General features: G+C 38.6%; 16 protein-coding genes and 6 long non-coding RNA genes across 47 annotated transcripts in view; 11 read left to right on the top strand and 11 right to left on the bottom strand.

The window, feature by feature from the left end:
- The first annotated feature begins 34898 nt into the window (after positions 1-34898).
- On the top strand, positions 34899-56593 carry LOC108145590 (protein no-on-transient A). 2 transcript variants are annotated; one of them, XM_017271120.2, is made up of 5 exons: positions 34899-35301; positions 41247-42486; positions 43472-43783; positions 43844-43908; positions 56324-56593. In XM_017271120.2, exons 1-5 carry the CDS (start codon positions 34984-34986, stop codon positions 56576-56578), a joined length of 2190 nt encoding a protein of 729 aa, XP_017126609.1. In that variant the 5' UTR covers positions 34899-34983; the 3' UTR covers positions 56579-56593. The 2 variants fall into 2 exon arrangements, with proteins under 2 accessions (XP_017126609.1, XP_017126610.1); XM_017271121.2 differs by lacking the exon at positions 56324-56593 and adding an exon at positions 46517-47084 and having other exon boundaries at positions 34901-35301.
- Positions 56594-59191: 2598 nt separating this feature from the next.
- On the top strand, positions 59192-75415 carry LOC108145563 (furin-like protease 2). 5 transcript variants are annotated; one of them, XM_017271068.2, is made up of 17 exons: positions 59192-59308; positions 60972-61844; positions 62319-62423; positions 62484-62559; positions 62632-62732; positions 64428-64562; positions 64916-65075; positions 65151-65454; positions 65532-66770; positions 66839-67026; positions 67233-67389; positions 67459-67733; positions 69427-69712; positions 69781-69980; positions 70052-70339; positions 74070-74305; positions 74573-75415. In XM_017271068.2, the coding sequence occupies exons 2-17, from the start codon at positions 61095-61097 to the stop codon at positions 74990-74992; spliced, it is 4920 nt and encodes a 1639-aa protein (XP_017126557.1). In that variant the 5' UTR covers positions 59192-59308; positions 60972-61094; the 3' UTR covers positions 74993-75415. The 5 variants fall into 5 exon arrangements, with proteins under 5 accessions (XP_017126557.1, XP_017126556.1, XP_017126555.1 ...); XM_017271067.2 differs by having other exon boundaries at positions 62632-62741; XM_017271066.2 differs by having other exon boundaries at positions 62484-62732.
- LOC108145580 lies at positions 72127-72805 on the bottom strand. The gene is made up of 3 exons (XR_001774421.2): positions 72593-72805; positions 72378-72528; positions 72127-72315 (listed from the first exon to the last, which is right to left on the bottom strand). It is a non-coding gene; the product is annotated as an uncharacterized LOC108145580 (long non-coding RNA).
- Positions 75416-77652: 2237 nt separating the features above from the next.
- LOC108145575 lies at positions 77653-82421 on the bottom strand. Of its 3 annotated transcripts, none has more exons than XM_017271090.2 (5): positions 82082-82421; positions 78967-79154; positions 78537-78795; positions 78262-78474; positions 77653-78157 (listed from the first exon to the last, which is right to left on the bottom strand). In XM_017271090.2, exons 2-5 carry the CDS (start codon positions 79152-79154, stop codon positions 77861-77863), a joined length of 957 nt encoding a protein of 318 aa, XP_017126579.1. In that variant the 5' UTR covers positions 82082-82421; the 3' UTR covers positions 77653-77860. The 3 variants fall into 3 exon arrangements, with proteins under 3 accessions (XP_017126579.1, XP_017126580.1, XP_017126581.1); XM_017271091.2 differs by having other exon boundaries at positions 78967-79168; positions 82082-82150; XM_017271092.2 differs by lacking the exon at positions 78967-79154 and having other exon boundaries at positions 82082-82420.
- Positions 82422-84101: 1680 nt separating this feature from the next.
- Positions 84102-88484, top strand: LOC108145577 (trimeric intracellular cation channel type 1B.1). Of its 4 annotated transcripts, none has more exons than XM_017271094.1 (4): positions 84102-84177; positions 86783-87101; positions 87162-87434; positions 87508-88484. In XM_017271094.1, exons 2-4 carry the CDS (start codon positions 86824-86826, stop codon positions 87785-87787), a joined length of 831 nt encoding a protein of 276 aa, XP_017126583.1. In that variant the 5' UTR covers positions 84102-84177; positions 86783-86823; the 3' UTR covers positions 87788-88484. The 4 variants fall into 4 exon arrangements, with proteins under 4 accessions (XP_017126583.1, XP_017126584.1, XP_017126582.1 ...); XM_017271095.2 differs by lacking the exon at positions 84102-84177 and adding an exon at positions 84373-84536; XM_017271093.2 differs by lacking the exon at positions 84102-84177 and adding an exon at positions 84375-84540.
- A 1860-nt stretch (positions 88485-90344) lies between these two features.
- On the bottom strand, positions 90345-94053 carry LOC108145570 (negative elongation factor D). The gene is made up of 5 exons (XM_017271080.2): positions 93764-94053; positions 92941-93653; positions 91126-91572; positions 90568-91049; positions 90345-90495 (listed from the first exon to the last, which is right to left on the bottom strand). The coding sequence occupies exons 1-5, from the start codon at positions 93824-93826 to the stop codon at positions 90464-90466; spliced, it is 1737 nt and encodes a 578-aa protein (XP_017126569.1). The 5' UTR covers positions 93827-94053; the 3' UTR covers positions 90345-90463.
- Positions 94054-94855: 802 nt separating this feature from the next.
- Positions 94856-104573, top strand: LOC108145562 (serine/threonine-protein kinase ATR). Its single transcript, XM_017271061.2, has 5 exons — positions 94856-95146; positions 95204-97409; positions 97466-97759; positions 98554-103326; positions 104336-104573. Exons 1-5 carry the CDS (start codon positions 94920-94922, stop codon positions 104459-104461), a joined length of 7626 nt encoding a protein of 2541 aa, XP_017126550.1. The 5' UTR covers positions 94856-94919; the 3' UTR covers positions 104462-104573.
- Positions 104574-104631: 58 nt separating this feature from the next.
- LOC108145567 (phospholipid-transporting ATPase IF) lies at positions 104632-112373 on the bottom strand. The gene is made up of 7 exons (XM_017271075.2): positions 111769-112373; positions 111579-111704; positions 110718-111270; positions 108743-109157; positions 107481-108072; positions 106105-106897; positions 104632-105185 (listed from the first exon to the last, which is right to left on the bottom strand). Exons 1-7 carry the CDS (start codon positions 111968-111970, stop codon positions 104699-104701), a joined length of 3168 nt encoding a protein of 1055 aa, XP_017126564.1. The 5' UTR covers positions 111971-112373; the 3' UTR covers positions 104632-104698.
- Positions 112374-113486: 1113 nt separating this feature from the next.
- LOC108145579 lies at positions 113487-114216 on the bottom strand. Of its 2 annotated transcripts, none has more exons than XR_005977257.1 (3): positions 113935-114216; positions 113713-113870; positions 113487-113657 (listed from the first exon to the last, which is right to left on the bottom strand). It is a non-coding gene; the product is annotated as an uncharacterized LOC108145579 (long non-coding RNA). The 2 variants fall into 2 exon arrangements; XR_001774420.2 differs by having other exon boundaries at positions 113716-113870; positions 113935-114208.
- Positions 114217-118246: 4030 nt separating this feature from the next.
- Positions 118247-120942, bottom strand: LOC108145582. 2 transcript variants are annotated; one of them, XR_005977258.1, is made up of 4 exons: positions 120313-120942; positions 119027-119247; positions 118861-118926; positions 118248-118758 (listed from the first exon to the last, which is right to left on the bottom strand). It is a non-coding gene; the product is annotated as an uncharacterized LOC108145582 (long non-coding RNA). The 2 variants fall into 2 exon arrangements; XR_001774423.2 differs by lacking the exon at positions 120313-120942 and having other exon boundaries at positions 118247-118758; positions 119027-119885.
- Positions 120943-121090: 148 nt separating this feature from the next.
- Positions 121091-135005, top strand: LOC108145564 (phospholipid-transporting ATPase IF). Of its 2 annotated transcripts, none has more exons than XM_017271070.2 (10): positions 121091-121252; positions 126668-126875; positions 126992-127117; positions 128022-128568; positions 129763-130177; positions 130248-131008; positions 131849-132345; positions 132988-133801; positions 134346-134672; positions 134731-135004. In XM_017271070.2, exons 1-10 carry the CDS (start codon positions 121217-121219, stop codon positions 134942-134944), a joined length of 3945 nt encoding a protein of 1314 aa, XP_017126559.1. In that variant the 5' UTR covers positions 121091-121216; the 3' UTR covers positions 134945-135004. The 2 variants fall into 2 exon arrangements, with proteins under 2 accessions (XP_017126559.1, XP_017126558.1); XM_017271069.2 differs by lacking the exon at positions 121091-121252 and adding an exon at positions 123337-123765 and having other exon boundaries at positions 134731-135005.
- Positions 135006-138963: 3958 nt separating this feature from the next.
- LOC108145572 (TNF receptor-associated factor 3) lies at positions 138964-142401 on the top strand. 3 transcript variants are annotated; one of them, XM_017271087.2, is made up of 7 exons: positions 138964-139167; positions 139334-139404; positions 139486-139961; positions 140758-140906; positions 140953-141212; positions 141656-141771; positions 141833-142401. In XM_017271087.2, the coding sequence occupies exons 3-7, from the start codon at positions 139521-139523 to the stop codon at positions 142139-142141; spliced, it is 1275 nt and encodes a 424-aa protein (XP_017126576.1). In that variant the 5' UTR covers positions 138964-139167; positions 139334-139404; positions 139486-139520; the 3' UTR covers positions 142142-142401. The 3 variants fall into 3 exon arrangements, with proteins under 3 accessions (XP_017126576.1, XP_017126575.1, XP_017126574.1); XM_017271086.2 differs by having other exon boundaries at positions 139334-139961; XM_017271085.2 differs by lacking the exon at positions 138964-139167 and having other exon boundaries at positions 139177-139462; positions 139533-139961.
- Positions 142205-151551, bottom strand: LOC108145571 (annexin B11). Of its 4 annotated transcripts, none has more exons than XM_017271081.2 (8): positions 151449-151535; positions 147862-147925; positions 146930-147454; positions 145672-146053; positions 145371-145600; positions 143228-143437; positions 143098-143166; positions 142205-143040 (listed from the first exon to the last, which is right to left on the bottom strand). In XM_017271081.2, exons 2-8 carry the CDS (start codon positions 147871-147873, stop codon positions 142975-142977), a joined length of 1494 nt encoding a protein of 497 aa, XP_017126570.1. In that variant the 5' UTR covers positions 147874-147925; positions 151449-151535; the 3' UTR covers positions 142205-142974. The 4 variants fall into 4 exon arrangements, with proteins under 4 accessions (XP_017126570.1, XP_017126571.1, XP_017126572.1 ...); XM_017271082.2 differs by having other exon boundaries at positions 151471-151485; XM_017271083.1 differs by lacking the exon at positions 146930-147454 and having other exon boundaries at positions 151469-151551.
- A 1727-nt stretch (positions 151552-153278) lies between these two features.
- On the top strand, positions 153279-159531 carry LOC108145569 (glutathione hydrolase 1 proenzyme). Its single transcript, XM_017271079.2, has 4 exons — positions 153279-153461; positions 153524-154506; positions 157675-157868; positions 157925-159531. The coding sequence occupies exons 1-4, from the start codon at positions 153371-153373 to the stop codon at positions 158430-158432; spliced, it is 1776 nt and encodes a 591-aa protein (XP_017126568.1). The 5' UTR covers positions 153279-153370; the 3' UTR covers positions 158433-159531.
- LOC108145574 lies at positions 159366-163833 on the bottom strand. Of its 2 annotated transcripts, none has more exons than XM_017271088.2 (6): positions 163641-163833; positions 162350-162911; positions 162167-162293; positions 161030-161187; positions 159689-160008; positions 159366-159622 (listed from the first exon to the last, which is right to left on the bottom strand). In XM_017271088.2, the coding sequence occupies exons 2-6, from the start codon at positions 162803-162805 to the stop codon at positions 159469-159471; spliced, it is 1215 nt and encodes a 404-aa protein (XP_017126577.1). In that variant the 5' UTR covers positions 162806-162911; positions 163641-163833; the 3' UTR covers positions 159366-159468. The 2 variants fall into 2 exon arrangements, with proteins under 2 accessions (XP_017126577.1, XP_017126578.1); XM_017271089.1 differs by having other exon boundaries at positions 163645-163833.
- Positions 163834-172989: 9156 nt separating this feature from the next.
- On the top strand, positions 172990-202055 carry LOC108145565 (sushi, von Willebrand factor type A, EGF and pentraxin domain-containing protein 1). Of its 3 annotated transcripts, none has more exons than XM_017271074.2 (15): positions 172990-173133; positions 174478-174748; positions 182447-182709; positions 183214-183688; positions 183794-183946; positions 187980-188129; positions 188201-188377; positions 189547-189842; positions 189926-190334; positions 195271-195450; positions 195522-195648; positions 195708-195820; positions 197098-197451; positions 198034-198561; positions 201442-202055. In XM_017271074.2, exons 2-15 carry the CDS (start codon positions 174619-174621, stop codon positions 201573-201575), a joined length of 3489 nt encoding a protein of 1162 aa, XP_017126563.1. In that variant the 5' UTR covers positions 172990-173133; positions 174478-174618; the 3' UTR covers positions 201576-202055. The 3 variants fall into 3 exon arrangements, with proteins under 3 accessions (XP_017126563.1, XP_017126560.1, XP_017126562.1); XM_017271071.2 differs by having other exon boundaries at positions 174258-174748; XM_017271073.2 differs by having other exon boundaries at positions 173002-173099; positions 174258-174748.
- LOC108145583 lies at positions 185811-186555 on the bottom strand. The gene is made up of 3 exons (XR_005977256.1): positions 186277-186555; positions 186062-186212; positions 185811-185999 (listed from the first exon to the last, which is right to left on the bottom strand). It is a non-coding gene; the product is annotated as an uncharacterized LOC108145583 (long non-coding RNA).
- Positions 192138-192887, bottom strand: LOC108145578. Its single transcript, XR_001774419.2, has 3 exons — positions 192603-192887; positions 192389-192539; positions 192138-192326 (listed from the first exon to the last, which is right to left on the bottom strand). It is a non-coding gene; the product is annotated as an uncharacterized LOC108145578 (long non-coding RNA).
- A 69-nt stretch (positions 202056-202124) lies between the features above and the next one.
- Positions 202125-205902, top strand: LOC108145568 (fibrous sheath CABYR-binding protein). Of its 2 annotated transcripts, none has more exons than XM_017271076.2 (6): positions 202125-202358; positions 202426-202529; positions 202588-202659; positions 203168-204438; positions 204530-204716; positions 205343-205902. In XM_017271076.2, the coding sequence occupies exons 1-6, from the start codon at positions 202268-202270 to the stop codon at positions 205769-205771; spliced, it is 2154 nt and encodes a 717-aa protein (XP_017126565.1). In that variant the 5' UTR covers positions 202125-202267; the 3' UTR covers positions 205772-205902. The 2 variants fall into 2 exon arrangements, with proteins under 2 accessions (XP_017126565.1, XP_017126567.1); XM_017271078.2 differs by having other exon boundaries at positions 202250-202358; positions 202406-202529.
- Positions 205903-210116: 4214 nt separating this feature from the next.
- Positions 210117-210844, bottom strand: LOC108145581. Its single transcript, XR_001774422.2, has 3 exons — positions 210557-210844; positions 210350-210492; positions 210117-210287 (listed from the first exon to the last, which is right to left on the bottom strand). It is a non-coding gene; the product is annotated as an uncharacterized LOC108145581 (long non-coding RNA).
- Positions 210845-214005: 3161 nt separating this feature from the next.
- On the top strand, positions 214006-214799 carry LOC108145561 (protein twisted gastrulation). The gene has a single exon (XM_017271060.1). It carries the CDS (start codon positions 214011-214013, stop codon positions 214797-214799), a length of 789 nt encoding a protein of 262 aa, XP_017126549.1. The 5' UTR covers positions 214006-214010.
- A 12568-nt stretch (positions 214800-227367) lies between these two features.
- The window catches only part of LOC108145584 (serine protease gd), an 11890-nt gene continuing 135 nt past the window's right edge, over positions 227368-239122 (top strand). Inside the window, exons 1-7 of one of the 4 annotated variants that reach the window (XM_041710714.1) lie at positions 227368-227396; positions 227486-227644; positions 234584-234818; positions 234883-235033; positions 235101-235251; positions 235327-235878; positions 238526-239122. The exon at positions 238526-239122 is cut by the window's right edge and continues 135 nt beyond it. In XM_041710714.1, the coding sequence (XP_041566648.1) occupies positions 227395-227396; positions 227486-227644; positions 234584-234818; positions 234883-235033; positions 235101-235251; positions 235327-235878; positions 238526-239045 (1770 nt within the window). In that variant the 5' untranslated portion in view covers positions 227368-227394 and the 3' untranslated portion in view covers positions 239046-239122. Of the gene's footprint in view, positions 227397-227466; positions 227645-234583; positions 234819-234882; positions 235034-235100; positions 235270-235326; positions 235879-238508 lie in introns of those variants that run through there. The other 3 variants (XM_017271098.2, XM_017271097.2, XM_017271099.2) reach the window with 3 other exon arrangements.

The following is a 239122-nucleotide window of genomic DNA, read 5'->3' as shown; positions in this document are numbered from 1 at the left end:
TAGCTATCCTTGACAGCCTTTTCAAAAAACGAACATTTTCGACTGGAATTATGGTCTACAACAGGATTTTGTGTAATGATTTCATGCAGCCTTAGCAATGCTCCCAGAAATATTTTTTTTCGTGTCTGCGTAGAAGTCGCCTTGTCTAACTGCTGGCTTGGGAATAAATTGAGCGTGACGGTTTCCGTGGATAAGATCGTTTTTAATGTTAGGTAATCTTCAGCAAGGCTTAGGCTTTTTGCTCAGCCCAATTCTGACTTTGCAGCCTTTAAATCTGACAGCATGTTCTTCTCCCCAGATTGCACAACTTAATTGGTTGGTATGTGTAGTAACTTCGCAAGAATTTGTGTCAGAACCGTGATCACCAAGACATTTCCCGCAAACAGTAGAGAGAGCCATCCCCACAATGACGGACCACTTGTCTGAATGACGCTGCAGTGTAAAAGCGAGAAATAAAAGTACGTATATCGAATTTATCTTCCGAGATGATCTGATTGAGGGTACGTTACAACCTGGAAGCATTGCTAACCTTAGGTACACATAATGTAGGAGGTTTCGATGAAGCCAATTGTTGTTGAGCAACATTTTGACTTTGGGGTGAAGATTTTATGAAGCTTTCAGTTGTGTTCTCGTTTGAATCTATCTCTTCTATGGGATGAATCTTCTCTGCTTAAGGCGAAAAACGCTTATTGCGGAGTTTTGGGCGAGTCAGATAAATTGACAATACTTTTCTTCATATTAGTTGGTACTTTGCTCAGCCCGGAAGGTGTGCGTTTTCTAAGAACAGGTGTTTTTTTTTTGTCGGAAAGGAACACCTTTTAGCAGGAGCCGATGACAATTTATTTATGCTTGGGGACATAGTCGATACTGCGGAAATTGCTGTCTTCGGCCAGATCTCTTACGAGATATGCTCGAAGATCAACTGAAGATTGGCCAACTATTCCCATCATCTTCTCATGTTGCGACCGCATCTTCGGGAGCTGGGAACAAGATGGTGTGATGTCATGCAGCGCATTGAGCTGTACTATACTCTCGGTGCGTACGCGGATGATATGTTGATTCTCATCGTCGGAATTTTCTGGTACACGCTAGAGGAAAAATGAGGGCAACTGATGTCCATCGTAGAAGCGTGGAGAGCGGCAGCCAGACGGTTATAATGCTGCCAAGGGCGGACTTTAAACGGTAACGGAAAAAATGAAGCGGTTAAAAATAGGTTTTTTAAAACTATTTTTTTATTAATTAATTAATGCGTAATGTATCATAAGCGTTCAGCAGAACAAACTTGATCATTGATTACTGATCCATTAGTGATCATGTTGTTCTGTCCATTGTTTTACATAAATAAAGAAATCCAAATATGTTGTCTTAAAATTTACTCAATATATATAATTATATATGTATATATATTATATAAAAGGATATTTATATATATATAAAGCAGATATAAATATAGAAGTAGTATTTATAAAAAAATAAATTGAGGAAACGGCATTACAAATTTACAATTAAAGTGATTTACATATATTTTTACAAACAAGAAAAGGAGTAAAGTAATTACAAGCGCCAAGATCATATATAAGATACCTACGAGTCGCACATATCCTTGAATCCGTTCTGAGCTGAGTCCTGTAGGTTTCGACCATTTTTATACCCTTGCAGAGGGTATTATAATTTCAGTTAGAAGTTTGCAACGCAGTGAATGAGACATCTCCGACCCTATAAAGTATATATATTCTTGATCAGCATCACAAGGAGAGTCGGTCTAGCCATGTCCATCTGTTCGTCCGTTTCTACGCAGACTAGTCCCTCAGTTTTAAAGCTATCTGCATGAAACTTTGCCAAAAGTTGTCCTATTGAAGGTAGTATATAAGTCGGAATGAGACGGATCGGACGACTATAGCATATAGCTCCCATAGAAACAATCGGAAAAATAAATTTAAAAAAATTATAACTGCTGTTTTTTAATTTTTTTTTTAGTTTTTCGACATACAGTAAAGGTTAAATATTTCGGAATTACGGTATAAATTTCATTAAACTTGGACAACTATATCATATAGCTCCCATGAAAACAATAAAAATATATAAAAATTGTTTTTTTTTTTTTAAAGTAACTTTTCTATTTTGTAATGTTTCTTTTTTAATTCTTTTTGCCTCATTATTAATTTGACAGTTCAGAATTATGCTTCTAATTTTATTAAAATCGGAAAACGATATCATATAGCTGCCACAGGAACTATCGAAAAGTTAAGCTGCAAATCATCATAGCTTCAATGATTTTAAACACATACGCAAGTAAATGATAGTTTTAATGTTATAAGAATATTTAGTTTTTGCAATAGCTGCAAGGGTATATGAACTTCGGCTTGCCGAAGTTTGCTTCCTTTCTTGTTAAGAGTATTCTTTCCGACCATTGCGGCCACTGCAGTGGCACTGTTAAGGGTCACCCAAGCTTACTTAAAATAAACTGAAAGCATGATAATGTCATTATTGACTTTTAATTGGCTTATCCAACAGGAAAATTGTTGACTTAAATTTTTTTTTAATTTAAAACTACGTTTTACTTAACTTAAAAATAAAAATTAATGTGTGAGATACTTTGATTTAAACACAACACCCCTCGGGGCTAAATCACTACCGAAGTATTTAATTTATTTATATTTATTTATAATATTTAAAAGTTAAAATATTTGGACTTAAAAAGATTTTTCTCTAAGAAATGAGTATTTGGAAATTTTTCTTCACCAATCTAAAATTTGAATATTTTCCCAGTCAAGATTATGTCAATATTCTTATTGGCAACAATTTTCAACAATTTTTTGAAGTTGTGCCAGCTGGCGAAGTTCATGGCAACAGGAGCAGGGGCCGTCTCGATCGAGACTCCCATTAGCAATGACATGACCGGCTGGCAGGAAGTGTCTCGACCGAATAGAAGATTATTTGCGCCACTGCACCACCAACAATTGCAGCGTCAGCCATAGCAAACATAGCTAAATCCCAGATAACTTTGGAACTACCGAGAATCACAGAAGGGGTGAGCTGCTTGCCGAGTGGATCATGGGAAATCGAGCCGGCGTGCTCAACGTTGCCAGCCAGGAGTACACGTTCGATAATTACACTGAGCCAAGGGCCCAGAGTGAAGCAAACTGTATCAGAGCGATCACAACAGCAGCAAGAGCAGTGCAATTTAAAAATGCTTCCTCGCAAATTTTACCCAGTTGCGGAGATGATTGATCCTAACATCATCCCGGACGTAGCCACACCGGCCATCAAAGCATTCCAGGTGTATGCATCACAAATCAATCGAGGGACCGTGGGCTGTCAGTCCCGGAGTATTTCGGAACTGACACATTTTGTATAGGCCGTCAGAGATGGGGAAAAAGTGCGTTTGACCGTTTTGGCGCCGACCTCGTGATTTTTTTTCGATATCTGCCCCCACTCGATATTTTTGATAGTGAAAGTCGATAATATCGATTTAACAACTTTTTTTTTTAATAGTTCTTTATACCAAAGTTTCAGTTTATTTAATAGCCTGCTTCTATTGGCGCATTAGCATTTAGCTAATGCTACTCCGACATGTGAGTGGCACGAACAGCTGGTCTGATTTTGTTTACTTTTGAATTTTGGCAAATCCAAAAGAAATTAATTAAAATTAATGAACATGAGTGAGTTTACTAAACTCTGTAATGCTCAGAAGGACATCCATAATGCGACCGAGACATTTGCCAACTTGGACGACAAAGAAGAGAAACTCATTGCGTTGTTATGACTGGTTTGCAATAGAGACCGCCACAGTTTCTAAAAATGGCCAGGATCCCCGTATATGTGGGAGTTATTTAATGCGAGAGATCCAGCAGAAATGCATTGTGGTACTGCGAGCAGAATTTGCAGCGTGCACTCTAGGTTTCAGTCATTTTTATACAAAATAGATTTTATATACAAAAGACATAAAAAATTGCGCCAACCTGGCATATAGAAAACAGCTGTTGTAGTGGTGGCACGAACAAAATATCGTTTAACATAGGTATTTTCCTGTATTTTTTCTACAAACGTTCTGAGCGAATGGTTTTTAATCGCATTTATTTTAAATGCGGCATTTAGCCTTAGGGGAACCCCCCTGTGTAAATAAATGCGCATTAGTCTAAATGCTTTTTAATGGGACAATGGAATGAGGCTATAAATTAATATTATTATAAATTCAAACAAAACAAAACAATGAGATCCGTTCCTTGGGAACTTAAGGAAGTTAGTAACAAATTAAAAATAAAATAAAAAAATAAAAATTTAGTTCAGTAGATGCTGGTATGCATAGGTAGCGCTCGGCCACTTTCACCAGACTTGTGTGTTCCACTCGATGTATCGATGATGGCGAAAACAATCGATGGTGACACGCAGCACAGCCACCATCGATAATATCGATACTATCGTCGATTGTTTTACAGCTCTACAGGATATATTAACATTGTTATTTGCAAACGAATTTTTACGTTGGCAGTTGCCATTTTACTTATTGGGTACTTGGTAACTGCTTAAATATGGTTGAATATCAATGCATTACCAATTTTTAAATGTAAAAAACTCTTCTAACTCTTCTAGAGTTCATCACAGACGTCTGGCAACGCTCTGCATTGTCGAAAGTGTTCGCCGGTTATTTGCCTCTCGCTCTCTCTCATAGGCGGCCAACGGTTTTCGTCGATCTGAGTACTAGGCTTTAGGGCGGGGTCTGGCGTACGTTCATAAATATGAAGCGGATCAGTTAAAATTCTTAAATGTATTAAATGTATTTGGCAATATCATCATATATTGTTGATGGTTGTCATATGTACTGTGGCGGACTAAAGTCTACATACGACCCCTTTTTTTGGAGTTTAGCCAGCTCTGTAGAGTTTCCAGTAAATTTTATGATGCAGGCTTGTTTTAAATTTAATTATAAGACAAAATGTAAAAAATTGCCTTTATTCACCAACAACTTTCGAAGTTATTAACCAAAAACTGAAAAAAGGCACTGACAAAAGTGAACATACGTTTTGTTAGACAGCTGTTTCTGGTATTCCTTTTAGCTTATAACTAACGGTAAAGTACCGTTCTTTTTATACCCTTGCAGAGGGTATTATAATTTCAGTCAGATCAGCTTCACTAGGAGAATCGATCTGTCGTCTGTCTGTCTGTCTGTCCGTCTGTCTGTCCGTCCGTTTCTACGCAAACTAGTCTCTCTCAAATCATCATAGCTTCAATGTTTTTGAACATACACGCAAGTAAATCATAAATTTAACATTTTCAAGAGTATTTAGTTTTTGAAATAGATGCAAGGGTAAATGAACTTCGGCTTACCGAAGTTTGCTTCCTTTCTTGTTTTAATTATGCTTTACACGATATTTGGTTTTTTTTCATTTGTATTTTATTATTTGGAACACGCTACAATTGCGAAAATGTCTCATCGAAAGAAAATTCCTGTGGCTGTGCGGAAATTGGTAATAAAACACAGAAATGAAAAAACATCATTTGGCGAAATTGCTAAATTGTTAAGTTTAAGCAAAACGACGGTGCAAACAATATATAAAAACTTCGAAAAATCGAGCTCATTCGAGAGTAAGCCGCGCAGTGGCCGTCCAAAAAAGCTTTCCCGAAGGGACATCTCCTTCATCCGCAGTAGAGTTGGCCAAAACCCTAAGTACATGCTACTAATTTGGTCCAGGAACTAGCTGACAGATCCAAAATTAATATGCATCCACGCACAATAACAAGGGCTCTAAACAATGAAGGATTCCCAGCAGGACAGCAATAGATCCCAAGCACCTCATTCCAACAGTAAAGCATGGCGGTGGGAGTGTCATGATTTGGGGAGCAGTTGCAGCTTCGGGAGTAGGAAACTTGGTTTTCATTGAGGGTAACATGGATCGTTTGCAATATAAAACCATATTGAAAATCAATTTGAAGTCATCGGTGGACAAACTATGCCTTGGCCCAAGCTGGATCTTCCAACAGCACAATGATCCTAAGCATAGAGAGAAGATATTGAAGGATTGGCTACTGTATAATGCTGTATGTTCACTTTTGTCGGTGCCTTTTTTTAGTTTTTGGTTAATAACTTCGAAAGTTGTTGGTGAATAAAGGCGATATTTTACATTTTGTCTTATAATTAAATTTAAAACAAGCCTGCATCATTAATTTTACTGGAAACTCTACAGAGCTGGCTAAACTCCAAGAAAAGGGGTCGTATATAGACTTTAGTCCGCCACTGTATATGTATGTAAGCCAAGAAATGTTAAAAAATAGGTTTACTTTACATTTATATGCGCTTATGTTTAAAAGCATTGAAGCTATGATGATTTTCAGCTCAATCGAATAGTTCGTTCCTGTAGCATCTATATGATATCGTTTTCCTATTTGAACAAAATTATCAGATCAGCTGTTCGTGCCACACACATGTCGGAGTAGCATTAGCTAAATGCTAATGCGCCAATGGAATCAGGCACATTTAAAAAGTCCAATAATGCGGCAATGGAATCAGATAAATCAAATAAATTCTTTATTGATAAAGAGGCCGCTATCGGGTTGACCACTTTCAAAAAAATATGACAAAATATTTTTAACACAATTTTTTCGACATTTTCAAATATAGGCTCGGACGCCACAACACAAAATCGGCTGAATCTCCTAAAATAATTAAAATTTTGAAAAATCTTTTGAGGATGAGGATCATATTTTTAAAATTTTAAAGTCTTCAAAATATGAAAAAATCGATTTTTTTTTAAATTTTTAGACCGAATACCTCTTTAAATCAAAATAATATGTTATTTCGTGAAGAATATATATTTGATTCATTGTTAAGCCGTTAAGCCAATCGGTGTAAGCCTCAAGTATCTAAAAGTCGGGGCACTCGACTATATCAGAGCTGTGAAAACATTGAATTTTCCGAACATCGATGTTTTAAATATATCTATGTATCAGTGCTGTTAATGTCAAATTAAAAAAAATATAGCATTTTCGTATGGTTCTTTCAGTAAAGGCAAATTAATATGGTACATTTCGGGTTTTTTCCTGAACCAAAAACAAGAACTTTCTTAATTTATGAGATCTTAGTTCCTATTAAGAAATAGTTGCTTGTTAACTTGTTAACAGGTAAACAAAAAATACTTCTTCGTGAGATAAACATTGGATATACACGCAAAACCAAATAAAATTTTGACATTCGGAAGTGGAATGTTTTTCCTCTGCTAATTATTTTTCTAATGATGTTTGACCGGATTTCCGCCACAATATGAGTGCTTTTCCGCGCTAATTGTAGGTCGTCCAGCTTTTTACCCAGTAGGTCTTTATGTACACAGACATATTTTTGTTGCAGCGTGCCGAATAAAAAAATTTTAAACGATATGTAGTACGTACCCGTAGCGCGAGCTGTTTAATACAGTAAAAAGGATTTTAATACTCTAAATCATATATTTTAGGGTATAACAATCAAGAGGACAAACCTAGTATTTTCAAAAATGCTCTAAAAATCTTATTTGTTGAATATATTTTCTCTGATTATGATGACCGAAGTGTCATTGGACGCGCAATACAACAGTGCCACGTCTAGGATGAACTCTTGATGAACGTTTGTCAGGCCCTGGCGAAAAGAATACAAAATGTAATCTTTGGTGTTGTTGGATTGGAACTTGCGAGCAAATGGAATGGAAAACGACAAAAGCACGAAAAAGCCGCGAAATATAGTAAGACTAAAAACCGGACGACTTTAACATAAAGCTCCCATGGTAACAATATAAATATTAAAAAAAAATTAAAAAATAAATGTAACTTTTCTATTTTGTAATTTGTTTTAAAAATTCTTGTTGACTTGTTATTAATTTGACAGTTCAGAGTTACGCTTTTAATTTTATTAAAATCGAAAAACTATATCATATAGCTGCCATAGGAACTATCGAATAATTGAGCTGCCATGTCCTTATTCGATTGCACGACGACGGCGAGACAGCCGACACAGCCGACTGGGTGATAAGTGCCATAGAACGCGTGTGTCCTCCGTACTCCTGCGTAACCTTCGTAAAATTCTTTCATCTTGATCGTAGATCGTACCATATAAGATCCCTGAGGCGAAGACTACAATGAGAAGGCGGTCATCGAGCTGTGTCCCAAAGAAGAGGTGCAAATATGTATAAACGGCTAGAGTCGGGAGCCAATGAAGAGGCAGTGCTCGAAGTTGAACTATTGTTTCTGGCGTTAAAATCGTCGATTGCTAGATCCAGCTAAATTTGTGCTTCGGAAAGTGAGATGTCGGCCAGTAGTAGGTCAAGCAGCGCGACGAGGGATGTTATCAGAGGTCGCCGTAAAGGCAAGCGCGGCAGGGGAACGCCGCGTGATGCTTCGGAGGCCAAAGTTCCTGCAGTTCATGGCGCAACTGGTTGTCCGGAGCCGATGGTGGAGGAGACGCTCTCCTCATTGGAGGGACAGGGACCGTCGCTTACAGCCATAGAAGCTGCGGAGATTGCCGCTGCGAATGCTACCGCGAAGGCTACCGAAGATGCCGCCGCCTCAAGGAACGCTGCCATTTTGGCCCCGTCCAGCTTGGCGTCCGCTGTATTAACGTCTGGAAAGGGAGCCCGTGCCGCCTCGGTTACGACGGCCGTCCATGCGGCCAAAGTACCGAAGTCCAGTGCAACCAATGTCGTCGCCGCCGGTCACGCCGCTGTTCTTTTTGAGCTATCCACAGCTCAAAAGATGGCTAGGCGTGGCATGCTCTTGATGAGCCAGGAGCAAGCAAGCTGGATGTCAGAGGCATTAAGTCGCTACGATGAACTAGTCGTGGCACTTATGTTGCGCTGCGAAGCGCTGGAGTCCCGTCTGGCTATGCCGCCACTGCTGCACTGGGCGCGCACCCCGTTGCCCCTCATGCTGTCCCAGTCGCCCCCGTCGGCAGTAGAAAAGTCCGTAAGGAAGTCGCTCCAGCCCTTGGAGTAAGGGTGCGCGAACTGAAGCGCGGCGGTGCGATAATTCGCACGCCATCGCAGGTGGAGCTAACCAAAGTAGTTGCCTCCACTAAGTTCGAGGAGGTGGGCCTTAAAGTGGCCAAGAACCCCGCGGAGAAAGCGAGGGTGACGGTGTTCGATGTGAACACGTCCGTAGGACCCGAGGAGTTCATGATGGAGCTGAAGGAAAAGAACTTTGAGGATTTACCCTTGAAGGACTTCCAAAAGGCGGTGCACCTGGCGACTAAGCCCTGGTCTGCAGCTGACGGTGCCACAGTCAACGTGGCGCTGGAAGTAAACGACGAGGCGCTGGCTGTACTTGATGTAGGCAGAGTCTACATCAAGTGGTTCTCATACCGTTGCCGATCGCTGGGTGTGTTGGATTTGACTACAAGGTGCACAACTGCCGTTTTAAGGAAAACGTCTGCCGTCAGTGCGGAGTGAGCGGCCACACCGCAGCGAAGTGCACCAAACCGGTGGACTGCCGGAACTGCCGCCATAAAGGGCTGCCCTCGGGGCATTACATGCTCTCGGGTGCATGCCCGATATAAGGCGCGGTGCTAGCGAGGGTGCAGGATAGACACAAAATTAATGCATTAAAATTAAATTAAAATTAATGCATTAATACATTCGAGGTGTAGGCATTACTAATCCACCAAGAGACCGTGGGCTGTCAGTCCCGGAGTATTTCGGAACTGACACTTTTTGCATAGACTGCTAGAGATGGAGAAAAAGTGAGTTTGAGTTAGGGATGTGAAAAATATATAAAAATATCAATATATCGATATGTTTTGAATAAAAATGAATATTTATATCGTGATATTTTATTCACCTGATATATCGAACGTTGGTCAATCTGATCTGAACGAGTGAAAAATAGGCAGGGATGAGCGCAGCAAAAAACATTCTTTGGATCTCGCTAATGGATACTTTCCCAGGGTTGTCCAAACTAGGGTTACTTAGTTACTTAGGGTTAATGGGCTACCTTATTACCTCGCATGTCACAAAAAATATATTTTCTAGAATACTTTAAAAATGAGTTTGGGTGCTAAAAACTAAATCAAAAGTACCAAACTATACTTAAAAAAAGAATTTTCCTAAATGTTGAAGTCTAATATTTAGAAAAAAATAAATTATTTTCAGCTATGGGATTGAGCGAAAGGCAAATATACGAATCTCACTCACTTTCATAGCTGAAAGTAATTTTTTGTCGTTCGTAATGCTAGGCTTAAATATCATATATATTTATTGAGTTATTTAATAAGAAATTTAAAAAAATAGGATGTTCCTTGAAATGCTATGTTAAAATGTTAATACTATAGCAAAACCAGCTTTTTTTGGGAAATACAAAATTTCAATTGAAATAAAAGAATATCAAAATATATTTATTAATTTGATAGATTTTTAAAGAATATATATCATCAATACAAAACTTTTACATATTTTTACAACCCTAGTTTTTGTTGAGTTTGGCGCCGACCTCGTGATTTTTGTTCGATATCTATTCGATATCTGGCATATCGCTCCACTATCGTGCGCAACTGTCTAGAGGTGAGGAAACAACAAACAATAGAAAAAACAGCTGGCAAAAGATATTTTAATATTGCTATTCTACTTATTGGGTATTTGGTAATTGCTGAAATGGCTTAATATCAAATCATTACCCTTTGAAATGTACAAACTCTTTAAGTCAGTCTTTGCAAGCAAAAACACACATAGCGTACTGCATTCATTTCGGCTAAATGTTTTAATTTATGCAATTCAATATTCCTGAGGTTTTCCTACAAATCAATATTTTTAATAGCTTTACTTTTGCTGTCTATGATTTTTGTAATTAGCATTTTGTATAAAACCCAGAAAACAACATAGCGTTGCAATATATTTGAAATTTAATCTTTTGTAGTTGGAGTTCGCAAAGCAGAGTATTTCTGAAAACATACAACAGATGGAAAACTCAAAAAACTCAGAAAAATCGTCTGCAAAAATATATATGGGACGTTTCACGTCAACCGGCCCAGAGCTCTGCCCAAAATTCTACTGAACGAAAATGGACTTATTATAGCTTAAAATTTTCGTCAATTCATACCCTTTCGAATGAAAACTGGAAAAAAACTGGAAAATTCAAAATGGCGTCCTGTGCCTTTTAATGCACAAGTATTTGTGGACTTAGCAAACAAATATATTAAATACTTTATGAAAAACAGTATATCTCGATGGATAATGACTGATTCTTATAGTTTTGAAGTTGCCGATTACGAATCTGAAGTCAGATTTTTTTTTAAAATAAAAAATGGCGGATCAATTTTTTTTTTTGCATCGGATGTGAAAACCTGCTCTCAGGTACCCTGTAGCCATGCTTCAGGGTTATACGAGGATGACGATGTGGCAGAAAAGCACTTCAAAAGTACCCAATATTTTTATTACAATAAAAAGCAGCATGAAAGAGTTCAGCGATCTCTGTCAAAAAGATTTTCACTAGCACCTGATGTGACTAAAATTCCTAATTCTCATTGTTTTAAAGTTCCTTCGGAAAAAAAAATTAAAAATATACAGGTATTCAAATGCACCAAAACCAACTGTAGTTATCCAATTCGGTAAGATGGGCGCTTAAAGAATGTGTTTTTAGCGGGTCGGCAGAACATCGCCATCCCCGCATAACCCTGAAGCATGGCTACAGGGTACCTGAGAGCAGGTTTTCACATCCTATGCAAAAAAAAAAAAATAATAATGATCCGCCATATTGGATCCGCCATATTGGATCCGCCATTGTGAATTTTAAAAATCTGACTTCAGATTCGTAATCAGCGACTCCAAAAACGCCCGAGTTATGAATTTCAAGTGAATTCATCAACTTTTAAAAAACTGATCCGCCATATTTATCTATCTTTTGTAGTTGGAGTTCGCAAAGCAGAGTATTTCTGAAAACATAAAACAGATGGAAAACTCAAAAAACTCTGAAAAATCGTCTGCAAAAATATATATGGGACGTTTCACGTCAACCGGCCCAGAGCTCTGCCCAAAATTTTGAATTTTAAAAACAATCTGACTTCAGATTCGTAATCAGCAACCTCAAAACTATAAAAATCAGTCATTATCCATCGAGATATACTGTTTTTCATTAAGTATTTAATATATTTGTTTGCTAAGTCCACAAATACTTTTGCATTTAGAGTCACAGTAAGGACGCCATTTTGAATTTTTCAAACGCCACTTTTCATTCGAAAGGGTATGAATTGACGAAAATTTTAAGCTATAATAAGTCCATTTTCGTTCAGTAGAATTTTGGGCAGAGCTCTGGGCCGGTACATATGTATATAAACATTGGTCGTATTCAGAAGAACAAGTAACAAGTAACAACAAAAGTAATCAGTGATCAAGTTTGTTCTGCTGAACAATTATGAAACATTCCGCCGTCGTAAAAATTATCTACTTGGAACTTGTCGGTATCGAGGTATTTAGCGGCAATAAAAAAAATTTTAGTAGACAAGTGTACGTACCGTGCAAAATAACAAAAAAGTTAACGGAATTAACCATTTTTAATTTACATTGTCCTTTTTTTGTTTATTCTTATCGATATTTATACCATCGATATACGCTAGCCGACATGTATCACGTGTCAAGAAAAGATATTATTACGAAACACATTCAGCAGAACTATCGTTAGATATCCATCAGTGATCAGGTTGTTCTGCTGAATTGTATTTCATAATCATACCCTTGCAAATAGCATTATAATTTCAGTCCGTCTGTCCGTCCGTCCGTCCGTTTCTACGCAAACTAGTCTCTCAGTTTTAAAGCTATCTGCATGAAACATCCCAAAAGTTGTCTTCCGATTGTAAGACTATTAAATCAAATATTATAACTTTGCTATATTTTTAAGTTTGTAGAGTTTGGCGACGTTATCTCAACAATAAGCAACTTTTTTTAAAGTTAACAGTTAGTTATATCTGATTTTTTCTTGGCAGCCATACGAGTAAGTGGTTGGAATTTGGTAAAAGTCGTTAAGTAAATGCATAATTGTATTCAAGTATACTAGCTAAAATTTTGAAAACATCTATTCAATAAAAAAGTCTGATTTTTACTATGTTGCTCATTTAGAAAATAGTATTAATTTATTAGTATTATTATGCTGTAAGGCCTACGTAAATTTCAAATTCGTTAATATCATTTTGCTTTTTTTTGGATTGCAGTTTCGTTCTCGATCTTTGTCTTTATATTTTTTGACCAGATCATACAGTGAATATCAGAAAAATAAATTAAATGACAATGTAAATCAAAACGTTCGCATTTTTAATAAGGCCAATATTTAAACCATAATTGGCCCTAAAAATTAGCTAAAACTCATCGATTTTTATTTTTAAAAATACTAATTTCCATTTATACGTTTATTTGTAAAAAAAAAATAATATAAATAACCTTTAACTAAGGTACACATGAATGTGATAAGAATTGTGGTAATAAAACAAAAAGCCAAAGTTTTAGTCAAAGGTTTTCAGTTAAAAATGTAATTATCTGAAAACCTTTGATTAAAACTTAGATACGTGATCTTTTGTTTGATCCAAAAGCATCCACAGAAGCCATAGCAGATAAACGAAAATTTAACAATATGTTGCCTAGACAAATCCGTATTTTTGCTTCTGTTATTGGACTCTGATGTAATCGCTTATACAATTTTGAGTTTTTCTTTAAGGGGCTATTCTGGTCTAGAAGCCTGAACTTTTAGCATTTACCAAGTAAGGTTATACAAATTTTTTTATATTATTTTTGTGTTTTAATTGACATTGTGAGACTATAAACCAAAAATAACAAGAAAAAATAAACCGAAAATTGCCCAGATACAGGCCGGTGGAGTAGAGTCTTCAAAAAAATCGGTTCGTCCTGGTTGACATGATTTCAACCCTTGTAGAGATCGGAAAAAAGATTTCAACCCTTGTAGAGATCGGAAAAAATCAAACAAATCCTTAATTAATAAAGATGCCGCTAAAAAATATAATAAAAATAACAAAATGCCGTCGACTTGAAAACAGAAAATGGTTTCTACCAAATATGTTCGACCTTCTCAAGAAATTAAAAAATACTTATAATCAAAAATTATTTTTAATCTGGGGCAGACGCGATAGATGGTTGTATAAGCAATAAGTGTACCAAATTTCAAAGGAATCGGTATGGTAGAACTTGAAAAATCATGTCAACTAGCTCAAAAAAATTTTTTTCCAAAAAAACGCGTTTGAAGTCTAGGAAATATTTTTAATGGCTCGGACGCCACGTCACATAATCGGCTGTACCACCGAAAATAATTCGGATTTGAAAAAATCTTTTAGGGATCATATTTAGTCTAAGTTTAAACTTTCAAAATGTGCTGAAAACCAAATCGATTTTTTCAAATTTCTAGACCAGAATACCATCTTAATTTTGTGCTTAAAAAACATTTGTCTTAACGTATAGTTTTTGGGGCTTGGTTGGCACTGGGACTAGCGAGAATCGCAGTAGGGGTCAGCTGCTAGCAGCGTGGGTCCTTGGAAATCGAGCCGGAGTGCTCAACGTTGCCAGCCGGGAGTATACGTTTGATAGTTACACGGAGTCCAGTGATATCGACGTGACCTTCGTCAATGATGCAGCCTATACATGGGCTACTAACGACTGGAGAGTGCTCGCGTGAGAATCGAGAGATCACAACATTATCAATGTTGCGATTACACCCTACCCAAGCAGTGCAATTGCGAACTTAGTTCTTGTACCGAAGTGGAAACTCTCCAGGGCGAATTGGCGAAGATTCCGAATAGGAATCAGGAGGGCAATCCAGGAAATAGAGGACTTGGAATCGCCGTTGGACGACTGGATTTCTGCCCTACGCACTATTGTACATGAAGTATGCGAGCTAGGGGAAGGTAATATGGTGGTCAAGGAGAAAAACTGGCGAAACTTCGTGGGACAAAACAGAGATAACCCATGGGGGCACGTCTACCGTATCTGCCGAGGTCGCAAGAAGACAACCGAAATCGGGTGCCTTCGTTCGGGTGGTGAGCTTGTCGTAACATGGCACGACAGCGCAAGCGTACTTCTTCGGTACTTTTTCCCAGTTGCGGAGATGATAGCACCTATCGCCATCCCGGACGTTGAAGAGCAAACGCTCTCCTAGCATGGATGGCATCACGGGCCGGATTTTCAAAGAGGTATGGCGTGCTATCCCTCAGTACCTAACAGACCTGTACTCTCGCTGCCTTTCGGAGGGACACTTTCGTACCGAGTGGAAGCATCCGAGAGTGGTACCATTGGTGAAGGCCCCTGTTGAAGACAGGAGTGATTCTGCCTCTTATCTAGACATTTGCCTTTTACCAGTGTTTGGAGAGGTGCTTGAGAGAATCATGGTTAATCGGGTAAAGGTCGTATTACCGGATAGATGCAGATAGCAATTTGGGTTTACCCCTGGACGCTGCGTGGAGGACGCCTAACGTAACGACTGCAGTTGCTGCCAGTACAGCGAAACATGTGCTCGGAATCTTCGTGGATTTTAAAGGAGCCTTCGACCATGTGGAATGGAGCGCGGTGATGGATAGCTCGATTGCGTATGCAGACGAATTACTTTTCTTTGTTGAAGGGAGGAGTCGCGTTGTCATCGAACGGAAGGAACGGATGGAAATCGTCGAAGCCTGGGGAACTGAAGTTGGAGTGAGTGTGTCGACCAGCAAGACGGCAATCATGTTCCTCAAAGGCAAACTAGACCCGTGGGGGGGTCCCTACGGAACGGCTTGCTGGAGCCAGCCTGCGGTTCGTACAGGAATATCGGTCTCCTTCCTCATATAGAGGTATTGCGAGATCGACTGGTGGGTGTCACGGCAGCCCTGGCACGTGTACTACGGGTTGACTTAGGACGCCGGTTTGGTACAATAAGGTGAGTCGGGGCAAAGCCCGAGACCGTCTCTTATTGTGCCAAAGGTTAATTCTTTTAGGATGCCTACTGGTATGCCGCACAGTGTCCACAGTGTTTCCTCCAATAGATTTGGATGCACACTGAAGTGCAATCAAATTCAAACGCAGGAAAGGAGTGCCCCTGAGTGACAGCGACTGGCTTTCCGGACAGGACCTTTCAGAATTGGACTGGAACAATTAAATGGCGTCTGCTAAATGAGTGGCAGCTCAGATGGGATGGTGCCATACATGGTCGTGTGACGCTCAAATTCTTCCCAGCTGCAGCGTTTGTCTACATAGGAAATACTTTGGTTTTATCCTAAGAGCCGGATTTTTTCTGACAAGACATGGGTCGCTGAAAGCATTTCTGTTGGGGAGAAGTCTCAGCAACACACCAGCAAGCTCATGCGGTGGGGAGCTGGAAGACTAGCTGCACATTTTATGCGTCACTTGGAGGCTTTAGATGTCGTACAGGAACAAGGCAGCTGGAAAGTGACGAGACCCCTGAAAGGATGCGTCTCCTAGGAACGTTCGCACAAGTAGTATTCAAGAGGCGGAGGATGGATCCATCGAGGAACTAACCACGGAGATCAAGGACAGGACTAGGCGGCTTACGAATTTTGCGGATGAGGTGTTCCGCAGGAGAAGGGGCTTTTAGCCTATTATGCTGTGTGGTTAGCGACGAAGAATACTGCCACAGCTTGTCATTGCTTGTCCTGTCGGAGCCAAATGGGTGAGGCAGACCGAGCCTGTTATTTCGGTAACCGTAGTGGGAGTGGCTGACACCCATATCGCGGGTAGAACTATCGGGTTCGACGTGGAGTTGCGTTATACAACTCGGGGGAGTGATTTGCCCGACAAGAAAGCACTCAAATTGACACCGGTATGACATCGATACATAGCTATAGCTTCTAGTCCGAGGCGTTGGTCTGGCACTTTATTAAACACGTGCACTATATACTCACTTGTGGGTATATTTAAGTGCCGTGGTTGTAATCTTTTCAGTGTGGAACACGCCACGTTAAATAAGTTTGGAGGGATCCGATTCTCACTTGTCCCTATCAGACGTGTTTTTCGTGCGCTTCGGCTTGTTTTCCGGTTTCGATAAAAGCAAGCGGAATTAAAATCTGAAAAATGATTTGCCTAAAAGTGCTTCACTTCGGGAAAAATTAATGCATTAACCTAACACCATCCCGTACATAGCCCTACCGGCCATCGAAGCATTCGAGGTGTAGGCATCACTAATCCATCAAGAGACTGGGCTGTCAGTCCCGGTGTATTTCCGAACTGACACTTTTTGCATAGGCTGCTAGAGATGGGGAAAAAGTGAGTTTGAGTTAGGGATGTGAAAAATATATAAAAATATCAATATATCGATATGTTTTGAATAAAAATATTTATATCGTCATATTTTATTCACCTGATATATCGAACATTGGTCAATCTGATCTGAACGAGTATAAAAAATAAGCAGGGATGAGCGCAGCAAAAAACATTCTTTGGATCTCGCAAATGGATACTTTCCCAGGGCTGTCCAAACTAGGGTTACTAAGTTACTTAGGGTTAATAGGTAGCCCTTATTACCTCGCATGTCACAAAAATAGATTTTCTAGAATACTTTAAAAATGAGTTTGGGTGCTAAAAACTAAAGTAATCAACTATCTCTATAAAAAGAACTTCCCTAAAATGTTAAAGCATAATATTTAGATAAAAATAAATTATAAATTGAGCGAAAGGCAAATATACGAATCTCACTCACTCCCATAGCTGAAAGCCATTTTTTGTCGTTCTTAATACTAGACTTAAAATTCATATATACAAATATTGAGTTAGTTAATAAAAAATTTAAAAAATAGGAAGATGTTACTTTAAATGTTATGTCTTAATGTTAAAATGTTAATACTATAAAAAAACTAGATTTTTTTGGGAAATACAAAATTTTAATTGAAATAAAAGAATATCAAAATATATTTATCAATTTGATAGATTTTTAAAGAATATATATCATCAATACAATACTTTTACATATTTTTACAACCCTAGTTTGAGTTGAGTTGGAGGCGACCTCATGATTTTTGTTCGATATCTAATCGATATCTGGCATATCGCTCCACTATCGTGCGCAACTGTCTAGAGGTGAGGCAACAACAAATTTGGTAAAAGTCGTTAATTAAATGCATAATTGTATTCAAGTTGGAGTGAGTGTGTCGACCAGCAAGACGGCAATCATGTTTCTCAAAGGCAAACTAGACCCGAGGAGACCCCCTACGGAACGGCTTGCTGGAGCCAGCCTGCGGTTCGTACAGGAATATCGGTACCTTGACATTACAATTGTCGAACGATTGAGTCCTCTTCCTCATATAGAGGTATGGCGAGATCGACTGGCGGGTGTCACGGCAGCACTGGCACGTGTACTGCGGGTTGACTTAGGACGCCGGTTTGGTACAATAAGGTGAGTCGGGGCAAAGCCCGAGACCGTCTCTTATTGTGCCAAAGGTTAATTCTTTTAGGATGCCTACTGGTATGCCGCACAGTGTCCACAGTGTTTCCTCCAATAGATTTGGATGCACACTGAAGTGCAATCAAATTCAAACGCAGGAAAGGAGTGCCCCTGAGTGACAGCGACTGGCTTTCCGGACAGGACCTTTCAGAATTGGACTGGAACAATTAAATGGCGTCTGCTAAATGAGTGGCAGCTCAGATGGGATGGTGCCATACATGGTCGTGTGACGCTCAAATTCTTCCCAGCTGCAGCGTTTGTCTACATAGGAAATACTTTGGTTTTATCCTAAGAGCCGGATTTTTTCTGACAAGACATGGGTCGCTGAAAGCATTTCTGTTGGGGAGAAGTCTCAGCAACACACCAGCAAGCTCATGCGGTGGGGAGCTGGAAGACTGGCTGCACATTTTATGCGTCACTTGGAGGCTTTAGATGTCGTACAGGAACAAGGCAGCTGGAAAGTGACGAGACCCCTGAAAGGATGCGTCTCCTAGGAACGTTCGCACAAGTAGTATTCAAGAGGCGGAGGATGGATCCATCGAGGAACTAACCACGGAGATCAAGGACAGGACTAGGCGGCTTACGAATTTTGCGGATGAGGTGTTCCGCAGGAGAAGGGGCTTTTAGCCTATTATGCTGTGTGGTTAGCGACGAAGAATACTGCCACAGCTTGTCATTGCTTGTCCTGTCGGAGCCAAATGGGTGAGGCAGACCGAGCCTGTTATTTCGGTAACCGTAGTGGGAGTGGCTGACACCCATATCGCGGGTAGAACTATCGGGTTCGACGTGGAGTTGCGTTATACAACTCGGGGGAGTGATTTGCCCGACAAGAAAGCACTCAAATTGACACCGGTATGACATCGATACATAGCTATAGCTTCTAGTCCGAGGCGTTGGTCTGGCACTTTATTAAACACGTGCACTATATACTCACTTGTGGGTATATTTAAGTGCCGTGGTTGTAATCTTTTCAGTGTGGAACACGCCACGTTAAATAAGTTTGGAGGGATCCGATTCTCACTTGTCCCTATCAGACGTGTTTTTCGTGCGCTTCGGCTTGTTTTCCGGTTTCGATAAAAGCAAGCGGAATTAAAATCTGAAAAATGATTTGCCTAAAAGTGCTTCACTTCGGGAAAAATTAATGCATTAACCTAACACCATCCCGTACATAGCCCTACCGGCCATCGAAGCATTCGAGGTGTAGGCATCACTAATCCATCAAGAGACTGGGCTGTCAGTCCCGGTGTATTTCCGAACTGACACTTTTTGCATAGGCTGCTAGAGATGGGGAAAAAGTGAGTTTGAGTTAGGGATGTGAAAAATATATAAAAATATCAATATATCGATATGTTTTGAATAAAAATATTTATATCGTCATATTTTATTCACCTGATATATCGAACATTGGTCAATCTGATCTGAACGAGTATAAAAAATAAGCAGGGATGAGCGCAGCAAAAAACATTCTTTGGATCTCGCAAATGGATACTCTCCCAGGGCTGTCCAAACTAGGGTTACTAAGTTACTTAGGGTTAATAGGTAGCCCTTATTACCTCGCATGTCACAAAAATAGATTTTCTAGAATACTTTAAAAATGAGTTTGGGTGCTAAAAACTAAAGTAATCAACTATCTCTATAAAAAGAACTTCCCTAAAATGTTAAAGCATAATATTTAGATAAAAATAAATTATAAATTGAGCGAAAGGCAAATATACGAATCTCACTCACTCCCATAGCTGAAAGCCATTTTTTGTCGTTCTTAATACTAGACTTAAAAATCATATATACAAATATTGAGTTAGTTAATAAAAAATTTAAAAAATAGGAAGATGTTACTTTAAATGTTATGTCTTAATGTTAAAATGTTAATACTATAAAAAAACTAGATTTTTTTGGGAAATACAAAATTTTAATTGAAATAAAAGAATATCAAAATATATTTATCAATTTGATAGATTTTTAAAGAATATATATCATCAATACAATACTTTTACATATTTTTACAACCCTAGTTTGAGTTGAGTTTGGAGGCGACCTCATGATTTTTGTTCGATATCTAATCGATATCTGGCATATCGCTCCACTATCGTGCGCAACTGTCTAGAGGTGAGGCAACAACAAATTTGGTAAAAGTCGTTAATTAAATGCATAATTGTATTCAAGTTGGAGTGAGTGTGTCGACCAGCAAGACGGCAATCATGTTTCTCAAAGGCAAACTAGACCCGAGGAGACCCCCTACGGAACGGCTTGCTGGAGCCAGCCTGCGGTTCGTACAGGAATATCGGTACCTTGACATTACAATTGTCGAACGATTGAGTCCTCTTCCTCATATAGAGGTATGGCGAGATCGACTGGCGGGTGTCACGGCAGCACTGGCACGTGTACTGCGGGTTGACTTAGGACGCCGGTTTGGTACAATAAGGTGAGTCGGGGCAAAGCCCGAGACCGTCTCTTATTGTGCCAAAGGTTAATTCTTTTAGGATGCCTACTGGTATGCCGCACAGTGTCCACAGTGTTTCCTCCAATAGATTTGGATGCACACTGAAGTGCAATCAAATTCAAACGCAGGAAAGGAGTGCCCCTGAGTGACAGCGACTGGCTTTCCGGACAGGACCTTTCAGAATTGGACTGGATCAATAAAATGACGAACGTCTGCTAAATGAGTGGCAGCTCAGATGGGATGGTGCTATAAATGGTCGTGTGACGCTCAAATTCTTCCCAGCTGCAGCGTTTGTCTACAATAGGAAATACTTTGGTTTTATCCTAAGAGCCGGATTTTTTCTGACAAGACATGGGTCGCTGAAAGCACTTCTGTTGGGGAGAAGTCTCAGCAACACACCAGCAAGCTCATGCGGTGGGGAGCTGGAAGACTGGCTGCACATTTTATGCGTCACTTGGAGGCTTTAGGTGTCGTACAGGAACAAGGCAGCTGGAAAGTGACGAGACCCCTGCAAGGAAGCGTTTCCTAGGAACGTTCGCACAAGTAGTATTCAAGAGGCGGATGATGGATCCATCGAGGAACTAACTCCGGAGATCAAGGACAGGACTAGGCGGCTTACGAATTTTGCGGATGAGGTGTTCCGCAGGAGAAGGGGCTTTTAGCCTATTATGCTGTGTGGTTAGCGGCGAAGAATACTGCCACAGCTTGTCATTGCTTGTCCTATCCGGGCTTGTCGGAGCCAAATGGATGAGGCAGATCGAGCCTGTTCTTTCGGTACCAAGGGCAGTTCCAAGGCTGCCCATTGAGGTCGGCCACCTAGTGGGACTGGCTGACACCCATATCGCGGGTAGAACTATCGGTTTCGACGAGGAGTTGCGTTATACAACTCGAGGGAGTGTTTTGCCCGACAAGAAAGCACTCGAATTGACACCCATATGACATCGATACATAGCTATAGCTTCTAGTCCGGGGCCTTGGTCTGGCGCTTTATCTAGACACGTGCACTATATACTCACTTGTGGGTATATTTAAGTGCCGTGGATGTAATCTTTTCAGTGTGGAACACGCCACGTTAAAAAAGTTTGGAGGGATCCGATTCTCACTTGTCCCTATCAGACGTGTTTTTCGTGCGCTTCGGCTTGTTTTTCGGTTTTGATAAAAGTAAGCGGAATTAAAATCTGAAAAGTGATTTGCCTAAAACTTTTTCACTTCGGGAAAACTTAATGCATTAACCTAACACCATCCCGTACGTAGCGGCCATCGAATCATTCGAGGTGTAGGCATCACTAATCCATCAAGAGACCGTGGGCTGTCAGTCCCGAAGTATTTCGGAACTGACACTTTTTGCATAGTCTGCTAGAGATGGGGAAAAAGTGAGTTTGAGTTAGGGATGTGAAAAATATATAAAAATATAAATATATCGATATGTTTTGAATAAAAATAAATATTTATTTCGTGATATTTTATTCACCTGATATATCGAATCTCACTCACTCCCATAGCTGAAAGCCATTTTTATCATTCTTAATACTAGACTTAAAAATCATATATATAAATATTGAGTTATTTAAAAAAATAGGAAGATGTTCCTTTAAATGTTATGTTTTAATGGTAAAATGTTAATACTTTAACAAAACTAGCTTTTTTTGGGAACTACAAAATTTTAATTGAAATAAAAGAATATCAAAATATATTTATCAATTAGATAGATTTTTAAAGAATATATATCATCAACACAATACTTTTACATATTTTTACAACCCTAGTTTAAGTTGAGTTTGGCGCAGTCCTCGTGATTTTTGTTCGATCTACTCGATATCTGGCAACAACAAACAATAGAAAAAAACAGCTGGAAAAAGATATTTTAATATTGTTATTTGCAAGCGAATTTTTACGTTGAAATTGCTATTCTACTTATTGGGTATTTGGTAATTGCTGCAATATGGTTTATTATCAATTCATTATCCCTTTGAAATGTACAAACTCTTAAAGTTAGTCTTTGCAAGTAAACACACATAGCGTACTGCATTCATTTCGGCTAAATGTTTTAATTTATGCAATTCAATATTCCTGAGGTTTTCCTACAAATCAATATTTTTAATAGCTTTACTTTTGCTGTCTATGATTTTTGTAATTTGCATTTTGTATAAAACCCAGAAAACAACATAGCGTTGCAATATATCTGAAATTAAATCTGGTTTAATATTCGCCAGGCCCTGGCGAAAAAATAAAAAAATTTAATCTTTTGTAGTTGGAGTTCGCAAAGCGGAGTATTTCTGAAAACATAAAACAGATGGAAAACTCAAAAAACTCAGAAAAATCGTCTGCAAAAATATATTTACATATATGAACATTGGACGTATTCAAAAGAACAAGTAACAAGTAACAACAGAAGTTATCAGTGATCAAGTTTGTTCTGCTGAACAATTATGAAACATTCCGCCGTCGTAAAAATTATCTGCTTGGAACCTGTCGGTATCGAGGTATTTAGCGGCAATAAAAAATGTTAGTAGACAAGTGTACGTACCGCCACAAAACTTCTCTTGTCGCAATACTTCAAATCAAAAAATTCTTGCAAAATAACAAAAAGTTAACTGAATTCACCATTTTTAATTTACGTTGTCCTTTTTCTGTGTATTCTTATCGATATTTATACCATCGATATACGCAAGCAGACATGTATCACGTGTCAAGAAAAGGTATTATTACGAAACACGTTCAGCAGAACTATCGTTAGAAATCCATCAGTGATCAGGTTGTCCTGCTGAACTGTATTTCATAATCATACCCTCGCAAATGGTTTCATAATTTCAGTCCGTCTTTCCGTCCGTCCGTCCTTTTTTAAGTTTAACAGTCAGATTTTATCTGATTTTTTCTTGGGCAGCCATACGAGTTAGTGGTTGGAATTTGGTAAAAGTCGTTAAGTAAATGCATAATTGTATTCAAGTATACTAGCTAAAATTTTGAAAACCTCTTTTCAATAAAAAAATCTGATTTTTACTATGTTGCTCATTTAGAAAATAGTAGTAAATTAATTTTTTTGTTGAGAGTGCTGTAAGGCCTACGTAAATTTTAAATTCGTTATTATCATTTTGCCTTTTCTTCGATGGCAGTTCGGCGTCGGTTTCCATAATGTTATTTAATTTTAATCGGTATTTTCTCTTTCGTTCTCGATCTATGTCTTTATATTTTTTGACCAGATCATACAGTGAATATCAGAAAAATAAATTAAATGACAATGAAAATCAAGGCGTTCGCATTTTTTAATAAGCCCAATATTTAAACCATAAATGTCCCTAAGAATATGGTTAAGCTCATCGATTTTTATTTTAAAAAATACTGATTTGCATTTATACAATTGTTTTTAAAAAAAATTTAAATAACCTTTAACTAAGGTACAGATGAATGTGATAAACATTTTGATAATAAAACAAAAAACAAAGGTTTTTTGATTTCGACGGACATTTTTGACAAAAGTAAAGCTGAAAGTGAGAATTAAATACATTATTATTTAAGTTATAGCCAAAGGTTTAGCCAAAGTTTTAGTCAAAGGTTTTCAGATAAAAAATTAATTATCTGAAAATCTTTGGCTAAAACTTAGATACGTGATCTTTTGTGTGATCCAAATGCATCCACAGATGCCATTACAATTAAACTAAAATTTAAAAAAATGTAAGCCAAGAAATGTTAAAAAATAGGTTTACTTTACTATGGGTAAGCTAAATGCATTACAAAACAAGAAAGGAAACAAATGAAATGCTCTTTAATTTTGATTTATATGCGTATATGTTTAAAAACATTAAAGCTATGATGATTTTCAGCTCAATCGAATATATCGTTCCTATAGCAGCTATATGAAATCGGTTTCCTATTTGAACAAAAAAGCGTAATTCTAAACTATCGAATTATTACTTTGTCAAAAAAAAAAATAAAAATAGAGAAGTTAAATTTTATTATATCCTTGCAGAGGGTATTATAATTTCAGTCAAAAGTTTGCAACGCAGATATTCTTGATCAGCACCACTAGAGGAGTCGATCTAGCCATGTCAATCTGTCAGTCTGTCCGTCTGTCCGTCCGTTTCCACGGAAACTAGTCTCCCAGTCTTAAAGCTATCTGCATAAAACTTTTTTAAAAGTTCTCTTTCTATTGCAGGTAGTAAATTAGTCAGAAAGAACCGGATCGGTCGACAGTAGCATATAGCTCCCATAGGAACAATCGGAAAAATAAATGAAAAAAATTACATCTTTGCTGTTTTTTAATATCTGATTTATGGTTTAAATTTCATCAAAATCGGACTCCTCCTTCTTTCCGGTGCTCATTAACATTTGTTCATTAAATTACATTTAAAGGCATTTCCCTTAAAGCCTAGTACTCAGATCGACGAAAACCGTTCGGTGCCTATGAAAGAGAGCGAGAGGCAAATAACAGGCGAACACTTTTCAGAGCGTTGCCAGACGTCTGTGATGAACTCTCGATGAACGTTTGCCAGGCCCTGGAGAAAAGAATACAAAATTTAATCTTTGGTGTTGTTGGATTGGAACTTGCGAGCAAAATGGAATAGAAAACGACAAAAGCACGAAAAAGCCGCGAAATATAGTAATGCTAAAAACTGGACGACTGTAACATAAAGCTTCCATGGTAACAATATAAATATTAAAAAAAAAATTCAAAAATAAATGTAACTTTTCAATTTTGTAATTTGTTTTAAAAATTCTTCTCGACTTATTATTAATTTGACAGTTCAAAATTACGCTTTTAATTTTATTAAAATCGAAAAACTATATCATATAGCTGCCATAGGAACTATCGAATAATTGAGCTGCCATGTCCTTATTTGATTGCACGACGACGGCGAGACAGCCGACACAGCCAACTGGGTGATAAGTGCCATAGAACGCGTGTATCCTCCGCACTCCTGCGTAACCTTCGTAAAATTCTTTCATCTTGATCGTAGATCGTACCATATAAGATCCCTGAGGCGAAGACTACAATGAGAAGGCGGTCATCGAGCTGTGTCCCAAAGAAGAGGTGCAAATATGTATAAACGGCTAGAGTCGGGAGCCAATGAAGAGGCAGTGCTCGAAGTTGAACTATTGTTTCTGGCGTTAAAATCGTCGATTGCTAGATCCAGCTAAATTTGTACTTCGGAAAGTGAGATGTCGACCAGTAGTAGGTCAAGCAGCGCGACGAGGGATGTTATCAGAGGTCGCCGTAAAGGCAAGCGCGGCAGGGGAACGCCGCGTGATGCTTCGGAGGCCAAAGTTCCTGCAGTTCATGGCGCAACTGGTTGTCCGGAGTCGATGGTGGAGGAGACGCTCTCCTCATTGGAGAAGACCGCACATAGAAGCTGCGGAGATTGCGCTGCCGAAGGCTACCGAAGATGCCGCCGCCTCAAGGAACGCTGCCATTTTGGCCCCGTCCAGCTTGGCGTCCGCTGTATTAACGTCTGGAAAGGGAGCCCGAGCCGCCTCGGTTACGACGGCCGTCCATGCGGCGAAAGTACCGAAGTCCAGTGCAACCAATGTCGTCGCCGCCGGTCACGCCGCTGTTCTTTTTGAGCTATCCACAGCTCAGAAGATGGCTAGGCGTGGCATGCTCTTGATGAGCCAGGAGCAAGCAAGCTGGATGTCGGAGGCATTAAGTCGCTACGATGAACTAGTCGTGGCACTTATGTTGCGCTGTGAAGCGCTGGAGTCCCGTCTGGCTATGCCGCCACTGCTGCACTGGGCGCGCACCCCGTTGCCCCTCATGCTGTCCCAGTCGCCCCCGTCGGCAGTAGAAAAGTCCGTAAGGAAGTCGCTCCAGCCCTTGGAGTAAGGGTGCACGAGGTGCGCGAACTGAAGCGCGGCGGTGCGATAATTCGCACGCCATCGCAGGTGGAGCTAACCAAAGTAGTTGCCTCCACTAAGTTCGAGGAGGTGGGCCTTAAAGTGGCCAAGAACCCCGCGGAGAAAGCGAGGGTGACGGTGTTCGATGTGAACACGTCCGTAGGACCCGAGGAGTTCATGATGGAGCTGAAGGAAAAGAACTTTGAGGATTTACCCTTGAAGGACTTTAGTAAGGCGGTGCACCTGGCGACTAAGCCCTGGTCTGCAGCTGACGGTGCCACAGTCAACGTGGCGCTGGAAGTAAACGACGAGCCGCTGGCTGTACTTGATGTAGGCAGAGTCTACATCAAGTGGTTCTCATACCGTTGCCGATCGCTGGTCCGCACCTATGCTTGCCATAGGTGTGTTGGATTTGACCACAAGGTGCAGAACTGCCGTTTTAAGGAAAACGTCTGCCGTCAGTGCGGAGTGAGCGGCCACACCGCAGCGAAGTGCACCAAACCGGTGGACTGCCGGAACTGCCGCCATAAAGGGCTGCCCTCGGGGCATTACATGCTCTCGGGTGCATGCCCGATATAAGCCGAGGTGCTAGCGAGGATGCAGACTCGACACTAATATGTTTAGTCTCATCCAGGCGAATTGTGGTCGACGCCGAAAAGCGGTCCCCGATCTGTCTGTACTGATAAGAGAATCGGGTCATCTCTTTGCACTGATTCAGGAGCCCAACGTGGATCAGAGAGTCTTTAAGGACACCAACAGCAAGGCTGCCATCGCTGTTGACGACCCAGATGCCATCTGCATGCCCATTGCACAACTTACGACGACGCTCGGAGTATGCGTGAGAGTCACTGGAAGATATGGCACAATCTTCTTGTCCTCCGTATACTGCCTTTTGGAGCGGACTGCTGGCCGGCAGAAACCCAACTATCCGCGGCCTGGATGCGAACGCAGTATCTCCTATGTGGTTCAGCAAAATCCCAGACAACACTGGGACTAGTGAGAATCGCAGAAGGGGTCAGCTGCTAGCAGTGTGGGTCCTTGGAAATCGAGAGTGCTCAACGTTGCCAACCAGGAGTATACGTTTGATAATTACTGGGAGCCCAGGCGTCAGAGTGATATCGACGTGACCTTCGTCAATGATGCAGCCTGTACATGGGCTACTTACGACTGGAGAGTGCTCCCGTGGGAGTCGAGTGATCTCAACATTATCAATGTTGCGATTACACCCGACCCACGCAGTGCAATTGAGAACTTAGTTCTTGTACCGCAGTGGAAACTCTCCAGAGCGAATTGGCGAAGATAGTGGAGTTGCGTTATACAACTCGGAGGAGTGCTTTTCCCGACAAGCAGTCGAATTGACATCGGGGTGGTTCTATGTACATAGCTATAGCTTCTAGTCCAGAGCGTTGGTCTGGCGCTATATCTAGACACGTGCACTATATACTCACTTGTGGGTATATTTAAGTGCCGTTGTTGCAATCGTGGAACACGCCACGTTAAATAAGTTTGGAAGGATCCGATTCCCACTTGTCCCTATCAGACGTGTTTTTCGTGCGATTCGGCTTGTTTTTCGGTTTTGATAAAAGTAAGCGGAATTAAAATCTGAAAAGTGATTTGCCTAAAAGTTTTTCACTTCGGGAAAACTTAATGCATTAACCTAACACCATCCCGTACGTAGCGGCCATGGAATCATTCGAGGTGTAGGCATCACTAATCCATCAAGAGACCGTGGGCTGTCAGTCCCGAAGTATTTCGGAACTGACACTTTTTGCATAGTCTGCTAGAGATGGGAAAAAATGAGTTTGAGTTAGGGATGTGAAAAATATAAAAAATTTAAATATATCGATATGTTTTGAATAAAAATAAATATTTATTTCGTGATATTTTATTCACCTGATATATCGAATCCCACTCACTCCCATAGCTGAAAGCCATTTTTATCATTCTTAATACTAGACTTAAAAATCATATATATAAATATTGAGTTATTTAATAAAATATTTAAAAAAATAGGAAGATGTTCCTTTAAATGTTATGTTTTAATGGTAAAATGTTAATACTTTAACAAAACTAGCTTTTTTTGGGAACTACAAAATTTTAATTGAAATAAAAGAATATCAAAATATATTTATCAATTAGATAGATTTTTAAAGAATATATATCATCAATACAATACTTTTACATATTTTTACAACCCTAGTTTAAGTTGAGTTTGGCGCAGACCTCGTGATTTTTGTTCGATCTACTCGATATCTGGCAACAACAAACAATAGAAAAAAACAGCTGGAAAAAGATATTTTAATATTGTTATTTGCAAGCGAATTGCTATTCTACTTATTGGGTATTTGGTAATTGCTGCAATATGGTTTATTATCAATTCATTATCCCTTTGAAATGTACAAACTCTTAAAGTTAGTCTTTGCAAGTAAACACACATAGCGTACTGCATTCATTTCGGCTAAATGTTTTAATTTATGCAATTCAATATTCCTGAGGTTTTCCTACAAATCAATATTTTTAATAGCTTTACTTTTGCTGTCTATGATTTTTGTAATTTGCATTTTGTATAAAACCCTGAAAACAACATAGCGTTGCCATATATCTGAAATGAAATCTGGTTTAATATTCGCCAGGCCCTGGCGAAAAAATAAAAAAATTTAATCTTTTGTAGTTGGAGTTCGCAAAGCGGAGTATTTCTGAAAACATAAAACAGATGGAAAACTCAAAAAACTCAGAAAAATCGTCTGCAAAAATATATTTACATATATGAACATTGGACGTATTCAAAAGAACAAGTAACAAGTAACAACAGAAGTTATCAGTGATCAAGTTTGTTCTGCTGAACAATTATGAAACATTCCGCCGTCGTAAAAATTATCTACTTGGAACCTGTCGGTATCGAGGTATTTAGCGGCAATAAAAAATTTTAGTAGACAAGTGTACGTACCGCCACAAAACTTCTCTTGTCGCAATACTTCAAATCAAAAAATTTAATTTACGTTGTCCTTTTTCTGTGTATTCTAATCGATATTTATACCATCGATATACGCAAGCAGACATGTATCACGTGTCAAGAAAAGGTATTATTACGAAACACGTTCAGCAGAACTATCGTTAGAAATCCATCAGTGATCAGGTTGTTCTGCTGAATTGTATTTCATAATCATACCCTTGCAAATGGTATTATAATTTCAGTCCGTCTGTCCGTCCGTCCATCCGTTTCTACGCAAACTAGTCTCTCAGTTTTAAAGCTATCTGCATGAAACATCCCAAAAGTTGTCTTCCGATTATAAGACTATTAAATCAAATATTTTAACTTTGCTGTATTTTTAAGTTTGTAGAGTTTGGCGACGTTATCTCAACAATAAAGTTAACAGTCAGTTATATCTGATTTTTTCTTGCGCAGCCATACGAGTAAGTGGTTGGAATTTGGTAAAAGTCGTTAAGTAAATGTATAATTGTATTCAAGTATACTAGCTAAAATTTTGAAAACCTCGTTTCAATAAAAAATCTGATTTTTACTATGTTGCTCATTTAGAAAAAGGTATTCAATTAATTTTTTTATTGAGAGTGCTGTAAGGCCTACGTAAATTTTAAATTCGTTAATATCATTTTGCCATTTTTTGGATTGCAGTTTGGCGTCGGTTTCCATAATTTTCTTTAATTTTAATCGGTATTTTCTCTTTCGTTCTCGATCTATGTCTTTATATTTTTTGACCAGATCATACAGTGAATATCAGAAAAATAAATTAAATGACAATGAAAATCAAGACGTTCGCATTTTTTAAAAAGCCCAATATTTAAACCATAAATGACCCTCAGAATATGGTTAAGCTCATCGATTTTTATTTTAAAAAAATACTGATTTCCATTTATACAATTATTTGTAAAAAAAATATAAAAATAACCTTTAACTAAGGTACAGATGAATGTGATAAAACAAAAAACAAAGGGTTTTTGATTTCGACGGACATTTTTGACAAAAGTAAAGCTGAAAATCGGAATTAAATACATTATTATTTAAGTTATAGCCAAAGTTTTAGCCAAAGGATTTCAGACTAAAATTTAATTATCTGAAAACCTTTGGCTAAAGCCGTATCTAAGTTTTTTCTTTTGTTTGATCTAAAAGCATCCACAGATGCCATAGCAATAAAACGAAAATTTAACAAAATGCAATTGTAAAGACAGTTCAATTTTGGGAATCTAACTATTAAGACATTACCAATAAAACTCCACTGTATATTAAAATAAAAATCGCTTTTTTTTAATATATCGCAAAGTGAAAAATCTAATTTGTATGTGATAAACATTGTGGTATTAAAACAAGAAGCCAAAGTTTTAGTCAAAGGTTTTCAGTTAAAAATTTAATTATCTGAAAACCTTTGATTAAAACTTAGATACGTGATCTTTTGTTTGATCCAAAAGCATCCACAGAAGCCATAGCAGTTAAACGAAAATTTAACAATATGTTGTCTAGACAAATCGTTATTTTTGCTTCTGTTATTGGACTCTGATGTAATCGCTTATACAAATTTGAGTTTTTCTTTAAGGGGCTATTCTGGTCTAGAAGCGTGAACTTTTAGCATTTTTCAAGTAAGGTTATAAACATTTTTTAAAATTTTTAGTATATATTTTTTTGTGTTTTTATTGACATTGTGAGACTCTTAACCAAAAATAACAAGAGAAAATAAACCGAAAATCGCCCAGATACAGGCCGGTGGAGTAGTCTTCAAAAAAATCGGTTCGTCCTAGTTGACATGATTTAACCCTTGTAGAGATCGGAAAAAATCAAACAAGTCCTTAATTAATAAAGATGCCGCTAAAAAATAAAATAAAAATAACAAAATGCCGTCGACTTGAAAACAGAAAATGGTTTCTACCAAATTTGTTCGACCTTCTCAAGAAATTAAAAAATACTTATAATCAAAAATTATTTTTTATCTGGGGCAGACGCGATAGATGGTTGTATAAACAATAAGTGTACCAAATTTCAAAGGAATCGGTTTGGTAGAACTTGAATAATCATGTCAACTAGCTCAAAAAAAGTTGTTTCCAAAAAAACGCGTTTGAAGTCTAGGAAATATTTAGAATGGCTCGGACGCCACGTCACATAATCGGCTGTACCTCCGAAAATAATTCGGATTTGAAAAAATCATTTTAGGATCATAATTAGGCTAAGTCTAAACTTTCAAAATGTGCTGAAAACCAAATCGATTTTTTTCAAAATTTCTAGGCCAGAATACCACCTTAATTTTGTGCTTAAAAAAAATTTGTCTCAACGTATAGTTTTTGGGGGCTTGGTTGGTTTTTTACTGGAAATGCCCATTTACTAACGGTTCATTATTACAGAACTACGATTTACATTTAATTAAAATCGGACGACTATATCATATAGATCATAAAAAAATAATTAAAATATAAAATATACTCTATATACAAAAATTGTAGCATCTCTAATTTGCCGATAGTTATGGTTTAATAATTCAGAATCACGCTTTTTATTGTATTCATGTCGAAAAATGACATAGCTGAAATACGAACGATCGAATAATTGAGGTAAAATTTATCAAAGCATCAAAGTTTTTTAACATATACGCATATAAATCGAAATGTAGATGTTTTAAAGAATATTACATTTTTGCTATAGCTGCAAGGGTATATATATTTCGGTTTGCCAAAGTTTCTAGTTTTACGTTATTATATGTTGTAGCCTGATATCATTGGTGCATTAAAACGCATTTAGCCTAATTCGCATTTATTTCATTTAAAATAAATGCGATTAAAAATGATTCGCTCCGAACGGAAAAGCTCCTCATATACGGGCATCTTTGCTCTTTTTTAGAAATTGTGGTGTTCTCCTAAGTTAACCCGTCAAAGAACAACAAAGGACCCACCCCCCTTGTCGACCAAGTTAGCAAATGCCTCGATAGCATAATGCTGAAAATTTAAGATTTCGGTAAATTTGCTCATATTCCTAATTTGTAATTTATTTCGTTTTGATTTGGGACAATTCAAAAGTAAACAAACCTAGATCAGCTGTACTTGACAATCAAATGGTGGAGTAGCATTAATTAAATGATAAATGCACCAAATCTACTAATGCCCTGTTTTCCGTTGAAAACGTTTGGAGTTTTTGACACATGTGAAACTCCGATTGTCACAAAGCACATCCCACTTCAAATCTCCGATAAGAGTTGATCTTAATAGCTGTGGCTTGTCAAAACATAAACAAAGTCAACAGGTCAACCATCTTTTTTTATGTTTTCATGAGCCACAGCTGTTCAGATCAGCTGAAATCGGATGGTGAAAAGTGGATGTGCTCTGAAATCGGAGTTTCATTTTTTTCAAAAATCTCTACGGTTTTTCAGGGATGAACTGCGTTGGAACAGGGCAGCACTGCAAAAACATCGACTAACTATCGCATAAATTAGTCCGTCAACGACCGTCAAATTTTAAGGGCGAACTAACTGGGAAGTTTTTGGAACGGCAAAACCTAAGGACACTCTGTTCAATGGATGCTGAAATGTGGATGGTTCTCTGTGAAAAGGAGTGTGTTATGACCCTGCGTGGTTCGGCGTGAGTCGGGCTGCCCCCAGCCAGCTCGATTTTCCAGGGCCGTGGTTTCCCTAACCCTGCCCTCTCACACAACAACAGAAAACGTTGGACTTTCATGTCCTACGTTTCGCAACACTCTATGCTGCACCGTCGTTTTTGAATTTAAATTTCAATTAACGAACAAATAAAAAAAAATACACAAATATAAGTCTTTTAAACCTACACACATTTTGCAATACTTTGGGCTCCTCCTGCTGAACTGGAGGTCACCTGCTCATCCCTCCCGACCATGCAGACTGCCTTGAGCAACATACTTGCAGCTGCCCCAAATACATCTGTTTACCTTTATTTCTTTTTTTTTTATTGCACCATTATGTACCCCTTTTACTAATATCCCCCCTCTCCCATTAAGTAATCTTTACTCCATGTTCATCTTTCTTATTTTTCTTTAATAATTCTTATTTACTAGTTTTTACAACATATTACCCTTTTGTGGACCCCAGTGTACGTTCTCGGGGTTCCCAAAATTTATATACTCCTCGACCCTGACCTACCGTAAGAGCTCTTAAGGTTGTTTATTCTTTCTTTACCAGGGATTAAAAAAGAATGTAATTGTATACGCAAAGAAAATGAATTTATATTATTCCGGGCTCAAATCCCCACGCTCACTTGGGCCACTCATGGATTTATATAAATAAAAATATAAAAAAAAAAAAAAAACCAAACAATTCGACAATATTTAAATATAAATAATATGGGTATAAGACGTTATTATACGTCTATGTGTAGATGTAAGTATAATGCATGTAGACAGTATGTATTCAAAGTGTAAATAATAAAAACATTTGAATAAGATGTAGATATTATGGCCTATGTGTAAATAAAAATAATAACCAAAAAATGTAAGTAACCCTAATCATAAAATAAATAATCATACAATTTTACAACAAACACTACACGATAAAACAATTAATTATTCGAAAAAATCTAATAACAAAAAAAAAAAATCTGACTGAAGCCGACTGACTCCCGTTGCCGCCTCTTGGTAAGCGTGTCGGTCATCCACGCCGTAATAATTTTCTTCAAAAAAATCTCTGGCCGTCTTTATTGTCCGGCCTCACAAAAAATTATCGCCAGGCCAACTTGGGTGACCTGCCTGATTTTTGAAACTGGTAACTGGGTCTGATCGGCTCAAGTTTTTTCGCCGCTTCAGGCTTCCCAGTCCTGCTTTCTTTTACTTCACGTTGTTGTTGCCTGTGGACACTGGCGCGCTGCTGCAGCTCAAAAAAAAAATTTGTCGCACCAAGGTACCGGGATTATGTAATCCGCACGTGCACCAAAAAAAAAACTTTACTTGGCGAGGGGAGCTCAGCAGCCTTAACGCCTTGACCGTGACTTTCGTTATGGGCTCTCCTCTTCTCCTATCAACTTCCCGAACTCCGGCTCTCGTGTTTCAAATTTGCCGGGTCAAAGGCCGTTTAACATTTGGGGTGACCATAAAAACAACTCAGTATTTTTCAGTATAAAATCACCCCTGCGCCGACATTCGATATGGCTATCGATAGCTCGGCCACAACAAGTGTGTCAATGGAATCAGGCTTTAACTCCGCAGCATACATTAGAGATGAATAAACTTCGACAATCCCCGCCAAACATCGATAAGACCGATATTTTGAAGACATCTATGACATCGATGTGTTCCCACCTCTAATACAAGTTCGATTTTCTGGACGTCTGAACACATACATAAATCTCGCTTTTCAGATAAAGAAATTATTATTGTCGAAATGGAAAGTGCGGCTAAACTAGATAATTCTAAAAACTCTTCATCGTTGCCACAACGTCAGCAACGGGGAAATCTACCTAATAAAAATATTGGCAAGCATAATGCTCAAAAGCAAAATGACGCCTCCGATGGTAGTCCGGCCGAAAAGAAGGCTCGATTTGGACCAAACACCCAGAATGGTGGTGCCACAGTTGGTGGAGGTGGCTCCAATCAAAGTCAAAATAAGAACTTTGGAAACAAGGGTGGTTTTGCTGGCAACCGCAATCGGAACCGCGGAGGAAACCAAAACCGGAATTTTCCAAGCACCACTAATATAAATGTAAGTTTATTTAATTGATATATATAATTGGGTAGATAATTATTGTTCAAGTATTCTGTACTCCGCCAAATTTTGGGGTACAGCTGTGCATAACTACACCTCCTAATAATATTGCTGAGGAACCCCTGGTAATGTGCGCATATAATACATACAAAAATGTGCATATGTATAATACATAAAACACTTACTGATTACTGTTGCAAATTTATTTATGTATGTACATGTGTTACCCTATGCCCCGCTTACGCACGCATATGTACATAAATTGCCGAATACACACAAAGTACTATTCAATTTTTATTTAGCCTCCTAGAATGCAATAGTATTAAAATATGCAGGTGCATATGTATACATACATATGTACATTCCTAACGGTTTCCAAATAAAAAAATGTATATTACATACGTAAAATTTAATTCATTTGTGTATTTCCACCAGTTGAAAAACACAGTATGATAGTATCATTTTTAAAGAGGGGTTGTCAAAGGTACTTCCACAACTTAGAATTGTTTACACGTTTCAATTATTTACGTATTTTGGTTATTATTCGTGTTGTTCTGAGCACATCTAAAAAAAAAATGTTATTGCTTGACCGATTTAGAAGCAAGCCGTCAAGAAATGTAAAATATAACGGTTAAAAGCAAACGGATAAATAATTGATCGTTGGTATTAAAACTTTTAAAGTATGTACATATGAACATATATATATATGAAACAAGAAAGACAGCAAACTTCGGCAAGCCGAAGTTCATATACCCTTGCAGCTATCGCAAGAATTAAATATTTTTGAAAACATTAAAATTATGATTTACTTGCGTATATGTTTAAAAACATTGAAGCTATGACGATTTGCAGCTTAATTATTTGATTGTTCTATTATATATTTTTATTATTTGTATGGGAGCTATATGATATAGTCGTCCGATTTTGATGAAATTTTAACCATAATTCTGAAATATTTAACCATTGCTATATGTCGAAGAACTAAACAAAAAATTAAAAAACAGCAAAGTTATAATTTTTTTTCATTTATTTCTCCGATTGTTCCTATGGGAGCTATATGCTATAGTCGTCCGATTTTGATGAAATTTAAACCATAATTCTGAATTATTTAACCATTGCTATATGTCGAAGAACTAAACAAAAAATTAAAAAACAGCAAAGTTATAATTTTTTTTCAATTATTTTTCCGATTGTTCCTATGGGAGCTATATGCTGTAGTCGTCCGATTTTGATGTAATTTAAACCATAATTCTGAATTATTTAACCATTGCTATATGTCGAAGAACTAAACAAAAAATTAAAAAACAGCAAAGTTATAATTTTTTTTCAATTATTTTTCCGATTGTTCCTATGGGAGCTATATGCTATAGTCGTCCGATCCGGCTCGTTCCGACTTATATACTACCTGCAATAGAAAGACAACTTTTGGGAAAGTTTCATGCAGATAGCTTTAAAACTGAGAGACTAGTTTGCATATAAACGGACGGACAGACGGACAGACGGACAGACTGACAGACGGACAGACGGACGGACAGACGGACAGACGGACGGACAGACGGACATGGCTAGATCGACTCTACTAGTGATGCTGATCAAGAATATATATACTTTATAGGGTCGGAAACGTCTCCTTCACTGCGTTGCAAACTTCTGACTGAAATTATAATACCCTCTGCAAGGGTATAAAAAGTACATTCATAGATACTTGACTGATCTAGTCGACTCACATACATATGCGTAGTTTCAACCAACGTAGAACCTTTTTTTTCGGATGGATGACACTTTTATTCATAGAAAAAAAATTGCTCGCTATCCATACACCAAATTGAAGTCGATTATGACTTAAAATATAGTAAAAGGTAAAAATAAACTTCCAGCTGATTTTAGTATGTTTTTTTCATACAAATAAACAAGTTATTTATCAATGTAGTTATTTAAGTTTCTGAGGTTTTAGAAAATAAAGAATTATGTGCCGGAGCAAATAAAAAGGAATTAATCAAATTATTGTGTTAAGGTGGTCTTCTACTCTCGAGGCGTGAAATTGAGTGGTTATTTAGGAAATTAATTACAAAAGTTGCACTGCATAGATTTGAAAAGTTTGAAAATTTTGTTTTTAAAAAAATTTTCTGATGTTAGAATGTGCTTTTCATAACACATGTAAAAACTACAGTGGTCCGACCTAAGTCACGTTTTGTCGAGCGGGTTGATCTGAAATCAGAAAAATATAACATTTTCTTAAGATTTGTAGTTACGTCGTTATTTTGAAATTAGCAAAAGTTATGCAACAATAAGTGAAAAATTCATTTTTTACGTCGTTTTTTGACCTCTTAACAGCTTTAAACCGGAAAAAAAAAAATTTCGAAAATCGTATTGGGCAAAACATAGCGGTATGTTTTGAGACAATTGGGAAAAAATATAATATAATCGGACTTGTTCTTCTATAAAGGCTTATTCTGCAGCTATAAATACTTTCGGGAAAACGCGTTAAAAGGTAAATTAAGGTGTATAACTTGGTTGAAATAGGTACCCTACGGTTACCAGGAACATGCGAAAAATATTTGCAGCGTATTCCCAGACACACGAAAATTAAAAATAATGAAATAATATCGATTTTTTGAAACTGCGAGAGAACAATTGATTTTGTTTCGTTTAGCATGATAATAAAAAAACTATATTCTTGCCAAATTTTTTTGAAACACCATCAAGGCCGGTCTTTGGAAATCTGTTACTATTTAAAGTGTTAAGTAGCTTAGCTCTTTACACAAGTACACAGGGGCGTAATGCAAACTTCCCAATGCTGAAAGCCCAACTTAGTTAAACCAATGCTTACTTTCCCTTCATAAGGAATAATAAACCAAGTAGAATTTATAAGTTTTTGTTTAAAGTAGCCTCAGTACGTACTATGTATATTCAAAGCTAATAATACTTAGATCTTACCAAATTATTTAACTTTGTGATTTTAAGTAACAGTTTTGATTTGCCGTGACTTTCAAAATAAAAACGCACATATCTTTCCTCTTCATAAGTTTAGAAATCAAAGGCGACAATGTAGATGATCAATGCTATTTTTTATTTGCAAAAAGCATACTTCAATTGGTTGACCATTCGTAGAGATATAATTAAACAAAATAATTAAAAATTTAGTTTTATTAAATTAAAAATAATGCAATACAAAAGCAATAAGTTTTTTCTTCACACATGGATTGCTTATCGTTATTAATTTGCCCAAATTGGAATAGCTATAGCTAGAGTTTCGAACAGGTGGTCTTTGTTTTGATTTTGAAACAAAAGGTAAGCTTTTGTTGTTTTCCAGAAATAATTGGCCCGCCAACCTGAATTGCCCATTGACACTGATAAGCAAAAAAAGTAAATACTCTATTATTTGGTAAAAGTCCAACAAAGTCGGCCAAAACTTAAGTGTGCTCTACGTTTGCCCATCACTTGTTCTCTTTGCTAAACAAACCTATGTAAATAAAAAAGTCTTAATAATTTGCCTAGAACGTAGAATGTATGGCGTTAGATTATAAGCAAGCTTTTTTGCGCAAGGCTGGAATAGCCAATTACATGTATATTAAAGTGTTTTAATAGAAATATAATTAATTTTTCAAAAAATATAATTTTATGAAGCTTGCAGACACAAAATAAATAAAATCAATAAAAAAAATTTAACTTTTTTCACACAAGAAAATGAAAGGTTTATTTTAAAATGTTTTTAATATAATATTTTTATCATTGCAGAAAATTATGCTTTTTAGTCAAAAGTTAAACTAGGACAAGCCTTATCCGCATAATATAATTTAGGAGAATAGTGTCGGCTGTGAACCTCCTTTTGTTTGACCAATAAAACTTATGCGGCCATTTTTTAACAACTATTAACAAAAAATACCAGTTGGCAAAGAAAGACAGAAGAATACGGATTTTGGTTTTCTTTCTTGTAATTTCAGTCATAAGTTTGAAACGCAGTGAAGGAGTCATTTCCGACTCTATAAAGTATATATATTCTTGATCATCATCACTAGGAGGGTCGATCTAGCCATGTCCGTCTGTCCGTCCGTTTTTACGCAAACTAGTCTCTTAGTTTTAAAGCTATCTGCATGAAACTTTCCCAAAAGTTGTTTTTCTATTACAGGTAGAATATAAGTCGGAACGAGCTGGATCGGACGACTATAGCATATAGCTCCCATAGGAACAATCGGAAAAATAAATGAAAAAAAGTATAAGTCTGGTCTTTTTTATTTTTTTTAGTTCTTCGAGATATAGTACTGTTTAAGTATTTCAGAATTACGGTTTAAATGTCATCAAAATCGGACGACTATAACATAAAGCTCCCATAGGAACAATAAAAATATTAAATTTGTTTTTTTTTAATTTAACTTTTTTATTTGTAGTTCTTTTTGATTAATTACAATTGACAGTTCAGAATTACGCTTTTAATTTTGTTAAAATCAGAAAACGATATCATATAGCTGGCATAGGAATTATCGAATAATTGAGCTGCACCATCATAGCTTCAATGCTTCAAACGCAAGTAAATAATAATTTTAATGTTTTCACGAATCTTTAATTTTTGCAATAGCTGCAAGGGTATATGAACTTCGGCTTGCCGAAGTTTGCTTCCTTTCTTGATTGTATATATCTTCGATATAAAGTGATGGTTTGTTATTTTGGAATTACGGTTTAAATTTGATCTAAATCGGACGACTATATCATATAGCTCTCATGGAAACAATCGGAATATTAAAAAAAAAAAAATTTTAAAAATATTGTAATTTCTCATATTTTCAATTTTTTTTGTAATTGTTTTAGAAATGGAAATTGTAAAACGATTTCATATAGCTGCCATAGGAAAGAACAAATAATTGAAGTGAAAATTGTCGATAATGGGTACTTTACTGAGCTTATTCCTGCGTTTAGTATTTTTCACATACAAAGTATAACGAATATGACTGTTTTTTTGTGTAGGAAACAAGACGGAAATATTCGGGTTTGTCCCAATTTATCGGTAGGAGTAAAAGAAACTAAAAATTTGTCTTGATTGTGAAAACCCCTAAAAAAAATGTATTGTATTATTAAATATGTATTTATTTTCAGAGCATAAAATCGTTCACGTTTTTATATTGTTTATCTGCATGAAGTGCAAAGGCACTTGTTGATTTGGGTGGGTTTCAAAATGTTAAAAATTACCTCCATTTGAAGAATGAGTGGACATATTGGCAATGATTCATTGAAAATTATTGTTTATACAGTGTTAATGATCCGAATATTTTAATAAAAGGAAAAAACATACATTTCCTTTATTAAACGTTGGACATTGAATACCAGTTGGTACAAATAAAAATGAAATATTAAAAGCCATATTTTTTTAATGTTTATAACGGTTTTTGTCTTGACGAAGAGTTGCGAGCCATTTTGAGATGTTAGAATAATACAGTAACATGAAAGCAAACATACTGCGAGTTGATAAATTTATTTTGTGTTCCACTTTCTATAGTCTTCAAGTATCGTTATTTTAATACATAAATATATACTTCATCAAAGGGACGGTGTCTTGATTATAAATCAGAAAATAATACGTATTAAGTACATCAAATATATCAGTCTGAACTCGGTTAATGCTCAGCTTATGTAATGACTTGTAGGTTTGAAAACTCTCCCTTTTTCTCTGTCACACACACGATAAACGTGTATAATTAAAGAAAGGGTTTTTTTATTGAATTGCCAAGCTGTGCTAAGAGCCCCTTACATTAAATGAACCTTTATAAAGTCCGTCTGTAGCACCGATTCAGTCATTGGAGAAATGTGTACCCATAGCAAATTGTAGATTTGAACGTCAATACCTAGTTCTTGAATGCGTTCAGCTGGGTTTAACTGGATTGGCGGTACTGCAGATGTGTCTACATATCAATATCTTGTACTGATACAAATGTATAATACACGTATAGCAAAAGGCCAATACCGAAACACCAAAGCCGGACGTTGTCAATGTACCTGCAAAGAACAACGAACCTGCAACTGCAGTCCAAAACCAACCGAGCCAGAACGCTAACAAAGGCCCAAATCAACGACAAGTGCAAGGCCAAGAACAGGACCAGGGCCCGGGACAGGGACAGGGACAGGGTCATGGAAATCAAGGAGGTCAAGGAAATAACCAAGGCTTCAGAGGTCGTGGCGCTGGCCACAACCAAAGTGGCGGTGGCGGTGGCGGCGGCGGCGCTAGTGCTGGAGGACCCCAGCATCAACAGCAACAACAACATCAGCAGCGCGACAACAGAAACCGCGGTCCCCGCGCGGGAGGTCCAGGAGGCATGAACAGCTCCAACATTGGTGGCGGCGGAGGCGGTGGGCCGCGTGGCGGTGAGGAATTCTTCATTGCCCAGCGATTGCGCAGCATAGCTGGGCCCACTTTTGAACTGGAACCGATTGAACTGCCGACCGAGACGAAGTTCTCCGGACGAAACCGCCTATACGTGGGCAACCTTACCGGGGACATCACCGACGATGAACTGCGTGAAATGTTTAAGCCGTACGGGGAGATCAGCGAGATATTCTCAAACCTTGAAAAGAACTTCACATTTTTGAAGGTCGACTATCATATTAACGCCGAGAAGGCCAAACGCGCCCTAGACGGCTCGATGCGAAAGGGACGCCAGTTGCGCGTCCGTTTTGCACCCAACGCCACCATTTTGCGCGTGAGCAATCTCACACCGTTCGTATCGAACGAGCTGCTATATAAGTCCTTCGAAATCTTCGGCCCTATCGAAAGGGCCAGCATCACCGTCGACGATCGTGGCAAGCACACTGGCGAAGGCATAGTTGAATTCGCCAAGAAGTCATCCGCCAGCGCCTGCCTGCGTCTGTGCAATGAGAAATGCTTTTTCCTGACGGCTTCTCTACGTCCGTGCCTGGTGGATCCGATGGAAGTGAATGACGACAATGATGGGCTGCCGGAAAAGGCGTTTAATAAGAAGATGCCGGATTTCAACCAGGAGCGGAGCATCGGTCCGCGTTTTGCCGATCTCAACTCGTTTGAACATGAGTATGGATCACGCTGGAAGCAACTGCATAATTTGTTCAAAAGCAAGCAGGACGCTCTTAAAAGAGAGCTCAAAATGGAGGAAGACAAATTGGAGGCTCAGATGGAGTACGCTCGCTATGAGCAAGAAACTGAACTTTTGCGTCAAGGTTAGTATTTCACGTTTAAATCGGATTTTCGGTGAGCGAAAGCCATTTTAAGAAATCACATTACTTTTTTGGGGTTAATTAACCCTCTATCAACACATCAACATTAAAAAAAATCGATCGTCATTGTTCTTAAAATGGCTTAAGCTAACCATTTAAAATATGCCAAATAAAAAATTAATTTTAACAAAGCCAAACATTAGCAAGGGGTCAAAGGGACAAGCGGGCAACACTTAACCTACCTCTCTTTAAAAAAGTTAAGTTATTAGTGAAGTTGTTATTTGTACAAAAATAGTTAGTTGCTTGCCTGCAGATGAACTACAACTTTTCAAATCAGAGTTTTACAGTTTAAAACCCTCCATCTTGAGAAAAAGATCGATAATATCAGCTAATAATGGGAGATTCATCTTTTCAATACACGAACATATTTGGAAAATCTTGGCATAGATCACTTAAAAAAACATTGACGAACACAATTAATTCTCGGTATTGGCTTATCAATATATATCTCTGGGAAGGGATCTTCTTGGTCGTTAAGGGAGAACAAATATGTCTCTTTGATGAGACAAGCAAATATGTGCATTTATGCCAGCTTACACAGAAATTAATTTATATATTCCGAAAAATGCAGTACAACGTGGCGCACAGTCTTCTAAGAATAAGATATTGTACTGAAAGAGCCAACAAAGAAATGCTTGCATTTAATCTTAAAATTAAATGAATCTTCTGCAACTTTAAAGTTGTATATAACTTGGCATATTTTCATGTTGAAGTTACGTTTATTGTGGTCGTGAACGTATTCACATATAACAGTTTTAAAAGCAAATTACATGAATATATTATTTGAATGGTAAATCTATTACCTATTATATACACCTCGATTTTAAATGGCAACTCTATCAACTATTTCGTATATACACATTAATTCTGCCAAACCAATCAATGGCGGCTAGCACGGACATTTAAGGAATCTTCTACTTTTTTCCAGAATTGAGAAAGCGCGAAGTGGACAACGAACGAAAGAAGTTGGAATGGGAGATGCGCGAAAAGCAAGCCGAAGAGATGCGCAAGCGCGAAGAAGAAACAATGCGTCGTCATCAGGGCGAGATGCAGAATGTTATGAATCGTCAGGAAGAGGACATTCTCCGTCGGCAGCAGGAAAACAACCTGTTTATGCAGGCTCAGCAGCTTAATTCTTTGCTAGATCAGCAGGAAGGATTCGGTAACGGAGGAGGCGGCAACAACTCCAGCTTTGACAACTTTGGAGGAAACAGCAATTCACCATTTGAAGTTTTCAGAGGTAAGGATTCAAATTCTGTTATTCCCTTAATCCCGTTGCTATTTCCAATTCTTACAATAGGCAATCCAAAAAACAACTCCACTATGGTTGGAAACAATCCTGGTCCTGGAGGAACCAATACACAGGTATGTTCAAGTCCAAACTACTTTTTTACGAAGTGTTTGATAACCAGATCTCTGGTAAAGTTTCTGTCTATCGCTTTCATAAAAGTGTAACCCAATACATAACTCATACAATTTTAGAGTTTATACTGACCATTCTTCAGGTCTGTTTCCTCCGAAACCTTTAAGACCATTTTCCTTGTATTGAATCTTCGGGGAAGTCCAGAACCAAATAATCTAATATGGGAGGAAAACTCACGGTCTACAGAAGCTTACTTCTAAAAAACTGAGTTTTACCAGTATGAATAATTTAATTTTCATCTACTTCTTTTGAACTAATTATGAAACCGGAAATGCATACCTGTACATTTTTTCTGGAAGTGTACAAAACATTTTTTACAACAGGGGGCAGGCGTCTTCACTTTCATATACAGGGTGGCTGATTAATATTGCTACATTAAGAAACTCGAACCACTTATTTTAGAGACGTGTTCACGTCGTCACGGTAAGGTTAAATTTACGAAAAGGGGACCACAATAAATCTAGTTTCGTTTGCTTCTCTAAACTTATAGAGCTCTAAACAAGAAGAGCCAACAACTCTGTAAAACTATACCAAAAAAAGTCATAACAGACTCATTCGTCAGCTGGTAATATTTACATTAACAAAAAGCAAAAATATGCGTGCTGAAATGAAATATCAAGGTAGAAGTGACTTCGTGGGTGTGGATCTTTGCCGATCTGGTAACTCCTGAACTAACAGGAAATTATTTTTTTCAAAAGATTTTTTGAAAAAAATACGCAATTTTTGTTATTTTAATGCAACCTCCGGCTTTGTAGAACAGAAGCAGGCGCAATCGCAATAACACCACAAGGAAAAACTGTATGGTCGCCCGAGACCAAAGAAACTAATGGAATGTGGAGTTTTTCAAAATCAGCTTTTTGGGAACATTTGATTGAAATTATAATTTGCTTGGCTTTCTGAGGGCTTGCACATCCTTTTGTTGAAACTATTTAAAGATTTGTGTCGACATGCTTAAGTAGATACAGTTTAGCACCTTTGGCAAAATTCCAAGCAAATCCGTCAGTCAACTTTGTTTAGTGGGCAATTAATTTTTATTTTCCAAGTTATTCGTATCTTTGAGCATAATTGTCTACTATAACTATATGCTGTTAGTCTTATGAGGAGAAGATCTTTGTCGAAACTCTCGGCTTTGTTTGTATAACAACAACGACAGCAGCAATAGTTCTGTCTACTGAACTGAAACGATTTGATAGTATTCTTATATTTTATTGTCCCAATAGTCTATTTTCAGTCTCCAAAATACATAAAAAGTACAAAGAAACGTTATTGTCGTGTGCCTAGTACTCAGATCGATGAAATTTATTCGTCAGCTATGGGAAAGAGCGAGTGGCAAATAATTTGCGGACACTTTGCGTCAGGTTCTTTGCTCTCCTCGGTACTCAGATGGACGAGAAAATATCAAAATATTGCAAATCGTTGCAACGAGATCTTTTGGGTTAACGTTCGAAAAAAAAAGATTCTTTTAATGTTTGATTTGTCAACGCTGAGTGTTTTTCAAATCAAAAAATGTACGGAAAACCCCATAAAATTGGAATATAGTACAGACGAGTAAATTTCACTGACTGCCAATACTTCTAAAAATATAGGAGTATATGGACATTGATAATCATTGTAAGTTTTTATATTACATTATTAAATATTTGTACACATATACAATATATGTATATAATTGATTTGTTTAACGTTAATCAAGAATCCCAGCTGGATGACAGTAAGACCGTAGCAACCCCAGCTTGGATGAACTCTCGTCAAAAATTCGGTCACCCTAGAAATATTAAATTTTAGCGCCAGCGATATTGTTCTTCGATCTGATTACTAGGATTCCAAAGAAATACGACCCTAACAGGTGGCGCCACTTGCAATTCATTGACGCAGCAAACAATTAAAACGTGCCGCCATCTGTCATAATTCTTTGATGCGATGCCAACATGCTCTGCTTATGTAAAACAAACATGCTTGGTCATTCTAGCGCTTTTAGTTCCTGAGATCTGAACGTTCATACAGACAGCTGGCCATTAACTCTGATAAAGAATACTTATTCTAATACGGTTGGTTACGCTTGCTTCTACCTGTAACATAACTTTCAACGAATGAAATATAGGCTTTAACTCTATGAGTAAAGGGTAAAATACGCTGATTACTTAACTAGTTCTTGTTTTCAAAGCGGCTTTTATCAGCCACCCTGTATTCACTCAATTGCTTATAAACTGGGATGCATTTAGGACTTGGTTTGGGATCCCGGCTCTATTTTTGTAGGTATTTGGTTTTTGCTTTTTGAACCACTTCTCATTTATTATTTTATTTCTTTTATTCTTTTTTCAAACGAGGTAAAATGTGTAATTTTTTTTGATATACTAAACAAAAGGTGAGAATGAATTCCTGGGGATATGCGGCGGTTATGCATTTTACCTTGGGCGTGGTGGGCAACAGTCACACATATTTTTAACCAGATGTGGGCTCATATATAAGACACTTTTTTCCCTTTTTGAATTGGGCTCCACATGGCTAAGTAACACTGAATTGAACAATTGTATTTCATTGCTTGAATAGGAATCCTTCGCTTTTGAATTTGGGGTTAACAATATGAACCAAGGCGGAAATCAACGCGGAAATAATGGCGGAGGAAATAATGTCCCATGGGGACGCCGACGTTTTTAGACACTGGAGCACGCATATGCGGATGAAAAATAACGTACTCTCTAACTTATTGATTACGTTTTGTATTTGACTTTTTGCTCGTTCACGAGTGATATGTGAAAAAAACTAATATAAATGGATCGTCTATTCGAATGCACCCAAATATGAGATGATTTAATATTTTGTCAAATATTTTAATCGTCAATCGGTCCCAACAAAGAGTCAACCATGGATAATGACACACAAAGGATAAACCTTGAAAACACAGAATTCAAAACCCAAAATGCTTGCACATAAAAGTGCAGAATTTCTGAAAAAAAACTTTAAAAATATTTTTAACATTGCGTACATCTATTTAATCATAAAGATAATTTTAGATATATGTATATAGGCACTACTTTCTCCAGTAATATGATTCTTTATTTTTTGTTTTTCATTCAAATGAAATATATAGAAAAACATAATTAATCGACCAAATGAATTTAAAGATGTAAAGCTATTATTAATTCCATTAAGTCAAAAAACGGTGAGTATTACGGATGAGCGCAAGGACTCTAAGCTCTATCTGGTCTGGATCTTTCAATTGGGTTAGTCTCATGGATATAAATGGATGAAAAGAAATTCAACAAAATTCGATATTTTTACAAGAAATATTTTTTAATTTTTTATGATTTGAAACATTTGTAAAGAATAATAAGGTTTTAAAATTAAATTATGGTTATATAATCCTTCACTTTGTCGAAATCTAAAGTTTTACAACTCCAACAATTTTTGGTCGGGACCGGGACCTCAACTGAAAGCAGCATCGAGAAGCGACTTTAACCTCGGGAAGAGGTTTTTAAATTTAAATTTTAATTTTTTTTCAACAAATTTTGTTGATTATATTTTGTTATGACTTTATTTTTTTGATGACTTTATTAAAGGTGTTTTTTTTTTTTTATAATTTTATTTTAGCATTTTTTTTTTTTTTGAAATCTGGTTCTATGTAAAGTTTTGGTTTTGAAAACACTGGTGAAGTGCCATTCTGGCAGTTTTTTGATGAAGATAGGCACACTGCAAAGAAGTCTTAACAAATTTCGGTTAAGTAAAAGGGAAATTGGATTTTATTAAAATTTGGGAAACTAAAAGGGTGTTTTCTTGTTGGAAAAATTTGTCAAGATTAAGCAATAGTGTTAAATTCTTTTGTTAAAAAATCCAAACCATACTTTCATAATTTCACAATGATTTTCCACCATATATACTCTCTTGCTTATTAAATCGTTTGGTTTATGCTGATTTCATGCCTCACAAACATTGGGACAGTTAAGAGTAAGGTAAAATCATAAAACCTTACTCTCAGCATTTAATATAGTAGTTTTAGGATTTCATTTTCTCGAAAAAAAAAGTTAATTTAAGTTCCACGCGTTGCGCATTTGTCCCAAAAATTCCAAACAAAACAATTGTATATATACGAAAAGAGTAACAAATCGAATTTGTTTCAAACCCGGATGAAATTATGAATTATGAATTGAAGCTGGGAGAGAAACGGCAGCGAACAATTTAAAATTGTGATGGGGACTTCAACCTTTTTTTTCATCATCTAAAAATCTGTACTAAATATAATTTTAAAAATGTTAAGTCTTTTGAATTGTTTTTGCCAGAACTTGCAACGAGATATGGTCGCCCTTCTGTTGCTATACAGTTTCACCGCTTCGCTTTAAAACTTTTGTTCCCGTAATACTCTTATGCGCCCGTAAGCTAAGTTAATATTTTTAACTTAGCTTACGGTCGCATAAGAGTATTACGAGATTTTTTATTTTCTAAGTACAACCTTTAAAAACGTGATTTTTTTTAATCAATCGACCTTTAAATGGTCCGAATATGAAAGTTCAAAGAGGAGTATAACAATACCTGGCTTTTTTTCAATCCATTTGAAATATTTACTCTCCGTCGATCTTACTATGTTTACAGTGATCAAGTTAAAGGTCACTCGATAGTTTTGTAACTCTTATTTAGACGCTTATTGGTACAAAGTGAAGACTTTTGCTGGCCAAAAATATAAAATAGCAAATAGTGGTGCCCGAGCGAGAATCGTTTTTTTATGAATTTAAAATAAAGGGCTAGTTAATCGTTTTACTTTACGTGGACATACCTAAGCACAACCGTTTATTGTTAATATTAAGTATAATTTAGATATTAATATTCGGATCTGAAAAAGCCTTAGGTTTGTAACAATGTTGTCTTACTAATTCTTCAATTTTTGCTTTCACTCGGATGATTAGAAACCATTAGTACTGCAAAATTCATTATTGGATGACAATTGCTGTTTATGCTCAGCCTCATTGAAATGCTACGAAAAGTATAATGCTTGAAATATTTGTATACCCTTGCAGAGGGTATTATAATTTCAGTCAGAAGTTTGCAACGCAGTGAAGGTTTCCGACCCCATAAAGTATATATATTTTTGATCAGAATCCCTAGGAGAGTCGATCTAGCCAAGTCCGTCTGTCCATCCGTTTCTACGCAAACTAGTCTCTTAGTTATAAAGAAAAAAAAAAAAGTTGTTTTTCTATTGCAGGTAGTACATAAGTCGGAACGAGACGGATTGGACGACTGTAGCATATATATAGCTCCCATAGGAACAATTGGAAAAATAAATGAAAAAAAGTATAAGTCTGGTCTTTTTTATTTTTTTTTAGTTCTTCGAGATATAGAAATGGTTAAATATTTCCGAATTATGGTTTAAATTTCATCAAAATCGGACGACTATAACATAAAGCTCCCATGGGAACAATACAAATATTTAGTAATTTTTTTTTTTTTAATTCTTTTTGATTTATTAAAATATAATTGAGCTGCAAATCATCATAGCTTTAATGTCTTTAAACATATACGCAAGTAAATCATAATTTTAATGTTTTCAAGAATATTTTATTTTTGCAAAGCAGCAAGAGTATATGAACTTCGGCTTGCCGAAATTTGATTCCTTTCTTGTTTCATATAAAAACTATGGATAAAAGAAGAAACAAGTTTTCTGAATATTAGACCTTTACTATTATTTTATTAAAAATTGGTACTTCTACGAAACTTTTACAAGAAACGCTTAATTTTACCGTTATTTAAATAAAAAAAGCCTTTACTGTGAAAATGATCGCAGCATTAAAAGTGCTGCGATGGAAACTCTCTTTTTGAGAGAAATGCACGACTTTAAATGTCAGTTTGTTTGGTACTGACATACACATACCGGTTTTTCATTCGCGTCGCTTGTAAAAACAATTTAAATCGTATCTGGCAATGAAGATCAATTGATGTATTGTTTCGAGCAACTCGAGCAATTTTGAAATATTATTTCGTGCAAGAAAAAACCGCTGTGGAATCTTGCAGACAGTTTTTTTCTGTTCTGGAAAAAAACAAACTACCGATTTAAACCGCTGAACAGTGGTTCAGGCGATTTAGAAGTGGTAAGTTTGTTACCGAAACATCCAAGTTTGCCGGACGACTAGTAACCGTTGATGTGCATAAAATCATGGAAATAGTGAATCGAGATCGTCATGTGACCATTAGAAGCATTGCAGAGCCCAAACTAAGCTATTAAACCGTCTATAGGCACTTGAAGGCGGAAAAGATGTCAATAAGAAACTTGATGTTTGGGTGCCTCATGAGTTATTTCAAAATAACCTTTTGAACCGCAATAAACTCGACAGATTTCTGAATCGGTTGGTCGCTAGCGATGAAAAATGGATTATATATGAAAACGCCAAGCGTTAAAGATCCTGTTCGACGCACGGTGATTAAATGTTAGGCAGGTTATACTGAGAGCATGGTGAAATATCAGAAATATCCATTATTATGTGCTGCCCTATAGCCAAATCACTGATTCTTGCCTCTACTGCACTTGCACTTGCAACAGAAGCGGCCAGCCATTGTGAATCAGAAATTGAGTTCAAAAAAGGCTTGTAAATATCGAGTCACCTAGTTTTTCGGCCATAGGGCCAAGGACTTCTTCAAGAGAGGCATATACAAATTACCATCAATATGGAAACAAATAATCGAACTAAATGGTACATATAGCTTTTTAATCGGAGAATTCAAACTGTGGTAAAATAATCGTTAAAAAATCCACTGGTCTGTCATTACCAAACAACCTAATATTTATCAGTCTAGGTCAGAGATGTTATTACTATTAATATTTTAAAATTATTTTTTAGCTCATCAAAAGTTATAGCCTGATTCCATTGCCGCATTAGTGGACTTTTTAAATGTGCCTGATTCCATTGGCGCATTAGCATTTAGTTAATGCTACTAATTGCGACCGAGACATTTGCAGTAATGCATTGTGGTACTGCGAGCAGAATTTGCAGCGTGCGCTCTAGGTTTGTCATTTTTATACAAAATTGATTTTATATTCAAAAGCCATCAAAAATTGTGCCAACCTTGTTTATGGAAAACAGTTGTAGTGGTGGCACGAGCAAAATATCGTTAAACATCGGTATTTTCCGGTATTTTTTCTAAAAAGGTTTGGGGCGAATGGTTTTTAATCGCATTTAAAAATCGCATTCATTTAGCCTTATGGGATTCCCTGTGTAAATAAATGCGCATTTGGCTGAATGCGTTTTAATGCGGCAATTGAATCAGGCTATTATTCTCTTACGAATACATCGTCGTTGCTGGAAGGATGATCTTACCACAACTTCAAAATTAAACAACTTAAAACCGTACTATTATCTAACCTATTTTCTAACAGCTACGCCTCAGCATAATATATAATTACCTGAACATGCGGTAATCACCTTCGAGCAGCTTTAAATAGCTATTACCCAGTTAAGGTATTTGTGCTTGCTGGTTATAGCATAGTTTTGAGCACTACGATTTGGGAGAGAATGCAATAATATTATAACCTTTTTGATGCAATATGGAAAATAAAATAACGATTAAGTAATACAAAGGATAACCAGTATAATTGTGTGAGCTGCAACGGCATTAACTTAAAACACTTCAGTTTTAGTTGAATTAAAGTTTAACTTCTTAAGATATATTGTTTTTAATCTTTTAACATTTCTCGTGGCAATGATTGGTAATTTAACTATTGGTTTTTGGGAAAAGATCGAGGCGTGTAATAAACATAGTGACAACGTCCTGCGATTTCTCAAAGAATGGCTCTTCGAGAAGGATGAGTATTACAATACCATGGCGAATGGGAAAAGGTAATGCCTGCCCTTGTAAAATTTTATTAATTTACTTCCCAACAGCTACAACAATTTAATTACTTTCATATTCAAGTTTTTTTACAGGTTTATTTAATGAATGTGATGGCTTGCATCGTATATAATATACAAAAATGTTGGAATCATTTAAGATGACACTTTTGCACTGTTTCGTTTGATAAAACGATTTTTGGGAAGTTGTCTTTAACGGCATAATGAACACTTGGGGATCAAATCGGATTGCTTCTGCCATCAACTAATTACATTAACAGAAACTTTTCTGTGACTTTCGCACCGTTCATTTATATACCATTTTTTGTCGCCCGTTTGCTTAAAAAGTCTCATCCACTGCAGAAAAAATAAATTACATACTATGACTGAAGCAGAAAGCGGACAGAGGCTTACTACCGAAAGGGGTCTACTATATATTTAAAAAAGGCCTAACGGGTCTAGTATTGTTTAAAATTGTTATACCCTTGCAGAGGACAAAGCAGTGAAGGAGACATTTCCGACCCTATAAAATCACCAAGAGTGGCGATCTAGTCATGTCCGTCTGTCCGTACGTCCGTTTCTACGCAATCTTTAAAACTATTTGCATAACACTTTTTCAAAGGTTGTCTTTCTATTGCAGAAAGGATATAAGTCGGAAAGAGCCGGATCGGACCACTATATCTTAAAGCACCCATATAAACAATCGAAAAACTGATAAAAACAATTTAGAACTTCGCTGTTTTTTAATTTTTTTTTAATATTTCAGAACTACGGTCTTAATCTTCTTAAAATCGGGCGAATATATCATAATGCTCCTTTCGGAGCAATCATAAAAATAAAATAAAATAAATTACGAAATATTATAACTTTTATGTTTTTTTTTTCGAATTGATATTCTTTGAGATATAGTAATGTTTTACTATTTCAGAATTACGTGTTTAATATATTTTTAAAATCTGACACCGATGTCAAATAGCTGCCATAGGAACGACCGAATAATTTAGCGAAAAGGCATCTTAACTTAACTCTTGTTAAACATGAAGGATTGCTGCAGGGGTATATTAACTACGGCTTGCCGAAGTCGCTTCTTTTCCTGCTTTTAATGAATTAAAATAAAGCAATTTAAATGAAGAATTTTTCATTTTTTAAATGAAAGGCACATATTTTTTGATATGAATAAGTAGGTAGAACATGTACGATTCCTACGATTTACCATATATTTGACATCAAGATAGGAACAAAGTATCAATTTAACTAAAACCCGATAAATAGCTTTTAAATATTTTGCGTGGGAACCTTAGCTGGGCTTTTGTAAGATAACACAAACCTTTGCATACAACATATTCTAATTTCGCTAAAATTTGCTTTTTTGAATTTTAAGAGCTTATTCGAAAAAATTGTAATGTTAGGTTAGGAAAGGGAGTGCATTGTAGCAAGAAATTTCGCAAAGACAACAAAATTCCTACTTATGGATTTTTCGAACGGCAGCACAAAGGATACAAAGAAAATGTATTACAATTACAAATTCCAGTGGGCGAAAACCAAAAAAACTTCAATCACTTTAAAAGGAATGCTTGCTTCTTCAAATTTTAAACAAGAATAAAAACCATTAATATGTGTCGTATTCTTTCAACAATCTAAACTCATTGAATAAGCATAAAACCAAGAATAAGCATATCCATTTGCCTCTGAAATAATCGATGCGACAAAATCAAATCTTCTCAATCGTGATTTTGAATCCCAGCACAAACAGATAAGATAATACATATAACGGCGATTCAGTCTTCACCAATCCAAAACATACATTGAAGGTGTTTTCGAAACATAATCAAAATACTTTTTTTAGAGCTTTAAGAGGTTACCACCAGTTGCGGGCAAAAACAGGTTATTTCGCTTTTTATGTAACGAAATAACATAACCGTTTTAAACGATCAGTATCTTGCTTAAAAGTATATATTTAATCCACTTTGGTACTTTTATTATTTCAAAATATTCAGTAATTAATACAAAAAAAATGTGATAAATAAATGTCCTTTTTCTGATGTTGTTTTGCGGTGACCAAAATTCTAGAGAACTGGCTCATCTGCAAAAAAAATGGCAAATGGATCAGTTAAGTAAGACCTTATACTAGTCTTTAATTATCGGTTAAAAAATAAAAAAAAATGTATTAGTTTTGGTTAACAATTAAACATTTTTCTGGATTTTCCAAAGAAAAACCATTTTTATTGATAAAAAGTGAAACGATTAAAGTCTTCAATTTGAAGTGTTAAAAAATTACGCGAAAAAGTTTCAAGTTAATTTTATTTAAATAATGAAAGTAAAAAGCCTAAAAAATAGTGAAGATATAATTTAAAACTTGCTATCACATAACGCAGTTGCAATTTTATTTTAAGTGCGTTGAAAGTTAAAGTTTAATGTTTATTGAATAATGATTATTGCTTCCTAGCTATATGGTAAATACCTTGTAGTTCTTGTTAGTCCAAAATATGATTTTTTAGTTACAATTGTTTTTGATGGTGTTGCGACTTAATTAAATTTAATTTTATTCAATATTTTTTAAGGATAACCTTTTGAATTTTGGAAAAAGTGGGACGACTATATCTTTTCCGGTTTAAGGGGAGTAATACCCGTAAGGGCCGAAGAAAAGTGATTTTATGCCACTTTTTATACCCTTGTAGAGGAATTCAGAAGTTTGCAACGCAGTGAAGGAGACATTTCCGACCCTATAATGTATATATATATAAATAAATATATATATATTCTTGATCAGCATCACTAGACGATCTAGCCATGTCCGTCTGTCCGTCCGTTTCTACGCAAACTAGTCTCTCAGTTTTAAAGCTATCTGCATGAAACTTTCCCAAAAGTTGTCTTTCTATTGCAGGTAGTATATAATTCGGAACGAGCCGGATCGGACGACTATAGCATATAGCTCCCATAGGAACAATCGAAAAAATAAACAAAAAAATTATAACTTTGCTGTTTTTTATTTTTTTTATTTAGTTCTTCGACTATAGTAATAGTTAAATATTTCCGAATTACGGTTTAAATTTCATCAAAATCGGACGACTATATCATATAGCTCCCATAGAAACAATCGAAAAAAAATTATAACTTTGCTGTTTTTTAATTTTTTTTTTAGTTCTTCGACATATAGTAATGGTTAATAAATAAATAGAAATACAAATATATAAAATAACTTTCTCATAATTGAACTGCAAAACATTATAGCTTCAATGTTTTTAAACATATACGCAAGTAAATCATAATTTTAATGTTTTCAAAAATATTTAATTCTTGCAATAGCTGCAAGGGTATATGAACTTCGGCTTGCAGAAGTTTGCTTCCTTTCTTGTTTTTTAATAATAGTACACATAAAATTGACTTCATTTATATTTATGGCAATGTTTGAATGAAAAAAACATATTTTACATTATGAAAAATGGAAACTTGATTGACTTATTACGGTTCCCGCAAGTCGTGCCGTTGACATCGAAATTGACGTAGGCGATGAAAATGATTTTTTTTTTCATGTCCTTAGACCGAAGGTAGTTTCGGTTCATTATTTTTTTTTTGCAATTCTCTACTCCAATTTGAAAAACATGGTTTTGAGAAAAAATCGATTATTTCAAACGTCTTCGGGTACTTTTCCCCTTAACAAGTATTTCTTTTCTGAGTTTTTTCACGGTCGGTTTTATTCACCCAGAAGCTGTCGAGTTGGCCTAATCATTAATTGTATATTGATCAATAGGTAATTTTTAATTCAAAAATCATAAGTTTACAGAAATAAATATGTTTTATTTGTCAAAAAGCAGCTTGGTAAGCTACCGAAAAGCGCATTTTCAAGTAAGATCTTCGAAACTCTACTGGTTCATTTAAGCTTTAATAAATGATACTTTGGTTTGTCTTGTGATTCAATGTTTTTGAAAAAAGGAATAAAATTAATCGCACAGGAAACAATCAAAAATCGATTAATTGTGATAGGACAAGTTCTAAGAAAAACACTTTACAAAGTATACTTTAAGTTCGACACGAAAAGAATAGGTACCATCTTTCTGATGTAGTTTTGGTTGTAAAATAATTGGCACAGGTGCCTATGTAGAAACACGACAAAATTGTAAATGGCACAGCGCGAACCTCTTAAGTGACCAAATTGATCTGTGAAAACATTTGTTGTTTTATGGATGGTTGGTCTCCAAAATAATTGCGTGTGGATTTGCGGGGTCGAGCCAGCTTTTAGCTTTGACCGAAGCAATATTCTCGAGATCGCAATATGGTGTCTTTGCTCGCGACAGAAGTCCAATCGACTGCCAGCAAAGCGCTAGAATATACCAGGTAATCTATGTTAATATGTATCAGACACTTAAGCTTTAAAGTGTTTTTTAAAATTACTATTGTTTGTTCAACGTTTGCTTGGTTTTTGGACCGGTCGACGTGGGTTTTCTGTCGATTTCCGATTTTTTTTTTGCAGCCATCCCCTCAATTAAGCTGCATTTTAAAAGTTAAGATTTAAGGAATTTTCAACTAATCCAGTTTATGTTTGCAGGAGATCAAACGCCTTGACGAGCCTTTACACGACTTTGGTACAGACGTCACCCTTCCAGACACGGATTTGGATATGATGGTATTCGCATTGGAACATATATCAACTAAGTTGCTTAACACAGATATTGTAAATATTATTGGAAACTTTAAAAAGAGCACACAGTTAAATGGTGGACAAAACCTAATTAAAAACCTGCATATTAAACTTAATTGGGCTGATTGTTTTTATACTTTCTGCGGGGATAGTCAATCATAGTTTCAGGAATTGTTACACTCCCAAAGATAATTCAACTCTTCAGGCCCTCAGGTGTCACTGCACAGCGAAGAAAAAAGTTTCGTGAGTTTTAAGGTGTTCTCAATAAGGTATAAAAATAATAAACTTTAACTTTTATACTTGTGGAAAACGCCGTCAATGTTCAAGTCTAAATTTCAGATGCAAAATGGTAGGCAACTATAATAATTTCTAAGATTCATTATTAAATACACAATCGAATACAGTCACTAACTCTAGATTTATTGGCAGAAGATATAAAGATCAAATAAAAAATGTTATAACTCAAATTTAGCTTAACTTGAATTGTTTACTAGAGTCAATGTGGTTAGAGTTATGAAAGTTTGACTGTAGTATCTTTTTAAGAAATTGGATCCGAATACATTTTTTATTGAACACAAAATTGATTCATAATAAAATAAGATGATAAACCCAATTTTTTTTTTGCTTATTGTACATATCGTGTGTGCATATCAAGTACATATCCCACATACTGTACAACATATTATCCTTGCATGATTTTAGTCAAAGGTTTTTACGAAATGAAAGCTGAAAAAAATTGGAGTCTTGGAAGCACGCCATGATTCGTAACGAATTTATCGAGAATTGTTTATGGGACTCTGTCTTTTATCCAAACTTCAAAAACTATTTCCCTTCGCGAATTCATTGAATCAAAAAATCAGAAAATCTTGATACTACTTTACAGAACCTTTTATTTAATAAAGAGCGTTTGGTTGGATTACCATTAAACCATGTCTGCACACCTTTAGAACACGGACTTAAAAACTATAGAAGACCTGTTAACTGATTCGGACCTTTAATGAATGTTGCTCATTATATTGATATTTTGTTTTTATAAGATTACAAATAGTGTACGCATCCAAATTTTTATGGTATTTGGCTAAAGAACTATGAACAAATTAGTTTACTACAGAGTTTTTGAAAACAACATAGCTATTAAAGACGTTTGCTAAATACTAAAATTAAATTAAATTTAAAAAAATCTAATTTTTTTTATTTTAATTTCTTAATGTATATTTATTTAAGAATACACACAGAAATTATCATTCCGGTAAATATTTTCTAAGTAATATGCAAATTTTAAAAGGTAAGGTAAAAGTACAAGTACAAACTTCAATATGTTGTTTTTAAAGTCGGTGACCAACATTACTCGAAAACTTCTAATTCGATTAGTGTCAAATTTTAACATGAGCTTCTTAAATATATGCTTTAGTAATTAATCGTAATTTTTTTTCACAGCGTAACATTTTTTCTTTTTATAAAAATATAAGTTTTTCTTTTAAAACTGTCATTTTGTTAAAAAAAGAGTATTTTGCTTGTTCCTTCAATTAATTACTAGTTTCAACATTACTTCAACGAATCCGAAGCTCCCGAAAATCAGCTACAGCTTTTTTTCCAAATAAACATTTTTACTGATACTAAGTCTTAAAATACAGTTAAAGAATACCTTAATATGTGAACAAATTTTTAGATTAATAAATCTAAGTTTTCGCAAAAAATATTCTGGAAAATTCGTTTTTTTTCGGACTTCTAACTGTATATAAAGATAATTGGCTAGAGAAACATTACGGTGTTCTTTGAAGTTGATTAGTTTTTTTTCTAACAATTTTGTATGCGAAAAGTAAATGTTTTGAAAAGTTGAACCTTAAAATTTAAACGTGTTATATTGAAATATATTAATTAAATGACGCATTTTTATATGGGTCTTTAAAACAAAAACTTTGTTAGCACAGTGTATTAAATTTGTTCCTGTTTTAAATCTATATTATTATATTTCGCATTGAAAAAACCATAACCTGTCCTAACCACGAATAATTGTTTAATGGTAAGCATATTTTTTAAAGCACCGCTCTTGGCTGGCTTTACCACATTCGGGTTTATGCATGTGTGTATGCATACTCGGGCCTTACAGATCTACATATGTGTATGTATATATGTAGATGGGACTTGCAAAAATCTTATGCTCTTACACAGGTTTACGTACATATTTTTGTAGGCATGCATTGTACGAGTGGATTACTTTTTTCAGGTCATAAAAGCGAAAAATACAAACGCTAATCTCGGCTAACCAATAGCAACAAAAACCTTGTGCTGCGAACGCTACCGCTAAATGTTATCTTTTGTTTGAATGCCAGCGCTTAGAGAGCGTCTTCGCACGTATGCATGTATGTATGTACATATGCATATAAACAAAACCGAGTAAGTTTGCATGTATGAATGTATGCTTTGAGCGTACATTTTGGCTTGTACGACGCTTCCTATCAAAACACGTCTTAAATGTGTATTTATCACTCCTCAGCTACTGGAGCTCAACGGTGTGCGTGCGTACGTAATACTTGCATATTAGTTTTGTTACAGCACGGTTGCGTGTTATGTTTTGCATTTTATTTTGAAAGCTCCAAAAGCTGTGCTTTCGTAGGTCTTGAATATGTACTAATACATAAGCTACGAACGAAACCAATGTACGAATGTTTGATTGCACGTCTGTATGGCTGTATGTCGTGCGCCGTGTGTTTGTGTATGCGGTTAGCACAAATCCAGCGAGAAAGAAACAACCAACGTTGGCTATATGTATTAACTTCAAAACAAAGTTCAGTTTAAGCTGGAGCGCAGTCGAGGTTGCGTCGTTTGTTCGTTCGGTCGGCTTTTAGTCCACTCGTTTCGGCTAGTTCCTATGTATGTTGTGTACGCATGGTAAGCACGCGTTCTCTTTCGATTCCAGTCTCAGTCACAGTCCCAATTTCAGTCGTTTCGATTGCGTTGATAAAATTAAAGCTTACTGAGCCAACCGTGTCCGAATTTCTGTGATTTATTTCAAAATGTGACTTTAAAAGATCTAAATCCACACACACCCAATGCAACGGTTAATAATACTTTGTCTGTGCTTGGATTACATGAACCGTTAATACCATATCTGATGCATGGTGATGTATGTATGTACAAAACAGCATACAAATGCATGCATGCATTACGTGATTTCATACATATGTATGTATGTACAATCGAAATGGCAACTATTACGCATAGTATTGCGAATGTGTATAGAGCCACATATACATATACACACAGATTTATACATTATCAGACGCATCAAACACATATGAACTATGTATATGTATACTTTCACGCGCACGTCCAAAAATATGGTGGCTTGGTGGCTTCATTGTTGTTTTTGTTTATAGTGAGCAAAAAGTGCGGAACTAGTGTCTGTAAAACTTTGCTATTAAATGGAGCTGTGTGATTTAATAAACATGGGGAAAATAGAAGATGTACAAGCCAAACTTGCTTTCGCATACATATGTACATGCTCATCATCGGCGAATTAAATTATGTACATTGTACATATATACATACACTCTAATGATTTATAAACGAATGGCACAGTAAAACAAAAACCGGAATCAATGTACATTTGATAGTGTTGATATTAAACCGTAACCAATATTTTCGAGCCTTATGTTGCAAACAAATATTTATGGGAATGTATGTAATCACGTACATGCATACATAAATGTGCACTACACCAGCATCTTTTTTAACGGTATATGGGATGAATATAATATTTGGTAAACATATGTATGCAGCTATAAAATGTAGATCAAGAGTGCAGAAATGTGTACATCGATTGTATGTAATGTATACATGCATATGTTCCTATTTGCGGACGTACAAGAAATCAAGGAATAAAATCCCTTGCAGTTTCATTTGATTTTACTCTTATTTAATTTAGTAAATTCATTTCAAAATGGATAAATGCTGTTTTTTTTTTTGGTTTTGTGCTTATTTTTAATTGGACACCATATTTAAAATTTTATTACAAATTATTTAATTTAGTTGAATTCATTTGTCAAATTTCTTAATAACCGATTAGGTACTTAGGTACTGTCGCCTATCCAGTTTAGTCCCAGTTTTATAAACACAGAATCAGAGCTTAGTTTGTTTGTCTAAAATAGAAATTAAGCAAAATGTGGGCTTGCATAATGTGTATATGTACATTGCACATACATACGTACATATACATATAAACAAAGTATGGCAAACCAGTTGGATACTCCAGGCGTTTTGGGTAATTCCCGACGATATGTGGATGTAGTTAGTTAGTCATCGCTAACATTTAGCTGTAGTTTCCTCAGATGATTCTGTTGTATCTCCCAACGAACAAAGGAACATCGCAAATAGACGCCTCATTAATAAATAAGCACAAGCGTTTCAGCCATAAATAACAGTGGAAAATGATTCACTTTGTCATATTGGTTACCACACCAACTCCACGTTTACCGGCACAAGGTTGCACTCATAACAATACCGCAATTAACAAAGTACGAGTTACGAGTAAAGTATTTTTTTGTTCTTGCAGATACGTCAGATACCAGATCGCAAAAATAGATTCATGAGTACGACAACAGAAAAGGGACACGTCGCTAAAGGACTCTTCGGGAGAATCAAACTACCTTAATACTATAGCTAAACCTAGTTAAATATGTCAAATACAGGGTCCAGCAGAGGAACCAACGGTAGAATAGCATTCACGCCTACCACAACCACAACGCAATGGTCCGCCCTGGAGAAGGGCTCCTGCTGTGGACGCCCCAGCTCTCTCGGAGAGCCTTCGTACCGAAAGATCGGGCGGAGAAAGACACTCCAAATGCACGTCCACGACCCTGGAACGACGGCAACGGCAACGGCGACTCCTGATTCAAAACTCAATAGAATCTATTTATGTACATTTAACCAAATGGCACAGAGCTGTATATATTTTGTATTATTTTTAGTAATCCTAAGCCCAAATACTAGTTGTGCTCTACGGAGTAGTGGGGGTGAGACTCAGAATTACGCCGGAATACTCAGCAACGAGAGCGCGACATATGTGTCGCACAGTAGAACAAGCCATCCAACAGATTCCCACAGCTCCTCCAAGGTTCATTCAGACCTGGGAGTTGGCAGAGGTCAAGCACAGACCATTAGTGGAGGTGGAGGTGGAGATGGAGGCACCTACGAAAACAAATATAAAAATACTCACCCAAATGCCAGTGCGCAAGATGAAAACTCTGACCCTCTGACGCCTCATCAGCAGCAAAACAACCTCGACCTCGACGGGGTCGATATGTTTGGCGCCTGCAGTATTCCCGAGGAGGCGATGTACACGAATGAGTTCGCCGTTAACATTCCCGCTGGCAAGCATGTGGCAGATGTCATAGCTAACAAACACGGATTTATCAACAAGGGACAGGTACGCTGTTTATCCCGCGTAGCTTTAGTCTCTTCGATTTGAGTTTTAATCCCATACACAACTCCTAACAATTTTGTATAATTTTTGTGAAAATATATTTGTTTGGCGTCTTTTCTTAAGTGTTAGATCAGTCAGAATAACCCTCGGGTCAGGCATATAGTTCGCCTATAAATGGAATTAGAAGGGCTTTTGCTAGACAAGTTAAATAACATTAGAAAACGAGAGATCATAATAACTACTGAACTTTATATACAACAAAAGAACTATGTATACATATAAATGTTGACCTTGTTGAGATTATACTTCTCTAATAGTTTTCGGAAAATGATGTTTTTGATGTCAGTATTATTAAAATTTTGAACAAGTTAAAATTGGACTTTTGAAACATTCATATAGTTGGTTTGAACGTCTGCTATTTTCGGAAATAAGCCCTCATTAGGAGAACACCATCTCATGTTTTATTGCTCATTTCAGATTGGATCACTCGATAACTACTACCTGTTCCAGCACCATCACGTGTCGAAGCGCTCGCTGCGCTCCAGTCGCAAGCACCAGGGAGCCCTTAGATCAGAGAACGAGGTAAGTAAGATTCAATGCGCTCCCTGCTGTGTCAGGATTTTAAACATCATTGGATTTTAGGTGAAATGGATGCAGCAGCAACATGAAAAGGTGCGCCGGAAGAGGGACGGCCCATACCAGGACTTGCCAACCTACAGTCCGTATAATATTTTACGCCAACCCGGCGGCTACGTTGTCGATCCGAATCCGCATCTTTCATTCTCCCCAGAGTCCATTTCGCTAGCATCGCACTCGCCGCGCATGGAGTACAGGGACGTCAGCTCGCATTTCATATTTCCGGATCCGTTGTTTAAGGAACAGTGGTACCTGGTGAGTAAAGTATGTAATCATCTCTCACTTAAATGCATGCTTCATGAAATCATATATGCTATAATCCATTAATAAACCTCTATCTGTTGTTTTTGTGTTTCGCATTTTAGTAGTTTCTTATAAAACCATTCTAGTTGTTCAACTAATATAAAATAAGTCTATTTAAATAACCTAACATCGATGCAAAATATATTATAACCACATTCCAAAAATTTAATATTCCTTAAAACAACTGGAAGCTATATTATATAGCGCGGGTCGACTTACATTTGTACTACCTGCAATAGAAAGACAATTTTTGGGTAGAAACGGACAGGCGGACATGGCTAGATCGACCTTTCTATTGATGCCGATCAAGAATACATAACATATACAGTGGTGGAAAAAATAATAGAAAAACGCGCTAAATCGCTCTTTTTTGCTTATGTTTCTCACTAGAAAAATTCAAAAGTTGTTCTAATAATTAACAGAAAAGATAAAAACAGTATTTTCTCTTGGAATAATAATAGGAACATTGTACTCAATTCTTGAAAACTCAGTATTTTTTTTTACTTTTTTTTTAACTGTATTAGTGATTTGTTTTATATTTAGTAGTAAATTAATCAGTTTTTTATGTATGTAGAGCATTAACGAGGCAACTAAATTTTTAGATTGAAACAACATTGGTGATTACTGGCGGTGTGCCGGCGTTGCAATGTTTTCGTTGTAATTTTTGACTCAATTCTTCCTTTTATTTGGATTAAAGGATACAGAATTCTTTTTTAAAAGTGCCTAATAAAATTTTGGAGCATGGGCTTAAGCTGCCACTCTAAAATTGTTATTATTTTTTTCTGGGCAAACTTTTTAATGCAGACTTACACGCGTTTGGGGTAATAACCATGCCTGACGGCAATAAAATCTAAATCTATAATCTGGAAACTACATTTGTTTTTAGATCCAGAATAGCAGACCGAAATCCGAAGCTAAAAAAACTAAATAAAAACATTTTAAAAGAAGTTCTTGTGTGTTTCCCATGGAAGGAAGTTGTCTTTGGGTGCTTTCCCCCATTTTCAAACAAATAATTTTCAGTTTTGGTAGATCGCAACACGTTATTCCCATTTTGGAGTGCTTGGCATTATTAATTTATTTAAAATAGCTATAAATTTAATTTTCATTGTTGTTGCCTTTGTTTTATTAAGCACAGGAAACTGATGTCTTCAATGATTTTAGAGGCCCTTACATCAAAAAATGGGTGTATTTCGATTTTAGTGATTAAAAGGTCGTGAACTATTATAGATGTCGATTGCATTCTGCCTTCACTTTATTTTAATAGCTCTGCTATTATTATGGATATCCGTGCTTTACGTGTTGTTAGTTTGAAGTGAAGAACTTGCTTACATATTGAGAAGTTGGCTCTTAAGGGCAGAAGAAATTGTCGTTTACATTATTTTTTTCACCACCATACTTTTTAGAGTCGGAAATGACTGACTGACATTATAATACCCTCTCTAAAGTGTAACAAACCACTGCAAAAGATTTTAGTTATAACAAGGAATGCTTTTAATTGTATATGTTTTCTAAACCTACAATTGTTTTAGTTATTGACGTTTTATTATTTAATCGAGTTATTAGCTGTATTTGTATGTATGTATTTTAAACTAATTCGCCATTGTCTTGCTAATTTCAACATTTTCGAACTCCTCCCTGTTTGCGTAGAACGGCGGTGCCAAGGATGGCTTGGACATGAACGTTGGTCCGGCCTGGCAGAAGGGTTACACGGGAAAGGGCGTGGTCGTGTCCATTTTGGACGATGGCATTCAAACGAACCACCCAGACTTGGCCCAGAACTACGTAAGTGACAATAATAATACTTAATACAAAATTCGTCTTTAACCTCAATGAGTATTATGAGGGATTGTGAATTATCGATGATTAAAAATGTAACGTGTTTAACGACATTTGAATACACGGTCTATGTGATAGGAATTATTACATTTTGTTCTCTTAAAATCGGACTGTTACATATATCCCTAACAAGATATGTTACAATGGGAACGTAGCTCTAGTGAAACTCAAATGATAAAAATAAATAATCATGATCAACTAAAATACAAATCAGGAAATTTTTTTTTTGTATTAAGTGTCGTTTTAACACATTTATCGTGCTGTGCTCGTCGCAATAATATCTAACGAAAAACACACAGGATCCAGACGCCTCGTTCGACATAAATGGCAACGACTCGGACCCGACGCCCCAGGACAATGGCGACAACAAGCACGGGACCAGGTGTGCCGGCGAAGTGGCAGCGGTGGCCTTCAACAACTACTGCGGAGTGGGAGTGGCCTACAATGCCAGCATTGGTGGTAAGTGATCCTGTTTGCCGCGTAGTGAAGGACAATAGCCTAGCCAGCCCCTCGTTAATAACCATCTGTGTCAAGGCGTCCGAATGTTGGACGGAAAGGTCAACGATGTTGTGGAGGCGCAGGCACTGAGCCTCAATCCCTCGCACATCGACATCTACAGCGCTTCCTGGGGACCGGAGGACGACGGCTCCACTGTCGATGGACCTGGGCCGCTGGCGCGTCGCGCGTTCATCTATGGAGTGACCAGCGGGCGACAGGGCAAGGGATCGATCTTCGTGTGGGCCTCCGGCAACGGCGGCCGCTACACAGACTCGTGCAACTGCGATGGCTACACCAATTCGATCTTCACCCTGTCCATATCGAGTGCCACTCAAGCCGGGTAAGCTGTTAAGCTGTAGACTTAAAACTTTCTGTTCAAGGGTTTTGTTCTGATTCGGGGACTGCGTGTTGTAACAGCTTCAAGCCCTGGTATCTAGAGGAGTGCTCCTCGACGCTGGCAACCACCTACAGCTCCGGGACGCCGGGTCACGACAAGAGCGTGGCGACCGTAGACATGGACGGCCGCCTGAGGCCCGACCACATCTGCACCGTGGAGCACACGGGCACCTCGGCGTCGGCGCCACTGGCAGCCGGCATATGCGCCTTGGCGCTGGAGGCGAACCCGGAGTTGACGTGGCGCGACATGCAGTACTTGGTGGTGTACACCTCGCGACCCGCGCCACTGGAGAAGGAGGGCGGATGGACGTTGAACGGCGTGAAGCGCAAGTACAGCCACAAGTTCGGCTACGGACTGATGGACGCCGGAGCCATGGTGTCGCTGGCAGAGCAGTGGACGTCGGTGCCGCCGCAGCACATCTGCAAGTCGCGGGAGAACAACGAGGACCGGAAGATAGACGGCACGTACGGCTACTCCCTGGCCACGCACATGGACGTGAATGGGTGTGCCGGCACCATCAACGAGGTGCGCTATCTAGAGCACGTTCAGTGTCGCATTACGCTGCGCTTCTTCCCGCGCGGAAACCTGCGCATCCTGCTCACCTCGCCGATGGGCACCACCAGCACCCTGCTGTTCGAGCGGCCGCGGGACATCGTCAAGTCCAACTTCGACGACTGGCCCTTCCTCAGTGTCCACTTTTGGGGCGAGAAGGCGGAGGGTCGCTGGACCCTGCAGGTGATCAACGGCGGCAGACGGCGCGTCAATCAGCCGGGCATCCTGTCCAAGTGGCAGCTCATCTTCTATGGCACCTCCAGCCACCCGATGCGGCTCAAGTCTGAGCTGCTCAACAGCAGTCCCCAGCTGCGCAGCCCCCTCGCCTCCAACCCCTTCATCATCCCCTCGGCCTCGAACATCGGACAGCCGGCCAACGAGGGTGGTAACTTCAACACGGACAGCTTTGCCAGCTACCTCAACTACCAGAACATATTCAGCAGTGCCGGCTCCAATCCGGAGCCTGCCACAGCCACCCTTGACGGGCACACTGTGACCTCCTCCGCCTCCGCCTCCGACTCCGCCTCCGTTGCATCAGCCGAATCCGTTGGCTCCCCCGCTTCCGCTGCACAGCTGATGGCAGCTCCCGACTCGAGGGATGGCGACAAGCTAGTCCTGCACTCCTGCGACACCGAATGCGACTCCTCGGGCTGCTATGGTCGCGGACCCACCCAGTGTGTGGCGTGCAGTCACTACCGCCTGGACAAGTGAGCGACGAGAAAGTGTGGGCTTGTACATATGAAGTGACTTAATTGGTTAATTTGTTTGTTCTCAGCACTTGCGTGAGCCGCTGCCCGCCGCGTTCCTTCCCGAACCAAGTCGGCATTTGTTGGCCTTGCCACGACACCTGCGAGACGTGCGCAGGCGCCGGACCCGACAGCTGTCTCACCTGCGCCCCGGCCCATCTGCACGTCATCGATCTCGCCGTCTGCCTGCAATTTTGCCCAGACGGCTATTTTGAAAGTAATAAATAGAAGCTACAAATGGAAGTTAGCTATGTGTATTGAAATCGACTTGAAGCAGACATTGCTCTCCGCCGTTTGTCCCTGCAAAGGGACAAATGTTTGTAGCTGAAGTCGATTTTAGACACTGGCACTGGACACTGGCTTTCCCTTGCTGTTAGGTACATACATACGTTATTGATCCTTTTTCTTTATTCGTTATGACAGATAGCAAGAATAGAACCTGCATTCCCTGCGAGCCCAACTGTGCCTCGTGCCAGGACCATCCCGAGTACTGCACCAGCTGTGACCACCACTTGGTCATGCATGAGCACAAGTGCTACTCGGCCTGCCCCTTGGACACGTACGAAACGGAGGATAACAAGTGAGTGTACACTTTAGGAAGCTGGAAGGTGTTGCATAACCCCGAGTCCAACGCTATTGCTATCATTAGATGTGCCTTCTGCCACTCGACTTGCGCCACCTGCAACGGCCCCACGGACCAGAACTGCATCACGTGCCGCTCGAGTCGGTATGCCTGGCAAAACAAATGCCTTATTAGCTGTCCGGACGGATTCTACGCCGACAAGAAACGACTGGAGTGCATGCCCTGCCAGGAGGGATGTAAGACGTGCACCAGCAACGGAGTCTGCTCCGAGTGCCTTCAAAACTGGACGCTGAGCAAGAGGGACAAGTGCATCGTGGCCGGAAGCGAGGACTGCAGTGAATGTAAGCGACCCAATGCCAATGCACAGTTTATACAGTATAACTATACCGCAATCTGTAAACACAAGGGCTAATTTTATATGGTTACTATTTTATTCAGTTGATAACAAGTTATAAAACGTCAGGGTTCGTTAAATAGCACACAAGGTATAAATCACCATTTGTATTCTCAGAAGTTAAATAGTATATACACGATGTTATTCATTCCAAGTTTACATATTGAACTTTTTTAATACCATTTCGATTAACAGACCCAAAAGAGAATGGGATGGAAAGTTGGCAATGCAAAGTTTGCTTTATATTTTAAAAAAGTCATATTTTAAAAATTAGGCTTTCACACGATTTTGACAAACTTTTATTTTTTACAAACTACTGCCAAATTTTCTTTTTTTTTACTATTCTCTTATAAAGTTGGCTTTCGTCTGTAATAGGACTGTATGTAGCTTAATATTTATTTATTTATGCAATGCTAACTTATAGTTAAAACTAGGAGCTAACAAAAATAGTGGTTAGAGCTATAGCTGCAAGAGACCTTCAGCTCTGTGGGTGTTTTAGTATTTTATACAATCATTTTTTATTTATTTATTTATTTTTTTTTTATTAATATATATTTTTTTTTATTCTACTTATAGTTATATAAGTATATACATTTTCTGGTGATCTAATATACCTTATGAATAGTTTACATTTTGTAGATTATATTTGATTTTTCTAGGAACGTGAGGATCATTTGGGAATTAACTTTGGTGGGATTGGCTAAAGCCTGGGTGGGGTTTAGATTGTGCAGAGCGAGAAGGGCAGAGGGAAAGGATATGGTGAACGTCTAGGGGAGCGTTATTGCACAGTGGGCATGTATTCGGTATTGAATGGTCAATTACAATTTGTTGTAAGTTATGGGGGAAGTTGGGTGGTGATTATTTGGATATGTAGTGGTACCATGTCGAGGTTTTGTTTATTAATTCTGTGTGTCTGTGTTTTAATGATTTTTTCAAGGTGCTGCGTGAACTCCAGAGAGAAGTTGTGATTGTCTGTGTATATAAGGGGTTGTCTAATTGCTTTTTTTGCTTCAGAGTCCGCTGTTTCGTTTCCTTTGATGCCATGGCTTGGTATCCATATTATTATTATTTTGGGAAAGTGTTTGGAAAGTAGATTACGGATAGTGGTGGTGTTGTAGGAATTGTTGTTAGGGTTGGCGATGGAGGTGATGGAGGAAAGGAAGTCTGAACAAATGGCGTGCTTGCCTCTTTTCTTTATACAGATTTGTGCAGCTTGATAGATGGCTATTATTTCGCTGGAAAGAACTGTAGAATAGGCAGGTCATTACATTGTTTTCTTCGGTAACACTGTTCGCGATGTTGTCTCCTGCCTCCGATCCATCGGTGTAAATAAAGTTGTGGTTGGGGTATGTGGATTTTAGGGACTGCCAGAGTTGTTGAAAGACTATTGGAGGGGTGTAGTTTTTGTTTTGTTTGGTTAGATCGGTGTTGATCGGTGTTTGGCTATCTTGCATTCGTTAGTATCATATAACGAAATCGAGGTAATCGAACACAGTTAGTGGGTGATCTTTGGCTAAGAATCAGCACTTTAAGTTGTATTTTAATGAGCCCCTTGAGTTTGAGAAATGTGTTGGCAAACAGAGTGAAAAAACAATACGATTTGAAAGCTTAACTCGATCTTATTTCTCATTTCTTCACAGCCGAGTTCTTTAACCAGACTGAGGGACATTGCAGCCCGTGCCACGCGTCTTGCGGGAGCTGCAACGGCCCGGCGGAGACGAACTGCATGTCCTGCCCGCCGAGTCGCCTGCTGGAACAGAGTCGCTGCGTGAGCGGCTGCCGGGACGGCTTCTTCATGGAAGCGGGCTCCGTCTGCTCGCCATGCCTGCACACATGCAGCCAGTGCGTCTCGCGGACGAACTGCAGCAACTGTTCGAAGGGTCTGGAGCTGCAGAACGGCGAGTGCCGCACCACCTGTGCCGATGGGTAAGCAGCTAATCGCCAAGTGTCTCCCAATTCGAACGCAATAATGCCGTGTGACTGCGTGATTCCAGCTACTACAGCGACCGAGGCATCTGCGCCAAGTGCTACTTGAGCTGCCACACCTGCAGCGGGCCGAGGCGCAACCAGTGCGTCCAGTGCCCGGCTGGTTGGAAGCTGGCCGCCGGCGAGTGCCATCCGGAGTGCCCCGAGGGCTTCTACAAGTCGGACTTTGGCTGCCAGAAGTGTCATCATTATTGCAAAACGTGCAACGGTACGCGCCACTCCCACGGATAGCAGTTCACTCGCATGGTTGTTAATGTGCTCACTCGTTTTCTCCACAAGATGCTGGCCCCTTGGCCTGCACTTCGTGTCCGCCGCACTCGATGCTCGACGGTGGTCTGTGCATGGAGTGCCTGAGCTCACAGTATTACGACACGACGACGGCCACCTGCAAGACCTGCCACGACTCGTGCCGCTCCTGCTTCGGACCCGGTCAGTTCTCCTGCAAGGCCTGCGCTCCACCGCTCCACTTGGACCAGCTGAACAGCCAGTGTGTGTCGTGCTGCCAGAACCAGACGCTCGCCGAAAAGATTTCGTCAGCTCCCTGCTGCAACTGCGATGGAGAGACCGGTAAGTATTCTGTGATCTCTTAAATGAGTCCATTAAGTGCTCAAAGTTAAGTACCAATAGCCTATCTGGTTAGCTTCAGCTTCAGCTTCAATTCACCATGCTAGCATTAAATAATAATTATTCTAGTTCAATGCAATATAGTACACAGAGAAAATTCTGACGTTCAGAAATTGAGAATTTGAATTCTCAACTTGAGGATATACTCATTTTGAGTACAGATTTTGCCCAAGAACTCACATTAAGAATATTTGTACTCATTTTATGAAAAAATACTTAAACTGAGGATATATTCTGAATTTGAGAAAAAATCTTCTATTAATGAGGCAAAACTTACTCAAAATCCGTGGTCTAGCGGTCTGAGATGTCCGAGTTAACTTCGAGTTTTGTGATTTTTTTTTTTTTTGGTTTTCGTTATTTTTATTTTATTAATGCTTATATATCATTTCTAAAAAAATATCATTGCTTAAAATACGAATTCGCCTTTCCAAAAAAATGTTAGTTAAATTTTTGGCCGATTTATATTGGATGATTCTCATTTTAAGATTTTTTATTCTTAAAACTTTGTACTCAAACTAAGGGAAATGGACTTAAAGCGAGAATTTTTGCTCTTTGGATTTTTGTTGAGTACGAATATTCTCAGATTGAGTGCAATATACTTGATTAATTTTCTCTATTTGTATAAAAAGTAAACACTTTGGATTTCGGATCTATTCAACCCGTTGCGCGATAGAATAGTTTGATTTTTCGGAGAAATTAGCTTTCGTTGCAGCTTTCACTGAATACAGTCAGATGATTGTAATGCAAACAAGCAAGGAAGCAAACTTCGGCAAGCCGAAGTTCATATACCCTTGCAGCTATTGCAAAAATTAAATATTTTTTAAAACATTAAAATTATGATTTACTTGCGTATATGTTTAAAAACATTGAAGCTATGATGACTTGCAGCTCAATTATTAGATAGTTATTTTATATATTTTAATTATTTCTATGGGAGCTATATGATATAATCGTCCGATTTTGATGAAATATAAACCGTAATTCAGAAATATTTAACCATTACTATATGTCGAAGAACTAAAAAGAAAATTAAGAAACAGCAAAGTTATAATTTTTTTTATTTATTTTTTCGATCGTTCCTATGGGAGCTATATGCTATAGTCGTCCGATCCGGCTCGTTCCGAATTACTACTATTACTACCTGCAATAGAAAGACAACTATTGGGAAAGTTTCATGCAGATAGCTTTAAAACTGAGAGACTAGTTTGCATATAAACGGACGGACAGAGGGACATGGCTAGATCGACTCTACAAGCGATGCTGATCAAGAATATATATACTTTATAGGGTCGTAGATGTCTCCTTCACTGCGTTGCAAACTTCTGACTGAAATTACGATTATAATAATAATATATAATTATATAAAACAATTAATCTATAAACTCCATTGATCGTTTTTTGAGCACTCCATTGACAAGTCAACCATTTATTTATTTCACCTTTTGTGTAGCCATTATGAGTAATTACCTTCCTCCAATCACCGAGCGTTTAATAAATCTCAAAGGGGCGTTCTTAAGCTCCAGCAAACCAGCGACTTACTCTTAATTGCAGCTAGTTGTTGTGATTATTATAGTGGGTATTTGGAAATAAGCTGGGTATGCACAACTAGATTGTGTTGCGCTAGAAATTTACTTCCCATTTTGTATTTAAATTATGATTTTTAAGTCGAAAGACTAATTTTAAGTGTATTCCCGGTATATCCCGGATTTTGAATGAAGACCATAGACAAGTTTTCTTTTTTGCCAAGTGTATTTTTGTAAGTGTCTTTGTGTTTACAAATAATAGTGCCGGACGAGAAGAGCAGGGACAAGATCCAATAGAGTGGTGGGATGGTTTAAGTTTCGGTGGTGCAGTTCAGTAGTTGACTCCAGTATCCTCCTTGTTGGACATTTGTTTTCGAACTTTCAAGTGCTTGCCATCTGGAATATAAAATAAAAAAAATTAATGTATTTAAATAAATATTTGCTAGGTTACCACTAACCATTTGTCCAGTTTTTAATTGATTGAGAACTGAACTGCACTGCAAGATACGGTTGATCCTCCACTCAACTTGTTTGCCATTCGGTTTAAGTGTTTAACAGGGAATTTGAAGTCTACGTTCAATCAAGTATCAATCGCATTCAGTTGGCAAGCTTTGAAATTTAATTCATATATTTAACATAGCAAGAAAAAGTTGCGTTAATATTATTTACTTACTGCATGTTTAACCGGGTTTTTTGTACAATCTCCTTTTATGTCCTTTAGCAAGCATTTTTTTGTTGGGTTTTGTTTATTAAGAAAGTGTTTTTCAAAAATGTTATTTAACACTTTATGCTTAAAACTAAATTTGGCTTTTTTTGTATTGTTCAGAAGGCAATTTCCTGTGTGTTATTTCTCCGACTTGGTTGTGTATACTGAACTCTGTAGGGACTGATGGGTGTAAGTAGAACTCGAAATTAAAAGCATGGATAGTTTGATCAAGAAAAAGGGAACAAATTTGAAGTTTTCAGAAAATGATAAGTCCATGTAGAATTTTCGAAGTCCTTTTATATGAAACCCATATCAATAAATACACTTAATTTGCTTTTACATAACTAAAAAACAAGAAAGGGAACAGGCTTAAAATGCGATTCTGAAACTTCTTCAAACCCTATGGTATCTCCTAGTCGAGTCTACCCAACTCCCAAGGATAGCCACCTGTTGCTGCTGACTGGATGATATTGTTGTAATACTGGGCAGAGCCCCGGGGCAGTCTTTATTTTCTTGGGTTTCGCCTCTTGTTTTCCCGCTCTCTGGTTGAGGCTGCCACTTAATTTATTTGTCACCGAAATTTAAACCGTAATTCTGAAATACTTAATCATTACTATATGTCGAAGAACTAAAAAAAAAATTGAAAACCAGCTTATAAGTTTTTTTGTATTTTTTTCCCGATTGTCCCAAAGGAAGCTATATGATATAGTCGTCCGATTTTGATGAAATTTAAACCGTAATTCTGAAGTATTTAACCATTACAACATGTCGAAGAACTAAAAGAAAAATTTAAAAACAGCAAAGTTATAATTTTGTTTGTATTTGTTTTGCGATTGTTCCTATGGGAGCTATATGATATAGTCGTCCGATTTTGATGAAATTTAAACCGTAATTCTGAAATATTAATCATTACTATATGTCGAAGAACTAAAAAAAAAAATTAAAAAACGGCAAAGTTATAATATTTTTTTATTTTTTTTTATGATTGTTCCTATGGGAGCTATATGCTATAGTCGTCCGATCCGGCTCATTCCGACTTATATACTACCTGCAATAGAAAGACAACTTTTGGGAAAGTTTAATGCAGATAGCTTTAAAACTGAGAGACTAGTTTGCGTAGGACAGACGGACAGACTGACAGACGGACATGGCTAGATCGACTCGCCTAGTGATGCTGATCAAGAATATATATACTTTATAGGGTCGGAGATGTCTCCTTCACTGCGTTGCAAACTTCTGACTGAAATTATAATACCCTCTGCAAGGGTATAATAAAGAAACATTCCCAACACCATAAACTAAATGTATTACTTTTCGATCAGTATGATGACGAGGCGATTCGGTTTAGACATGTCTGTGTGTTTATTTAAAAACTAGAACAATTATAGCCTTAGCCATTTATGTATATATATAAACTCCGGCTTTTACCTTATTTTTCTTCCAGGCGAGTGCACAGCCACCTCCACGGGCGGCAAGCGGCGTACGATTGTTGGCAGCGGCAGGGCATCGTTCAAAAGCAGCGCAGCTAAGCAGGAAGCCTTTGGGAGCGATGGCGATGGCAACGGCAGGGGGGAGTTCGTCCTGCGACTGGACTCACCGCTGACGGCGATCACAGCCATTGCTGTGGCCATCTGCCTCTTGATCATCACGATATTCTCAATCATCTTTGCTGTTTTACAGGTAAGATAAAGATAAATGTCAGCTCAAGAGTTACAATTGATCAGATGCTAATCGTCTGCAATAACTAATATACACCTTTCAAACGGTTAGTGTATTTTAAGGTGTCGGTTTTACTTGCACTCTGTATGCAATTTAAATTTAAACCCGTTTACTACTCTTCATGATCAAAATAGATTGCGAACTGCAGAATTTCTCAGTTGAATCTCTTCTTTAATCTTACCAATCGAAAAAATAAATACAAAAATTATATTCTATTTCCTTCTGCAGCGCAATAGCAACCATGTATCAAGAAACTCAGTGCGGTATAGAAAAATAGCAAACACGTCGTCGAGCAGACGAAAGAACTTGTCCGCGAAGCCCACCAGCGATGCAAGATTCATTTTTAACATTGGCGAGGACGAAGATACAGAGGGTGATAATTCGGAGGACGAACTGGACGATAACGTGGGCACAGATATAAACAGAACAGTCTACGACAGAAAAGGCAAAGATCATGGACACGAATTTTACATTGAGAGTACAAATGATATTGATGCGATCGAGTTTCACTGCAAAGGAGCACAGAAAGCAGACTTCCGGCCAAGAAGGTGCAACGAAATCGGTGATGATGATATTCATTCCAATGCGAATACGAATACGAATACGGATAGCAATCCGTCAACAAGCCGTACAAACATCCGTAGCTGATTGATTGACCGATGGACAACGAGACAGCGAACATAATTGTACCAATACCAACTTTGATCTTGGCTTTCTTGCTCCGGACTAGTAAATTGTAACCTTGCTTTGAGGAATATAGCGAATCGAAATATTTAACATCTGAAAATGATAAAAATTTATATGTGATTGTGAATTGTTTTTATATATATATTTGTAAATTTAATGTTTGTATTAAATTTTTATGAAAAATGTTATGTCAAGTTGAATAATGACACTGTCGTTTTTACTCTTTCAGACATTTTTTCAATTAGAAAGGGATGAGCATAAAGCTTTCGAGATAACACCAACAATCTGAACAAGCGAAAAGGTTGCTTTCGATAAAAAATTTGACTTAGGATGTATTGTTTTTGAACACTTTTTTTTAATAAATGTAAACACTTGTTAAGGAAATGAACCCGCTATTTTCTGATTCGTGTTATGGAACTTTATCAATTAAAATAGAATAGATAATATAAATAAGTGGATAAACTAATGCGATTAAACTAGAAAATTCGATACTGTATAAGAAACTGAGTGAAGTGAATTGATGAAAAATGCGTTCAAAAATCGATCAATGGATAGCTCCAATTTTGTGATAGCAGGGAATTGAACCATAATCGAGAATTCACATTTTTTGTTTATTCTTGTGTTATTGCCAATCTATGTTAAATGCCCTTTTGTGGGCTTGCCAACCATTTCTAATAGAGTCTATATGCTAATTATAGTTCCGGTCAGATAGCAATAGATCGACCGGCTATTGAACCTGATCAATTATAAATAATTGTATGTAATTGTTGGGATTGGACGCACTTCCTCTACTGATTACATATTTTTGAACAAAAACAATATACCCATTTACAATACAAGTAAAGGCTCATTAAAATGTTATTTTGGATGTAATATAACTCTGGGGTGCTGGGATTTTTGGATCTTTTTGTTAGCGGAATTTATAATTATTTTTTTTGAAAATACTGGGATCGTGTTACTTATTTAGTTAAATCTTTGACTTGGGATCTTCTGTCTAGTCATCTTATATTCTTGACTGTGTTTTTAGACTTATTTTGATTTTTTATTTTATCCATTAAGAAATATAAAATGTGATAGTTTATTTTTCAGAGTTAAAAAAATCTTTCAATCAAAGCGTACGGTGAGAAAAACCACATAATATGGATGGAATAAAATAACTCTATCAAAAACTACATTTTTTCATATTTCAACATAATTTAATTGCTTTATAAAAGTCCGTTTCATTTTGCAGATTTTCGTCTTTTACTAGAGGTAGCCAAAGCCGGCTTACTTTTTTTTCGTACTTTGTAGCTATGAAACCCATTTTTTGCACTATTCATAAAACAACGCAAATGCCATCGAATCACAAACAAAAACAAGAAAGGAAACAAACTTCGGCAAGCCGAAGTTCATATACCCTTGCAGCTATTGCAAAAATTAAATATTCTTGAAAGCATTTAAATTATGATTTACTTGCTATGTTTAAAACATTGAAACTATGATGATTTTCAGCTCAATTTTTCGATAGTTCCTATGTTAGCTTTATAATATCGTTTTCCGATTTGAATAAAATGTAAACTTAATTCTGACCTGTCAAATTATTAATAAGTCAAAAATAATTTTTTAAAAAAATTACAAAATAAGTTTCATTAAAAAAACATTTTTTTTTTAAATTTTTGTGTTCCCATGGGAGCTTTATGCTATCGTCGTCTGATTTTGATGAAATTTAAACCGCAGTTCTAAAATATTTAACTATTACTATATGTTTTTTATTTTTCCGATTGTTCTTATGGGAGCTATATGCTATAGTCGTCCGATCCGGCTCGTTCCGACTTATATACTACCTGCAATAGAAAGACAACTTTTGGGAAAGTTTCATGCAGATAGCTTTAAAACTGAGAGACTAGTTTGCGTAGAAACGGACGGACATTTTTGCTGATCAAGAATATATATATTTATAGAGTCGGAAATGTCTCCTTCACTGCGTTGCAAACTTCTGACTGAAATTATAATACCATCTGCAAGGGTATAAAAAAGTTACATATTTTTACATATATTAACATTTTTTATATGTTTTGTTTAATTTCCAATACTCTGTGATGGTTGATCCAAGATTTTAAGTAAGTCGGAGTAAAGCTGATAAAACTACAGCGGTTAAAGCGACTCGACCAGTTTATGATGGATTTTAGAGAAATAAGAAATGTAAGTAGGTTTTTCCACGAATGCTAATTCTGCAGTCGGTGAACACCCTAGCACAAAAACTAGCAAACGGATTTTATTGTTTATTTTTCGATACATAAATACATACATAACAACGAAGTGTTTTTTATTGTTTATTTTTTTTTTGTTAATTGAAAAAATAAAACACATCAAAATATTTTTGCAAAATTCATAATTCTCACTTCCAAGTGTCGCAAAAAAAATGTTAATGATAAAAAAAGAACGCTATAAATTGAGTCTACCCCCATACACTCTTGCTATTTATTGCATAGAAAAACGCGAAGACAGTTTTCACTTTTTATTTCAATAGATAGTATTTTTGTAGAAAATATTTTATTTACAAAAATAGAAAATATCTACATATTTAATATACATATGCGTCGATCACTTATTCCAATTCAAAAAGAGTCAACTACAAAAGGTAGTAGTTGAATTTGGATTTCGACATTTATTCGAATGTTTATAGTGTTAGTTCCATGTAAATCATTATAAATTCGGATAATACTTCTGCTTTTCTTCTGTCTTATGTCGTCGTACAGTGACTATGCTAAAGTATAAAAGAGCGAATATATTTTTACATAGGTGGTTTAGAGGTATTTTACATGGACGCTGATTAGTTCACACGATCCTTTACGAAATAGTACAGTCGCAGCACATAAGTGAGTAGTACAAGCACTTGACAACTTTTTCGTCGTCCTCATCGCTTTTGCCATTCAATTTAGCCTTGTCATTAGTGTAGGCAAAGAGTTTTCCGTCTAGTTGATCGCTTTCCAGGCCCTCGACTTTCTTTGACTTTTTCCGCTTATTCTTATGCATCAGTTCATTGCAGTTCCGCTGTTGCACCATTTCATCAATCCAGTCGAAGTCCGTGGCGTTTCCCTGCAACCGTGGGAAACTGGAAATGCTTTCAATGGAATTGATATCCTCCTGTTTGAGTAGGGTGAAGATAATTAGTATTTCAAAATGGCATTAAATTGGTTTGTTTGAAAAGAATACATAATAAGCAGAGTCTCTTAATCTCGACTAACTACCTGGTTGTTGTTGTGATTTTTATATCTGCTCTTCTGTGGCGTGGTTTGCTGGGAAAGGGATGCAGGCGGCGATCCTGGCTTATGGTTGGCCATCGGCGAAGAAGTCGTTGCCACTGAGGCTGTGGTTCCCGCCGAGCTGTTTAGCACCACCTCGGTATCGCCCACTGTCAAAGCTGGCACTTTGGGCAAGTCGTCAGGGCTCATAAAGTTGTGCTAGAACCAGACTGATCGACTGAGGATCGATTTGACCGAACTAAGAAGCCCGCACAACTTACCAAGTCCTGTATTACAACGGTGGTGATGACGTTGGGAGAAGCCATGGCTCGGGTAGATGCAGATCCAGTCTCAGACGAGGGGCTATTCAGGATCGGTGAGTTCAGGCTCACCGGTGTGGCTGGCAGAGTAGCAGACTCCGAAACGACAGCCAAGTCATCAGAGGACGCTATTTCGCTGTTTGCCCCTTGAACCATCGAGCATGTGGCCACAATGCTGAGTGACGATGAAGGAGTATTGCCGGTCAAATCGGGAGAGGGGCTAAAAATAATTGCATTGTTTTTTTTAGTTTTGATTGTCCTAATAGCTTATAGCTTATAGCTTATAGCTCAAGAACACAAGCTAGAAGATTTGTTAATACATTCGTATTTGTTAATAATACATTCGTGTGAGTGCACTGCTTATCTTAGTTGAGCTCATCACCCTACTTACAAGTCAATCAGCTCGGACTGTGCCTTGCTGCCTCCCAAAGACCATACTTCGCTCTTTTTTTGAGGACTCGAGTACGAGATGTGTTTGTTGGTGGTACTAAAACGGCCCTTCGAATGGGACTTTCGCCCTGGTATCCACAATATGCGCATACCAGAGGATTTGCTTTTCTTCGTTGAGTTGGAAGCCATCTGAAAATCGTATACTAAGTTCAGAAATTAAATAGGAAATAAACATACACAAAATAGTCAAGTTGACTTGACACATGCTTGTCATTTCATTTCATTACACGCCAAGTTACAAAAATAAACTTCGTTAGGGTATGCCCTACACTGAATTGCTAAATCGCTGCCAGATTGAAAACCCCTTCAATTTGAAATTATAATCTGAAGACCTGATTTTATTCACTTTTCACAACAATTTGCACTTTAGGTGTTGCAAAACTAACTGAAGGACTACAGCTTGAAACAGGCGGTCGAAATGGTCCATTGTATAAAGCTTTTAAAGACTTCAAAGCAGGGATCGTAAATACAAATTTTTAACTTGAAAAAAAATATTCACAACATAAGGGTTATTTTTATACCCTTGCAGAGGGTATTGTAATTTCAGTCAGAAGTTTGCAACGCAGTGATCTAGCATCACTAGGAGAGTCGATCTAGCCATGTCCGTCTGTCCGTCCGTCTGTCAGTCTATCCGTCCGTTTCTACGCAAACTAGTCTCTCAGTTTAAAAGCTATCTGCATAAAACTCCCAAAAGTTGTCTTTCTATTGCAGGTAGTATATAAGTCGGAACGAGCCGGATCGGACAACTATAGCATATAGCTCCCAATTAAATCAATAACTATCGTTTTTCGATAAAGAATGACGCTTATTAAGCTTCTAAATATGTTGCATAAAAACAGTTATTAAAATATTGCCTAACAGGGCAACATTTTTTTTATCGAGAAAAACATATTTTTTTGAGTAAATAATTATTAAATTTCCATTTTTAATTTTATTACTTACAATGATCACGGTCCCTGCGAGCGACCGCTCTTTAGAGCGTTGCCTTTCAAAAAGTAGGATATTTTTGACATTGTAAGTCAAACAAAAAAAAAGGTTTTTAAACAAAGTTACGCTGGTTTAGCCCCTTAAAATTACTGAAGCATTATCTTTTTGGGTCTTTTTTTTTGGTATGGCGTTGGGTCGATACATCGCTTAAATGATAATATGATTCGGATATAAAAGTATTATGTGATACATGATATGATATGATAAACATATATGCTGAGGAAAACATGCCCCTCGGATGGGTCTTTCAACACACCTGAAAGCTGGTCAAGGCTTTGCTAACAGACAACGAGCTAAACATGATTAGTTGGTCAAACCAGTCTCCAGACTAAAACCAAATTAAGAACCTGGGGACACTTGAAACATCGTTTTTGCACAAATAGCTTTCCAAATGCCGAAGAACTGTGAGAATTTGTGCAATGAACGTGATATAAGATTGCAACTTTATTGCTAGTATGAAAAAGTGTTATTTTGACCAACCCTTTTTTAGGTTTTTATATTTAATCGATCACAAAATGATGCGTTAATTGAAAAATATGTATGCTAACTATGTTAATAAGATATAATATAATATAAACTACAAGTAAATTTAATTTTGTCTTTATGTGAAAGAAACCGTAAAGCGTGTACTATTATTATGGGGGGTAGCACAGACATTTGTGGTCCGAATATTTTATACAATTTTGTTAATACATTTAAAAATTCAATTCAATCAAATCGACCATATTCGTTAATATATCAGGTTCAACCACGTTTTGCTAATTAAAACTTAACTGAATTTAAATTGGAGTTTTTATATCATTGCCGTTATATCGAAAATGGATTAGTGCATTTAAGCAGAGGTTCTATTCCAAGTTAGACCAGCTTTACCCGTTCTTTTCTATGACAAATATAAGAATAAACCCTCCAAACTGAAAGGTTTTCGAACTTGATTGCAAGTGTTGCATACATACAGGTTAACACGGTTTCACAGCAACACGGAAGTTCCCAAGCTGATCATGCATCACCGACTAAAATAGTGCAAGACCAGCGACACCTACGGATGTTGCACTACGACGTCGCCAAAATCCCAAGCTCCTGTTGCAACGGCGGCTACCCAGACCATAGACCATGCATGGGCAGCCGGGTCAGCACTTCTAGGACATAGGGCTAGCTTTCGTTATAAGAACTATTGTACTTGGCAGTTAGTTGAATTTTGGAAATAAATCGTGACGGTCAAACCTCGCAATTACCAAGTCTTCTCATTCGTACAGTATAGTGCGTCTTAAAATAAATCCTTAAACAGGACTTACATATAATTAATTTACATATGTCCCTAGCTTTTCAACTGAGCGAGTAAAAAGCACATAAGCACTAATAATGCCCACTCAATACATAAATAGATATGAAAGACTTGCTGATTGCATACTTTTTGAAATACAATATGAACTTGTATGCACTCTTCGACTTTTAATGTCAAAATGAGCAGAAAGCGGTTACTTTAACCCGAAATGTATTATTTATTTATCATCTTATCCTTTCTGATTAATTGGTTTTATAGCATTCAAGAATTACATATTTATCATAGAAACCACACAAGCCCAGTGTCACAGAAATCTTCTACACCACAATCGGTTCTATCGGTCCAATCGGTTGCAATCAAGCCGTACATCAATAGATCCAGGGATTTAAGAGAGCATGGTAAGACAAACTACTTGGATGAATTAACTGTTGGTATTCGCTTATTGACGAATTGGCTTTCATGGACGAAGACATCGTACGGCACAAGTAATTTCTCCCCCCTAGATGCGCATCGCGTCGACGTGAATAATATTTAAATGGTTTACCAATAAGCACATCATCAGACTTAAAACACAACGCACATATAAGCTGATATATACTTACTACATACGTTCATACTTATATATATGTTACCATACATACATACACAAACAACATATATATTTTTTGGGTGACAAACAAGTAGTAGTACGAAAAAAATGTCTTTCGAGAGTATTGATTGTGTATTAGTAATTAAAACAGAAAGTAGACTATTTATTTCAAGTCACAACAAAGCCTGAGTCGCTCACCTTTTCTCCTTAGATCTTGACCTCAATATTACAAGGTTTTGTGCAAATAACGCATTTGTGTAAGCCAAGTAGTACATACATACATAAACATATACTGTTGTATGTATAGTGGCTTTTTGTGTAAATCAAATCCGAGATGTAGTTGAGACTTTCTGCTAAAATGTCGCAATTTATTTCAGCTCTTTTCCTTTTCGTTTTTCTGCGGGAACTTTGCACAAGTGGAGGAAAAACTAATGACAATAGCCACAAACTTTAGATTACATTATATTGTTTTTGTTTCAGGACCGAAAGCCGACCATGCTGTATACATATACATATATCGAATAAACAAAACCTGAACTCATCAAAACCAGTGTTGAGACATGGTCTACATACAAAGTAATAGCTTTCTCTTTGCCATCGTTGACAGCACTTTTTGGTTCCAGGTTGTAATGTATAGTGTACACTGCAGCACGTCTGCTATTGAAATAGTAGTGGAAACCAAGCGTTTTCAGTACATAAATATTGGGCGTATTCACCAGAACACCATGATCACTGATGGATTTCTATCAATAGTTATATATTTTTATCAATTCTTCCATATTGATCAGCAAAAAATGAGCGTAAAAATAGTACGCTAAACAAAAATATTATAATGTAAACAAAACAAAGAAACCAAGCAAAAATTAATTGGTTAATGCGTAACGTATCATAAGCGTTCAGTAATCACATTACATATAAACATGGTCGAGTCCCTGCAATGAGCTGTTTTTTTTACTTTCATTTGTATATAATAAAAAAGAAATAAATAATTGGTTTTTAATCCAATTTTCTTATTTAATTATAATTGGAACGACCAACCGCTGTAACGGGTAGCTCTATTACCATAACTCTTAATCCAAATCCCATAAAAGCAGATTCCAGCAAAACGTTTGCCATTTTTGGCAGTTGTGAAACTTATGGTGCCTTTCGAGCCATAAAAACATACGGCTGGGAACGTGAATGTGAAACCAAGAAATTTTCGGACGGAATACCATATGGACCATCGCGCAACATCGGCTAACTATCGCATAAATTAGTCTGTCAAAGATCGTCAAATATTAACGGCGGGCTAACTGGGAAGTTTTTGGAACGGAAAAACCTTATGGACCATCCCTTTAAAGGATGGTGGAAGGTGGATGGATCTCATAGCCTCTTCCCACAGAGATTCACCCACCATCCGTTAAAGGGATAGTCAATAGGGTATTGCCGATCCGAATTAATCACAATTTTGAGCATTCACCACGAAAACGTAAGCAATGACGACAAGGAACAAATATATTTTTAATATGCAATTCTTCCGCTTGATTGTACAAATTTGAGTATTCACCACGAAAACATAAACAAAGGAACATGTATATTCTTAATCATCAATCAACTCCTGAATTTACTGCCAATAAAATCAGCTGGAAACTAAGTTTTTGCTGTTGTCAACAGCCAAAATATTTTCTTATTATTCGTTTAAATCTCGACAAAACTAATTCAACAATTATTGTTTATGTGGGGATGAGCCACAGCTTTTCAGATAAGTTGTTATTGGATGGCGGACGGTAAATGTGCTCTGTGGGAATCGGAGTTTCACATATGTCAAAAATCACAAAAGTGGGAAGTTGGTATTAGCTAAGTGGTGATGCCACACCGACATGTGAATGCAACGAACAGCTGATCTCGGATTGCTTCCATTTGAATTGTCGCAAGCCCAAACGAAGTTATCTAATTTATAATTATGAGTGAGTGTATGGAACGCTTTAATGCTCAGCAGGATTTCCATAATACTATCTTGGCATTGCCAGCTTGGACAACAGTGAAGAGGGGTTGATGGTGAGGTATTGCTCATTCTTATTGCTAGTTGATATTTCTAATTTTTAATTAATTTCGTTAAATTTGCGACAAAATCGATGTTCCCATCGCTTCTCCACCCTTCACTGTGTAAAGACCTTTAATATTGAAGTGGTATAAATAGTATATTTTTGAGAGTCTTGTAAATAAAAGTAAAACTTTTCGACGGTCACACTGCGTCACCAGTTGTTTAGCTTTGCGGAGCTTTGTTTACGTGCAGCCGCAATCAAGTAATTTATGTAAGAAACCAGCCAGTGTAAACAGTATCTTACTATTTATACCTAATTCAAGCGAAATAAACCACAGGAAAACCTATTTCTTAATGTTCGCTCCAATTGTCTACATAAATCGAAGAAAAGCCACAGTATTGCGGGCAGTTGCCCGTTGAGTTTCAAAAGTCCGGCGGTTCTGATAATGGCATTTTGATCACACGCAACGGCACAGCACGGAGAGTCTTGTTCTCTAAAAATTCGGACATTCTAAATATATAACAAGTGCTCGAGAGCAGCAGTATAATATACGGCCCACCGACCTGTCCCAGTCTCCCAGTGTTCGTGCTGCACTCTGCTATCCGCTATCCGTTGCTCGCGTGTTAGACGTAGGTAATTTGCTGGTTGGCTATTTTTACATATTTCCCCGCGCGTGTACGCAGAATGCTGGATACGAAAAATAGCAGTTAAATCGTAGTCATACCAAATTGTACCTATAACTGTATTGTCCGTGAATGCGGCTGAACATATGTACATGTACCGACAAATATCTTTCAATTCAATTCGCCGGTCAAAAATAGCCAGGAGGCAGGCAGAGCAGCACTTGGCCATATAATTTATAGTATACGTATGTTTTTTTACATATCTACATAATAGATACAGCTGTGGTTAAAAAACTAGGACCAAGAGTACAGGACTATTAATGGTTTTGGTAATAGATTTGTGAACTCCCAGACATTAGAACTGGAAACTCCGTTTAAAAACTTTCTATTTCATAATCTTACCGATTGTGTAATCTCTTTGTAAGATTAGACTATATCGTGTAGACAATTGGAAGGCAAATATCAAAGGAAATTCAATTATAAGTTGTTTATTAGACTCTTGACTCTTTTGTGTTTTAACAAAAATAGCGCTTATAAAAACATTTCATTACTTTTTAACTAAACAATGCTAAAAAAAACAAGCTTTTATGTTATAAATTTATATTATAAGCACCAGCGCATTCTTTATATCTTTTTATTTGAGTTGTGTAAATACTTTTAACCCCTATAATTTCGTAATGTCATTTATAGCAATTCCAAACTCAAACTCAAACAATAGAGAAACTAATTAATAATAAGAAATTACAGGTTTTTCTAAATATATGTTGGGTCTTTTTAATGGACTTTTGATTCAGTTTTATATATAGTCAAAATATTTAATAAAACATGGTTAAAACTTCCATGTCGAAAGTGGATTCGCGAATTTTTTAGCACAGATAAACTATAAATGCAATTGAAAATTGCGATTTATTATTATAAACAACCAAGCATGGATTGTGGCGTATTTTTTTTTTAATATTATGGTATCTTGATATGTACCTTTTAAACATATAACAACGCATCGAAAGTTCATTCAAAATACTTTTTTGAATCTTGTTATCTTGAATATTCAATTTGCATAAAATGATTATTAAAACGGTGCAATAAATTAAAAAAAACATCAGCAGTTGCCTAATTTTAAATCGTTCTAAAGAAAACACAGCTCTAAGTAACAAAACAAGCTTGAGATTTGGGATTACTTAATATTTGGTTTCTTATTTCCTACTATGTCATTTTTAATTTAAAAAAGCCACTGTTGACGCTAATTAAAAATTTGTTTAATTTTTTATTATTTATTAGAACTGCTTTTCTTAAAGGAAATAAATTGCTTACTTTTTTTATTTTAAGAATAATAAATTGTTCTTATGTCAGCATTGTATTGAGATAAAATGGCCTGTTTTATGGGGTCGGAAACGATTCCCTCCTCTGTTATTACACAAGTGCCATAAAATTGGAAAAACCATAAATGCAGATCTGAAGTGCTATGTTTTTTACCACCATTGTTAGCATAAACAATTGTACGTATATAAGTACATATACATATGTCGGGCCCGACCCGGCGCGCTTCTTTTAACAGCCCTCATGGTGAAATTTATTTTTGGAGGTGCGGCAAAAACAGCGCAATTTTTATTCGAATTTGTTCTATGTTCCGTCTACATGAACACACAATCTGACAACTTCTACATCGCATCTACTGCGTGCACTGCCTGCAGTAGAAATAGCTTCAACTGCATTTGAAAATAAACCCGCCAATACGTCAATATCCGCATCTGCAATCTGCAATCTGCCATCTGCAATCTGCAATCTCGGAAACCTCTCAGATACTCAGATACTTAGAGGCAGCTCTGTCGCGTTGGTAACATCTCCAGAATTACAAAGAATCTCAAACATATTGGGGCAGGAATTTTGCTTTTCAGTTATGTAACAGTCAGGCGCGATGTCTCGTCCTCAATATAAGCCATCTCAAGGGTTTAAACGCAGAAAAATATCTGATGCGAGATATTGGCCCTTAAGGAATTACTTCGTTACCAAGTTTTGAATCTTATTAGGTTGGGTTCAATGACTATTAAAATAGGCAAAAATGGGCGAAATAGTTAATAGCTGAAATTGAAGTGTAATATGCAGATAAGAAAAGATCGTGGTATGAAAACCATTCAAGTTTTCTAATATTTCGACAATCGTCGTGAATTAATGAAACCTTTCAACAGGAAGAGAAAGGAGACCTGAAGGCAATCGCTATAGAAAATGAAATCATATTGATTGTCTGTTCATAGATTATCATCCGTGAAGGCAGGACACAAGATCGGCTGTGATCATGGACCCAGAAGCGTTTTTGGACGTGGCCAACCAGGTCATCAAGCTGAAAATGTTTCCGTTCTTCGACATCGCTCACAGTCTACTTGCCGCGCTGGCCGTGCGTGAGGACTTGGGCGCCAATGCGCAGGCGTTTTCGCGGAAGCACCCACTCGCCTGCTGGCTCTCCACCATGCTGGTGATCTTCGCCGGCGGCATGGTGGCCAACGGTCTTCTGGGCGAGCCCATTCTGGCTCCCCTGAAGAACACGGGCCAGCTCCTTGTGGGCACGGCGGTGTGGTAAGTAAGTTGCTGATCAGCGATGAATCAGATCTCAGACTGTTCCCAATCGTTGCTCAGGTACGTGGTCTTCTACACGCCGTTCGACATCGGCTACAAGGTCGCCAAGTTCCTGCCCGTCAAGATAGTCGCCAGTGCCATGAAGGAGATCTACCGGGCCAAGAAGGTCTACGACGGAGTGGGACATGCGGCCAAGCTGTATCCGAACGCCTGGATAATCATGATCATCATTGGCACTCTGAAGGGCAACGGAGCGGGCTTCACCAAGCTGATCGAGCGCCTTATCCGGGGAGCATGGACTCCCACGGCCATGGAATTCATGCAGCCAAGCTTGTGAGTATTTCGGCATGGCCTCTTGGTCGTTGCGCTCGTGACCTAATCCATCCTTCCTATGTGCCCTTCGTAGCTACACAAAGGCCTCCTTGTTGGCCTCAATCATCTTCGTGCTGGACAAAAAGACCGACTGGATCTCGGCACCACATGCACTGGTTTACTTCGGCATCGTCATATTCCTGGTCTACTTTAAGCTGTCTTCCATCCTGCTGGGCATCCACGACCCCTTCCTGCCGCTCGAGAACCTCAGCTGCGCCATCTTCTTCGGCGGAATCTGGGACAGCCTGGCCAAGATTCTGGGCCGCGGACAGGCTAAGGACGGCGACAGCAAAGACGTTAAGAAGAACAACTAATCTATTTGTAGACAGAAGTAGCCCAGAACTTACTTAACGCTGCCAGCCAAAGCTAACACCTAACGCACAAATAGACATAACATAACATATAACACATAACATAACTACTGACGTCGAACGATCTTCCAATGCGATTTGATTCAGAAGCGCAAGCCAAAGACATTTTGTGAGCCGTGAAAATTACTCTTGAGGATCAGCACTTGGTGGGTGTGCCAGCTGTTCCTCGACTTCGATTTCACGCCGAGTGTTAGCCCTCAAAAATTTGTATTGTTTTACAATTGGTAGGATTTACAGTAGAACAGCAGAAAAGCCGAACAGCAGAAACCACAGACTTATTTAGATGCCATATGTAAGAGTTTTTAACTTGGCCAATACAGCTTATCTATAACTACTACGAAAGTCGAAAGCGATTTTAGCAACCTAATGGAGCACGCTGCAGAAGCGGCGTGCTCAACAAACGAATTTGTAAATATTGGAGAGGTACAAATCAAGTGTTGATTGATGCCCCACATTAAAGTCGGTTCATTGCTTTTTTTTTTTAATACATTTTAAGAGTTTTGGCTAAAGACGACCCATTCGAAAACTGAAGGATAGATCAGTAATTGAGACTTGTAAACATGTATTCAAGCTGAATTTAAGGCTATTGTAAGGGGTGTGAATGTTTATTGTTTGCAATAAAACTAAACTATGATTTTGATTGTCTTGTTTGCACAAATGGGGAGAAACGACTATGCGAAACGAAAGTTTTAGCAAATTGAAGTGGATGTTGTAATGATTTTTAGCATTCTTTACCATAAATCATGAAGTTTACAAAGCGGTAAACAAATGTAAACATCAAAAATTTAGGTTTTAATGATGTATGTGAAGCTAAGGATGAAAGTAATCACAGTTTACTCTCCATCTTAACGTTTAAAAAATATAAAACTTTTTAGAATCATACAAAAATATGTATCCCACATGCCTACATTGTACAATTTATTTATTTTTTCTGTTGTCAAATTCTTATTCTACAATTTCATTTATTATGTAGCACTAACGAATTATGTATGTGTTGAATTTGCAGGATTTTCACCAAGCTTAGATTTATAAAACTTTATTTTCCTGAGAACTGTAAGGAGTCACTTGAGTTTGACCCTTCAGGTCATTTACGCTGACTGTCTTTAGTTCAATCGCATTCTTTTTAATACTACTCTATTCAAAACGGTGGGCACTTAAACTCAGACAGTTTATAAATTCAGTTTGACATTTACTAATTAAGCGAAGGATTTTTAATTTTTGTAATTTAAACCAATTTTAAAAATTAAACAATGAAATATGTTTGCAGAAATGTGCCATAAATCTGTGACCTTTTTTTATAAAAATGTTTTCAGCCCACATAACTCCTGAAGGGGTATTCTGGTCTAGAAATTTAAAAATAAGAGCATTAAAAGATTCTTCACAATTCGAATTATTTAAGGAGAAACATTATAATTGGTTCCTAAACTTTAAACGCGTTTTTCTCGAAACTATTTTTTTGAGGTGGTTGCCATGATATTTCAAGTTCTACTGAACCGATTTTTTTGAAATTTGTTTATTAAACTCTCGGATTTAAAAAAGGTTGATTATAAGTATTTTTTAAATATTCGAAAACAAAAAAAAAATTGGGTAAAAAACATTTTTTGTTTTCAAGTCGACGTCATTTTTTTTTTACATTCATAGCAGGTAAGGTTTTCAACTTTTTTTTGTTTAATTGTTTTCTGAATCAACAATATGTTGAGAATATTCTGTACAAATTTCAAGCAAATCCGAGTAAATCTAACGGAGTTACAGCGTTTCAAATCTCCAGCCATGCTACCATATTGTTTACGTATGAAAAATTTAAATTGATTTCCCGAAAACGTCTTTTTTAAAGTTCGTGAAGATCAGAGCTCAAAATATACTGAACCGATCCTTTTGAAAAAAAAATCATGTCAACCAAAACACACCAACTCCACCGGTCTGTATCTCTGCAAATTTTTTTTTTATTCTCAAAATGTCAATAAAAAACCTATAAAATAAAAAATATAAAAATGTTAGGTTTCTAGGCCAGAATACCCCATTAATTATTTTATTTTCGAAGATTTTAAATTGGTGTTGAATCATCTTTGAAAGCTTATTCTGAAAATGTACTTAGAATTAAATATAGTTAGGGTATGTTTTGTGAAAAAGGGTGTTCAATGGATCCGATCGAGCCTGTGACATTGGTACCCATGTATGTAATTCTGAGCGAACCCAAAAAAGTTGAGACAGGTATACTCAAAGCAGAAAAGTTGTCTCGCTCTTATTCAATTGGAAGCTATTGATTGACTTTTGTATTGGTAATTTAAAAACAATGGGAGATTTCAGTTTAAACCTGTTAAATTTTTGTTTTAAAAGCATTGGAAATATGCGTGAAAAAAATATTTAAATATTAATTTACTTCTCGAAATATGCAATTCTTTTTAACGTTTTGATGTTTTTTTCTGGTGGCAAAGAACTTAAAAAAGGCGCGTTTTTAATTTGTTTTTCTTTACTTGTCTGAGCTTTTAAAAAAACTATATTTTTAGAAGTAATTTTGTTTTGTTTTTCGCTTAAATCAAAAAATACCACAAAAAAATCAATAAAACCATTATTGCAAAAAGAAGCACTTTTGGAGACCTTGGAAAGTGAATCGCCTTTCTAAACAGTCGTGTAGTGCGCCTTACAGTGAACTAAAAAAGAGATGGGAAAAACGACAATGGTCAGTGGAGAGGGTAGGAAATGGTGGACTACCCATAGCTCACCAATAAACTCGGAGACAGGATCGTTGTCGCCCTCGCCGCGCATGGTGCCCGTGATCTCCTCGTTCTCCACCATTGGCAGGAAGAGTTGAACGAACTCCGGCGAGTACGGGTGTGTAATGGTCTCCAGCACCTCGGTGACGAAGTACCGGATGAGGGAGATGTCCGTGTCCTCGATGGCGCAGCACTGCTTGATGTAGCGGAGGACGGGGACAACGCAGCCGCGGGTGAGCAGGTTAACCATGCGGTCCAAGATCATCTTCTTCATCTCTAGCTGGACGAGAATCTCCAACTCATCCTGCTTGGACTCAAACAGGCGGATGAGCAGGAACAGGATCTGCTGCTGCAGAGTGGGATGCACGGCCGCCACCTCGTCGAGAACGGCCAGGTGCGTGGGACAGCTGTCGGTGGAGAGCTTAAAGTAGGACGGCTCCATTACCACGTTCTCGATCCACCGAATCACGCCCACGCCCACTACTGGATACCTGGATAGCGAAGCCCAAACGTGAGTGATTCAGTTGGTTCTATGTTAGTATGAATGTATGTCTAGTGCCCACTTACTTGATGCAATTGTACAGCGTCTGCAACTCGGCGATCAGCTCCGTGGAGCCCTGGTCCACGTTGCAGATGGTGTGGGCCTTTTCGATCGCTTGTATTGTGCTCTTCAGCTCCTCCTTGTTCAGCATGCGCTCCGTCATCGGCCGCTTCTTAGCCGGCTGGTCGATGACCGCTGACGCGTAGGCGAGCAGAAACATGTACTTCGGCTTGTGCTCGGGGTTAATCTTGACACCGGACCGAAAGAGAGCGTCTACCAATAGCTCCAGAAACTGCGGGTTCCGTATCAAGTCGATGGGCGGCGGATCGGATCCGGAGTAGTTGCGGAACAGCACGGTGATGTCGGCGGGGTTCAGCGTATTGCGGGTGAGCATAGAAGTGAGCGCTTGACATGCCTGCGGATAGACTGCCGAGCCATTTAGGGCCATCGTGATGGGCGTCACATTTTGATTGCTGCAAACACAATATAAAGACAAAGATCAGTTACATGGAAGGAATAGTTTATTATGGGAAAGACATGGTTTTCTGAAGAGAGGATATCTAGTATTGATACTGCCTATCGAAGAGTAAAACTTAAACAGTACTATTTATCTACCATTTAAAGATTTATGCGATATTCCTTTTTTATTATCTTCTTTAAAACAATAAAATAAATGTATCGCAATTTCTTTAAAGTGTCTTCTTCAATTGCTTAAGACCGTTAAATCCTAAAGACTAGGCTATATTGACTATATTAAGCTAAAGAATTCGGGCGGATATTAAAAATAAAAAAAGTCCAGAGTTTGAAATAAATATTTGAATTATTTAAAGCTATTAAAATTTACACCTCAGAAGTAATTTCCGAAATGGATTTGTAGAATATTTCCAAAAATTGGGGTTTGCGTTAAAAAATCGTGGACAAAGAAAAAAATTATAATTATAATTATTATCCGTTTGCCTTTAAAACGGATTATTGGTAATTATGTCCATCTACTCTGCGTGTATTAAAAGCGATAATTAATTCTTAATAAATTTAGTTCCTTAATTCAGCAGATTGCTATCAAAACGCCGGACTCTAGAGGCCTTGTTAATAAAAACAATCGGGAAGCAAACAAAAGGGAAATCCCTATCTCAAGAAAATAAGTTTTCACAAAAGAATTCATCGATTTGGTGACGCAATTTCTTACAGTTTGGGATGAACATTCTCGGTGACAGACTTGAAATTCCAAAAAAAAAGACACTTCCAATAATGGTATGCGGATTTCGTTCTTTTTAAAAGACAATGAATTTCAACTATCGGTTGAGATGCATAGAAAATGCTTTTGGAATACTCAGTTGGAGGTGGTTTTGCAAAGAATACATTTATGTGCCCACATGAATTCCAACGCAGGAGCTGTGCCCTGGCAGAACCGAGCAATTGTCCAAGAAAGCAATTCTATTTTCATTTTTCTGAGCTCCCGGCAATGTTTTCCACACTCAATCTCATGGAATATGAACCCACATACATAGTTTAATTGATTCAAATGAAATTGTAGTAAGAGAACAAAATTTTACTTCTGTCGAACCTATGTACAATTTTCCATGGGCTTTCATAAAATATTTTCTCGATCTGCGCTAAACATAGAAGCTTTTCTTGAATTTCCCATTTCAAGATGTTGAATGCAATGGAATAAATTTCTATTCCAACTCAGATTTATGAGATTTATATGGTGTAAAGGTCCCTTTAATGTTTGTCTGATCAGAAATGTTTGACCTGCAAACATCGCAGGTGAGTAATGTGAGCTTGATTCAATTGTTTGCTTGGTTTTTGTGAGCTACTTGAGCTGAGCTCTGTTTGCTTACTTTTGCAGGGCGTATTTAATGATCTCCTGGGAGAGGCGCTTCATGTTGAATCCGCCCTTCTGCTCCTGGCTAAGCACCTGGATGAGCACCTGGGAGTAGACGTACGTGTGCTGGCCGTGACAGACCATGCGGGCGCACTCCTGGATGGCGCCATGCACGTCGTCCGGGTTGTTTAGAAACTTGACGATCGAGGTCTTTAGCACACGCGAGAAGACCTCGATCTGCTGGGCGGCCGTGGAAATGGAGGTGATCTCGCTCTGGAAGCCCGCGTCCGAGATCAACTTGATCGTAAAGTTGAGCATCAAGCAGTCGGGGTACTCCTCGGCCAGCCGGTAGATCAGCGAGCGCCACGTGTAGTGGTCGATCATCTCGGTGAGCCAGTCGGGCGTCTCGCCCTCCTCGGTGAAGATGGTGTCCGCCTTCTTGGGGTCGAAGGACTTCAGGATCATCTCCTTGAGGTGGTTCTCCACCATGGCCTGCACCTCGGTCACCTTGACGCCGGCCAGGATGAGCCACTCGGCGAGCAGGTTGGCCATCTGGGCCACCGCCTTGTAGTTCTCCGACAGCATCGATATAACCTCCTCCGGGGAGCCGCCCGACTGGAAGTAGCGCTTCAGCTGCGTGAATATGCCCGGTTCCATGATGTAGTCGGGTGTGAGGAACTTCTCCAGGCATTCCTGTATCGTCTTCTGGGGGTTGTCCTCGAGCATTTCCTTAAATTGAGTCAGGGAAATCGGAAACGGGGATTAGTTTGAAGATGCAGAGTTCAAACAAACGGCGTCAGCGAAACCGGAATGGCCTGCAAAGCCATATTACTAGCTACCTCCGAGTTTGTCTGTGCTTTGGCGCGGCCCTGCCAGCCGGAGTCGTCGTATTCTACTTCCATTTTCTCTCGAGGACTTATTTACATTAAGATATAATAATGTTTTGTTCTTGTTTTGATTAATTCCGAATTGTTTCAGTGTGGCTGCAAAACGTAAACGGAAAAATATCACGTACGAATGCCCCGTTCACGCTAGAGTGTCTTCGATGCATCTTGGGCGAAATTCAAGCAAAACAAATTTTGCCCAAAATAATAGGCACATCCAATAAATTTTCATTTTTTTTTACTTATTTATGTTTGAGCACTCGAAAGAAGAAGACGTTGACAGTAGACTTGTCACTTTGTCACCGTCTTCTAATTGTTCCCCCAAAAAATACTGCAATTATTAATTTAACTTGACAGTTATTTAGTGATGGGATCAAAATATACTAAATATACTGGGGGGAACGGCAAAAGATAGGAACAGCAGAAGTTGACGGTGGAATATCTTGAGAATATTTGGGACGGCAAGTTTATAGCCAATTCAGCTTATAGCGTATTTTCACAGAGATCCAAAGATCCTTCCACCATCCGTTGAAGGGATGGTACATAGGGTTTTGCCGTTTCAAAAACTTCCCAGTTAGTCCGCCGTTAAAATTTGACGGACTAATTTATGCGATAGTTAGCAGATGTTTCTGCGGTGCAGCCCTCTTTTCACGCAGTCCATCCCACCTTCCGATTTCCGCTGATCTTAACAGCTGTAGCTCATCAAAACATAAACAAAGATGGTTGACCTGTTGACTTTATTTTCGTTTTGAGAAGCCACTGCTGTTCAGATCAGCTGAAATCGGACTGTGGAAGGTGAATGACCTTCGTGGAAATCGAAGTTTCACATTTGTTGAAAATTCCAACCGTTTCCAATTGATGGATTGTGTGGAAAGAGGGCATTACTTGGTGTAATGTGAATTGGCTATAACGTAAACATGCCATGATGGAAAATAGATAATTACCTGGTGGAGAGCGGCTATTATTCAAAAAGTCTCAGTTGATGGGTTCTTTCTAAAGATATCGGTGAATATCGGCTAAGAGATATGTAACTGATGTGGCAACGCTGTCGCGGATGCCGGTACTGGTAAAAAATGTTTCGCTGTTGTGAATTTCAAATAAAATTGGCAAAATGTCGAACCAACGCAAGGACATGTGGAAGCTGCTCTACAACCACGTCAACCGAAACGGGGCCAACTTGTCCCGGGTGTACACTGTGATCGAGGAGATCCTGTGCCAGGAGCCGAGCCTGATAAGCTGTTCGTTGGTGCGGGAGCTGCACACCAAATTCCAGGACACGTTTCTAATTTGGCTGCTCAACAAACTGGCCAAGTGTTTGAGTGAGCCCGGCGACGGCAGGTGAGAGCCCGAGCCCAGATTGGCAGAAAGCTATAACACACCCTTGTCTTGCCGCAGTCGGTGCATCAATCTGCAGAGGAAAATACTCAGCTCCTGCTGCTCCAATCACCCAAAGCTGTACGAGCGCCTGGTGCTGGCCTATGTGGAAGCCCTGCAGGAAACGCACCAGCAGCTGAGTGCCCTCGACCTCGGCAGTCCAGGGTGCGACCAGCCTAGGCGAACCATATGCCTGAGCATCTTCCAGTGCGATGCGGCCTGCCTCCAGGAGTTCGACCAACAGTGCGCGTTCGAGGACATCAGGGTGCCCATTGAGCAGGCTGACTTGTATGCCAAGAGTCTGCTAGAGGTCCTGGGGCATGCTCATCACATTGGAGGCGACACGCACGAGGACATATTCTCAGGCAGCCTGCATCAGGCCCTTCTGATCCTCAAGGAGTGCGACATGGACACGAAGCTGACCAGCTTGGACTACTGCCACCGTGTCCTGCGGTCCCAGTCGGCCAGCAGCTGGCTAACCAATCCGGATGTTGCCCATTATGCGCAGCTTACCCTGGAGGCAACGACAATCATGTGGTCCACGGTTTCCAAGGCACTGGAAATGGGCTGTATGACACGCCAGCAGCTCAAGGGGTTGAATGTGACCACCAGAGAACTGCTGCTCGTCCTGCAGCTGCGTGGCCGACCGCCTCTTCAGCTTGGCTATCTCCTCCTGAATGAGATTCTAAGTTTGCCCGCAGGCATTGCCGTGGACGATGGCCTATTGGAAGCTTTAAGCAACTTTGTTCAAGGCCAGCTGGAGTATTCGGTGACTTCGCTGGAGCAGCTTGTGCACCTGCAGGAGCTCCTGTTGGGCCACTGGAATTACCACTTTCTGCCCATACTAGCTCCCATGGCTCTGAAACAGACTGAGGTTCGAGCCACAGTGGTGCAGGCCCTGACCCAAGCCCTCGTTCGAATAATGGGCAAGAAGGAAGTGTTGCCCGGCGACTGGAGGGAGTCGGTGGTCATTTTACGTACCTTCAAGCAGCTGGAGCAGCTCGTCCTTTCGCAGAGCCAGCTCAGAGTAGCTGACCAGGTGAAGCACATCAACTCTGCAGTGTTGGCCAAGTTGCCGCTGCAGTGCGAACTTATAAACAAGACGGACGCCAACTGGAATAGTCTTTCAATGCAACTGGTCGAGCAGGAGTCGAAATGCCCCTCGGCCGAGAGGCACATATACTTTGAGATCTGCTCGCTTCTAATGCAGGTCGCCTTCATCAGACACTTCCTGAAGACGCAGACCCAACACCAGCTGCTGGCAATTCTTCAGCGGCACATGCAGCTGTCCCACCTTTGCGCCATTCGATTGGAGACGCCTTCCAGTGCCCATACCCAAATGCAGAGCTTCTTTGCCCAGCAGCACATGAGTCTCATTCGAACGGAGGAGACACAAGAAGTGTTCTGTGACAATCTATCGCAGCTGTACATAGCGGGCTACATAAAGCCGGAACAATTGTCAAAGGCTCTGCCCTCTATCGTCGATCCAAGGGGGCGCGCTCATGTCATCCGCCTGCTTCTGTGCTCCCAGCCAGGCACTTTGAGTGTCTTTAAGGTCCAGGACCGCCTCAGGCTCTACTGCCCGAACTGCAGACCATTGCCAGATAAACTTCCGGGCATTTATCTCGGAAAATGCAAGCAGCAACTGGCAAGTCTGAACTTCTCCGGCGCCACCCTCAAGCTGATAGCGAAAGATTTTTTGTTTTGTCCCGAATTTGCCTACATTTCCCATCACTTGGAGCTGCTGAGTTTCGAACCCAACGAGGTCCTACGGCTGCTTGAGGAAACGGACGCACTGGAGAGGCTAAGCGTGGAGGGCTTCGGCCTACTGGTCCCTGCGGTGCGAGCCCTTTCGCCGGATTTCATGCAGCAATTGGCCAGTCTGGTCCTTGGTGCCATTAAAGCCATGCTGGACAAGCCGCTGCAGGAGCAAAACGTTTGGCACCAGAGGGCCATGCTGCGGATACTGGTCGCCATTGCTCAGTCGGAAGTGGATGAAATATGGCTCTTCCACTGGTTCAAAATGACGTTCTTTTTCCTGGTGCACACCTATTCTCTGGTGGCCCAAGAGGCCATCCTGGCGGCCACCAGTATGTGTGCCAGCCACGGTCTGCAGACGATCAATCTGTGGAACTGGTACAAGCGAGATGCCCTCGACCTGACCGTTCGCCTGGCTCTGACCGGATATCTCTCGGATGGCGTTCGCTTCACCCGCTCCCTCAGGGCGGTGAGTATATTTACAGCACTTTAACAAACCAAATTGTACCTTGTCTCTGTTCTCAGCTCACTAAAATGTTGGGATTCACCTGCGTCCAGGAGTTCACCTGCAAGTACCATCGCCTGCTGACCGCCATGGTGCTGCCGCACTGCATCGTTGAGCCGCGTTGCAAGGGAGTCCTGGTGCTGATAGCCAAACAGTTGCGCAAACCCATCGCAACCTTGTTCTCCACCTCCTTCCTGCGGCTCTACACCCACGTCTACCTCACCGAGGATCCGGAGCTGGCCAACAGTTGCATCGAGCTGGTGGTCAGCTGCACCCAGTCCAGCCTGCAGCAGCTAATGAACGCGGATGTGAAGGTGAGCTCAAGTTCCCATACCACCTAATATAGTATATTGCCATGAAGGAGTACATTTCGGAGCTATCAAGCGAGTCAATGTATGTACGTACGCCCTATTAAAATAGAAGCACAGATTTCAGTCAATTTTCAAAGTTTATAAGTGCGGAACTCGGGAAGCTGTTGACCAATACAAATCAAATTTAACGAATTTTGTTGGACATTTTATGAGGTAACTTAAAAACAAAAATGTTTAATTTTTATTTAAACTAATATTTTTAAACATAAACAATGTGAGTTTGTTTTTGTTTGCCTTTTATTAACTTTAAAGGATGGTACCACATCATTTCATTTTAAATCGTTATTGATTATCAGTAGCAGTCATTCTTAACGCATTTCAAAGAAACTTGCCAAATTTATTTCTGCATTTCTGCAAAACCACAATTTAGAACAAAAGTTTGCTAATTAAATGTCCAAAAGTTGATTTTTCTTTCGGAACAATGATAGATAACCGTGAAAAGTATTGTATATACTAAAAATAAATGTTTATCGAGTTTGTGAAAGCAATATTTTTCCATTGGATTGCACTTTTTGTCTGTCATACCAACCGTCCAGTGTAATAGATATCAACTGTCAATTCAATTTTCGCAATCGTGTTTCTTATTTCTCGCTTTACTAGGAAAGATCTCTTAAAGTTAATTGATTAATTTTTAGAAGAGGCGCATAAAGTTTGAATTCTTGTCAACACTATGTGTACAATATTCCACCCAAGGGTCTTTCCGATCACATTATGATTAGTCTGTGTATCCCTGCTAGCAAACGGTGGCCGAACTGCTGATTTACTTCAACCGGAACCCAACGTTCGTGATGCGCTCCTTCCAGAGCCTGCTGCAGCTGGCAGTCGGTTCCGAGGAGGAGCTATCCAGCCAGACGGCCAACGCGGAGTTTGCCAACTTCATTGCCGAGCGCTTCCTGGGTGTGATCACGTACTTCGAGAGCTGCCTGAGCGAGCCGTCGTTCGAGAAGCCCCTGAAGGAGGAGACCCTGTACAGCTTGGGCCAGATAATGCGGTTCGTGGGCTCCCAGCACGTGACGCAGTTCCGCTTCAAGATCATCGCCATGCTGAGCTTCGTGCACACGCTGCAGGAGCAGCGCCTGCAGCGCATTTGCCTCCGGATCTGGCACATCTTCCTCCATGTTGTGAATGTGCAGGAGCTGGGACCGTCGCTGGGCAGGATTGTGGCCACCCTGCAGCCGCTCCTGGCGGACGGCGACAGCGTGAGGCAGGTCAACGAGCTCTATGAGTTCATCATCCTGCGCAACGCCTCCATGCTGGGCAGCTTTATGACGGACCTCTACTTCCTCGATCGCATGGAGCATGTCTCGCCCACCATTCAACGCTGCGTCCGCCGGCACACAGCCCACCTGCACCTGAAGGGATCGGCGGAGGGGGACAAGGAGGGCACAGTAAGTACACCGCCCCAGCTACTGGAACAGTTGCGCTTCCTGCAGAAGCACATCACCGACGAGTGCCTGCAGGTGCGCGTGTACGCCCTGCAACACCTTGGGGAACTATTCGGGCGACGACGAGAGCTGCTGAACAGCACGATTTTGAGCGATGTGCCGCTGGAGCCGCTGCTGGAGGAGATTGTGAACGTGCTGATGGCCGGCTGCCAGCACGACGATCGCCAGCTGCAGATGGCGTCGGCCAAGTGCCTCGGCGAACTGGGCGCCATCGATGCCAGCTACCTGGTAGCGAACTACAGCTTCGCCAGTCCCGAACAGCTGCCGCTGAACATTCTGTCCGACGACTTTGCCGTGCTGGCCCTGACGTCGCTGTGCCGTGGCTACCAGTTCCAGCAGAAGACCAAGCACGTGGACAGCTTCTCGCTGGCCATCCAGGAGACGCTGGCCGTCTGCGGCATCTCGCCCAAGGAGCAGAAGAAGCTGCAGCTCTGGCACTCGCTGCCGGCACGAATGCGCCAGGTGATGGAGCCCCTGCTGCACTCCTGCTACACCAGCTGCCAGCGACCCAGCAGCTGCCTGCAGCAGCCGCTCTTCGGGAGCCACTACTCCTTCAACTTCTACGAGGAGTGGGCCTTCCTCTGGGCCAGCCGCTTGATCGACTGCATCCAGTCGCCGGACATTCGCCACCTGCTGAGCTCCTACAAGCCCTGCATCAAGCGGGACGGCAACATGCTGAGCACCTTCTACCCCTACATTCTGCTCCATGCCCTGCTCGAGTGCACGCCGGAGCAGCGTGGTCACATGCAGGAGGAGTTCATGGTCGTGCTGCGGGCCAACGAGGAGGCCTCCAGCTCGGCCAGGGCTCGCCAGGAGCTGGGGGCCATCAAGGACAGCGCCTTCAAGCAGTTCGAGTCCCGCAAGTACGCCGCCGGCACGAGGCCAACCCCGAGCGGTTCTGTGCTGGAGCACAAGGAGGACTCCAGTCGGGTGCCCCGCCTGGCTGGCAAGCTGTGCGCCGAGCTTCTGGACTTCCTGCAGCGCTGGCTCAGGGAGTGGCAGCGGGTACACGGTCGCAGCGCCGGCGGAAAGCCGCCGGAGACGATAGATCCCAACTACCGGAAGATCCACGAGTTCCTCAACCGGATACCCAAGCTGTTGGTGGCACGCGCCAGCTACAATTGCGGTGAATACGCCCGGGCCCTCTGCTACCTGGAGGCCTATCTGGAGGAGGGCGAGGGCGAGGACAAGTCCAAGAGACTGCTGGAGCAGTTCACGTTCCTGGTGGAGGTGTACGGATCGCTGAGGGATCCCGATTCGGTTGAGGGCGCCGTGCAGGTGCGCAGCTACGACATGAGTGTGATGCAGGACATCCTCGTCAACCGGTTGGTGGAGCGGCAGCAGGACATGATCACCTCCTACGAGCAGCTGCTCTCCAGCACGGACCACATGCAGCCGGACCACGTGCGCGCCATGATCGACGCCTACTCGAGGGACACGCCCAGGACCGCCCAGCTGATAGCCGACGGCCTCTGGCAGCGACTGTCCGACCAGTACTCCGACCAGAGCTTCGCTGAGTGCAAGTCGGAGCTGCTCTGGCGCCTCGGCAGCTACGATCAGCTGGACGAGCTGGAGGAGCTGGAGGAGCTACAGTCCAACTGGCCGGCTCAGTGCTCCCAGGGCTGTCTGCAGCTGCGTAGACCCCTCACCACGCGGACCCAGTTCGACGCGCTGCTGGACGGGATGCGGGGGTCGGTGCTGGAGCAGCTGCGAAGCTGCTCGGCCGTCCAGCAGCACTCCTACGCCAATGCCTACGATGCTGTGCTGAAGCTGCACCTGGTCCACGAGCTGCAGTGCAGCCAGAAGCTGGTGGAGCAGCTCGAACAGGATAGCGATCGCGATCGGGACAGCCAGGAGAAGCTGATGAAGGAGTACTTCCGGGACTGGCGATTCCGCCTGCAGGTCATACAGCCGCAGGTTCGCGTCCAGGAGTCGGTTTACAGCTTCCGGCGCAACCTGCTGGCGGAGCTGCAACGCCGCCTGTCGCATCGTGGCCACCTGCTGCCCCACTTGCAGACGGAGCTGGCCAGGATCTGGCTGGACAGTGCGCAAATCAACCGCAACGCTGGCCAGCTGCAGCGTGCCCAGCTCTATATCCTGAAGGCGGCGGAGCACAAACCGACGGGCCTGTTCATCGAGCGGGCCAAACTGCTGTGGCAGAAGGGCGACCAGGTGATGGCCATGAACTACCTGGAGGAGCAGCTGTCGGCCATGCGGGCGGCCTGCCACGGCAATGTCAAGCAGCTGGAGGCGGGCCAGCGACACCTGTTCTTCCAGGGGAAGTACCTGCAGGCCGTGTACAGCGCCGAGTCGATGCACATGTGCGCGGACGCCGTGCTGAAGTGCTTCGAGGAGGCCATTGCCGTGCACCGCCAGTCGGAGGGCTGCTACGTTCAGCTGGCGCAGTTCCTGGAGAAGATGCGCGAGGCCAGGCAGGGCGGTGTGGCGGGGAACAGCGGTGGCGAGCTGGACGACCTGCTGATCAATGTGATGGTGAACTATGCGAGGTCGCTGCGCTATGGCAGCGAGCACGTCTACCAGTCCATGCCGCGCCTGATCAGCCTCTGGCTGGACACGGCCGAGTCGTCGAGCAACGGCGAGCAGGTGAAGAAGATGAACGACCTGCTGACCAACTGCTGCACCGCCCTGCCCACGGCCATCTTCTACACGGTGTACTCGCAGATGCTGAGTCGCCTGTGCCATCCGTTGCCGGAGGTCTTCTCCGTGCTCCGCAACGTGATCGTCAAGCTGGTGGAGGAGTACCCGCAGCAGTCGCTCTGGATGCTGCTGCCGCACTTCAAGTCGGCCAAGGCCAGCAGGATCAAGCGCTGCAAGCTGGTGCTCACCGACAGCCGGCTGCAGAGCTCCGCCTTCCAGAAGCTGCTCAGCGACTTCAACTCGCTGACGGAGCGCCTCATGGAGCTCACCAACAAGGAGGTGGCCCTGGACCGCACCTACAAGCTGAGTGACCTCGACACCCGCCTCACCAAACTCTGCCGACAGTCGGAGTTCTCCGACATACTCCTCCCCTTCGAGAAGTACATGCAGCCCACACTGCCGCTCAGCTCGGACAGCGGCTCCTCGTCGCCGCTGTCGCACATGCCGGCACTCGGCAACAGCAACAGCAGCAGCAGCAGCAGCGTGAAGGCCAACTGGTTCCCCTACCAGCAGATATACATCAGCGGGTTCCAGGAGTCGGTGCTGATCCTGCGCTCGGCGGCCAAGCCCAAGAAGCTCACCATTCGGTGCAGCGATGGCAAGGACTACGACGTGTTGGTGAAGCCCAAGGACGATCTGCGTCGGGACGCCCGCCTGATGGAGTTCAACGGCCTGGTCAAGCGGTATCTGCATCAGAACGCGCCTGCCCGCCAGCGGCGACTCCACATCCGCACGTACGCCGTGCTGCCCTTCAACGAGGAGTGCGGCCTGGTCGAGTGGCTGCCCAACCTGGCCTCCTACCGCAGCATCTGCATGAAGATGTACGCCCAGCGGGGAGCGGTGATGTCCAGCCGACAGCTGCACCAGCTGGCCGTGCCGCTGAGCGACCCCATTGAGCGCAAGCGGGAGGTCTTCACCAAGAAGCTGCTGCCCGCCCATCCGCCGGTCTTCCACGAGTGGCTGCGCCAGCGCTTCGTCACCCTGCACAGCTGGTACGAGGCGAGGAACAGCTACATCCGCACCGTGGCCGTCATGTCCATGGTGGGCTACATACTGGGACTGGGCGATCGGCACGGCGAGAACATCCTGTTCGCCGAGGGCAACGGCGACGCCGTCCACGTCGACTTCAACTGCCTGTTCAACCAGGGCGAGCTGCTTGCCTACCCCGAGGTGGTACCCTTCCGGCTCACCCACAACATGACCATTGCCATGGGCCCGCTGGGCGTGGAGGGCAGCTACCGCAAGTGCTGCGAGATCACCCTGCGGCTGCTCAAGCAGGAGACCAAGACCCTCATGTCCATGCTGAGGCCTTTCGTCTACGACGTGGGTGCCCAGACTCGGACTGGCGCCGCCTCGTCCAAGATAACCAGGGATGTGCAGCGCATCGCCGATCGCCTGCAAGGACACGTAAGCACATTCTCTCTGGGATTCAAAAGTCAATTATTCATATGCTCAGTTAATGTAGTTTACTTAAGAGAACAGGATATATTTATGTTATATTCTTAAACATCATCTCAAGACTTATTGCCTCATTCCATTGGCGCATTAAAACGCATTTAGACTAATGCGCATTTATTAACACAGGAAATCCCATAGGGCTAAATTCCGCATTTCAAATAAATGCGATTATTAAATGCGATTAAAAACCATTAGCCCCGAACCCCGAACCAGTCATAACAACACAATCAGCTTCTCTTCCTTGTCGTCCAAGTTGGCAAATGCCTCGGTCGCAATATTGATGTCCTGCTGAGAATTGAAGAGTTTAGTAAACTCACTCATGTTCATTAATTTTAATTAATTTCTTTTGCATTTGCCAAAATTCAAAAGTAAACAAACTCAGATCAGCTGTTCGTGCCACTCACATGTCGGAGTAGCATTAACTAAATGCTAATGCGCCAATGGAATCAGGCACATTTAAAAAGTCCACTAAAGCGTCAATGGAATCAGGCTATTACTCAAGTCGATATACAAACCATATCGACTGTTTAAAGTCCAGAAGCTTAAACGTTAAATACTCTCTCAATTGCATTGATTTGCGAACCAACTTTATATAGTGTTTTCGTCCGATTTTAGGCGTTTAATAGTTACAACTACATTTGGGGGAAAAAACAAAGTGAAAATGATTAAAGCATTGAATAATTGATTGTATTTGATAACTACCAAGAATGACTTGTATCGATTATTTAAGGTCCAGTTCATTGTTTCACACATTCCAAAAACGTTTAGATCAGTCAATCAACGTTGTCGATTAACTACGAACAGTTGCTACTAAATTGAGCTTGGGGTAAAAACAGTGGTCAATTTTCAAATTGGGAGCTTTGTTGACTAAATAATTGTGAAAGGCAAGAAACTCTGGACCACTCTCATTAAGTTAAGACTTACGAAATCATATAACCAGCGATTCCCTCTTTTGCAGGTCAAGCTTCAGCAGGCCAACAGCATTCCCCTCTCGACCGAGGGCCAGGTGAACTTCCTCATCAACGAAGCCACCAAGCTGGACAATTTGGCAGTCATGTACATTGGATGGGGAGCGTTTCTGTGAACGCAAGTGCTGTGATCCGTCGAGGGTTTGTACATTTGTAAAATAATCAATGTTGAATTTATATAGGTCAGAGAACAATAAATTGCTTAGCTTCAGATGAATAAAATCACAATTGTTTCGGATCTACTACTTGTTACACCATAAAGGAAATCCCATTTAAAACTAGAAGCTTTGAATTGTCATTTATTCTTTCCATTTTATTAGTAACTATTTTGCAGTGTTTTTCTTTTAGTTTTCCTAAACTGCTGGCTTGCCCGCGGGCGGCATTTTTCGGAACATGTCTTGAACGGCCTTGACGGCAAAGTCGGGCAGCAGACAAGCCGCCGAGCAGACTACCGTGAAGAGCCACAAGGGAAGTGAGGTCAGGAACTGGTTGTAGACGTCGTAGAGCTCCCCACTAGTGACCAGGTTGTAGAGGTATGTGGTCAGCATGAAGGCGACTATTTGGGCGGGGATCATGGCGAAGTTCACATAGGACATGTAGCGGGCCACCAGGAGCAGCTTCAGGTTGCCCACGATCACGATGATCGTTATGAGCATGGTGCCGAAGGTCTGGAAGCTGGCAGGCTGTCCCATGTTGAACAGAACATTCTCATCGTTGAGCACGGCGTAGGTGAAATAGAAGATCGTGAAGCACTGGACAAACCCGTTGAGCATCCATAAGCAGAAGACCCTCATTGACGCCTGGCGGTTGTGGGCAATGCGCTTGTATAGTTCCGGATGGCTGAAATACAATTTCAGAGAGTTAGATGCCAGAAAAGAAGGGGAAAGACGTTTAACTCAACGATATCTGCTCTCGAAGTTATAAAGAAGTCGTATTGATAAACTCATATATGACAGTTGAAGAATTCAGACGTCAGATTTTAAAAAATTGCCACTACTGAGGTTGTATTAATCGAAATCTGATTCTTATTTTTGGTCGGCAAGGCTGTTAATATACAGTGAGTAGAAAAACTATTCGCACTCTCTTCACTTGAAAGCCCACAGCTTCTTAGGTCTTTAGTACAACTTAGAACAAACAAAAGCAAAAAAATTAGAGATAAGCAACTGACATATATTAAACAAATTAAAAAAAAAATAAAAACATTAATTATTTTAAAAACATACTTGTATTAATAAAATATTGCAAAACAAAACACTAATTTATACACATTCATTTTTTTGAGTAGCCTTTTAATTTTTAGAGGCGTCAGGTTTTATGGCTTTGGCTAGATCATTCCATTGTCAGGGATTCTTTTCAAGATATCACGTGCAGGAGAATCCCTTTTCCCAGAAAGTCTCACTCATGCTAGATAGATTAAAGTCCAGTAGTTTTAGAGAGGATTACACTAGTTTTCGATGGTAACAAAGCCATTTCTGAACCAAATAATAATAATCTTTGAATAAGTTGTTTTGTTGTATGAAGAAAGTTCTGGAATTTGATGACAGTTTCAAAATAATTTTGATCTAAGGGTTCTTAAAAACGTGCTGGTCCGTTTTGTTAAAAAAAGAAGGTACATTCAAACCATAACACGTATGTATATAATGCCCAGTTGCCGACTATCACAAATGTTTCCCGTAAAGATATTCGACCAACTCCATTCATAATTATCTACGTAAATAGCTAAGGAGTGGAAGTATTCTGGTATTATCATTGCAATTACCTCAGCAGCGTCTCCTCGCTGTATTCCTTATCGGAAAAGGAGAGGTATGTGAAGCTGAACGAGATGTAGACGAAGTCGAAGAGCCAAAGGTAGAGCGAGTTGTAGACGTTGGTGGCGGAGAAAAGGTCGTAGACCTGGAAGAGGGCCATGCACCCGGTGATGATGATGTTTTTGTAGCAGTAGAAGAGCACCAGGAAGGCCAGGCGCTGGGAATTGTAGTGCCCGTGGACGAGGAGCAGGCGGCGCAGCATCTCGAAGCGGGCGATGGCGAAGTCGGCACACCGGGCCGCCTGTTTTCCCTCGCGCCCCGCTATTCCGATGCCGATGTGCGCCTCCTGGATCATGGACACGTCGTTGGCCCCGTCGCCAATGGCCGCCGTAATGTGTTTCTTGCGGCGTTTCACCAGCGTGACGATCTCGCTCTTCTGCAGCGGACTCAGTCGGCAGCAGAGCACGGCCCGGCAGTGCAGGGCGAGATCGGCGAATTGGCGAGGCGCATGCGTCAGCAGGGTGGAGATCGTCGTTCCATCCACCACCAGGACCTCCGGATCTGCGGCCTCAATCTCCTGCAGGCGGGTCTGCAGCTCCTCCGGGTCGGTGACGTTGACGATGAAGTGCTGTCTTGATCCGGGCGGGATGTGCCGGCAGGCGAGACCGATGTTGTAGGCCGTTTCTACTTTGTCACCTGTAAGCACCCAGATCTTTAGACCAGCCGCTTGTAGAGCTTCCAGGGTCTCGCCCACCTGCTCCTGCAGGGCGTCTTCCAAGGCGGTGGCGCCGAGTAGGTCAAGATCTGCAAGGAGAAGAGTGTATTTCGGTTAGACGGGTTTTAGTAAATAAACTCCATATAATATTATAAAAAATTGAACTGAAAACATTCTTGGCTTACCAGTCAAAACTATTTTATAAATTTTATTCTTTTTGATGGTTAAAAATTAAAGAATTTGTAACACTGTCAGTATACACATAAGAATTTCGATCTTAAAGACTATAGCTATAGCCATTTTCACATTACTCATTATTAATTATTGAAACCTGCTATATCCGTCTCGAAGGACCATATATATGTAAGCGTTTTGTTTCGCTGGTCTATTTGCGCCTCGTACTGCTCCTTAGACTGTGAAATAAACTAAATTACCGGCTGAAACCTGAGTAAACACAATAGCAATTCGTAAGCAAAACTGATCTTTCTACCGCTTTCTTTTATTTACTCTTGACGGGGTCCCTATGAACGGAGCACTTAAAGCTAAACTTTTTCCATGCCTTACTGAATATATATCCTTAATATGCCTTAAGTTATCTGATAGCCAGATAAGGATTTATCCATTGGCGAATAAATAAATAAATAAATATTATTAAAGCAAAAAAGAGCTTACCGATCTCGACCGTCTCGTAGCATTCTGTGATTAGTTCATTTCGGTTACTCAGCTGGGTGTTGGCCCTCCGGTAGAGCTCCTCGAAGTTGGCCCACTTCTCCTCGGTCAGAGTACGTCGGGCCACGGCCAGAGTGCGAAGTCCCCGCTGAGCGTACTTTGTTATCTGGTCGTCGGTTTGCTGCAGACGATGACTCGTCTTGCACCGTGGAAAGATGGCGTCCTCCGCTCCCTTGCAGTAGAGCCAGATGGTGCCACTCCGGTCTCGGAGTATGACGCTCATCCGCTTTCGCTCCGAACTGAACTCCAGGACGTGGAGCCGCTCGAACTGCAGCTCCTCAGCGCTGGGATATCGGCAAATTCGCAGAGTATTGTTGCTTTGTCCCTGGTACACAAGACCAAGGTTAGCACAGCCCTCGAGAAGAGCCATTTCGTCCGGACTAGACGCCTGATAGCGGTCGACAATACTTTTGCCCATCAAGTGGCTTCTTTCCGACACGGACTCCGACGACTCCAAAGGCTTTACTCCCACTTCCTGGAGCACTTCTACGGTGTGACACACGGTAAGCGCCTCGAAGAAGACAGATGCCTCGGCCTGGATTAAAGTGAGAGAAAGTTGATTCAGAGAATACTTAATTGTACACTATTCTTACTTCACTATTTTCTTAAGCTAAGACCAATGGGTCGTAAATATAGAACACTCGACCAATTGTGTGGTCCACTTTTCCACCAATTTTTCTATTTAACATTATTCTTCCTACCTTTATATTAAGTTCACTTTATGTCGAAAAAGAAAGTTCTAGAAAAATATATGAATTAGGGCATTCAAAATGAACTCTTTTTCATTAAAAGTAACAAGAAGGCCAAATAAATCTCTTATCTGCTTGAGGTTAAGAGTATCTTCATACCAATAAAAAAAAAATAAAAATTTAGCATTGTGTTTAATAAATACTAACAAAAACTCTTAATTTCGAGAATTTCAGAAAAAATACCATCCGATAATCGCCTGTTTTCTTGTATAACTGAAATCATTTGTTTACAAAAATACACGTCTTCGGTTCTACAAAAACATAAAGTATTTGTTTAGTTCTTCATGGTCAAGCAGCAAATTCTAGACTTAGAAATTAGTGTCCATTGCATTGGCATATGTATGCTATGTATAACTAGTAAATATTTTATTATTAAACGTCATAATCTCATAACAAAAGTAAGATAGAGACTGAAACTATCTTAGCTATCTTAAACAGACATTTTGAGCAACTCACGTCTAGCTTCTCCAGATCAATCTGTTCGCCTGTGGTCTCGCAAAGGAGATAGGTACTTTGGAGATGAAAATTCATGTCGGACACATAGCAATCGACGAACTTCATGAGGTTCTTGGTGAGAGTGCCGGTTTTGTCCGAGAAGAGGATGTTGACCTGACCCAGCTCCTCGTTAAGATTGGACGCGTTTACACGGCAGGGCTGGTCGGTTTCCTCGTCGTAAAGGTGCAGGTCGTTGTGCATGAAGTACATTCCGAAAATGCGATACAGCTCGATGTTCATATAGGCGGAGATGGGCACCATGTAATTGAAGAGCAGCAGAAACGAGAGGAAGTCCTCGAAGATCTGCAGTGCCGAGTTGAAGTCCGTGGGCGGGCCAAGATAGGGCATGTTTGGGACAACCTTCGTTTCCTTGTGTCTGTAACAAAAAAAAGTTTTAAAATTAATATGGAAGAACGCTTTCAGCAGTTATTATATAAGTTTTTTTCACAAAATAATGTCGTTTCTATTTTTACTTATGTCGAGGAAAAGAAAAAAAGCTCAAAAAAATAAGGCTGTTTAAAAAACCTCATTTGGAAACTGTGCCTATTTATCAAGAGTTAAATGCTAAGGTTTTCGGTGCAGTTGGACTTCCGGCCTAGAAATAGAACCTTTACAATTTTGTTTAAGGTAACCTTTTTTTATACCCTTGCAGAGGGCATTATAATTTCTACGCAAACTGGTCTCTCCCCAAAAGTTGTGTTTCTTTTTTAGTTTTTTCGACATTTAGTAATTGTAAAAAATTTCAGAATTACGGTTTAAATTTCATCAAAATCGAACAAAAAAATTAAATTAAAAAAAATAAATTAAATTTAAATGTAACTTTTCTATTTTGTATTTTTTTAAAATTATTTTTGACTTATTAAAAATTTGACAGTTTAGAAATACGCTTTTAATTTTATTAAATTCGGAAAACGATATCATATAGCTGATATAGGAACTATCGAAAAATTAAGCTGAAAATGATCATAGCTTCAATGTTCCTTATTTTTTTTGCTTACACTCTTAAAACACCACCGCATTGTAAAAAGAATTACGTCAAAGTTGAAAAATCTGATTTTTAAACAATTTCACCAGTCTTAAAGTGATTCTAAAATATATCTTCAATATATATTTTTAATGGAATGAATTTTAATTTTTCTTGGAATCTACAGTCCTCTTTGTGTTTTTTTGCAATTTTGGTTTAAACAGTATTTATTTATAAATTATATGCAAGATTGTTGGCTACTACTATTTACTACTATTTTTCTCCAATATTATAATAATAATATTATGCTTACGTTATAATATAACTAGAATCTGTATGCCAAATCTTTAGCTTTTAAAGATCTCGACGTTCATACAGACCAGCAGGAATGGCTAGATCCACTAGGCTATTGATCCTGATCAAGAATATATATACGTTATTGGGTCGGAAACGTTTCCTTCCACCTAATACATACTTTTCTACGATTTCTATATACCCTTTTACCCTACAAGTACGGGTATAAATAAATAAGTAATTTGAATTTTGAAAAACCTTCTTAGAAATAAAAATATTCTTAAATAAATTGTAATTAGTGTACAGTTGATTTTTTTTTTAATTTTTGGGGGCACTAGGAAGGGAAAAATTCGATTATTGTATACGAATTGAGATGTTTTTAAATTTTCTTTCACAAAAAAGAAAATGTATCAAATGTGATTGTAGGTTTGGTAATTTTTGGGATGTTCACAGGTTTTATTTTTTTTTTTACTCGAAATTTTGAAAGTAAAATCTCAAATCTCTCTGCATATTAAATTGTAATCTTCAAAAAAAAAACTGAAATAACAATAAAAAAACCATGCCAGCTTAAGATATGTTAATAGTTTACACTTGACGGCGTCCAAGGCTAAGAATATCTTCTAACTACAAGAGTAGCGTAGGATTTAGATTTTCTAAGCGGAGCTGCCATCTACTCACCTCTCGATGAGGTACAAAACGAGCACCACCACCACCATGCCAAGGATGAGGGCCACCATGAACCTGTTGATGTACTTCTCGCTCGAGGCTGACTTGTTGCCCGTGTAGCGGCTGTTCAGCTGCAGCTTGGTGTGCATTCCGGTGTAGAGGGCGCACCCCACCACCCTATCGGTGGCCTTGACCCGGACCCCGCGCAGCAGCAGATTGTCAATGGTGAGGGGCAGGGCGTGGTCACCACCACCACCGCCAGCACCGTCAGTTCCCAGCTCCAGACGGCCATTGAAGCTGTAGAGATCTGCGGTTGGGGCCTCGCACACAATGAAGTCCTGGCTCTTGGGCGAAAGTTCGTAGTTCGGGGGCACGCATACGGTCTTCAGGTTGGTCTCCCCATCCAGGTTGGCGGTGGTCACGAAGCACTTGCGCTCCGCACCGGAGGATTGGAGCAGCACGAGGTCGCAGGGCAAGTCGCCATCGTTTCGCACCACCACGAGATCGCCTGGCACAATAAACTGCGAGTCTATAACCTCTTCCTTTCCGTTCCGGATGACGGTTACTTGAACAGAAAAAGTTTGGTTTTGATAAGTCAAATGAGAATGGAAACACTTTTCGCTTTTAATTTCATCCATTGCGGTTTTTAAATAATTTAGTATATTTTTAGTGTTTTTCAAATCTGAGTCATTGATAATCATGTTTTGTTATGCATGTGTGAAAAAACGGAGAGCACACATTCTATTACATGTATTTGTTATAAAGGTTTTGACAAATCCTCCATTAAATAGGCATAACAACAGGTGAAAAACGTTAAACTTTGAAACAAATTCTTCTATACAAATACATTTTCATTTATATATATATTCTTACCTCTGGCTGTGTTTACAAGCCTATCGCTTTTGGACCTCGACAGGTCTTCCAAGCCCTCTTTAAGGGCCGTGATGATCATGACAAACAGCAGGGGCAGCAATGAGACATACGGCGATATTGTTTCATCTGTTTTAATTGTGGGGGATTAGCGCTGACCCTTTCGCAAATCATATGGGGAGGCCATACTTACTTACGAAGAATGAGACAATTGTGATGATCAGAAAGTAAAAGTAAACGGCTCGCCTGAACTGCTCATAGAAGTTAAAGGGCAGGAATGTTAGCCAAGTGTACTTGGTGGTTCTAACCCGGTTCAGAGGCTGCTTCTGACGGCCCGCAATACCGCCAATCTGTATCCGCAAGGGATCCACCGACCTTTTCTGGCCCGAACCCATTGCCACTGCCTGTTTGATTCTATTGACTCTCCGTCTCCGGGGATATTGACCTCTGTTGCTCGATCTGTTGCTCGATCAGTGCTTCATTATAGCTGAGAAACGGCTGGAGGTGCGCACGCGCGATTCCTTTCGGAGCAAAAGTTCGACTGAAATTCGAATTCGAAGTGAAAGAGCCACATAAATTGGCGTATGATAAAGATAATTTCCCGTTTCCGCTTATGCACAACCAATTTGGTTTTTAAGTGGCCCTGTCACAGAGGTATCCCATGAAAAAGACTGCAAATCGAAGCCTTTTCTCCGGCGTTGTCGATTAGTCCAACACAATGCTCAGATTAGATGCAGTCGATCATGTCAGATTAACAGTGAATTTGAATTTGAGACATGGCCGCTTGTCTTTGGGTTTAAATTACTTCACACCAATGAACAAACATGTGTACCAACGCGAACCCTTTACTGATTACTTTTATCGCCTATTTGAAATTCCAATATCTAATCCACCTGATGCCTCTCCTCACACTACCCTAATCACTAGTCTAATCAGCACAACACTGCGATTATGGCAATGGCACTTGGAGCTGTTTTTAAAAATAAATTAGGCTCTTTGAGCTATGGACTCCTAGCTTCTGTACAGAGAGGGGAGAGACCCGACTACGATATACCCTCTGCTCACTGCTCTGTTATTTAATGAATTAATTAAAGAAATAAGCCCTCATTTATGCTTTCCAAGTTTCCCAGTCGATGCAATTGATTGGGTTGTTTAGTGAAAAGATCTTGTGGTGCTTCCAAAATACAAGCAATTTTCGAACAAATGTTTCCAAAAAATGTTGTGGTTAAATGAAAGATATTAATAAATTTCTACCAACCAATTTAATTCCCGTTTAATGTTTTAATCAGCCAATTAGTCAATCACTTAATAGATTGAAACATAAATTAACCACAATAAATGAAAATAAAAAAAAAATCTGACGACTATATCATATAGCTCACAAGGAAACAACAATACAATTTTTCAAATGTAACTTTTTTATTTTTTAATTTTTATACCCTTGCAGAGGGTATTATAATTTCAGTCAGAAGTTTGTAACGCATTGAAGGAGACGTTTCCGACCCTATAAAGAATATATATTCTTGATCAGCATCACTAGCAGAGTCGATCTAGCCATGTCCGTCTGTCCGTCCGCAAACTAGTCTCTCAGTTTTAAAGCTATCTGCATGAAACTTTCCCAAAAGTTGTCTTTCTATTGCAGGTAGTATATAAGTCGGAACGAGCCGGATCGGACGACTATAGCATATAGCTCCCATAGGAACAATCGAAAAAATAAATACAAAAAAATTATAACTTTGCTGTTTTTTAATTTTTTTTTTAGTTGCTGGGTATGCACAACTAGATTGTGTTGCGCTAGAAATTTACTTCCCATTTTGTATTTAAATTATGATTTTTAAGTCGAAAGTCTAATTTTAAAGTGTATTCCCGGTATATCCCGGATTTTGAATGAAGACCATAGACAAGTTTTCTTTTTTGCTAAGTGTATTTTTGTGTTTACAAATAATAGTGCCGGACGAGAAGAGCAGGGACAAGATCCAATAGAGTGGTGGGATGGTTTAAGTTTCGGTGGTGCAGTTCAGTAGTTGACTCCAGTATCCTCCTTGTTGGACATCTGTTTTCGAACTTTCAAGTGCTTGCCATCTGGAATACAAAATATAAAAATATAATGTATTTAAATAAATAATTGCTTGGTTACTACTCATTATTTGTCCAGTCGATAATTGATTGAGAACTGAACTGCACTGCAAGATACGGTTGAACCTCCACTCAACTTGTTTGCCATTCCGTTTAAGTGTTTAACAGGGAATTTGAAGTCTACGTTCAATCAAGTATCAATCGCATTCAGTTGGCAAGCTTTGAAATTTAATTCATATATTTAACATAGCAAGAAAAAGTTGCGTTAATATTATTTACTTACTGCATGGTTAACCGGGTTTTTTGTACAATCTCCCTTTATGTCCATTAGCAAGCATTTGTTTGTTGTTTATTAAGAAAGTGTTTTTCAAAAATGTTATTTAACACTTTATGCTTAAAACTAAATTTGGCTTTTTTTGTATTGTTCAGAAGGCAATTTCCTGTGTGTTATTTCTCCGACTTGGTTGTGTATACTGAACTCTGTAGGGACTGATGGGTGTAAGTAGAACTCGAAATTAAAAGCATGGATAGTTTGATCAAGAAAAAGGGAACAAATTTGAAATTTTCAGAAAATGAAAAGCCGATTGGATCAGAATATGATGAGAACATGATAAGTCCATGTAGAATTTTCGAAGTCCTTTTATAAGAAACCCATATCAATTAATACACAAGAAAAGGAACAGGCTTAAAATGCGATTCTGAAACTTCTTCAAACCCTATGGTATCTCCTAGTCGAGTCTACCCAACTCCCAAGGATAGCCACCTGTTGCTGCTGACTGGATGATATTGTTGTAATACTGGGCAGAGCCCCGGGGCAGTCTTTATTTTCTTGGGTTTCGCCTCTTGTTTTCCCGCTCTCTGGTTGAGGCTGCCACTTAATTTATTTGTCACCGAAATTTAAACCGTAATTCTGAAATACTTAATCATTACTATATGTCGAAGAACTAAAAAAAAACATTGAAAAACAGCTAAGTTATAATTTTTTTTGTATTTTTTCCCCGATTGTTCCAATGGAAGCTATATGATATAGTCGTCCGATTTAGATGAAATTTAAACCGTAATTCTGAAATGTTTAACCATTACTGTAAGTCGAAGAACTAATAGAAAAATTTAAAAACAGCAAAGTTATAATTTTTTTTGTATTTTTTTCCGATTTTTCCTATGGGAGCTATATGATATAATCGTCCGATTTTGATGAAATTTAAACCGTAATTCTGAAATGTTTAACCATTACTGTAAGTCGAATAGCTAATAAATTTATAATAATTTATTATTTATTTAATAATTTATAATTTAAATTTTAATAATTTATAATAATTTATTATAATTTCAGTCAGAAGTTTGCAACGCAGTGAAGGAGACGTTTCCGACCCTATAAAGTATATATATTCTTGATCAGCATCACTAGGCGAGTCGATCTAGCCATGTCCGTCTGTCCGTCCGTCTGTCCGGCCGTTTCTACGCAAACGAGTCTCTCAGTTTTAAAGCTATCTGCATGAAACTTTCCCAAAAGTTGTCTTTCTATTGCAGGTAGTATATAAGTCGGAACGAGCCGGATCGGACGACTATAGCATATAGCTTCCATAGGAACAATCGAAAAAAAAAAATAAAAAAAAATTATAACTTTGCTGTTTTTTAATTTTTTGTTCAGTTCTTCGACATATAGCAATGGTTAAATTTTTCAAAATTATGGTTTAGATTTTATCAAAATCGGACGACTATAGCATATAGCTCCCATAGGAACAATCGGAAAAATAATTGAAAAAAAATTATAACTTTGCTGTTTTTTAATTTTTCTATTAGTTCTTCGACTTAAAGTAATGGTTAAATACTTCAGAATTTCGGTTTAAATTTCATCAAAATCGGACGACTATAGCATATAGCTCCCATAGGAACAATCGGAAAAATAATTGAAAAAAAATTATAACTTTGCTGTTTTTTAATTTTTTTTTTTAGTTCTTCGACATATAGTAATGGTTGAATATTTCAGAATTTCGATTTAAATTTCATCAAAATCGGACGACTATATCATATAGCTCCCATAGGAACAATAAAAATATATAAAATAACTATCAAATAATTGAGCTGCAAATCATCATAGCTGCAATGTTTTTCAGCATATACTCAAGTAAATCATAATTTAAATGTTTTCAAAAGTATTTAATTCATGCAATAGCTGCAAGGGTATATGAACTTCGGCTTGCCGAAATTTGCTTTCTTTCTTGTTTTAGTTTAACTTTTGTGCAGGAGACAAAGATTTCAAATCCTTTTCGTGGCAAGTTCAAAATTGTTCGTTTTTTTGTTGATCTATTAAAGTAGTGGCTAAAACCGTTCTAAAAAGTCGTTTAAATAGAAGAAAATGAACCCTCCCATAGGTTGAGAATACTTGTACATTTTTTAGGGATCGCGTTTTAAGATGCAAGCGGTCGCAAGTTCAAATCGAGGTCGTGGTAAGAGTTTTTCTAAATATTGACTACAAGCTTTTTCTGTATATAAAATGAATTATAAAATGTAAATATTTAATGAAATAAAATGTTTAATAAGTTAACAAAATATAAAGTAATATATAAGTATTTCTAGAAATATTTACCATTGAATTATGAAAGACTTGGTAATATTTTGATTACTTGACATCCATTTAATACAGTTGTATGGCCGCAAAGCTCCAAAACCTAGTTCCAATAAAAGAATACCTTAGGACCACGACCATTATTCTTCCCTGTATGCCTTGGCTAAAAAAACCATAGCACAAAGTTCTGCCAATGCCCGAAAATTGTACAATGTGTCGATAAGTGTATTAATTATTGACAATAGTAGAAGAAATACTTAAAAAGCCCTAATAGCTCAAAATAAATGTGATATATCAATACAAATAATTTTTATACCCTTGCAGAGGGTATTATAATTTCAGTCAGAAGTTTGCAACGCAGTGAAGGAGACGTTTCCGACCCTATAAAGTATATATATTCTTGATCAGCATCACTAGTAGAGTCGATCTAGCCATGTCCGTCTGTCCGTCCGTCTGTCCGTCTGTCCGTCTGTCCGTCTGTCCGTCTGTCCGTCCGTCTGTCCGTCCGTCTGTCCGTCTGTCCGTCCGTTTATATGCAAACTAGTCTCTCAGTTTTAAAGCTATCTGCATGAAACTTTCCCAAAAGTTGTCTTTCTATTGCAGGTAGTATATAAGTCGGAACGAGCCGGATCGGACGACTATAGCATATAGCTCCCATAGGAACAATCGGAAAAATAATTGAAAAAAAATTATACCTTTGCTGTTTTTTAATTTTTTGTTTAGTTCTTCGACATATAGCAATGGTTAAATAATTCAGAATTATGGTTTAAATTTCATCAAAATCGGACGACTATAGCATATAGCTCCCATAGGAACAATCGGAAAAATAATTGAAAAAAAATTATAACTTTGCTGTTTTTTAATTTTTTGTTTAGTTCTTCGACATATAGCAATGGTTAAATAATTCAGAATTATGGTTTAAATTTCATCAAAATCGGACGACTATAGCATATAGCTCCCATAGGAACAATCGGAAAAATAATTGAAAAAAAATTATAACTTTGCTGTTTTTTAATTTTTTGTTTTGTTCTTCGACATAAAGCAATAATTAAATATTTCAGAATTATGGTTAAAATTTCATCAAAATCGGAAGACTATAGCATATAGCTCCCATAGGAACAATCGGAAAAATAATTGAAAAAAATTATAACTTTGCTGTTTTTTAATTTTTTTTTTAGTTCTTCGACATGTAGCAATGGTTAAATATTTCAGAATTATGGTTTAAATACGCAAGTAAATCATAATTTTAATATTTACAAAAATATTTAATTCTTGCGATAGCTGCAAGGGTATATGAACTTCGGCTTGCCGAAGTTTGCTTTCTTTTTTGTTTTTCAATTATTTTTGTATAACTCATAATTTTTTACATTATAAATTTGTTAGTTATTTTAAAAATTTCCCTTGTAAGCTTTAACTTTTTTTGCCCTTTTTTAGCCGTTTTCCCGCAAAATTAGCGGGTTTTCCAGAAAGTGGTAGAACAAAAGTTTTTCAGTTCAAGCTGCTTAATACAATCAAATCGGTTTCAAGGCACTAAACTATCCGACATTGGACGACATTACCTTTTGTTTGTCATTTTTTAAGATCGGACTAATATTTTAGCTGGTTTTCAATATTGCGCACACTTTCCGGTGCTCATCGTCACTACGTGGAAAAAAAAAAGAAAAGGTATCTTTTTTTGCACTTCAAGTAATTTTCGTGGCATCTAACAACCGCTTCTGACAGTCTTCTGTACCTTTTGTAATTCTGAGGCTCGGAATAAGCATTATAAGCGTGATAAATATTTCAGGCTAAAAAAACCAACAGCATGAATTACTTAAGTAACGCCTTTTACAGAGCTCTAGATACCTTTAATCCTTATTTATCGGGTATCTCTTCCCAAAGGAGATGTTGGGCACAGTGTCTACCAAAGAAAACTATTGCAGTCACCTTTTTATGAGGGAATTAAATTGAATGTTTAAATATTAGTTTTTATAGTTGGAAACGAATGGGTTCGTTTTTATGTTTTTATGTGTGATTAAATTAGAATACAAACAAAAACAGAGCCATCACTATGGCCTTAAAAATATACAAAATAATAATGTCTTAAAAATTATAGTGTTTGATAAAAACGGTAATATTGCCCATTGAGGCGAGGTTGAATATAATAAATAACGAAACTCGAATTTCCACAAAAACATTCAAAACATATGCCAAAAAATCGCCATTCCACCTAATATATATACTTCATATAAAAATGGAAAACTTGGTATGATGCTCTTTCTAATTTAATGAAAGCTTTTTTTTGATAGCGAGAAACAGGGGCGGTGTCCCCAACAAATATGGCTAGATCTATAGCTTAAATTAAAATGTACAAAGAAATTAAGAAGTATAATGTTCCTCTCTGAAGTCGGGATATGTTTGGTTAGGTAATTTAAACTTTGATTTAGAGGGTAATTTTGAGGAGTAAGCCATCTTTGATTCTAAATTGGTTTAATTTCTTTCTGGGATGCGTCGCTGTATCCTTCGTTTAGGCGTCCATCACAACTGAGCAATTCACGACTTTTCAGATTGCAGGCAGTTAAAGTATAATTCCAAAGTCCGTATATGTAAAAATTTGTACATTAGCCAATGGAATAATAATGCGTTTGATTTTTTACTTACGATTCGGAGTGGTAAGAGCAGGGGTTCCATTGAAACATTAATATGACAAATTAGATGTTGTTAAATCTGAAAAAAAGATTAGATGAAATTAAAGCACAAATGGTTGTGTTATTAGAACCCAACTCACGAGTTTACCAAAGTTTAAGGACAGAGGTCGTTTGCTTACCCATGATTCATGTTAACGGGCAGATAGGGTTTGGTCATGGTCTCTTCTGCTGGGCCAGTGGATAGTGTTGGGGATAGTTGGGGTGCACAGACGCCACAGCCATGTGAAGCGGGATGAGTGAGTCAAGGGGGCAGTTCAACGCAACGCGAGAGCCTGGCACGATTCATATAGGTTTGCCTAGGTTTGGCTGTAAGCCCGCGAATGTGTGTGTCCGTTCAATGCTGAACGATAAGATACTCGTGGTGTTATCGACATTATCATTATCTCTTCGACTAATGGCGAACCATTTGCCGAGAGCGCCACTCAAAAGCCCCCGAATGGAGCCCCGGGTGGAGAGAGTGCCTTCGACTGGTGGGAGGATCGTATTTGCCAGCATGGAGCCAGTACTACCAATTATCGGAGAGTGCGATGCACCAATTATGCACCTATTTGGGGATATCTGAAAGTTGGCAAGACCCTGGCCTGGGCGTGGTGTGGATATGGGTTTGGGTATGGGTATGCGAGTGGGTATGGTTGTGGATATGGGTTTGGGTATGGGTATGCCTGTGGGTATGGCTGTGGCTACGGTCATGTATGTGCGAACATGCATGAAAGGTCCGTCAGGCTGGCCTATGTGTATGGCGGCTTTGTTAGTGGTATCGGTATCAACAATTCTTCGACAGTTTGCCGATAGATCAGTTTGCGCGTGGAAGGTCTCTCTTTCCCTCATTCAGTGTATAACAATATACCCCGTTATGTGTTTGTGATTCACATCGGTCGTATATATTTAATTTTGCCAACAAAGTTTGCCTTTTGTTTACCTGTTTGTTTCTCAAGGACCTCGAGTGCAATCAAAGCACAATTTAGCTGCTAGGAATATGGTATGTTGACCCATCGACCGGCAAAATTATACTTTCATTTATTTTAACATTTTCTCATACAGCGAATAATTTGCATAATTTAATGATAAAAAATATGGAAAAAAATTAATTTTGTATTTCTTTGTTTGCAAATATATTTTAGAATCAATTAAAATATGAATGGGATTAGCGAAATCCTGCATATCTGTGTTTTCGCAACAATAATCAATAGCATTTGTACCGAGAAAAAGCCGTTTCACTTGTGAAATCAAGGCAATAAAGCGATCTTTGATAGTGCCTGGCCTCAGGCCCTAATTGTGCTGTGATAAATGTGGGGAAAGAGATACGCTTCTCTGGCCTCTCCGAAGCTCTTCGAAATCCGGATTTGTTATCGGGGTTTATGGACTGCAAAATGACGAGGAGATGTTCGTTTATAGGGAAAACTACCTTGATCTTGGTGACGAAAGGATAGACACTGGTATCGATAGCGGTCCAAATAGGGTACGGCATGACCGAAGCCGAACCCAACCCTTTTGGAAACATGCGATGGCCGTAGTTTTTTCCAATTGTCTCTCAAATGTACTCCCCCACCGTCGATTAGTCAGCTGAGGGTTAACCCAGCACTGGGTTACTTCCATAATCTTATCAGTTTTTTGGCAGTTTACATATAGCGGATAGATATGGGTGGGTTTCGCGGCAAGAGCGTATCTTTACGGGCTCCAAAGAGCACTGCGGGATCGCGACTGAGGACATCGGATTATAGGCCCGGTTCTCTTTAACGGACATCAGTTTGGGAGGTTCGGTTGAGAGACGGAAGGTCTGTCATTGTGCACCACGTTCGCTGCAAGCAAAAAACACAAAATATAGCTTTTGTTTTTCTATTATGCGTTCATGGAAGAAATAAAGCTACGCTGAGCCCAACGGCAGATAACCGACGTGTAACGCAGAATGATAACACTTGTACACTCTCGTAACGTTTTGACTTCAACACTTTGAACGGCCATTGAGCCACTCGATTGAACTCTCTTTTGCCACCAGATAGAGCTGGTCTATCTTGGGCAAGAGTGTGCGAGTTTCGACTATTGAATCTGATCGGCGGAACCTTACTCATCGAACTCTGACGAAGAGATTACCTGGCTGGTCGGCTATTGGTTTCTAAAAAGTTATTCCCGATAAGCAACGCGACGAATTCGTGGTAGCGAAGTATTTTAGAGAGATACAGAAATCGGTCAGTTTTAGTTATGCTATTGTTTCGAGTCGGTGCCGCAGTGTCCCCCATTCTATCGGTTATATGAACTCGGAAAGGCCTTACCCCAGTGGGATTCGCAGTGGATAAAATCAAGGGAGCATCATGGGCAAGTTCTTCGGAAGTCTGCTTCGCAAAAGGGTGAGTTTTGAATCGGCATTCGATTGTATAACTCCAGCAGGAACCACAATGAGCATTTGTTGGGGCATAATGTCACAGCAAAAACATGCCTTCTTGAGTGTAATTTTGTGAGTGTGAATTTATGTGTATGAGATAAGTATAAAGTATAAGGGAACGTCGTTTATCGATATGCGAGTAAAAATAGATGGCGGAAGGTAGATAAATTTCATAATCTTAAAACACTAGCACACACTTCTTTGGTTGGCTTAAAATCCCAGGTTTCCAATTAGAGCCTGCTAATATTTTTTTTCGTTTCCCTAATCTCCCTGAGTAATGTTTATTTTTCCATAAGTTTTCGGCTCTCCAGTCGAAATTGATTGATACAGAGCCACTGCCATTTAATGACTCATGCTAGAATAGTTATTGTAGCCAAACTTTTGATTTAGAACACAAGTTCTCATAATGAGTTAAACTGCACTTAGTTAAAAAGAAAACAAAGCAAGGAAAATAAAAGGGCTGCGCTTTTGTTGATTTCTTACTATTTTCAACTTCTATGTTAACAAATTCATGAAAAAAAGGTATTTGTTTTAGATGGTTGTTATATTTTAATTAATTAAATTAAATTTTAGAAAATTTAAATAATGTAAAAAAAACATTGTATGCATCGAAAGAAAATTTTTGAAAACATTAATCTTTTGACGCCAATGAACGGAGATTTTCACATAATATAAAGTATCGAGTTTATTTCTAGTTGTTAACTAAATCTAGATTTTTATTCATTTTATTGTTATCCTAAATTTCGCTAAAAATAAAGAAAAACCCCCGGACATTCTTAACGAGTTCCATTGCACGCCAGTGATGTCAACAACTTCATTTATTGGCATGTTTATGTGAGTAGATAGCTAGACCCAATCTTTTTGTTTTTTCTTTTTTACCAGAACCATGGAAAATACAGTTCCCGGGAAAAAGAGCTAGAGAGTTGGGCTTAATATATTCCTATTCCTTTCAAAATCGGATTACCAAGGGTTAGGCAACAGAAATCAGTCATTCTAAATGCTACGCACTTTTGTAGGTCAGTCTATGCAGTACCAGCATACAACCTTCAGAATTGATTTTTTTATGGATATGAAAAATAAAAGATAAGATCTGGTTAACTACACTAGTGCTTTTTTGCTACAATTGCAATAAGAATAAGAAGCTCCCTTTGTAGGTTTACTGGAGAGTCTCAGCAGACATTGCTGCCCAAAAACATAATCAATCACCGTTCGTGTACAAAAAGTCAGAGCTAGTTCTTAAACAATTGTTTTTTATGAGTTTTGGTTTGGGACGTCATCGAATTGACAACATGGCAAATTAACTATGCACTTTGAACCTATTAGTTCCAGAGCGTCTCCGTGTGTCGGTACATCGCAAACTCGCACTGCGACGTCAATAAGTTTCGAGCTTTTATTGCCCGAAGCTGCGGCGCTACGACCCATACCGATTTTGAAGCTGTGAATGGGATCGGATCGGAATAGGTATGGGAATGCAGACCAAGTTCTCAGTGTGAGAACGGCTTTTCAGTGGCGCACATCACGCGGTTCCCTCGCGATCTGGTGTTGTTGTTTGTGGGTTCCGTGCTTTCACTTGTGGAAGCCGGACAGTGAAGGATATTGACTAGTTCGCCAAGAGTGTACATCAGAACCAGCCAGGGCCTATTAGGGCTCCTCTTACGTGACAAAGAGTCGAACACAATTAGATAATGTCTATGCAAATATGTACCACGCACTGACACACAGTGCCCACAAATCTATGTGTGTCTGCCGTAATGGTCGTGGACGTGCATCATAGAACTGTTCAATTGAAGTGTTAAAATTGCCCACTTAACATCGTTTTAAGGTTGTACATTTAAGTGTGCTGAGAAAAAGTCGATAAATATACATATGTCGGTATAGGCATTAGGGCGGACCTTATTTGTTAGACACATTTAGATCGCACTTATAACTTATAACCGTCTTAGCCATTGTCTTTTGGCCCCTCAAAAATTGATATTCAATGTAATATTCATGTTTATCCTTCCTTGCTCGCACAAAAATTGGTATTCCTATCGGCTAAAAAAAAATACATTTTTCAACTAGGTTATCTGATTTCAAAAAAAAAGAAAAGGTCCGCTCTATTGTGCATTCGTTATTGGGTCGACAAACATACAATAATTAACAACAGCCAAGAAGCAGTAACAGCATAAACAAGCAGGTGTTTAAAAGTGTGATTGCGCCAAACGCGAAAACGAGAATCGCCGCTAAAGTTTCCATTGTCCGGAAAAATCAGCTTCCGGCCCGGGTCCGTAGAAAGTTTTTAAGAGATGACCTGGCGCGACAGTGGTGATACCGCTACCAAATGCGTCAGTTCTAGAATGATGAACAATGAATTTCTTTGGCCATGACCATCTGAGCGGGTTTCGACGCATTGATCGGACTGGATCCTATCGCAGGCCCGCGTGGGCTGACCAAGAATCGTTCCATCTGAAGGACGCACTATTATGGAACCGGCATAAGGTGTGTGGGTCAACTACTTGGAGTCAAGGTTTCAAATTTACAAAAGAACCGTGTGGTCGAGTGCCCCGACTTGATCAACCTCGTTACAAAAAACAATAGTTATATTTTTTGAAAAATTGTATATGTTAACACAATTGATTTTTTGCCAAAGGCACCTTTGTTTGAAGGGAAAGGTTAAACAACATTGTTTGAAGGGAAAATTCGTTTTCTTCAAACAACAAAATTAAATTTATTAAATTATTTAATTTTTTTGAAGAAAACGCCTTAAAACCAAGAATATTTGTATATTTCGTGAACTAGCTTACTGCTACCTTTGGCGCAGCTAAAACATAAAACCTAAAATATGAATTTCAAACTGAATTACCAAACCCAAGAATTAAAAAAAAAAGCATTTAAAACTAGAAATAATAAAAATGCTTTATTTATTAAAAAGGTATACTTGTTTAGACAATATATACTTTTGTTTGAAACAAGAAAGAAGAAATAAACGAAAAAAAACGAAAATTATTGTTTCTACCTTGAAATACTCCAGATTTAAATAATGAATTTGAAATACGGAAACGGCAACCTTTTTTAAATTGTAAATAATTTATTTTTTTATTATTAAGTTTTTTTTTAAGTTGTAATATATAACAATATTAAGAAATGATGAAACAAGAAACTAATAATTTTCGCCCAGTCTAGGAAGTGCTTAAAGAGAGTTTTCTACCAAAACATTTCTTGAGCTTTGAATAAGTTTCTCTCGACTTAATAAACTTATTTCTTTAAAAAAAAAAAAGTTTTACTATTTTTAAAAGTATTTTCACCTCTCAAAACTAGAAAAATGTTTTTGTATGTTTAGAGATACCTCTTTTTATACCCTTGCAGAGGGTATTAAATTTTCAGTCAGAAGTTTGCAACGCAGTGAAGGAGACGTTTCCGACCCTATAAAGTATATATATTCTTGATCAGCATCACTAGTAGAGTCGATCTAGCCATGTCCGTCTGTCCGTCTGTCCGTCCGTCTGTCCGTCTGTCCGTCCGTTTATATGCAAACTAGTCTCTCAGTTTTAAAGCTATCTGCATGAAACTTTCCCAAAAGTTGTCTTTCTATTGCATGTAGTATATAGGTCGGAACGAGCCGGATCGGACGACTATAGCATATAGCTCCCATAGGAACAATCGGAAAAAGAATTTAAAATAAAATTATAACTTTGCTGTTTTTTAATTTTTTGTTTAGTTCTTCGACATATAGCAATGGTTAAATATTTCAGAATTATGTTTAAAATTTCATCAAAATCGGACGACTATAGCATATAGCTCCCATAGGAACAATCGGAAAAATAATTGAAAAAAATTATAACTTTGCTGTTTTTTAATTTTTTTTTTAGTTCTTCGACATATAGCAATGGTTAAATATTTCAGAATTATGGTTTGAATTTCATCAAAATCGGACGACTATATCATATAGCTCCCATACAAATAATACAAATATATAAAAGAACAATCAAATAATTAAGCTGCAAATCGTCATAGCTTCAATGTTTTTAAACATATACGCAAGTAAATCATAATTTTAATGTTTTCAAAAATATTTAATTCTTGCGATAGCTGCAAGGGTATATGAACTTCGGCTTGCCGAAGTTTGCTTTCTTTCTTGTTTAATTTTTTGTTTATTCCTTCGACATTTAGAAATGGTTAATTATTTTCGATTTACGGTTTAAATTATATAAAAATCGGACGACTATAGCATATAGCTCCCATAGGAACAATCGGAAAAATAAATGAAAAGGTATAACTTTTCTGTTTTTTAATTTTTTGTTCAGTTCTTCGACATATAGCAAAGGTTAAATATTTCAGAATTATGGTTTAGATTTTATCAAAATCGGACGTCTATATCATATAGCTTCCATAGAAATAATAAAAATATATAAAATAACTTTTAAATAATTGAGCTGCTAATCATCATAGCTTCAATGTTTTTAAACATATACGCAGTAAATCATAATTTTAATGTTTTCAAAAATGTTAAATTCTTGCAATAGCTGCAAGGGTATATGAACTTCGGCTTGCCGAAGTTTGCTTTCTTTCTTGTTTTTGAGTGAAGTCACCATCATAGAAATTATCGTGTCAAAATGGTTATGCTCTGTTTTTGCTTAATATGATATATTTAAGCCATGGGTTCAAATAACTATATTTCAAAGCAGTCAAACTTACCCTTTCGTTCGGTTATACGCAATAAATTCGCGCAGTGCACGCTGATTGCTTTAAAAAATCTTGCCAATCACTTCAAATCAAATTTCTGTACATCAGCAAGTTAGCTCTGCTCTGGTTTGTTTTCGGTTCAAGATCAACAGAATAGTTCAATATCGTGTTTAATGAATGTTTCTGCTCTTAACTGCAGGTCTCTTTTTATGGAAATTCATTGAAATTTTCCTATTATCCATGCCATTTTAGGTTAAATAGTCTTGTCGATCAGAAAACTATTTCATAGATACTAATGATATTTTGGGTTTTAGTGGTATTCCGAACTTACATAAATTTATAGCTTTAATTGTTTTTTTTTTGTTATTGGTAATATCAATAGTCCCTGACTTATTTGTTTCATGGTAGACAAACAAGAACGCATTGGTGAAATAAAAAAATAAAAAAAGGGCAACACTTCAGTTTTTGTAAAAACGGACAGCCACATACTTTGTAATAAAAAGCGTTATAAGTGATAATAAATATTTGTGAATCGGACTATTTATATGTAGTGTTGTTATAAATACCCCCTGTCCAATTGTGGGAGCTTACTCATTGCCAATACCAGGAACAAATAGTCTGATAATACCTTTCTTATCTCCATGGGTACCATTTGTTGTTCGATCCATGTTTTCCAATGGGCTCACGTTCACCTTTTTGATATTCAATTCTTTTTCAGGGCTCCAGAGTTAGTACAATAAATGATTGGCTTCAAATACAAATTGGAGGCCCTGAGGATGTCAAGAAAAAAAGACCAAAAGGCCAAAATCGCATCAAGTCGACGAAATACACATTGATCACATTCCTGCCACAAAATCTATTGGAACAATTTCGCAGAATTGCGAATTTCTACTTCCTGGTGATGACAATAATATCCCTCTTAATAGGTGAGCAAATAAATATAATTAAAATTATTTATATTATATAATTTTATTGAATCTCCTTCAACTTATTAAGCACATTGCTCTTTTAACACAAAGCTCAAATTTCTATTTATGTTTAGATAGTCCTGTGTCTCCGATGACCTCGCTTCTACCCCTCGTTTTTGTAATTGCCGTCACCGCCGCCAAGCAGGGATATGAAGATATCCTGCGATACAGGACTGACAACGTGGTCAATTCCTCACCAGGTGGGAAAATAGTACTCTTGAAAAAATATCAATCCTTTCTTTTCATGAACTTTTTAAAGTTTTCGCCATAATTACTCTAAAATAAAAAAAATGTATATGGCCAATAAATAATGTGCCTTATTTTTAAAGATATTACAAGTTTGTCCAGAAAAATATAATTTGAACAAAACGATTTTGGCTTACTAACAAATCGTTCAGCCTAATGGTAAAATCTTTTTATAAATATTTATTGCTGGCTCCTAGGAATTGGCAAATTGAGATAAGTTGTACTATAGATAATTTAATGTTTTCTCGAGAGGTAAGAAACGGCATTTGTTTAAGCAAAATTAAGCATAGATAAATTAAACTAATTATTGCAGCTATTATAAAATGAAATATTCATTTATACGTCGCTTGTCGGTTTTTCGCTCAATTTTTCGATTGTTACTATGGCATCTAATTATTTCGTTGTTAGCGAAACTAAATCCGTAATTCTGAAGTAAACACTTTCTTATTTGTCTTCATTTGTGTTTCGATTGTTCCCATGAGAGCCATATGGTATAGTCGTCCGACTTGTGTACTACCTGCAAATATAAATAAGACTTTCGGACAGACATACGGACGGACGGCCATGGAAAGATATAATACATATATACTTCATAGGGTCGGAAATGTCTCCTTCACTGAATTGCAAACTTTCGACTGAAATAATAACATTTTCTGCCAGGGCTTAAAAATATTTTTTTCCTTGAAGCGGGCAATCTGAGGTTCGATTTATGCATTTTTTTTAAATGTTCACTTTTTGTTAAAACAGCTATCGTTGTCAGAGAGGGAAAAGTATCAAAAATATAATAGTTTACTGAAAACTGGAAATATACTTTTTGTGAGCGTACTTTCCTAACTAGTTCGCTTTCTGTCAAATCAGTTACGGTCATCAGGGACGGAAAGGAGGCCATAGTCAAATCGGAGGACGTCTGCTGCGGAGACCTCATCGTCGTCGAGCGGGACTGCGACGTGCCGTGCGATCTGGTGTTGCTGCGGTCCACGGATCCGCACGGGAAGTGCTTCATCACCACGGCGAACCTGGACGGCGAGTCCAACCTGAAGACCCTGATGGTGCCGCGCGACCTGCCCACCGTGGACCTGCCGGAGATGCACAAGCTGGGCATGATCGAGTGCGAGAGTCCGACCACCGACCTCTACAGCTTCAACGGCAAGATCGAGCTGAAGGGCGGCGAGGGACGGGTGCTGCCCCTGTCCGCCGAAAATGTGCTGCTGCGCGGGTCGCGGGTGAAGAACACGGAGTGCGTCATCGGGTGCGCCGTCTACACGGGCATGATCTCCAAGCTGCAGCTGAACAGTCGCCTCACCCGCAACAAGAACGCCTCCAGCGAGATCTACATCAACCGCTTCCTGATCGTCATCCTCGTCGCCCTGATCGCGATTGTCACTTTGCTCTACTTCCTGAAGAGGTAAGCTGACCTTCTTTCCCTTTAGGGTTTCTAAAGCTCTAAAAGATCCCCCAGTGGTACACTTAAAATGGGTGTTCTAAATATGCCCATGATTTTTTGTGACGCAGAGAAGCATTTTCTACCATTCTTAAGCAGTGTTTTGAGCTTCTGAGTATCAGTTTCCTATCCAATAGTCACATCCCTACCAAAGTAGGAGCCGATCTTTCCTTGAAGCATTAATTTATTTAATGAAGACAATTTTATAGAAATCGGCCATCCGTAGTTTATATACCCTTGCAGCTATTCCAAAAATTAAATATGCTTTAAACAACAATATTCCGATTTTGATGCCTATAACTTAACAACAGTTAAGCTATGGCGATTTTCCACTAAATTATGGCAGGTCATTTTTTTCCGTTTTTAACAAAACCATTGCCATTAAACCATTACTATGTATCGAAGTACACCCATGATTATATTAATAAGTACGTTCGACTTTTATGGGTTACAAAACTGTTAATTCGTATACTTTTAATTAATTAATATTATACTATATTATGTTATATATTTTTATACCCTTTTAATAATATCCTGTAAAAGCGGCAAGATCATATTCTGAATATTTTTGAATGGCAGCGTTGTAAAGAGTGGCCGCTCGCAGGTATATACCTCTCCATCGAAAACATTAATCGAGATTTTCTCGAAACGACATTTAACAATACTGCTGCCATCGACTTGAAATTAGAATTAAGTTTTCAAAACAGGTATTTTTTTTATATATTTTTAAAACTGTAGGTCATTGTATAGGAAAAAAAATTCAACAAAGTTTTTTTTTTGAATTTTTGTTGTTTCAGCTACTTGTTTGGCCCGAAGTTGGGGTACTTTTTTTTTGACACTTTCAAAGACTGCACATAGCTCCGTTGTTTTGTAAAATTTTTGTAAAAAAAATAATAAAATATATCTGAAAATGTAGCCAACATTCCATCAAGTAATTTTTCATGGGCTACCCTAAAAGCCGTAATCTCTTAGTGTGAGCCAAGTTGGCAAAATCACAGATCATCGGCAACTTTTAAAACTTGGTCCCATAAGTAATTCCCGATAAAAGTTTCACTGTGCTATGTAAGTTCAAAAAGAAGTCAAGAGAGATTTAGGGTTTTATGATCTCCTCCAAAATGTGTACAATAAAAGTTACAACCATCTCACCTCTTTTCGCAGATACAACGAGCTGTTTGTGATACCCAAGCTCACATATCTGGGCGATGCGACGGACAGCTACAGCGTGAAGCAGTTCCTGCAGGACTACCTGTCCTTCCTGATCCTGTTCAACTACCTGATACCCATCTCCCTGTACGTGACCATCGAGCTGCAGCGCGTGATCGGCAGCTGGTTCATGGAGTGGGACCTGGAGCTCTACGAGAAGGATACCGACCAGCCCTGCGTGGTGAACACGTCGAATCTGAACGAGGAGTTGGGCCAGATCAACATACTCTTCTCGGACAAGACGGGCACGCTGACCAAGAACGAGATGAACTTTCAGCAGTGCTCGATAGACGGCAGCAAGTTCCTCTTCAGGAAGACGCGTCTGGAGGATGAGGAGACCAAGGCCCTCTTGGACATAAACAAGTTTAGTGTAAGCGCATAGTCCCTAGTTAGCTATAGCCTTGTCCTAAGCCCGTCTTAAATTTTGTCCCACCTTGCAGGCGAGCCAGCGCATCTTCTTCCAGGCCCTGTCCATATGCCACACAGTCCAGGTGGCTTCCGGGTCGCTGGAAGAAGCTGATGCGGGCAACGCCAAGAAGGAGTTGCTGGCCGCCGCCAAGACGGGTCCGCCGGAGATGTACTCCATCTCGGACATCACCGAGGAGAGCCACAACTCTAGTCAGCAGAGCGAGCTCAATGTGAGCCACACCATCGAGAGCTCGCTATCCGGCCACCCCAATGGCGCCAATTCGACGGCCGTTTCGTCCGATGTCAATCCGCTGTTGGTCTCCAGCGACAGCTACGGCATAGAGCGTCGCAAGCGCCCGGTGGTGGTCAAGAGGAGTCCCAACTTTGCGCGCTCCAATCGGATGCACACTGCTCCGGGTATCGAGACGAACGGCAGCCAGACGCTTGACCCGAACGGGGCCTCCAGCGGGATGGATCCAATGCAATCTGCCCCCAACTATCGGCCCATTTCACTGCAATTTCGCCGCTCTACCTCAGAGAAGGATCTGCCCCAGTCGTGGGAGGCCCAAAACGGGCAGGCCCCTGGCCACCGGAGGGCCCACTCCTATGGGGCGCCCAACGCCTACCTCTCCAACCCGATTTCGGCCAGCACCCCGCCCACCAGCGTCCTCTTCCGGTCCACGAGCACAGCCTCCCGCGAGTCCTACGCCGCGCCCACCTTCACCAGACAGCCCACCTTTCTGGTGCGCGCCGAGTCGCAGCGCAGGAAGAATGAGATACGCGATTTCATATTGTAAGTCAACGGGAGGGTATTTGAAAATCCCCAAGTTGTTCCGGTATATTTTCAAATTCAGGGGTACCCCAGGTTGGTTGAAAAGTCTTTTCAAGTTTTAAGAATGGTTGCTATACCAGTAACTCGTAGAGTGAAGTGCTTTATTGGATTTGTCGAAAAGTATGTAACAGGTAGAAAAAGGGTTTCCAACCTCGTTTCACTTTGTGTTTATCCGATCCATATCTATTGACCCACTAACCATTTTCCCAATCCAACCATTAGTTTTAAAGTTTTTAAAAAACGGAGTTCATATATAAGAGAGAGAGAGGGAGAGAGAGAGAGAGAGCAAATGAACTGTTATCAGGCGTTGAGGGTGCTGATCGCTCTTAGCTTGTAGATGGTAGTTCGGCAGATGGCGCCACTTCCTTCTGTTTTCAGGGGCATATTTATTTTGAAATTGGTAAGCCTAGTGGCACTCGACTATAGCGTTCCTGCTTTTGAACAATTTTTTATAGACTTATCTTTGGTTGGTTTTGTAACATTTACTTAAATTTTACTTTAACTTTCGGTTACAATTTTGTAAAAAGAAACCTAATACGTTGACTGTTTTTCGACAAGACAGCAGAACATTCAAAAGATTTTTGCAATTTAAATATCTGTTTTTACATTTGGGGTTTGTAACTTGGTCTGCGCCATCTATCGTCTCTATAGGAAAATGGGAAATTGTTTCTCAATTCGCACTGTTAACAGAGTTAGTTTGTTGTTTTTGCTCCGTTGGACCATCGTACCAGTAGGCAATATATTTAACAACAGGGTACTTAGTTCTTAATATCGATATAAAGCGTAAATCGCCTTTTTCAGCACCTTGGACTATCAGGCTTCCAGTCCGGACGAGAAGGCTTTGGTGGAGGCTTGTGCTAATTTGGGCATGGTCTATACGGGCGACGACGACGAAACCCTCCGAGTGCGCATTGTGCCACCCCACATGGACTACAAGCGACCGTTCGCGAAGCCCAAGGAGGAGACCTTCAAGCGCCTCCACGTCCTGGAGTTTACCTCGGATCGCAAGCGCATGAGCGTCATTGTCCGGGACACGGAGGGCAGGAAGTGGATCTACACCAAGGGCGCCGAGAGCTACGTCTTCCCACTGTGCGCCAACAGCTCGGCGCAGCTGGTCTCCAAGACGGACGGCCACATCAGCGAATTCGCTCGCCTCGGCCTCCGCACATTGGCCATTGCCCGACGCCTGATTGCGGAGGAGGAGTACCAGGACTTCCTCATCGAACTGGGCCAGGCCAACAGCTCTCTTGAAAATCGCAAGCAGCTCAGCGAGGAGTGCTACTCGAAGATCGAAAGCAGTGAGTATTGCGGCACATACTGTTCAACAGGTTTCGTGTGACTTGTACTTTTCAAAAAGCGCCTCACTGCTTTTCTCAATGTCATGTTTAATCTAACATGGACTTATTTGCGATTTTGAAACCTAAATGGACTGAAAACACTTATCTGCAGGCAATAGTTTAGTTAGTATTTGTTGGTCGGAAAATCGAAATGAGGAAGAAAATGTTGCCTACTTTCCATTTTTAGGCTTAGCGCTCCGAATTCCCTTCCGGTCCAGACCCTTTAAGGACTAAACAGTTGACTTCATGTCAGCTTTCCCACACAGATTACAAGCCTTACTTCACTAGAACTTTTTATGTTCTTTAGTGTGGTCCATATTTGTATGAAAATTCTAAGGGCTTACTCTAATCCACTTAAAGTATGGGCTTTGCTGCATTGAAGGCACATTGGATTAAAAGTATGTCATACAAACTGTTGCCTTTTATTAACATATTTGTTCTAACTTTGATCGTATGGGTAAATTTTACAAAAACCTTGAGATCAAGTTTTGGCTTTCAAGAGCATTTTTTGCACACCACAATCTACCACTGTAAACGGTTAGAGTATAATGTATTTTTTTCACCACCCCTATCAATATGCTCTCGATTTCTATTCCCCCAAAGATCTTGACCTGCTGGGAGCGACAGCTGTGGAGGACGCACTGCAGGACGACGTGGCGGATACGTTGGTTTCCCTGCAGGCTGCCGGCATTAAGATCTGGGTGCTGACGGGCGACAAGGTGGAGACGGCCCTGAACATAGCCCTGTCCTGCGGCCACATTCCGCCCGACGCGAAGAAGTACTTCATCATCGACTGCAAGAACCGGGAGGAGATGCTGCTGCACCTGAACGCCCTGGACAGGGAGATCATTTTCGGGATCGGCCAGGAGTGCGCCCTGCTGATCGACGGCAAGAGCCTGGGCGTGGCCCTGGCGGAGGCCAGCTCCGAGTTCCGGGACGTGGCCGTCAAGTGCACGGCCGTGCTGTGCTGCCGCCTGAGTCCGCTGCAGAAGAGCGAGGTGGTGTCGCTGATCAAGTCCTCCAACGAGAACTACAACACGGCCTCCATCGGCGACGGGGCCAACGACGTGTCCATGATCCAGGAGGCCCACGTGGGCATCGGGATCATGGGACGCGAGGGCAGGCAGGCGGCGCGATGCGCGGACTTCGCCTTCGCCAAGTTCTGCATGCTGAAGCGGCTGCTCCTCGTCCACGGCCACTACCACAGTGTCCGACTGTCCCTGCTGGTCCTGTACTTCTTCTACAAGAACATCGTCTTCATGGGCATCATGTTCCTGTTCCAGTTCCACACCCTGTTCTCCTCGTCCTCCGTCTACGACTCGCTCTTCCTCACCTTGTACAATGTGATATACACCTCGCTGCCCATCCTGTTCATAGCCATCTCTGAGAAGCCGTACACCGAGGAGAAGCTGATGAGGTGAGTGCCAACTTGAGGGGTCTAGACTGGGTCTGAAATAGGGCCCTTCATGAATCAGTGGTTGAGAAATATTCTGTTGCGAAACCTTTTCACAGAATGTTTCTTTTTTCCAAAGACTTGAATCCCTTGGGATTAATCATAATGTTGATTTATCCGGGGCTCCAGTCTCAAAACCTGTTCTTAGATTCCAACTGTTAAGATTGGTTTAGATTGGGTCAAAATAGATACCTTTGTGCATCAGTGCTCAAGAAATTTTATCAAATGACTCGAATCATCTAACTTAGAATGATTCGAATGACTCGCATCGTCTAACCAAGTGTCCTTCATCTGACTCGATCTCCAAAGTGACTTACATAGAAGGTTATAAAAATCATTTTGTGCTTCAAATTGAAATATTTTTAAATGCTGTACAAATTCGAATTCTATTCCAATTCCTTCAAGACGTTTTGAAACATACTTATTCATGCAGGGCTCAAATTTTAAATTCCGCCTTTGATTACTATTATTTAACTGTATTGCGCGTTTTATCCTTCCAAATCAACAGAACGCCGCAGCTTTACAAAAAGAACACGGACAACAAGCAGCTTCACTGGCCGTACTTCCTCATGTGGGTGTTGTTCGCCATCTACCACGCAGTCATCATTTTCTACTTCGCCTTCTGCCTCTTCTCCTACAACAACGTCATCCTGAACTACGGCCAGACGGTGGCGTTCTCCTGCTTCGGAACGCTGCTTATCTGGACAGTGGTGGTCGTGGTGAACCTGAAGCTTTGGCTGGAATCGATGTACCTGTCCTTCTGGTACATATTCACAATCGTCATTTCCATTCTGGGCTTTATAATCACGACGGTTATCTACAACGTCATCAATCTGTGAGTGGATGTGCATGGGGAAACGATGGGTCAACTTCAATAAGAAATTCCTTTGCAGGGACTACGACACGGACATCTACTGGGCCTACAACAACCTTTTGGCCTCTCTGCCGGTCTGGCTGTGGATCCTGTTGACCTCCGTGGCCTGCCTGGTGCCCGACTACACCATCCGAATGCTGCAACGGGCGCTCAACATCAAGAGTTTCAGTATTTTCCCTGGAAAACAACGAAAACTTAAAATGCGTGAAAAGCTCGAGGACACATACTTGTAACCGACGCTAGGCCATAGTTTTTATACCCCTTATTTATTTATTAGCTTTATGTATTTTTTTTTGTTAGATAAAAAACATTTCGTTGAAAAATGATTATTGTTTCTTTAAAAAAATCAAAAATCAGAGGCACATATTACGACCCATACTGGAAGGTCTATAAATCTCTGAAGGTTTCGGTTAGGTTCTAAATCTATCCGAAAAATCCTTCGATATCACAAATTTGTAGAGTACTTCGATGGTTCTCTGAGTTAATTTGCTTTAATATGACGATCAATTTTTTCAAAGCTCACTTTTAGGTTGAAATTGACGAGGCTGTCGTAACTTCGAGCTATGATTTTAGTTTGAAGTTGGTTTGAAAAGATTTTTGTAAAAATAAGAGCTGTTCTATAAACCCAAAAAGTCAAGGCCAAACGTTGTTTGAAACATGTTTGATTTGGAGACATCTTTTTCAGACGATGGGGCTAGTTCGATTGACAAAAAACCTCTCTGGACAAACCCCTGCTTATGCTTCTGCCCTGGAGTAATAAACAAACTAAAAAAACGAGAAAGTACACTTGGGTTGATTTTTGCAACTATAAGATAACTCTGTTCATCGATTTAATTAAGAAACAAGAAAGAAAGCAACATACCCTTGCATTATGGTATTACAAAAAATGAATAATCTATTAAGCAACTTTATTTTGATTTGATGTTGTATATCCCTAAAAGGAATAAGGCTATGTCAAATATCCGCAGAATTTTTCGAAAGTTCCAATGGCAGCTATATGACATCGTTGCCCGATTTGAATAATATTAAAACCAGAATTATAAAATAGAAAACGATCTCGAAGTTTAGCGAAGCTATAATTTGTTAGAATTTATTTTTTCGATTGTTCCCATCGGAGTTATATGATAAAGTTGTCCCATCCGGCCCGTTCCGAGTTATTACTAACTACATTAACAACCAGCTAGCCTTATAACTGAGGATTGAACTTATAATACCCTCTGCAGGGGTATAACAAGCCCCACAGCGCCGTCTGGCGGTTGGGTATATTAATCTTAAAACGCTTCCAAAATAATGGTTCAACATGGAAAATTTGTTGTGATTTGATAGACTTTCTTTAAATAAATATATTACAGCCAAAAATACCGCGTATTGTTAAGAATTCACCATTGCCACTTTGGCAATAAATTGTGCTGAGTATGCATTACTAGAATCTGCATGCTTAACTGTCTAGCTCTTAGAGTTTCCGAGATTCTGATGTTCAAATGGACCGAAGGACATGACAAGATCGACCTGGTGATTAGTCTTGATCAAGAATATAAAAAGTAAAAAAAAAAAATCAAGGACTAAAAGGTATTTTTAATATGTTTTATCAATTTTTTTTAATGCGAAACAGACGAATTTATTAAATAATGTAAGCAGAGATGCCAGGTATAGTTATAGTTCACACCTTATTTACACGGAAAAAAATGAAATGGTCATTGCATAAACACAGCATGTTGTTTCTGACAGGATTGGGCATGTAGATTCGAAACTGAAAAGTTTCCATCACACCAGAGATTTTATTTTAATTCATCAAAATATGCAATATTTGGCATTGTGCCAATTGTTTCCATTTGAGCTGTATGACTACTTCTTCGATTTTAATGAAACTACAACCCAATTCTAAAATATTAATTAAGCAATTAATATATCTCAGAGATTATATGCATATAATTTTATTATTGTTCTATTGGAGCTACGACCTTATCATAAAGCTCGATAATGTCGTAGCTCTAAAAAATATTAAATATCTTCAAGAATTTAAAACAAGAAAGGTAACTAAATTCGACAAGTCACAGTTTATATACCCTTGCAGCTATTTCAAAAATAAAACATCTTTAAACAAGAAAGAAAGCAAACTTCGGCAAGCCGAAGTTCATATACCCTTGCAGCTATCGCAAGAATTAAATATTTTTGAAAACATTAAAATTATGATTTACTTGCGTATATGTTTAAAAACATTGAAGCTATGACGATTTGCAGCTTAATTATTTGATTGTTCTTTTATATATTTTTATTATTTGTATGGGAGCTATATGATATAGTCGTCCGATTTTGATGAAATTTTAACCATAATTCTGAAATATTTAACCATTGCTATATGTCGAAGAACTAAAAAAAAAATTAAAAAACAGCAAAGTTATAATTTTTTCAATTATTTTTCCGATTGTTCCTATGGGAGATATATGCTATAGTCGTCCGATTTCGATGAAATTTTAACCATAATTCTGAAGTATTTAACCATTGCTATATGTCGAAGAACTAAACAAAAAATTAAAAAACAGCAAAGTTATAATTTTTTTCAATTATTTTTCCGATTGTTCCTATGGAAGCTATATGCTATAGTCGTGCGATTTTGATGAAATTTTAACCATAATTCTGAAATATTTAACCATTGCTTTATGTCGAAGGACTAAACAAAAAATTAAAAAACAGCAAAGTTATATTTTTTTTCAATTGTTTTTCCGATTGTTCCTATGGGAGCTATATGCTATAGTCGTCCGATTTTGATGAAATTTAAACCATAATTCTGAATTATTTAACCATTGCTATATGTCGAAGAACTAAACAAAAAATTAAAAAACAGAAAAGTAATAATTTTTTTTCATTTATTTTTCCGATTGTTCCTATGGGAGCTATATGCTATAGTCGTCCGATTTTGATGAAATTTAAACCGTAAATCGGAAATATTTAACCATTACTAAATGTCGAAGAACTAAACAAAAAATTAAAAAACAGCAAAGTTATAATTTTTTTTCATTTATTTTTCCGATTGTTCCTATGGGAGCTATATGCTATAGTCGTCCGATCCGGCTCGTTCCGACTTATATACTAACTGCAATAGAAAGACAGCTTTTGGGAAAGTTTCATGCAGATAGCTTTAAAACTGAGAGACTAGTTTGCATATAAACGGACGGACAGACGGACAGACGGACGGACAGACGGACATGGCTAGATCGACTCGCCTAGTGATGCTGATCAAGAATATATATACTTTATAGGGTCGGAAACGTCTCCTTCACTGCGTTGCAAACTTCTGACTGAAATTATAATACCCTCTGCAAGGGTATAAAAATCTAAATTTCGATCTATATGAGTACCCATTAAAACCCGTTCAAGGCAATTATTCGATCTTTCTATGATTTCAATAACATTAAAAGCAAAATTCTGAATTTTTTAACCACTTCTATGTCCAATCAAATTACAAAAAAATTTAAAATTAGAGAAGTTACAAATTTGTTTTCAATTATTATTTTGAATATTCCGATTGTTTCCATGGGAGTTATATGATATAGTCGACCGATTTTGATCATATTTAAACAGTAGTTCCAAAATAATAAACTAACACTAAACATCGAAAAACTATAAAAAAAAAATTTCAAAACAGCAAAGTTAATAAGAATTTTTTTAAATTTTTTTCCCGATCGTTCGTATGTGAGCAATATGCTATAGTCGTCCGATCCAGCTAGATCCGATTTATATACTACCTGCAACAGGAAAAGAGCTTTTGGAAAAGTTGTATGCATTTGGCTTTAAAACTGAGAGACTAGTTTGCGTAGAAATGGACGGACAGATCTAGAATCAAGATCAAGATCGGAAGAGTCTCCTTTACTGCGTTGCAAACTTCAGACTGAAACTATATACCCTCTGCAGTTCAAAGTATAACCTTGAAGTTCAGTTGAGCAAATGAAATCCAAGCGCGACCTCTGGCTTCCTACGGTTTAACAAAGTGTAGGACTGTGTAGGGCACCTGTTAAGTCGACCAGAACCTCTGTCACACCCACTCCAGCCCCTTCGTAATGTAATCTGCTTGATGGCGTCGTTCCCATTTGCATTGCTGGGGCAATGCCGAAAGTTCTGATTGTGGGGCCGTTTTCAATGATAATGATAATGATAATGATAGTGATATCTCGCATTCCGCACATATACACGACCAGATATGACTCTTTCGCAGGTACATAGGCATACAGGCATTCGCAGCAAGTGCTGGCAGTTTGAGAACGATTTTAGTGGGCATTTTGTAGCTGAGTTTTATGGTCGACGAAGAGTTCGCTAAGTTAGTGGTCAATACAATTCGCCTGCTCCCGCTGCTCGAAACACCAATGAACGTGCTATCAGTTCGAGGCTGTCGCATAGATTGGACGCCCTAATGCTAACACATGTGTAAACCTATATCTAAACCACGTCCGTGTGCCCAGTGAGTGCCTCTGTGTGCCGCGTATGACTATGCCGAAGGAAACTCTTAATCATTTTCGACTGAGTTTGGTGTGCATAGGGCGGTTCTCGCAGCGCCAGAGTATTTTGTGATCACAAGTTTCAATATTTTTTGCTTTACATCCATCCCAACCATGTCTCTGACCAAGGCGTCGTCGAGGAAGGACTTGGCGGAACAGAATCTGAGCCCAGGACAGCCCAAGTCCACGACCATAGTCAAGTATGAGAAGTCCTCGTGCCTCTTCTGCAACGAATGGTTTGATGCCCAGACATTCACGGTTATACTCGCCACACTTTCCAGTCCTCCTTTGATTACAATTACATTACTCCCTTTGGATGCGACTGCAGGAACACTTGATCCACTGCGGCCAGGTGTTGGAGGAGTGTCCGAACGGCTGCCAGGCCTTCATCCCGCGAATCCGCATGCGCTCCCACCTCAAGGAGTGTCCCAGGACCAATCTGCAGAGCCTCAACGGCCAGAGAATGAGTGTCAGCATGGACCGCCTCGATCGACAGTCCGACCAGCGCCTCCTTGTGATTGAACAGGACGTGGGCACCATCCGGTCCGTCCTCAACGAAGAGATCCGCCAGCGTCTGCACCTCATCACCGACGTGGGCAACATCCGCAAGCAGAACCAAGTCGTCGAGGATTGGACCCGCGACACCGACAAGGCGCTCGACGACCTCCGCCGCCAGATGGACGAGGAGGCATCTCAGAGGGCCTTCCTGACCGAACAGAACCAGCTCGATTTCCAATACTGCTGCAACGTTACACAGGTGGGTTTGCAAAATGCACACCCAAGCAATCGATCTGGGTTTCCTTAGTCGTAAGCTACTTTTTGTTTTGAGCGATCAATATCTATCTACACCCGAAAATGACCCAATTCAACAGTTATGAAGAAAATCTGTTTAATATGGTCAATGACGTCGGAGGTAGCAGATAAATATACCTCACCGCCAGATAGATGGCGCTGCATGTTTTTTGTACTCTGCCACAATTAACGTAGTAACGAACATGGCCAGTTATATTTTACCACTTCCATATCAAAAACTTCCATGAGAACTCAGCTCGTATAAAGAGTAAATTCATGGGTGCACCTGAACTCTATGACAACCACAAGGCAAACTAAAAGCCATAGTTAGGTTCCTAAAACATATCACTGTTATATTAATGACTGCAACAATATTAAAAATATTATACATTTTTTTCTTTGGATACTCCCAAAAAGCTAGAGGAATATCGATTTTTTTCGTAAACGGAACTGTGGGTATTACAAAAAAAATCGAATCAATGTCGAAGTTTCTGAAAACTGAAAGATTTAATTTACATTTGAAAGCCACCTAAGAATTGCTTTTACGAATTTATAAAACATATGATATAAGGTACAACTGATTAATTTTGTTATATATATGTTTCGGTCATATTAACATTTATTAACCGAACTTAGCTTTCTTTCCTGAACAATATAGTTTCATACAATTTAGTCTAGCCAAACACTATGATACCAATTTTTGCTTGCAATTATTTATAAATTTGGGCATGTCAAAATCAATTTCTGTTCTCTTAACACAGTCCTTAAAGGAGCAAGTCGAGTCAAGACTGGACGAGGCTCAAAAGATGGTAAACCAGCTCTCAGCGGACGTGACCTTGCACCAGAATCAGCTTAACGACAACATCCTCAAGCTGGAGGAGCTGATCTTTGAGAACGAAAGGCTTAATAGGTGAGTAGTGGTAAGCACCAGTGGCATTTGCTAAAGCAAACCGTAGGGAGAAGTTCTTTCAGATCGAGGAGTTCCTCCAGCAGATCAATGAGGACATCAAAACAAGGCTGGCCAATAGTGACTACGTCCTTTCGAAGCAGGCAACACTGGACTACGAGGTCAAGAACGTTAAAAGCATCGTGTGTGAGACTGAGGAGCGTTGCGACAAATTGGACCGCGCCTTGCACCAGACCATGCAAAACCTGTCGGACCTGGAGACCCAAATGGCCATGCAGCAGCGCATTGCTAGCGTGCAGAACATAAGAGGTACGGGAAGGAAGGGTCTGTGTTCGAAGAGGTTTCTGTGACCCCTCGCATCTCCAAAGTGTACATATTCTTGTCCGTTTGTCTGTCCGTCCGCATGAACGCTGAGATCTTGGAAACTATATTTCAAAATTTGGCCACACCCACGACAACGCCCATATCGCGAACCTCTTTCAGGTCACTCTGAGACCCGGCCATTATATGTTTATTCGAAAATGTTCCCAGTCGAACCAATTATTTTCAAAGTGTTTAGGAAAGATTTAATGTTGCACAATGGAAAAAAAACGAAGTTCGTATATTTGAAAGAGCGGATGAGAGCTGCTGTGTAGAACCCGCTTGTTTTCTGGGGGCATATTTTATTTGGAATTGGTTAGCTGAGTAACGGCTATCTACATAGCCGAATTAGTGTTCCTTCTTATCTCTTAATTTTGTTCATGGCTTTTCAGGGCACCTGATTTGGCGCATCAAGGACTATTCCAAGAAACTAGATGAATCGAAGCAGTACGACACCATTCTGCACAGCGCCATGTTCTCCAACAAAGCATTTAGCTATGCCCTTCGGGTAAGAGCCCTCACTCTACAGTTCTTGCATTGGTATCAGCTTTTGTATCTCCCGCCAACAGCTGGATATATACTTGAACGGCAAGGGCACCTGGAAGGGGCGTAATATGATCGCCTGCCTCAACGTTTTATCTGGGGAGTACGATCCCCTTTTGGCCTGGCCCTGTCGTCTGCAGGCCGAGATCATTATCCGGGATCAGTGCTCGAATGCGGCGGAAGCGGAGGACTATGTTAAAACCATCTTTGTGCGCAAGAAGAGCGACGACTTTCTGCAGAGCAACCAGTACTTCCATATACCCCACAAGGTCATAACCAGCCGAAACTATCTCCGCAACGATTCTATGTTTATCGAGGTTCGAGTTCTCAAATAATTCACTTTAAACTAGTAACTAGACCATGGAACCCCATACCGACAAGGAAAACTTCCGCTGATGTATTGCACACATATATAATAATTTATTCAGTTGAGAGCGAACTAGAAGTAAAAAAACATGCTCACAAACTCGAGTACGTATAGTGTATAATTGAATACAACGATTTGGTTCAATATGCATATATTTCTGTGTATGTTTGAGTTGTAAATGCTTTGAAGTAGACAATAAAGTTACATTGAGGCACTCTTGAGACGAAATCGGTAGGTAGAAAGCTTTTTCTAATTGTTCTGGGTAGTTTTTATTGCAGCACTTATGTGGCCACTCAATAAAACATTAGCATTATCCTCTTTTTTCAAAACAAAAAGCGAGTTCATCGAGAGGAACTTCATAATGTTTGTCTTTCCAAGCGCGTTGGAATACAAAGGTCTTTCAATAAGTCAAATACAACACTTGCTATTCGTAGGCTTTAGTTAAAAGAGGTATCAAATTGTCAAAGGGACACGGGATGGCGAGTCCCATTCAGGTAATATTTGTGAGCACTTAAGGTCTACAAAGTGGGTCATAATTGTTTGGCTCCCTTGGCGTGTATGTTGTGTGTATGTAAATTGTCGAATACGAATACATAGAATGTATAATTAGCATAATTGATTTCAAGTTCGATTTGGTTTGAATAATAATAATGAAGATTCTTGAGATGGGCGCTGTTCACCCACCAAAGAGTAGGCGAGAGCGTAGAGTGGATCCTTATTGCTTGGCTCCCTTGGCGTGTATGTTGTACGTATGTAAGCGATGATTTCAAGTTCGATTCAATCATTGATTGATGAAGATTCTTAGGATGATCGCTGTTCACCCACGAGGGCGTAAAGAGCATGCTTGTAGTGGCCCGAAGTGTCGCCCTGAAAGATACATTCGACAATATTCGTAAGGAATCTGGAAATGATTTCTTTTCATACCTTGATCCAGCTCTTCAAGGACTTGCCGTACAGGCGCTCAAATGCCACCTTTATGTCCGTCATATCGATCTGTAAATCAGAGTTCTATTAGATCCGAACCCAGATCGGGCAAGCATATGCATTCCATTACCTCGGACCGCGTGATGATGACACGGATCAACTGGGTGTCGTTGGTGCCGATTCCAGCCATGGACTTGTGCAAGCGCGAAGCGAAGTACTCGGCCTTGTTGGTGACACACCTGTAAATGGCAATCAGGCCCTCCATAACGTCGCCAGAGAACTCCTTTTTGATGGCCTTCTCCAGCGAGTGACCAGTCATGCCCTCATACTCTTGGAATATCTGCAAAAAAGATCAAATCCTGTTAGGTCTAATGGTTTTTATACCCTTGCAGAGGGTATTATAATTTCAGTCAGAAGTTTGCAACGCAGTGAAGGAGACATCTCCGACCCTATAAAGTATATATATTCTTGATCGGCATCACTATGCGAGTCGATCTAGCCATGCCCGTCTGTCCGTCCATCTGTCCGTCCGTTTCTACGCAAACTAGTCTCTCAGTTTTAAAGCTATCTGCATGAAACTTTCCCAAAAGTTGTCTTTCTATTGCAGGTAGTATATAAGTCGGAACGAGCCGGATCGGACGACTATAGCATATAGCTCCCATAGGAACAATCGAAAAAATAAATACAAAAAAATTATAACTTTGCTGTTTTTTAATTTTTTTTAGTTCTTCGACTTACAGTAATGGTTAAACATTTCAGAATTTCGGTTTAAATTTCATTAAAATCGGACGACTATATCATAAAGTTTCCTTGGGAACAATCGCAAAAAAATACAAAAAAAATTATAACTTTGCTGTTTTTAAACTTTTTCTATTAGTTCTTCGACTTACAGTAATGGTTAAATACTTCAGAATTTCGGTTTAAATTTCATCAAAATCGGACGACTATATCATATAGCTCCCATAGGAACAATACAAATATATAAAATAACTATCAAATAATTGAGCTGCAAATCATCATAGCTGCAATGTTTTTCAGCAATGTATTTCAAAAGTATTTAATTCATGCAATAGCTGCAAGGGTATATGAACTTCGGCTTGCCGAAGTTTGCTTTCTTTCTTGTTATGACTAAGATTGTGCTTAAATTTTAATCAACACATGCATTTTGTACGTATGTATATAACATAGTTGTTTTTAGAATTTGTTATACCGTCTTTACCTAAATTTACGTCAAATGATGGATTTTACATTTTTCCGAAAAGAAACAAACAGCAAACAACAAACATATATCCGTTTTCTCCTTATGCATACTGCTCTAGTTCAAAAATAAGCTTAATTTCATTGTGCATTCCAAGAGTATATATTTGCACCAAAATTCCAGATTTAACTGTTCAGTTGCTGAAATCGGCCGGTTTAAAATTCGGTTGTTAAATCCTATTCTTTAAGAATGGTTTCTTATTTTTTTAAAAATTTTTTTTTAACACGAGAAGATACAAAAACTCAACCATTTGAGGCATTCATAAGATCGGAATCAAGTTTCGATTAGAATAAATTTGTTGGGATAAAAAAAAGATGACTAAATCGGTAATATTCGACACATTATTACTAACATATCCAACAGAACTTACAACATATTATTCAAGCAAGCTCTCCGAAAAGTACGCATATACGTGATTTATGCAAGTGATAGCCCAAAACTTTAATTCCTTCATTGTACACGCAAATAGCCTATATCATAAAAAGTTCTTATAGCTAGTTTTGTATCTTTTTAATTGACCCACACGGAAACTATGGCTGCGATTAAGATTTCCAAATTGTCCTAACTTACACAATAGATGGTGCCTTCTGCCGAACTTTGTTAACAGTTCTTTCGCTTCTCTTCCGCTCTCTTTCGCTCTCTTCCGCTCTCCCTAATATACTTGTATGAACTCCATTTCTCAACTATGCAGTGACGTCATAACCCATACTTTCGCGATTTGTGGGCGTGGTCAAGTTTTGAAATATTCTTGGTCTGCGTGAACATGGAAAACTAAGACCTCTGGCTTTTATAGTTGAGATGTCGAGGTTCATATGGACTGACCGACAGACGGACATGGCTAAATCGAATCGACTACTCTGTTTAGGGGGGAGACGCTTCCTTCTACCTGTTACATACTTTTCAGCAAATACCATACATATACCCATTACTCAAGCGTTGTTCCCTAGCTCTTTTTAATATATAAAAGATACTTTGTTGCTTCAGTTTTAGTCAGTGAGTCTCTGCTGCTTCTTACCATTTTTAACTGCTGGTAGTTCCTCTGGCAGAGTATCATGTTGAACATACTCTCGTCGGTGCCGACGCGCAGCTCGCCAGCCTTCAGCAGCTCCCTGGCGTCGTTCTTGGCCGCGTTGGGGTCCACGCGTCCACTCTCGTCCCGTGCCGCCGTGCACAAGGAGGTGAGCAGCCGCTTGAAGTTGCCCGAGGTCTCCGACTTCAGTTCGGACTCCAGGTGGGCGCCGTAAACTGCGTGATCCGATAGCCAGAAAAATGTGCATTAGCATCTGCGAGGGAAGACCCCCAATGGTTCTACCTACGTCGTAAGTACTGGTTTTTGATCGTGTAGATCTCCCCGTTGGACAGGGTGCAGAGGATCTCGATGAGAACCTCCTCGTCGGTGCCAATGCCGGCCATGGCGTCGTTCAGCTCGGCGCAGTAGTAGTCCACAATGGGACGCAGCAGGCCGACCAGCAGCTTCTGGAAGTTGCCGCTCGTCTCCGACTTGATGTCCTCGATGAGGTCCTTGCCGAAGTGCGTCTTGTACTGGCGCTGGATCTCCTGGCGCTGCTCATTGCTCCGATGGCAAATGATGTTGATCAGGGCGTTTTCGTCCGTGCCGAAACCCTTCATGGCCTTGCGCAAGTCATGCGCATCCTTAACGGGATCGAAGCCCTGCGCGGGCACCACAGTGGGAGTTCCCTGGAAAAGTCAATCGGAGATCTATGATTATGGGTGCGGGCATGGTGGTTTTCTATGGCGATGAATAAATTCACTGTTAAGCCCGCCCGGGTTGAATCTAGTGAGGGGCTGTCCATACATAACGTCATCACGTTTTTCCCAATTCTTGAGATTCTTCTTCTCTTCTTTTAAAATTGCTTTTTTTTGTAACAATTCAAAAAATTCATTATATGAGATAATTACGTAATCGTCTTCTGATATTCCTCCCTCCCCCCCTATAATCAAACATAATCACCTTTTCTGATGACGTTATGTATGGACGGCCCTTAAAATAACACACGTTGTATTTGACATTTGTTGTTAACATGTTCAACGTGAACAAAAAAAGTGAAAAAAAAAAAAATATTGACATGTGTATCCAAAATAGCAGAATATACCTGTGTTATTTCATTATATGTATTATAGAACATAGTACATAATATATCCTATGTGTCAGTCAAAAAATTGTTATTAGCCCCCTAATTGTTGACTTTCGAGTAGCAAAAAAGAATTGTGTATCTGTAATATACATACTACATTACAGACGTAATACATTTTGTAAAAGACCGCAAATTCTTAAGCAGGAGAAATCAACGGTTGCCAAACCATTTGTATTTGTGTATTTGTCAAATTTAATAGATAAAGTAATCGAAATTATGGTGTAATCATCACATGAGAGCAATGAGCAATGTTAATTGCATTTTTTTCGACACACAATGTTATCAACATTGCTATTTTTGACACACATTCCAATAATTTCAGTTTTTCATGGATTCAACATTTGTTTCTATTTACGAAGCCTGCAATCTACTTGAAATATGTGGGTGCAGTCGGCGTGGTCAGAATTGAATGACCAACCTCTCTGTGAGCTGGGAGTGACCGATGCGCGTGCCCCTGACCATTCCCATGTCCCTGTCCATGCCCATAGCCCTCTCCATGTCCATGTCCATGTCCATGTCCATGTCCATGTCCAAGTCCTTGTCCGTGTCCCTGTCCGTGTCCTTGTCCGTAGCCGTAGGCTGCATCGTATCCGGCTGTCATGGCTGGGGTGTACGATCCACGATCCGTGGGATAGGGGCTGTTTGAAGCTGGTTGCGGCTGATAATGATGAGTTTGGGGGGCGAATTGAGCCGGGTACGGACTTGAGGTGGGGTAAGGTGGGTACGATGGGGCGGCCTGGTAGGGTGCTGACATGGGTGGATAGGGAGCAGGATACTGCTGCTGGTGGTGGTCTATTTGGGACGATGGATGGGAGTGGGGGTGTGGCTGGGGGGGCGGTGGGTATGGCGAGTTCTGCTGCATCGGTGGCACCCAACCAGCTCCAAAGGGCGCTCGTGGTGGTTCGTTAGTGGAGGAAGGGGGGTGCGATGGCATTCCGGAACCCTACAAAAGTCAAAAAATGTACATTTCAATTTGACTCTACTGCGCTTAATATTCGCGGGGCTCACGAACAAAATATCAACAAATGTGCACCAATTACTACTATTTTATATTTAAAACTTAAAAATCATTCAAGAAAATAATTATTTTAAGGAATCAACATAAATTTTACACGCCCAAAAAAAAATAAGAATACAAGTTTTGAGCTATAATTAATATAATTTTATCCCTTTAATTTTAGTCAAAATGTAAAAACTCAAGAATAACACAAAGAATGCAACCTTAAATACAAGGTTTTTCAATACTAATAAACTGACAATATATGGATTGTGTTTTAAAAATAAAACAATGTTTGATATGATGAATGATGTTTCTAAGACTAAAATCTAGAGGAAGAATTTGTAACTTACGAAAGGGTACATTATGAGGGAAATTCTATATATTGTGGGGGTTTCCGATGATTGAGATTCAGTACTGGAAAAAGCAAAACAGGAACAAGTGGGTTTCATTAAAACAAAATATTTACATGGTACAAAAGTACAAAGCTATAGTTTTAGTATTTAACCAGTTGTTATCAACATTATTCTTATTAAGATACCATACACCTGTACATATATTTGGATCTACTGCAAATACATATATACATATGTACATATGGTCCTGACAAAGTTCTTTGACAATATAGCAAAGATTGATGCTAATAGAATGTAGAAGAGGAGCACAAAATGTGTGTGGGTAAGAAATCACACGCACACATGAATAAAACCGTTGTTGGCTTATTTGGTCTTTTCTACAGTGACTATTGACAAAATTAAAAAAGTTTAAAATGGGGTGTGGAATATGCTGTTTGCACATAAAGCTTGCCTAAGTGCCAGCAGTCATAGTTTCAAAAGACACGTGCATTTAAAAAAAAAAACGTGATCCTAACACTTAGTCTGAAGCACCTGAAGCACACTAAGAAAAAAACTTAATTCTTTGAACTATCTGAATCATATCTGTTTACCACATCATTCTAATTTAGGGCTATTGCGAGACTATACAGTGGGCAAAAATAGTTTACGAGCAGTTTCGTATAAAGGTGCAAAGTGTACTTAAACTTGTTTTGCCCACTGTATATGTTTCAAGGATTTTTTAATTTTACAATATATACATATCCATAGATTTACAAACTATTGAGATCTTAAACTAATTTTAGTAATCGACTTATATAATTTTTTTTATTTAAATACTATATACGTGGTTTGTTTTTATATTGGTACTATTCAATTTTGCGACGAACATAAAAAAGTATGTTGACTATATCGTTTCTGTTCTAGGTGTCATAGAAATCCTTTTGGCAGAAACCCCGTTGAAATTTGGATACACATACATACGTACATACATATGTTCGTTCCAACCAATTTTAACCGAAGATATTTCCGAGTCCTCCGTTTTATAAGAGCAATATATATTTTTTTTCCTTCAAATATTTAATATTATTTCTACGCTTAAAAATGAGGTTTCCAAATTGGGTCGCACTTTTAGTTTTCTTGCCCAATTTATTTGTTTTAAGTTTTATACCCTTGCAGAAATTATTGCATAGTTCAACGTTTGTGAAGCGGTGAAGGCAACATTAACCATATAAGATATATATATTCTTGAACGGCATCACTGGGAGAGTTGATATGTATGTATGTGTGTACCACGCCCGTCTGTTTCTGTGCCGTTTTCGAGGTTAGTTTAAATGTGAGATACTTGAAACTTTCGCAATCGTCCTTTTTAGGTGTGTACTTAGATTAAGCTTAAGTTAAAATTTAATGAATTTAAGTCAGGTAACGTGTAAGCACTATATGTACATATGTATATGTTTACATAAACATAGGCACCAGACATTTACCCTAAATTAGGGCAGGGTTTAGGGTAATAACTTTGTGTCATGCGTGAAACATTAATGCGTTTGCTGTATATTTTGTGTCTGGACACATAGGCGCCAGCGACCCAATGGAAACAGCAAAAACAGTTTAAGTAAAAATGAATTTGTAAATATTAAAAAACTTGCAAAGCTTGAATTCAGACTAATGGAGCGAACATTTGGCACCTAAAGGCCCCTAAATCTTGAATAATGTTGTGGGTCTAGATGCCATAGTAGTATTATACCTAATATATGTTATATGTTATTACAAACCACAACAGCCCTATCTCAAGAAGCAAGCAAAATACTTTATGCAGTACAAAAAATCTTATTGAAACTCAGCTTGACTCACAATCTCAATATCCGCAACGACAATGCAACATTTTGCGATAACTTCAACAACGGCTATGAATTTTGCTCCCGATTATTAACTGATTGAACAAAAAAGAACTCTGCACACTTCCAGATGATTCATCTTAAACTCAAACCCACGTCAACAAAGTTTCCCGGGCGCTGATTTGTACATATGTACATATATATGTACGTACAGGTTGGCCCGTATACAAATATTGGCAAACGATTTTCGCGTGATCTGTATGTTTAAGCATGATCCAATAAATACACAGAGCCACTTATGTATAGACATAATATATATGTACATGGTATGCAATATATGTTTGTGAAAGCATGACTCAATAAATACACAGAGCCACCTATGTACATACATTTGTAACCGTTCAAACCGTTACAGTTTTGTTGTGCCAAGCTAAAAATTTTAAAATAAATAAAATTTTATAATTTACAAATTTTGAATTAAAATAAAATAATGTCTTTTGTGAGTTATCGTTGTCAAATCAGGGTGCATGTGTTTTGGGATCCGATTGCGAATAAATACATAGGTCAAAGTTGGCAACAAGACCGATTTCTTGGAAAATAACGGTAAGAACCGCTATTTTTAGTTTTTGTCAATTTTAACTAAAACCAACAAATATTTTGAACAAAAGTGGTAGATCTAGTTAAATTAAATTAAATTAAATTACATTTTATGTTCAGTTTGCTTGATAGTTTCGGTTTTAGTAAACAACAGCAAAGAACAGGACCCCTAAACACATGGATCCTGAAATTTGCAATCTATTGTTAATCCTGAAAAAAATTTGATTTGATTGCACAAAACACTTATGTATATGCATTTATATATATATACATATGTAAATAAAGGCATGACTCAAAAAACGGATCACGTGATCTACAAACGCTTGACTCACACAATACGAGGTAAATATTTCGAAATTAAAAGAATTGGGCGAGTCACTCTTTTTTAAAGATAAACTACTATTCTTACCTATTCTTATTCCTAAAAACAATATACAAGGTAGGGCCAAAAGTACTTAAAAGCGTTACCGCGAAGTTTTTTTAAAGAGAAGGTCAACTCAGTAATATTCCACAGTATTTATGTATATATTTAATGTTGGGCTAGGTAAAGATTACACTTTTAAACGTGTGCAGTTTGCTGTCAAATGGTTTCGAAGAAGTAAATAAAGGGCATATTAGAAAAAATGTTTTGTTTACATATAAAATAAAATTATTTATATCCACTAAGCTAAGCTGAATAATGTATAATATTGCTTATTCTTATTTCGGAAGGAAACCATTGTTTTAAAGGCCTTTGCGTTTTTCAAGTAGGATCCATGTATGTATGTATTTAAACATATTTACATGCCAATGTATGGGCTCTTATAAAACCGCCACCGGCAATTTCACAATGTCTTAGATAGAAAGAAAGATAGTAATTATTTATCGCAAGGTCGCAAATCAACAGATGGGCTTAGTGCACACAGATGCAGCACATGAACACGTGTCAGTGCCGGTGTATGTATGTGTGGGTGCACTTTTAGATACAATTGTATCTGAAGATACCAGAAGAATGTTTCTATTGATGTTAGTCGTACGATATGTATTGCTTAGTAGATACACACACAAGCACACGAACAAGTGGATATGCTTTAAAATTATCTTTAAGTCATATCCAAAAATTTAAGGACCACGTAGTTTGTATAACACCAATAACAAGCAGAAACTCAACGTAGCAAACGGAAAAAGTCTTACATCTGAATACTTTTAATTACTTTAAGTATCTGAAAACGAGACGACTGCACTCTCCGTATACTTTGTAACGCCGAGGAGATTTTATCAACTGACCTGGCGCCAGGGCGGGACAACCACTTGTTGCACTAGAGCTGGGAAAAAATCGATGCCAAAATCGATACTATCGACTGTTTTGGTTTCGGGAAAACATCGAATTGTTTTAAAATAATCGATGTATCTGTGGAGTTTCTAACGGGGTCTGCACAGAGCCGTTTAAGAGGTTATATGCTGTTAGAAGGCCGGAAAAACGAATTTTTGAAAATTTTTTCTGAGAAAACAATTAAATTTAATTTATTATGTACACATATTTTGTTATATTTAAACTGTTTTTTAAATCTATGTATTGAGAAAAATATATACTTGGACATAAGCTACAGCTAATCTCCGGAAGATCCTATCAAAAATGGCGTTTTGCGGTCTTTGCACTAGATTCTCCGAAGTTTAAAAATCAAAGAGATGTCAAAGTATAGTCTAGCCTAGTAATTAATCGAAGGAATGAGTAAAAAAAGTTTTATAACAAAATAGCGGTTTCTTAACAAGAAATGTCGGTCTTAAAATGCTTATAGCCGGATTCCAATAGCGCAGAAAAATGCGCATTTATTTACACAGGGAATTCCATTCGAAAAAACTTAATTCTTTTTAGTAAGACCGAACTTTTCAGAGTTCACCCGAGTGCATGCGCAAGATCGAAGATGTTGAATATAAACGACGCCAGAGTTGAATTTGGTATTGGATTGGTGACAGATACGCGGCTTTTTCGCGTTTTTGTCGTTTTTCACTCCTCCAAATCCAACAACACCAAAAATTGACTTTTTTATTATTTTCGCCAGGGCCTGACAAACGTTCATCGAGAGTTCATCCCAGACGTCTGGCAACGCTTGCGCATTTCTAGTATTTTTTACGTCGATCTGAGTACCGACATGCAAAAAGGCACTGTCGAAAAGTGTTTGCCGGTTATCAGTCCTCTCACTCTCTCTCATAGGCGGCGAACGGTCGATCTGAGTACTAGGCTTTACGCCGGGGCGTACGTTGACCCAGAGAATTCTAAGTCGATCTGAGCACCGGGGTGAAAAACGGCACTGACGAAAAGTGTACGACGGTATTTGCCTCTCGCTTTCTCTCATAGCTGGCGTAGGGATTTCGTCTATCTTGGTACAAGGCTTTAATAACCATTTTGTTGGCGGGAAAATTGAATCTTGTTTTCTCTTCTTCTTCTTTTAAGGTTTGCTTAGTTCTAGTATTCCGATCAGGTGTTTTGCATCAGCGGGTGTCGCTTTAGCTTTTTCGCCACAACTCTTTTAGGCCCTTTTTCCACACAGTTCAACCAAAACGGTTGGAATTAGGTTCCGATTTGAGGTGATCTGAACAGCTGTGGCTGTGCCTGTGTCAAAACATAAGCAAAGTGGACACGTCAACCATCCTTGTTTATGTTTTGATGAACCATAGCAGTTGAGATCAGCTGAAATCGAAAGTTGCAATGTGGATGTGCTCAACATCGGCTTACTATCGCATAAATTAGTCCGTCAAAGCCCGTTAAATTTTAACGGCGGATTAAGTGGGACATTTTTAAAACGGCAAATCCTTATGGACCATCCTTTCAACGGATGGTGGAAGGCTGATGGATCTCTGTGGAAAGGGGCTATTAAGCGGCTTTGTGCAAAGGCTATAATGTGATGGTTGCGCACGATAGTGGAGCGATATTCCAAATATCGAGCAGATATCGAACAAGAATCACGACGTCTTTGTTGAATTCGGTATTTTTACGATTATAATAGCACGGTCCCACTGGCGGCCAGCTGTTTATTTTGAAATGAAAAGGATATTTCTATTGCCCATTCTTGATTGATGATGGGTTGAAATAAATAGAAACATATCCGCTCGAGATGTACTCAAGGATAGGTGTGAATAGCTTGGTATCAGTGGTGATTGTCGTCCTGGTGGCTGTCTATTGGTGCCGTCTTCCAGGAGGAAGTGGTGAGTTGCATGCAAAAAAAGAAGAGCCTTAGCCATAATACTTCAAAATGCTGCCCTATAAGGTACAAGGAAGGCGGCCAGGAGGCCGCCCAATCCGGAGGATCCACTGCCGCCCTCCAATTCACCGCTGCACCAGTTCTCCCGGGCGGCCATTTGCTCCGACAGCGATGTGTGCAGCCAGTCGGCCAGGAGAGTCCTGGAAAAGGGGGGCAGTGCCGTGGACGCGGCCCTGGCTGCCCTGCTTTGCAACGGACTCATCGGGATGCAGAGCATGGGCATCGGCGGCGGCATGGTGATGAATGTCTACCTGCACCAGGAGCGCAAGTCCTACAGCATCCTGGCTCGGGAAATAGCTCCACTTGGGCTGCGGGCGGAGAACTTCTCAGCCTTCCGCGACGAGCAGGAGTTCAAGCGGTCGGGCTGGTCTATCGCCGTGCCCGCCGAACTGGCCGGATACGCCGAGGCCCACCAGAGGTTCGGCCGACTACCTTGGCACGAGCTGGTGCGACCCACGCTGAAGCTGTGTCGCCGTGGCTACCAGCTGTACAAGCACCAGCACGATGCCCTTGTCCTCAACCAGGACATGGTCAAGGCCGATCCCGGCCTGCGGCGGATGTTTATCGACCCCCAGTCCGGGCAGTTCTGGCCCCTGGGCCACCTCATCCGGCCGTCGCCTCAATTGTGCAGCACCTATGATCGGCTGGCCAGGGAAGGACCCTACAGCTTCTACAACGGATCGATGGCCGACGACCTGCTGGCCGATCTGAAGGACCTGGGCAGCGCCATCGGCAGGGAAGACCTCAACCGGGCCCATGCCAAGATGAGCAGGGCGACTGTGATGCCGCTCGACGAGTATGATCTTCACCTCACTCCTCCGCCAGGAAGTGGCCACGTCCTGGGCTTCATAATGAACATTTTGCGCCAGTTCCGAGCAGACTTCGCACGGCACCGAACCATGGGTGTCCGGGAGATTCATCTGATGGTTGAGGCCATGAAGTTTGGCTTCGTCAAGCGCTGGCAGCTGGACGAAGCAGCCAACGAGGAGGTAAGCACGAGTCGGTTTCCCCTTTCGAATTCATGCACTTCAAAAGTGGCTTCCGAAAAATATTGTGTTATAGTTTGGAATCGATAATATAACTCTCTTTTTATACCCCTGTAGCGGGTAGTATATTTGCAGTCAGAAGTTTGCCACGCAGTGGCAAAGTATATATATTCTTGAACATCATCACTAGGAGAGTCGGTCCGTCTGTCCGACCGTTTCTACGCAATCTAGTCTCATATTTAAAGCTATCTGCCTATCGTTCCCAAAAGTGGCCTTCCTGTTGCAATTAGCGCATATGTCGGAACGAGCCGAATTGGATGACTATAGCATATAGCTCCCATAGGAACAATCGGAAAAAAATGATGATATAGTCATGGTTTCAATTTGGCTCAAATCGGACGACTCATTCATATAGCTTCCATCAGAATATTATAAAAAATAAATTTAACAAAATTTTGACTTCTCCATTTTTAACTTTTTCAAAATGTGTTTTGGATCAAAATTTCAGAAACTGTATCAAATTGCTGCCATAGGAACGATCAAAAAATGTAACTGAAAATCATCATAGCTGCAATGTTTTTAAACATATACGCATTTAAATTGAAATTCAGGTGTTTTAATGAATATTTAGTTTTTGCAGTAGCTGCAAGGGTATATAAACTTCGGCTTGCCTAAGTTTGATTTCTGGTTTTTTTCTAATTTGTATTCCAGAAAATATAATTTTTAGAATTTTTTTTGTAGTTGTCGTTACCGATTTTGTTAGTCTATTAATAAGGCATCCATTAAGTTAAATTTAAATTTTAAAAACAGTTTTGAAATTTTGTATTGATCACCGTCCACATAGTGACGAAAGCGGAAAGCGTGCGCAAGAAGACTACTGTATCTGACTTTTGTCGTATACTGGCTTTAATTACGCGTTTAACGACACCTCAGTCATCTCAATCCGATACTCCGTTCAAAAGATATTCAATAAAAAAAAATGTAACAGCATTTTTGGAATAAAAACTTGTATTCTTCTGTTGATTTGTTTTTGTGTATCAAATCGATGTTTTGTGATCCTGAACCAATTTTACTGTTCTGGGCACCTTCTAACAACCCGTTAGTTTTGCGGGGAAATGGCTAAAAAAGCTAGATTTCACAAGCCTACAACTTACAAACGATTAAAAATATATATCGTTAAAAAGGTATTTTTAAGTGCGTTTTACGTTTCCTTGCAATAATTTCTTCAAGTAAATATTTACGGAATTATTAGGGTTTTGTGTTTATGCTGTTTTGCATGCCCAGAAATCTATGCCAAGCCAATTTGATGATAAAATATTTTTATTATGTTTTAAGTAAAATGGAAAAGTAAGTAAGGGTATTGTAGACAAAATTATTTTTTTTATGATCAGGGGTCAGAACTGTGTTCTTCGGTTTTTTCGAAGTCCAAGTAATATGATTCATAAGAAATTTGATTTAGGTCTCTCGTAAAAATAAAAAACATCTAACAAACAAATTAAAAATTAATACTAGTTTTAAAAAAAAAATTGATAAAGATCTTAAAAAAAATTGGTAAATGGCTTTTTTTTAAGGGTGAAGCTATACATTATTTAAAGGATAACTAGTTTACATTAAAAAATTTTTAAAATAGTCAACAAATTAAATGTAAACATTTTTGAATTTAAATACTTGTAACTAAAATGGTAAAAATCTTATTTCTTACCTAGTAATACAATTTTGATTAATCCATCACATTTATGTTGAGCTATTTTTATAAATATAATGTGCGTTAAGGAATCAGCTCTGAATGATCAAAATATATACATAACTATAATTACTTATTATTTTTTGAAATTAATGATGGGAACAAATGTTAACATTTCGGATTTACACTCAATAATTTTTAATAACATGGAACAGCAAGACAGCAGAGATTTTTTGCGCCAGCTATTGGAATGTCCTTCGTTTAAAGAAATTAGACCATTTTTTGAACATAAACATGTGGTAAATTGGAAATGATTTAACTGCAACCAAAGACCCCCTATTCAGACAACAGATAATGCCATTGTTAATATATATATATATATTTCGAAAGACAGAAATTCCTCACCAAAAAATGTAGTAAAATTTAAAATGGCACTAATTGTTTATTCGATAATTTCTGTATAAAACAACCAACTGTCATATAAAAAACACTTCACAATGTGAGCTTCAATCTGCAAACAATAGATACAGTTTATCAAGTGCACTATGCCAAGAGGGAATCTTTTTTAAAGCCGACGACGCAACAATTAGTTAATCTTCTTCGTAACAGCACAGATCTTTATATATTATAATATTCTATGAGGAGAAGTAATGTTTGAGTTGTATGGTTAGTAGTTTGAAATAATTTTAGTTTGAGAAATGGTTCGTAAAGGAGGAGAAAAATACTTGGTTAGCAAAAATCCTCATACTGAACCCTCTTCGAGGGTGCACAGTGCCTGTGCAATGTCAGGTGGCCTTCAGCTAAGATCAAGAGTCTGGTATTTTGAATAGCCAAGTCATACAGGGATGACTCATGATCTTGGAATTGAGGAACTCTTTTATTATAACTACGTTTTTGAGCTTTTCAGTAAAAAACTGTAGTTTCAAACAAAAATTTCTGTTATCAAACAAAGTGACGATCGCAATTTCAACTCCAAAATCTTTTGATACAAAATTTTGTGACGGTTATAATTTACTTTGACAAAAAATGAACTTTTATTTATTTAATTTGTTTATAATTCCATCCTATAGCTGCCAAAGAAGCGATCATGATAAAATTTGTTAACATTAGTTGTTTTCGAAGAATTTTGCTTAAATCTTACATATTGTGTCGTATTTGGTTTTATTTCATATGGTTTAAAATCATTTCGGATATTTTGAGTACAATATATAAGCACACATTTTAAGTTAATTCCCTTTCGGGAGCCCCTGCGTAATATAATACATCCGTATAAAAATTGGACTCGCCAATGTTATATTTCTTTATTGTTGAAAATAATTTTCTACTCACTGTAAAATATATGATGCTCTGTTCTTGAAGACAAACTTTTGGCGATCCATACTTTTTATTCGCAAAGAAAATGGACCTTGTAAATTTTTTTTTTAATTCCTATTTTCTTCAACACTTTAAATGTATACCTACAGGTTTTTTTTTGATTTCCCCAACAGCTCCTGGCGCGTCTCATCAGCCACGAATTTGCGAACTCTGTAGCCCAGCAAATCGATGAATCGCAGACCTTCAACAGCTCTGAGCGTTATGGTGCTTCGTCTGGGATACGGATTCGGGATGAGCACGGCACTGCGCACACTTCAGTACTGTTTGAGAACGATGCCGTCTCTGTCACCAGCTCCATTAACTTCTAGTGAGCACCGCCCTCCTTTGTCTAACACTTGGAAACTAATCCATTTATCCCTGTAGTTTTGGTAGCGGACGCACGGGAAGGCGCACCGGTGTGATCTTCAACAACGCCATGTCGGACTTCTCCATGGAGCAGCTTAAGAACTACTTTGACCTGCCATTCGTCGCCGGCACAAATGGCGTAGCTCCCTCCGCCCGGCCCATGTCATCGATGAGTCCGGTCATCGTCACGAGTCGCTCCTCTGGCAAAGTTCGTCTGGTTGTGGGTGCTGCTGGCGGCACCAAAATAATCTCCTCCCTTTTCCCGCTGCTCGTGCGAATCCTGTGGCAGAACGCGCACATTAAGGAGGCCATCGATGCCAGTCGTATCCATCACCAAATGCTGCCCAACGTGCTGCTCTTCGAGTACGGACTGCTGCAGAGCCACGTAAAGAGCCTGCAGGACAAGGGACATCAGTGCGAGCGCTATGAACAGCGCGGCTCCGTCATCTGCGGCATTGCTCAGCAGAATGGCTCCATTTGGGTGAACTCTGACTTCCGCAAGCCAGGTGGAGTAAGTGGGTTTTGAGAAGGCCCAATTAGTGTCGTAAATTCTACAAAACTTGTATCTCAATCTCAATTTTAATAGCCAACCAGGTCACATATTAGTTCCTTTTAGTAGGCTTATTAAGGCGATAAAGTAGGTATAAATCGATTTTAGTCTTGCTTTTTTTCGCCTTGGTAAACCGTCTTCTCTCAAGCAATCACAATTTTGCAATGTTAGTTATATCAGAACTCTGAATAATTTACTACTTTTGTAATGAACAAGATATTGCTTTGAAAAATACGCTTTGCCAGCACAACGAAAAGTATATTTTTACAGTTGAAAATCTGATAAAATATTTAGTAGTGTTACTTTTTTTTAAACATTTAGTGTCATTTTTTTTATTCCTACGCACAAAATAATGAAATATTTTTGTCACTAATTATAGATTAGATATTCAATCTAACATTTTTTCAATGCTATTGAATTACTTACTTTTATTTATGCAAACTGAAAAACCATTCCTAAGGTTCGCAAGCACAACTCTGGAATATATACCAAAAATTTAAAAATTGAACCTAAAACGGTACTTTACACAGTATTATATAAAGTTTTTGATTTTCTATCAAAAATGCATGCCAATTAGAATGCCATTTCTTTTTCTGAAGGGTTTCCAAAGCAAACGTGCCGAGTAAAAATCCTTCACAGCTCAAAGATACTTGAATTTTGTAAGCGTTAATATTCCATTAAATATTTGCCTAAAATTAACGAAAAATTCCCAATGAATTGCTTAAAAATGTCCATCGTGCTGCTCAAGACTATAGCAAATTTGTTAGGAATAATGTTATTAGGCACAACAAACTTATTTAATAGTTTTTTGGACAATAGATGCAACAAATAGTTTGATTAACAATGCTCAACTAGAGGGATGAAACCAAATAATTTTGTAGAAGCCATAAGTTTATATGCAAATGTAAATAGTGGTATCATAAGTGAATGATTTATTTTAATTTTGTTATCGGTTACCAAAATAATTTAAGTAATATTAAAAATTAAAGTAATAGCCTAGCTGAAAACTCCCCTAAACAGACGTGTAAAAATGTTCCCTGTTGCGGTGGCAACAAATAAAGAGCGTTATGTATAAGAATGTTGAGACAATGCCCAGCGTGTTGAGGGCCATCGAGAAGGCCAGCAGATACTTCCACTCGGTCCGAAGCTCTCCGCATCCGTCGCTCCTGCAAAGGTGATTTCCGACGATTAACGGCTAACAAAGGTGCAAAGTGTTGTGCTACTAAACATACTGCGATGGCTCCTGGACAGGTGTAAGTGTAGCTGCTGGGGCTTCGGAGGACGATCCATCCTCGCCCGCCAGGAAGCAGGTGCAGTTGTGGTAGCTCAGGAGCGAGCTGGACGTCGGTCCGCACTCCCCGTCCGCCGATGAGGCCAGCTCCGCGAACTCGATCGCCGCGCAGACCAGAGCCAGGCAGCAGAAGATCAACGCCAAGGCGGTGAACACGTACGACTCGGCCAGCAGGACCTTGTAGCAGCTGTTTGGGGGTCTGTGGTCCGATTTGTGCTCCTTCCGCAGCAGAATGAGACCCGCGACACTGGCCAACAGGAGCTGAGGAGGTAAGTCAAGTCCATCAATGCAAATCATGATTTGGGTGCAAACATGAACTCAAAATCAAAACATTTTGAAATCGAACTTATTTAAATCTTTAAAGATTTTTCAACATTGGAATGAATTAAGAAAATACAGCTGATTTTGTGACGTGGCTTCCGAGCCATTATAAATGTTTCCTAAACTTTAAACGCGACTTTCTCGAAACTACTTTTTGTGACACGACAGAACCGATTCCTTTGAAATTTTCTATATATCTTGTTTGTAATACTCTCTATCGCGCCTGCCTCGGACTTGAACAAATTTTGATTATATGTATTTTTAAAATATTCGAAATTGGTTAAAAATCATGTTTTGTTTTCAATTCGACGCCGTTGTGTATTTTAAATTATTATTTTTTTTAATAGTCAACCCAATAACGGCATCTTTACTAATGAAGAATTTGTTTGATTTTGATTTTTTTCGGATCTCTTACAAGGGCTGAAAACATGTCAACCAGGACGCAATGTTTTTTTTTTGAGTTGAGTTTTTTTTTTGTGCTTTTTCAAGTCAATAAAAATCATATAAAAAAGGGTATATTTAAAATGTTTTACATTTCTTTGTTATCTTACTTGAAAAAATGCCTAAAATACAGGTTTTGCGGCATATCGAAGATTACAAAAATTCGTGAAACACACTCTCAATACACTACCGCATTATGAAAAAGGTGCCCCGCCTGAATCGTTGAATATGCCGTCAAAGTTATCACAATTTCACCGATCTTACAGTGCTTCAAACAATACAACTGTGAACAGAAAGCGAAAGATTTTCTAATACGCGTCAGAACTTTAGTGTTTAAGACATGTCAAAGGTTTTACTTGTAAGCTGTGTGTTTGTGCCATTGAACTTCCCCAATTCGAAATGTTTGTCTTAACATTATTTTTAAAACGTAGACGTTTTGTCTCTTGAATGCTCAACTACCATGTCAATCAGTACTCCAATGAACTAATTTGCTTCGAACTGACTCGACCCAGTAACTTACCGACAGACCACTCAGATACGGATTGATTAATATTGATGCGTTCGGCGCAAGAATTAGTATCCAAGCGGCGAGAGCAACGACCAGCAGGCCGACAGCTAATTGCATAATTAGGAGCTGTCGCGAAATGTTTAGATTCCGTATGTAGGTCGCTTGAAGACCTGCCAAAAGAAAGGGTAATAGATCATGAATTATAACACATATAATACATATTATTATACAAATCAACAAAGTGCAATTGCAAGGACGAACTTTTTTATCGAGGCAATTGATCTTAGTTCGTAAAAGAGTCAAATACTATAAAGCGGCAAGCAAATGATTTAAGCATAAATGTATATTTTGTCGGTGATAACTTATCACAGTAAACCTAAGAAATAATTAACCTTCACAAGTGATCGATTACACTGTGTAACAAATCATTTTTTTTGCATAATTGAATTATTACATATCTAATAGATTCACGTGAAAAGTTGAGCTACGTTAGGATTTTGGGAATTTTTGTTTAAGTGTAAGAACGTATTCGACCAATTAATTATGTTTTTTATGTTTTTTATAGCAGAAAAGTGCATCGCATCCTGTCGATAGTCAAAATGTTTTAGTCTAGAAAGAAAACAAACTTTGGCATTATATACATTTACCTTATAAGCAATATTTAAAAAAAAAACATAGAACTTTGAAATCAAGACTTCATTCGTCTTTAGATGAGGATCTTTAAATATAGCATAATGAAGCATTTAAGGGGCCAAAAAGTGATTTGCAGTGTGTAATTAGCTAAGCGTGGTATCCCTTAAGCCCAAATGGAAAATTATAGAAAAAATTGATTGATTAATAAATCACAAGCCCAATTTTTGGTTTTCCCCTTCTCAACAGGTACGAATAATCAACGTGTACTCTTTTGTTTTCTTTTTATATTATGTTGTTTTTCATTGTCTACCAACTGTAAGCTGTGCTATCATGTTTTTGAACCTATGCAAACAAGTATTTAGAAAAATCAGTTTTTTGTTGCTAGGCCCAAGCTCTTGAGAATTAATAATGTAACATATGTTCTTAGCTTACTGAAGATGACTGTGTGGACACCCACGCAGACTGTCTAAATGGCAGTTTGGAAGTTTGGAAGTTTGGCAGTTTGGCAGCACTTACTGTCGTGGTTCTTGTGATTGACAACGATCATCCGGCTGTGGCGCAGGCTGTTCCGGGTCGGCGTGTGTCGTCCGGCGATCTTCATGCCTTTCATGTTTTGCGGAACTGTGGTGCTCATGTAAACGGCCTTTTTGGGCAAGAGTTAGTGGTATCTGGTTGCAAATAAGCGACTGGCTCACCCACCTGCGATTGCGGAGTTTCCAGGTCGCCGAGGGGAATCTGCTCGTAGGTGGCCGCATAGCGCAGCGCCCTGCTCTGGCCAAGATCTCCGGAGGGAGCCGATGGGGGCGAGGGCTCTGGAGTCGCCACTGCCGGATGCTCGTCTCGCTGCGGCACATTCTGGTACTTTGGTTCCGCCACTTGGGCACCCCTGCTGACCGCCGGCGTCGGTGACTCATAGTTGTTGATCCCGAAGAACTTGGACTTGGCGTCATTCAGAGCCGCCTTCACAGCGGCGATGCTGTGGCTGGTGGCACCGCCACTGCCACCGCCACTGCCTCCGCCACTGGGATCCGGCTCCGCAAACTCCGGGTCACTCATTCCGGCGACCAAAAGAGTGCGCGGCTGGGAGACGCCCAAGTTGTCGTAGGTGCTCACGGGACGGACTGGCTGGACTGGCTGGACTGGTTGCACTGGCATGGCTGTTGCCTGGTGGCCTGGCTAGATGGACATGCTCGAGCTGCGAGAGGACCGGGCGAAGGCACCACTCCAGGTGCTACGGACATATTCTCCTCGGCCTCATGCGCTGAAATGCAAAAGAGGTCGAGTGAATTGACAATGAGAATCCGGGTGTTCCGTGCATTACAAGTGCACTGGTGCTTTGAATAACCAAATAGACGCTTAACAGTTGTGTTGTTCGAACTCAAAATCGACTTATAATTCTAGGTATAACAGATTTCAGCTTATAAGAATCCGAATATGTTAGTAGACCGATACTTAAAAAAAAGTTGTATTTTTTCTGAGCTAGGTATAGTAATCTTTGAAACCAATTCCGAGGAGCGAAAGACAAGTCAAGAAAAGGACCGGTGCGGAAACCTTTCTTTTAGATTACTCATTTATTCCGGTTTGATGTATTTTTCCGGTTTTTAAGTGGGTCGTTGGCATCATTGATGCTCCAACAGAGGGCGTCTGAGTTGCAGGGGAGCGCAGGGAAAAATAGTTATTCACAAATTCCATAGAGCGGCCAACTCCGCCGCTGGGTGAGATGATGTGTTGGACTTGTCAGGGCGATGGAATTTTTAAATTGTGGGTTCTGTCATGGGCCGCTGAACAGGCTTCCGTCCGGCGGTGTAAAGTAAACACTGGTATTTTGTATTCTAGCCGTTGTACAACCAAAGTCTCCGATTGCCAAACTCTTCGTTTGATCTATTTAGAGAGACGGCCTCGGGGGCACACAGACACACGGGCACACATTTTCGTCTCAAAACTTTACAACTTTTTATAAAATAGTAAAGAGCAAAGCAGCAAAGCGTACCAACCCGATGGCCACAAAAAACGAAAGTCGGATCGCTTCGATGGCGGGGAAAGCGGAGTGGACCGAAAAGAACGGAGAGCAGCAAAAGCGAAATCAAAACAAATTCGAATTGAACTGAACTGAACTGAATGAAAATATATCGGATTGGAGCCCGCCGCTGCCCACCGCAACTGTACGCACCAAGAGGCGAAAACAAACTAAAAATAATTCTCACTGGCCGCCGACGATCGAGCGCTTTAAGCGATCCGATCCATTCCCATTTATTCACGCTCTCGTAGGTCGCGCGAACGAAAAGCAGAAAGCAGCAAACTGAGAAACTCAAAAACCGCTCGCATATACCTGAATACCTGAGTATCTGAATACCTGAACACAGCGGTACGGCGATATGTTACATACACTAGTGCACCCGGTACTCGCGAGCACCCCGCTCTCACACACACACAACAACCCGGGCTCAGACCGTGAGTGCACTGAAAACAATGGGGAGTTCTGGCAAATTTAGCAAAATTGGTCTAACCATACCTTTAGGGCTATACCAGAGTAACGCTTTTTATACCCTTGCAGAGGGTATTATAATTTCAGTCAGAAGTTTGCAACGCAGTGAAGGAGACATCTCTGACCCTATAAAGTATATATATTCTTGATCAGCATCACTAGACGAGTCGATCTAGCCATGTCCGTCTGTCAGTCAGTCTGTCCGCCTGTCTGTCCGTTTCTACGGAAACTAGTCTCTCAGTTTTAAAGCTATCTGTATGAAACTTTCCCAAAAGTTGTCTTTCTATTGCAGGTAGCGGGTATAGCATATAGCTCGCATAGGAACAATCATAAAAATAAATAAAAAAAATTATAACTATGGAGTTTTTTAATTTTTTTTAATTCTTTGAGATATAGCAATGGTAAAATATTTCAGAATTACGGTTTAAATTTCATCAAAATCGGACGACTATAGCAAATAGCTCCCATAGGAACAATCGTATAGCTGCCATAGCAACTATCGAATAATTAAGCTGCATATCATCATAGCTTCATGTTTTTAAACATATGCGCAAGTAAATAATAATTTGAATGTTTTAAAGAACATTAAATTTTTGCAATAGCTGCAAGGGTATATAAACTTCGGCTTGCCGAAGTTTGCTTCCATTCTTGTTAATAATCAATTTTCTAAAGCGGCAAGGTCGTAATCTAAAAAGTTTTCGAATGCGGGTATACAACGCTGCACCTGAAACTTTAAACGCGATTTTCTCAAAACAAGATTTTTTGAAAAGTGCGGACATCATAGCTCAACGACAAATTAACCGATCGGTTTCAAATTTAAACTAAATGTTCTTAAATTACTACACTATCACCTACTTGTTGACGTTAGAAATTTTCAATTTGGTATTAAACAAGAAAGAAAGCAAACTTCGGCAAGCCGAAGTTCATATACCCTTGCTGCTATTGCAAGAATTTAACATTTTTGAAAACATTAAAATTATGATTTACTGCGTATATGTTTAAAAACATTGAAGCTATGATGATTAGCAACTCAATTATTTGATAGTTATTTTATATATTTTTATTATTTCTATGGGAGCTATATGATATAGACGTCCGATTTTGATAAAATCCAAACCATAATTCTGAAATATTTAACCATTGCTATATGTCGAAGAACTGAACAAAAAATTAAAAAACAAAAAAGTTATAATTTTTTCCATTTATTTTTCCGATTGTTCCTATGGGAGCTATATGCTATAGTCGTCCGATTTTGATATAATTTAAACCGTAAATCGGAAATATTTTACCATTACTAAATGTCGAAGGGCTAAACAAAAAATTAGAAAACAGAAAAGTTATAATTTTTTTCATTTATTTTTCCGATTGTTCCTATGGGAGCTATATGCTATAGTCGTCCGATTATGATGAAATTTAAACCGTAAATCAGAAATATTTAACCATTACTAAACGTCGAAGAACTAAACAAAAAATTAAAAAACAGCAAAGTTATAATTTTTTTTTATTTATTTTTCCGATTGTTCCTATGGGAGCTATATGCTATAGTCGTCCGATCCGGCTCGTTCCGACTTATATACTACCTGCAATAGAAAGTCAACTTTTGAGAAAGTTTCATGCAGATAGCTTTAAAACTGAGAGACTAGTTTGCATATAAACGGACGGACAGACGGACAGACTGACAGACGGACAGACGGACAGACGGACGGACAGACGGACGGACAGACGGACGGACAGACGGACATGGCTAGATCGACTCTACTAGTGATGCTGATCAAGTATATATATACTTTATAGGGTCGGAGATGTCTCCTTCACTGCGTTGCAAACTTCTGACTGAAATTATAATACCCTTTAAGCAAAATGACCAGAGTGCAGTGTTAACTATCCAAATAGCACGACACCATTGAATGTGGTTCTAAATTCAAAATGTTAATAATTCCGTAGCATATATATTTTTATAGTTCTTAAAATAAAAACTATTGTGAATACTTTTGCCTCAAAGAAAGTTCGAGTTTTTATACCCTTGCAGAGGGTTTTATAATTTCAGTCAGAAGTTTGCAACGCAGTGAAGGAGACATCTCCGACCCTATAAAGTATATATATTCTTGATCAGCATCACTAGGCGAGTCGATCTAGCCATGTCCATCTGTCCGTCCGTCTGTCCGTCCGTTTCTACGCAAACTAGTCTCTCAGTTTTAAAGCTATCTGCATGAAACCTTCCCAAAAGTTGTCTTTCTATTGCAGGTAGTATATAAGTCGGAACTAGCCGGATCGGTCGACTATAGCATATAGCTCCCAAAGGAACAATCGGAAAATAAATGAAAAAAAATTATAACTTTGCTGTTTTCTAATTTTTTGTTTAGTTCTTCGAGATTATTTCAGAATTATGGTTTAAATTTTATCAAAATCGGACCTCTATATCATATAGCTCCCATAGAAATAATAAAAATATATAAAATAACTATCAAATAATTGAGCTGCAAATCATCATAGTTTCAATGTTTTTCAACATATACGCAAGTATATAATAATTTTAATGTTTTCAAAAATGTTTAATTCTTGCAATAGTTGCAAGGGTATATGAACTTCGGTTTGCCGAAGTTTGTTTTCTTTCTTGTTTTTATCTGTATTAACATATTCCATTGTTGCTACAAATAAATAAATAAATAAATTTATAGATACTTCAATTAAAGAAAGTAAATTTACCTGATATATCACTTTATTTAAATGTGGCGTTGTATATTTGTCTCATTTAGTATATAGTAATACCTAATCTTATTATTTGCTCTTATTGTTTGTTCACTTTAAAGTGCAAAAGTGTCTGAATGACAACAAACAAGTTGGTAAGAACGTTATTCCCCTAACGTCTTTTTTAATAGGTGACTTGAGTTAGTTTATTTATTGACCTATTTGCTGTGTCTGAGCAGATAGTTTGAAATCCACCAAGCACATTAAAAATTTAATTTATAATTTTGTGCAGCCGCGATCTAAGCTATTAGTACAGATTGTCCAGTATTGTATAGCTCAAGCTCAGGTTAGTTAGACAACTGTTTCTGTTTTGCAGTCACTTTTTTTGGGCCTCGATTTCAAGACCGTGGAATTGGCTGTTAGTTGTCTTTGCATTTAGCAGTTAATTGAGTTATATCATCAGTAAAAATGTTAAATAATACTTGCCAACTGAAGCATTACGAAGTCGGTTCAAAAGACCATAACTGACGTCAGCTCGCAAAAGGGCTACTGTTTCGACGATAAAGACTAAAGATGACGACAAAGCTTGGCAACGGACCAATGCACTTTGCGAAGCATTGCGGAATAATAAAATGCCAATCATGCGCAGTGAGAAAAACTGAGAAGGAGCCATAAATAATTTGATGACAGCACCAATCTTAAAAGTACTCAAAAAGCCCGGCTTCCCACATAATGCTGCGTGTTCTTCATTTTACAAACCCAAATAGGTCGCCATCTGAGCAACGGACGGAACTTCGAACTGTTAGTTTCCGAACTGACCAGATTCGATGCGATTTTCATGTATTCTCGAAGTTTCGGAAGCTCAGTGGCCAAACATCAAACATCACCAGTCATTGCGGTACATGGACCTGGAATTAGGACAAGTATGGGAACGTAATCAGAGAGTCCGTTCATCACACCACTCTTTACACTCTTTACACTCTTAACACTCTTAACACTCATAACACTATTTGCCACAGTTGACGGCTGAGACCGCACGGTCATGCCAGTTATCAGAGTTGAACAGAACTCGGCTCCTATAGTATGTTTCCAGTTTTAGTACGGCTGTTATCGCCTTACGTCTTTCGTTAACTTGTACTTGGGATTGGCTACTTTATTGCGACCGAACTAGCCACAGACATTACAAAGAAAACATGGAGGAAATAGACGAGAAATGAAGTTATATTCGACAAGCGAAATACCCATACATCCTGCATTCATAGCAAATTTGAATTTTTCAATGCACCCATTTTGCCAGACCATTTTTATACCCTTGCAAAGGGTTTTATAATTTCAGTCAGACGTTTTCAACGCTGTGAACGATACATTTCCGATTACATTTATGTAAAGTATATATTTTCTTGATCAGCATCACTAGGAGAGTCGATCTAGACATGTCCGTCTGTCCGTCCCCTTCTGGTCTCTCAGCTTTAAACAAACGGGAAAAAAATATATAATATAACTTTACTGTTTTTAATGTTTATACCCTTGCAGAGGGTATTATAATTTCAGTCAGAAGTTTGCAACGCAGTGAAGGAGACATCTCCGACCCTATAAAGTATATATATTCTTGATCAGCATCACTAGGCGAGTCGATCTAGCCATGTCTGTCTGTCCGTCCGTTTCTGGTCTCTCAGTTTTAAACAAACGGGAAAAAATATATAATATAACTTTAGAATTATCCTTTTAATTTTATTCAAATCGGAAAAGAATATCATGTAGCTTCCATAGAAATCATCAAATACTTGGTGTGAAAATCGTCATAGCTTCAATGGGTTTTAATGGGTACTAATAAAGTTCAAAATTGAGATGTTTTAAAGCAGTTTTTTTATTTTTGCAATAACTGCAATGGTATATAAACTTTGGCTTGCCGAAGTTTGCTTCCTTTCTTGTTTTTTTGGGCATTTGCTAATAAAACATGAAGTTTGATATTAAAGCTTTCGAATGAAAACAAACCAAATATATAGAAAAATGGCAAATAGCAAATCATATTTTTAAAATTTCACTTGATTTTAGAAATAGTTGAAATCGGAAAGCGTCATCTGTTGTGATAAATATATATAAAGGCTTATCTTACTGCTTTCATTTCCTACTTACTTCTAAAATATTTATTTCGTTTAGGTATATCCCAAATCCCAAGGACATATAGATTTCGAGATCTCGACGTTCATACAGACAGACAAAGAGACATGGTTAGATCGACTCGGTTAGTGATCTTGATTTAAAATATACATTTACATTATATTGGTTCAGAAACAAATAAATAGAGAAAATGACGTCGTTTTTTACTTTACAAATTTTATACAACTCGAAGGACTATATTTTGTGTGAAATAATGGGAAATGGGAAATACGCTCACAAATAAAGGATTAATTGTCTTTAAGCACAAATTCTTTATAATCTATCATATATAGAGTCGATTAATAGATTTATACCAAGATTGCTTCAGTTCATATTTCATGTAAATCTAAAAGGTATAAAAAAGTATCTTCCGCGGACAGAGATTTCTTAAGAGTAACATAAAGCGTTATTCAAAAATTCTTAAAAATCGTGGCTTATATTATTTACGGATGTGGCGGCCTTACTAATAAAAAAATTTTATAAGTTAAAAAAAAATAACACTACTAATTTCAAATAAATTTAAAAAAAAAGCCTGTTCAATTTTTTAGAAAACCCCAATACTTTTAAATTTCTTTTGTGGCATGATTAAAAAACTTAAAAGCTTCTGATTTCACTGTTTTTTTTATTTTTATTGTACAAAAATGAGATATTTTTGTTATTGGCGGCTGAAAATTGTAGCTTTTGTCGACCTCTGCTTAACACCGTGCCAGAAATTCAGGTTTCTTGGAACAACCGAATTCTCTACTGCTTGTACTTAATTATAATGAGTTTTATATGAACTTAAATGTCAACGTGTAAAAAAATTGTTTCACCATTCATTAAAAACGACAATTTAAAATTTTTTAAAAAATATTTTTATACCGTTGCAGAATGTATTATGATTTCCGACCCTATAAAGTATACTTATTCTTGATCATCATCATGTCGTATGTCCGTTCATCGGTCCGCTTTTTCCCAAAGAAGTCCCTCAGTGTTAAAGCTATCGGCATAAAACTGTCTTTTTCTTGCAGGATCGGACGAATAGATCATATAGCTCCCACAGGAAAAATCGAAAAAAAAATGTACAAAATTATAACTTTGTTTTTCTAATTTTTTTGTAATATTCATCAAGAATTTTAAATAGTATTGGTTAAATACTTTTATTTTAATCGGACCACTTTATCTTTAGCTCCTATTGGAGAAATCGAAAAAAAGTTTTTAAATGAAAATTAATATAAACACTTTGACTTTGTAGAACACATCTTATAATTGGGGCTCAACTAAGCACCCTTTTAGGAATAATTTTCAAAAGCAGCTCAATTTGATTGCGCATATCAAGTATACAAAAATCTACTTAATAAATACAGGGATTTTGCTCGATGATAGTAAAGTGTAGACTGCAGCTAGCTTACATCATTTTTACTCCGTTAAGAGCTCCTTACGCAATTGGTACTTAATTTTATTGTGTCTATAAAGCGTTTATATTATATTATTATATTAAAAGTCCCTGTAAACACCATAGGGTAGAGATCAGTTACTGATGCTAGTGCTAACGCAGATCAATTTTGTTTCTGGTTTTGCTCACGCGCCTTTCCGCCCCCGCTAATTGCAAAATTTACACAAATTTCGTGCAGGGCATTTTTTGGCGGTAACATTTTGTAGGTCTTTATCGGCCTTTATATGCCCATACACACTATATGTACTATATGTTCATCGGACCATTGTTTTCGACCAAACCAAGAAAAGGCGGTTTCAAAATACAAATTTCTCTAAGAGTGAATAAAACTGTCTTTGGTAATGGGCAATATACAAATATAGAAGTAGTGTTTTGATTCATCAGAACATAGAAGGCAGAAATGAAAGATGGACTTAATATATGGCAATGGTTAGTCCCCGAGTTTTCGTTGATAGACTGGCTAGACTTCCGCAGAGGGCGGTTCGTGGAACGCTTCAGTCGACTCTCGTGCGAGTTGTGTAAAGCTCTGCGATTGCGCATATTGTGTTTCGCGTCGGCAACAAAATAACGCTACTCCATGACAGACCAGACAGCCAAGCGACCAGCGAAAACAAACCGAACTATCCTACCGTGCGGTAAATAAGTCTACTACACTTGAAAAACTATTTTATTTTTTTATTTGTACTGTATTCTATTTATAGTCTGTGATATTTATAGTTGTTGAATGTACTACTCCATGCAGGAACTTGTTTAGATAAAGACTCGGAAATTTTAATTTAAAAATATCTGTCTCGTTGTTTTGATAAGAATTTCAAAAGAGATAATTTTAGTAATATAAAACTAAGATTAAAAGTACGTATTTTATGCTCTTGTCTTTTGAATACATTTATTTATTTAAATACTTTTGTTAAAGTTTCAAAGTTAAGAATGGACTTTATTTTGGCAAACGTTATTCCCGGATCGAAAGTCCGAAAGACCTCTAAACAGGGTATGAAAGTCGTGACGAACGCACCATCAACAACAACAATTTCTGTAATCAAATTTTGTGACGACAAAATATTATATTTTCGTGTGAGCAAGTACATTTTCTTTTTTTCGTCCCACTGCAGCAGAATATTGGTCCAGCTAAAGTTTTCAAAATGTACTTTTTTTTACTTTCACACTTATTTCTCCTGAGCTGGTAGACTTTTGAATAGTCTAAGTAAGAAAGTGTGAAAGTGTGTTTTAAGAGGATAACAATACCTTTTGATCAATACATAATTTGTTTTGCACATTTATAATTTATCGGCTATTAATAGTGCGATTCGTCACTACGTGGACTGTGTCCACACTGCTGTTAAATATATATTTTTCTGGCTTAAAACAATTAAGTATATTTCTACTCAGAACCGGTTTACAAGCTAATAACTGTAAAGGTCGCTTTCGGATCTGGATGACAAGATGAGTGTGGGAGAACTGCTAAGTTCCAAAAATTCCCAAACTGCATTTGTTTCTTAATAAGAACTGGGGAGAAAAGAGTTTGCTAATCCTTTACAATTTTGAAAAAATATACCATATTTTGAAATTAATGTTTGTCAAGTGTACAAGGGGATTGGTCGGCCAAGTGGGCAACCCACCAATCAACCTTATGGTGGCGACGGTGCACAATGGGACCAGCGACCCTATTTATTGGCCAAATAATTAACTCACTTGATTTGAAATATATCGACATTTCCGTATGCAGATAACGTATGGAAGTTCAGATTAGAAGTAAAAATCCTAAAAATGTCAAGTGAAGAAATCAAGGAAGAATTTTTTTTTATATGAATTCATATAACTCAGAAAATTAAAATTTTAAAGGTTTTTATTGCAAATTTTACCGATACATAAAAATAATTTCGCTTTCAGAAGGGCAACGACAGGAATTTCTAGCTTCTAAACAGAACCTTGTGCCCTACCATGCAATAGCTGACCGAGGAATCTCTTTAGAACTTATAATAAAAATGAATCCAAACCATTAAAAAGACGTTTCAAGAAAATCTATAAAGCAAATTCGTGTATACTGTAGCAGCCCCAATAACGAAGGTTTGAAATGTCTTTCAAACTATGGGATGGACTTTTAGAAAGAACAAATTCCAAAAAACGTCAGAGAACTGTCACTGTAAACAGTGCGGAGGTTCATACTTCATACAATAGCTAATAAAAAAAAAAGGCTTTTTGGCATTTCCAAAAAAATTTAATTAAAGCTAGTTTTATAGATTTGAAGACTGTTGAATGCTTGCCGTTTAAAAAAGCAAAAGGATGCATATAGGTTTGCTGGATAGAAAGAAAAACATTCCAAAAGCGGATGGACCCCACAGTGCGGTCGCTCAAACTCCTCGTCGGCTCATGCGCTCGTCGTTGCACATGCGCAGTACCAGTACCAGTACCCAGTTCCTCAGTACAGCGCAGTTCGGATGGGATCGGATCGGGTCTGGACGGACTGGCTCGGCTCGGTTCGGCTCGGCTCGGCTAAGCTCGGCTTGGCTTTGGACAGTACAGAGTGTAGTTCGTTGCGAACTTCTATGGGGACAGAAAAACCAGTTATAAGTCAACTTTCATTCCAAGCAGACGTGCTGGGAGTTGAGATCGGAAAACGGCGGGTTTTTGTTTTGTTTCGCCGTTGCAGTAGCAGCAGCGTTAACTCGTGCAAATGCAGCCAGGTCGCTTAAACGAGAAATAAGTTCACGTTCATAGGTAGCCATTAATTTTTCCATTTTCCTTGCGGACTGAAGGTGCGAAGGCTTACTTTTTTTGTTGTGTTTGTGTTTGTGGTTTTTGTTTTAGTGGTTTTTGTTTTGTGTGAACTGGTCAGAGATCGAGTGAGTTTTGCCTGTCTCACCCACCCAAAGCAGACAAAATAGCTGAATTCGGTCATATTGAATCATGGCTCATATCTACAAACATATATGAATGTTGGCCGTTCACGACTCGTACGTACATATGCAAATGAAATCGGGAACGGTTCGGATCGCACATATCATTTGATTTTGATTTTGATTTTGATTTTGATTCTGATTTTGATTGAGTGTTAGTCAGTCAGTGCTAGTGTGTGCCTGTGCCTGTGCCCCAATATTTCTAGTTCGTGTACTTTCACATAAGCCTCAAATTAGCACCACTGATATCGAATTAGAGCGCCTAAGCCGAATCCGAATCCGAATCCGTATCCGAATCAAAATTCGAGTCTGGGGCCGAAACTTTCCTAACTCTTCACCAGAGGCTACGACCGCAGCAGTAGCCGATAATTAGTGAAAGATATATATACGCTCTCATGAAAGTTGCTTGCGATTTGTACACCGGATGGTCCCCCGTTCCGAGTCCCCAGGCGGAGTGAAACCGTCAAAAAGTGGGTTCTGCTGGCAGCATTAGTCCCCTACCCGCGTATACTATACACTACACTACACTACACCACACTGTAGAAACTACTACTACTACTACTACTACTACTAACTTGAGCAGTAGCAACCTTGAAAGCAACACCAAAATAACTCGCCCTCAGGCCATTTCATTTGTTTCCATACCCATATAACCATACATTCGCTGGCTGCAGTCCGCTAATTCTTTGGAATATTCAAGCCAGGCTTTCAGCCCGCAAAAGGGAAGCCGTTTAAGTTTACTTTTACTTTTCCGATCGAAGCGGGGCAGTCCAATCGAATCGAATCGAATCGAATCGAATCGAGCGGTTGGTCGGTCAGCTGAATGAAAATATGGAATATAAAAGTATGGGAACTTAGGAAAGCGGTTGAAATGCGGACAGGTGAGGGAGGAGTCAACGGCCGACCACTCCGATTTTCACGATTATTACAATGTGCCCACTGCAGTATTATAAAACATCGTAATTAGGCGCTGGAAATTCAGTGTGAATGCAAAGTGAAACCTTAATGAACGCAACACGCTCTCATGTCCATGCGTACTCACACATAAATATACAAATAAATAATCGACTAGTGTATGCATAAATTAATCGCTGCTGATGCCACAACAACACCTCTAAGGCTAAAGCTAATCAGCAGCCAACGGCATTAACATTATAATCAACAGCATCAGCATCACCATCATCATTATCATCATCATCGTCAACTCTGGTAACATCAACGTTGCGAAGAGCATCGGCATCGACATCGGCATCGGCATCGGAAGAAACACGGCAGCGGGAAAATCATCAGCTGCGAACAGCAAACAATGTTTTGCCGCAACTTATTGTTCAAAACATCCCATCGCAGCAAAAGAGCCATGACTCTTTCAAATGCAATGCCCCCCATTATGCTGCTGCTGCTGCTGCTGGCACTGAGCTCAGCTGGAAATTGCCAAAGTAAGTTCAACAACTTGGGTATTGTACATATACATATTGGGTATAGTATTGGCCCAAATATTTGACTTTCCGACTCGCAATGCACTCTATTTTCCAATTAGCACCGTCGAATGGGGTCACCATTATGAGAATTCTCATCGACATTTACCACCGTCAGTAAATGGGGTCACCATTGTGAGAACAATTTTTCAAATCATTTGTCCAAGTCATTCCTTGCTCTCGGAGGCATCAAAAGTAGGTCGATATTTATTTGAAATCCGGATGGTCGTATCGTTTTGCGATGCTAACAATGCGAAAGGGGAATGGAGGGACCTTGCAAAGGGTGTTTCAAGTTTATAACTATAAAATCTTTATTACGAGTAAATGTATCTATAGCATCTATAAGCTCAGCCTAAAAGCAGTATATTAAATAAATTGCATTTTTAATGCCTGCCAATTAAATAAGAATTATTTTTTTGGAGGAAACGTGTGCAAACAAAAGTTTGTGTAACAAAAGTAGAATGTTTAGGATAGAGAAATATCCACAAGTTAAAAACGATTCATGAGATTTGATTTTAATAGCAAAGAGTGTAAGTTTAATAAAATAATTAATTAATTAAACAAACAGGTTCTATTTATTTTTCTCATGAAAATGTTGTCGAGATCACGATGTGGCTCCGACAGACTGTCATGATCTAATCGAATCGGCAGTTAATGCTCATTCTTTGTACAAAAGTTATGTTCTATACAAATATAAGCACATTACACGAATACTATATTCGACCTTAAAAAAACACGAGTTTACTGCAGTATTTTACGAAGAGAATACCTTAGATACTGCACACTTCAACAATAAAAAAAAACGGCATTACTTTAATATAAGGCAACTGATATTTGACAGATTTTTTGGCAGCTTAAATCATTCGGGAAGCAAAGTAAACAATAAGTTACCTTATTGATTCCCTGTGGTACTCCCGCCACCTTCTAAAATCAAGAACAATATTCTTGGTTTAAACCCAATGTGATCTTAAGTTGAATGCAGTTCACTAAAAGTATTTTCCCTGAAAACTCAGAGTTCGTTATATTTGTTTAGTAAGGCGTATTATAGTGTTAGTCAAAAGGTTGGAATGCAGTGAAGAAGAAAATAAAAAATAGTAATAAAGGAAAAATATTACTTCCCTGTTATTCATTTTTTATTTTAATAGTTCGAGATATATTAATGGTTTATTATTTCAGAATAACGATTTTGATTTTATTAAAATCAGACAGGGCTATGGCAGCTATATGCCATAGAAACGATCAATAAATGTTAACTGTTTTAATGTTTATGAGTTACCATATCGAGTTCAGCGACCTCAAAATCATCTTAGACACTAGAAAAAAAAATTCGTATCAAATCAATTTATGTAAAGAAAAAATTATATGAGTGCGAAGGTGTAAACACTTGAAAAACTAACGCAAACCTTTTATTTAATACGAAAAAAATTTTAATAACTTCGAAAAAATCATTTGTTTTTAAATTTAAAATAGTTAAAATATATTTTTTAAGAGATGTCCTTACTACCTTAGTACATTTTGATGATCGAGAAATAAGTCAAAAATATCAAAAGTTGAACCAAGTTGTCTAATTACTTGTTGAAACTACGATTGAGCAGCAGCTTTAGTAATTCAAAGCCCATTGCGAAATGAAATGAATCCCATGTTATGCAGGCATTGCATTGAAAATCGTTTTACAGCCCTACAGAAAATGACCATAAAACATAAATTGCCCTGCGTTGATGGCACTGGCCTGTTTTCGACGTCAAAGGGAATAAATGGGGCTAGCTCTTTTGGGTCACATCGAAGGAGGGGCGAAGAAATGGCTAACCAGCTGGAGAGAAACAGTGAAAGTTTCCGAGTTTGGGTTTGAGTTTGAGTTTGAGTTTGAGCATGAGTTTCGGTACGAGTACGAGCTCAGTCAGTGTGGTTGAACGACTTCTGCGCTGATGTGTTCGAGTCTTGAGTCTTGGACATGAGGAAGCCACTTTGCTTGTGACATTCTTACTTTAAAAGTTTCACAAGTTCACGTCGTCGACTTGCCGTCTTGTCGTCTTGCAATACGTGATTGCGTTTGTACATTTCACCGCATTTACGAGCTTGCAGGTATTGCGCCCTGCTACGTGCGCTAATTCCCAATTTCCTTTGGCGATTTGCGTTTGATGATTTGATGATCGGCTCCCGATGTTGTCACATCGGCAACGGGGACACCTTTCTAACAGTAAACAAATCGACACAAAGTGTGCTTGCCATATTGAGCTAGTTATCTCACAAACGCCAATAACCAATAACCAATAGCCAATAACCAGTCGTCAGGTCAGAAAACAAATCGCCATTCCCATTTTACTGCTTAATTCACACCTTTGATTTGATTTTGGTACCGAAGTTCTCGAGAAATTCGGTTTTGGGCAGAGAAGCTTGCCTTCTCTATAAAATACTATTTTAAAGCGTGATTTGCAAGCCCTTGAGCGGACATAATCCCCGACTTAAGTTCCGTGCAGATTAAAATTTTTGGCCAAAAAGGAAAAGCAACTTTGGATGTCCGCACAGTGGAATTGCAATGCGAACAGAAGCTAATTTCGGAAGCCGAAATTTTAATTTCATAGGTTTTAGTTATTGTTACGATTAACTTAACTTGATTGTCTCAGAAGAAAGCTAATAACAAATGTCTATACAATGAATAACGACTTTATAAGTTAAAAAAACAAAGTTTTGTCCTTTTTGTAGCAGTGAACTTCTGTTTTTTAAAATCTATCTATTTAAAATCTAACTATCCTTTGTTAGACGTACATACATAGTTATTAGAAAACCATGAAGTTGTGCCAATTTTCGGGCATTTCAAAATATATTATTGAGATCGTAAACTGTTTATCCGAGTGAAATAGAGTATATACAAAGTTATTCATTTATTCAACAATTTTTCCAATTTTTATTATTATTGCTAAAAAAATACTTGTTGGGTAATATGATTTATATAACTATATATAGCTTTATATAACCATGGTTACTGCTGATCCAGAATGTACATTTTAAGGTCGAAAAAGAGACTTAACTTTTGGCTAAAATGAATACACCCTCTGCAAGGGTGTTAATTATCTATAAAAATACACACTTTCGATCGGTGTTATCCCACTGTAGGTCTTCCCAAGCAAATCTAAATAATGTGGTGCATTCTGTGACTCCTAACACGATTTCCTTTATTTCGATTTCTATGCCGCCCCACGCCCTTCCAGAGATCTGCCTTCTCGAAGGAAGGAGGATGGATCGGAGTGTGTAGGAAGAGCATTGACACCAGTAAAACCGGATGAATGCGATCCAAAACTAATAACAATAACAGCTTTTTGGCCGTTGGGAAAAAATAACATCATCGTGGCAGCTGCGCTAGCTGTTTCTTTTCGCAGAGCGGCTTTTGTTCAGCAGCTGCAGCTCGAAAATATTGATGGCTTAGTTCCAAGCCCCCGTCACCAATATAAAAATGACCGTGCGTATGCAAAATTCTCGTGCAAAGCACTAACATCTCCAAAGAATTCGAGATCTAACCGTTGTTAACTTGAAGCAAGAATCAAGCAAATTTTGGCAAGCCGAAGTTAATTAGCCTTTGCAGTGGGATATAAAATGATGTGTCAGGTACTTGTATATACTATTCAATCCTGATCTACATTAGCAGTCCAATTCAGAGGTCAATACAGACATGAATGTTTCAGTGAGATTGTCCTAAATTCAATCATATCCAAATGCTGATATATATCGAGAGCTGAACTTTTGGTTCTGAGATCTTTATGCGCGTTATGGTAAAACTAAATATTTAATTTATACGCTGAGCAAGGATTAATATCTTGGAGATTACTTTAATAACACATTCAGAATCAACGTCTTTTATGAGTAGGAAGTAAAGTAAAACAATGAACATTTAAAGATTTTCCAAAAATCGAAAATCTTTCACTCCATTTTTTCTATGTGCACGCCAATCAAGTCTGCAAAAACTAAAAAAATCATCAAAAAATATTAGGAAAAATCAAAAATAAAAAACTTATTCTCTAGTAAGCGACGATTAACTATAAAAATAAATATTATGCTTATATGCTGACTCAAAATTTGTTAAACAAAATCATGATCCTATCTTGAGACTTTATGGACACACGACAAGTCGAAGTTTATTTACCCTTGAAGCTATTGCAAAAATTAAATACGATATTATTCAAAACATCTGAATTTCGATTTATATTCGTATGCATATTGATTTTCATTGATTTTCAGCTCTGGCAGCAATATGATATCGTTTTCCGATTTGAATATTTCTGAATTATTAAACCCTTACTATATCCAAAAAACAAAACATTAAACACGTGAATAAAAGTAAACAAAATAGAAGTAGCAATTTTGTTTTTATATATATATTTCGAAACGAATTAAAGCCGCATTTCTGAAATAATAAACCATTACTATATCTCAAAGAACTAAACAAAATTTAAAAAGCAACAAAGTTATATTTTGTTCTCCTTTTTATACCCTTGCAGAGGGTATTATAATTACAGTCAGAAGTTTGCAACGCAGTGAAGGAGACGTTTCCGACCCTATAAGTATATATATTCTTGATCAGCATCACTAGTAGAGTCGATCTAGCCATGTCCGTCTGTCCGTCCGTCCGTCCGTCTGTCCGTCCGTTTATATGCAAACTAGTCTCTCAGTTTTAAAGCTATCTGCATGAAACTTTCCCAAAAGTTGTCTTTCTATTGCAGGTAGTATATAAGTCGGAACGAATAATTTAATATTTAACCATTACTATATGTCGAATAACTAAACAAAAATTAAAAAACAGCAAAGTTATAATTTTTTTTTATTTATTTTGTCGATTGTTCCTATGAGAGCTAAATGCTATAGTCGTCCGATCCGGCTCATTCCGACCTGCAATATAAAGTCAACTTTTGGGAAAGTTTCATGCAGGTAGCTTTAAAACTGAGAGACTAGTTTGCGTAGAAACGGACGGACAGACTGACAGACGGACAGACGGACGGACAGACGGACATGGCTAGATCGACTCTACTAGTGATGCTGATCAAGAATATATATTTACTTTATAGGGTCGGAGATGTTTCCTTTACTGCGTTGCAAACTTCTGACTGAAATTATAATACCCTTTGCAAGGGAATAAAAATGTCGATTTCTCTGTGTATTAAAAATCATTTTTAAAATAATATTATCAAGTAGGATCGGTACATAATCTGTACATAAATTGTAAGTTAGTAAGTCAAGTTATATTTGGCCGATACTAAAATTATTCGTCCTTCACTTTTTCTGGGTGTGAAAACAAAAAAAATAAATAAATTCAGTTGCTTACATACAAAAAAAATTATCAAAATACAATAATCTTCGATTAACAACTAAAAAATATATTCGAGAAGCTCGTTTTAAAATTTGAGACTAATCGGCATATCCGCTTTCGAGTTATGTTGGCCACCGATTTTGAAAACACCAATTTGAGTAAAACACTTTTAAAGTTGTACTTGTACGAAACGCCTTTTAAAATTTGGAAATTTTGAAAATATTCACCGGAACGATATAAAACTTTCAGTGCGTATTTTTAAATATGTGTACATTAACAAAATAAATTAAGAAAAAATATTTTTTTTAATAAATTTTAAATATTTTTATATTATTTTAAGAATAATTTGGTTTAATTCTAACACACAAAATTTTGAGCTTTCAAATTATTTCCGTTTTGTAGGTCAGCTACAAAATTGTTAACTTTAATTTGTTGTATTCATTAGATTTTATCAACTACAGTGGTTAAAAACAGTGGTTTCTAAAAGGAAAATTAGATCCTATTGCTTGTCAGTTGTACATGTGGAGTTAGAAGTGTGAATGTATTATTGAATTATACAAATTGCAAATTATTGTTAAATTTATGCTGCAGGTGCCTCTTTTTGTGGGAGTATAACGAAACCAAAGATACAGAAAAGCAGCTAGCGCATAACTGGGTCACAGCCCTCGCTCCGAATTTCGTAACCACTTTTTTCGCCTCGAAAAACAGTTCTCCTTGGAGTTTTGTTTCTTGCCCTTTATGTGGCTTTTCTAAACATGTTTGCAACCCGTTTCGCACTCTTTGCTGGCTGTCCACTAATTGCCTCTTAATTCTTGATGAAAATACTGAGCCCAAAATATACACAACCATGTAGACTTTTTGAGAATTAGTCGCATGCTCACAATTTAGGAGGCAACAATTGTGAGAACTTTGAGTTTCAGCCAAATACCCATAGGTCCGACTCTTGCATATTCATGATGGGAATAAGAAAAATACTTTTCACGAGTTCTTAGCTCAAGTGGTTCGTTTACAAAATAAAAATAGTCTTGAATGGGTCAGGGGATCTGTCGGAAAACAAAGGTGAGATTAAGAAAATACCCACGCAAAAAATCCGACAAGAGACCAGATTTTGCGTACTACTATATAAGGAATTGGCTAGCAAGCTCCGATCTCAGGCACTTAAACTGGTTTTTTAGCTCCCCGTGCTCGAAATATTTTTGTACAAGAAACTATTTTGCAAAAATATTATCTTCCACCTTGTAATGTATATTAGCATTTTAACGAAATTATTTTTGCTGTCCCAAATTATAATAAATGGGCAGAGTTATGTATGTTTTCCAGTTTCTACTCAATGCCCTGGTATCTGCAAATTTTAAACCCAATAATGTTGGTTTTATACAAAGTGAATGACATTTCAATCGAATAAATCAACCAAATATCGTTCAATCGTTGGAACCGGGAAGGGTTGTTAGTTTTTTTGAAGTTATCGCAAAAATTAATGAGAGAATTTAGCTGGAACGATTCTATAAGAGCTGTAGGATATAGACCTTAAGTTAGCAACATTTTAAGCTTAGTCTGTTAAAATATAAAAACGAAACGGAGGTCGCAAACTGGATAGAAACATCTTGTCATGCCGATCAAAAATTTATATACTTTATAGCTTTCCTTCACTGCGTTCCAAACTTCTGTCCAATTGTATAATACCTTCTGCAAGTGTATAACAAGAATGAAAATGTATATTCTATTGCCGCAACGATTACAATACGCCTTTTACTCTACGAAAATGTCTTTGTTGTCGCTTGTTAATAAGTTGTAAAGCCCTAAGCTCAAGTATTTAATTTCCTTTAAAGAAAACCTAGGTTGCATGTGCATTGCATTGCGTTGATAAGGTAAAAATGTTACCTCTTCTGTTATATACAGCTGCGGTCAAAACAATGTAAGTGGAAATAAATGGAAATATCAAAAAAAAATTTGTTTGAAAAACTGTTGTATATTTTCGTAAAGCTTGTGCTGTAAACTAAGATAAAATATTTTTAAATGATTTTAAAAAATCTTAATAAGAAAACAGGTTTTTAAATTTTAATTAAAAAAATATATGCTAAAACACTTTTTAATGTTTTGATTTGTTTCTTAAATTGTTATAAAAACGTACAGTATATTAAAAAATGAATTAAAGGAATTTTTAACAGTTTTATTTGCCTTTAAAAGCCAAAACATTATCAAAGGTTTTTAGGTCTCTTTTGGTATATCGGTAATGGTAAATTAAAAGAAAAGTTGTCTAATGCCTTAAAGGTATGCTTTTGAGCACCTCACACTGTTCCGCTTTAAATATGTTGGTCATATTATATATTATATATCATATTTCTGTTTATTGTTTTCAGTTTGCGGTCCCCCGGCGGTGCCGCTGAATGCTAAGGTGCGAACCATCGCCGTCGACTCGCAGGTGGCGGAGGCGCACTACGAGTGCGATGCTGGCTACGAGCTGTTCGGCTCGGCGGCGGTCAAGTGTGACCCCCGGACGGGCTGGGAGCGGGACCTGCCCTTCTGCGGGGTCAACGTGGCCTACCGCAAGCCCGTCAACCAGAGCTCCTACACCCGGAGCGGACCTGCGAGCTACGCCAACGATGGCAAGCCGGGAAACAAGGTGAGTCCCCGAAATTGGTTGTTCATGTTCCTTAATATATGTAATATATATATTAAAATATATATTATTATTGAACATTTCTCCAGTCAAAATATATAAAAAAAAAACAGAATAATATGTTTTGTATATTGCTTTTTTTAGTTTAAGAGTTTCAAGCCCCACGGCTTATAAATATTTGCAGAACGAATTTTTTAAAGTTATAATACTTAAATATGTTGGAAAACATGTCAAAACAAGAAAGAAAGCCAACTTCGTCAAGCCGAAGTTCAGATACTCTTGCAGCTGTTTGCAAAAACTAAATATGTAGATGGACGGACGGACATGACGCTGATCAAGAATACATATACTTTATACGATCGGAAACTTCTGATTGAAATAATAATACCCAAGTGTATAAAAACCAACTAGAAATATTTAAAGATATTGCACATCACTAGCCAAGTTGGTTAGGTTAAGCTTAGAGTGATCTACTAATGCCCCTGGAATTTCGTGCCCATCTCCTAGAATCCCGACGGCCAGGAGTGCTCCGAGACGCAGAAAGAGCCGTCGCCCTGGTGGCGCGTTGACCTCCTGACCCCGCAGGCGGTGCACGTGGTGCGGATCACGACGCGCGGCTGCTGCGGCCATCAGCCGCTGCAGGACCTCGAGATCCGGGTGGGCAACAGCAGTGCGGACCTGCAGCGGAACCCGCTGTGCGCCTGGTACCCGGGCACCCTGGACGAGGGCGTGGTGAAGACATTCACTTGCGCCCGCCCCCTCGTCGGGCAGTACGTGGCCATCCAGCTGGTGGGCGTCGAGGGCAGCCTGAGCCTCTGCGAGGTGGAAACCTTCACCAACGACGAGTTCTCCGTGGACCGCTGCCTGAGTCCCAAGCTCGGCGTGGACACCGTGGTGACGACATTCTCGAAAACCTGCTACGACTTTCATATCACAAAAGGAGAAAGCTTCGACAAGGCGCAGGCCATTTGCAAGCAAACGGGTAAGTTGTTCGTTGTTCGTTGTTCGCTGACTGCTAAATGCTGGATGCTGGATCGTCTTAATAGCAGGCTGCACATGATATATAATATAATTACCCCCTTGGCAGGTGGCGACTTGGTACACGACTTTCGGGGCGCCACCAGCCAATACATCTTGTCCGAACTGGAGCGCCGGAAGAGCGAACTGAAGCCGCAGCTCGTCTGGATTGGCGCCCAGAAGGAGCCGGGCATCACCTCTCGGACCTGGAAGTGGGTGAACGGTAAGCGAAACCCAGTCTCAAGTTTTGATGGATAAGAGATTAGGTTGCAATTGGATTGAAATTTGAGTGTCCACAAATACACTTGTTCACTGGAACGTTTAATATGTGTGGGCAAATTCAAATACAAGGTCCTTTCTTATCCGTTTGGTTGCTAAAAGGGTTTGTTTGGTAGGGAAAAATGCATTTTGGGTTTGCGCATTGGCTTCGAAGTTTATCACTCATACGTACCGTTGCCTTTGATCAAATGATGTATTCTTAATTGCGGTCCTCATAAAAAAAAGAGAACGAAAGTTATTTGACCAAATATTACCACATAAATGGTACATACATTTTTTGCCGATAACGGATTGTAATTGTTTTAAACATTACAATTAGAAGTGAAGACTGATTTTATATTATTTGTATTTTCACAATGCTCTACCATTTTTTTGAGTTAAAGCTCACCTTTATAAAAATAATAAGAAATTGGATCATTGAAAAAGATATTTATTAAAAAATAAAATAAAATAATGTTCAATCAGGTTGGCCAACAAAAAAGTTGCGTTTTAAAATGGCTATAAACAAGAAAGAAAGCAAACTTCGGCAAGCCGAAGTTCATATACCCTTGCAGCTATGCAAGAATTAAACATTTTTGAAAACATTAAAATTATGTTTTACTTGCGTATAGTTTAAAAACATTGAAACTATGATGATTTGCAGCTCAATTATTTGATAGTTATTTTATATAATTTTATTATTTCTGATATAGACGTCCGATTTTGATAAAATTTAAAGCATAATTCTGAAATATTTAACCATTGCTATATGTCGAAGAACTAAACAAAAAATTAAAAAACAGAAAAGTTATAATTTTTTTTTCATTTAATTTTCCGATTGTTTCCATGGGAGCTATATGCTATAGTCGTCGTATTTGGATGAAATTTAAACCGTAATTCTGAAATATCTAACCATTACTATATGTCGAAGAACTAAGAGAAAAATTTAAAAACAGCAAAGTAATAATTTTTTTTGTATTTGTTTTGCGATTGTTCCTATGGAAGCTATATGATATAGTCGTCCGATTTTGATGAAATTTAAATCGAAATTCTGAAATGTTCAACCATTACTATATGTCGAAGAACTAAAAAAAAAATTAAAAAACAGCAAAGTTATAATTTTTTCATTTATTTTTCCGATTGTTCCTATGGGAGCTATATGCTATAGTCGTCCGATCCGGCTCGTTCCGACTTATATTATACCTGCAATAGAAGGACAACTTTTGGGAAAGTTTCATGCAGATAGCTTTAAAACTGAGAGACTAGTTTGCGTAGAAACGGACGGACAGACGGACGGACAGACGGACGGACAGACGGACGGACAGACGGACATGGCTAGATCGACTCGCCTAGTGATGCTGATCAAGAATATATATACTTTATAGGGTCGGAGATGTCTCCTTCACTGCGTTGCAAACTTCTTACTGAAATTACAATACCCTCTGCAAGGGTATAATTATATAAAACAATTAATCTTTAAACTCCATTGATCGTTTTTTGAGCACTCCATTGACAAGTCAACCATTTATTTATTTCACCTTTTGTGCAGCCATTATGAGTAATTACCTTCCTCCAATCACCGAGCGTTTAATAAATCTCAAAGGGGCGTTCTTAAGCTCCAGCAAACCAGCGACTTACTCTTAATTGCAGCTAGTTGTTGTGATTATTATAGTGGGTATCTGGAAATAAGCTGGGTATGCACAACTAGATTGTGTTGCGGTAGAAATTTACTTCCCATTTTGTATTTAAATTATGATTTTTAAGTCGAAAGACTAATTTTAAGTGTATTCCCGGTATATCCCGGATTTTGAATGAAGACCATAGAGAAGTTTTCTGTTTTGCCAAGTGTATTTTTGTAAGTGTCTTTGTGTTTACAAATAATAGTGCCGGACGAGAAGAGCAGGGACAAGATCCAATAGAGTGGTGGGATGGTTTAAGTTTCGGTGGTGCAGTTCAGTAGTTGACTCCAGTAATCTCCTTGTTGGACATCTGTTTTTGAACTTTCAAGTGCTTGCCATCTGGAATACAAAATATAAACATATAATGTATTTAAATAAATAATTGCTTGGTTACTACTCACCATTTGTCCAGTTTTTAATTGATTGAGAACTGAACTGCACTGCAAGATACGGTTGATCCTCCACTCAACTTGTTTGCCATTCGGTTTAAGTGTTTAACAGGGAATTTGAAGTCTACGTTCAATCAAGTATCAATCGCATTCAGTTGGCAAGCTTTGAAATTTAATTCATATATTTAACATAGCAAGAAAAAGTTGCGTTAATATTATTTACTTACTGCATGGTTAACCGGGTTTTTTGTACAATCTCCCTTTATGTCCTTTAGCAAGCATTTGTTTGTTGGGTTTTGTTTATTAAGAAAGTGTTTTTCAAAAATGTTATTTAACACTTTATGCTTAAAACTAAATTTGGCTTTTTTTGTATTGTTCAGAAGGCAATTTCCTGTGTGTTATTTCTCCGACTTGGTTGTGTATACTGAACTCTGTAGGGACTGATGGGTGTAAGTAGAACTCGAAATTAAAAGCATGGATAGTTTGATCAAGAAAAAGGGAACAAATTTGAAATTTTCAGAAAATGAAAAGCCGATTGGATCAGAATATGATGAGGACATGATAAGTCCATGTAGAATTTTCGAAGTCCTTTTATATGAAACCCATATCAATAAATACACTTAATTTGCTTTCACATAACTAAAAAACAAGAAAGGGAACAGGCTTAAAATGCGATTCTGAAACTTCTTCAAACCCTATGGTATCTCCTAGTCGAGTCTACCCAACTCCCTAGGATAGCCACCTGTTCCTGCTGACTGGATGATATTGTTGTAATACTGGGCAGAGCCCCGGGGCAGTCTTTATTTTCTTGGGTTTCGCCTCTTGTTTTCCCGCTCTCTGGTTGAGGCTGCCACTTAATTTATTTGTCACCGAAATTTACTTAATCATTACTATATGTCGAAGAACTAAAAAAAAAAAATTGAAAAACAGCTAAGTTATATGTTTTTTTTATTTATTTTTTTGATTGTTCCTATGGGAGCTAAATGCTATAGTCGTCCGATCCGGCTTGTTCCGACTTATGTACTACCTGCAATAGAAAGACATCTTTTGGGAAAGTTTCATGCAGATAGCTTTAAAACTCAGAGACTAGCTTGACAGACGGACAGACGGACGGACAGACGGACATGGCTAGATCGACTCTACTAGTGATGCTGATCAAGAATATATATACTTTATATGGTCGGAAACGTCTCCTTCACTGCGTTGCAAACTTCTGACTGAAATTATAATACCCTCTGCAAGGGTATAAAAAAGGGAAATGTCTTAATCTTCTATTCGGGGGAAGAAAAATTGGACCAGCATGCCGCGATAGCGGTCACCATTATCGGTTACACCGGCTACTGATTCGATTTCGAAGAAAAAATGTGGCAATTTTGCCATTGACGTAACCATCGAGGCGGAAATAAGATAAAATATATATATATATATCAAAATATATATGTTTAAGTACTCATCTTCCACCGAGCTCTCTTCGGCCCATTGTGAGAACTGTTGGGGCTATTGAATAAAAAACATTTGAATAATGTCCACCCGTTTTTTTATAGCCATTTAAAAAAGTTTATTTCGTCGGTCACCCTTTATATCGAGCCACCTTGTACCTTAATAATTTAAAGACGCACCTTTCCTAAACTTGTCCTGACCATTTACGTATTTCCAAACCTTTTTTTATATATTAATTACCTTAACTATTGATCTATTAATGCTATATTACCATTATTTACTCATTATCTTTTTAACTTTTTAAAAATACTTGTTATCCAATTTTGTATTGAAAATTACAATTTAAATTTACTCCAAAATTCATTTTTGGCTCGCACTATAATTACTTTTTGCAATTACTGTGATGGGCTTCTTCTGCATCTATTAGTATAAAATATATTGAACATATGTGCTTACAACATGGTTTATGACTTCTGTTTGGCCGTTGCAGGGGATCTTGTGCAAAAGCCCGCCTGGGGCAAGGACCAGCCGAACAACTACAATGGCGAGCAGAACTGCGTGGTTTTGGATGGAGGTCGGAACTGGCTGTGGAACGACGTGGGCTGCAACCTGGACTACTTGCACTTCATCTGCCAACACTGTAGGTGCTCCGGCAGTCAGTGCCCAATTGCAATTGCGAGTGCTCACCTTCTTCTTGTCCTCTTCCGGCAGCTCCATTGTCTTGCGGCTCGCCGGATGCCCAGCAAAACACCACTGTCATGGGCAAAAAGTTCACCCTGGGCGAGAAGATCCAATACAGCTGTCCCAAGGGCCATTCGCTGCTCGGTCAGACGGAACGGGAGTGTAGACTCGATGGCACTTGGAGCGGCTCCTCGCCGACGTGCAAATGTAAGCGATGTTATGCAATGCCAGCAGTGCTCAACGTCACTGTTTAGGGCTGGCTTAAACTGCATATTTCGAATATATTAATAATTTTTTATTAAAATAGTAAACAACTTTTAGGAACGATTTTTTAAACAATTGAAAAAGAAATTGATTCGTCAAACATTGTTTTTGCGCAGGGCAATAAGTGGTATTGTGGCACAGATCTATAAGTGCTAATTAAGTTTTCGTTTTATATATTTGAAAAATATCAAAACACTTCATATCATATTTTTATAATAATTTATATTATTATTATTTATTTATAATTATTTTTTTTAGCGTACCATCGAAAATTTCAATTAGTTGTGATAAATTATAATTTTTAATCAGCTCTGTTATTCGAGTGAAAATCTGTCAAGTGGGCAAGCTAAAACTAAACGATCCGATTTACATGGAATTTATTTACTTTTTGGCTTTGTTTCTTTTTATTAAAATTACCACTTACTCTTTATTTATTTGGTTTTAGCTGTCTTGATGATTTCTTCAGCAAAAACTGCTTAAATAAATTTCCTTAGAATAAAAAAACTTATTTAAAAAAATAAAATTTTTTTTAAATTTGCTTTTCGGAAAGTGTGCTGAACCAGCTAAATATTTCTCATTCATCAAAAAATTAATATTTATTCATATTAAACATAAAAAAATGTGACAGCTTTAACAAAGATGTTATGTATTTTTCGTTGTCCGCACAGCGATTTCCCCTACAAGTTTTAAATAGTTACTAAAAATAAAAAAAAAATTGTATGTTTCATGTTTTGTTATTTGTATAGATTTCAAATAACCTTTTTTTGAGATTTTTGTTTCTATAAATCTAAGATAATATTTATATGGTATTTTCATTTTTTCTAATCTCAATTTATAGGCTTTTAAAATGTTTGTTGTAAAACATTTTGTTGTAAATTAAATTTTTTTTGTGTTCACATTTATAATAATGTTGAAGAAATACCATGAAATTTGAATTTGTTTAATCTTGTTTAGTTTTAAATAACCCAGAATCCAAAGTCAAAACTGCAGTTAAATTTGTTGTGTTCCCCTATGTAATCATAATTGTAATACAAGGTAATGTTCAAATAGCTTTAATAGGTAAACTACTATACCTTAAAAACTAATTTCGAAATTTCCCAAATTTTCCGCAGACGTGGACTGCGGCAGTCTGCCGGAGCTGAAGTTCGGGTCCATCCACAAGTCGGAGGAGCGGAACAGCTTCGGCGTGGTGGCCACGTACAGCTGCCACGAGAACTACACGCTGATCGGCAATGAGAACCGGACCTGTGCCGTCGACGGGTGGAGCGGCAAGCAGCCGGAGTGCCTGGTGGACTGGTGTCCGGATCCGCAGCCCATCACCGGAGGCAATGTGCGGTTCAGCGACAAGCGGGCCGGTTCCACGGCCACGTACGTTTGCGAGCCGGGCTACGTGCTCGTCGGCGAGGCGGTAGGTTGGGATGGGCCTTCTTACTTGGTTACTTACTCTTCAGTCCATAATATTTGTGTCTGCTGTTTCTTCTGCCGTCCCAGATCATCTCGTGCGGCCTGGGAGGCGAGTGGTCGAGCAAGCCGCCGTCCTGCAGATTCGTTGACTGCGGTGCTCCGGCGCGGCCCAACCGCGGCATATCCATCCTGCTGAACGGCACCACCACCGTCAACTCGGTGGTGAAGTACGAGTGCGACGAGGACTACTGGCTGGACGGCAACGCGGAGCTCTACTGCACCCGCGAGGGCAAGTGGTCCGGCGAGGCGCCGGTCTGCGAGCTGGTCACCTGCGAGACGCCCCAGGTTCCGGCCGGGTCCTTCGTCATCGGGTACGACTACAACGTCCACTCGAAGATCCAGTACAACTGCGATCCCGGCCACATCATGCACGGCACTCCGGTGCTCGAGTGCCTCGACAGCGGCGAGTGGAGCGCCGACGCGCCCTACTGCGAATGTGAGTTTTTGGTTCAGAAGATCCAACGATCGTTTTCCATAGCGAAGAGGGGAACCCTCTGTTCCACATGTGTGAGCTTTGTCCATGATGAGGTTTAATATCTCAAGTTTGGGCACAAAACCGAATTTTTTGAAATCATTTCACGAAGTCCAATTAAATATCCTAGTCGATACTCTTTTAACCGGAACTGAAACATTTAGAGGACTGTTGATTTCAAGAGAAATTGAAATAAATGGTTCCCTTTGAAAAAGGTATATTTTTTAGGAGCGCTGTAAAACCAGGAAGGTTTTTACTCTGACAGCACAGTCCAATTACATGTTTTTTAATATGGTGTTGAAATGAGAGTGTCTTAGCAAAAAGTTAGGTAATCCCAAATAAACTGGTTAAAAGTGTAAATCGACCAAATCCTCCAGAGATGGAAGTTTAATCGGTGCAGATGGACCCCAGGTTCAGAAAACGACAATAAATGGCTTATGGAATTTGTTGGCTGTGCACCTGCGTTATCACCAAAATCCAGAAAGGAAGCAAACTTAGCTCTTGCAGATATTTCAAAAACTTAGTATTCCTTAAAACGGACATATATCGATTTTTGTGCGAATATGTTGAGAATTTCCTATACCAGCTTTATGGTATCGTTTTCCGACTTTATTAAGATTAAAACCGTAGTTCTGAAATAGTTAGACATTACTTTATATCGAAGTTTATTCAAATAAATTGAAAAACAGATAATTAATAATTTTTTTAATTTATTTTTGCGACTGTTCCTACGGGAACTGTTTGATATAGTCGTCCGATCCGGCCTGTTCCATTATACACTACGTGATATAGAACAAGAAAGAAAGCAAGCTTTGGCAAGCCGAAGTTCATATACCCTTGCAGCTATTGCATGAATTAAATACTTTTGAAAACATTTAAATTATGATTTACTTGAGTATATGCTGAAAAACATTGCAGCTATGATGATTTGCAGCTCAATTATTTGATAGTTATTTTATATATTTTTATTGTTCCTATGGGAGCTATATGATATAGTCGTCTGATTTTGATGAAATTGAAACCGTAATTCTGAAATATTTATCCATTACTATATGTCGAAGAACTAAAAGAAAGTTTAAAAACAGCAAAGTTATAATTTTATTTTATTTATTTTTTCGATTGTTCCTATGGGAGCTATATGCTATAGTCGTCCGATCCGGCTCGTTCCGACTTGTATACTACCTGCAATAGAAAGACAGCTTTTGGTAAAGTTTCATGCAGATAGCTTTATAACTGAGAGACTAGTTTGCGTAGAAACGGACGGACAGACGGACATGGCTAGATCGACTCGCCTAGTGATGCTGATCAAGAATATATATACTTTATAGGGTCGGAGATGTCTCCTGCGTTGCAAACTTCTTACTGAAATTACAATACCCTCTGCAAGGGTATAATTATATAAAACAATTAATCTTTAAACTCCATTGATCGTTTTTTGAGCACTCCATTGACAAGTCAACCATTTATTTATTTCACCTTTTGTGCAGCCATTATGAGTAATTACCTTCCTCCAATCACCGAGCCTTTAATAAATCTCAAAGGGGCGTTCTTAAGCTCCAGCAAACCAGCGACTTACTCTTAATTGCAGCTAGTTGTTGTGATTATTATAGTGGGTATCTGGAAATAAGCTGGGTATGCACAACTAGATTGTGTTGCGCTAGAAATTTACTTCCCATTTTGTATTTAAATTATGATTTTTAAGTCGAAAGACTAATTTTAAGTGTATTCCCGGTATATCCCGGATTTTGAATGAAGACCATAGACAAGTTTTCTTTTTTGCCAAGTGTATTTTTGTAAGTGTCTTTGTGTTTACAAATAATAGTGCCGGACGAGAAGAGCAGGGACAAGATCCAATAGAGTGGTGGGATGGTTTAAGTTTCGGTGGTGCAGTTCAGTAGTTGACTCCATTATCCTCCTTGTTGGACATCTGTTTTTGAACTTTCAAGTGCTTGCCATCTGGAATACAAAATATAAACATATAATGTATTTAAATAAATAATTGCTTGGTTACTACTCACCATTTGTCCAGTTTTTAATTGATTGAGAACTGAACTGCACTGCAAGATACGGTTGATCCTCCACTCAACTTGTTTGCCATTCCGTTTAAGTGTTTAACAGGGAATTTGAAGTCTACGTTCAATCAAGTATCAATCGCATTCAGTTGGCAAGCTTTGAAATTTAATTCATATATTTAACATAGCAAGAAAAAGTTGGTTAATATTATTTACTTACTGCATGGTTAACCGGGTTTTTTGTACAATCTCCCTTTATGTCCTTTAGCAAGCATTTGTTTGTTGGGTTTTGTTTATTAAGAAAGTGTTTTTCAAAAATGTTATTTAACACTTTATGCTTAAAACTAAATTTGGCTTTTTTTGTATTGTTCAGAAGGCAATTTCCTGTGTGTTATTTCTCCGACTTGGTTGTGTATACTGAACTCTGTAGGGACTGATGGGTGTAAGTAGAACTCGAAATTAAAAGCATGGATAGTTTGATCAAGAAAAAGGGAACAAATTTGAAATTTTCAGAAAATGAAAAGCCGATTGGATCAGAATATGATGAGGACATGATAAGTCCATGTAGAATTTTCGAAGTCCTTTTATATGAAACCCATATCAATAAATACACTTAATTTGCTTTCACATAACTAAAAAACAAGAAAGGGAACAGGCTTAAAATGCGATTCTGAAACTTCTTCAAACCCTATGGTATCTCCTAGTCGAGTCTACCCAACTCCCTAGGATAGCCACCTGTTCCTGCTGACTGGATGATATTGTTGTAATACTGGGCAGAGCCCCGGGGCAGTCTTTATTTTCTTGGGTTTCGCCTCTTGTTTTCCCGCTCTCTGGTTGAGGCTGCCACTTAATTTATTTGTCACCGAAATTTAAACCGTAATTCTGAAATACTTAATCATTACTATATGTCGAAGAACTAAAAAAAAAATTGAAAAACAGCAAAGTTATACTTTTTTTTGTATTTTTTCCTCGATTGTTCCAATGGAAGCTATATGATATAGTCGTCCGATTTTGATGAAATTTAAACCATAATTCTGAAGTATTTAACCATTACTGCATGTCGAAGAACTAATAGAAAAATTTAAAAACAGCAAAGTTATAATTTTTTTTGTATTTTTTTGCGATTGTTCCCAAGGGAGCTTTATGATATAGTCGTCCGATCCGGCTCGTTCCGACTTATATACTACCTGCAATAGAAAGACAACTTTTGGGAAAGTTTCATGCAGATAGCTTTAAAACTGAGAGACTAGTTTGCATATAAACGGACGGACAGACGGACGGACAGACGGACATGGCTAGATCGACTCGCCTAGTGATGCTGATCAAGAATATATATACTTTATAGGGTCGGAAATGTCTCCTTCACTGCGTTGCAAACTTCTGACTGAAATTATAATACCCTCTGCAAGGGTATAAAAACGAATACTTTTCTTTGTGAAAGGCTAGCTAATAAGAAAAACAATTCATTAATTGTGGGTATACTTTCCTACTATATATAAAAAATAAAATTCATTCATTTTGAGAAAAGTACAGTTTATGAAAATATTGTTCATTAAATTTCTAGTTTATGATAAGGATTACTAAAATAAACATCACACAAATATATATAAAATGGTAGAGGCACACAAAACATTTGATGTGTAAACAAATTATTAAGCATACCTTTATTTATATTTATATATTTGTTTTTAATTTTTAAATTAAAAAACCATCGGTGCTATGCTATTAAATTAAAACCAATATCATTTTTTATATATGTTTTTTTTATATTAACATTCAGTATTCTCAAAATAATATACATTTTTGTTATGATATTATTATTTTGTATGATCGAACGGTATCTAGATGAGTAGGTAGATCTAAAAATTAAACTCTGATCTTGTTTATTTAAGTTTGTCTTAAACAACCATTTTTTAGACAATTTTAGATACAATTTGAAAAAGTACAAGAATCATATTTGTTTAATTTCAGTGGTATATGAAATTACCTCCATTTTAGAAACTGTGATTTGGCATCAGTAAAGAAATTACATTTACATTTAATTGTAATGTAAAATCAGATGTTCAGTACTCAAAACGGATATTAGTGTATGGTAATATTAACAAGTTATATTTTTAATAACCAACTATAATTAAAATAGTACGATAAAGTAGCTGCGCTTAAGACTTCATTAACAATAGCCATTTTGATGGCAGCGTAGAAATCCTGTCACGAATGTGAAGAGTGCGGTGATAGTGATTCCGGTCACTTGACTGTTGTTACAAATCCGTCATTAATTCCAGATACTTTTTGCTGTTGATCGCGGCCATTCGCTGTGTTTACTTAAGGAGTATCTTAAATAAAAACATAACATCTCAAGAATGTTGTATCTAATTTTCAAGTTGTTCGAAACAAAATTTAAAGTATAGCTATTCGAATTTTTGTTAGTGAACTACTAGTACTAGTGTACCAGTGTTTGAAACTTTAATGCGTTTGTCTCACAACTGACGTTTTTAAATCGGACCCCCTTATACCTACTGCACAGATTGTTTTAAAAATTTGATCACTATTTCTGTACAGAAGTTACAAGATTAAAATTTCAAAAAAACCGTTGCGGCGTTGTCTGGATAATTGATTATATAATTAAATAATTTTGATAATTTTGTGAATAATGAGAGGAAAACAAATTTAACTTTTGACAAGACACTCCATTGCCATATTTTATAATTTTTCTCCAAAAAAAATTTAACTGAATACTCTTTAATTGTCATACCCTAATGTACCATTGCCTTATAAAAAGAGATTGTGACTGTTCACAAAAAAGACTTTTTTACACAAGCCAACACTACTCCCGCCCTAAGAATCCCTGAAAGCTGGCAAACTGATAATCGAATGGTTCTACCCAACAGACATCGACTGCGGCCAGATCCTGCCAATCCCCTACGGCAGCCACAAGTACGTGACGAACAGCACCTACGTGGGATCGGAGGTGGTGTTCAGCTGCGCCCAGTCCCACAAACTCAGTGGGGTTCTCAAGCGCCAGTGCCTGGAGTCGGCGGTCTGGAGCGATGCCTCGCCCAAGTGCGAAGGTAAGTGCTGGCAGCTGGCAACTGGGAGGTTGTCCCTCCAATTACTTGACCACCCGATCCGCTTTCCACAGAGATTCGTTGCCCAGAACCCAAGCTGGCGGCGCACAGCCTGCTCTCCGTCACTGGAAACGACCGCATGTACGGACGCACCCTGATCCGCACCTCCGAGTCCTCGCAGAACACTGCCCAGACCTACAAGTGAGTGAGGATCCTTGCTCCTCCTGAATCGCCATCTAACCTTGCATGCTGTCTTTCAGAATTGGGGCTCTGGCCAAGTACCGATGCGAGCGGGGCTACAAGATGGTCGGGGAGGCCCTGGCCACCTGCACGGATAGTGGACAGTGGAGCGGCAGCATACCAGAATGTGTCTGTGAGTATGGAAGTCAGGCTGGATCGGTTGATAGTTATGTCTAACTAAAATTGTTTCTTTTTCAATTCGAAAACGCTAGTAATACACTAACTTAGAAAAATTAAATTCTTAATCTTAGAGAAAATCTTTAACGTAAGATATAATGGACTAAACATGGGCCAAATACTTTGAATATTTAAGAAAAGATTACCCCAAAAAATAACTTAAGGCTATATGGCCGACTACGTAGACTAAGTGATTTTTTGGTAACTCTTTCCTTTGGAACATTTTTTTTTTCATTAAGGATTTCCTTCCTAAAATCAAAGAATTCTTTTGGCTAACTAAATTTTTTTGGGGAACATTTACTTATCGCTTTAACCGTTTTATTTAAAGACTCTTGTATATTTTGAAGTTAAAGATTTTTGGCTTTGGCATTGTGGAGATTAAATATCGTATTAATCTGTAAAGTAAGAATATTTTACTTTCGCCACTAATTGGGACCCATACTTCAAAATATTGACTCAATGACTAATGGTAAAGGACAATGCAATTTTTCAACAAATATTTAACTATTTATCTTTTGAAGATTTATTTTCCAGAAATTATAAAAACTTTCAAATTTATGAAGGACTTTTAAAAACATTATAGTGCCCCAATATAATTTTTTTGTAACTTTGAGGTACATTTTTTAAGAACGCAGATTTAAAAAAAGTATTTTAATAGGAAAGTCAAATTTTTTGATAAAGAATAATAATTGCAATTTCATTTTATTGAGACGCGTTAAGAAACGAAATCAAACTTTCATCATAGAATCAATCGTTTTAGCCATCCTTGTCCCGATAATTTTTTAAAAATAAAAAGACTTGATAATGCAAAAGCATTGCAACCTAGAACCAAATTGTGTAGATAAATTTTATATTTATATAATAGTATTTATATAAATTTTATATTAATAATATTATATTTATTATATCTAAGGGCATTTTTATTAATAACCACAATTGTGCCAGGGAAAATTAAAAAGTTAAGTTTTTGATTTCGGATGGACAGGTTAAAATGTATAAACAATGGTCAAAATAGGATATGTGATGGTTTGCTCGTTTTAACGGGATATCAATAAAATATAGGTTTCTTTTGCTTCTGTTTCAAGGCCGTACATCTAAGTGGATCAACTTTGTACGGATCAACCATTATCGTAGTCAATAAAAATACCTTTTGGGGCATGGTTGACATATTCCTGAAATTGCTCGTATGCCCGTATAATTTGCATAACTTGTATACTTGTTTGGCATTTTCAGATGTGGAGTGCGGGGCGCCCGAGGGCATCAGCAATGGCAAGGTGGTCCTGGCCACCAACGCCACCTACTACGGCGCCGCCGTCCTCTACGAGTGCCATGCGAACTTCAAGCTGAACGGAGTCTCGCGGCGCCTGTGCACGGAGCACGGCAACTGGAGCCACGAGGCGCCCGAGTGCGTGGAGGTCGTCTGCGACACGCCCAACATCAGCGAGAACCTGATCGTGGAGGCAGGGCCCCGGGCCGTCGGGTCAGTGGCCACCTTCAAGTGCTCCAAGGGCAGGATCATGATGGGGAACGACACGCGCGTCTGCCAGAAGAACGGCAAATGGGCCGGAAAGAGTCCCACCTGCAGACGTAAGTACATCCCTATCAGGATCACCCGGTTTCAAAAAGAAACTCGATGACTTTTATTACTGCTTTGGCAGAAGAATAATGTCCAAAAAACCCGTCAAGTTTTATTTTTTGGTCAACTAGCTTTAACGCTGAATCGGAAGTCTAAAAAAGCAAATACAAATATGTGGCTATTTGATTTCGAATAATGAGCAAAATAGAGCGATCCGTATTCGCCTATATAGCCTTAGTTTGGCAAGGCTTTTTAAAACGTTTTTTTTTTGACAGAAATTGATTTTTGTAACCAAAAAATTACCTTTATTTTTAAATCGAATCAAATATATTGATTGTCAGTTATTTTGTCAAACTTTCTTATTTTTTCTTTCTTTTATAAAAGTTTAGTAAAGTGTTTTTGAACTTAATCTGTTGACATTTTTTGTTTTTGATGATCCAGCCAGATTACAGATATTTTTAAACATAATTTATGTATCATCTAGTGCTTAATGAATTGAGCTCAAGTATTTTATTTAAGAAAAAAAGGAAAAGAAAATGCCAAGTTCCATCCCCAAAGTAATCCAAAAGTAACAGCCAAATCTTTTCATCCAGCTGTCGACTGCGGACGCCCGCTGGCGATCGAGAATGGTCGAGTGATCGTGGTCAACGAGTCGACACTGTACGGCGGCTCGGCGGAGTACCACTGCATTCCCAACTACAACCGGATCGGGCAGTACCTGCGCAAGTGCACCGAGGACGGCGCCTGGAGCGGGAAGCAGCCGCGGTGCGAACTGGCCACCGCCGAGGGTCACGAGAGCTCGGAGCTGGGCACCGGCGTGGGGATCGGGGCCACGGTGATCGTGGCCCTGCTGGTGGTCTTCGGCCTCATCTTCCTGTACCGCAACAAGGCGCGGCCCGTGAAGAACACGGAGAACGTCCAGGCTGCGGAGACGAAGGACGAGCGGAACGCGGCCGTTATGTCATATTCCACGCTGGAGGCCAACAACCGCGCCCACATGGACAACAATCCCTCGGCCACGTTCAACACCTTCCACGGAGGAGCTGGCCGGAATGGTGCCACCGCCAGTGCGGATCCCAATGCAACCAGCAACGGCGAGAGATTGAACAACAATCGGTCAGGTGGGTGAACGAAAAGAACATTACAAATAACTATACCCGATGTTCGCTGAAAAGTGTGTAACGAACAGAGGGAATCGTTTCCAATCCAATAGAGCACATATATAATATTGGTCAGGATCTATAGCCAAGTCGATCCAGCCCAGTCCGTTTGTCAGTCTGCCCGTCCGTATGAACGTCGAGGCCTCAGAAACTTTAAAAGCCAGAGACTTATGTTAGAATTAACATGAAGATTCAAGTCATGTTCACGCAGCTCAAGATTTAATTGGTACTGGTACAATTTCAGGGTATTTAACCAGTTTCGAAACCGTTACCCTTAACCGGTGAGGCCGAATCATAACCGTAATCGTAATGGGCTTATGACACTTTATTGTTGACCTCATTCATTGCTCATATTTTGTTATAACTTTACGATTTTACGTAAGTGCGAGCAAGGGAACCTATGACGATTTTGGAATCGTCATTTTGGAGAAATGAATGAGGAAAATCTTCAGAACCGATACCTGATAGTAAAAAATATGCACCGGGTTTTGGTATAAAATACATCAATGACCAAAATTGTATTTAACAAGAAAGAAAGCAAACTTCGGCAAGCCGAAGTTCATATACCCTTGCAGCTATCGCAAGAATTAAATATTTTTGAAAACATTAAAATTATGATTTACTTACGTATATGTTTAAAAACATTGAAGCTATGACGATTTGCAGCTTAATTATTTGATTGTTCTTTTATATATTTTTATTATTTGTATGGGAGCTATATGATATAGTCGTCCGATTTTGATGAAATTTAAACCATAATTCTGAATTATTTAACCATTGCTATATGTCGAAGAACTAAAAAAAAAATTAAAAAACAGCAAAGTTATAATTTTTTTTCAATTATTTTTCCGATTGTTCCTATGGAAGCTATATGCTATAGTCGTCCGATTTTGATGAAATTTTAACCATAATTCTGAAATATTTACCCATTGCTATATGTCGAAGAACTAAACAAAAAATTAAAAAACAGCAAAGTTACAATTTTTTTTCAATTATTTTTCCGATTGTTCCTATGGGAGCTATATGATATAGTCGTCCGATTTTGATGAAATTTTAACCATAATTCTGAAATATTTAACCATTGCTTTATGTCGAAGAACAAAACAAAAAATTAAAAAACAGCAAAGTTATAATTTTTTTTCAATTATTTTTCCGATTGTTCCTATGGGAGCTATATGCTATAGTCGTCCGATTTTGATGAAATTTAAACCATAATTCTGAAATATTTAACCATTGCTATATGTCGAAGAACTAAACAAAAAATTAAAAAACAGCAAAGTTATAATTTTTTTTCAATTATTTTTCCGATTGTTCCTATGGGAGCTATATGATATAGTCGTCCGATCCGGCTCGTTCCGACTTATATACTACCTGCAATAGAAAGACAACTTTTGGGAAAGTTTCATGCAGATAGCTTTAAAACTGAGAGACTAGTTTGCATATAAACGGACGGACAGACGGACAGACGGACAGACGGACGGACAGACGGACAGACGGACGGACAGACGGACATGGCTAGATCGACTCTACTAGTGATGCTGATCAAGAATATATATACTTTATAGGGTCGGAAACGTCTCCTTCACTGCGTTGCAAACTTCTGACTGAAATTATAATACCCTCTGCAAGGGTATAAAAAGTACAATTTTATTGGAGTTTAAGACAAGACGAAATGAAAAAGCGAGGCTTAGGTGTATACGAAATATTTTTTACCACTAAAATGTAACTACTGAAAACCTTTAAAAGTTAAAATTAGCAGAATAAACACCATATAATAAACAAAACCATAAAGTTTGAATTGAACGTTAACAAGGCAGTGTGACCGTGATTTTATAACCAAAAAAAATCTCAAGCAGTATCCATATGGTTGTCTCTGTCTTTGAGCCTCAATGAACCATTGCCGATACCGAAACATTAGTACCGGTTCTACAAAAATGTGTTCTTTACAGATACATAAGACGTAAAGCGTTTTAACCATTCAATATGTCAGATTCAGCAAGTGCTTTTCTTTTAGATGATTTTTTTGACAATATATATCATTGAAAAGAAAAGAAGAGAAGAGAAAGGAAACGAAAAACATAATATGTTCATTCATACAAAAATGCCGCGACCAAAAACAAATCAAAATAGTTACAATGGTTGCAAACGAAACCGATATTCGATCCGGTTTTAATCCCTGACATTTTTGGTTCTTAGCAAGCAATTTGAGCTTACTCCAGCTGTGTATTTTCATGAGCATTTAACGTCAAAATGTGTCCACTTAAAGTGAAAAATTTTTAAGTCATGTCTGACTCTCTTTCACTTAAATCGAAAAGTTTAATATCAGACTCTTATTGGGTTGTTAATTTTTTTGAAAAAATGTAAAGAATTAAAATTTTTTAACATGTAAATTTGTATTTGAATTGAAAAATAAAAAGAAAAACAAGAAAAAAATTGACAAATTTGTTGAGCATTTTAAAATTGGGACGCATTTTAAATTTACTGTGATATGAAATTTATGTTAAAAATTTTAAAAACTTAAATGTTGTTTCTTTAATTTAAATTAACATTATTAAATTAAATTCAGTTATTAATTTAAATTATTTAATTTGAAACAAAAGGTAATATTTTTACTGTTTAGGCCTATGTTTGAAGAGCATTGAATATGCTTTAAAACTCTCTAATGTATGTTCTTCCCTAGAAAACGCTCCAATACCCGTCTTTTTTCAGGCACATTACTTGGAGCGCTCCTAACATTGCTTGCTAGGCTTACATTTGTTTACTCTATATCTATCGACACACCAAAAATGTCCTAAATCGAATAATAGAGTATATATGTATGTTTATTTTTTATATACGCAGAGAACATATACGACCAAATACCAAACGAGCAGTTCTACGACGCTCCCTACGAGATGCGCACCAATGACGAGGTCTACGAACCGGAGCCGGTGGCCAGCAATGTGATCACCATCAACGGCATTTCCGTGAGATAGAGGAGGCACCAAGGCATCAACGACTTAGCAACGTTTGGCGTTGGTTTCGTGTTAATAACTGTACATATTAATTGTTTAAGGGAGGTTTTGAGTTACTCGTAGTTCGCCTAAAGCTAAAGCTAAAGCTAAAGCAAAAGCTAAAGCTTGGTCACCCTATGCACATGTACCGTAGTAGCCCCGTATATATACATAGGTCTATCCATACCGCATAATCTATCTTTACTGTATACACATAATATGTACTTACCGTGTCTAAACGAAGCCCATGTACTGAGATCGACGTGTCGAGTAGGAGTTCGAATTGCGAGGAGAAGTTTCTTTTCGCCCCATTCATACTCATACTCGTATTTGTTTGTGTTGTTTAAATTATTTTAACTATGTAGTGAGAGTGAACAGTTTTGTTATGCAATGTGTAAGAACTCGCCAATGTGTGTTAATGCGTTAATTTTACGAGCAATTAAACAATTGTGGTTGACTAAATTATTACTATTGCTGCAAACTTACTGTATTCAATGCAACACAAAAGGCAAAAAGTAAGTGAAAGTGAAAGTGGGGAGGGGAGCGTCCTGTTTAATCAATAGCTCACAGAACATTCAGTTTCGGTTTGGCATTGGCAGCAATACAACAGGCATTCAAAATTTAGAAAAAAAATTTATAGCAAATTTTGTGGATTGGCAGCCAAATTTTAGGAAATGGCGAAGAAGGCGGCCCAACAGCAACTACAGGCGGACCTCCAGACCGACGAGGACTTGGAGCGCTTCATGGAACGCCCAGGACTCTTGGGTTCGTAGAGAATTCGCCGAGCGTTTTCCTTTAAATCTGCTAAATAGTCGCCTCGGCCCTCCGCCAGTTTTGGATGTGTACTCGGAATGGTGCGGCCCTTGCGTGGGAATGGTGGGCAGCTTGCGCAAGATCAAGCTGGAGATCGGGGGCGACAACCTGCACCTGGCCATTGTGGGTGAACCCGTCACTTTAACCTTGACCTAACGACCCCTAACTGAGTCTCACATAGTGCAAATCGGACACCATCACATCGCTCAAGCGGTTCAATAAGAAGAGTGAGCCCACCTGGCTGTTTGTGTCCGTAAGTCAAAACATTCCACTCTGGCCTCGACTCTATATCCTTTTGTATCAATACTAAAGCGCTAAGTATCGATTACTAAACCTAAACATAACTTTGACTCAGCCACACAAAATAATTAATTAAATTTAGGTACGAAAATCAACACCATTAAAATGGGAGATTTTAAATTTACAATTATTTTAGGGAACTGCACAGAAAACTGTAATCTTCAAAAAAATATTTCCTAGTTACAACTTCTTATTTATTACCAAAAGGTTTTGAATGGAAAAGCCACTTGAAGAAAACAAGGAAAAATTAGTCAAGTTTAGTTTATTTTTATCGGATTTTTAATTTTTAAGAATAATAAAATGAAATTCTCTAGAAATCTTGCAGTAAAAGAAAACCCATAAGCTAGTTTTAGTTTAACTTAAACTCAAAATAGTGCTACTGCGCCCATAAATTAAATTATTTTGAATGGTTGACTGTTGTGGTGAGAGTCGGTAAATGTGTGTACCTCGAACGCTTGCAGGGCGGCAGGGCCGTGAACATCTTGTTCGGCACCGATGTGCCCAAGTTGGTGGCCATGCTGGCCAGGGAACTGGAGAAAACGCTGCAGAAGACGCCGCGGCCCATCACCTTCAGGATCGACGAGCTCCAGCCCATTGAGGTGGACCAGCAGCGGGTCAAAATGGAGGCCATCGAGCGGGCCGAGAGGGCTGAGCGCGAGGTGAAGCACAAGAAGCAGATGGACTACTTTACCCAGGTGACGGACGCCATTATGGAGAACATGCCGGACATCGGAGTCACGGTGTTCGGGCCGCAGGTCAACCGGGACATGTTCAAGAAGCTCACCGAGCCCGCCGAACCGCTGAAGATGCAGTGCAAGGACCGGCGGGTCATCCAGGTGAGCAGCGACCAGTTCGAGGTGGTGAACTTCGGGTGCAAGAACCCCCTGCCGCCGGACGTGATCGAGCAGCTGGACGGGAAGGAGCTGCTGATGTGCTTCTGGAAGATCGACGAGAGCATCGGCACCGTGCCGAACGTCCTGATGGCCTACGCCCACGAGCTGACCAAGGAGCGAGTGGCGCCGCCGAACGACGAGATCCCCGAGGAGCACGTCATCCCGCCCATCATCACCACCATGAAGCTCAAGATCGAGATCGAGCTGAAGGAGGGCGAGGTGTGGGTCGAGGAGCTCAGCTCCGAGGAGGACCTCCGGCTGGCCCAGGCCCAGGCCAAGTCGGGCAAGGGCAAGGGCAAGGGCAAGTCGGTCATCCACGAGGAGGTCCATGCCGCCGAGGAGGAGGCGGCCGAGCTGGACGCCGAGGAGGAGGCCAGCGAAGAGGAGGCCATCGAGGCTCCCGCCGGCGCCGACGTCATGGTCGGCGGGCTCCCCTCCATGCCCGGCTTCGACATGGAGCTGGATGCCCTCGACGACATGGCCGAGGACGAGGAGGAGGTCCAGGAAGTCAAGGAGGAGGAGCCCCCAAAGCCACTGACCCGAACGAAGACGGTGAAGATGCCTCCCATTTGGGTGCCCAACAACCGGCGCACCCACGCCGCCCTCATCTACGTGTTCTTCCGTGGCCAGACGTCCGGATTCCTGCCTCCGGACCCCAAGCCGGAGCCACCGCACGTCATCATGGCCTTCGACGCCTCCAAGCGCAAGGAGATCTTGCTGTTGGTCGACCGGCACAAGGACGACGTTCCTCTCTACGGCTACTTCACCAGCGCCGAGCCGGACGAGGCCGAGTTGATAGCCAACTCGACGGACAAATACGAGGGCAGCCCGCATTCTGCGTGCGTATTCTGGCCGGGACAAGCCCGTTTGCCATTGACCACTTTCCAAACCAAACTGGCCAAACTAAACTCACCCCATCTTCATTTACAGGAGCGACAAGATCGTGCTCAAGGTCAACAAGGCCCAGTCCAACATGATGCTATCGCTGGTCTCCTACGGTCCCAGCTACGTCAGTCCGAACGTGAACGTCGGCAAGGACGAGGCCTTGAAGTTCTTCCCGGAGGACTACAAGCCCCAGGAGGAGGTCGTTGTCGAGCCCGAAAAGAAGAAGAAACGCGTAAGCTCTAACCACAATTTTTACCTTCCCCCATTGCACAGGGTGTTGCTACCTCCTACCTGTTACTTTTAGAGTAAAAGGGCATATTGCATTCGTTGAAAAATACGTAACAGATGGACGGAAGCGTTTCCGACTCCATAATGTAATTATGGTCTTGGCTCAGAATCAATAGCCGAATCGATTTAGCCATATCCGTTTGTCTACCCGTTTGTTTGTCCGTTTCTCTGTCCGTTTGTCTGCCCGGTTGTCTGTCCGTTTGTCATTTCGTCTGTCCGTCTGTCTGTCCGTCTGTCTGTCCGTCTGTCTGTCTGTCTGTCTGTATGTCTGTCCGTTTGTCTGTCCGTCCGTCTGTCCGATTTTCTGTCCGTATATCCGTCTGTCTGTTCGTCTGTCAGTTCGTCTGTCCGTCTGTCTGTCTGTACAAACGTCGAGATCTCGGAAACTAAAAATGCTAGAAATTTGGGCTTTGACATGCAGATTCAGTTATACTAGGAAAAAAATCAAATTGAATTTGGAAAAATCAGTCCCATCAGCATCACAAAAAGCAACGAAACATGGGCGTGATCACCCCTGTTGTATACCCTTGGTTCATCCGTTTGGCTATATTTGGTTCCACATCTTTTCAGAGCAAGAAGGGCTCCGAAGTACGGGAGTCATTGGATCCGGAGTCGGCGACAGCAGCAGCAGCAGCAGCAGCAGCAGCAGCAGCAGCAGCAGCAGCAGCAGCAGCAGCGGCAGCTCCTGTCGAGGTCACCACCGCACCTGTGGAAGGGGAGGCGTCTGCCACAGGGGAGGAGGTCCAAGTGCCGGCAGGCGAAGTCGTGGCCACTGGAGAAGGAGCACCTGTCGTCGAGGGCGAAGCGGTGGCCGCAGCCCCAACCGAAGGAGCTGGGGCAGTCGAGGGCACTGATCCAGCCGCAGCTCCAGCGCCGCAAGGTGCACCACCACCGGCAACAGAGACGCATAAGGAGGAAGCACCTGCCCCCGAAGCAAAAGCACCGGAGTCAGAGGCGGAAGCTCCTGCCGAGCCCGTGCCAGAAGCACCCGCCGAGTAGTGCGACGATTGGATCATTCAACATTAAGCTACTAAATTATGAAGTTAAACTGATACTTGTGAATTCGATACGCCCTTTCTAAATGTTTTTGGAAGTAATAACTGAAAGAACACTAAAAAAAAGCAAGTTTTCTTTTTTATTTTATTATTATTTTAGTACCCATGCGGAGAGTATTATAAGTTCAGTCAGAAGCTTTTAATTTTATCAAACAAAAACACATCTTGATGAGGTAAAATTAACGTGACGATCGCACTTCTTATGTCAGGTTTTGTGATGATTATTATTTATTTTCCCAAAACAAATTACTTTATTTTCATTCAATTAGTTTTGTAATCGGCACACTGCTTTGAAATTGTTAAGTAAAAGTGCTGATTTTATTGTGCAGCCTTGCACCAATTACAAAACTAATTAAATAAAATTAAGTACTTCCTTTTAGTAAAATAAATAAAGCTAGAAAAAAAATGTATTGGAGTTGAAGGTGCGATCGTCACGTTAATTTTACCTCGTCAAGAGGTGTTTTTGTTTGATATCAGAAGTTTTTGTTTAAAACTTAGTCTTATAACATTCTTATAAATTGGCTTTTAAAAAACCATACCACACAGTTCTGACAATGCATGAATATTGTACAGCACAGTTTCATTTTAAACTACCGTTTCGGGTATCAATTATAAAATTGTTGGCCTCTAGTCAGCAAATGGCGTCAAGGCTAGCTTTTGTACAAGAGTATTATTGATCATTAAAGTTTACTAATAATTTAATTTTAAATTGATACCTGTTACATTTTGAATTAGTTGACTATTTTAATAATTTTCCAATGTAAATAAACTCTTTTTATATATAATAGTTAAATTATATAGCTGCCGAAACGTTAGAAGGAATGGAAGTAAGGAATTTTTTAAAAAACCAATTAACCCTTTTTTTGCTTTATTAATTACAATTTATTTGTTATATGTTGTTATATTTGTACAGGAGACCTAAAATCGAATTTTCTATTAAAGTACAACAATTTTATGAACAGGAGGCGTCTTTATATCACGCATACTTTGAAAAAGCCGAAGAACAATGTTCAGACCCCTGATCATTCAAAAATTATTTTTGTCTAAAATACCCTTGTTTATGTTTCCGTTTTACTTAAAAAAGCTCTAATAAGAATTGTTCATCAACAAATTGGCTTAGCATAGATTTCTCCTCAATCAAACAACCATAAAATGCTAATTAAAATTTCTGAATTGGGTTCAATTTTAACACGCTGAATAACTCCCAAAATCGAATTTTTAGTTAAAAATATAAATTACGTAATCTCAAAAGCTATAAGGGATCAAAAATAAAAAGAAATCTATAGTGTCGCAAAAATGTGAGCACAAATCCCTAATTTTGTCTTTAATTCGGTAATTAATTACTTGAAGAAATTATATCAAGGAAACGTAAACAGTCCTTTTAAATACCTTTTTAAAGATATATAGAGCACGTACCCATAGCCTTAGTCGTTTGGGTGTGTGAAATCACTATACAACATATGTTGTATGGATAGTGGTGAGATCTAGCTTTTGTTTTTAGCCGTGGAAAAAGTGATGGCACTAAAGCTTTTCAATTCAAGGTGCTTAAAACAGTAAAATTGATTTCAGGACCCTAAAACATCGCTTTGTACGCTCTTACAAACCAACAGAAGGATAAAAGTTTTCATTTCAAATATGGCGTCTAAATCTGGTTTATTGAATATCTTTCGAACGGATTATCGGATTGAAATGAATGAATTTAAAGAGTTTAAAGAATAGAACCAATACAAAATGAAATAAAATTAATTTTGCCTACACAAGCATTTTTTATCTCAGCGTGCAGACTAAGAACATTTAAAAAGTGTATTTATTTATTCAGGTGCGATTGTCAGGACTTTTTTAACCTCGTTAAGAGATGTTCTTATTTGATATCAGAAGTGTTAGTTTCAAATACCAAAGTACCCCAATATTAATAATCATTGAAATATGATTTAAAAACAAAATATTAGCTATATTTTATATTAACAAACAACGTTTAAACTTTAAAGCTTAACTAAATAGAAAGGAAGCAAACATTGGCAGGCCAAAGTTTATATAACCTTGTAGCTATTCCAAAAAAAAAATTTTTTTAAAACAATAATATTCCGATTTCAGGGTTTTACGAGCAGCTATATGATATCGATGTCCTATTTGAATAAATTAAAACCGTAATTCTGAAACAATAAACCTTAATTTGTATCGAACTATATTCGAACACCCAGAAATCCATTGATTCATGCAAATCGCGATTGATGTACAGCCAATAGCGACTCCCCTGTGCTTTTAGAAAATGAAACATTTAACAATTATCTCAAATGGATGGCGAGTAACCATAAAATTAAGAAAAAATATATCTTGCATTTTTTCAAATATTTGTATTTATACCCTTGCAGAGGGTATTACAATTTCATTCAGAAGTTTGCAACGCAGTAAAGGAGACGTTTCCTATAAAGTATATATATTCTTGATCAGCATCACCAGGAGAGTCGATCTAGCCATGTCCGACTGTCCCTCTGTCCGTCCGTTTCTATGCAATCTAGTCTCTCAGTTTTAAAGTTATCTGCATGATGGTATGATATATATTTTAATTTTATTAAAATCGGAAAACGGATATCCATAGAAACTATCAAATAATTGAGCTGCAAACCATCATAGCTTCACTGTTTTTTAAAATATACGTCAATTATAATTTAATTTTTTTCAAGAATTTTTAATTTTTGCAATAGCTGGATATGAACTTCGGCTTGCCAAAGTTTGCGGTTTTGTGAAATAAGTCCAAAAAAAAAAATGAAGCAAGGCCCCAAAAAATATGTGTAGGAAACAATAACTTTGAATGGAATTTGGGGTTTTATTTCATATTTTACGAAAAATTTTGTCATTAAAAATTGTGGACTTATTTCATAATGAAATAACACCTCAAAAAGGAGAAATGAAATAAGACCCTAAGAATAGGGGCCTTGTTTGGTTTTTCTTATTTTATGATATATGGGAATTAACCAAAAACAGTCAATTTTCCTAACTGCATGTGATTTTCGACAAAGTGTATTTCGCTCAGATGACCAAAATTGCCGTTTTAAAATGAGTTCGCGCGACGTGTTTTTAAGAATGGAGTGCGCAAAAGTTGTTAGATTACGCCGCATGTATTTGTATATTTTCCACTTTAAAAATAATAAGTGAAATTAAAGAAAACATTCCACAGCTAAGTAAAAGAGTTCTTATGGACGTAACATTTAAAATTGTTATTAAAGGTTGCTTTAAGCAGCTACTTGTTATTTATATTTAATACTTTGACGAGGTAAATAATCTAAAAAAATTTAATTTAAACAAGAAAGAAAGCAAACTTCGGCAAGCCTTGCAGCTATGCAAGAATTAAACATTTTTGAAAACATTAAAATTATGATTTACTTGCGTATAGTTTAAAAACATTGAAACTATGATGACTTGCAGCTCAATTATTTTATAGTTATTTTATATAATTTTATTATTTCTGATATAGACGTCCGATTTTGATAAAATTTAAAGCATAATTCTGAAATATTTAACCATTGCAATATGTCGAAGAACTAAACAAAAAATTAAAAAACAGAAAAGTTATAATTTTTTTTCATTTATTTTTCCGATTGTTCCTATGGGAGCTATATGCTATAGTCGTTCGATCCGGCTCGTTCCGACTTATATACTACCTGCAATAGAAAGACAACTTTTGGGAAAGTTTCATGCAGATAGCTTTATAACTGAGAGACTAGTTTGCATATAAACGGACGGACAGACGGACAGACTGACAGACAGACGGACATGGCTAGATCGACTCGCCTAGTGATGCTGATCAAGAATATATATACTTTATAGGGTCGGAGATGTCTCCTTCACTGCGTTGCAAACTTCTGACTGAAATTATAATACCCTCTGCAAGGGTATAATTATATAAAACAATTAATCTTTAAACTCCATTGATCGTTTTTTGAGCACTCCATTGACAAGTCAACCATTTATTTATTTCACCTTTTGTGTAGCCATTATGAGTAATTACCTTCCTCCAATCACCGAGCGTTTAATAAATGTCAAAGGGGCGTTCTTAAGCTCCAGCAAACCAGCGACTTACTCTTAATTGCAGCTAGTTGTTGTGATTATTATAGTGGGTATCTGGAAATAAGCTGGGTATGCACAACTAGATTGTGTTGTGCTAGAAATTTACTTGCCATTTTGTATTTAAATTATGATTTTTAAGTCAAAAGACTAATTTTAAGTGTATTCCCGGTATATCCCGGATTTTGAATGAAGACCATAGACAAGTTTTCTTTTTTGCCAAGTGTATTTTTGTAAGTGTCTTTGTGTTTACAAATAATAGTGCCGGACGAGAAGAGCAGGGACAAGATCCAATAGAGTGGTGGATGGTTTAAGTTTCGGTGGTGCAGTTCAGTAGTTGACTCCAGTATCCTCCTTGTTGGACATCTGTTTTCGAACTTTCAAGTGCTTGCCATCTGGAATACAAAATATAAAAATATAATGTATTTAAATAAATAATTGCTTGGTTACTACTCACCAGTCGATAATTGATTGAGAACTGAACTGCACTGCAAGATACGGTAGATCCTCCACTCAACTTGTTTGCCATTCGGTTTAAGTGTTTAACAGGGAATTTGAAGTCTACGTTCAATCAAGTATCAATCGCATTCAGTTGGCAAGCTTTGAAATTTAATTCATATATTTAACATAGCAAGAAAAAGTTGCGTTAATATTATTTACTTACTGCATGTTTAACCGGGTTTTTTGTACAATCTCCTTTTATGTCCTTTAGCAAGCATTTTTTTGTTGGGTTTTGTTTATTAAGAAAGTGTTTTTCAAAAATGTTATTTAACACTTTATGCTTAAAACTAAATTTGGCTTTTTTTGTATTGTTCAGAAGGCAATTTCCTGTGTGTTATTTCTCCGACTTGGTTGTGTATACTGAACTCTGTAGGGACTGATGGGTGTAAGTAGAACTCGAAATTAAAAGCATGGATAGTTTGATCAAGAAAAAGGGAACAAATTTGAAATTTTCAGAAAATGAAAAGCCGATTGGATCAGAATATGATGAGGACATGATAAGTCCATGTAGAATTTTCGAAGTCCTTTTATAAGAAACCCATATCAATTAATACACAAGAAAAGGAACAGGCTTAAAATGCGATTCTGAAACTTCTTCAAGCCCTATGGTATCTCCTAGTCGAGTCTACCCAACTCCCAAGGATAGCCACCTGTTGCTGCTGACTGGATGATATTGTTGTAATACTGGGCAGAGCCCCGGGGCAGTCTTTATTTTCTTGGGTTTCGCCTCTTGTTTTCCCGCTCTCTGGTTGAGGCTGCCACTTAATTTATTTGTCACCGAAATTTAAACCGTAATTCTGAAATACTTAATCATTACTATATGTCGAAGACCTTAAATAAAAAATTTAAAAACAGTTATAATTTTTTTTGTATTTTTTTTCCGATTGTTCCAATGGAAGCTATATGATATAGTCGTCCGATTTTGATGAAATTAAAACCGTAATTCTGAAATACTTAACCATTACTATATGTCGAAGAACTAAACAAAAAATTAAAAAACAGCAAAGTTATAATTTTTTGTATTTATTTTTTTATTGTTCCTATGGGAGCTATATGCTATAGTCGTCCGATCTGGCTCGTTCCGACTTATATACTACCTGCAATAAAGAAAGACAACTTTTGGGAAAGTTTCATGCTTTAAAACTGAGAGACTAGTTTGCATATAAACGGACGGACAGACGGACGGACAGACGGACATGGCTAAATCGACTCTACTAGTGATGCTGATCAAGAATATATATACTTTATAGGGTCGGAAACGTCTTCTTCACTGCGTTGCAAACTTCTGACTGAAATTATAATACCCTCTGCAAGGGTATAAAAATTGCTTCAATATTAGCGACTCCTTTGATACTGAGGATTTTTAGAAAAGTAAACGATGGAACCCATTAAGTATTAAACAAATTTAATAGAGAAAAATCACGCGATTTCAAAGTTTACTTTACCTAAAATCCTACGTGTCGAATTTTTCTTCTATCGTGCGATATTTCTTTATAAAATTTGTTGAATACTTCTTAATGGGTTCCATAGTTTAATTTACTAAAAATCCTAAAACTCAAATATGTCGCTAATTTGAAAGCAAAATTACAATTTTTAAAGTGTTTACCTCGTCAAAGTATTGAATATAAATAATAAGTAGCTGCCTAAAGCAACCTTTGGGAACAGCAATTTACTGAACGTGAAACAAGTGTTCTTATTGCAAGAAACTTGGTAAAAGAAAAAATTTAAAATAAATTAAGAACATTGTACATTTCTATGCAAAACATGGAATAAAATAAAATAAAATCAAATACAAATTTTTTAAAACAATTTTGGGGTGCTATTTCATTTTAGAAATTTCAAAAAGGAAATAGCACCCCCAATTTGGGGGCTTATTTCATTTATTTTTATTGCTGCCTATTGTGCATTAGGGTCTTATTTCATTTTAAAAATTGGGGTATTATTTTTTTATGAAATAAAACCCAAATTTTGGGGCCCTATTTCGATTTACTTTTTTTTTTAAATTTCTTTAAGGTCTTATTTCCAGCACCCGAAGCTTGCATCCTTTCTTTTGTTTTGGTAACATTTATTAAATGTTGATTTGAAGTCCATTTGTGCTCTGAAAACTCATATTGGCATACCAAATGGTTAAAGCCCTAGTCTCCGATAGTTGTGGCCCTGGGTCGATTCCCAGTGCAGACAGAAAAACTCATAATGAAATGTAAGTGTCAAAAATTGGTTCCATATAACTTATTAAAAACAAGAACGAAAACAGGCCGAAGTTTCTATACCCGTGAATTTATTGCAAAAACTCGATATCACTATGGTTGGCAGTACTTTTAGTGACGATCGCACCAAAAGCTTGTGCATAGGAGACTATTTTAACTAACCGCAGAATTGAAAATCAGCTGTGATGGTCAGATCGTAACGAAGAATACACCAAAGGTATCGCTAAAAGAATATGGATTGCAAACCAAGATTTTACGTTCAGGAGATAGGGCGGTGAAAGTGACATACTGTTGGTAAAATATTCCACTTTTATAGCACACTTAAACTTTTGTTGAAAATACGCGTCGAATGGTATATCTCAAAATGACTTTTTCGGTGCCGGCATACACTTCGGCTTGCCAAAGTTTATTTTTAAAAATCATGGTAATAATATTGGAGTACTTTGACTATATTTCAAACAAAAACTTCTGATATCAAACAAAAAACACCTCTTAACGAGGTAAAAAAGTTGTGACGATCGCACCTTCAACATATAAAATATCTGATATCAAATTTTGTGACGAAAAATGAATAAGCATTCGACTAAATAAATACACTTTTTAAATGTTCTTAATCAGCAAGCTGAGATAAAAAATGCCTGTGAAGGCAAAAGAAAGATTTTAAAAGAATATTTCATTTTGCAATAGCTGCAAGGGTATATAAACTTCGGCTTGCTGGAGCTCGCTTTCTTTCTTGTTGCAATAAAGTTCTGAAAAGGGCAGAAGCATCTGAGAAGCTTTTTTTTCCAAATCAATACAGGACGAGAAATTGTTATAAATAACTTTTCGATTTAAAGATATCTCTCTGTATCCGTGTTTTATTACGTTTCCATATTCGTTGAATTTATTTAATTCGGTCAAAAAGTCGCCTAATAATCGTTTTCAAGTCGGAAATACTATTAGCTACTCGAGCTAATGATTCTAATGAGCCCTTCGTCAATGGGTCAATGGAATAGAAATATCTTGAAATAAGTGGCTAGCTATACAATGTTTGTGAGCTGATTTATTCGAGCTGTTTTCTGAGGGCTCGTATATGTATCGATCACAGTAATCCCAATCAGTGATCTGTGGGTCTGCCTGCAAAATGATGTTTTGCCTTTGCATTTTCACATCATAGCTTATTTTATGACGGCTTATACCCAAAACCTAAGTGTTTTCGAATTGCCCAATCCCTAATAATCCTTGTAAGTTGCCCTTTTTTATGACGGTGTTGGCCCTAACTGGTTTTAAATTACCCGCCCGGCTGCTGCGAGCACTACCTGAACTGGCGGATCCGCAGATTACCTAACCACCTGGCCCCCGTGGGTCACATATAAGGTGTCATCGGTGAGACAGCGTGACATTAGGCCGCGAGTTACCAGAATGACCAGAATGCAGTTGCTGTGCTACTCCGCCCTTGCTGTGCCACTCCTCCTGATCGGCCTGGCACCGGGGCCATCGGCCGCCAGCGATGACGGGTGCAACGAGGTGGTCTGCGGATCGGTGGTGTCCAAGTGCCTGATCACCCAGAGCTGCCAGTGCAAGCTGAACGACTGCCACTGCTGCAAGGACTGCCTGAACTGCCTCGGCGAGCTGTACATCGAGTGCTGTGGCTGCCTGGACATGTGCCCCAAGCACAAGGACTCGCTGCCCTCGCTGACGCCGCGCTCGGAGATCGGGGACATTGAGGGCCTGCCGGAGCTCTTCGACACTCTGACTGCCGAGGATGACGAGGGATGGTCCACCATCCGGTTCCCCATGCGCGCCGGCTTCAAGCAACGCGTTCAGGGCAGTAACCCCGGCCAAAGTCCCAGTGACAGCGGAGTCTCAGCCGGACTCAACACCTTGTGCACCGTCATCTACGTGAACTCCTGCATCCGGGCGAACAAGTGCCGGCAGCAGTGCGAGAGCATGGGGGCCAGCAGCTATCGGTGGTTCCACGACGGATGCTGCGAGTGCGTGGGCGGGAACTGTCTCAACTACGGCATCAACGAGAGCCGCTGCCGCGGATGTCCGGAGAACCAGGACCCGGAGCAGGACCAGCTGCTCACCGCCGACTCCGTTCCGGCGGAGGCCGAGCAGGATCTGGAGCGCTTATTTGGCAACGAGGAGATCGAGGACAGCTGGAGCTATGGCGAGGACGATGACTTCTCCTACGCTGATAAGAACGCAGACGACTAGTCAAGTTCAATATTCTCTCATTGGAACATGTTTTTTTTACTAATATTATAATAATAATATAATATAAACATTGTAATTTATTTATTTAAATAATGCTTGCCTATATTTAACACAAAGTTTCTGCTTGGGGATGGCAATATAGCTGATGAAGGCTTAAGTTCGTCGGTTATATTTCAGTTGATTTCTATTTTGACTAGCTTAATTTTTATACCCTTGCAGGGGGTATTATAATTTCGGTCTGAGGTTTGCAATGCAGTGAAGCAGACATCTCCGACCCCATAAAGTATACATATTCTTGATCAGCATCACTAGGAGGGTCGATCTAGCCATGTCCGTCTGTCCGTCCGTCTGTCCATCTGTCCGTTTCTACGCAAACTTGCCTCTCCGTTTTAAGGCTATCTGCCTGAAACTTTTCCAAAAGTTGTATATAAGTCAAAACGAGCCCGATCAGACGACAATAGACTATAGCTCCCATAGGAACAATTGGAAAAATAAATGAAAAAAATTATAACTTTGCTGTTTCTTAACTTTTTCTATAGTAACAATTTAATATTTCAGAATTACGGTTTAAATATCATTTGAAAAGGACGACTATATCATGCAGTCGAAACATATATATTAATCGAAATATTACAAAAAAAAATAAATAAAAACAAGAATGGAAGCAAACTTCGGCAACCCGAAGTTCATATACCCTTGCAACTATTAAATATTCTTGAAGACATTAAAATTATGATTTGCTTGCTTATATGTTTAAAAACATTGAAGCTATGATGATTTGCAGCTCAAATAATCAATAGTTCCTATGGCAGCTATATGATATCGTTTTCCGATTTTAATAAAATTAGAAGCGTAATTCTGAACTGTCAAATTATTATCAAGTCAAAAAGAATTTTGAAAAAAAAATTACAAAACAGAAAAGTTACATTTAAAATTTTTTTATTAACTTTTATTGTTCCCATGGAAGCTTTATTTAAATTTAAACCGTAATTCTGAAATATTTTACAATTACTAAATGTCGAAGAACTAAAAAAAAATATTAAAAACCAGAAGTTGAAATTTTTTTTTCCTATGGAAGCTTATGCACTACCTGCAATAGAGAGACAACTTTTGGGAAAGTTTTATGCATATAGCTTTAAAACTGAGAGTCTAGTTTGCGTAGAAACGGGCGGACGGACGGACGGACAGACGGACATGGCTAGATCGACTCGCCTATTGATGCTGATCAAGAATATATGCGTTGTAAATTTCTGACTGAAATTAGAATACCCTCTGCAAGGGTATAATAAAATTTTACTTCTCTATTTTTTAATTTTGTTTTGACAAAGTAATAATTTGATAGTTTAGAATTATGCTTTCAATTTTGTTCAAATCGGAAAACGATATCATATAGCTGCTAAAGTAACGAAAATCATCATATCTTCAATGTTTTTTAACATATAATCATATAAATCAAAATTAAGATGTTTTAAAGAGCATTTAATTTGTTTTCTTTCTTGTTTTGTAATGCATTAAGTTTTCCCATAGTAAAGTAAACCTATTTTTTAACATTTCTTGGCTTATAAATATAATAGCCATCAACAATATATGATGATATTGCCAAATGCATTTATTACATTTAAAAATTTCAACTGATCTTTTGGATATATAGACATCCGCTTCATATTGGCCGCGAGAGAGCGAGAGGCAAATAACCGGCGAACACTTTCGACAATGCAGAGCGTTGCCAGACGTCTGTGATGAACAGAATACAAAATTTAATCTTTGATTTTGTTGGATCTGAACTTGCAAGCGAAAAGGAGGGAAAAAATTCAAAAACACGAAAAAGCCACCATTCCGATACCAAATTTAGCTCTAGCGTCGTTAATATTCAACATCTTCGATTCATCTTAAAAAATACTGAATCACAACCGAATCTTTAGCCTACTAATCGCAACAGCGAGTTGTAGCGACTGTCCGTCTCTTTCTACCACAAATACCTCTTATGGAAGAAAACGCCGTTGAAGCGGAATTTGGCTACTTTGTTAATAGACTTTTACAACAACAGACACTAACAAAAGCTGGCAAGCGAAAATGAGAGGATACGGATTTTATGGCGAGGGCTGGCTAAAAGCTTTTTTACCTTTAAAACTTGGTAATGCATTGATATTCAACCATATTTAAGCAGTTACCAAGTACCCAATAAGTAAAATGACAGTTTTAACGTAAAAATTCGCTTGCAAATAACAATGTTAATATATCCTCTAGAGCTGGAAAACAATCGACGATAGTATCGATGTTATCAATGGCGTCTGTGGAACACCCAAGTCTGGTGGAAGTGGCCAAGCGCTACCTATGCATTTTCCTCGTCGGAATCTGAGAGGATGTTTAGCAGAGCCGTCCAAAGAATGGATTTAATTTTTTTTGGCTCAATCTCTACTGAACTAAATTTATTTTTATTTTGTTACTAACATTCCTTAAGTTCCCAAGGACGGATCTCATTGTTTTGTTTTGTTTGAATTTATAATAATATTATTTTAAATTAACTGAAACTGTAGTACAAAGAACTGTTAAAAAAAAATTGTTAAGTCGATATTATCGATGGCTTAAACTTTCACTGTCAAAAATATCGAGTGGGGGCACAATCGAGGTTCTTATTGATAGAGGTGGTATGCCAGATATCGAAAAAAAATCACGAGGACGGCGCCGAAACAGTCAAACGCACTTTTTCCCCATCTCTTGCGGCCTATGCTAAATGTGTCAGTTCCGAAATAATCCGGACTGACAGCCCACGGTCCCTCGATGGATTAGTGGTGCATACATCTGGAATGTTTTGATGGCCGGTGGGGCTACGTCCCGGATGGTGTTAGGATCAATCATCTCCGCAACTGGGTAAAAAAAGAGAGGAAGCATTTTTAAATTGCACTGCTGTTGCTGCTGATGTCATCGCTCTGATACAGTCTGCTTCACGCTGGGCCCTTGGCTCAGTGTAATTATCGAACGTGTACTCCTGGCTGGCAACGTTGAGCACGCCAGCTCGATTTCCCATGATCCACTCGGCAAGCAGTCCCAAAGTTATCTGGGATATCCCCACATAGGGGATACTGCATTGGGGTCCAGGCCGAGGATTGTAAGGTTTCTGCGAGATCTGTCCGTATTGGCGGCAGATGTTATCCTTGAACCGGCATTACTGCACCTTATGGTCAAATCCAACACACTTATGTTAAGCATAGTTGCCGACGAGCGACCGGCATCGGTGAGATAACCCCTTGATGTAGAGTCTGCCTACATCCAGTACAGCCAGCGCCTCGTCATTCACTTCGAGTGCCACGTTGACTGTGGCACCGTCGGCTGCAGACCAGGGCTTTGTCGCCAGGTTCACCCCCTTCAGGAATTCCTTCAGAGGAAAGTCCTCAAAAAGCTGGATCGACTTTCTTACGGCCTTTTCTCCGTAATTTTGCTTTGGAACAGCGCCGGGTCGGCGCAGGCCACTACCGCCGACCACGTTTCTCGGATTTTCGCTAACCACCGCCCGCCCAGAGCAGCGGTGGCTGCATACGAGGCAACCGTGGGGGCTAAAGGGACCAGTGGCGGCATAGCCCGGCGGGACTCAAGCCACGACTAATTCGTCGTAGCTACTCAAAGCATCCCACATACAGCTTGCCCGCTCGCTTCTCATCATAAGTTGTGAATAGCTCAAATAGTACGGCGGCGTGTCCGGCGGCAACGGCACTGGTAGCGCTAAATTTTGGCACTTCGGTCGCATTCGCGGCCGTCGTTACCGAGACGAGGAAGCATACGCCAAGCTGGCTCCGGCCATAATGGCGGAGCTCCTCAATCTCCGCAGCTTCTGTGGCTGCAAGCGACGTTCCCTGTCCCTCCAATAAGGAGAGCGTCTCCTCTAGCATCGGCTCCGGACATCCAGTTGCGCCATAAACTGCAGGAACTTTGGCCTCCGAAGCATCACGCGGCGTTCCCCTGCCGCGCTTGCCTTTACGGCGACCTCTGATAACATCCCTCGTCGCGCTGCTTGACCTACTACTGGCCGACATCTCACTTTCCGAAGCACAAATTTAGCTGGATCTAGCAATCGACGATTTTAAGCTCAATTATTCGATAGTTCCTAAGGCAGCTATATGATATCGTTTTTCGATTTTAGTAAAATTAAAAGCGTAATTCTGAACTGAAAAAAAAATAATTAAAAACAGAAAAGTTATAATTTTTTAATTTAATTTTAATTTTTTTTTTAACTAATTTGGTAAAAAATTATTACCATCTGGCTAAACAGCTGATTGTTATTTACAAGACGTCGCTTACAAACATCGATTCCATGTATCCGATAACAGTTCAATCCGAACAGTTGCAAAAATAATAAGTGTTTTGCGCTTAACCTTTTGAAGTTCTGCTATATAAAATATTTAGTTTTTGTTTTCTTTTATTATGCTAGCTCTAAAAAATTATAAGCAAACATTATTTAAAATCCAGGAAGCGACTATAGAAACAATCGAAAAATGTATTCGAAAATCTACACAATTTCATTGTTTGTAGTACTTTTTTAGAATATTACATTTGTGTTTTTGTTGCCATATCCGCTTCCTGAAGTCTGCTTTCTTTTTTGTTTTTAATTTTATTTAAATTTGGTAAATATTTATTTATTGACAATTTACTATTCAATTTATATAAAGAAAAATCTTTGAGCAAAACATTAAATCACATTAAATTTTCTTAGGCAGACTTTACATACAAACTGAACTTGCTGAAATTTCAGCAGTTCAGCAACCCAGTGTCTGCTGAAAATGTTCAGTATATTTCTGCTGAATTTTCTGCAATTCAGAGATTCAGTCGTTTCGGGAATACTCAAATTTTTCGACTCATTCATTGACGGATTCATTGAAGCTCAGAGACAGAGACAACTATATGGATACTGCTTTTGATTTTTTTTTGGTAATTATGTTTATCCGGCTAATTTAAACGTTTAAAGGTTTTTTGTTGTCATCTTTAAATGGTAAAAAATATTTCGTATACATTTAAGCCTCACATTTTCGTTCCGTTTTGTCGTTTGTACTTAAATAAAATATTGCTCATTGATGTATCAGCCCCGTTGGTATTTATCGAATGTTATTTTTTATACCCTTGCAGAGGGTATTATAATTTCAGTCAGAAGTTTGCAACGCAGTGAAGGAGACGTCTCCGACCCTATAAAGTATATATATTCTTGATCAGCATCACTAGTAGAGTCGATCTAGCCATGTCCGTCTGTCCGTCCGTCTGTCCGTCCGTCAGTCCGTCTGTCCGTCCGTTTATATGCAAACTATCTCTCTTTAAAGCTATCTGCATGAAACTTTCCCAAAAGTTGTCTTTCTATTGCAGGTAGTATATAAGTCGGAACGAGCCGGATCGGACGACTATAGCATATAGCTCCCATAGGAAAAATCGGAAAAAAAATTATAACTTTGCTGTTTTTTAATTTTTTGTTTAGTTCTTCGACGTTTAGTAATGGTTAAATATTTCTGATTTACGGTTTAAATTTCATCATAATCGGACGACTATAGCATATAGCTCCCATAGGAACAATCGGAAAAATAAATGAAAAAAATTATAACTTTTCTGTTTTCTAATTTTTTGTTTAGCCCTTCGACATTTAGTAATTGTAAAATATTTCCGATTTACGGTTTAAATTATATCAAAATCGGACGACTATAGCATATAGCTCCCATAGGAACAATCGGAAAAATAAATGAAAAAAATTATAACTTTTTTGTTTTTTAATTTTTTGTTCAGTTCTTCGACATATAGCAATGGTTAAATATTTCAGAATTATGGTTTAGATTTTATCAAAATCGGACGTCTATATGATATAGATATATATGATATATGATATAGCTCCCATAGAAATAATAAAAATATATAAAATAACTATCAAATAATTGAGTTGCTAATCATCATAGCTTCAATGTTTTTAAACATATACGCAGTAAATCATAATTTTAATGTTTTCAAAAATGTTAAATTCTTGCAATAGCCGCAAGGGTATATGAACTTCGGCTTGCCGAAGTTTGCTTTCTTTCTTGTTTTTACCTAATTCCGTATAGTATTTTACTATCGAGTATCTGGTTCTGTCAATTTTCTTTATTCATTGCTCATTGGAAAAGTCATACGATTGTCTTGCTCGCACTTACGTAAAATCGTATAATTAAAAAAATAAATAAGCAATGAATGAGGTCAACAGTGTAGTGTCATAAGCCCATTATCAATGAAGAATTTATTTGGTTTTTTCATTTTCCGATCGCTACAATTGTTGAAATCATGTCAACCAGGACAAACCGATTTTTTTTAAAACCCCACTCCACCGTCCTGTATCTCGGCAAATATTCTTTTTATATTTTTTATATATTGTTTTTGGTTTTTTTTTATCTTTTAGCCTGATTCCATTGCCGCATTAGTGGACTTTTTAAATGTGCCTGATTCCATTGGCGCATTAGCATTTAGCTAATGCTACTCCGACATGTGAGTGGCACGAGCAGCTGATCTGGAAAATAAATTAATTAAAATTAATGAACATGAGTGAGCTTATTTAATTCTGTAATGCTCAGCAGGACATCCATAACTGGGCATCCATCCTGGGCAGGCACAATCTCAAAAACTGGAACGAGGAGGGATCTCTGGCGGCCCCGGTACATCCATCCCGACTTCAACAGCCAGCTGAGCAGCTACGATGCTGATATTGCTGTGATCATGCTTAAGGACGAAGTTCGGTGAGTTTTTGATTTTTTCTTTTTAATAATTAGTTGTATTAAAGTTTTGTATATATTGTATAACATGGTCTACCCAGAAAACTGCGACTTATTTCGGGTCGATTAGTTTTAGATTCAACCAAAAAGCCGAACATTGTTACAGAATCATTATTTATGCATTTCTAAGTAAATTTGCTTCGATTTTTAAAAAGTCTAATTCTGCTCTTTGATTGGTTTAGAATCTTTGATTGGTTTTAAAACGTTTAGTCGAAATTAAAGCGGTTTCTGCAATACCGAGCTTTGATTTTGGATTGAAATTTGTTTGAAAGAGATACTTTTCATATAAATCGTGTAGTGCAGCGTAAGTAGCATTTCACATGGTTATAGCTTAAGATGTTGAAAAGCTAAGGGAGTACAAAGTGCAGCGTTTCTAGCTCATTTAAATAAATTCTTAACACAACCAAAATGATTTCAGGTTCCTAAGATAAAGAAAAAAAGTCAACAAGAATTAATTAGACAGACAATAAGTCTTAAGTGTTACTTAAGAAACAGGAGTTTGGTGTTTTTTCCAAAATCGCAATTGTTTATGATACATGAAGATTTTAAAAGTGTATTTCGTCGGATGTGCGATCGTCACGACTTTTTTATACGCTTGCAGCGGTAATTATAATTTCAGTCAGAAAATTTCAGCGCAGTGAAGGAGACCATAAAGTATATATATTCTTGTACAGCATGACTAGGAATTCGATCTAGCCGTGTCCGTCTGTCCGTCCATTTCTAAACTAGTCTCTCAGTTTTAAAGCTATCTACATGAAACTGAAAAGTTGTCCTCCTATTGCAGGTGGTACATAAGTCGGAACGAGCCTGATCGGAAGACTATAACTATAGCATATTGCACTTACCTTACTTATTATAATACCCTCTGCAAGGGTATAAAAAGAAATATTGCTGTTTTTCAATTTTTTTATTTTTCGAGATATTTGTTTATTATTTCTAAATTACGATTCGAATTTCAATAAAATCGGCCGACTATAGCATATAGAATAATCGGAATAGCAGATAAATAAAATGTAACTCTTTTGAACATTGCTATAGTTAACAATTTCAGAATTACGCCTTAAATTTTATTAAAATAAGAAGACGATTTCATATAGCTGCCATAAGAACGATCGAATAAATGAGCTAAAAATCGTCAAAATTTTTATGTTTTAAAAAAAATTAATTTTGGCAATAGCGGCAGGAGTATATCAACTGCAGATAGCTTCTTTTCTTGTTTTCAGATGGAATGAAATCGGAATTTTTTCGTGAAATATAGTCAAAGTACCCCAATATTATTACAAACATTTTTTACAAAAAAACTACTTGCTATACTTTACTACTTAATTTATTGTATGTAATATGTCTGGCTGCCAATAGAACATAAAAATGTTTATAACAACGTTGTTTTTAAGATATTTTCTATATCTTGCTCATTTTTTTGCATGTTTTGTCGACTGCATATAATTTTGCCTAAACCAATAATAGTTTTAAATTTTATTTTTAAAATGATATCGTTTTCCGATTCTAATAAAATTAAAATCGTAATTCTAAACTGTCAATTAATAAGTAAAAAAAACAAAATAGAAAAGTTACATTTATTTAAAATTTTGTTTTATGTTTTTATTGTTATCAGGGAGCTTTATTTTATAGTCGTCCGATTTTGATGAAATTTAAACCATAATTGTGAAATATTTAACCATTACTAATTCTTCAGCTTACTAAATGTCGAAGAACCAAAAAAGAATTTTAAAAACAGCAAAATTATAATTTTTTTTATTTTTTTTCGATTGTTCCTATGACAGCTATATGCTATAGTCGTCCCTCGTAGTCCTACCCTCTGCAAGGGTATAACAAAATTTTACTTCTCTAAATTTTAATTTATTTTTGACAAAGTAATAATTTTATAGTTTAGAATTACGCTTTCAATTTTGTTCAAATCGGAAAACGATATCATATAGCTGCTATAGTAACGAAAATCATCATAGCTTCAATGTTTTTATAAATCAAAATTAAGATGTTTTAAAGAGCATTTAATTTGTTTTCTTTCTTGTTTTGTAATGCATTAAGTTTTCCCATAGTAAAGTAAACCTATTTTTTAACATTTCCTGGCTTAAATACATATAAATATAATAACCATCAACAATATATGATGATATTGCCAAATACATTTAATACATTTAAGAATTTTAACTGATCTTTTGGATATATAGACATCCGCTTCATATTGGCCGCCTATGAGAGAGAGCGAGAGGCAAATAACCAGCGAGCACTTTCGACAATGCAGAGCGTTGCCAGACTTCTGTGATGAACTCACGATGAATGATTGTCAGGTCCTGGCGAACAGAATACAAAATTTAATCTTTGATTTTGTTGGATCTAAACTTGCAAGCGAAAAGGAGGGAAAAAAGACAAAAACACGAAAAAGCCACCATTCCAATACCAAATTTAGCTCTAGCGTCGTTAATATTCAACATCTTCGATTCATCTTAAAAAATACTGAATCACAACCGAATCTTTAGCCTACTAATCGCAACAGCGAGTTGTAGCGACTTTTCCGTCTCTTTCTACCACAAATACCTCTTATGGAACAAAAAGCCGTTGAAGCGGAATTTGGCTACTTTGTTAATAGGCTTTTACAACAACAACCACTAACAAAAGCTGGTAAGCGAAAATGAGGGGATACGGATTTTATGGCGAGGGCTGGCTAAAAGCTTTTTTACCTTTAAGACTTGGTAATGCATTGATATTCAACCATATTTAAGCAGTTACCAAGTACCCAATAAGTAAAATGACAGTTTTAACGTAAAAATTCGCTTGCAAATAACAATGTTAATATATCCTCTAGAGCTGTATAACAATCGACGATAGTATCGATGTTATCAATGGCGTCTGTGGAACACCTAAGTCTGGTGGAAGTGGCCAAGTGCTACCTATGCATATTCCTCGTCGGAATCTGAGAGGATGTTTAGCAGAGCCCTCCAACGAATGGATTTAATTTTTTTTTGGCTCAATGTCTACTGAACTAAATTTATTTTCATTTTGTTACTAACATTCCTTAAGTTCCCAAGGAATGGATCTCATTGTTTTGTTTTGTTTGAATTTATAATAATAATATTTTAAATTAACTGAAACTTTATTACAAAGAACTATTAAAACAAAAATTGTTAAGTCGATATTATCGATGGCTTAAAATTTCACTATCAAAAATATCGAGTGGGGGCACAATCGAGGTTCTTATTGATAGAGGTGGTATACCAGATATCGAAAAAAGATCACGAGGACGGCGCCAAAACAGTCGAACGCACTTTTTCCCCATCTCTAGCGGCCTATGCTAAATGTGTCAGTTCCGAAATACTCCGGGACTGACAGCCCACGGTCTCTCGTTGGATTAGTGATACATACACCTAGAATGTTTTGATGGCCGGTGGGGCTACGTCCCGGATCAAACATCTCCGCAACTGGGTAAAAAAAGAGAGGCAGCATTTTAAATTGCACTGCTGTTGCTGCTGTTGTCATCGCTCTGATACAGTCTGCTTCACGCTGGGCCCTTGGCTCAGTGTAATTATCGAACGTGTACTCCTGGCTGGCAACGTTGAGCACGCCAGCTCGATTTCCCTTCGAGTGCCACGTTGTCTGTGGCACCGTCGGCTGCAGACCAGGGCTTTCTCGCCAGGTTCACCGCCTTTTGGAATTCCTTCAGAGAAAAGTCCTCAAAAGGCTGGAGCGACTTCCTTACGGACTTTTCTCCGCAATTTGGCTTTGGAACAGCGCCGGGTCGGCGCAGGCCACTACCGCCGACCACGTTTCTCGGATTTTCGCTAACCACCGCGCGCCCAGAGCAGCGGTGGCTGCATACGAGGCAACCGTGGGGGCTAAAGGGACCAGTGGCGGCATAGCCCGGCGGGACTCAAGCCACGACTAATTCGTCGTAGCTACTCAAAGCATCCCACATACAGCTTGCTCGCTCGCTTCTCATCATAAGTTGTGAATAGCTCAAATAGTACGGCGGCGTGTCCGGCGGCAACGGCACTGGTAGCGCTAAATTTTGGCACTTCGGTCGCATTCGCGGCCGTCGTTACCGAGACGAGGAAGCATACGCCAAGCTGGCTCCGGCCATAATGGCGGAGCTCCTCAATCTCCGCAGCTTCTGTGGCTGCAAGCGACGTTCCCTGTCCCTCCAATAAGGAGAGCGTCTCCTCTAGCATCGGCTCCGGACATCCAGTTGCGCCATAAACTGCAGGAACTTTGGCCTCCGAAGCATCACGCGGCGTTCCCCTGCCGCGCTTGCCTTTACGGCGACCTCTGATAACATCCCTCGTCGCGCTGCTTGACCTACTACTGGCCGACATCTCACTTTCCGAAGCACAAATTTAGCTGGATCTAGAAATCGACGATTTTAAGCTCATTTATTCGATAGTTCCTAAGGCAGCTATATGATATCGTTTTTCGATTTTAGTAAAATTAAAAGCGTAATTCGGAACTGAAAAAAAAAATTAAAAACAGCAAAGTTATAATTCTTTAAAATTTTTTTTTTAAACTAATTTGCTAAAAAATTATTACCATCTGGCTAAACAGCTGATTGTTATTTACAAGACGTCGCTTACAAACATCGATTCCATGTATCCGATAACAATTCAATCCGAACAGTTGCAAAAATAATAAGTGTTTTGCGCTTAACCTTTTGAAGTTCTGCTATATAAAATATTTAGTTTTTGTTTTCTTTTATTATGCTAGCTCTAAAAAATTATAAGCAAACATTATTTAAAATCCAGGAAGCGACTATAGAAACAATCGAAAAATGTATTCGAAAATCTACACAATTTTATTGTTTGTAGTACTTTTTTAGAATATTACATTTGTGTTTTTGTTGCCATATCCGCTTCCTGAAGTCTGCTTTCTTTTAGGTTTTTAATTTTATTTAAATTTGGTTAATATTTATTTATTGACAATTTACTATTCAATTTATATAAAGAAAAATCTTTGGGCAAAACATTAAATCACATTAAATTTTCTTAGGCAGACTTTACATACAAACTGAACTTGCTGAAATTTCAGAAGTTCAGCAACCCAGTGTCTGCTGAAAATGTTCAGTATATTTCTGCTGAATTTTCTGCATTTCAGAGATTCAGTCGTTTCGGGAATACTCAAATTGTTCGCCTCATTCATTGACGGATTCATTGAAGCTCAGATACAGAGACAACTATAAGGATACTGCTTTAGATTTTTTTTGGTAATTGTGTTTATCCGGCTAATTTAAACGATTAAAGGTTTTTTGTTGTCATCTTTAAATGGTAAAAAATATTTCGTATACATTTAAGCCTCACATTTTCGTTCCGTTTTGTCGTTTGTACTTAAATAAAATATTGCTCATTGATGTATCAGCCCCGTTGGTATTTATCGAATGTTATTTTTTTTACCTAATTCCGTCTAGTATTTTACTATCGAGTATCTGGTTCTGTCAATTTTCTTTATTCATTGTTCATTGGAAAAGTCATACGATTGTCTTGCTCGCACTTACGTAAAATCGTATAATTAAAAAAATAAATAAGCAATGAATGAGGTCAACAGTGTAGTGTCATAAGCCCATTATCAATGAAGAATTTATTTGGTTTTTTCATTTTCCGATCGCTACAATTGTTGAAATCATGTCAACCAGGACAAGCCGATTTTTTTTAAAACCCCACTCCACCGTCCTGTATCTCGGCAAATTTTCTATTTATATTTTTTATATATTGTTTTTGGTTTTTTTTATCTTTTAGCCTGATTCCATTGCCGCATTAGTGGACTTTTTAAATGTGCCTGATTCCATTGGCGCATTAGCATTTAGCTAATGCTGCTCCGACATGTGAGTGGCACGAGCAGCTGATCTGGAAAATAAATTAATTAAAATTAATGAACATGAGTGAGCTTATTTAATTCTGTAATGCTCAGCAGGACATCCATAACTGGGCATCCATCCTGGGCAGGCACAATCTCAAAAACTGGAACGAGGAGGGATCTCTGGCGGCCCCGGTACATCCATCCCGACTTCAACAGCCAGCTGAGCAGCTACGATGCTGATATTGCTGTGATCATGCTTAAGGACGAAGTTCGGTGAGTTTTTGATTTTTTTTTAATAATTAGTTGTATTAAAGTTTTGTATATATTGTATAACATGGTCTACCCAGAAAACTGCGACTTATTTCGGGTCGATTAGTTTTAGATTCAACCAAAAAGCCGAACATTGTTACAGAATCATTATTTATGCATTTCTAAGTAAATTTGCTTCGATTTTTAAAAAGTCTAATTCTGCTCTTTGATTGGTTTAAAATCTTTGATTGGTTTAAAATCGTTTAGTCGGAATTAAAGCGGTTTCTGCAATACCGAGCTTTGATTTTGGATTGAAATTTGTTTGAAAGAGATTATTGTGACACCCAAATATATTTATATGTGTATACTTTTCATATAAATCGTGTAGTGCAGCGTAAGTAGCATTTCACATGGTTATAGCTTAAGATGTTGAAAAGCTAAGGGAGTACAAAGTGCAGCGTTTCTAGCTCATTTAAATAAATTCTTAACACAATCAAAATGATTTCAGGTTCCTAAGATAAAGAAAAAAAGCCAACAAGAATTAATTAGACAGACAATAAGTCTTAAGTGTTACTTAAGAAACAGGAGTTTGGTGCTTTTTCCAAAATCGCAATTGATTATGATACATGAAGATTTTAAAAGTGTATTTCGTCGGATGTGCGATCGTCACGACTTTTTTATACGCTTGCAGCGGGTATTATAATTTCAGTCAGAAAATTTCAGCGCAGTGAAGGAGACCATAAAGTATATATATTCTTGTACAGCATGACTTGGAATTCGATCTAGCCGTGTCCGTCTGTCCGTCCGTTTCTAAACTAGTCTCTCAGTTTTAAAGCTATCTACATGAAACTGAAAAGTTGTCCTCCTATTGCAGGTAGTACATAAGTCGGAACGAGCCTGATCGGAAGACTATAGCATATAGCTCCCATAGGAACAATAAAAAACAAGAAAGGAAGCAAACTTCGGCAAGCCGATGTTCATATACCCTTGCAGCTATTGCAAGAATTAAATATTTTTTAAAACATTAAAATTATGATTTACTTGCGTATATGTCTAAAAACATTGAAGCTATGATGATTTTATTATATGATATAGTCGTCCGATTTTGATGAAATTTAAACCGTAATTCTGAAATATTTAACCATTACTATATGTCGAAGAACTAAAAGAAAAATTTAAAAACAGCAAAGTTATAATTTTTTTGTATTTTTTTTGCGATTGTTCCTATGGGAGCTATTTTTTCGATTGTTCCTATATGCTAGAGTCGTCCGATCCGGCTGGTTCCGACTTATATACTACCTGCAATAGAAAGACAACTTTTGGAAAAGTTTCATGCAGATAGCTTTAAAACTAAGAGACTAGTTTGCGTAGAAACGGACGGACAGACGGACATGGCTCGCCTAGTGATGCTGATCAAGAATATATACACTTTATAGGGTCGGAGCTGTCTCCTTCACTGTGTTGCAAACTTCTGACTGAAATTATAATACCCTCTGCAAGGGTATAAAAAGAAATATTGCTGTTTTTCAATTTTTTTATTTTTCGAGATATTTGTTTATTATTTCTAAATTACGATTCGATTTTCAATAAAATCGGCCGACTATAGCATATAGAATAATCGGAATAGCAGATAAATAAAATGTGACTCTTTTGAACATTGCTATAGTTAACAATTTCAGAATTACGTCTTAAATTTTATTAAAATAAGAAGACGATTTCATATAGCTGCCATAGGAACGATCGAATAAATGAGCTAAAAATCGTCAAAATTTTTATGTTTTAAAAAAAATTAATTTTGGCAATAGCGGCAGGAGTATATAAACTGCAGATAGCTTCTTTTCTTGTTTTCAGATGGAATGAAATCGGAATTTTTTCTTGAAATATAGTCAAAGTACCCCAATATTATTACAAACATTTTTTACAAAAAAACTACTTGCTATACTTTACTACTTAATTTATTGTATGTAATATATCTGGCTGCCAATAGAACATAAAAATGTTTATAACAACGTTGTTTTTAAGATATTTTCTATATCTTGCTCATTTTTTTGCATGTTTTGTCGACTGCATATAATTTTGCCTAAACCAAAAATAGTTTTAAATTTTATTTTCTAAAATGATATCGTTTTCCGATTCCAATAAAATTAAAAGCGTAATTCTAAACTGTCAATTAACAAGTCAAAAAAACAAAATAGAAAAGTTGCATTTATTTTAAATTTTGTTTTATGTTTTTATTGTTATCAGGGAGCTTTATTTTATAGTCGTCCGATTTTGATGAAATTTAAACCATAATTGTGAAATATTTAACCATTACTAATTCTTCAGCTTACTAAATGTCGAAGAACCAAAAAAGAATTTTAAAAACAGCAAAGTTATAATTTTTTTTATTTTTTTTTCAATTGTTCCTATGACAGCTATATGCTATAGTCGTCCCTCGTAGTCGTACCCTCTGCAAGGGTATAATAAAATTTGACTTCTCTATTTTTTAATTTATTTTTGACAAAGTAATAATTTTATAGTTTAGAATTACGCTTTCAATTTTGTTCAAATCGGAAAACGATATCATATAGCTGCTATAGTAACGAAAATCATCATAGCTTCAATGTTTTTATAAATCAAAATTAAGATGTTTTAAAGAGCATTTAATTTGTTTTCTTTCTTGTTTTGTAATGCATTAAGTTTTCCCATAGTAAAGTAATCCTTTTTTTTAACATTTCCTGGCTTAAATACATATAAATATAATAACCATCAACAATATATGATGATATTGCCAAATACATTTAATACATTTAAGAATTTTAACTGATCTTTTGGATATATAGACATCCGCTTCATATTGGCCGCGAGAGAGCGAGAGGCAAATAACCGGCGAACACTTTCGACAATGCAGAGCGTTGCCAGACGTCTTTGATGAACAGAATACAAAATTTAATCTTTGATTTTGTTGGATCTGAACTTGCAAGCGAAAAGGAGGGAAAAAAGACAAAAACACGAAAAAGCCACCATTCCAATACCAAATTTAACTCTAGCGTCGTTTATATTCAACATCTTCGATTCATCTTAAAAATACTGAATTACAACCGAATCTTCAGCCTACTAATCGCAACAGCGAGTTGTAGCGACTTTTCCGTCTCTTTCTACCACAAATACCTCTTATGGAAGAAAAAGCCGTTGAAGCGGAATTTGGCTACTTTATTAATAGGGGCTGGCTAAAAGCTTTTTTACCTTAAAAACTTTAATGCATTGATATTCAACCATATTTAAGCAGTTACCAAGTACCCAATAAGTAAAATGACAGTTTTAACGTAAAAATTCGCTTGCAAATAACAATGTTAATATATCCTCTAGAGCTGGAAAACAATCGACGATAGTATCGATGTTATCAATGGCGTCTGTGGAACACCCAAGTCTGGTGGAAGTGGCCAAGCGCTACCTATGCATATTCCTCGTCGGAATCTGAGAGGATGTTTAGCAGAACCGTCCAAAGAATTTTTAATTTTTTTTGGCTCAATCTCTACTGAACTAAATTTATTTTTATTTTGTTACTAACATTCCTTAAGTTCCCAAGGACGGATCTCATTTTTTTGTTTTGTTTGAATTTATAATAATATTATTTTAAATTAACTGAAACTGTAGTACAAAGAACTGTTAAAAAAAAATTGTTAAGTCGATATTATCGATGGCTTAAACTTTCACTGTCAAAAATATCGAGTGGGGGCACAATCGAGGTTCTTATTGATAGAGGTGGTATGCCAGATATCGAAAAAAAATCACGAGGACGGCGCCAAAACAGTCAAACGCACTTTTTCCCCATCTCTAGCGGCCTATGCTAAATGTGTCAGTTCCGAAATACTCCGGGACTGACAGCCCACGGTTCCTCGATGGATTAGTGATGCATACATCTGGAATGTTTTGATGGCCGGTGGGGCTACGTCCCGGATGGTGTTAGGATCAAACATCTCCGCAACTGGGTAAAAAAAGAGAGGAAGCATTTTAAATTGCACTGCTGTTGCTGCTGTTGTCATCGCTCTGATACAGTCTGCTTCACGCTGGGCCCTTGGCTCAGTGTAATTATCGAACGTGTACTCCTGGCTGGCAACGTTGAGCACGCCAGCTCGATTTCCCTTCGAGTGCCACGTTGTCTGTGGCACCGTCGGCTGCAGACCAGGGCTTTCTCGCCAGGTTCACCGCCTTTTGGAATTCCTTCAGAGAAAAGTCGACTTCCTTACGGACTTTTCTCCGCAATTTGGCTTTGGAACAGCGCCGGGTCGGCGCAGGCCACTACCGCCGACCACGTTTCTCGGATTTTCGCTAACCACCGCGCGCCCAGAGCAGCGGTGGCTGCATACGAGGCAACCGTGGGGGCTAAAGGGACCAGTGGCGGCATAGCCCGGCGGGACTCAAGCCACGACTAATTCGTCGTAGCTACTCAAAGCATCCCACATACAGCTTGCTCGCTCGCTTCTCATCATAAGTTGTGAATAGCTCAAATAGTACGGCGGCGTGTCCGGCGGCAACGGCACTGGTAGCGCTAAATTTTGGCACTTCGGTCGCATTCGCGGCCGTCGTTACCGAGACGAGGAAGCATACGCCAAGCTGGCCTCGGCCATAATGGCGGAGCTCCTCAATCTCCGCAGCTTCTGTGGCTGCAAGCGACGTTCCCTGTCCCTCCAATAAGGAGAGCGTCTCCTCTAGCATCGGCTCCGGACATCCAGTTGCGCCATAAACTGCAGGAACTTTGGCCTCCGAAGCATCACGCGGCGTTCCCCTGCCGCGCTTGCCTTTACGGCGACCTCTGATAACATCCCTCGTCGCGCTGCTTGACCTTTTACTGGCCGACATCTCACTTTCCGAAGCACAAATTTAGCTGGATCTAGAAATCGACGATTTTAAGCTCATTTATTCGATAGTTCCTAAGGCAGCTACATGATATCGTTTTTCGATTTTAGTAAAATTAAAAGCGTAATTCTGAACTGAAAAAAAAAATAATTAAAAACAGCAAAGTTATAATTGTTTAAAATTTTTTAATTTAATTTTAATTTTTTTTAACTAATTTGGTAAAAAATTATTACCATCTGGCTAAACAGCTGATTGTTATTTACAAGGAGTCGCTTACAAACATCGATTCCATGTATCCGATAACAGTTCAATCCGAACAGTTGCAAAAATAATAAGTGTTTTGCGCTTAACCTTTTGAAGTTCTGCTATATAAAATATTTAGTTTTTGTTTTCTTTTATTATGCTAGCTCTAAAAAATTATAAACAAACATTATTTAAAATCCTGGAAGCGACTATAGAAACAATCGAAAAATGTATTCGAAAATCTACACAATTTCATTGTTTGTAGTACTTTTTTAGAATATTACATTTGTGTTTTTGTTGCCATATCCGCTTCCTGAAGTCTGCTTTCTTTTTTGTTTTTAATTTTATTTAAATTTGGTAAATATTTATTTATTGACAATTTACTATTCAATTTATATAAGAAAAAACTTTGGGCAAAACATTAAATTACATTAAATTTTCTTAGGCAGACTTTACATACAAACTGAACTTGCTGAAATTTCAGCAGTTCAGCAACCCAGTGTCTGCTGAATTTTCTGCAATTCAGAGATTCAGTCGTTTCGGGAATACTCAAATTTTTCGACTCATTCATTGACGGATTCATTGAAGCTCAGAGACAGAGACAACTATAAGGATACTGCTTTACATTTTTTTGGTAATTGTGTTTATCCCGCTAATTTAAACGTTTAAAGGTTTTTTGTTGTCATCTTTAAATGGTAAAAAATATTTCGTATACATTAAAGCCTAACTTTTTCATTCCGTTTTGTCGTTTGTACTTAAATAAAATATTGCTCATTGATGTATCAGCCCCGTTGGTATTTATCGAATGTTATTTTTTTTTACCTAATTCCGTCTAGTATTTTACTATCGAGTATCCGGTTCTGTCAATTTTAAATCCGATTTTTTAATACCCCACTCCACTTGTATCTCGGCGAATTTTCATTTTATATTTTTTATATATTGTTTTTGGTTTTTTTATTATCTTTAAACATGATTCCATTGCCGCATTAGTGGACTTTTTAAATGTGCCTGATTCCATTGGCGCATTAGCATTTAGCTAATGCTACTCCGACATGTGAGTGGCACGAGCAGCTGATCTGGGCTTGTATACTTTTGAATTTTGGCAAATCCAAAAGAAATTAATTTAAATAAATGAACATGAGTGAGTTAATTTAACTCTGTAATGCTCAGCAGGACATCCATAATGCGACCGAGGCATTAGCCAACTTGGACGACAAGGAAGAGAAGCTCACTGCGTTGTTATGACTGGTTTGCAATGGAGACCACCACAGTTCCTAAAAATGGCAAGGATCCCCGTATATGTGGGAGTTATTAAATGCGAGAGATCCAGCAGTAATGCATTGTGGTACTGTGAGCAGAATTTGCAGAGTGCACTCTAGGTTTCAGTCATTTTTATACAAAATAGATTTTATATTCAAAAGACATCAAAAATTGCGCCAACCTTGCATATAGAAAACAGCTGTTTTAGTGGTGGCACGAACAAAATATCGTTAAACATCGGTATTTTCCGGTATTTTCTCTAAAAACGTTCAGGGCGAATGGTTTTTAATCGCATTAAAAAATCGCATTTATTTTAAATGCTGCATTTAGCCTTATGGGATTCCCTATGTAAATAAATTCGCATTTGGCTAAATGCGTTTTAATGCGCCAATGGAATCAGGCTATAATATTTCAATAATTGACTATTTGATTACTCCAATAGTTTTCCAATAGCCCTCCACATTCATTCCCTTAAAGCTTTGTGTGAACATCATATTATAAAGGAGTTTTGGACTTCAACGACAGCCTGTTACTGAACAGCAAGAAATTGTTCACAGATCTGGCAACGCTGGCAGTGCCCAGGCTTCCGAAGCTTTGATCGTGGTATTGTTTACGTTTTAGTTTTGCGCACATTGAGATGAGGCTGCACTTTACGGCGATCCTAATCATCTGCATCGAGCACGTGACCAAGGCGGTCGCCCAGGGGATGCCGATCAGTCCCTGCCCGAAGATATTCCAATACCGCTTCGACGGAACCGAGTGGTTCGGTCTGATGGCCGTTCGCAGTCCGGATGTCCACAGCCACCAGCCGCTCCACATCCGGGTCACCCTCTCGATGCGGGGCAAACCCACTACGGTGGGTAGACCGCAGCGCCAACCTGGAACCTTCAGCCGGGACTAACTAGCCCTTCATTTTGCAGAACTACCTGGGCGAAATCGAGCTGCTGACTCGCGGAAAGTTCGGCCACAACGCACCGATCCTTTACAAGATCCGATTCCCCAAGCACCACTTTCCCCCCAAGCTGCTGCTCATGTCGGCCAATAACCAGGTCATCTGCTTTGGATCCGGCGGTCCGTAACACCACCACCAACTGGCTGCTGGGCGCTCACATTTAACTCGGTTTCTTTGCCCGCACAGAGCACAGCGTCTTCATGACCCAAATCCAGCTGGAGCACATCAGGAAGTTGGCCTTCATTCCGGACAAGAAGAGCTCCCTGCTGCTGGATCCCGACGAGGAGGCCGAGAAAACCATCCAGCCATCCGGTTCGCCGCACATCCAGTTCAAGAAGTATGCATACGGATTTTGGTCGGTTGAATCACTCGATCGTAACATTCATTCGTTACTTAATGCCCGATTTTGCAGAAAACCCTTTGGTCAGCCGCCCAAAGAGACCTGCGGACGCATCGATAGAGACCTCGACTTCCGCTTGTTCCAAAGAAAAGACCATGTCGCAAGCGATACCAACCCAAAGAGCTCCGATGCCATTGCATCACCGGTGTTTGTCGACGACGACGACGACGATCAAGACATCGAGCACTTCGTGGACGAAACGGAAGCCGATGAGGACATCACGCTGGATGACAACAACAGCCTGCCGTCGATCACCAGGGGATCGTGGCCTTGGCTGGCGGCCATCTATGTGAACAACCTGACCTCCTTGGACTTTCAGTGCGGCGGAACGCTCGTCTCGGGACGCGTGGTGATTAGCTCAGCACACTGCTTCAAGCTGTTCAACAAGCGCTACTCCTCCAACGAGGTGCTCGTCTTCCTGGGCAGGCACAATCTCAAAAACTGGAACGAGGAGGGATCTCTGGCGGCCCCGGTAGATGGCCTTTACATCCATCCCGACTTCAACAGCCAGCTGAGCAGCTACGATGCCGATATTGCTGTGATCATGCTCAAGGACGAAGTTCGGTGAGTTTTTGATATTTTTTTTTAATAATTAGTTGTATTTAAGTGTTGTATATATTGTATAACATGGGTTAAACAGAAAACTGCGACTTATTTCGAGTCGATTAGTTTTAGATTCAACCAAAAAGTCGGACATTGTTACAGAATCATTATTTTTGCATTTCTAAGTAAATTTGCTTCGATTTTTAAAAAGTTTAATTCTGCTCTTTGATTGGTTTAAAATCGTTTAGTCGAAATTAAAGCGGTTTCTGCAATACCGATCTTTGATTTTGGATTGAAATTTGTTTGAAAGAGATTATTTTGACACCCAAATATATTTATATGTGTATACTTTCAATATAAATCGTGTAGTGCAGCGTAAGTAGCATTTCACATGGTTATAGTTTAAGATGTTGAAAAGCTAAGGGAGTACAAAGTGCAGCGTTTCAAGCTCATTTAAATAAATTCTTAACATGATTAGATGATTAACACAATAAAAATGGTTTCAGGTTCCTAAGGTAAAGAAAAAAAGCCAACAAGAATTAATTAGACAGACAATAAGTCTTAAATGTTACTTAAGAAACAAGAGTTTGCTGCTTTTTCCAAAATCGCAATTGATTATGATACATGAAGATTTTAAAAGTGTATTTCGTCAGATGTGCGATCGTCATGACTTTTTTGCAGCGGGTATTATAATTTCAGTCAGAAAATTTCAGCGCAGTGAAGTTGACCATAAAGTATATATATTCTTGTACAGCATGACTAGGAATTCGATCTAGCCGTGTCCGTCTGTCCGTCCATTTCTAAATTAGTCTCTCAGTTTTAAAGCTATCTACATGAAACTGAAAAGTTGTCCTCCTATTGCAGGTAGTACATAAGTCGGAACGAGCCTGATCGGAAGACTATAGCATATAGCTCCCATAGGAACAATAAAAAGAAAGAAATATTGCTGTTTTTCAATTTTTTTATTTTTCGAGATATTTGTTTATTATTTCTAAATTACGAATCGAATTTCAATAAAATCGGCCGACTATAGCATATAGAATAATCGGAATAGCAGATAAATAAAATGTGACTCTTTTGATCATTGCTATAGTTAAAAATTTCAGAATTATGTCCTAAATTTTATTAAAATAAGAAGACGATTTCATATAGCTGCCATAGGAACGATCGAATAAATGAGCTAAAAATCGTCAAAATTTTTATGTTTTAAAAAAAATTAATTTTGGCAATAGCGGCAGGAGTATATAAACTGCAGATAGCTTCTTTTCTTGTTTTCAGATGGAATGAAATCGGCATTTTTTCTTGAAATATAGTCAAAGTACCCCAATATTATTACAAACATTTTTTACAAAAAAACTACTTGCTATACTTTACTACTTAATTTATTGTATGTAATATGTCTGGCTGCCAATAGAACATAAAAATATTTATAACAACGTTGTTTTTAAGATATTTTCTATATCTTGCTCATTTTTTTGCATGTTTTGTCGACTGCATATTATTTTGCCAAAACCAATTATAGTTTTAAATTTTATTTTTAAAAAGTAATATTTATTTAAAAAAATTGAAATTGAAAGAAATTTTCTTCCTCTAACTTAAAAATATTTTTTTAGTGATTCATATTTTTGTGAAAAATGTTATACCCACTGTTATACTAACTTTCGGTTGTTTTTTTTGGCCCAAGTGCTATGAATCAAAAGTTGATGAATCTCAAGGTTATAGATTAAAATAGTGAAAAATAAATTGTTTGGGTCGTTTTTGAAAAAATAAGCTATTTAGACCAACTATGTCAAGCCAGCAGATTATTATTTGACAACACCTTTTTAACGACGTATAGCAATTATCTGTAGATTTACTAGCTTAGAAGCTATGGGTGCACAAAACTTTAGGTATTTTTTTAGCTGATTTCGCTCCAAACTAAATAGTTTTTTAAAAAGTGGCAGAACAAAACGGTTATTTTAACAACCTTCCCAACACATTACAAATTTTTCGAGGATTTAAAAAAAAAGTATTTTGTAATAACTTTTGAACGGACGAAGTTGGGTGTCTTTCGATGCGTATTTTCAAAAAGAATGCAACTAGGCGAAAAACAGATCATTTTACCTAACGGGCCCATTTAAAACAATAAAAAAAATCTATTTTTTGAATAACTTCTGAATGGAGCATGGGATCCAACCATTTTGGGTGTCTGACGGGGCATATATTTTATTTTATAACATTTTTAGTATGTTACTTTTAGCGCCCTTTGTCCTCAAACAATTAATTTACGTGAAGTCTTTACCTTTCGATAAGTGTATTACTCGGAATTATTGGACCATCACAGCAGTTTTGCAATTCTGCGACTATATTGAGTAGTCACCCATGCACACATTCTTTGTGCGCATAATCACTACATTTACTGCAGTCCATAGAGATAATAAGGACTATAATGAAAATTTCGTTTTTGGTTCTTTCGCCCAGGCCGATTTAATCGAAGATATAAAACAAAATGTATTTAATTAATAAATATATGTAATGAAAGGTACATTAAGATTTTATTACAAAATTATTAAAACAATCAAATGTTGCTATGTGCTATTGCGTGTTAATATTTTATGAATTTGTACATTTTGTTAGCTTATATGACCATAACAATCAATAATTGTATGCAGCATTTTTGTTTATGTAGATTCAACACCTTCATTCGCCCCGCTTGCCTGTGGTCTGGGTCCAGCAAGGCGGAGTACATTGTGGGCGAGCACGGCATCGTCATCGGCTGGAGCTTTGACAGATCGAACAGGACGCAGGATCAGAAGCCGTCAGCGGCCATGGGAAAGAAGACTGCCAAGGACACCAGCACCCCCAAGGTGGTGAGGGCGCCCGTTGTGGGCAACTCCGAGTGCTTTCGGGCCAACGCCCACTTCCGCAGCCTCTCCTCAAACCGCACCTTTTGCGCTGGCATCCACACGCAGGAACGCGATCCGCACCAGAGTAGTGCGCCTAGTCCCTACACTGGCATTTCGGGGGCCGGGCTGTTTATCCGGAAGAACAATCGCTGGATGCTGCGCGGCACTGTGTCGGCGGCACTGCCTGCCGTGGAGTCAACGGATCGCTCGGGATCAGGCCAGAAGCACTGTTGTAGCAACCAGTACATCATATATGCTGACGTGGCCAAGTTTCTTGATTGGATCACGGCCTTCATCATTTAAATCGCACCCAAATGTGAATGGAATAGCATTTATGTATAAATAAGCGCTGTGATAGCCCCATGGGCATAGCGATGGAA

This window comes from Drosophila elegans, unplaced genomic scaffold, assembly GCF_018152505.1.
Source record: "Drosophila elegans isolate 14027-0461.03 unplaced genomic scaffold, ASM1815250v1 contig_149, whole genome shotgun sequence".
Taxonomy (NCBI): domain Eukaryota; kingdom Metazoa; phylum Arthropoda; class Insecta; order Diptera; family Drosophilidae; genus Drosophila; species Drosophila elegans.
This window is presented reverse-complemented; position numbering and strand designations above follow the sequence as displayed.

What these genes read in the sequence shown, in the direction of transcription:
- LOC108145590 (XM_017271120.2), top strand. Translation starts at nt 34,984, where the DNA reads ATGGAAAGTGCGGCTAAACTAGATAATTCTAAAAACTCTTCATCGTTG. An exon ending in CAAGCACCACTAATATAAAT is followed by an intron (nt 35,302 to 41,246) that starts GTAAGTTTATTT and finishes ATACACGTATAG; the next exon opens with CAAAAGGCCAATACCGAAAC. An exon ending in CTGGAGGAACCAATACACAG is followed by an intron (nt 43,909 to 56,323) that starts GTATGTTCAAGT and finishes TTATGTTTGCAG; the next exon opens with GAGATCAAACGCCTTGACGA.
- LOC108145563 (XM_017271064.2), top strand. Translation starts at nt 61,095, where the DNA reads ATGTCAAATACAGGGTCCAGCAGAGGAACCAACGGTAGAATAGCATTC. An exon ending in GATTTATCAACAAGGGACAG is followed by an intron (nt 61,845 to 62,318) that starts GTACGCTGTTTA and finishes TGCTCATTTCAG; the next exon opens with ATTGGATCACTCGATAACTA. An exon ending in AGTGGTACCTGGTGAGTAAA is followed by an intron (nt 62,742 to 64,427) that starts GTATGTAATCAT and finishes CTGTTTGCGTAG; the next exon opens with AACGGCGGTGCCAAGGATGG.
- LOC108145575 (XM_017271090.2), bottom strand. Translation starts at nt 79,154, where the DNA reads ATGGCTTCCAACTCAACGAAGAAAAGCAAATCCTCTGGTATGCGCATA. An exon ending in CCGTTGTAATACAGGACTTG is followed by an intron (nt 78,475 to 78,536) that starts GTAAGTTGTGCG and finishes GTCTGGTTCTAG; the next exon opens with CACAACTTTATGAGCCCTGA. An exon ending in AAAATCACAACAACAACCAG is followed by an intron (nt 78,158 to 78,261) that starts GTAGTTAGTCGA and finishes CTACTCAAACAG; the next exon opens with GAGGATATCAATTCCATTGA.
- LOC108145577 (XM_017271094.1), top strand. Translation starts at nt 86,824, where the DNA reads ATGGACCCAGAAGCGTTTTTGGACGTGGCCAACCAGGTCATCAAGCTG. An exon ending in CTTGTGGGCACGGCGGTGTG is followed by an intron (nt 87,102 to 87,161) that starts GTAAGTAAGTTG and finishes ATCGTTGCTCAG; the next exon opens with GTACGTGGTCTTCTACACGC. An exon ending in GAATTCATGCAGCCAAGCTT is followed by an intron (nt 87,435 to 87,507) that starts GTGAGTATTTCG and finishes TGCCCTTCGTAG; the next exon opens with CTACACAAAGGCCTCCTTGT.
- LOC108145570 (XM_017271080.2), bottom strand. Translation starts at nt 93,826, where the DNA reads ATGGAAGTAGAATACGACGACTCCGGCTGGCAGGGCCGCGCCAAAGCA. An exon ending in AAGCACAGACAAACTCGGAG is followed by an intron (nt 93,654 to 93,763) that starts GTAGCTAGTAAT and finishes ACTCAATTTAAG; the next exon opens with GAAATGCTCGAGGACAACCC. An exon ending in TCCTGTCTCCGAGTTTATTG is followed by an intron (nt 90,496 to 90,567) that starts GTGAGCTATGGG and finishes TCTCTTTTTTAG; the next exon opens with TTCACTGTAAGGCGCACTAC.
- LOC108145562 (XM_017271061.2), top strand. Translation starts at nt 94,920, where the DNA reads ATGTCGAACCAACGCAAGGACATGTGGAAGCTGCTCTACAACCACGTC. An exon ending in TCACCCGCTCCCTCAGGGCG is followed by an intron (nt 97,410 to 97,465) that starts GTGAGTATATTT and finishes CTCTGTTCTCAG; the next exon opens with CTCACTAAAATGTTGGGATT. An exon ending in TAATGAACGCGGATGTGAAG is followed by an intron (nt 97,760 to 98,553) that starts GTGAGCTCAAGT and finishes TATCCCTGCTAG; the next exon opens with CAAACGGTGGCCGAACTGCT.
- LOC108145567 (XM_017271075.2), bottom strand. Translation starts at nt 111,970, where the DNA reads ATGGGTTCGGGCCAGAAAAGGTCGGTGGATCCCTTGCGGATACAGATT. An exon ending in AATTGTCTCATTCTTCGTAA is followed by an intron (nt 111,705 to 111,768) that starts GTAAGTATGGCC and finishes CAATTAAAACAG; the next exon opens with ATGAAACAATATCGCCGTAT. An exon ending in GTTTTGTACCTCATCGAGAG is followed by an intron (nt 109,158 to 110,717) that starts GTGAGTAGATGG and finishes TTTTTGTTACAG; the next exon opens with ACACAAGGAAACGAAGGTTG.
- LOC108145564 (XM_017271069.2), top strand. Translation starts at nt 123,634, where the DNA reads ATGAATTTCTTTGGCCATGACCATCTGAGCGGGTTTCGACGCATTGAT. An exon ending in TATTATGGAACCGGCATAAG is followed by an intron (nt 123,766 to 126,667) that starts GTGTGTGGGTCA and finishes ATTCTTTTTCAG; the next exon opens with GGCTCCAGAGTTAGTACAAT. An exon ending in GAGATACGCGATTTCATATT is followed by an intron (nt 131,009 to 131,848) that starts GTAAGTCAACGG and finishes CGCCTTTTTCAG; the next exon opens with CACCTTGGACTATCAGGCTT.
- LOC108145572 (XM_017271085.2), top strand. Translation starts at nt 139,319, where the DNA reads ATGTCTCTGACCAAGGCGTCGTCGAGGAAGGACTTGGCGGAACAGAAT. An exon ending in TAGCGTGCAGAACATAAGAG is followed by an intron (nt 141,213 to 141,655) that starts GTACGGGAAGGA and finishes ATGGCTTTTCAG; the next exon opens with GGCACCTGATTTGGCGCATC. An exon ending in CATTTAGCTATGCCCTTCGG is followed by an intron (nt 141,772 to 141,832) that starts GTAAGAGCCCTC and finishes TCCCGCCAACAG; the next exon opens with CTGGATATATACTTGAACGG.
- LOC108145571 (XM_017271081.2), bottom strand. An exon ending in CAAAAACCAGTACTTACGAC is followed by an intron (nt 145,601 to 145,671) that starts GTAGGTAGAACC and finishes CGGATCACGCAG; the next exon opens with TTTACGGCGCCCACCTGGAG. An exon ending in CCTTGAAGAGCTGGATCAAG is followed by an intron (nt 143,041 to 143,097) that starts GTATGAAAAGAA and finishes TGTATCTTTCAG; the next exon opens with GGCGACACTTCGGGCCACTA.
- LOC108145569 (XM_017271079.2), top strand. Translation starts at nt 153,371, where the DNA reads ATGTACTCAAGGATAGGTGTGAATAGCTTGGTATCAGTGGTGATTGTC. An exon ending in CCGTCTTCCAGGAGGAAGTG is followed by an intron (nt 153,462 to 153,523) that starts GTGAGTTGCATG and finishes CTGCCCTATAAG; the next exon opens with GTACAAGGAAGGCGGCCAGG. An exon ending in ACGAAGCAGCCAACGAGGAG is followed by an intron (nt 154,507 to 157,674) that starts GTAAGCACGAGT and finishes TTTCCCCAACAG; the next exon opens with CTCCTGGCGCGTCTCATCAG.
- LOC108145574 (XM_017271088.2), bottom strand. Translation starts at nt 162,805, where the DNA reads ATGCCAGTGCAACCAGTCCAGCCAGTCCAGCCAGTCCGTCCCGTGAGC. An exon ending in TGGAAACTCCGCAATCGCAG is followed by an intron (nt 162,294 to 162,349) that starts GTGGGTGAGCCA and finishes TTGCCCAAAAAG; the next exon opens with GCCGTTTACATGAGCACCAC. An exon ending in CGTATCTGAGTGGTCTGTCG is followed by an intron (nt 160,009 to 161,029) that starts GTAAGTTACTGG and finishes TTACCTCCTCAG; the next exon opens with CTCCTGTTGGCCAGTGTCGC.
- LOC108145565 (XM_017271074.2), top strand. Translation starts at nt 174,619, where the DNA reads ATGTTTTGCCGCAACTTATTGTTCAAAACATCCCATCGCAGCAAAAGA. An exon ending in ATGGCAAGCCGGGAAACAAG is followed by an intron (nt 182,710 to 183,213) that starts GTGAGTCCCCGA and finishes CCCATCTCCTAG; the next exon opens with AATCCCGACGGCCAGGAGTG. An exon ending in ACGTGCTCGTCGGCGAGGCG is followed by an intron (nt 189,843 to 189,925) that starts GTAGGTTGGGAT and finishes CTGCCGTCCCAG; the next exon opens with ATCATCTCGTGCGGCCTGGG.
- LOC108145568 (XM_017271076.2), top strand. Translation starts at nt 202,268, where the DNA reads ATGGCGAAGAAGGCGGCCCAACAGCAACTACAGGCGGACCTCCAGACC. An exon ending in ACAACCTGCACCTGGCCATT is followed by an intron (nt 202,530 to 202,587) that starts GTGGGTGAACCC and finishes AGTCTCACATAG; the next exon opens with TGCAAATCGGACACCATCAC. An exon ending in GAGGGCAGCCCGCATTCTGC is followed by an intron (nt 204,439 to 204,529) that starts GTGCGTATTCTG and finishes CTTCATTTACAG; the next exon opens with GAGCGACAAGATCGTGCTCA.
- LOC108145561 (XM_017271060.1), top strand. Translation starts at nt 214,011, where the DNA reads ATGCAGTTGCTGTGCTACTCCGCCCTTGCTGTGCCACTCCTCCTGATC.